Here is a 288,358-nt window from a genome sequence, read left to right on the forward strand (position 1 = left end):
CAAAATATATTGATAACTAGGTTAATAGTGATATACCAAAAATAATTAATAGTAAAAACCTAAATGTCTGTCCGTTAGTAAAACCAAAGCTAACAAGACACCGTTAGCAATAGAAAAGGTATATTAAAGAAACAGACACTAAGTTACTATAGAATGAATGTTACTTGTGAACTGCCTCGTGAGAACAACGACCACAAACTGAGTTCACTTGATTGACAGGTGTTCCTCTGCAAGTGACTACTCAAATGACGTAATGAGGAATACGGAGTCCAATAGTATTATACAATAGAAATCTGCGCCAAAAGTCCAACGTTGAGTCGGAAGGCCTATAATGATGTTATAATATTATTATAGTCTTCAATCAAAACGGTGGCCAATAAAACAGAAGAACAAACGGCGTAGATAGTGTTCTATATTTTATACAATGCGGTAGTAGAATCGTATATCCTTCATCGAAACAATTATCATCGTCTTTTTAACAAGTGATACGGCAAAACAACAGATATTGAATAAAAATGTGGTTACAAATAAAGTGTGACAAATTAGAGAAAAAATGTGGTTTTTATTTTTGTTGTTACGAAAATCACTGAATATATGTCATCATATAACTCCCCCTAGGGCATGCGTCGGTGGAAGTATGCCCGACGTAAAACTCTAAATGCTTTGGAGAGAGGAAAAAATTACTCAACGAAAAGGGTAAACAAATGTTATTTTAAAAAAATTCATACGTGTATACATATTTAAGAACAAAATGTTTCTCTTGTAGTAAAGAGACTTTAATGTATATAAGAAGTTTAACAAGAATAACGGAGTGTATAATAATAATAATAATAATAATAATAATAATAATAATAGCATCATTAGTAATAACGGTAATTAAATTGAGAGTTCACCGAAAAGTGTAAATACATGTATGAATTGAGTAAACAATTAGTGATAAACTGAACGAGTCCAACGAAATTGAATATATTTGCACAATTAATAATAAACATCATATGAAACGCATACACATGTAGAGAAAAACATAATGAATTTATCAATATTAGTAGTACACAAGTATTTTTTTAGAAAAAAATGCTTGCATAAAAATGTCATTAGTAACTCTGCTAATATAGATATTTAATCACATTACAGGTAATGACAGAATAAAGATTAAATAATTAATTCAACATAACGTTTAGGAAAATGTACATGTCTTCCTGAACGAGTTGTTTTCGTAGAAGGTAAAGTGTCGGAACTAGGATTTAAATTTGTGGGAGCTGTAACCTTAGAACCGTCTGTTTTACGAAGTACTGATTTCGTAGGAGTTGGTGAAGAATTATTTGGAAACACTGGAAGCTGCGTTGTGTGATTGCCGCTGTCTTTAGACGGCTTTCGGCTGTCATGTGTTTCGGACTCGACGAAAGCAGGTTTTATCCTGTCGATTGAAACTGTTTCTTTTTTCCGTTCTTATTGATTGTGAAATATTTTGTTTGCCTCTCAACTACTTCATATGGTCCTTCATAAGGATGTTGTAGAGGACGTCTTAGGAGTCAACACGAACAAATACAAATTTACATATATCTAGATGCTTGCTAATTTGCTCTTTGAAGACAACTGGTCGAGGTGCAACAGGCTTAATGTTATTCATATAGCTCATTAGTCTTTCGCAAAAGAAGTGGGATCCGTACATACGGGTTTGCCATTATGCGTCACTAGTTGACCCGGTAAGGTTAAATTAGTTCCATAGACGAGCTGTGCAGGAGTACATTGTAGGTCTTCTTTAATTGCGGAACGTATGCTTAGTAAAATAAGAGGTAAAGATTCACTCCATCTAGAAACATCAGGTTGTACCATCAATGAGCTTTTTAGTTGTCTGTGGAATCGTTCCACTAGTCCATTCGCTGCTGGATGGTATGCTGTTGTAGTGATGTGATGGATTCCTAAAATGCGGGTGAATTCATTGAAGAGGTGAGATTGGAACTGTGAACCTCTGTCAGAAGTAACTGTAGAAGGTACACCAAAATTAGCGATCCATCTGTCGAGGAATACGGCAGCCACATTTTCCGCGGAGATATCTTTTATTGGGCATGCAATTGGCCATCTGGTAAAATGGTCCACTGCAGTAAAAATGTAAGTGAATCCGTTAGATGGAGGAAGAGGACCAACTAAATCAACATGAACGTGTTGAAAACGATGATCGGGTAGACTAAATGTCGATGATGTTGTAATTGTATGTCTATGTATTTTACTGCGTTGACATTGTACACAAGTCCTGGTCCATTTTTTATATTTGCATTCATCTTTGGCCAAACAAATCTTTCGGCAATCAGTTTCACAGTAGTGCGAATTCCTGGATGAGATAGTGAGTGAAGACAATCAAAAACTCTTTTTCTGTACACTATTGGCACAAAAGGTCTGTGCGTTCCAGTAGAAGTATCACAAATGATAGTAGAGTCAGAATGCGGTATAGGAACACTTTTTAAGGACAAGCTCGAACTTTGTTTACAAGCATCAAGGTCAGGATCATCTGTCTGCAAACGTGCCATATCTAATAAATCGATTCCTTTGGTGAAGGAAATTGCATCGATATTGAAACGTGACAAAGTATCCGCGACCACATTTGACTCACCTTTTATAAACTGTATGTTGGTCGAAAATTGGGAAATATAATCCAATTGTCGCATTTCTCTAGGGAATAACGGTCACTTTTAGCGTTAAAGGCATAGGTTAAAGGTTTGTGATCAGTGAGTATCACGAAATCTCTGCCTTGCAGTAAGTGTTTAAAATGTTTATCAGCTAGGTAAATAGCCAATAATTCTCTACCAAAAGTACTATATCGAGTTTGGGTTGGTTCTAGCTTCTTTGAAAAGAAAGCAAGTGGTTTGACCTCATTATTTACTCGCTGTTGTAGTACCGCACCTACTGCTGCCTGGGATGCATCTTTACACAGAATTAGTGTTGCCTCCGGGTCAGGGTTTAAGTAGGTTAGCATGGTAGTAGAAGCGATTGCTGTTTTAGCTGCAAAAAGGCATCTTTCGCTTGGGAGGGTAATGTGAACTTTTTGACTTTACCTTTTAACACCGTCAAAGGTTGTAGGATGGCTGAGCAATGTGGAATAAAGAGACGATAAAAATTGATCATCCCCATGAAACGTCGAAGTTTATTCCATGAGTCTGGTTCTGGAAAATTCTTTATGGCTTCTATTTTTGTATCCAAAGGTTTAATTCCACGTTTGTCGATCAAGTGACCTAAAAACTCTAAACTCTCAACTCCAGAAATACATTTGGATGGGTTAATCACTATGCCATATTTCTGAAATCTTTCGAATAATTGATGTAGGTGATCAGCGTGTTCATGGAGCGAACTGCTAGCTATTAAGACATCATCAATATACACGAAAACAAAATCTAGGCCTTTAGTGACCTCATCCATAAATCGTTGAAATGTTTGTGCGGCGTTCTTTAATCCAAATGTCATTCTTAGGAATCCAAACAAACCAAATGGAGTAATGATGGCTGATTTTGCTATGTCCTCGGATGCTACTGGAATCTGGTGATACGCTCGCACAAGATCGATTTTAGAAAAATTTGCTTGCCATGTAAAGTGAGCGAAAAATCATGTAAATGAGGGATTGGGTAACGATCCGGTAATGTTAGGTTGTTCAATGATCTATAATCACCACAAGGTCGCCAATCTTGGTCTCGCTTGGGCACCATGTGGAGTGGGGATGCCCAGGGGCTACTTGACGGACGTATTATACCTAGCTGCATCATATGATCAAACTCAGCTTTTGCAACATTCAGTTTGTCCGGTGGTAATCGGCGTGGACGTGCCGAAGTTGGTTGACCTTTGTGATGATCCGGTGTACTACAGAATGTTGGACCATGTTTTCACCGTAGTCCGGTTTCGTTATTTTGGGAAATTTAGATAAAATAGTGGCGAATATGTCGTTTCCTGGGGTGTCAATTTTAATACTATGTATGTGGTAGTCCGACTGAATTCCGTGGACTTGAAGGTTCGTGCAGGAATCGATAAGTTTTCTTCTTTTAACGTCAACTAGTAAGTTGTAGAAGCTTAGAAAATCTGCACCTAATATAGGGTGGCGGACATCAGCAATAATGAACACCCAGGTTAAATGACGTCTAATTCCCAAGTCTAATGTCAGAGATTGCTCACCAAATGTCTTTATTTCGGTTTTATTAGCTGCTCTTAGAGTATATTTTCCACTCTTAGCAATGGGTTTGTTGGCTAAGGTAAGTGGGATGACACTGACTTCAGCTCCAGTGTCTACTAAGAATTTGTACCCTGAAGTTTTATCAAGAACATGGAAAAGACGAGTAGGCGCATGACCAGAAACATTTGTCGCTACCATGGTTTGGTTGACACGTTTTGGTGAGGAAAATGACTTGAAAAATTTACAAGATGTAACACATTTCCTAGCTTTGTCATCATATTTTTTGTGGTACCAACATATGTTGTCGTCGTTTTTATTTCCTTTTGAGTTATCTCGATTCTTACTCCCTCGAGAACTAGAGCGAGGTCTTGTAGATGTGAAATTGGGGATTAATAATTGTAATGCATCCAGTTTATTAACAAGACTGGCGACAGTTCGTTCATGATGTGCTCGTAGTTCGCATAGTTCAGCATTTAAAGATGCTATGGTGGGAGTTTGCTTATCGTTCGAGGTTTCTAATAATGTCTGTACATAAGGTGTAGTATAGAAAGTAACTTCTAAAATTTTATCGGCCATGCTAGCAAGACTTTCTAAATCTAATGGTTGGCTAGAAGCGCAAAGAATTTTCCTAACTACAGTTGACAAACGTTGTAGCCAAATCTCCTTGAGGAAAGCGTCATCAAATTTATACTTACTTACTTACTTACTTACGCCTGTTACTCCTAATGGAGCATAGGCCGCCGACCAGCATTCTCCAACCCACTCTGTCCCACTCTGCCTCCTTTTCTAGTTCCATCCAATTCTTCTTCATTTTCCTCATGTCTATCTCCATTTCCCGGCGTAATGTGTTCTTTGGTCTTCCTCTTTTCCTTTGGCCTTGAGGACTCCAAGTGAGGGCTTGTCTTCTGACGCAGTTGGGTGATTTCCTCAATGTGTGTCCTATCCACTTCCAGCTCTTCTTCCTGATTTCTTCATCCGCTGGGATCTGGTTTGTTCTCTCCCACAGTACGTTGTTGCTAATAGTGTTCGGCCAACGGATCTGAAGTATTTTGCATAGACAATTGTTAATAAACACCTGTATTTTCTAGATGATGGCATTCATAGTTCTCCAGGTTTCTGCCCCATACAGTAAAACTGTCTTGACATTTGTATTGAAAATCCTGACCTTGGTGTTGGTTGACAGTTGCTTTGAGTTCCAGATGTTCCTCAGTTGTAAATATGCTGCTCTTGCTTTACCGATCCGCGCCTTCACATCTACATCAGATCCACCCTGTTCATCAATGATGCTGCCCAAATACGTAAAGGTTTTTACATATTCCAAATCTTCTCCGTCAATTGTGATTGGATTGGTTCATTCTGTGTTGTATCGGAGAATCCTGCTTTCTCTTTGTGTATGTTGAGACCTACGGCTCTCGAGGCTGCTGCCACACTGTTCGTCTTCTCCTGCATCTGTTGTTGCGTTTGGGATAGAAGAGCCAGATCACCTGCGAAGTCTAGATCGCCCAACTGCATCCTAGATGTCCATTGTATCCCGTGTTTCCCTTCAGATGTTGACGTCTTCATGATCCAGTCGATCACCAGGAGAAAGAGAAAGGGTGAGAGTAAGCAACCTTGCCTGACACCGGTCTTCACTTCGAACGACTTTGTCAACTGTCCTCCATGCACAGTTTTGCAGTTTAATCCATCATAGGAATTCCGTATGATATTGACTATCTTCTGAGGCACGCCGTAGTATCGAAGAAACTTCCATAGTGTTGTCCTATTCACGCTATCAAATGCTTTCTCGTAGTCAATGAAGTAGTTGATGTAGAGTGATCAATTCCACTCAATTGATTGTTCCACAATGATCCGTAGAGTTACGATTTGGTCTGTAAAGTAGAGTGGAGAACGGAACGTAAAAACACACATGACATACTATATACCATGGTTTATAGAAACGGCAGAAGTGATGCATGGATCTGAAAAGTTAACAAGATGTTTGGCGAAATTTCAACTGGGCATAATGAATGACTTCGAATTAAATATCACTGGTGAATGTGTGATTACTCGTTGCGACTAGTACGCATGGACGGTGCCTGAATGATACTAAACTAAATTTGAGAAAATCTGACCAATTGGTAGTTTCAAAATAGGATCAGGAATTAGAATGATGAATTGGGATCAGGAATCAGAGTAAGGCATTTTACTACGACTGACATAAGTTATAATGTCGAAATGCCACTCCACCATATAGATGGATAAATTTGGCACCAGAATCCAAGTGTCTCTGTGTGGTGTTTGAATGATTTAATGATTCCTTTGTACTTGTTAAATGCTTGATTTCGAATTCCAAATACAGTACACTCGTTCGTGCTTATCTAGTACATCTTGATCCGATTGCATTATTTCTGGGATTCTTATTTCGTACTATAATTCAAATACTCCTAATTATCACATTGGCGTCGTGATGGAACCTGTGATGGAATTGTTGGATATACATTCAGATTTTGATGCTTTTGAGGAATACTCTGAAAAGTTCGAAATCTGGGCTATGACCACGGAAGATGATGAAGATGTTAATATTGTAGCCCATTTCCTCAGATTCATCGGAAAAGAAGCATACAGTTTATTAAAAAATCTGGCTTTACCGGAAAAGCCCATTTCGCTTACTTATACAGCTCTCAAGGAACTACTGCTAGACTATGTTAAGTATACAAATTTCGAATGCGGCAAAGGAGGAAGATTTCGTAAAATGATTCATGAGGATATAAAAATTCCACCACATTATGTCATCCCAACCCAGTGCATACTCAGGGTTATGCAGATAATTCATTGAGGAGTTGCGATGCAGTTCACGAATATGGGCGCAATTTTGGTCAATGTTTGTCCTGTGTGGCAGATTCCACTTCTTCAATTCATGTAGATTTCGTAATTCTGGGTGCTTTAAATGTGGTGATATTGGACATATTCAGTCAGTTTGTAATACTACTGTTCATCTTGCTGCAACTAATATTAAGTCTTGTAATTCTGATTCTATTAAGTTTAGTGTTCATAATGATCATCTATCTTTATCGATGATTTCAAAAGACAGTGTGGAGTCATATAGCAATTCATAGTTAAATGGAACTCAGAATCCATGCGAGACAACAATTTCTAATCAATCAATTTGTCAGATTTCTCATGTTATTGTACCAGATATGGTTTTTCCTAATGATTCACATATTTTTGATGAAAGTCCTTACAAATCTGAAGAAAATATGTTGAATGAATTTAATCGTGATCGAAAAACTGATGTGGTTTTGATAGATGCTGATTTTTCTAATGATCCTTTACTCTGCAATGACATTCTTAATAAATTCGAGGAAACTATTTCGGAAGAATCAAATCTTGATGTCATATCAAATATTATTTGTCCTCATAATTCATTTGTTGTTAGTGGGAAACTTGATCAGTGCGAAGCACGAGTAATAAGTGAGCTCGATTTTGATAACAATTCGGATGATTTCATACCAACTGCTGTTTATCCTTATCACAAAGTCACTTCTAGTGTTTACTCTAGCCAATGTGAGAAATATATTTTCATATCCGAGACCCGTATTCAAGACTCTGGTGAAGTACTACAAATTCTCTCTCTATCAGTCACAACGAACATTACTCGCTCATTAAACACACAAATCGATGTGAAGTCACCTCAAGTGAGCTCGGTGACGGCTGATTCCCATCGGTCAAAGGAGGAAAGATCGAATTGAAAGAGGTCTGTCCCAAATAAAACCCATGAAAGGAAGTTCCATGTGTCTCCCGTCCTTCAAATGGTGACTGGTAGGAAACGCCTGGGAAGCGCAATCGTAAGTTTTGATCGGTTTCTAGCGGGAAGCACAACCTGACTGCCTAAGTCGTCGATAACCTTCCGGAATCCCATAGTGCGTTTGACGTGACTGTGGTTGCTGCTCTAACGAAAGTTGATGAATGGGTACAGGTTGAGAAGAAGAAACTTTATGACTCTATCAAAGAAAATGCACTCCTCCCGACCAAATTAAATTATCCGAATAATTAACAATCGATCACACTGGCAGATCAGTTATCTTTCATAGAATCAAGGAGAGTGAATGCTCAGAACATTAGACTCGTTTTGAGCATGGCATTGTTCCAATAAAATAGCTACTAAATCAGCTTATGCCTCATGATATCTAGGGAGTCACCTTGCTAAACGTGTATAGACTAGCTTTTAAAAGTAAGAATTCCTCGTCCAAATATGAAGTGTTTGGAGTTTGTAGAAGTTACATGTTATTGTTGAAATGATCTTCAACCAGCCACGGGGTTGTGGTTAAGAATATCGGGAAATCTATGGTGCGAATTCTAGATTTCAATGACTTAAATATACACAACCGACATGTTGATCAAATACAATTCCAGGACCCAGGCGAGTCCGTTCCAATTTCCGTTATTAATTCTAATACTAATGAGTACATTCTAGATAATACAGAGTCGTTGTTCAATACGCTATCGGACAGATATAGGATGAACTTAAGGAGAAGACGTACAATGGATTACAGAAAGTTGGACTCCAATTTAATCTGTGGCGGATGTGGTGTTTGTGTGAACTAATGATTCCTTAGTATTTGATGACTGCTTGATTTCGAGTTCCAAATAAAATATGTTGGTTCGTGGTCACCTAGTTCTTCTTGGTTAAATTGCGTTATTTCTTGAATTCCTAGTTTGCACTATAATTCAAATACTCCTAATCATCATATGTACACAATCTCAAAAGTGCGTTAATTCAGTCTGCGCTCATAGGTTACCACCATCTTCAAATGATTTAAGAAAAGGATAAATATACAAATTATCTTTATGTAATAGAACCTTGAAAAGATGAAACACACATTCTGGATTCCACTGCTAGCTACCATCCATCTCTAATTATATTTCTATTGATTTATTGGATATAGTAACCTTCTGAATAAATAGATTGATATGATGCTGTTAACGGAATTTTCAAGTATCAAGAAGTGTTCATATAATGACAATTAGATTGATGGAAAAGTGATATGAAAATACTTTACAGATGGAAATCATAACAATTAATTTTCTACTTGAAGAACTTAGATAAGGTTCTATTAGCGTGTACTTTTTAATTCTAATCGTGGATGGAATAGATAAGATGTTCGATAATGTAGCTGTCAGTCGACTTACAATTTGCTTTTAAAAACCATGCAAGTTGACACTTCGTGATGAGATTAGAAAGAATACGATATGTATATAGTGATTGGATAACCCATTTGTTATGTTCACATTATTAAAACAGTCATTTAATTGCTTCGATTATGCAACAGTTCATTGTTTATTTACTTGATCAGTTTAACTTATTTTTAACTACGGTGAGCAATGTTTATAATCAAGTTGGTGTTTTAATAATATTGGCCCTAACAAACCATTATTTATCTGCAGAATAAGTTTTAAATAGTTAGTGTTGAATTTCTGAGTAATCGACAGGACCATAGTTCATGGACGAATCAACCAGAGTGTGAAAATTAGGAGTATTTGAATTATAGTACGAAATAAGAATCCCAGAAATAATGCAACTGGATGAAGAAGTACTAGATATTTATTATTATTTATTTTATTTTATTTGAACACATAAATATTGGTACAAGGTGGTACCAAATATATATGCGCCACACAAAACAATGAGAATTCGAAGAGAAAAAAAGGAAGGTAAGGAGCGTAAAAGAAAAAAGAGGAACAATAACGACCAGATTAGTGTAAGGTAATGTAATGCTAATACTACTACTACTAATAATAATAATAATGGGGGAAACGGAAAGGTACAACCAAAAGAAATTTTTCAGTTAGGGAAGATACAACCACTTTTTACGAAGAAAGTAAAAAAAGGTTACAGCAGGATCGCCACTGGCTTCTATTCTGAGCCATATCTGATAACGTCTCTAGCCACTGTGTTGCACCATCTCTCAGACCCCAGCCAGGGAGTCATGAAGGACCAACAGAGGCTAGCACTTTACAGCTTTCTTTCATACCACGAAACCATGTCATACACTGACCACCTCTCCGCCTCTTCCATCCAGTCCCAGAGTCGGCAAATAATGCACGACGTGGAATTCTCTGGGACGACATTCAGAGAACATGTCCAAGCCACCGAAGTCGGTGTTTCAAGATGGTGACACCAATTGCATTTTCGTCTCTGTGACCGAACACACGATGCCGAACCTCTGCATTACTGACATGGTGTTGCCACTGGATGTCGGCAATCCTTCGGAGACAGCGATGATCGAACACAGAGAGTCGTCTAACATCCTCAACTCGGAGAGACCAGGTTTCACAAGCGTAGAGCAAAACTGCTCTCACCGACGCGTTGTAGATCCGACCTTTTACAGCCAGACTGACATCACGAAGGCGCCAAAGATGGCCCAGATTGGCATAAACCGCTCTGGCTTTCACTATACGTGCATTGATCTCATCACTCACGCTACCATCAGCACTTATGCAGCTACCCAGATACACGAACTTCTCGACTACTTCTATCTGCTCACCATCCAGGGTGAGTACAGGATTAGAATCCTGCCAGTCTTGTAGAAGTACTTTGCACTTCGAAGGTGCAAAGCACATACCATACCTACGGACACTTATTGCCAACCGATTAAGTGCGTATTGCGTGGCTCCGGTATTATCGCACAGTGAGACAATATCGTCCGCATACTCAAGGTCGAGAAGTCTTTCTCCAGGCAACAGATCCACACCACCATTACTTACATTCATTGGAGCTGTTTCTAGAATGTCATCGATGGCAAAGTTGAGGAGGAATGGTGAGATTGGGCAACCCTGCCTAACCCCACTGCTCGAATGGAACAATGGAGAGAGGTGGTTGTATGCCCTCACTCTGCCTGAGGTGTTTTTATATAGGGCTTTTAGGATGTTAATAAACTTCTCAGGCACACCCTTCTTCAGTAGACAATCCCAGAGAACAGTCTCGTCTAACGAACCGAAGGCAGTTCTGATGTCAAGAAACACTACAATTGTTGACCTTTATTAAGTATGACGGTGTTCTAGCATTTAGTGGAGGGTAAAGATATGATCAATACATCCTCGACTAGAACGAAAACCAGCCTACTCCTCGCGAGTCAATCTTCCTCGAGTTTTGAACAACCTACGAAGTATGACGGAAGCCAATAGCTTGGACGCAATCGGAAGTAGACTTACCCCCCGATTGTTATTACAGGAACAACGTGAACCCTTTTTAAAGATAGGGACAACTACCGACTCATTTCATGACGTTGGTACACTCTCTAGTTCCCAAACCTTTGTAAACAACGTCGTCAGTTCCTTAGTCAGAATGTCATCACCATCTTTAAAAACAGCCGGAGGCAAGTCATCTGGGCCAGGTGATTGGTAACGCTTCAAGAGTTGGAGTTCCTTGCAAACTTCCGCCTCATTTGGTGGATCAGTCGTCACCGGCCATGGAGGACAGGACAGTCTGACCGACGTTGCCGGAGCAGCAGGCCCATCGTCCAAGACGTCAATTGATATTAGTGATCGGCGTCCTGTCATACTCACAGATTGTTTCGCTCACACCAGACACCTTGCTGCCAGTGGCTCGGATGAGTTGGAAGAGCTTCCGGCAGTTACCAAATGCAGCTGCTTCTTCCAGCTCATTAGCACTTTCCGACCACCAGACTTCTCGGTCCTTAAGCAGGCTTTGCCCGATTTCATTACGTAACATCCTTCGTTTGTGGTCAAACTCACGGTCACCCGGAGTAGACCGACAGGCTTCAGTGAGTTGTAAGGAACCAGAAGGAACCCAGTGCTCATAAGCGGGACATTTCGCAAACCCACAAGTGACTTTGCTCGCCATTTTCATAGCGTCATGCAATTGCAACCAATGCTCATCTAGACTTTTCGGTGGGATGGTAGCTAGCCTAGAAGCTAACGCGATTCGATACTTACTTGCAACAGAAGTTGCAAACAACTTGCTAACATCAATAATTTGGTGGTGGTCACTTCGTTGTCCACTGAAAAGTAAGGTGAGATTTACGCGGACCAGGTCATGATCAGAGTCCAGATAGGTACTCCAAAAGGAGTGATAGTCTTGTACACAACCACACCAGCGGTAGCTGATCGCGATGTGATCAATCTGAGTCCAGACTTGAGATGCAGAGGGAGGATGCTAGGTGGCACATTGGCGATGACTGTGCCGAGAGTTAGTGCCAGCCAGAAACAGGTTGTGGTCTGTGCACAGTTGCAGTAGACGGTCCCCGTTATCTGTCCTGCGACCAACAAGTCCCCATACGCCACCTGAACGACTCTCTTCTGTGCTTAGACGCCCGACCTGAGCATCCAAGTCTCCGGCTAGTACTACAATACCTGTCGAACGCACTTTCTGGAGAAGAACAGATAACTGGTGGTAAAACTCATCCTTGATTTCATCCGGGCTGCAATCTGTCGAGGCATAGGCGGAGATGACGAAAAGACATCGTTTCTCACGCCGATTTCTTCTCACTTTCACGGAACCTTTTATTATAACAGCATATAGCTGACTGTTAATGGGGATCCAATCGACTAGTGCTGCCTCAGCGTTAGCACTTAGTTCGACACCAACACCAGCAAGACCAGACGAATATGCCACAGGGTCCCCGGATAAACGCACGTAAAACAAGCTTTTTCAAGCGACAGATGAAGAGCAAATTTGTAGTACTTCGCCAGAGTCTTGAATACGGGTCTCGGATATGAAAATATATTTCTCACATTGGCTAGAGTAAACACTAGAAGTGACTTTGTGATAAGGATAAACAGCAGTTGGTATGAAATCATCCGAATTGTTATCAAAATCGAGCTCACTTATTACTCGTGCTTCGCACTGATCAAGTTTCCCACTAACAACAAATGAATTATGAGGACAAATAATATTTGATATGACATCAAGATTTGATTCTTCCGAAATAGTTTCCTCGAATTTATTAAGAATGTCATTGCAGAGTAAAGGATCATTAGAAAAATCAGCATCTATCAAAACCACATCAGTTTTTCGATCACGATTAAATTCATTCAACATATTTTCTTCAGATTTGTAAGGACTTTCATCAAAAATATGTGAATCATTAGGAAAAACCATATCTGGTACAATAACATGAGAAATCTGACAAATTGATTGATTAGAAATTGTTGTCTCGCATGGATTCTGAGTTCCATTTAACTATGAATTGCTATATGACTCCACACTGTCTTTTGAAATCATCGATAAAGATAGATGATCATTATGAACACTAAACTTAATAGAATCAGAATTACAAGACTTAATATTAGTTGCAGCAAGATGAACAGTAGTATTACAAACTGACTGAATATGTCCAATATCACCACATTTAAAGCACCCAGAATTACGAAATCTACATGAATTGAAGAAGTGGAATCTGCCACACAGGACAAACATTGACCAAAATTGCGCCCATATTCGTGAACTGCATCGCAACTCCTCAATGAATTATCTGCATAACCCTGAGTATGCACTGGGTTGGGATGACATAATGTGGTGGAATTTTTATATCCTCATGAATCATTTTACGAAATCTTCCTCCTTTGCCGCATTCGAAATTTGTATACTTAACATAGTCTAGCAGTAGTTCCTTGAGAGCTGTATAAGTAAGCGAAATGGGCTTTTCCGGTAAAGCCAGATTTTTTAATAAACTGTATGCTTCTTTTCCGATGAATCTGAGGAAATGGGCTACAATATTAACATCTTCATCATCTTCCTTGGTCATAGCCCAGATTTCGAACTTTTCAGAGTATTCCTCAAAAGCATCAAAATCTGAATGTATATCCAACAATTCCATCACAGGTTCCATCACGACGCCAATGTGATAATTAGGAGTATTTGAATTATAGTACGAAATAAGAATCCCAGAAATAATGCAATCGGATCAAGATGTACTAGATAAGCACGAACGAGTGTACTGTATTTGGAATTCGAAATCAAGCATTTAACAAGTACAAAGGAATCATTAAATCATTCAAACACCACACAGAGACACTTGGATTCTGGTGCCAAATTTATCCATCTATATGGTGGAGTGGCATTTCGACATTATAACTTATGTCAGTCGTAGTAAAATGCCTTACTCTGATTCCTGATCCCAATTCATCATTCTAATTCCTGATCCTATTTTGAAACTACCAATTGGTCAGATTTTCTCAAATTTAGTTTAGTATCATTCAGGCACCGTCCATGCGTACTAGTCGCAACGAGTAATCACACATTCACCAGTGATATTTAATTCGAAGTCATTCATTATGCCCAGTTGAAATTTCGCCAAACATCTTGTTAACTTTTCAGATTCATGCATCACTTCTGCCGTTTCTATAAACCATGGTATATAGTATGTCATGTGTGTTTTTACGTTCCGTTCTCCACTCTACTGTATCTAATAACTTTTCGATTCCGAAACGGTTTTCCATTTATTAGGCGTCTACAATATTCTTCATTTTAGAATTTCAAAGTTCACACTAGTACTAAACGCTCATCCATTTTATATGAAGTTTCTTGCTGCATTTCATACTTGCTGTGTGATTTTTAATTACTGAGTAGTCACTTGCAGAGGAACACCTGTCAATCAAGTGAACTCAGTTTGTGGTCGTTGTTCTCACGAGGCAGTTCACAAGTAACATTCATTCTATAGTAACTTAGTGTCTGTTTCTTTAATATACCTTTTCTATTGCTAACGGTGTCTTGTTAGCTTTGGTTTTACTAACGGACAGACATTTAGGTTTTTTACTATTAATTATTTTTGGTATATCACTATTAACCTAGTTATCAATATATTTTGTGTAAGCTCCATTTGTTTGTGAACCACCACAGTAGTTCCTATTAACTGTTAATTCCTTCATTTTAGAATTTCAAAGTTCACACTAGTACTAAACGCTGATCAATTTTATATGAAGTTTCTTGCTACATTTCATAGTTGCTGTGGGATTTTGAATTACTGGGACGTCGTTTACTACCACGATGCGTACCGATGACCGTCAGTAATTTGGTTTGTTACAGTTTGTATTTGCACGTGGAATCTAAAAGCTTTTAATGTTGATTATCAATAAATTAGAGCGTGTAGCTTTAACGAGTAAAAGTATTTGATTTAAGAACCGAATGTCACCACGTAATCAATAGATTCATAAATGTTCACCTTTCAAACAGACAGTGAACTGTCATCGTATCCAATGGTTGTTGTAAATGTACTATTGAGTGTAGGTAGTTTTGGTGATTAAATGATTATATGCATGCTCAATACAGCCGTAGCCAATTACTTTATAATTCAATACCAGATATTTTATTTATGATAATCAGAAGTATTCAAATCAACGTACCAATTAATGATTCCCCAAATGGTGCAATTTAAATCATGTAGAACTAGATGAGCACAAATGAACGTATTATATTTTAGTGGCCCGGGATCTGGCTCCAATAAGATCGTTCCTGAGTGCTATTGAGATACACATATAGTTATTCCTATTATAAAATTATCGACTTAGATCGCGTTAGTGAATAATGGAATTAAATAAGTCAAATACGAGAAAGGATTTCCGAATACATATATTTTGTTCAATCATTGATCTGAACAGATACTCAGAGAGACGCAGAGAAGAAGAGAGAGCGAAACGACACGCAGTGGAGAAGGCATGTGAGCCAACACCTTTTATTCAAGCGTTAATCAATAATTATAGTCACACAAAAATAAGCTACACATGTGATGAATAGGATAAGAAGTGTACACACACATACGCTGATATGAAAACAGCCAAGGTTGATAAGTGAATAATTGACAAGGTCAAAAAGTGACTCAAGTAGAATGAATAGATTAGCCTGTACAAAAGCTAGAATAAGGTATATGGGCTTAACATTTCAACCCAAACTACAATATTTTGGCGATTGATCTTCTTGCACTGTCCAGCTATCAAACGGAGGTTTTCAAAAACAAACTAGATACAATAATACCCAGAGACAAAAGTAATTTATGACCAAAAGGGTGGAAAACTGTAAATTGTTTGGACCAAAACTGCTAACAAATACAATAGAAACAAAGTACTCAGAAGTATCGACGATAAACTACTTTGGAATCAGAAACGATACTCTAAGCGGATACTTTAAGTGAAATAAATTCAATTAAAGTGTAAACAGTGGTCTTGTTATGTAATAAACGATCAAAACAATGGAATTTACTCAGTGAGGAAAAATACCACTATCCTTTCTAAACAGCGCGCGAAGATCACATAAAAATAATTTGTATATTTATCATTTTCTTAAATCGTTTACAGATGGAGGTAACCAATGTGCGTAGAGTGAACTAACGTAGTTTTGAGATTGGGTACAATATAACAATATCCAGTTACAATTTACTGGGATTTATGCGCAAACAAAAGCGAACGAATGAGGTTGTTCAATTCCTTTCAAATCCAATCAACAGAGTTCAACTTAAAACAATCTTTTGTGTATATTGTTATGTACCAAACAAACTGTCAATCATATTAACATAAAATTCGTTTATTTGCCTTTATACTCACGGACACAAATTCTAACATATCTAAATCATGTTGGATTATTGCGCTTTAAATATAACGTGATTGCAGTTCATTACACCATCATGATTTTATTTGGATGTAAACGATGATTATTCAAGCTTGAATATCTTGAAATGAAAGGCCTACGAGAATCTAACATTCTCGATATAGAAAAAGACGGTCAATAACAGAAAGAAGTATATTTCTGTGTGAGCACAAGACATGAACACGCGTTTCGAGTTTAAGATTGGATAAGTCTAGACAAAGTAATCACCTATTGATCATATATCAAAAATAACTTGATGACTAGACACTTTAATCCAGGTAAACATGAAATTGTACAGATTCCCTGAAGATCCAAATGAATTTCTGTAAATCGCAATGAATGCAATTTAATATGGTAGACTTGAAGAAAGTTGTTTAAACTGATAGTATTACATAGTTTAGTAAAGTCTACCTTAGATGACTCGACAGAATATGAGAAAGATTGACTTGCAGGCTATTTATTGTAAATAGAAATTTAAAACTCATAGAAACCCACGATCTGTATGACTAGTATGGTAAGCGAATAAAAGTTGGGAACCCCAATGAGCGAAAAGCATTCTGCACTATAACCTTTTAAAATCCAGATGATTAAATGCACATTATATCTTCAGTTGACATACCACATTATTCTACAAGGTGAGTTGAAGTAGATTGAGGTTTTAACACTAAAAAGTACCATAGAGTTAAATAAAGATAACCAAAACAACAAACCTAATTAGAATACACATTAAAAAAATTAAAAACATTGAATTTGATTTGACCATTCTCAAGACACATGAATTCAACTAATAGTGAATCCAAGTGAATAGATCACTGGTTATATAAGGCTAAATTAACCGTAGATAGGTTGTTATTAGGAAAATCCAAGTGACACAACTTCCCATATAAATAAAAAGGGATAAATATCCATACATTCCATACAAATTTCAAACTGACAAAAATTAATAGGCCGTTAGTACGAGTCACAACCAGAAGCAAGATGTGAGTTGTCTCGAAAGTTAATCAGATTGATGTTGATATAGGTTGAAAATCGAAAAACAATCCTGCTTGATTACATAAGCTATTATACAATAAACCCATTTGGGATCTTTGGCCTGGATTTTATAGATCGTGACAACGTATTCGCGTTTATTAATGAGGTCCATTTTTAAATCCGTATTACGCTTCAGTAATTATTGATTCATTACAAATGGGAAGAAGTGGTACTTACGAATAGTCCTAGTGAGAAGTCTACTCAAAGAGCAATGATAATATTTAGTCGTGAAGTGATACCCTACACACTCATCAACCGTCTATCTATTACTCCACGTCCACGCTCCATTCACAACATTAACAAGCATGCAGTCACGAAAATCCCAATGAAAAATCAATTTCACAGAATCTGAACGCAGGAACAACATGTAAATCAAAACCAAACTATCGTCTTACCAACCGCACACCAGAAAGTAAACGTTCAACAAGTCAACTGAATACGCTGATCACGAAATAAATAACATGGGATCGAATGCAATTCAAAAATATTTATTCAGAAAAATCACATCAATATTTTAACATTAAGCAACGATTAGTTTAGTAAAACATATTCTCTTCTAGTGAGTAATTGCATGTTGCTTCTCCAATGGCGCCTCCAATACCAATGTATTGCCAACTACCTGAGCAGAAACAGATAACGGATCAACTGTCTCGGGAATCGCATACGACTGACTGAACTCTGCAAATGAACTTGACTTTCCATATTGACCACTCTTCTGCTTATGATGACGTCCACTAACCACAACACGATTCGAATCAACATTCACACACAAGTCTTCAGGCTTGTACACTGGGTCCACTGGAACCTCAACATGCAATCGCTTGCCACCTGAACCATCATCCACATACGATAGACCATGAACACCTGAAATGGATAGGGAAAAATACAATGTTAGGAAAATGCAACACACACAAACGAGAATAACACACCCACCAGGTCAATCACAACTCCTCTCACCTTTTGCAACAAGTGCTTGAGACGCAGGAACTGCCTTAATCTGATTGTCCGATTTCGGTCGAACACCCACCTGACCAGACTCGTTCAGCGTCAACGACTGGTTCTGATCAACCTTCACTGGAGCCTCCAACATCAAAACACCATCCTGAAACGGATAGACAAACAAACGCACAGAACAAGATGAAACGAGACTTCCAACTATTCTAACATGATTCGGAATGCAAACAACTGAAAATACAACACACACAAAACCACCACCACCAACCACAGTCGTCAGCTCAACAACTTACATCTGTCATGCGACATTTCAGTTGACTATCATCAATACTCTTCGGCAGCTGCACCATACGACAGAACTCCCGACTACACTTCCCACCATCGGTCGTTGTCTCCTTCTTCGCGTGTACCGTCACACGGTTCTCACTCGACGTCACATTGATGTCCTGAGGAGCGAAACCTTGTGCGTCGAATCGTACCTTGAAATGTACCTACGCAATAAACAACAACCATAATAACACTCGTCAATCAACGGCCATGTTCAAACCAACTGCACAAAACAATAAACACAACCTACCTGCTCGTCAGCACGGACTCACCTTGCCATCCTCACCTATTTCGTAGGCGTCCTTCAAAAAGTCACTCACTGAACCGGTCGACGGAACATCCATTGAGCCCATTCTCTCTCGGATATCCTGGATATGACGATCCATTTGGTGCATTAAAGCGAATGGATTCTCCCAAACCCCGTGGGTGAAGTTGTCCAACGGCTGAAATTCAAAGAACATACCGAGCTCATCAAATCTCTCCTCGAATTTAATGCGAAATCTGCTCACACAATGCATTATTGCACTCCTAACATACACAAATAATAAATCATTATCTCAGGAAATCATATGCATTAATGGTCACCTGAATACTGAATAGCAAAACTCACTAATAGTGCGAACATTCCACGTCTCAAACGTCGCATGTCTTCATCCCATCTCCTCCACGAGGAGTTGATCCAGCTGTCCACAGTACTCGGCCAGTCTTCCGTGTACGGTGCGATTAGGTTGCCACGATGAGTACCACCTCCGTGTTCCAGGCCAGTTAACAGGTCACGTCTCTGCCTCTCAAATGACCGTTGCTCACGATTCACAGGAATACTAACTGCTTGATGATGTTGCCCACCAGACATATTCAACACGATAACAGAAATAGAACAACAATATGCGTTGAATGCTCGACTGTTTAACTTGCTTATATAGTGGTGGGTGAGAGAAATTATTCAATAACCTCTAAACGGGTAACAACCAATCAGAACGCTAATATTTCTACAATGTAATTAAGTCCAAATCTGATTGGTCATTGAAGGACATTTTCTCGAAAGTTCTAGATTTCTCTCGCCCTGTCTAGTCTACGTTCACATATGTTCGCTCTGTGTCAACACACATTACGCCCTATTCACCAGAACTCTCTAGAAAACACTACCGAATTCTAGTGAAATCCCGGTGCTTCCATACTAATGCTATTCACTACAAGTCACAACTGACCATTAGTGACGTCGTACTTGATCACAATCATGGTTACTTGACAAGGACATCAAAAGCACAGTCAACAGACTGTTTGTGTGTTCGGCTCATTTTCTTATTAGTTGAAAGCAGGTAACTTAGGTTGTTTGGTGAAAACTGAACTACAAACTGTGATTTTCGTGTAAAGCAATCGAAATTTTCAAAATTTCATGATACGCGCTGCATATATTCAGACGCGAATACATCCCAAACTGTAATCACAATTGACTAGACAAGCATGACATTGATCACCACCCAGTGATCAATCAATTGTGATTACATCTCAGTCCTACAGGAGGTTAGTCACCGCTCGGATAGCTCAGTGGTAACGTCTCTGACTGTGAAGCTGGGTGACACGAGATCGAATCCGCCAGGGAGCACCAGTTCCCTCAAGATTACAGGTACACCTTGCTGACGAGTGCCAAGTAGCACGAAACCTGGGTCCAGGGTTTCCTGTTGACTACCTCCAACCACCATCTACATCCCAAACTGTACTTTACTGAGAGTATTTCTGAAATATTCCTTTCACCAGTTTGTTTACTTATCACATAAATAATCTGAAGTCCGCAACTTGATTGTTGGGGTCAACGCCTTCTCTAATGGATAATTATTGAATAACGTTTGAATACTTTGTTTCTATTGTATTTGTTAGCAGTTTTGGTCCAAACAATTTACAGTTTTCCACCCTTTTGGTCATAAATTACTTTTGTCTCTGGGTATTATTGTATCTAGTTTGTTTTTGAAAACCTCCGTTTGATAGCTGGACAGTGCAAGAAGATCAATCGCCAAAATATTGTAGTTTGGGTTGAAATGTTAAGCCCATATACCTTATTCTAGCTTTTGTACAGGCTAATCTATTCATTCTACTTGAGTCACTTTTTGACCTTGTCAATTATTCACTTATCAACCTTGGCTGTTTTCATATCAGCGTATGTGTGTGTACACTTCTTATCCTATTCATCACATGTGTAGCTTATTTTTGTGTGACTATAATTATTGATTAACGCTTGAATAAAAGGTGTTGGCTCACATGCCTTCTCCACTGCGTGTCGTTTCGCTCTCTCTTCTTCTCTGCGTCTCTCTGAGTATCTGTTCAGATCAATGATTGAACAAAATATATGTATTCGGAAATCCTTTCTCGTATTTGACTTATTTAATTCCATTATTCACTAACGCGATCTAAGTCGATAATTTTATAATAGGAATAACTATATGTGTATCTCAATAGCACTCAGGAACGATCTTATTGGAGCCAGATCCCGGGCCACTAAAATATAATACGTTCATTTGTGCTCATCTAGTTCTACATGATTTAAATTGCACCATTTGGGGAATCATTAATTGGTACGTTGATTTGAATACTTCTGATTATCATAAATAAAATATCTGGTATTGAATTATAAAGTAATTGGCTACGGCTGTATTGAGCATGCATATAATCATTTAATCACCAAAACTACCTACACTCAATAGTACATTTACAACAACCATTGGATACGATGACAGTTCACTGTCTGTTTGAAAGGTGAACATTTATGAATCTATTGATTACGTGGTGACATTCGGTTCTTAAATCAAATACTTTTACTCGTTAAAGCTACACGCTCTAATTTATTGATAATCAACATTAAAAGCTTTTAGATTCCACGTGCAAATACAAACTGTAACAAACCAAATTACTGACGGTCATCGGTACGCATCGTGGTAGTAAACGACGTCCCAGTAATTCAAAATCCCACAGCAACTATGAAATGTAGCAAGAAACTTCATATAAAATTGATCAGCGTTTAGTACTAGTGTGAACTTTGAAATTCTAAAATGAAGGAATTAACAGTTAATAGGAACTACTGTGGTGGTTCACAAACAAATGGAGCTCACACAAAATATATTGATAACTAGGTTAATAGTGATATACCAAAAATAATTAATAGTAAACAAACTAAAATGCGTTGAACGCGGCTTGCGGTGGGACGAATGCAAAGGCTGGTATCATAAACTTTGCACGAATGTAACGCCCGAGTCTTTCAAATGGTTTAGTAAAAATGGTTGCGTGTGGTTTTGTCAGTAGCGCTGCTCGGATGCAAACAGCTTGCTAGCCGAGGCCATTTCAATAGTAAATGCTGCTCAAAAGTGTATTAACACAGGAGGTCGGAACACAACGAACATTACTCGCTCATTAAACACACAAATCGATGTGAAGTCACCTCAAGTGAGCTCGGTGACGGCTGATTCCCATCGGTCAAAGGAGGAAAGATCGAATTGAAAGAGGTCTGTCCCAAATAAAACCCATGAAAGGAAGTTCCATGTGTCTCCCGTCCTTCAAATGGTGACTGGTAGGAAACGCCTGGGAAGCGCAATCGTAAGTTTTGATCGGTTTCTAGCGGGAAGCACAACCTGACTGCCTAAGTCGTCGATAACCTTCCGGAATCCCATAGTGCGTTTGACGTGACTGTGGTTGCTGCTCTAACGAAAGTTGATGAATGGGTACAGGTTGAGAAGAAGAAACTTTATGACGCTGTCAATGAACAGCAACTAAGCTTATTCCCGGAATAGCGAAGCTCCCGTTTGATGCTCGACTGGCTAAACTAAACCTATTCCCTTTGTCATGCCGAAGAACCAGATGTGATCTGATTACAGTTTTCAAATTACTTAGTGATAAGTTTGCACCTGATATGTCCTCATTATTCGTCTTCCAAAAGAGAGAATTTACGAGGACACCAAAGAAATTCACGAGCCCAGAACAAATCACTTGTCAGCTGACTATCGACTTTCCTATCGAATTAACTAGTGGAATTCATGTGATTGAAGCTCCATCTGTCAACTCTTTCAAAATAAAGTTTGATGAACTGAGAGACCATCATTGCGACGAATAACACAGGCCAACAAGCCTCCTGTACTTTTCAAACTCAATCTTAAAAAGCCTTACGTCAACACTCGGTTACCTGGACCTAAAATTTACAAATAAATTCCCAGCATAATTTGTCATTTAAATATACAAATATCTTTTTAATTTCACTATATTGAAAACTATGAAATCACAGTACACGAATTATTTCGTTACTAGTCGACTAAAATTCTGATGCTTTTGACTGGTAATTTAACACCCATAACTTAGAAACGAAATGACCGGAACCAGTTGGTTTGAAACCAGTTCCAGCTGCTTATGGCTTCCATTAAATGATAATTCCACTAATATAAAAGTACTACAACACAGGACATTAATTAATCGGATCAAGATGTAGACAGGTTCGCATATTAGTTACAAAGAAAATGTGTCCTTGGTTTGTACACAAAGTGTTTAGCAACGTTGTCCGCTAATTAGGTAAAACAACAAATCAGTTCGACCTTGAGTTTCATAAAATATCGAGTATGTTCTACTACCCTACAAACTCCTAGAATATTTATGAACGTGTTTGTCTATGTATTATCGTTTAGTTGATTGGACTATAAATTTTGATAGATAAACACATCACATATACGAATATAAGAGCTATAAATCATATGATTATCTGTATCATTTTGTTTTTCAATCTTTCATTGTTGCTTTGCCTGAAGTCTATTTTTAACAATTTGTTGGATAATGATGTTGAAAAATAACCATCAACACAAGACAGTAGATATACCAATAAACCAGGAGCCAAAAACGTTTGAACAACACAGGCGTGAAATGCTGACCGGATTACAGCATAGACATAAAGGAAGAAAACGACCTAGGCTTGCAAATACTCCACACACTGATACGTGGTCGGATGTGATAGATAATTGGGTTGATTCATCTTGGCGCAGTTGGGATGATGAGATGCACAGACTAAGGCGTGGGATGTTCGCACTTTTGGTAAGTTTCTGAGTAAAAGTATTATAGTTTATCCAAATCTCATAACGACTAAAATTGTTTCTGAAAATGACGAGTTGAAATGTAGGCTTTAATTCACATGACTTTTTCTTACTAGCTTTATACGAGTCAGGTATCAATAAAATAAGAGTGAATATTTGACTTTCAATATTCAGACTTATCTTATAATCTAACTTAGGGGTCGGAAGTTATGGGCTAAATTGTCAGATGCTGTGAATGATGCAGTATGATAAAAGTCTGATTCAACTATGCATTTTTTTATTTTAGCCTCTTGATATTTTTGGTCTAAGATCATCTTATCCAGACCCCTTTGACCTGATGAACCAAATGGAAGATGAGATTGAGGAGATTCGGAATCGCGTGGGCATGAGTAGAGTTCCAGGAGTTGGTGCTCTTAATGACTTCTTGAAGGATGCTTATGAGGTTGGTGAAGATGGGAAGGTGAGTGATGTGTGTTGCATCTTAGGCTACAATGTGCCCATAATTTATTTGTAACTGTAATTGAAGTTTTTATTACATTTCTTCTCTATTTAATAGCTTTACTTCAAGGTACATTTCGACACGAATGGTTTTACCCCCGACGATATCAAGGTTGACTCTACAGAACATCGTTTGACAGTTCATGCGAAGAAAGTTTCAGAATCTGATTCATCAAAATCTTCTCGTGAGTTTTGTCGGATGATAGAGCTTCCTCAAACAATCGATCATAACCAATTGAAGTGTCGTTTGACAGAAGTAAGTATTGATAATGGTGTACTTATTTATATCCATATTAGTTTCATGTGTTACGATCCTGATAACTTATTGAACGGGACCTTGAATAATAGTGAATAACCTTGAAATCGTTTTTCCTTCTTATTAGTCAGTAAGCTAATAGATCATCTAAATCAAGAACTTGTCGCTAGAAAAGTAATGAAGCCTGTATTATGTGATAATCGAAAACGACTCTTGTACTTTCCAATATTTTTGAACGGTTTACTCTATCTCAAGATACACTATCTTCGCTTTAGGGCTCACTCATTTATACGAACATCGATTTACACCTAAATCCTTTTTAAGGTCGTAGGTACGAGTTAAAAACAATATCTGGTGGTTTTCACAATGTCAGATGATTTCCCAAAATGACGTTGAGATACCATGACCTGAGAAATATATAAATGAAAATCCTCCCGTTTTCATGGATAAGGGTAACAGAACTGTGATCATTCTACATTGCATCAGTAATGACATGATTCGATTTGCTATGAACTAAGGAAAATATGAACTTTTTGAATTGTTCCGAGTAAACTCCCCATCAGATGAGTAAGTTGCTCGTATCATTTTCAATTGGTCCGATAGACTTTTTCCATCTGGCCTAAGCGATGTAAGTACTAACTAAAGATGCTCTCTGCAAAGTTCTTCATAAGGTGTATACTTACTGACTTTGGTTTCTGAATTTTACTTCAAAAATAAAAGACTACGTGACATGGGTTGCCTCGTCACTATAGTGATGGTCCACCAAAATATGTTACGTTCTATGTACTAAACAAATCAATATGCTAAGTGACGATATTTACTTTGTTTTCTGTAGGATGGCGTTCTTATGTTAGAGGCTCCTGTGAAAGCCCCCGACTATGAGTCAATCACATTCACGGATAATCGTCGACTTGGGATTCATCCAAAGTCAGCAGATCAGATCCAGTCAGTCCCAGCATCAAAGGCACTTGCTGTGAAAGGTTGGTAAATCGACTGACTAACGTTGGAAAGATTTTTGGTATGGTTGTGAGATTTAAGTCTGTTAGTGGCAGTCGCTCTTTTTATTGGCTGGATATATGGTATTGATTTTGAATAGCTACTTAAGTGTTTTTCTCTCCATGTTTTTTTCAGGTGTATCTGGTCCAACAATTTTAGACGATGAAGTAAATGGAAAGCGTCTGCATTTAGAAGTACCTGTTGATCCAGTGTATAAGCCCGAGGATTTATGCGTAAACGTAGATTCCAAACGTGTTGTCGTGTCAGGAATAAGTTATCAGAAAGACAGTGGTTATTTTAACAAGAAAAGGAGCAGTTCGTATGCCGAGTTCACTCATTCGTACGAAATTCCAGAAACAGTAGATCCGTTATTAGTGACAGCTCAACTAATTGACAATAGATTGGTTTTGGAGGCTCCTTTGTTAAAACGGCATAAAGTCAGTTATTAATATATTTGATATAAATATAACAGCCTTGTGCATCGGTTGATAAAATCTTTTATGTGAAGTATTTCGAACGAATTTCTTAATTACACTTGTATGTAACGCTTTTGAGTACACACAAACGTGTAAAATGTATTTGGTAATAAATCTTATATACTCAAAGTGCTTGCATTAGTTTTGAAATTTGTTGTGGGTTTTTTATGCGTAAAAAGAAACTAAATAGCTATAATCATTTTTCGGGCGAACTAAAGCCATTAACATAACCATTGAATTATAATATGGTTGTTTGTTGTTGAGCTTCTTTAGAAGACAATATTAGTGTCTCGATAGTGATTAATATATATCATATGAGAAAACATAGAGTTAAAATACTCATTAATACGCAATGATCACTCACTAATATTGCATCAATAATAATTGGCCGTTAAATTTATAGTTAATTATGTTGATGGTGAATTAAATGAAAAATATTATCACGTTATCCTATCCTGTTATCTATATTTACATATAATCATATTTCCCACGAAGTGTATTAAAAATACGAGAAGGATATATTTTTCTAATCAATTATAGTAAAACAGACTGATATTTCTAGGTCAAATGAAAATATAACTTACTAGTTTCTACTAACAAGGGATGAAACATGGGACAGAAAGAATTAGTTTCAATCACCATTTATGATTAATAAATGAAGCTGAAAAAACAAATTAACAAAATCTGAATAGTTCAGTCAAATATATACAATTTTGTCGTATGTAATATTTAATATTGGATAAATGAAATAAAATTTTATTTCACTATATTTATTGATTAACGTTGAAATATCCCAGTAACCAATTCAACGACATACTATATTGTAATAAATATGAATAGTTGTACCAATAAATTTTCTACCTAGTAGAAACCAATTAAAATCAATATAGTCAATTACGTAATATCCTTTTTTTCTCAGTCAGTTATCAATTCAATATTACTTATCAAATCGATATAATGGTAATAATAATTTTATGAATTTGATACAAAAAAAGTATTAAAAAACTAGATATTATTATTACAGGGTTGTGAAGGTTATTGGGTTTTTGCTGAGATCATGAATCGATTAATGTTGAACCACCATTAAGAACCTGGAAACGTTGGACGACCGGTTCGTCCTAGTATAGGATTTCTCAACAGTACGCATCCGTGATCTCGCATACTGGACTCGGACCTAGGATTATCAGTTTCGTGCCAACTCTTAACCTCTAGACCACTGAACCGGCATTCCACGGTATTAATGTCTAACTTAGACCAATCTCCTATTGTCTTCTATGGGTAACTGCCTCAAATCCTACACGGTTGAACTCCACTGGTCACGGCTTCTCATGAGAATGACCTTTTGAAGCTAGTCATCAGTGGCCACATGATAATTATCCGTATAGCGTTGTGGAGATTGTTATGTTTTTACTGAGACTATGAACTTATCATTATTAGGTTACTACTGAAAACCTGGGATCACTGGACGGCCGTTTCGTCCTAGTATTTCTTATACTTCGATGAAAACTCTTAAAACTTGTTATGAAAGAATATAGAAGTTTATTCACAGTGAAAATTTGCAAGTAAGGTTAAATCCTCAACAACAAAAAAAGTAACTGACAACATTTTCAAAGATTCAGCTATTGAACAATTTGGTCACTTCTAAATAGCTAAATTCATTAATATTTCACTATACCAAAAACAATTAATGTAAAATGATTAATATGAATTAAATTATTACATGAATTCTCTTTGTATGATTAAAGAAAGGTATGACATACTTTATTTCATGCTTACACTAAAACTTTAATCAAGATTGAAGTGAACTTATAGGTAGATTAGTAAATAAATAAATAAACGCAATAAATGTGGAGAAATTATATGAATTGTTTATACAATTAATTATTCATAAGTTAACTATATAAGAAAACTAAGAAAAGAATAGAAACTTATAGATGAGAGAAATTAAATGAAATTCCATTATTGTTTCTAAATATTGTTTAAAAAAAATCTATGTGAACTACTTTTGATAAATGTTGCTTTACAAGTATAAAAATAAAATCATTTACTTGAGCTTTAAATCAGTATATATATAGTTGTTTGATAAATATATGAATTTATATAGAAGAATACTTCAGATCCGTTGGCCGGACACTATTACCAAGAACCTACTGTGGGAGAGAACGAACCAGATCCCTGCGGATGAAGAAATCAGGAAGAAGAGCTGGAAGTGGATAGGACACACATTGAGGAAAGCACCCAACTGCGTCACAAGACAGGCCCTCACATGGAATCCTGAAGGTCAAAGGAAAAGAGGAAGACCAAAGAACACATTACGCCGGGAAATGGAAATAGACATGAGGAAAATGAAGAAGAATTGGATGGAACTAGAAAAGAAGGCAGAGTGGGACAGAGTGGGTTGGAGAATGCTGGTCGGCGGCCTATCCTCCATCAGGAGTAACAGGCGTAAGTAAGTAAGTAATATAGAAGGATAGAAAAGATTGAATCATAAAGTGATCTGAAATTGAAGATATCTAAAGAAGGTTCAGTAATGATCAAAGGGTTAGTGAAGAATAGGAGGATGAGATAAATATATATATATATATATATATATATATATATATATATATATATATATATATATATATATATACAACTTGACTAAATGATTTCATTCAAACGAATATTTTCTTCAATGAATTCTATTTTTCTTTATATTCAATATAAGAAAAGATTCATGCGTAATTATAGAATAAACTAACTGGATTTGATAAACACAATAACCAAGTTTAATGAACTAATAAATTTAAAAAAGTCACTGATCAATTTACTTGTGTTATTCTAGTATAAGAAGATTCATTAAAAAAAGAGTAAACTTATGAAGTCACAACATTTTCAGTCATTCTAATACATATTGATCGATATAGACTTGGACATTAAAGTTTACTATACTGTCGGCCTTCAGAGACTCATGAATGACCGTGAGAGTGCAAAACCCATTTTCGGTTAATCTGAGTGCAGTTTATGTGAATGGATAATTTAATACAATAACCCATAAGATATTAGAAATTTTGATAAGGAGTAGGAGTTGGGGTAGAAAATTGACTTGGGAGTTTGAGTTATGCTTAGCAATCAGTCTGACTGTTAGAACACAGGTGTAATATAGGCCTTTAGAGTAATTATAAAACAATGATACAGAAAATATTTTGTAGTCCAATATGGATGAATAGTGACAGAAATATTTCTTTGATTTTAAACATCCAGAACCTTCAAGTTAGCTGGCTAACCAATTTGGTGCAAAATCTCAATACCTGGTATCTTAAGTGTGATTGACTCGTCAGTGTAGTATACTTTTACCAATTAGGATTTTTGCAAGTAAAGTGATAGATCATTGTGTAAAATGGTCATATATGTCATGCAAAATTTAGCGCATCCAACTTGGCTTTTATAAATAGTTAGGTGTAGACTACCTGGCTGGGGTCAGTGAAATAATTATCACTAATGTTTACAGACTTTGCGCCATAATCGTCCACAATAACACAAGTGTATTCATTGACTTTCCTTAGATCCTAAGTCTCGCGATTATCTTACAATATTTTTTATTCAACAAATCTACATTTCCTTGTCGAATTATGCCTGTAATGCCTCATACATTTTACTAGCACTACTGCTGTTATTATTTATACTACTCAAGTACTTTCCTGTGCTGATGTGGTTTGGCCATTTGAACTGATACACACATGTTTCACGTTCTACGTTATGTATGGCTGACTGATTAGATGGTTCGTGATACTTTATAACACAGCAGAGTGTGCCGACAAAAATTACATCGTCCAAACTTCAAGGCTTGTTTAGACAGATACCAGCTCTTTTGTTCAATAATGTTGTAATCACTTCATAATTTGATTTCTTATAAGTTCATGTTTATATACTGACAAAAAGTACCAACTTAGATGAAATAATTGTTCATTGAGTTCTATTTTCAATAGTTCTCCAGTTAGTAGCAGTTGGTAATGTTAGTACCATGTATAACATACAAAGTGTAAACAAAATCATTTGAGTAAGCTATAGTTTATTTCAATATTAACATGCTCTTCACTTACAAATTTCGATAAAATTGCAATCTATATCAATGTAATTTCTTGCTATATGATTATAGATAATCATGTTCATTCTTGCATGAATTTTCTAAAACCAACACATGAATGAACTGATCTTAACATCTGTAAATGGTAATGATCTATATTTTTTGTGTATTTCATCCAAGATTTTATATCACACAATGAGTTTCACTGAATACTTAGTTATGTATGAATAAAATACAGATTTGTAAATGTAATTTATATATTGTAGTAAAGAATAGATTTCTCATCTTATTAAAGGACTTTATCAAATATATATCTCTGATGTAATCAGTCATACATTCCTAATACTATCAGTCTGAATTCTGTATAGATAAGCGTGAATAGATAAATATGTTACCAAGCAATTCATATCTGATCACCAACAGATTGTTAGCTGTCCACAGTTACCAGTGGTTTTTTTCAGATTCTTAATTACTGAATTTGCAGTGCCTAAGAATATTTATTCCACCAATAATTGACGTTGTTAACGTGCTAGCAACCAGTCTTATCCACGATAAGTAGAAAACCTAGCATGAAATAAATGTGTATTCATGGTCCACTGAATCGAATGTTTTCATTTGTTAATGAAAACCATTATTACATTTTCGGTTCTTTTTAGCTCCCACCAACAGTCTGCGATTCCCTCCCACAAATCATAACATTGTACCTGTATAATAATACAAATGTATGTACTATAGTAGGGGTAATTGCATGATAACTATAAGCGAAGTATTTAATAAGGGACAATCAAAGTCATAATTTTCAATACGAATGTCAAGACAGTTTACTGTACAAAGCCAAAACTTGGAGAAACACATCAACCATCACCAAAAGAGTAAAAGTATTTGTAAACAATTATCCACGTAAGATACTGATTGTCCGTTGGCCGGATACCACCAGTAACAGCCTACTATGGGAGAGAACAAACCAGGTTCCAAATGAAGAGGAGATTAGGAAAAGACACTGGGAGTGGATAAGACATGCATTGTGGAAATCACCAAACTGCAGTATGTGGCAAGCACTAACTTGGGAATCTGAAGGGAACGAAAAGAGGAAGATCAAAGAACACACTGAGTTGATAATTGGGAGCAGACATGAAAGGGATGAATAGCAACTAGAAAGAAGTGGAAAAGATTGTCCAAGACAAAGTTCGATGGAGAATAGTGGTGAGCTGCCTATGCTCCTTTACTGTGAGTAACAGACGTAAATAAAAATGTAAGTAATGTTAAGGGATACTTTAATACCACTTCATTGTATCGCGTTAAATCATATTTTTTTTGTCTCATAATCTACATACTTTCATTTTGCCTAGTATTTCTTTCTCTCACATGCAAACGCTTATCTAATCAATTCATTAACATTCGTAAGTAACAAAAAACTATGTTTAAAACTGAATGGATATGCTATAATTCCTAATGTTGGTTACCGAAAATGTCACACATATTATTCTGAAAAATGTGATTAGTCTTTTTTTCCCTTTATTTTCAAATTCCAACTTTCTTGCAAATCGATGCTTCAGATGTGATAACTGTATTTACGATGAAATAAATTTTGTTGATGATTATAAATGGAAGGAAAACACATGTCCGAGTTTAACTATTGATGAATAAGTAAGACGGAATAAATTCACCAGTTTAAGGATAATAATATTAATCAAAAGTGATCAATGTAGCACTAAATAGAAGAGGTCTTTTCCAATTTCGAAATGCTAGTTATACAAATTATTAATTCTTAAACAATAATTTTGAATGTAATCTCTTGAATAGCACTAATGTTGAATTCGACATCAGCCAAACAGCTAAAACCATCTGAATGATGCAAATCAGAATCTAATGAAGCTTTATTTTCTTTTATATAATACTAGAATCAAATGTATTCTAAAATACGTTTCTGAAGCTGAATTCGACAAATAAACTTTAATCAACAAGGTCATGAATTTGTAGGTACATATAAGATTATCCAAGAGGAGAAGCTTATCCCCATTCTATCTGTTTATATATTCCGTCTATTAAATAGCACTCTGTGTTAAACTAAGAGCATTACCGTTCTTTTACATGATAGGACAGTGTATAAACATTTAACTTTTTGTAACCATTTTTAGTACCCGTTATCTGGCTCCAGTATGGTCGAATAGTAATGATGTTAATGAAATATATTTCAATTAACTTCGTTTTTTTTTTTTCATCGACTGAATCGTGTAAGCGAATAATAGGACAAAACAAATTAAATGCGAAAATAATTCTGGATAGACGTATTTTATACGTCCGTCAACATAGACCACTAAAGTAAATGTGCCCACTCAGTGGACAATGAGTAACTCGTATTTATAAGCAGTAAAAAGATACTGTAGCAAGCCCATTCAATATTGTATCATTTGTCTACTCACTGTATTCAGACACTTAATTCACTATGTTAATTCTATGTGTGTGTGTGTGTGATTAGCGCGTGTCTGCACATCAACTTTAATCTATTCTCCTATTGGTTGTAACATACCGATAATCAATAATTTATCCACACTTGATTGACACACACACACACAGAAATTAACATAGTGAATTAAATGTCTGAATTACAGTGAGTAGACAAATGATACAATAGTTGAATGGGCTTGCCACAAGTAATAGATGTTTACATACGTCATACACACATCCTTAACGTCACATACACGAGTGACAAAATTATTCGAAGGATTAGAATAATTCATTTGTTCAAAGATTAGGATAAATCGCGTGGGCGTGTAACAATACTAACTGCCTCACGTTTCCTATATCCAAATGATATGCGATACTCAGCACATTCGGTCATTTATCCGTTCATCAAGTAGATGAGTACTTCTTTGTGGAATGTAATTTTTATTAGATATTTCATTTTAAGTCCTAACTTTCAATATATTTGTGTTTTTCATCCTTCATTTTGGGCTGCACTACAGTAACATGTTAATAGCACATAATTGTGAATAATTTCAAATACTTGAATTGGTATCTTTAATGAAACTTACATTCCAATATGCATCATTCTCTAAGTAAATGAACAGAAAATTGATCGAAATTGCTTGATTTTAACACTAACTGAACATTGAAAACATAATAGATAACTTCCACTTATACTGAATAACAGAAAGTCATTTGTAATTAAAACATTTTAATCACAATCAGATATTAAGCTCAGTATGTTGTTCACAGGTAACCTTAAAAAGGCCATGTAACTGCTAATTAGTGAAAGTCGTCATGACTATCTGAATTATGAATAAATTTTAAACCTTATTATCTAAATGTTATTTTTTCTTAGTTTACTAAAACAAAAATATTACAATGATTTATTCAATAGAGTTTTGTGATATGGTGAAAAGTTTATTCTGTTTACAAATTACTTACTTAGGCCTGTTACTCCCAATGGAGCATAGGCCGATCGATCAGCACTCTGTCCTGGGCCTTCTTTTCTACATATTTATTTGTTTTTATTCACACATAATTAAGTAGTAAGTAGTAAATAATAGTCATTAAAAAAAGTAACAATATAGTATAAAGTCTTGATTACATAAAATATTGAAACTGATGCTCTAATCATATTATTTCAGATAGTTTGTACTAGAATGAACACAAACATGATAATCAATAATCATAAGATAAGAAATGACATTGACCTTAATTTCAGTTGCTGTAATATTTGTGATTAAGAAGTACATTGATAATGAAAAAACTATTTTCAAAATGAATAATAGATTACTTTGGAATGCAGATAACAATAACAATAATGTAAATGAAGCATAGATTATATTCCTTTTGTTGTTGTTGTTGTTGTTGAGATCATGAATCGATCAAGATTAGACCATTATTGAAACACTTGGAATCATTAGATGGCCGTTTCGTTCTAGTAAGGGCCTCATAAGGAAAACAAGACTCATGAATCTTGACGGCTTCTGTCATGTTACTTAAATTGGCTTTTTAGGGCATTTTTGTTAGGATAATCGGGAAAATATACCAATAATTATCATGTTAAGTCTAATGGTGTCCTTGGACTTTAAATGGACACTCCCTATTGGTCAATATTTATTTCACTTGTTAAATATTGTACAAATGTTGTTTTCTATTTTATGGTACGATGTGGTCTGTTTGGTTGGTATATAAACAGAGTATGTCTGAAATATAGTGATTCATATCTCAGAGGCTGAAACTTGTATTCTGGACTGAACTGGCTGGGCTAGACAGCGAAGCAGGGCCAGTCGGGACTCTAGGTCGTTCGTACGTGTTTTTCGTGTCATTGATGCGATCGATAATTTGCTGCGCATCTAATCTGCAATCCATAAGCCACAACAATTTTATTGACAGGCAAAGGATTAAGTCGCTGAATTACAAAAATGAACATTTTAGTTAACTTGTATTAACCCCATTCAGCTATTGAATTATGTCTGCTCACCATAATTTTGATATTTAATCCATTATGCAAAATTGTATGTGAGTGTGATTGAGCGTGTCTGCACATCAATCTTCAATCTATTCTCCCATTTACTGTAACACAGAGACAATCAATAATTTATCTACAACCAATTGACACGCATAAATATATATATATATATATATATATATATATATATATATATATATATATATATATATATATATATATATATATATATATATATATATATGGATTTTAATGCTCACACACACACACGTTCCCTGTGTGCTTGCTTTCTGCACACTTACGGATTTTACTAATCTTTAACAACAAACTGTCTCTAAAACTGGAGTTCGGGCTTTTGAATAATCTCGGGTAAATCCATAATTCTGCTCGGAGATTTAGCTCGCTTTAAATAGTCAATTAACGGGATACTTTTATTGGAGTCAGGTATAGAGGAAATCGACCTCAACAAACTTCTACGTACAGATTTGATCAGTGAGTTTTCGGAAACATTGTCGTTACTACAATGTATGTTTTAGTGTCGATTGCCATGTTAAACCTAAATAGTTTATTCTAGCTTGCGGACAGGCCAATCTATTCATTCTTCTTGAGTTACACTTTGACCTTGCTAAATATTCGCTTATCAACCTCGACTATTTTTATATGAGCGTATATGTGTGCACTTTTTATCTTACTCATCACATGCCTGTAACTTATTTTTTATCTGACTATAAGTATTGTTTAACATTTGATTAAACTGAGTTGGCTCACAGGTCTTCTTCCGTTTCTCTAGTCTGTCTGGACAAATGATTGTATGAAATACACGTATTTGAAATTCATTCTCGTATTTGACTCATTTAATTCAGTTATTCACCAACGCGATTTAATTAGATGATTATATACAAGGATTGGCATGATGTAAATTTCGATTATAATCAACATACGGTCTAATTGGAGTCAGATTCAGGGCCACAAAATCGTCCTTACTCCAAAATTTAGGAAAACCTTTGTTTAGCTTCTCAGATGTTGGAGACATCTGTATTCAACCTTATGGTAATGTTCAACTTAAATCTCCATCCAGACTTTACTCATGCATCGTTTTAATAATTAGAACTGTACCGTAGTGAAAGGTGTGTTGTAAAATGTCAGAAAATTTTTATTGTATAGAGGATAGAGTAAGCTTAATCTGAATACAACAGCATTGGTCATTTGATATTTCGTTGAACATGCCCACTGTATGTCTCAAGATTAAGATCTATCCACTTCAAGGGACTTGAATGAACATTATTGCAAATAAGTCCTCATATTAGGTAGCACATCTCAGTTCCCGACAGATATTCAGCTTTTTATGAGGAAACTATTACATTGGTTACATTCTGAAAAATAAAAGTGGAGGTTTTTGATCTTCTACATTTGTATCATTTTAGATTGTTGGCATTTGAAGCATGATGCCCTAGGTTCAAGTCCCAGCGTGAACAACAACACTGGAATGCAGGTGCATTCAGATGGCCATAGCAAAGTAGGGTGAGATGCAAATCCTAGGTTACATTACTAGTCACAATATTGATAAAATATGGATATATAATTATTATCAGCCGAATCCCAATACCTAATAACTAAGATGTATATCATTTTACTGATGATATTCAGTGTGTATTAAATTCTCATACAAAATGTCTATTTATTTTCACATTTCGTGGAAAACACAAGCTATTAAGTCCAAATTCAAATGCCCACATTTTTCACTTTGTTCGATTTGTAATATGACGTATGATACAATCTGAAAGCTATTTTTAAAACTACATTACAATTATATCTAATAAATTCAATAAAATTCCAAATCCTTCTAGTAATCTTCTATGTTTCCAAAAAACGTATTTTCTACCTCTCAATATTTACTTGTAACTTATCTTGTCTATAAATTCGGGTTTTTTTCATATACAGTTTCGTTCAGTCAGATGTTGAAGACATGGAAACAAAAGGTGAATAAACACATTAAATGAAATAAATACCTTATTGATTGATTCATTAACATGTGACGTGAACAAAGTTTACACAAAGACATATACATTCAGATTACTTCAAATTGCCGCCAATATTTCTATGGAAAAAAATATTGAGTATCAGCTGTCTTCAATGTTTAAATCGTTTTGTTTGTTAAACATTTGAATTATTGAAGTGAGGACCAGCTACTACTTAAAATGATATTTTCAGTAGTAAATGACGCTTTATTTTTTGTGGTATTTTACAACCTAAAAAAATCTCATTTCATATAAAATAAAAGTCAAATTATCATAGCTACTCGGTTAATTCGACAAAACATAGTGGGATGAATGATTAAACCGAAATAATAATTGCTCAGAGAACCAGTGTCATAATCCTAACCGAATTGATTATTAACAAAACAAAAGAAGAAATTATAATTGAGTTTTTTCAACACTTTGAATTATTTGTAGGAAATGAAGTGGATTTGATTGGATTTTTAAGGTCCAACTGATCCTGTGTTCTCAATCTAAGGCTGAAGAAATGATTTAGACGAACTGAATATTGATAATTCAATAGCAGTTTTAGCTTTTCACTGTTGGTCAAAGATGGGAAGTAAGATATTTAAAAATTAGAGAGTTATTCTTACTATGGGAGAGAACAAACCAGGTTCCAAATGAAGAGGAGATTAGGAAAAGATACTGGGAGTGGATAAGACATGCATTGTGGAAATCACCAAACTGCAGTATGTGGCAAGCACTAACTTGGGAATCTGAAGGGAACGAAAAGAGGAAGATCAAAGAACACACTGAGTTGATAATTGGGAGCAGACATGAAAGGGATGAATAGCAACTAGAAAGAAGTGGAAAAGATTGTCCAAGACAAAGTTCGATGGAGAATAGTGGTGAGCTGGCTATGCTCCTCTATGAGAGAAAACAGGCGTAAGTAATATCATTTAATGTTCATAAATTACAAGGCAAGTGAATATTAATATGTTAATCAACTGTTTCAAAATATCCTAATCATGCACATAGTGAGATTTGAAAATTATAGTGAGCCATGACTTTTTATTTTGCTTAAATATTCACAAGTTATGTATCTGAAACTAGGTACTTATTACTACTCATAGAGTCGTTTGCCTTACCGATTCGAGTTCTGTGTGGCTTATAGATCGCGTACACGGATGCATAACGAAATTTGGCAGACCTGCTGCTATCGGGGTAGGCAGGCAAATAATAACCACAATTTGGCTATGATTTTCAAACAATATACTTGGTGGAAGTGTCTTATATGTGTATTTTCAAACAGATCTCTATGTGGTTTTCTAGTTGAGTAGAGGATATGTAAGGATAGGAAAAATAAGTAAATTTCCCTGTGACTCGAGAAAACCAATGGCATATTAGAAGATGAGCTTATTGCAATAGCAAAATGATAATGGTGTGGAATATATTACTAAAGAAGCTTTTAAATACCTCATTAGTTAACATGCTCAGTTTTTTTGAAAACTGTATGGATTTAAGACGTCATAACACAGTATTACTTTGACTTCATTCTGAATGTGTTGATCACTTTACCTCTATTGCTATTTTCATGAATTGTGATGAGATACTTGGTTACGACATTTATACTTCAGTACACATTGTATATAATCAATGGCATCTTCAAAGCGTCGATAAACTTGAAAATATACTTCACATTGATCCTCCCTGAGGTACGGCTTTGAATGATGATCATTGTAAAATGTTAGAAAATTGTTACCAAATATTTAGTTTCGGATCTCTTCGAAGTACTGTATGGGTGGGATAACTAGGAAAATAATATAGAGAATGAGCGGAGATGATGGAGACTAGCAGTGGAATCCATTTTTCGTATTGGTTGTTTGAATCTTCTCATTGATGCAAGATTCATGACATAAATGAATGAACTAAATGAATTAAACTTCACCTCGTTGCGCTAGCTAGTGGCTTTCTGGTCTCAGTAGCTAAGTGGGAAATGCGACAGAGTTTCAGGTGAACGGTACATAGTTCGCATCCTGGAGTGAACATCAACTCTCAAAGCAGGTATATCCAACTGGCGAGTCCCAAAATAGGACGGAGAATGCGTCCTGGATCCCACTGTCAGTCATCATTATCTCCTCTTATAATGCTTGTAACTTAAGGCAATGTCGAAACAATCACCACAAGATGAACATATGCCAATAAGAGACTGATCAATTGAAGCCCTAAACATCGAAGGGAAGACTCTAACAACCAATAAACAAATGAATATTGTGACTTTAAGTACTTCAAGATGATAGAGATCTTAGTTTAGTGATCCTTAGTGATATGAATCCGAATCAAACAGCAGAATTACGAATATAGTTATTCTGTATATTTTTTCTCCACTTCAACTAGAACGAAAAGTTTTTCGGGCTGGTAGATTCTTTCTACGCTAACTATCTAGTGCACTCACCAGGCTTTCTGTAAATTACAATTTATAAAAGTGCTAATTGTTGCAATACTAAAGAGAGGCCACCACAGTATTCGGTAGTTAATCTCCTTGTCTGTCCTTTTTGGAAACCAGAGATAATTAAATTGGAATTCATTAAACACATTATAAGATGGAGTAATGTGAAAGGTTTAAGAGTAGTCAAAAACACAGAGAAATGCCAAATAACCACTGTGACTATTTTGCAGCATCTACTTAGAGTCGTCACAAGTGAAAATGGGAATTTGTTACCACACTAAACATTAACTGCGAATACTTCTTTCATGTAACCAAACTTATGTTACTGAATGGAGTGGTAATTTTTATAACCAACAGATTGATCATCGTGTTTATTAAAATTCTATGTTTCCATCATTTACATTTTAATCTTTTTAATGGAGATAGTTATTCGCATATAATACACACTTATCCAAATTACCTCTTGTAGACATCTCTTAGAGTACACTTTTCAAGTAAAGATTAGATTCAAATCAAATTAACGTTAGCATGACTGGCGATAAATCGATGGTCAAATTAATCATCATAACTTCTAAATTTTATCTCTTGGTAATAATCTGAAACGTGGCAGATCAATAAATTCAGAGTACAAAACAGTTTCAAATATTATTAAACTTAAGTAAATTAATAAACTCAATAAAAAAACATTGGCTACCTGGCTGTATTTTGCGTGGTTGCATGATGCTACTTAAATGTTTTAAGTACTAAAACACAGTATAAATCATTATATGTGAAAATTATATTTGAAATATTCTCAGCGATTGGAATATAACTAATTCCAACGTTTCGTCCAGCTAACTTGTCTGGACTTCTTCAGGGTAATAATCAAAATCAAAATTATCAAAGACATATATAGCTTTTAACAATCAGGATTATATTGTGTTAAAACCAATCATATTTGGATGTTGATTTTTTGTAAAATAGGATAAAATGAGTCAGTTAACTACAAATCATGTGAAGAATTCAACTACATAGAAATAATTAACTGAGTTCTAATCTTGACGAATATTCGTATAAATTATTTTCCAATCGAATTAAATTATCAAAGAAAATACATAACTGGTACAATCACAGGATTTTTAACATACGATGCTTAAAACAAAATGTCTTTCCAAAATCTCTGATGGTCAAATCTCCGGACAATTCTATTCGGTCAATCAAAGCGGCGATATCAGCCACTAGAACATTTATTAGAGAACGTATACACAAGGCCACTATGAATTTGGAGGCACTACGTTCAAGGGTTTGCAATATCGATGACATATTGTCAGTTATCGCACCGAACGAAATTAGATCATATATAATTGAATTTTTCAAACGTAGAGAACAATTTTATTATCAATCATCAAAACAACGACAAATTAGGAAGTTTGAAAAACTATTGAAACATTCATCAAACACCAAAGTTCAACAGACGGAAAATAGGTCTAACACACATGATATCAATAAAATAATTGTTAATTTATCGGATAGACCTCTCAACCCACATGAAATATCATTACTTAAAAAGGGTCTCAACTTCAATATAAATAGACATAAATTAACACCTTTCAATGTTATACCAACAGTAGAACCAGCTCTGAATATACTCCCGAATGATACAGCCAATGAACTGAGGAATAAAATAATGAACACATTATTACATCAGAAACCTCACAACCCTAACATAAATAAAAATGAATATTACGCACTAAAACAGCTGAGAGAGGACAAAACGATCATAATAACGAGAGCAGATAAAGGTAATACTACAGTTATTATGAATAAAACAGAGTATGAGAAGAAAGCCAAGGAACATCTACAAGAGGGTTCATATAAAAAAATCAAAGAAGCAAAAAGTAGAACAACTCTTAACAAACTCAAGGCAGAAACTAGCAAACTCTTACAATCATTAAAAGTTAAGCTAGGATCGTCCTTATGGTTTATGTTATATCCAAAGAGTTGTAACCCATGCAGATTTTATGGACTACCAAAGATCCACAAGAATAATACTCCACTAAGACCAGTGGTAGACTATACAAACTCACCGACTTACAATCTAGCTAAATATTTAGCTAAGATTCTCAAACCATATGAAAAGCGGATTAATCATGGAATTAAAAACTCTATGGAATTCAAGAACTTAATTGATACCATCGATATAGAAGAAGACGAAATAATGGCAAGTTTTGATGTATCTTCCTTATTCACTAATGTACCTATCAGTCGAGCAATGGATGTTATCAATGATTGTTTAGAATCTGATTTAGATTTGGATTTACGATGCCCATTAGATCCATCAGAGGTTATAAAATGCTTAGAATTATGTTTAAGATCTACCTTATTCATATTTCGGGGTCAACTTTACAGACAGAAAGAGGGTATAGCAATGGGCTCACCAGTTTCTCCGATTGTAGCGAATTTATTCATGCATTCCTTAGAAACTAGTGCAATCGCAAAGAGTTTATGTCCACCAAAGTTATGGTTAAGGTATGTAGACGATATTTTTATTATCAATAAACGGGATGGTATGGAAGAACTATTTAACAATGCAAACAGCATTTCTGAAAACATTAAACTAACTAAGGAATTAGAATCAGTTGACCACAAACTAGCATTTCTAGATTGTTTGGTTGAACGTCGACACAATAATAAGAAGTTAAAAATAAATGTTTACAGAAAATCAACACATTCTGAGAGATACTTGAATTTTAATTCAGCCCATTCACAGAGCACGAAAATTAATGTAGTGAAAAATCTAATGAACAGAAGTACTAAGATTATTACAGACAAGGAAGACCAAAGAACCGAATTAAATAAAGTATTATCTACTCTTAGGGATAACAACTACCCAAAAAGGTTTTTAAAGAAGATTATTAAAAATGAAAGAAAACCTAAACTAGAAATTATACGAAAAGAATGGAAGTACACCGTAGTCATACCTTACCGTAGTGAAACATCAGAAGAAATCAAACGGATTCTAAACAAACATGATATAAGAGTATTTTAGAGAGAATAACATATTAAGATCGACATTAGTGAAAGTTAAGGACAAATTAGCAAAGGAAGAACAACAGAACATTGTGTATGAGATTCACTGTCATGACTGTAATGCTACCTATGTTGGAGAAACATCCAGGCAATTAAATGTAAGATTGAAGGAACACAAACAATGCTTGAAAAATGTTCCAAAATCCTCTGTAGATTTAAAGAAACTTGAAAATAAGTCAGCGATAGCGTTACATGCGTTAGAAACAGGACACAAGATTAATTTCGAAGGGACCAAAATACTTCAGAAAGGTTTTAACACCCATAAAGAAAGATTGACAGCAGAAGCTCTGCATATATGGGCGAACAAGAACAGCCTGAACCGAAAAGATGGTATTCAACTGGCAACTACATGGCAAATTTCGTTTGACAAGTAAATTTGGAACCTATCTCTTGTTTAAACCTGTTTTTAATATCACATGCATCGTTATTATTTTTGGAATGAATTCAATGAGTTTTTGAAACAATACAATTTATGTTTTGACATGTACATCGATGTTTCATTATCAAAAAAATATTTCCGCCTTGAACTTGAACTTTATTTATTTATTTATTCCTTCATATCAATCTCTTACACATACATACATACATACACACTCACACACATACGATTTGTTACTCAGTTAAGTATTTCCATGTAGTTGAATTCATCACATGATTTGTAGTTAACTGACTCATTTTATCCTATTTTACAAAAAATCAACATCCAAATATGATTGGTTTTAACACAATATAATCCTGATTGTTAAAAGCTATATATGTCTTTGATAATTTTGATTTTGATTATTACCCTGAAGAAGTCCAGACAAGTTAGCTGGACGAAACGTTGGAATTAGTTATATTCCAATCGCTGAGAATATTTCAAATATAATTTTCACATATAATGACTTCTCTATACTCGGCGCTCAATTACTGTCAAACCATTCGTTCTAATCTTGACGAATATTCGTATACAGTATAAATCAGTTTGTCGTGGTAGTTGAATTTATGTTTACATTACCAGGACACAGAAAATTTAGGTTATTTTTGTTGTGTAAAGGATTACTTGAATAATATTATACTGGATTTATCCCTGGACTTGTTTATATTCTTTATTACAGGATAGTACACAAAACATTAACTCGGAAGTTTTGAGTTTTGAAATATAAACGATAACTACATATCAAGTAATTGGATGATATTCACCTTATAGGGTATGAGTTCAGATCTAGCATATAGATTTGTGACAGATAGGTACTATCACAGTATGATCATTGTTGGATTTAGTATTGGCTGACATCGTCTTGGCGAATATTCAGAGCAATAGTCTAGCAAAAACTAAACAAAATTTAAACACTTATAGCAGATATAACGACGACACTTTTATTAATTGTGACAAAGGTTATCACTTTGATATTTTAGTAAATATTTTTAATGATTGAAAATCACTCATCCCATTTACCTTATAGAAAGAAGTAATTTCCAAGGTTTTTCTTAAGTGTTCTACTAACAGAGAGAGAGAGAAGCTAGAACTAGGTAGAACTAAATTCGTAGAAAATCCACCTGGAAAAGTTATCTTACACATTATCATACTATTCTATCATGATTACTATATTAATGCCTTCAGTTCATTCTTATTCTTGTCTATAATGGAGTTCATTGACCTAATTAGATAAAAATATATCGTAATCATCTATTTTACCATAGTATTCCGGACTCTGACCGTGTCTTATGTTTACGAGTTACTTTTATAAATCATATAGCAATATATGTTACACTGCAGTGAACGAGAGCACAGGCGAGGACAACCAAATGCATTTAAATACATTACAGGATATCTTGGTAAAATCTTAGAACCATAAAGTAAATACTTCATTTGCAATATATCCATCACGTGTCTCAGACCTTGCTGTTCCTTCATTTCCATGCCAATTACTCCCTGTTCTAGTTCTCTTCTCTTCGATTTCCCCAACCTGCTGCCAGGCATTTCACTTTCGATTGGTGATGCATACTACTTATATCTGTCGACATGAATGGCACATACCACAACACATTATTTATAAGCTGTACTTTATGAGTTCCATTTACAGTATGCATTTAAATTAATATACAAAATTTTTCCACTGAAGTAATTATTTTATATAAATATGATTGTATGACCTTTTTTAGGTGAAGCTTTCGAAAATAAAGCTCATCTCTGAAATATTCATTTTAATTTCTTAGTGGAGATTATGAAGTTGGTGTTATTTTATTGCACAATTTTTTCGCTCCTATGGCGACCAGTTATTCTTCATGTCTTATAATGGATCTACAAATAAATTCATTGAATGCTTGTATTGTTCGACATTTTTTTTCTGAACAAGTTGTATTCCAAAAATTTGTTAACTGAATGTAAAGTGACATTTACATTCTCATTATATATTAATGAATATAGAAGTTCACATTTATTCATGGTGATGGTAAGTAAACTAATGAATTAATAGAAAAAAATCAACTTAAGAACGAATGACAACATTTGGAAAATACAGTACAGAGTACTGGACAGGTGATCCGTCTAAGAATGGGACTAATTAGGAGTGTGTGCCTATAACTCCTTGTGACACTAGGACAGTTGTTAAATTTCTTAAGGCTATCTAAAAAAACCTGAAGGCGTTGGTTTCCTCCCGTGGGAGCGTTTTGGTTACGTACCCTTGACAAATACAGTACCACAGCAAAATAGCTAACCAGTGTTTAAAGGTTTTCGACGGCACCTTAAATAATACCAAACTCTATCTAATACCACCTACAAATGTTAATGGTTGATTAAATTCGGAATTAGTTTTATATGCAACTGAGAATAATATAACTAACTGCAACAAATTTATCTAATTCTACAGAAGTTACTGTTATAGATACAGAAACGTACTTGCATTTTTAAGCGTGCATCGTAATAATTAAAGTTTATTCAATTTCATCATCTATTATCTATCAACTCAAATGAACTAAAGTAATATAATGTCAATAAGCAGTTTATTGAGTTATTTTAAGGAGGGTTTGATAGCGGCTTGGAGTGGGAATCAAGATACACCTCATTCTGTTTGGGACTCGTCAGCTGAATTTATCTGCTCCCCTGTTGATGTTCATACCAGGACTTGGAAACAGTGCCTTTCACTTCAAGAACTCAAAGCGTTATTCACTTAACTTCTGAGTCAAGATGGCGACCGGATATAGGACGAAACTCGCATCCTAGATTCCACCTCTAGTCACCATCCAACTACGCTTAAAATGCTTTTAACTCAATGGTTACATCGAAGCAACTTGCTAGGGATTGACATATCCCATGAAGAATTAGTCAGTTGCAGTTCTTAATATCAATAACGGAAAGATTCAAGCAACTATTCAAAATGAACTTTTTGAGTTGTTTTCCATAAGACAAGCTCCTCTTTATCTTTACACATAAACTACCACTTTACTGGTTAAATACATGTGCAAACTTGCTTTGTAAAGAGATAATATGGTGTGGGCTAATTACATTCACACAAGTAGTATATAACGATTGTCAGGAATAGAATGTATTTCAGTAGACGATCGAGAAAGAAAGAACGGAAACGGAAAGCGATTGGTATAAAAATGCACGAACATCGAGTCACCTAGACTGGTGGCCACATTGCAACATGATCGATAGCATTCGATCTGCACTAATAGGGACTAGACAAGCATGAGATTGATCACCACCCAGTGATCAATCAATTGTGATTACATCTCAGTCCTACAGGAGGTTAGTCACGGCTCGGATAGCTCAGTGGTAACGTCTCTGACTGTGAAGCTGGGTGACACGAGATCGAATCCGCCAGGGAGCACCAGTTCCCTCAAGATTACAGGTACACCTTGCTGACGAGTGCCAAGTAGCACGAAACCCGGGTCCAGGGTTTCCTGTTGACTACCTCCAACCACCATCTAATCTCAATACATAGTGCCCGCAGTGTCGAGTCACCTAGACTGGTGGCCACATTGCAACATGATCGATAGCATTCGATCTGCACTAATAGGGACTAGACAAGCATGAGATTGATCACCACCCAGTGATCAATCAATTGTGATAATTGATTGATATTTTGCAGATTAACTATTTACTGTATGATTCTCAGATTTATTGAGATACTCTGTAATTTTGTGCGCAATTACATTCGGATGTCCCCTTACGTGTTCATATTCACTACAATAACATTAACTCACAAATAATAAACTAATAGTTTAACCATGCACATATTAATTAGCCAGTCTTAACTACTGATATTCCTAAGTATTAAACATTAATTCCAATACAATCGATTGATTAAATAATATCTAACTATGAATTTAATTGAATTTTAAATGTTTTACATTATGATATCACTAATCAAATTGTAAAGTTTCAATCGATCTTTATTAATAATTAATTAAGTTTTTCTCTTTTTTTTCTCTCTCTTAATAACCTAAAATTACCTAATTATATCATTTATTGATATTAAATACAAATCAATAATTAAAAACAGTAATAATAATAATAATAATAATAATAATAGTAAACAGTAGAGTTTCCAATTTCTTTCTTTTATTTTTCTTATTATTATCAATCAGCTGAAAGTACAATCTCTATATATTTGTTTGTTTTGAAAATCAATAATTGAATTCAATAATCATATGACATTATATGTATATTTCCTTCTCTCATTGGTTTATTAAAGTCTCATAATGCATATGATTAACTGATTATACAATCATAGCAACAACAATAACAACAACAATAAAAAGTACAATAAAACAGAATAAATTATCAAGTATAAATTTTATAAATAGAGTTTAATTGTATTTTAATTGTATTTCATTCATTCATTCATTCATTATAATATAATGTCAAAGGATAGAACAATAGCTATACCTGTTCATCGAGATACTAGAACATTTGAACAATATAGAAAAGATTTTTTAAAAGATGTAGAAAATTTTCCAAATTATAATAATAGTATTTTACCATATCATGATAATTGGTTTAATGAGGTGGATGATTGGATTAAATCATCTTGGAAAAGATGGGATGATGAAATGAAACGTATTAGAAATGGAATGTTTCAATTAATGGTAATGTAAATGCTTTTTTTGTAAAATAAAATTATTATGAAATTTCTTTTTGGATCAATTTCCAATTGGGAAATTGATAGATTGAATGTGAAATAGTAGACTTAGGCAAGATATCCACTTGTCTTACAAAGGGATTGTATACTCCATAGTAGTTCACTTTATATCAATTTTTGATTTTGAAATTTCACCTTTAGAGCTAAAAGACAAAATCTTTTTGAAAAAATTTAGGAGGAAAATTTCATTCAATAAATAATGATAAATAAAAAGAAATAATACCACTAAGTTATATAATGTGTTCACTATTGACTAATTTCGACAGGTAATTCCGGTTCTAACGAGAAGCTGTGAGCAATGGAGTTCAATCATGTTAGGTGTGATACAAAACCTGCCAATGATATTGAAAGATATTTGAACCATGTCATTGAGTGACTGAGGTTAGAATGTGAGCCAGTGAGTGTCAACTTAGTGGTATAAAGGTTAAGTGTTTCTCACTAGATCTGAACGTTCTGAGTTCGATCCTCGATAAAGTCGCTCATGGGCACTGCTTAAAAGTCCCTTTCTAAGGTGAAACAACTGTCCACTGCTTTCTAGTTCACATTGGTTTTTTGATTCAAGTTATTTCGTGATATAAACTGTAAAACTCAGAAATCCACATACAATCCTTATAATAATTATTGAATTAAATAAGCTGAAAATACATATTTACATGAATATTAATTAGTTTATATAGATTCTGTAATCCGTGGTAATGTTACAAACTCTGGAACATGATGATGTGGGTTCGAACCTTTGCAGATACGCCTTCATGACGCGTACTAATCAAGATCAAATCTAAATTCATCATATATGCTAACTTCAAAAAACAGAGTGTATAACAATACAAAATCCTTTACCTTGCTGGCTACTAATGAAATGTGGTCCATAAAATTCAAACACTTATAGAGAATGGGTAACTACGCAATGACTAATTAGTGTAAATCTTACATACCATGATAATGGTTTCAGGTCAAAGCGAAGTTGAAGCAGACTAGATAACAAATAACTGACGCCCTATTTGATACATTAACAAGCCAATCATCCAGTATCATTCTTCACAATAAGTCAAAATGTTCTGGTTTGTATAGAATAATCAATTACATTTTCTCTTTCATGATAGGTGAAAATGTTCAATTATACCTTCATTTACTGATGGATGTGCTTGTCTACTTACAAAAGCTTTTTTCTAACTTTTTTTATAATTATAGCCTTTGGATAATTTTGGTTTAAATAAATGGGATTTATTCGACAATTCATTTGATCCAAATAATTTAATAAGACAAATGGAACAACGTATTCAAAACATTCGTCGAGAAATGGGTATAACTGATGCACCATTTACTGGGTCATTAAATGATTTCTTAAAAGATGCATATGAAGTTGGTAAAGATGGAAAGGTGTGAGTGACTGATTCTATAATAATAATATTGTGTTTTTCTTTTTAATAGATGCATTTCAAGGTTAGATTTAATGTCAAAGGTTTTTCACCAGAGGATATTAATGTAAGCACCACAGATAATCGTGTGATTGTCAGCGCTAAAAAAGTGACTGAAACTGATACATCAAAGAGTTCACGTCAATTCTGCCGTATGATTGACTTACCACAATCAATCGAACAAACAAAATTAGAATGTAATTTAACAAATGTAAGTAATGTTTTTTTCACATAAATTTATTAATCAGTTATTCATTAGTAGTTTTTATTAATATATGTAAGGGTACGTGACTTTCCGTTGTTGGTATTCGGAATAGAAATTTGGTCCTTTTTTTAAAGATGTATGGTCTCTTTAAGCCAATACTTTAATATTGCTTGTATTCAAAATTTAGTTGCATTTTGGAGGATGACTAAAAATAAGTCCAGGATCTTTGTTTTACCTTAATTCATCCTTAGCGTCTTAAGCGGTGGGCACTGGGCTCGATTTAATATGAAGATCAATACTAAGATGGAAGTAGGTTGAAGTTGACAAGTCTCTGTTTATAAAGAAAAAACAAAGGTCATCAATGTGGGGTTGTGGAGCTTGTTAAGCTTTTGATTGAGATCATGAATTACCATGTGCTCACTAGTGACTAGCTTCATGAGGGAATTCTCGGAGTTCTAGTGAGAAGCCGTGACCAGTGGAGTCCAATCTGTGCAGGCAGAAACAGGCATCTACCTCAAACAATGGAAACTGACCAGGCAGTTTCGTGGATTGATTGAAGTTAGACATTAACACCTTTGTATGCGGGCTCAGTGGTCTACAGGCCAATCTTTCGCGCTCCAGACCGAAGGTCCTGGGTTCGAATCCCGGGATTGTGGGTCCGCACTGCTAGGACGAAACAGCTGTCCAGTTCTTCCAAGTTTTCAATGGTGATCTAACATTCATTGCTTCATGATCCAAATAAAAAACTTTTTTGGATCATACTACCTATAATCCAAAGTAGAATCATAAGTAGTTTTGTTGATATTATTTTAAATTAATTACTGTTCTTTATTTGTTAATAATAAGAAAGTCAATTATTACTGTTATCATACTTAATTTTCATATTAACCGCTTTTAAACGTAGATGATATGAAGTAGACTAGATTTATGTTTATATGATAAATAAGTCTCGACATAGATTAAACTTATTTCATAATGCGCATAATGTCTCACAATTATCTTTATCATTGTTGCACATTCAAATAAATTACACTTAAGTCTGTTTCATTTTCATTTCTAGGATGGAGTCTTAATATTAGAAGCTCCAGTAAAACCAAATAGTCATAAATCAGTGACATTTAATAATCAACGTCAAATTGCTATTCGACCTACACATACTGGAAATGTAACACCATCTAAAGATCTAGTTGTGAAAGGTAACCTACACTAGTTTATTCATTAACAGAAATGCTGAAAAATACTTGTTATTCAGTACCTTAAAAAAACACTGATTCTAAATTCCTCTTTTTTAAATTTTAACAGGTACTAATGGCTTAACCATTATTGATGAAGGTTTCAAAGGCAAACGACTCCATATTGAAATACCAATTGACCCAATGTATAAATCTGAAGACTTATGCGTTCGTGTTGATTCCAATCGTGTAGTGGTATCTGGTCGATGTTCAAAAAGTGACAGTCGTTGGACAAAAAATACACCATGTGCTGAATTTTCACATTCTTATGATACCCCACATAGAGTTGATCCATTGTCTGTAACTTCACAAATGGTGGGTAACACATTGGTCGTTGAAGCTCCATTACTGAAATCCTATTAATATTTCACAGATGACGTATAGAATGTGAAAGTCAATATGAAATCTTAACACTTTTTCAAAAACACAGAAATGTTTATAGTTCACAAAGTTACACTTACCATTATACACACTTTTTTATTGTTGTAACTGTTTAAATGAGTTCTTGTTTATTTGAAATATTGAACTATAATCATTTTATTATAATTTTTTATGGAGACAACTGTGAGTAACAACAAACAAATAGATTATTATTTTGTGAGTTTGATGCTTTTATATGGTTACAAATTTAATGGATCTTTTTTCTACTAAATCAACATATCTATTCATACTCGACATTCATGTACTATAAAAAAACACTTTTTAATCCATTTTAGTCAGTAAGAGGAACATACAAAAGAAAAATAATGTATTGCTAACATTTAATTATGTTTGAATGTTATAACGGTTGGTTTTACACGTTTACACATATGGGACGTTAATTTACCTTAGACGAATATCTACACTAGATTCCCTCCCAGTGTCTATTCTACAGGACTTCAACACAATTCAGATCAAGAATACATGATTCGCCTGACCACAACGTGAATATATTTCCACACCAAAATCCCAACACAGTCCAACAATAATGAACAATCAATAATTATTATTATAAGGATAGGGGAATATATAACTCATCTGACACCTGTCAGACTATCTACATGTCTGACTACGCAGACAACCAATCATTATCATTCTCGCTCATACATCACTGAATAACTTTGTCAGTAATAGTCATTATATGTGAAAATTATATTTGAATTATTCTCAGCGATTGGAATTTAACTAATTCCAACGTTTCGTCCAGCTAACTTGTCTGGACTTCTTCAGGGTAATAATCAAAATCAAAATTATCAAAGACATATATAGCTTTTAACAATCAGGATTATACTGTGTTAAACCAATCATATTTGGATGTTGATTTTTTGTAAAATAGGATAAAATGAGTCAGTTAACTACAAATCATGTGATGAATTCAACTACATGGAAATACTTAACTGAGTAACAAATCGTATGTGTGTGAGTGTGTATGTATGTATGTATGTGTAAGAGATTGATATGAAGGAATAAATAAATAAATAAAGTTCAAGTTCAAGGCGGAAATATTTTTTTGATAATGAAACATCGATGTACATGTCAAAACATAAATTGTATTGTTTCAAAAACTCATTGAATTCATTCCAAAAATAATAACGATGCATGTGATATTAAAAACAGGTTTAAACAAGAGATAGGTTCCAAATTTACTTGTCAAACGAAATTTGCCATGTAGTTGCCAGTTGAATACCATCTTTTCGGTTCAGGCTGTTCTTGTTCGCCCATATATGCAGAGCTTCTGCTGTCAATCTTTCTTTATGGGTGTTAAAACCTTTCTGAAGTATTTTGGTCCCTTCGAAATTAATCTTGTGTCCTGTTTCTAACGCATGTAACGCTATCGCTGACTTATTTTCAAGTTTCTTTAAATCTACAGAGGATTTTGGAACATTTTTCAAGCATTGTTTGTGTTCCTTCAATCTTACATTTAATTGCCTGGATGTTTCTCCAACATAGGTAGCATTACAGTCATGACAGTGAATCTCATACACAATGTTCTGTTGTTCTTCCTTTGCTAATTTGTCCTTAACTTTCACCAATGTCGATCTTAATGTGTTATTTGCTCTAAAATACACTCTTGACATGCACATCGATCTTTCATTATCAAGTTTTCATCCTTGAACTTGAACTTTATTTATTCCTTCATATCAATCTCTCACACATACATACATACATACACACTCACACACATACGATTTGTTACTCAGTTAAGTATTTCCATGTAGTTGAATTCATCACATGATTTGTAGTTAACTGACTCATTTTATCCTATTTTACAAAAAATCAACATCCAAATATGATTGGTTTAACACAGTATAATCCTGATTGTTAAAAGCTATATATGTCTTTGATAATTTTGATTCTGATTATTACCCTGAAGAAGTCCAGACAAGTTAGCTGGACGAAACGTTGGAATTAGTTAAATTCCAATCGCTGAGAATAATTCAAATATAATTTTCACATATAATGACTTCTCTATACTCGGCGCTCAATTACTGTCAAACCATTCGTTCTAATCTTGACGAATATTCGTATAAATTTGTCAGTAATATATTTTCTTATTACATTCAGACTGAACAGTGATCACTTACAGAAGCTTCAGAGTTCAAGTTCATTGAAGTAATCAGCACTTCCATCAAATAAATTAGTTCCTAAGTTTTTCGAAAATTGGACATTATAAATACTAAAACTATTAGAATGGTGAAATATTCTTCGAATAAAACTTTTCATGTTAAGAGATTCATCGAATAGAAAATAAAGATTCAAAATAGTTTAATCCAGAACAACAGCTAAATTAAATAACTGAAGCAATGAATACATGACAACCTATGGTAACAAAAAAATCTGTTGAAAATAAGCATATCAGATGATTGAAATTATAGGTTATTTGCAAAATTCTATGCAAGTTGCAAATACAGTAAGAAGTATAGTGTCTTTAACTAGAAAAACTAAAATAATATATTTCAAGTACGGTTATGATGTACTAGGTAAGGAAAAAGAATCTTAATTACCTACAGTTATTACCAAATACAATTAGTAGATTAAATTAATTATTAACTGAACAGAAGGAATTCTATCATAATTTCTTGATCAGTTACATTTCGAGATCATATATACCTGTCCAACTATCCGTTTCAAGTCATTATCTATTTATATAGAATTTATCTGAACTTAACAATATTTATTTAGAACGAATGTAAACTACGTTTAATATAGAATGTAAATGTACTTTACATATCAAAAGAGAGAAAATGTCATAATCAGCTTTAAAGTGAAATTAGTGACATTGAAACTATTAAATTCTCAAATATTGATCATTTTGATAGATAATCATTATTTGAGTTACTTGAAATAATATTGTCACTACACAATCTAATTAAGATTTTATTGAGCCATAGGTAATGTAATCTTACTGTACCTCTTATTATGAATATAAATTTCCACTTATCCATTTGGTTGACATTTCTAATGAATAAGATTTTCCTTAAACTTTAATTTATTTGAAAACTAGCACAAGCAACATTTGTCTTTCTTCCTTATCTTAAGGATAACTTATTAATCGAATAGTTGTATTTAAAGAGTTGTTCAGACGTATAGTTGATTATTCAACCAAAGAAGCAACCTAGTGTTTCATATTACTGTTTCAAATTGTCTGTAACTATCAGATTACACAGGAAACTATTAGGTTGTGTTAACAGAAGTTAAGTTAGCAAGTAACAGTTACTTGTACTTAAAATAAAACTTAATATCAAATAGTACAATAGTTTTGAATTCATACAATCGGATACCTCAATATCGTTACGAAAATAAACAGCCTGAAATATAACACTTAGAAATTGTTACATGTAAAAGTATCATTCCTGTTAAAAGTGATCGTTTGAATGAATTATGTGCAATAACATGGATGATAATCCATTTTTACAAAAAAGTGACATCCTAAGTTTTCCGGTAGAAAGTTCTCGTAGGATCTAGTTTTTCTTGTACAGACAGTCGGACCAGAATCTTAATGAACCTATTAGTTAAGACAAGAAAAATTTGATTGTCAGTACTAATTGGTAAATTTTCTAAATGTACTATCATTGTATTAAAAACACAAACAGGAAATAAAATCATTTATAAAAGAACAGTCAGCAGCGTACTTGGAAGCAGTTGAAAATGTAACACAAATAATTTATGAGTAGTAACAATATTATTATGAAAATATTACAATGTTCATTGTCTAGTAATAGATTAAAGACTCCATAAGTCAATGTTGGGCTGGGGCTATTAAAGTACTACTCAATTCCTAACATGAATACTTTTAAGCTTAATTCACAGTACTTATTCTTTTAAAATCATCACATTCCTATACAGCAACAATTGTTTCTTCTAATAAATCTAGGTCCTGTATATCCAGATCTATCTCTTTAATTCGATTCTTTAAACGTGCAGTTCTCATTTATCCATCATGGCTTTAATGAAAAAGTTAAGTCGTAGCTTTTGATTACGGGTTTATCTGGGAAACTGGGTCTCCAGGCCAAAACCTACTTAGTATGTTAAATTATTAAGATCCAATTTGAAGCGTCAGTAAAATCTGTTATATCTAAAATATAATACCTAGTTTTTATCCTTCCTTTTATGGTCTGTCGTATACCAAAGTCTCCTTTACTTTTACGTTTTCCTTTGACAGTCTTTTATAAGCCACCAGAAACAAATGTATTTTTCACAATCATCTATTGTTTTACAAGTGGTCAATTTCTTTTTATTCCCTCTGCCTCAAGTATAGATATCTGTGACAATCAGTCAGTTACTACTGTTCAAAATAATAAACATCATAAAATTCCTCTAACTGACATTATGATATATTCACACATTCGTAGCTCGATAACTTAGTCTATTAGGGTTGAAATGCCATTCACGACCGCCTTCGGAAATGGATATAACCTAACTTGTTCTGATATTAAACGCTGATAGTCAGACCTTCGTTAACAATAACTATTCTGAAAACGTGAGCCTTTGTTGATAACAATCTGCTTTGGGTGTTTGCTTCTTACAATGAACATTGATAACGTACACACCAACAAAGTATTGTATAACATATAAGTCATTTGAAAATAGATCACTGTGATTTAAACAGAGTTAAGTATAGAGCCATAAGGCTTTTTGATAACCTTCCCCTTTTAATATATATGTTCAAAATAATGTGTCTTAACACAGCTCACTGGGAGTGGCACGTGAACTTCTAACCTTCACTCCAACAGTGGTGTCATACTAAACTTGAAGATGATGCGTAACAAATAAATAACATACGTGTGAAGGTTATATTATAATGTCCATCATTTAGCAATCAACTCTGGAGGAGCCGCACAAAATTCAGATTGAGTTAGAGAGGTTGGGGTTTAAAATACAGCCTTACTAGTCAACAGTGTCAATGACAATACAAAGTTAACGTTCAAAAGTTTCTACAAGTCGAGAAATATCAGTTTTATGTTCACTCAGATAGTGAATTTTGGAAAACTTTGACTGAATAAATTCAGTCGTAACATGTGTGTTATGAAGCAGCATAACGGCTCTTAATGTTAGACCTCAACAAAATATTATCCATTTGTAGTCATTTTTTAAAAAAGAGAAAGGTTTTAGGACCCGAAAAGGATATAACTTCATAAAACAGTCATATTTGCTTATGGTAGACTCACAAATTAAGATATTTGTAAGTTTGTAATTATCAAGTATTAGTTGACGCTCAGTTAGATTTATTCAAAATGTAACGATTAACTAAATTAAATTAAACCCAAAAAGATCACTTCACTCGGACATAGTTTTGATCTGTTTTTTGATATCAAATAAGTCTTCATCTGTTTCATTTCCCTTCTTTTTTTACTTAACCTTACCAGTTTTATTCAGTTGTAACACTCTGTTAGTTCCAAATGGGTGACATCATTAGTATTATCTCAAACTGATAATTAAAATAAGTCAGTAGATCATTAGTTTCCTAAACATTGTCAGTAAGCTGAAAAATATCTCAATACACAACCTCTTAAAGACAACTACTAGTCATCCAACTTTGTGAAATAACGTAAAAGTTGACAACCGATTAGTGATAAAAGTAAACATGGTAATATAATATCAGCTGGAGAAATATTAGAAATTAATGACTACTAAGAGTAGCGTTTTCTTTCTTATTTAGATTTCTATGTCAGCACTCAATCCATATATCACAAGGAGTCGAATCGAAGATATCCAACCCTGGCAGTAAGAACAAAACCAATAAGTTACCAAGTTGAAATTCACTGGTTCACATTTTAATACCTCATCGATTTACAGTATAAAGTGTATTTTTTTGTATCGGATTTGATTGATAGGATATTTAGTTCCTGTTTAACTTTATTAAATCCTTAGTCTCGATGCTTCTAACCAATCGCGATACTATTATTATTATTATTATTATTATCACAATGGGTTTTATGGAGATTTTTAGAAATTTCACTGGTTGAAATTATGAGTCAATTGAAGCTAGACGACCATGGAAGACCTGGAAGCACTGGACGGCCGTTTCATCCTAGTATGAGACTCCTCAGTTGTGCGCACCCATCATCCCGCACCCTGCGAGATTCGAACCCAGGACCTGTCAGTCTCGCGCCAGGCGCTTAACGAACTAGATCACTGAGCCGGCATCTAACGGTGTTAATGTCTAACTTCAGTCAATCCAAGTCTGTTGTGAGATAGGAACTCACTGAAGACAATGGTGTACGGTGGCGCAACTTCGTATTATTATTATTATCATTATTGTCATTACAAAGTGTTTTTTACAGGGATTTCACCAGTTGAAGATCCATTAGCAACTAGATTTATTTGTTAAATATTTAATTTAATGAAAATATTACATAATTTGATACAATGTTATTTTCCTTTCTACATTGGCTTAACTATATGTTAATTTTATTACTATAACTTATCAAAATAATAATCAAGTTCTTATATATTTCCTTTTTTTACCATTGTAAATATATACAATCACTTATTACTATTGTTCAATTAATCAAAATAATTAATATACAGAACAGATTCTTATTCATTACTCATTCATTAACCATTCCATTTCACTTCACTCAACGTTAGATTGTACACAAACTTATAAAAGTACAGATATTGTTGCCTTATAACTTAACTAATGCAAATATAACACGTGATTAGTATATTTAATGTTTTCCAATAACATATATATATATATATATATATAGTTATGATCTGATTAGAATAAATTCTTGAAGATTCATGCAAATTTACTATATTTTCATAATGAAATAACTTGACGATACATGTGATCATGTTGTTATGGTTTACGTGGATTTTTTATACTTCAAAAAAAAATTTATTCAAATTCTTCAATTTAAAGAAGAGTAGCCCACACTGATTTCTAAGTTACTATAGATTTATTTTCCAAAAAAAATTTCAATCGATCATTCTATGTTGTGTGTCACTTTCTTTACTAAACTAGAATGGATAAATGTTGAAGTCAAATAGATTTTTATTGTAGAATTCATAAATCGATCTAAGCTAGGCCACTATTGAAGACCTGAATGGCCGTCTCGTTTCAATGCGAAACGACTCAGCAATGCACATCCACGATTCCGTGAGTGGGACTCGAACCCAGGATCTTCAGCCTCGTGCGCGAACGTTTAACCTCTAGACCACTGAGTCGGTATCCAATGTCTAACTTTGATCGATCCATGATCTTGCCCAAACCTTCACCCATTGTCTGAGATAGATACCTGTCTCTACCCGACACAGATTGGACTCCAATGATCATAGCCACTACTACAACAATTTTCACAAACTCACATTCTGAAAATAGAATTTAATTGAGAATGAATGAAACTTAAGAAAAACCATGTATCATACAAAAGCAAGTGTTTATTATAGGCAGAAAAAATTTTTGATTTTTCATTGAAACTATCCTGAAGAATCAGGCAGTTATAAAATGGAATTTCATCCATTCCATAAATGTGACGGATTAATTTTTTCCCTGGAAATAATTATCAACAAGAAGTAATGTTAACGAAAGAATCATTTAAAAGAAACTGGTGGTGATGCAATAATTTTAGTTTAAATTGTGTTTTATTGACGACTCATGCTTACAATTCTTGCATGAAGGTTGCATCCATAAATTTTAGGAGTTAGTTAATGACTCATTAATTAAGTGATTCCTTGCTAGTGATAAAATTTTAAGGTCCTGGATGTCTACAACTAAAAGAATCTGAAATTAAAGACAGTATAATTGTTAATTTTAACCTAGTTTTCAATAATCCTTCAACTGATATAATTTCATGTTGACATATTGCTTGCTTGCTTACTTACGCTTGTTACCCCTTTTAGAGAAGTATGGGCAGCCCACCACCATTCTACATCTAACTAAGTCCTGGACAATCCTTTCCACTTGTTTCTAGTTGCTATTCATCGTTTTCCTATCTGCTCACAATTCTTGACGTAGTGTGTTCTTTGTTCTCCGGGTTCCAGATTCGCACAGTAGAACTGTCTTGACATCTCTATGAATCATTAAAACTTTGGTGTTGGCTGAAACTTGTTTTGAATTCCACATGTTCTTCAACTGTATAACATCTGACCTTGCTTTCCCAGTCCTTGCATTCACGTCTGATTCGGATCCACCTTGTTCATCGAAGATGCTGACCAGGTACGTAAAACTTTTCACATATTTTACAGTTTCGCCATCAAGTGTGGTTAGGTTGGTGTTCTCAGTGTTGTACTTCATTATCTTGCTTTTACCCTTGTGTATATTGAGACCTACTGATGTGGAGGCAGCTACTACAGTGTATGTCTCGACCTGCATTTGCTGATGTGTATGGGATAGAGGAGCTATGTGATCTGTGACGTATAAATCATCTAGTTGCATCCGTGCTACACATTGTTTTCCGTGCTTCCATTCAGATGTCGAAGTTTCCATAATCCAATCAATTATCAGAAGAAAGAGAAAGGATGAGAGTAAGCAGCCTTATCTGACGTCGATCATCACTTGGAATGGGTCTGTCAGCTGTCCTCCTCTATCTGTAACCCTTCTAGGGTTATTGCCGATCGCAAACCCGAGTAAATGAGGAGAATTGTGCATGGGGTGAGCAACCCCATCTTATAGAAAACAACCTTGCTAAAAACGCTAACCAGAATAAACATGTTGGAATATACTCTTGAATATTATGCCGTCTTAACAAAACCAATTGAGTAACTTTTTGTTTTCTTCCATCGCCCGTTACTTTTACTTCCTAAAAGCATTATTTACTGTTAACTTCTAGAATGTGAATTGAGATACTGATTATCTTATCAATGATAATTTTTCGTTTTACACTTGTATAAGAGTCTAGTCAATAACTTAGTCAAAATTCATTAGATGCATGTTCAGTATTGATATCCTTAATCTACTACAGAATTATCGTAAGGATACACAGCTGAAGGTACTGAATATTAACCATTTATAGATCATATTAACGAAAGTTTCAAAAAAAGTTTTAGTATCATCGTATTCTTGATCAACAGAACAATATGAATTCTGACCACAATCTAATCTTTAAAAACTTCAAAATAAAAGTATTCATGGAATAAGAATCCCAGAATACATAAAATGTATACAATTACTACTGTATTCTTTCATTACAATATTAATTTTCAAAATATGAAAAATTAATTTTTCAGGGTAATATAAATGTTTAATCTTCTGAATGAATATTATCTACAAATTTCGTAGAATCCCCATAAAAATTATTACTAGATCTAGAGATTGTTTCAATCAAACCATTAAAATATGTGATATACACAAACGAATCGTCTACATCAAGTCTAATAGTTAAAATTTTGACATCAGTCAATGTATCATAATAATAAGACTAAACAATCAGTAATTCCTATAGCATTGTCTACCGCCTGATGATAAACCGAACACACCAATATATGTATTGATATGATGCGGTAACAATTGAAATAGTCTTATAACTTCAAATCATAAAATAATAATCTTTCAAATTTGAACAGAATAACGCGAATTTGTTTTGTTTTTTCAGTTGCTTAGAACTCATAACATTTTGAAATTAAAATTATCGTGAAATTAACCTACTGCATTTAACTGACTGATTCGAATTCATGTTATCTTTAATTACCATTAACATATATTTAGCTACTTCATTGAATTATCAATTAATATTTTTAGCTTGATGATCACTTGTTATTATGTTTGATATTCTAGAGTCTTCTCTTGGACATAACATTTCTTTGTAATACTTGTTTTGCATCTCTTCAGTTTGATTACTTGTATTTCAATCGTTACTCTACTATGGTGATACCTATTCACATCTAACCAATTTCATCTTTATCATTATGCCAACTTAATGATGATTTTGGCTTGGAAATATTATGGGTTGTAGGTAGTTTATGAAAACTAAGTGAGATAGAATGAGCTAATATCATTCTGCTCAAATTTTTATTAGATTATATGAAGTAAATGTTATTATCAACCACCCAAAATTAGATATGATAAAGAATTATGTAATTATTCAAGGCTACTGAATATCAACAGAAAACCAAAAGGCACTGAACAGCTGATTCGTCCTTATAGAAGACTGCTTATCAGTGTGCATACACGACCCTACTTCAGACAGAGCTCAGGGCCTTCTGGTTTCTATGAGGAAGCTTAATTTTCAGATTACTGAGTCGGAACCCAGTACTGTACCCATCTACTTTAATCAATTCGTGATATTGTAAGACCATTTTTCATTGTCTCCAGTGGGTAATTGCTTCAAACGCGACACGACTGAACTTCACTGGTTAAACGTGTCTGGTATGAGGATGTTTACCTTATATAAGTTAATGATATCAAAAACAATCAATAATTTACACAAACATTTATACTGTTAATCAATATTAATCCTAAGAAAGGGGGAAAAGATTCAATTTAGCTAGACGAATATTAACTAAATTACTCAATAAAAAGTGGTTACTCATAAGTAATATAATCAAGTGACATTTCAAAAATGTGACGCAAATCGGTGAATCCATTAGATTAACTCAAGGCATTTTAATCCTCGATTACACATAAACTACTGAATTGCTATTCAGCAATGGTAGGCATTTTACAAAAACATTTAATTCCACAATACATTTCGATAAAAAGGTGATTGATTTGATTCCCTGTTTCTTCCAGTAATTGGTTAGCTATTTTACCTACATCCAATCCAAAGTTCTATTCCGCTTAACTTATTGAATTTGTTCATTTACTAACACATTTAAATCCCAGTTATCTAAGCAAATTCTGATTAATCCATTCTATTTTTATCATTATAAACAAGTATATTTTCGAAAGAAAGGAACTAAGAATTATCAGATGGAAATCAAGTGAAGTTATCTGTGAGTTAAATTCATCAACTCTATGTAATGAAATTGTCGTTTAAATGCTGACTCCCACTCTGAATATAAACTAAGCTGTTCATCAGGAAATTGTACACTATATTGGTATTGCAGAAAAATGAAAGAGTTCCTATAAACAGCCCAACACAAATGTTAGGACATGTTAATGATAAATGCCAAGTTGGATGTGATGAATAACTTTGGTCTCACTGCTTGTCATCATTATATATAAAATAACCATAAGTAATCTAAGGTAGTATTTAGGCATATGTAGAAAAAAGATCAGTTTCATTATTATTCTCACCTTTTTGGAAATATATGATACAAACATGTCACATTTAACAAACCAACCTGTTCTTCTCATGGCACTATATAAATACAAAAATGAAAGTAGCTGTCTTGAATATATTGTCCCTAATTTAATTAACTTCTGACTACCTTCTACTGAATAAGTAAATTATGGTTCAGCTAATCAAAATAATTTTAGTCTTGGTAATGATTTTGACTTAGTGAAGTTATAATAAGTTACTTACTTACTTACACCTGTTACTCCTCGTGAAGGAGCATAGGCCGCTCACCAGCATTCTCCATCCAACCCTGTCCTGGGCAATCCTTTCCAGCTCCTTCCAGTTGTTATTCGTCCTTCTCACATCTGCTTCTATTTCCCGACGTAATGTGTTCTTTGGCCCTCCTCATTTCCGCTTCCCATCACAATTCCAAGTTAGGGCTTGCTTCGTGATGCAGTTTGGTGATTTACGTAATGTATGTCCTATCCATTTCCATCGTCTTTCCCTAATTTCTTCTTCAGCTGGAAGCTGGTTTGTTCTCTCCCACAGAAGGCTGTTGCTGATGGTATCCGGCCAATGGATTTTGAGTATCTTGCGTAGACAATTATTTATAAATACTTGTACCTTCTTGATTGTGGTTGTTGTAGTTCTCCAAGTTTCAGCTCCGTACAGTAGAATTGCCTTGACGTTCGTATTGAAGATTCTCACTTTGATATTGGTTGAAAGTTGTTTTGAGTTCCATATGTTCTTCAATTGTAGGGATGCGACCCTTGCTTTGCCAATCCTCGCCTTTACGTCTGCATCTGAACCACCTTGTTCATCGATAATGCTTCCCAGGTAAGTGAAGGATTCTACATCTTCCAGAGTTTCGCCATCAAGAGTGATTGAATGGCTGCTCTTCGTTTTGAATTTGAGGACCTTGGTTTTCCCCTTGTGTATTTTGAGGCTTACTGATGCAGAGACTGCTGCTACACTGGCTGTCTTTATCTGCATTTGTTCATGTGTATGCGATAGGAGGGATAGGTCATCTACGAAGTCCAAATCGTCTAATTGATTCTGAGCTGTCCATTGTATTCCGTGTTTTCCCTCAGATGTCGAGGTCTTCATAATCCAGTCGACCACCAGAAGAAAGAGGAAGGGAGAGAGTAAACAGCCTTGTCTGACTCCGGTCCTTACTTGGAATGCATCTGTCAGCTGTCCTCCATGCACTACTTTGCACTGTAGTCCGTCGTATGAGTTCCGGATAATATTGACAATCTTCTCAGGAACTCCGTAGTGTCGAAGAAGTTTCCATAACGTCCTCTTATCTACACTGTCAAATGCATTTCCATAATCAATGAAGTTGATGTACAGTGACGAGTTCCACTCAACTGATTGTTCGATGATGATCCATAGTGTCGCAATTTGGTCTGTGCACGACCAATCCTTACGAAATCCAGCTTGTTGATCTCGAAGTTGGGCGTCTACTGTGTCTTTCATCCGGTTCAGCAACACTCTGTTAAAGACGTTCCCTGGTACTGACAGTAGTGTGGTGCCTCTGTAGTTTTCACATTTGCTCAGATCTCCTTTCTTCAGAATCTTGATGAGGTGTTCTTCTTTCCAGTCCATCGGCACTTGATCCTCCTCCCATATCTTCCTGAATAGAAGGTAAAGCATGCTTGTGGTTGATTCGATGTCTGATTTCAGTGCTTCAGCTGGTATGCTGTCGGGTCCTGCTGCTTTCCCGTTCTTGATTTGTCTGATGGTCATTCTGATTTCTTCCGTCGTTGGTGGATTGACATCTATAGGAAGATCTGTGTGTGCTGATTTGATGTCCGTTGGATTCGTTGGAGCCGGCCTATTCAAGAGTTCCTCAAAGTACCCTACCCATATGTTCCGCTGTTGTTGAATTACAGTTATTGGCTTGCCTTCTTTGTCTTTGACCGGTCTCTCCGGTTTACTATATCTCCCTGCTAGTTTCTTCATTGTATCATAAAGTACCATAAGTACAGTATGTCAAGATTATTATAATCGTTTTTGAACTAATTTATTGACTGCATTCTGTCTGGGATTGATATCATTCTCAGAATCATTCAGCAATCTTCATAAACTCACATACTCACTAATAATATTCTTAATGGGGACTTAACTCAAGGATCATTATCGAAATTAAATGAATTATGGCTTCTCAAGTTTTATATTTGTGGAGTTTGGACATATGTATCCTTTTATTTCAACTGATTGTTCGAGATACCCGGAACATCTTACCACTGTTATATTATTTAATAGTAAGAGTGCAAATCTATGAGGTTGTGAACTAAAACAATAATTCTTTTAAGTATTTTTTAGTTTCCATTGTTTATTCGTCTCATGTCAGTATCGGATAAAACTTTCTTCAAAATAAACACTTTCTATTAATTTACCTCCAAATGTTAGTTTTATACGCTGAACGGATAAATTCTGGAATATATTTTGATAGCTTTGGAACAAGTATTATGACTATCTACACTGTTTGATCACTGTATAGCGGTTAATGATATATTTGAAATATTCCCATATTGTAAATTTAGAATAACATATATAAGCGAACAGTATTGGTTTCGGTTAGATCCTCATCAGGCTTTAATATAATATACAGTAATATTTATATACATTTATGAAATTATTAAACCAATCAAGGTAGTTTATAAGTTAATGATAACAATGGAAAAGATTACATAATAAGTGAAAAGTACAAATTGATAGTATGATGACCGGTGTACTAGTTTTGATAGGAATAATAATAAAGGCTTAAATCAATGTTACATAATCGGAAATAGGTCAATGATTAGAAAAATATAGACACTGAATTAACATTTATAAAAATTATAAGATTACGTAATAAGAAGTGTTCAGATAGTTGAAACGTGAAGCGTCTATTTGAGAGGAAATAGAATGAAATGGTAGTATGGGGTGAAGAAAAAATAATAATAAACGGAAAGTATGGAAAATAATAATAAATAAATTTATTTATTAAGGCCAAGGGAGAGATAAGGGTGTTACAAATTTCTTATGAACACAAAGACTTGGATTGTTGGCTGGAATTCCTATAGCTTCTGCTATGTGTAAGCGACGAGATCGAACACGATGAGGAAGACTAATAGGAATACGATAAATAACTTTAAATGACTTGTTTCTGTCCACTACATGACCGCTATCGATCAAGTGTGATAGAACCGAGCTGTGTATTGTATTGACATTACCTTTTCCTAACCACGAAGGCAGGTGTTCATTAACTCTTTGGTTCAGTTGTCTGGTAGTGCGCCCAATATAGCTTTCTCTGCAGGAGCAGCTGAATTCGTAGATACACATAGAAGTGGCATAACCAGGTAACTTATCCTTTATTTGGGGAATCACCATCGATCGGGTCGAATACGATAGATAGAGGTTGGCAGCATTAAACGTTCTCTTCACTGCTCCAGTCAGTCTATCGCGTAATACATCACCAGCTATATCTCCATTGAATTACAACTTTAAGAACAGAGGTTCCTTATTAGCCGTTTGTGTCACTATTTTCTTGCTTGTTACACCCAAGTGTTTCTTCAGGAAACCCTGTGGATAACCCATTTCAATCAACATATTATGAATGAGCTCTAATTCCTTATATATTGTGTAGACTGAGCATATCTTAATAGCTCTATTTGCCAGACATTTAACTTAGTCTCTCTTATAATTAAGGGGTACAAAGCTTAAGAAATGTGTGTATTGGCTTGATAAAGAACTTTTTTCTATGCACACTTTTGCTGATAGAACCATTTTCTTTTCTATTTAACAAAATGTCAAGCAAATGTAGTTTATTATCTATTTCCTCTTCACATATAAATTTAATTGCTTGATGTTTGTTGTTAAATAGTTCTAATAGTCCTTCTTTTCTAATGTTCTGATCGGCAATATTGAAAGTGTCATCAAAGTAACGACAGCAGAAGTCAAGCTTATTGATAACCTTTTTGAGAGGTTTATTTTCTAGTTTCGCAAGAAAAAAAATCCGCAAGGATAGGACCTAGAGGTGAACTCATCGCTATGCCATCAGTTTGTCTATAATATGTGTTATTAAAGATAAAATGGACATTCATTGTACATTTCAAAAGTCATTCTTTGAGACTAATTTCAAAAATTCCATTTAAGTTCATAAGTTCCACTTTAGAAATGAAATCGAAGACATCTTTCACGCTTCTGTTGACGACTAGTTTGTCTAAGGGGTCAAGGATTCGAACTAGCCACTTTGCAGTTTTATGATAAGATGAATTATACATATCTAAAATTGGGCGGGGAGGAAGACTTGTCTTGTGAACTTTGGGTAAACCATATAGTCGCGGTGTGTTCGATCTAGTGGGTTTAAGTATGTCATGTATGTTTGAAGTAAGTATACCTTTATTTTTTTAATTCCTTAAGTGAATGTCAGCAATTTCTCTGCCTTCATAGTCGGATCATTCAAAATCGAGTTCATTTTATCAATGTAATCGGCTTTGTTCATTAGAACTAGCCCTCCTCCTTTGTCCGGCTTGGTTATGATTAGAGAGTTGTCTTTTCTAAGCATATGTAAAGCATCCCGGTGCTGTTTGGTAAGTGGAGTTTTCACAGTACACTTACTATTTTTGTATTGTTGGCACCAACGTGGTCTTAAACCTAGTGAGTTCATCGGGTGAAGTACGTAATAAATCTGTTGTTTGTGTAAATAGATTTTCAAACTGCACATCTGTATCTAGTTGATTTATTTTATTTCCATAGTCACAAAATCTAGGGCCGAGCGACAAAGCCTCTACTAGCACTATGTCTAAAGTAACACTAGAAAAGTTATGAACGTACTGCTCAGGGTCCATAGGAAATTTTCTTTCAGGTTTATGAGGTTCCAGTGACTGAATTAGTTTTGTCTCTAATTTTACTGATCTACTTTTCACTACCATGTTCATATAATCCATAAATTGTTAATTTATATCCGGTCGTAGGTTGTCGAACATAAATTCTCTTTGTGAAAGATTTCTTTCCATATTGCTTATGTGTATTTCTAATGAATCTGTTTGGTTGAGTGCCTGTCGCTTATAGGTACTATCAATTTGTACTTTTCACTTATTATGTAATCGTTTCCATTGTTATCATTGACTCATACACTACCTTGATTGGTTTAATAATTTCGTATATGCATATAAATATTACTGTATATTATATTAAAGCCTGATGAGGATCTAATCGAAAACAATATTGTTCACTTATATATGTTGTCCTAAATGATATATTGGTCTAGTCTTCAATGCTGCTCGAATTCTATCGATTAAGTTGTAAGACGACCACTAGTCTTAGTACCTCAGTATCTCGTATATAATGTTTCGATGATGATCGGTTGGTGGTGAACGGAAGGAAACTCTGAACTTAGGTTTCGCATTAACCGGATTTTGTCAATAGAACTTATCGACAATCTTGAGGGGAAACGTTTCTGACGTGTGCTAACTAACACGAAACCTAATCCCAATGATTTCTACCGCCTACCATCAACCACTTAACATAGTGTAACTAATTGTATTCTATCAAACCACAGAATCTATTATCTCTATATGGTATTTCATCATTCCAGTTGTCCTACATGTTATAAAATGGAAGACAATATAAGAAAAATGTGTCTGAAAGATTATTATTACGACAAATTATCGATCGCATCATATACAAATTTGTCCAATAGAATATGAAAATTAACAATAATGTATTAACATTGTAATTGGTCACAAAACTATCTTTCGAAAGTTTTGCACACATGTAATCAAATACTTCATTGACAATATTCTTAAAAAATATAAAATTATTTGCATAGTGCACAGAATGTTCATAAATCAATGATCATGAGTTTTTTTGTCATTATTGTGTTTGTCTTTGTTTTAATTCATTAAACAATATATTTATCAGAGATAAATTCAAACAGCATTTTGAAACACTATTATCTTTCAATAAACGTAATAATTTAAAAGTTGAATTCATAAGTCAATTGAAGCTAGACTACCATGGAAAACCTGGAAGCACTGAAAAGGCCATTTCGTCCTAGTATGGGACTCCTCAGCAGTGCTCACCCACGATCCCGCTTTGCGAGATTCAGACCCAGGACCTGTCAATCTTGCGCGCGGGTGCTTAACCTGTAGGCCACTGAGCCGGCATCCAACAATGTTAATGTCTAACCTCAACCGATGTTAAACAAACAATATATAGTTCGATAAAATTATTTTTATGCCAAGAGAAGTAGACTAAATGTGATAGTGGATCAGTTTTATGTCAAATACTAGTCAACATTAAAATTTTGAGGTAATCAATCTATGGAGACCATCATGTGATTACTGAAGTACGAAATAATTTCAGTAAAATATTTGTATAGATTGAATGAAGATATTAATTATTGATGACAGTAATATTATTATGATATTAACAAAAGCTGTATCTACTTGAGATATGAGTTATCTAGAATCCCCTGGGAAGTTTTCTAGAAACTTCGAGAAATAAAGAATACACTTGGACTAATTAGAGACTTTCGGAGATTTCAAAAAGCCGTATAGATAATCTGATTGAACAATTCCTAAATTTGCTATCGATTTCTCCTAGAAACTTCCAGAATAATAAATTAGCCTATAATGATACATAAACGCCTATTTTCTACAAACAAACTTTCGAAGTACAAATCTAAAGTAGCACAGACATGAATGTTTTATTAGTACTGATACTTTATAATGTAATACAATGAGGCCTTAGGTTCAGTCATTTGTTGTTAAGATGTTTCAAAGCAGGAGAATAAATAATAATGTATTATTATTTGAGAATCGATTTATTTATTAATTTAAACTTCAAACACCCTATCAACTAACTAGACAAAGAAAGTATAAAGACTGAATAGAATAGTGAATGAGGATTACTTAGAACTCATCTACGCTCATAAATATATAGATTGACTGATAGGTATTGAACTTAACTTGATGAATCACTTGATTTCAAGCTATATTTCCGCATTAATTGAAATTAGCTAGAGACTTACCGGAAATTAGAAATTGTTAATAGAACTTTTAGGTCTTACAGAGATCTTTAAACTGTTGGATCAAAATTTAATTGTTTATATTTGAGACCAATAGATTTGTGACAGTATTTTATGGTCTTCAGTAAATGCCACTATTGAACGGCCAATTCATTTACGATATCAAAGGCTTCACAGCTTATGGGTACGCAGTGAAACCTAGGGAAATATATCTACGAGGAAGTTGTCAGTACTTGAACGATTATTATTATTTAATTAGGTAATCTGTGAAACTCGTCCCAGTCAGTTTATATTTAGCGTCACAAATCAACGAATCAAATAATCAGCATCTTGTTCATCACACCTCATTCAGAAACATTCCTCAAGTTCGTGTCGATGATGTTGTTTCAGAAGATAACAAAAGCTTCACGTTTAAAAGCGCTCAGTACGGAGAAGGCAACTTTACTAAAAACATACTTTTAAGCGAAAAATCTTTTTAATTATGCAAAGAGATTTACTAAAATTTAATTTCATAGCGTATAATAAAATCTTTTAGTTAGTAGGCGTATTGAATCCAAACTCTTTTGGATAATTTAATTCTAATTCATTCCAAAAATTAATTTCTGTAAGCATATCAAGACATATGAGTTTTCTACATATGCCCTTAAATTACAATATACATTTATTCTAAGGAAATTTTACGGCGAACATAAACTATTGATTGATTTGCCAAAGTCTGAACATGACGAGAAATCGTAATTAAAATTACAATAGCAGTTTCAAATGACCAACAAACGTTAGTACACGTAGTCACATCGTTAAGTTTCCCTGAAGGATAAAATAATTTTGCGGGAAACCTGTACTTTTATCAATGTAATTAAAAAAGTTAGTGACAATGATGGAGCAAGAAAAAAATGCTGATAGTCAGAAACAAAACTGAATGAAATGAGTATTCTACAATTCCAGATTTTCTTGCTGAAATAATGATATATACTTATTTGGAGAATGATTGCAAATATTACTATTCGTTCAACCCAAACTATTGTTTTCTGGTGACTTGTGGGGCCCGTCATTTTGCCGTCATTTAGATCGGACGATGTTTGTTGACGGGCTCTCCACTTTAGTAGCTAGTGCATCTGTCTCCAGTTTGATCTTATGAATGTTTGTTATCGCCTATCCTCGTATATAATTATCGACTTAAATCACGTTAGTCAGTAACGGGATTAAATAAGTCAAATAACGAGAATGGACTTCTGAATACATATATTTTGTATATGCAGCGAATAGAACAGAGAGAAGTGAAACGAAGCGCAGTGGAGATGGCGGGTAAGCCAACTCCCCATTTAGCCAACCATTAATTAATAATTATAGTTACACGAAGGTAAGTTACAGACATGTGATGAATGGGACAAGAAATGTACACACACCTACGCTAAAATAAAAGCAGTCAAGATTGATAAGCGGATAACTAACATGGTCAAAATGTGACTCAAGTAGAATGAATAGATTGGGCTGTCCGAAAGCTAGAATAAGGTATATGGGCTTAACATAATAACGACACTACAGACTCACTATCTGTTGTAGGCAATTAGTTCTGCACGTTCAATTCAAGGGAGGGACTAGAAAAAACAGACAATACTTCTGATTGTATTAAACAGTTTACTAAAGAATTTTCAGTCTCAAGAAGTACAGTCTACACTAAAGAAAACCTACTATCGACTAAAAAAGTAGCTTCGAGAGATTTTCAGACTTTTAAATTATGCTATTTTGGCTCATTTATTTCATCTGAAACGGGATGACGGAAGAGATAAACCATCACTTTGATCATTGAGAGGGGTGGAAACATAGTTAAATGACAATTTTCTAGATCATTTTCTCTAAAGTCAAATCATTTATAAAATGAATTTTGTTTTGTCAGACAAAAACTGTCAAAAAGAATTTTTTTATTATTATTGTATATTCTGTTTGATATTCACGTAAAGTAGACCAGATTACTCATCCAATCCAGGAAAGAACGTCTCAATTTTCACCAAGTACTAATACATTGACTATCTACCTACTCCATTGAATTGATAACTAATGCTACACACATAAAACTAATTGTCCGAAATCCGTATATATAAAATGAAAGCATCAATAAGGTATATGTTCGTTGACATTAAGTAACTTTTTCAACGATAATATTTATGAATAAAAGACATTTTATATAATGTCAATTTACTTTCTTATAAAAGTACTGTCGAAAACAACCCTGGAAGAAAATTTCAAAACAAAAAGAGGAGTGGGAAACTACACTTTTCTTAAGTGTTCACACCACAAGAATACTATGAATGGTAGATAAGCAAACAATATTCTATCCTCAAGATTACGTTTTACAAAATTCAAAGAATTTCCAATACCTTATATTCTATCGGTTGCTTGAATCTTCCTATTGAGTTTTGGGACTGCAGTTGATCAGTATCTTATTGGAATATGTTAATCCTGTGCGAATTGTCCAGATATTTCCTTAATTCACAAACAGTTTAGGTAGAGATGGATGGTGGCTAGTAGTGGAATCCAACTGACAAGTTTCAAATAGGACGAAATGGACGTCTCGGATTCTACTGCTAGTCATCATCCATCTCAGCTTTTAATTCTATCATTTTAAAATATTTTTAATATGATGAAGGATAAAATATTAAAAAGCAACCTGTTTGTTGGATATGAAGGATTCTTTTTGGCATAAATAACCTCAAAATAATACTAAGTTATAATATCTACATCGATGTAAGTGAATATAGAACAAGGTAAGAAATTAAAATACTTTATTCCACATGGATAACTTCCATATGATGATGTCTATTACACTCGTTTTGCAGGTAATCAAGGATAGGTAAACATATCTTATAGTATTTTACATTGACAATGATAATTATTTCTACTTTCATAATCTCTGTAATCTCGTAAAATAGCAAAGCTAATGAGCAATCACATTGGTATTATTTTTAGAGTACTAAGAGCAGATGAGTTGTTTGATTGTTTGAGTGAGGAAAATATTAACATTTCCATTCTTGACCTCTTGATATTATATCAAATGTTCCCCTAAACTATTTCGCTCAGTCTTAACAACTAAAGAAAATTAATCGTTCACGTCACTGATTTTTGTTAAAAGGAGAATTCCCAGTAAATCAATGTTTCTATCTTGCATTCTTGAGAACTAATATTACTGCTTAGATTTTAAGGTGTTGTTTTAATGTCAGGCATAGCCAGGAGGATCATATTTTATTGCCACACAGTTTGATCAGGCTGTTTGTGAGTGGAATGTTACCGCCTACATGTTCTTGTTTATTTGATAAATTATAAATAATTATGAGCTGCAATAATTATTATTCAGCTCATAGCCATTTAGCTTCCCCCACAGTTTTGATATCTTCACTCTGCATAGCTGGTTAGTCAATCTATAGCAATGTGACAGTGACTAAACCGAACAACAAAACATAACATGGCTTACTCAATTTAGAATAAAATAACGATTCAAGCCAAAAAGGCATCAATTAAGATAAATTCCAAAGTAAACTAGACAAACATATGTTTCTAAACACAGTTTTCGTCATGAATAGATATCTGAAATCGAACTACAGAAAATCAAAGAGTGTTTTAACAATTGTTTTTTCATTAACTTAGAAATAATGGATATTACTCTTCCTTAATCCAATGTAGGTACGACATTCGAAACCTCCGATTTCCGATTATATAAATGGATAACGTCGGATACTACTAAATTATTTTCAAACAGATGCCTAGATTTTTTAGGCCATTTCTATAATTAATAAAACGAGTCTATTCAAAATTAATTAAATCTCAACAAAAACAGAAATTAAATTTTTTAGGTAAATTTCTAAAGTCATTTACTATCAAATATGCTTTAAAGTTATTTAACAATATGCATCTTAACGAAAACGAAGAGAAACGAAGACAAAACAAGGCGATTTCATCAACAATAATCGCTTGTACAATATATAGATTATGTTTAATAATACGAAGGTAATACTAGTCTAAGTATTAATAGCAATAATGAATAGCTACTTCTGAATCATTTTATTCCACATTATTATCTTATCTAACCATGATCCACTTATGAGCATCAATCAACTGAACTTTGATTCAGTTGAACAAAGACTAATTATTGCAAAACATCAGCCTTTTGACATAAGGTTTTAAGTACTACTACTACTACTACTACTACTACTACTACTACTACTACTACTACTACTACTACTACTACTAATAATAATAATAATAATAATAATAATAATAATAATAATAATAATAACAATAATAATAATAATAATAGTAATAATAATAATAATGGCTACCAAGACTCAGTGGCTAAGTGGATAACACAATGGCGTTTGGGGCGAATGGTGGTGAGTTTGAGTCCCAGAGTATGAACATCAACTCTGGGATGCAGGTACATCCAACTGACGAGTCCTAAATAGGATGGAACGCGCACCCTGGATTCCACTGTCAGCCATCATTATCTCCTCTTATAATGCTTGTGACCAAAGGTAATTTCAAAGCAATCCACACATTATTCAGATATGCCAATTAGAGATTGATCAGAAGCAGTCCTAAACATCAGTGGGAAGATTCAAACAAACAATACAAAATGAATTTAATAATCATAAATATATTTCTTGTCATACCTAAAGGAGTAGAAAAATTGTATTTCTGACGTTTCGTGACTTTATATAAAATATCCTGCATTGTTTCCTTTATACTGTTTAAACCAATGTTAATTTATTTCGGTTATTTAGTTACTCTGACGAAGCGGCTTGCATTACGTCACAAAACGTCAAAAATACAATTTTTCTACTCATTAGGATATAGCAAGAAATATATTTATTAGCTTTCTACCAAATGCTCGATTCATTTGAAAATAATGATAATAACAGTCCATGCAAATACCGTATTTCCTACAACATTCCATCATGTTGTAAATCATATTTTAAAATAATTCAATGGAAACAGTTTTTGATCAATGAGGAATTGTGACCAAAGTGTGTAAACTAAAACACGTTATTAAAAATGATAATTGTAACGATAATAAAATAGTTTATTTAGTGAATCATGTAAAATATGAAATGAATAATTGTGTATGTGTATATAGGTTTTCAGATGATGGTTGTGTTGTGCTGAGGTTAAATTACAGAAAATACACCATGACAATTGGATACGTTAAATAGGTTCGTAAAATTATCACAAAAAATTATAGATTAAATTATCGAAAATGACTTCGACACTGTTATAACAAGGCGAATATCGGTAATGTGGAAAACTTAGATGCTATTTTTTGGACTACGAGTATTTACAACTTAATCGTATAATCAGTAGATAACTTTATTCCTGCATTTATATGTTCCCTTTATCGTAAGCTTGCAGCGCGCCTATTACTTAATTGCTTATGCCTATTACCCCTCATGGAGGAGCATAGGCAGCCCACCATCATTCTCCATCCAATTCTGCCCTGGACAATCCTTTCCACTTGTTTCCGGTCGCTACTCAACTTTTTGATGTTTGTCTCCGATCCCCGACGCAATGTGTTCCTTGGTCTTCCCCCTTTATATTTTCCTTCAAGATTCCGGGTTAGGGATTGCCTCGAGATGCAGTTCAATGGTTTCCGTAGTGTATGTCCCATCAATCTCCAGTTTCTCTCTCTAATTTCCTCTTCATCTGGAATATGGTTTGTTCTCTTCCATAGTAAGCTGTTGCTGATGGTATCCAACCAACGGATATTCAGTATCATATGTAGACATTTGTTTATAAATACTGGTACTCTTTCGATCATCGATGTAGTACTTCTGCGAGTTCCAGCTCCGCACAGTAGAACTGTCTTGACATCTCTATGAATCATTAAAACTTTGGTGTTGGCTGAAACTTGTTTTGAATTCCACATGTTCTTCAACTGTATAACATCTGACCTTGCTTTCCCAGTCCTTGCATTCACGTCTGATTCGGATCCACCTTGTTCATCGAAGATGCTGACCAGGTACGTAAAACTTTTCACATATTTTACAGTTTCGCCATCAAGTGTGGTTAGGTTGGTGTTCTCAGTGTTGTACTTCATTATCTTGCTTTTACCCTTGTGTATATTGAGACCTACTGATGTGGAGGCAGCTACTACAGTGTATGTCTCGACCTGCATTTGCTGATGTGTATGGGATAGAGGAGCTATGTGATCTGTGACGTATAAATCATCTAGTTGCATCTGTGATAGAAATTATTCAAAAATATCTACAATCGAATAACTAAATACACGTGAACATGACTTCAATTACTGACTACGGTTAACTAAGATGACTTGAAAATGTAAAGTTTATCCCCAGCCTACTTTGATGATTTAGTTTAGTTATGTGATTTCTATCAATTCAACCTTGTAATCAATGATCGGACATTCCAATTTGAGTTAAACTCTGTTTAAAAATTTCCATTTTATTAAAATTTATGACATGAAGGAAAGATAGTTTTGTCGATAATTTTTTAATAGTTGAATTCATCAGTCAATTGAAGCTAGACTGTTTTAACTGTTTGTTTGAATGCTTATTGTCTTGGCTCTTTTAATGCTACTTTTTGTATCTGGTCGTCGCTGATTGTTATGTCGGAGACGCTTATCACTTATACTCGGAACGAAGGACCTCTGCAATTCTCACGACGCGAAAGTAAGAACACAAAGACTGCTATAAGTGATGATTTATTAACCCCAAAACACGACGACGACGATTCTAGTAGAAAATACACTCATTTATATATTGATTGTACACCCATTTTGATTAATAATTAGGATGAAATCCCATATATGAAAAATACTTAGAGTTATAACAAATCACAGACTGAGCATAGTTCATATCCATTAAATACAAGAATATCGTATATTATACAGAATAAAATATCATACGAGAAAAGAAAACAAATACTATATTGAGTAATTACTACATTGAATCAAAACGGAAGTAATCTTGAACAAAACTCATAATGAGTAAATCAATCGAAAATTGACTTTTCTTTCCATCATATCATAGACCACTATGGAAAATCTGAGTTCGAGGATGCGCACTGCTGAGGAGCCTCATACTAAGACGAAACAGCCTTCTAATGCCTCCAAGTTTTCCATGGTGGTCTAGCTTTAATTAACTCATGAATTCAACTATAAAATTACTAAAATCTCCACAAAACCCCTTCTGATAACATTTTTGTCAGATTCTTCAACCATAAATTCAAATTAGTTTTCCAATGGTATGAATTAGCATTCACCTTAATTAGAAAATGACCTAATGTAACTAACTTGTATATAGTTTTTCTCTTTAAATTTTTATAAGTCAAATTTATGTTAGTCATATATTATTATATTACTTTTTATTATTATTATAATTATTCTTATAACACGTAAAGAATTTCATTAGCATTCACCTCTCTTTATTATCTCTAACAGAATTCATATTACTTGGTATGGTTTGTGATTGAAATAATATTCCTCTCTTATCCTGTTATCCATATTTGTTCTGACTATTAATCTCACAATTTGTAATGACAAGAACTTTTTGAAGCTAACGTTATATACTAACCACTCCAATATACATTATTCTATCTTATTTTACCAACAGTCCTGAACTCAATTCACTTGTGTCGGTTGCTTAAATTTCTTCATTGACGTTTAGGACTGCACTTGATCAGTATCTTATTGGAATGTGTCAATCTCGTGTGAATTGTCCAGATATTTCCTTAAGTCACAGACAGTTTAGGTAGAGATGGATGGTGGCTAGTAGTGGAATCCAAATGACGAGTTTCAGATAGGACGAAACGGATGTCAACATCTAATCCTGAACTCATGTTGTAATTTTTAGAAAATTATTTGTCTTTAAATTCGCCATTCTTTTGGATCATAATTTGGGCTGTATTACTGTAGAACATGGTTGAAATTTATTAAATAGAATATTCAATGCTAAATCCATGTATTCATATTAAACAATTAGTTATCGCTGAACTATCGTGGATACTCTTGATATACTTTGTTTTAAAACTGTTTGTCCGGTGTTCTAGTCTTAGTGAGAACAAGATTACTAGAGATATAAATTAAAAATATGAAGATTCCTGGATATGTTTAATCGTATGTCTCCCGAAACCCCACTCATATCTAATACAAAACGTTATCATATGGACTGATTAGTTTTAACCGATTGAGTGGGCAATTTAAAATGAATAGCATTTTAATAATTGAAATCATGAGCCAATTGAAGCTGGACCACCATAGAAAACCTGGAAGCACTGGACGGTCGTTTCGTCCTAGTGCGGGTCCCCTCAACATTGCTTTTTATTGGTGGTCTAGCTTCAACTGACTCATGATTTCAACGATTGAAATTTCTAAAAATCTCCACAAAACCCCTTCTAATAATAGCATTTTAGCAAATGTTACGCCTAGTTCCTTTTTGTTGGGAAAATATATTCCCTTCGATTATGAATTTTAACAGATAAATAGATTATAATCAGGAATGGGAAATCTACAATTACGAAGTAGAATATCATCTAGTTGATCAATTAAGTTATGTAAAATATACATTTTACTTTAAGTAATCATGAGTGATACTTTTTATTGAATAAAGGAAAAATATATTCTTCACAATGCATATGACCTAGAAAACATAGTCTCGTCAAAATATTGAAAAAAACATTATGGTCATTTTCATTGATCAATTGCTTGAAAACAATCTACAAACAAAGCCAATCGTTCGTATAAACAAACTGAATTCCTTTCATCAAGGGGAAATGATACAATTGTTTATATCTTTTGTTTTTAACAACACATTTTTATTTTTCAATCAATAAACAATTTTAAGTAATCAAAGTCTATAATAATTTCACACAAAAATATTTTGTTTATATGCATACTTTTCATAAGTACAATCCTAAGATTAAATGATCTTGAAAAAATTGATTAGATTTTAGGTGATTGGATGTAGTTGACAGGATACCTTGAATTCAGATTTCGTGATAACTGGTACCCATCAATGAAACATACCCGGAATCTTGAGAAAACTGATGATCCATATATGGTTCAAACGCTAGTCAGTCAGCTCCACACTCACAGAGCGACTCGAATAGCTAAATTATAATGTCTCAGATATATTAAGCTACATTATAATCACTATAATTGCGATCTGTAGTTAAACAACTACAAACTGAGTCTGTCTACCCCATTAGAAGGAAACAATTCAGATATCAATAGATTCAAAAGTATTCACAAAGAATGAACCTGTTTTATGAATTTTTATATTTCGATAATGTAATAAGAAGAATATAAATAGGATAAAAACAATAATTCGTAGATGAAAGTAAACTCAACATGTAGGCATATAAAAATTCAAAGCAATTAGTCCCTTTGATAGATCTCGATAATGTTATAAGAAGACGATTATTATCAGAACTGTGTGATATATTAGCGCAATACATTTCGAACAATCTGATCACACATATACTTGTTGAGAACATTTATATATAAAAATAACAGGTCAACTAGACTAGAAATGGAGGGTAAGAGGAGACAAGGATAATAATAATAAGAGTAGTAATAATAATGTGAACACAATTTGAAACCTTATCACTCTGGATAATAAGCCAATATTACCAGGGTAGGTTTAAGGTGAGAACAAACTGTTTTTGAATACACAAAGGGGGTTTGAATTTTCGTATGACTAAGGCTTCAATAAACCTTAGTATACACCCTTTTACACTTTAGTACAACACCGCAAAAGCCGAGTTAAGATAAATCTTATGGCCTGTTTCGATTATATGTTAAGCAATAGAGGATGGTAGATGTTTATCCTCTACTCTTATTGGGTCACTTGATCCTGTTTGTTTCTGCAACCATTTTGGTGCATGTGTGACAACACTCATTTAAATTGGTAAACACAGTGGGATGTCAGATGGGTTTTGTGGATATTATAATAATTTCAATGGTTGAGATCATGAGTCAATTGAAGTTAGACTACCATGGAAAACCTGGAACCACTAGATAGCCTTTTCGTCCTGTTGTGGGACTCCTCAGCAGTGCGCATCCACGACCCCACCCCCTGCGAGATTCGAACCCTGGACCTGCTGGTTTCGCACGCGAGCACTTAACCACTAGACCACTGAACCGGCATCGAACGGTGTTAATGTCTAACTTCAACTAATCCACGAAATCGAGCGACACATCCGCCATTGTCTTCAGTGAGTTACTATCTCACAACAGACCTGGTTGAACTCCACTAGTCACAATCATTTTCATGTCTTTTAGGTTTTGGATTACTATTGTTCTTATTATTATCCTTGTCTCCTCTTACCCTCCATTTCTAGTCTAGTTGACCTGTTATTTTTATATATAAATGTTCTCAACAAGTATATGTGTGATCAGATTGTTCGAAATGTATTGCGCTAATATATCACACAGTTCTGATAATAATCGTCTTCTTATAACATTATCGAGATCTATCAAAGGGACTAATTGCTTTGAATTTTTATATGCCTACATGTTGAGTTTACTTTCATCTACGAATTATTGTTCTTATCCTATTTAATCTTTATCTCGGTAAACATCTCTATGAGATGGTGGGGAAGATTTGTAGCTCAGGTGGATGATTTTGATGGAGTTTTGTTCTCTGAGCTGAACTTTGCGCTGATGATTTCCTTCAGAAGAACAATGAAAGCTCCATAGTCAAACCATCCAGCTCAGAGAACAAAACTCCATCAAAAACATCCCTATCAAATATAGTGAAGCATTGACTACCAAATTATAAATAATAACTTAATTTTAAAATATACAAATAGCATAATATTGTACTAAAAATATTGTACATGTGAACCCTTTATCGACTATCATTATTACCCCTTTAAACATTTTCAGTAATCATCAATTCGAAAGAAAAGACAACAGTAAAATGAAATAGTTAACATTCAACTTCATTACGATAATTTTATTAACGTTGATTTAAAAAGGCGTCTATTACAGTAAGTATTTTTTTTATTAGTTTAAAAAGAAATGGAGTAATCATCATCGACAACAGAAATCAAGTACACCATTCCCATTTGTGTTTAACTTTCATAAAGACTTACGTCCATACACATACACACACAAAGATAGATACATGACAACATACATTCATATATATAACAATGTAAATGATTTAACATTAATATTTAATTCGTTTGTCGGTCATTTACTAACAGCTATATAGGACAAAAACTGGAGTTGTATTTCACATGCGCACCGATTGCTCATTGTTTTTTTTTGTCTGTAATTATAATGAGTTCTTTTATTCAAATTTATCAAGTCATGGATGAAAAATGGAATGTAGTCAATTTAATAGTAAAACTATAGACATTTTTTTCCGTCAATCTTTTGTATTTTGTATCTGTAGTTGAAAAAATCGGTTGATTGAATATTAAATAAATGAATAAAATTAGACGTAATTAATGCATTCAACTCACTGATGATTGTAAATGATGAATTGTTCTATATCACTGAATGATTAAAATTGGAATTGGATAACTATCAGATTTCCTATTTACTGATCTAAATAAAACGTTCACATTTCAAAATCTGAAGGTTCTGTGGATTAATTTCGTATATTCATTAGTGAGTGCATATTCTTAAGATATTTAATCATGAAGCATTCTCACTGACTATGAAAGCTTCATGATTAAACAACCAAAACCAAACAATACACCTCCATCAGAATCATTCTTCTGAACTGTAAATCTTCTTCACCAGGTCACCATTTCAAACTTATCACATACATTTATCTCCCTGATATTTTATGTAAGTGATTGCGTTGTAAGAAAAGGCAAATAATTCTCGAATTAGCTGAATTCAGATTGTTATATTAAAATTTACAAACTTAGTGAGTGATTTGAAATATGAAAAATTCCCATACTGTAAATTTAGAGCAACATATATAAGCGAACAATATTGTTTTCGATTAGATCCTCATCAGGCTTTACTCTAATATACAGTAATATTTATATGCATACACGAAATACATGTACGTAATCTTATAATTTTATAAATGTTATCTCACTGTCTATATTTTTCTAATCATTGACCTATTTCCTATTATGTAACATTGATTTAAGCCTTTATTATTATTCCTATCAAAACTAGTACACCGGTCATCATACTATCAATTTGTACTTTTCGCTTATTATGTAATCTTTTCCATTGTTATCATTAACTTATAAACTACCTTGATTGGTTTAATAATTTCATAAATGTATATAAATATTACTGTATATTATATTAAAGCCTGATGAGGATCTAACTGAAACCAATATTGTTCGCTTATATATGTTGATTTGAAATAATTTTAAATAATTGGCATATAATTCCCATTTAAACATTAAAAACACGAAGTTCAGCGAAATGATTTGTTTTCAACGAATTTATTAATTTTGAATAGGTTGAATTTCTGCCGAAAAGCATGTCCATGTTAAGGTTATCTTTCTTTTCTCTTTTGATTTTCATCAATTGATTGATTATCCATTCCATACTAGGAAACATTGGATGGTTTAGATTGCTTACCAATTTAATTGTTTGATATGGTTGTCAAATGTACATCTGTTAATTGTAAAATGAATTATAGCCATTATATATTGTAAAGTTTTTGTTAAATATACTATATTTGTCAAGTGGTAGAACAAAAAAATCTCTACTACAGTAATGACCTCCTATAGACTGATGGTAACAATCTTCCTACATATATAGGAAAACATGAAATATAGTGAGCATTGTAACGTATTTGTTAATATCTGATGAAATTGATTAAACATGTGATTTGATTACTTCGTATATCACCGTGCAACTCCGCCTGGAGTCCCTCCGGGGGCTACTGCCAGTCCCAAGCCCGGATAAAAGAGGAGGGTTGAGTAGGGGGTTAGCGACACCAACCCATAGAAAACTAACTCTCTAAAAAACGCTAACCAGAAAAAAATTATTCAGACCTTTTAAACTCTGCCCTGGGAATCAGAAGGTCTTCATTTAGAAGAGTTATGATGCCTTATAATGAAAGACGAGTTCCTTCGGAAGTTACGAGACCGATGCCCCTTCTGACAACCAGAGAGACCATTTATTTAGATACATGGAATGCTCATGCAATGTGGGAGATCGGGAGAGCCTTCCAAATTGCTACAGAAATGAGGAGATACAACCTAGAGGTGCTTGGGATCAGTGAAACACATTGGACACAAGTTGGACAACAACGACTAACTTCAGGAGAGCTCCTGTTATACTCCGGCCATGAAGAAGAAAATGCACCACATACACAAGGAGTTGCATTGATGCTGTCCAAACAAGCGCAAAATGCACTTATAGGATGGGAATCTCATGGACCAAGGATCATCAAAGCCTCCTTCAAAACAAAGAAAGAGGGCATTTCAATGAACATCATCCAATGCTATGCGCCTGCCAACGATTACAAGGAAGACGCTAAAGATCAATTCTACGATAGGCTGCAGTCAATCGTCGAGAAGTGCCCAACAAAGGACCTGACCATTCTGATGGGAGGTTTTAATGCCAATGTTGGAACGGACAGCACTGGATATGAAGACATCATGGGACGACACGGACTGGGAGAAAGGAACGAAAATGGTGAGAGATTTGCAAATCTATGTGCCTGCAATAAGCTGGTCATAGGCGGCACAATATTCCCACATAAACGCATACACAAAACCACATGGACTTCACCGGATCACATTATGCAAAACCAAATCGACCATATCTTCATCAGTAAAAAGTTCAGAAGGACGATGGAAGACGTGCGAACCAAGAGAGGAGCTGATATAGCATCAGATCATCACTTGCTGGTTGCCAAGATGAAATTGAAACTCAAGAAGCACTGGACAACGGGGCGGACAATATCACAAAAGTTCAATACGGCCTTTCTTCAGGATACTAACAAACTCAACAAATCCAAGATAGACCGCAGCAACAAGTTCCAGGCCTTTCATGATCTACTCAATGGAGAAGGAACAACTATGGAGAGCAACTGGAAGGGGATCAAAGGAGCAATCACTTCAACATGCCATGAGGTTCTGGGCCACAAGGAGCACCATCACAAGGAATGGATCACTGTTGATACACTGAATAAGATTCAAGAAAGGAGGAACAAGAAGGCAGCAATCAATACCAGTCGAACAAGAGCAGAAAAAGCCAAAGCAAAAGCTGAATACACAGAAGTAAACAAGCAGGTGAAGAGGAGCATCAGAACTGACAAACGTAAATATGTGGAAGATTTAGCAATGACGGCGGAAAAGGCTGCAAGAGAAGGAAACATGAGACAACTGTATGACATAACAAAGAGACTCTCTGGAAATCGCTGCAGATCTGAACGACCAGTGAAAAGCAAGGAAGGCAAGGTAATCACCAACATTGAAGAGCCACGAAACAAGTGGGTAGAACACTTTCAAGAACTCTTGAATCGACCAGCCCCACTGGACCCACCCAACATCGAAGCAGCACCCACGGACCTCCCAATCGATGTTGGCCCACCAACAATTGAAGAAATCAGCATGGCCATCAGACAAATCAAGAGTGGCAAAGCAGCAGGACCAGACAACATTCCAGCAGGGGCACTAAAAGCAGATGTAGCGGCAACTGCAAGGATGCTCCACCTTCTCTTCAATAAGATTTGGGATGAGGAACAAGTACCAGAAGACTGGAAGGAAGGACTGCTGGTCAAAATACCGAAGAAAGGCGATCTCAGCAACTGTGATAACTACAGGGGCATCACTCTTCTCTCAATACTAGGGAAAGCCTTCAACAGGGTATTGTTAAACAGGATGAAGGACTGCGTAGACGCCCAACTTCGTGACCAACAGGCAGGATTCCGTAAGGATAGATCGTGTACAGACCAAATCGCAACTCTACGGATCATTGTGGAACAATCAATTGAATGGAATTCATCACTCTACATCAACTACTTCATTGACTACAAGAAAGAGTTTGATAGAGTGGACAGAACAACACTATGGAAGCTTCTTCGAAATAAAGACCGGTGTCAGGCAAGGTTGCTTACTCTCACCCTTTCTCTTTCTCCTGGTGATCGACTGGATCATGAAGACGTCAACATCTGAAGGGAAACACGGGATACAATGGACATCTAGGATGCAGTTGGACGATCTAGACTTCGCAGATGATCTGGCTCTTCTATCCCAAACGCAACAACAAATTCAGGAGAAGACGAACAGTGTAGCAGCAGCCTCGAGAGCCGTAGGTCTCAATATACACAAAGGGAAAAGCAAGATTCTCCGATACAACACAGAATGAACCAATCCAATCACAATTGACGGAGAAGATTTGGAATATGTAAAAACCTTTACATATTTGGGCAGCATCATTGACGAACAGGGTGGATCTGAAGTAGATGTGAAGGCACGGATCGGTAAAGCAATAGCTGTATGTTTACAACTGAAGGACATCTGGAACTCAAAGCAACTGTCAACCAACACTAAGGTCAGGATTTTCAATACAAATATCAAGACAGTTCTACTATATGGGGCAGAAACCTGGAGAACTACGAAAGCCATCATCCAGAAAATACAGGTGTTTATTACCAGATTTCTAAGCAAAATACTTCGGATCCGTTGGTCGGACACTATTAGCAAGAACCAACTGTGGGAAAGAACAAACCAAATTCCAGCGGATGAAGAAATCAGGAAGAAGAGCTGGAAGTGGATAGGACACACATTGAGGAAATCACCCAACTGCGTCAGAAGACAAGCCCTCACATGGAATCCTCAAGGCCAAAGGAAAAGAGGAAGACCAAAGAACACATTACGCCGGGAAATGGAGATAGACATGAGGAAAATGAAGAAGAATTGGATGGAACTAGAAAAGGAGGCAGAGTGGGACAGAGTGGGTTGGAGAATGCTGATCGGCAGCCTATGACATATTAGCAGTAACAGGTGTAATTAAGTAACTCTATCATCGTGCATACCTTTTTATCAAGCAACTGGAAACCGATTTCTATCATGCATATACGTTTTTTCTATCATTGAAACTATTTTATAACTACTAATATGGACAATTCTTGAAGAATTTTCATTGCGAAGTTAGTTTATATAATCGTCTAACAATAACTAAGCAACTATTAAAAACCACGAAGCACTGTACAGCTGGTATGTAAATCCCTCATCACCACGTTTCTATGACTGTCATCAGAAAGCAGTAACATGACATGACAAAGCAGTTATTCAGTGCTTTTTGGTGTTCAATGGTGGTGTAACTAAAACTAGTTTGTAACTAAAATCCATAAAAATTCTACGATTTCCAATATCTCCATGGTGATAATCAAAGAGGTATTCAAAGTCAGGGGAACATTTACATGGTTGTTTTATTCTAGTTAAGCATTTGTGACATCAGTTTAGAATTTTTTTTACGAATTAACCGTAAGGCTTAACAAGATGTTTACATTAATATTTTAATAAAGAATTTTTATACGACGTGATATATATACGTATATTTTCCTGCCTAAAATTTCACCAGAACTATTTATCACGGATGAAATAAATTAATGATTGTCTTACTTCTAATAAATCTTTCATCTAGATTAATCATTCTTACCACAATGAATATTCAGTAAACGAAAAATCCATTCTTTCACTGTCCTTTCACTGAATTTTCTTGCTTATAACCCCATAACTAATATATATTATGTAATTAGCATCCCATGACCAGTTTTATTTCAATTATTTTTGTCAATTTGTCGTTGCTGCCCTATGGAAACTCTGATATGATGTTAGATATGTAAGGTAATTTAGATATGGAAGTTATACGGAAATAAATGACACTGGGAAGTAAACCTAGGCCACATCGACAAAGATCATGACGAGTTTAACAAAAGCTACGTCGATTAAACATAGACTATCATATCAGTAATTCTTTAAAAGCAAATGGTTGTCAGGATACGGAAAGGTAGAAAAGGGAAATATTAATCGTAGAAAACCAAATTAGTATATTTTAGTAAGCATTTACAAACGGTCAGTTCGGTCTGTTTTTATGGTCTTGATTGAACGTTTTCGATTGATTAATTCACTTAAATTATAGTTTTATAGTTACAAATACGTTACTGAGCTTTGTGTTAAAAATGACGTAGTTATAAACTGATTGAGATTTAATACTTGTGGTACGTTGTGGTTTTATATTTTACGAATAAAACCATATGAGTTTTAAGTCTAAACGGTTTTTTTGTAACTGCTTATCTGACCTTCTGGTGTTCTGATTAGAGGTTTTTTAACATGGGGAATTGTGTAACTAATCGTTTGCGTAGCTGTGTTGATTCAGTTATGTACTGTAGTAGTTCGAAAAAAGAAGTAATAAATTATTTGAGAAATTTCTGAAATCAAACGAAAATTTCCAATAAAAATGCATTTAATCTTATGGCACAATCGTAATGATGATGTTGGGATAGGTCGTTTATGACCCTAAGATTTACTGTGTATAGGCAACAGGAAATGGTTTGTTCTAATTTTTTTAAAAAACAGCTGGAGAAATGAAATTTAAAAATATACATTCAGATTTTCATTATTCTTCACTGAAAATCGGTGCACGCAATCGTTACATTAGTGGTTTATTGAAATCTTTTCGAGTTCAAAGTCCCTCTCTCTCTCTCTCTCTCTCTATATATATATATATATATATATATATATATATATATATATATAATATACTCTACACGGTTATTCGTTTACCTGCGTTTGTGTGCATGTGTCATAGTCTACAAGTCCTACTCTTTATTTTATTTAGTTTTCCCGCCTTTTAGTTTGTAGTTAGTAGATCTCTTTTTTTCCATGAGTCATTGTTGTTAATCTAGTTCTATTTTTCGTCATTTAATCGTTCTTATGATCTGTTGTCTTCAAATCCATATGAATGACCTCGGCGCTTTGCAATTTAGTTAGGACCATATAATCCTTTATGTTCTTAGCGGTATAAAACACTAGCTGTAGTCATTAAATTTCTATTTATTTCTTTGTTTTGTCCATGTATATACCCTTGTTGTAATCTCTGGTTCATAATGAGTCCCTTGAACTTGTCTGGTTCTCTTGTAGGAAGCCCAAAACCTTCTGTAAAACTTGCGACGTTAATGTTTTGAATGTATTTTGAATAAATATCGATTAACCATATCATCTTTTTAATTATTAGATCTTCAAGTTTGATGGTCTGGCTATCCCCAGACGTATACAACAGAAACGTATTGACTAAAATTTTACTTTATAAAAAGTTCGAACTAAGTCTACCTACAGAGTGTTCAACACAATTTCAAAGCACTATTCCACTAAATAAGGTATTCTACAATCGATATTTGTTTCATGTATGTCTAGGCTATGGAACCAAAAAAGCATTCCGACGATGGTGTATAAATACTTGTATATACATGTATCAGACATGCTTTTTTGTTACCTTCCACTCTTACAGTGTGTATGTAGTAAAATCTTTATAAATCTAACCTTGATTCTACCTGCGTCAAATAAAACTTATCCATTTGTATAATTGAAATAACAGTCAGACTTCCTATTTTGTAAGTAGTTTATCATTGTGTATGTAAATAAAATCTCGTGTATGTATTTATATACATCCAAACCTACAAGGTAAAGACTGAAGCAGTGTACACCTGATAGATAATCAGTTCTATGTGTGTTCAAAATACATAAGATATGCACACGTTACATTTACTTGACCATTTGCCTAGCGTGACTGTATATGATATACGCACAAATCTAGAAGCATAAGCAGAATGTTATTCTCCATAATTGAATTTATTTGTGTATGTATGTAATCATGGCATCATAATCTATCAATAAAGTATGTAGGGAGCATAACACCCTAGTCTTGACTTCCAATCTTAATTCATTACAAATGCCAGTGCTAAATCAATAGATCCAATATGCAATTATGAAATGACTCAACCCAGAAACAATAACAGGTAGGATGAGGTGGCAATCTGGTCAACTTATTATTACATGCTTTTAATACGTGAATAAAAATTAACCAATCAAAATTTAATTGACAAATACGATTCTTGAAAATTATTGGTAGGTTTTGCGGATATATTTTCAAGTATTTGCTCGTTAGGTTGCGAAGATTAGTTTTTCCACACATAGCAGTGGTTGCTGAGTCGTATTGTTACAACGTTTTGTAGTGACTTACATCTGACGTAATTATGGACAACTACAGAACGGAAATAAACATACCGATATCAAGAGATAAGCGAACATTCGAACAGCGCCGAAAGGATATGCTTAGTAATCTTGAACGTAGTTACAGTAAGCATTCAAGAACCGACATCCACAAGAATTCAAGTTCAGAGTCATCAATACCCTTAACTGAATCAACTATAAGTGGATCAAATCGTTATATTAGTGATTGGGATGATGAAGTCAATCGCTGGATTAGTGAAACACGTAGCAAGTGGAGCGAAGACATGAAGCGAATGAGACAGTCCATGTTCGCTTTAGAGGTAAGAATTTATATGTTATTTCTTACTTTGTCAAAAACTCCTAAACAAAAATGAGTCAATTTTACGTTGATTAAAATATATAAATTGTTTATCTTTAAGGACCATCACGGGGAGATTAGACTGGGAGGTGGTGGTTGGAAGTGGTTGATAGGAGACCCTGGACCTAGGTTTCGTTCTATTTGGCACTCGTCAGCAGGGCGTGCTGGTAATCATGAGGGAACTGATGGTCCGTGATGGGTTCGACCCCGTGTCACCCATCTTCACAGTCAGAGACGTTGTCACTTAGCTATCCGGGCCGTGACTGACCTCCTGTACGATTTAAGTGTATTTACAATTGTTTTGTCACTGGATAGTTACCAATGTCGTGGGCGCCAAGTCCTTTTTAGTGTACATCGGATTCTATAGACCAAGTTGTACTGTGGCCATTAGTCTACATTACACACTTGAATGATAATAATTCTTTGATCATGGTTTCGTGCTAGTTGAACAAGGTATAACTTCGTTTACGAGTGAACTGATACTTCCCATTGTTTGGTATATTGTGTGAATTCTTTGGCCCTGTAATTTCTGCAACTAGTTAGTACCAAGATAAATAGCACTGAAAAACAATTACTTGATAAGTTAGCGTCTATGCAATCAAGGTTGAACAAGAAAATAGTTTAGGCTTGCTCACTGGACATAGCACATCATTGAAATAATGTTATTTACTAGTGGATTTCTAGACTATCTCACAGGTAATGTCTGCCAAAATTCGTCGTATTCATTATATTTCTATACATTGAGGGATAGTTACTATACTTAGTGTTATTAGTCATATGTTTTAATGTAAAATAGCACTAACCATATCTAATATGTTCACCTTGGGTCGGACCATTTGAATTTGATAATGAACACAAGAGTTAAGAAACTATAAAAAGGTGTCTGTCACTATTTAATATATTATATTCGACCTTCAGTGTTTCATTTCAAGTAAATGGAATTTATAAGCATTCATAACAATAAATGGCATCCTTTATAAAAATTGGTATTAGTGAATGTTCTTTTAACACATATTACACCAGAGAAAAGAGAAAACAAATTTCATTCTTAACCTATATTACAGTTCCCTATTGTTAGGAGCATAACACAGCCGCACATTCTTCATGGTTTGACATAGAATTCTAGATTATGTAGCCTTAAAACTGCTCATCATTATTTATCAATCATTTCATTTATCTTGAAAAAGTGGTAAAATCTGTCATTGATGTACTTTATGGCGGGAATTCATTCTGATGGTTTAACTGTTTTGTTAAGGATTTCTAGATATCATAGTTCAAATCGATTATATAGATATTTCTTGTCTTTAATAAAAAAGATATAAGGATGATTCACTGACTAAAAATTATTTACTCAGACTTTAAAGTCACATTTATGTGTATTTTTTACAAATGTTAGTTAAAAATAGAATAGAGAGTTGGGAGAGACTATAATTTATGGACGAACCAATCACGTATTAGGTAACAGGTCTCGGGTTTTGGAGCGAAATTCACCCATCCATTTGGCTAAATAGGTTTTTGGCATTATAGCCTATGTCAGTTCGTGATGAAAACCCTAAATCTAATTCCTAACCCTAACCATCAAATGTAAATTATAATTTTAATTCCCCACACTGGTTTATGACCCTCGTTTGGTCCTAGTTACTAGGTGAACCCTCTCAAGGTCACTTTAGCGTCGCTCAAAGGTCGTCCATAAACTATAGTCTCACTAAGAGGTGTTGTTTCACTCCACAAAATTATGAACAATAATTGAAAATTTTAAATAACGATAGTCTCTAATAAGTTATTTTACTAAGGTTTTGGAAATCAGAGAGGTTTTATATTAGTGTTCGCAAATATGAAAAGTCGAAGTGAGGTTACGTAATTATTTATCAGCTAACAAAGAAATGTTAATGATAGTTTATAGATTGTCATCCATCTGATGGATATGAACAATAGAATGATTAAGTACTGTAATAATTAGAAAGAAGTGATAACGACAGATTTTTTAAGAATGGAAAGTAGAAAGAATTAAGACCACTTTAAAATGAGAAGTGAGACATGTTGCTTTTGTACACAAAGATTAGGCTTGAATCAGTGGTTTGATAAAAGTTATGCTGTACATGATTCCTCAATATATATTCCCTCTGGATCAGTTCGTCTGACTGTATAGGTGACTTTTAAAGAGAACTGTAATGGTGCAATGTAACCAGAATTGACAGGATGTTTCGGGATTGAATAATGGACCGATTAGCATAATTCTTTTGATAGTCAGGTAGAGCGATGCTTGCATAAGTGTTTCGAAAGATCTCGCTTTATATAGTCAATGTAACCCTTTGCAGCGTCAAATAAACTTGAAAAGTGATATTTAAAGGTTCACACGTAGGAAATGCTTTTATTTTTAAAATATTTCCTATTTCGTGTAAGCACTTTTGAATGGATTTCAAAAGAAATGTTTTCCAGAGGCCTGTTGTTCAGGTCAGCGCACAACATATCGACATAGACCTTATTTACTAATCTATGCAGAAAAGATCAGCAAGTCACGTGACATGTGATCTACCAGTCAAGATGGCGGGAATACAATGAAAAATGAGGTTGACAAAATTTGTAAAAACCGACATCTACAGGCAAGATCATTAGAACAGAGTAATTTGTCTCCTGTAGAATAACTAAACAGCTTTCTCCCATATGTGAAGTGGGCGCTGACTATGATGTCCGGAGGGACAAACGAAAACTTCGTGAAAAGTTTAACAGATAAGTTTGACTAAATGTGTATCCGTCAACTAGGTAACACAAGCATTTGTAAATAGAGAACTGATGATTGCTAAATGTTTAATTTCTCTCAAGCCATTTTATGGTAATACTAGGTTTAGTTATTTCTATTTAGATTTCATTAGCCAGCTAAATAAATATCTGCGATACTGGTAACCAAAGTTGGATTTTTATCTAATAATTCACCCGAGCATAACTTTCTTCTCATGTTTATGAATAATTGTTTAAGGGATTCTACAGTTCGTAGTTCTAGTAGAAGTTAATAAATATATAATTTGATGTCAATTTCATTTGAAACAAGTAATTCAGTTCCACATGATTACCATACTACTAAGCATCATACTTGTATACTTTAAACTTGTCCTTAAGATTTTTTATTTTATTTTGTGTAACATTCAGTTCAAGTAGGGTACTTTCAATTGCAAATGAGAATTCTTATAAAATGATGAACATTAGATTTTATTTGCATTAATAACCGGCTTCCATAAATAAACACACTGAATAGCTTAAAAACCTGTTGATCATTAACTCAACTAGTATAAATACGTTTAGGTTAAAAGATTTACAACTCGAGATGATTATTTTGAATGTTTTAAATTCAGTAGGATCATCATATACTCATATCAGTTATTATGCTCAAAACACTCAACAGATATCCTCAAATATGATTATTCATGAATTTATTATTATTTCCCTTCCTCCACCTGTTTTATACAATGACGTCATATGAAATAAATTACACTGTCGGAAAAGAGTAGATTTTTTCATTCAAAGCGATAAAACATCTCTCCTTCATTGATACATTTTAAACAAAGCTATTTTATCTTTGTTATGAAATACTTTATGACAACATAGACATAAGCGAACAATATTGTTTTCGATTAGATCCTCATCAGGCTTTACTCTAATATACAGTAATATTTATATGCAACACTAGAGGAATTATGAACGTACCGCTCAGGGTCCATAGGAAATTTTCTTTCAGGTGTATGAGGTTCCAGTGACTGAGTTAGTTTATTCCCCAGTTTTTCTGATCTACTTTTTGCCACCATGTTATTATAATCCATAAATTGTGATTTTATTTCCAGTGGTAAGTTATCGAGCATATATTTTCTTTGTGAGAGATTTCTTTCTAGATTGTTTATGTGTAATTTTAATGAATCCGTTTGGTTAAGTGCATGCTGTTTAAGGGTTCTGGCATTCGGATAAACTTTGTTCCGGCGTAAACATTTCCAATATATTTTAGGATATCTATCATTCCGTACACAATCATTAATAAATTCCAACGATGTTTTCGCTTCAGTGAGACGAGCATTAAACTTTAGGAACTCATTGAGCACCTTAAATGCAATCGGATACCCACGTGACTTTAAAATTTGAAATATTCCCATATTGTAAATTTAGAACAACATAGACATAAGCGAACAATATTGTTTTCGATTAGATCCTCATCAGGCTTTACTCTAATATACAGTAATATTTATATGCAACACTAGAGAAATTATGAACGTATCGCTCAGGGTCCATAGGAAATTTTCTTTCAGGTTTATGATCATAGTGAACAGAACTTTACCAATAGTACTCAATATGCAAGCATGCTTCAAACCATATACTTTCTTAATATTGATTTGTTAGATATTTTTATATTTATATATCGCCTAAGTTTCAATCACTAGCTGATAGGTTATAAGTGCAAATGCAATCTATCAAATTACCTATTAATTCAGACTGACTAAAAGTTCATGCTGTATTGACACCAGTTAATGTTGGTGTCCTTAACACATTTGGTGCTACTGCAGCAGCTGTGAAAAAGTGATCAAAGTAGGTTAGCAAAAAATAAAGTTATATATATAGGATTATGATTGAGTCAATAGAAGTTTGATCTAATATTTGATAACATTTAGTATCCTTCCTTTTTACCATAAATTATTTTCAATTGAACGAAGAATTTATCTTAATGTTACTTCATATTTAAAATAAGAAAAACTCTGGTTCTGTTACAATAACAGTTGATGAAGCCAAAAATCCTGATGGATTGAGCTGATTAAGACATGTGTTACGTATACCCAACCACCACCTACCACATCGACTTGTAACGTTTGCTAGTGTAGAAGACAAAGGAGTGGTCACAAAAAAACATGGTATTACTCTATAATATAAGTGACCATTGTTCTGAGCCATGTTGGTAGGTGAATATTACCTGGTTGAGGTTCATCCGATTAACATAACCAATGGTTGGAGATGTCAGGTAACATGATTGAGAACAGGTCTCAATGGCGCAAAGGCATTCACCGCTTGACTTTCTTTAGATCTCCAGGTTTAAATATACCTTATTCTTTTTAGTACTCAAATACTTTCTTTGTTCGGGAATAATATCGTCTATGCCCAATGTTTTCATTTTTCTTAATGATTTCATCTCACTATGCTTATGCAACTTGAACCTGTACACATATATGCCAGGTTTCTTTTGTTTATGAACTGAACAAGATAGATCGACATAATTATAATATTAAGAATAGCGGAAACAAGTATATAGAGTATGGTATTAAAATCAAAAACGAAAAGAAAGAATGAAAAGTATTGAATAAAACTCGACATATTTAGAGAAAAATAACGAATGAGTAAGGTTTTGTATTAATGCAAATAAAGTCTAATGTTCATCATTTTATAAGAATTCTCATTTGCAATTGAAAGTACCCTACTTGAACTGAATGTTACACAAAATAAAATAAAAAATCTTAAGGACAAGTTTAAAGTATACAAGTATGATGCTTAGTAGTATGGTAATCATGTGGAACTGAATTACTTGTTTCAAATGAAATTGACATCAAATTATATATTTATTAACTTCTACTAGAACTACGAACTGTAGAATCCCTTAAACAATTATTCATAAACATGAGAAGAAAGTTATGCTCGGGTGAATTATTAGATAAAAATCCAACTTTGGTTACCAGTATCGCAGATATTTATTTAGCTGGCTAATGAAATCTAAATAGAAATAACTAAACCTAGTATTACCATAAAATGGCTTGAGAGAAATTAAACATTTAGCAATCATCAGTTCTCCATTTCTAGTTTATATGAATATTCTTTGTAAGGTTTCATGTTATCTGATTGCTAACTGACAGAACTGAGACTAACATGTGATTAAGCATAAATTTATTGTTACTACCTATAAGACTATATTATCAATCAATATTCAGTAAATTGATTTCACTGTAGGTTATATAATGCTTGAATAAAATGTTCTTGATAATTATCTTATGTTATGAAATTACTAGGACTCAAATAATTGTGTTCGTACGTTATTATTTGATATAATTTTGACTCGAATGCTTGATTGAGATAATATGATTTATAATCAGAGAGGGGTTTTGTGGAGATTTGTAGTAATTTAATGATTGAATTCATAAGTCAATTGAAGCTAGACCAACGCGGAAAACCTGGAAGCACTGGACGGCAATTTTATTCTAGTATGGGAAGTTTATACTCCCATACTAGGATGAAACTGCCTTCAGTGCTTTGTGTTGTGTGCTACTTGTATTGACATAAGTAGTATATGGTGTTAGTTATGAACAGAAAGTCTGGCAGCAGAGAGACAAGAGGATCGAACAGTAAAAAAATGGAAACAGGATGCAATTTGTATGAAAATGCAGGAACAATGTAGTCTGAGTCATTTTGAGACAATTGGTAGACGTTTTGCAAATTAAGCATTTACTTTATGATCGTTAGATTTTATTAACAAGTCCTGTAATTCTGTGTTAAATACATTCAAGTGTCCCCACCCATCTCTTGTTCACTACACTTCCAGGTTTTCCTTGGTGGTTTAACTTCAATTGCCTCATCAATTCAATTATTAGATTTGATTTATCTGAAATTTGTTTTTTATCATTCAATAAATAAAACCTAGGAAGTATCAGGGAAACATTTCACTCAGTCAAAGTGACTAACATGGGTTCATTCATTCACTGATTTTTAATATTTGAAAGCTGTTATTTTTTTCAATATTTGTTTAATCAATTATGTAAAACAATTATGATTTATTATATGTACTACTAATATGTCCTCAATTACAATAAGACAACTATCTAATGTTCCATGAATTTATGTATTTTTCCATTCATCCTGCATAGGTTTCTTAAAAGATGTGACTTATTTTCTAATATTTCCATTGACCATATATATATATATATATATATATATATATATATATATATATATATATATATATATATATATATATACAATCGAATCAATTCATAGGAGAGTTACTACTTAATTTCTGAAATTTAGATTAATATCCATGAAATCACATAGATTGTGTTTCCGTAGTTTAACTGTTACACTTCTGTTAAATGATAATATGTCTTAAGACAATTTAACCTAACTATGCATATGTATATATACCACTTATTCAGTTTAAATCTATTCTGGTTACTTAAGTATTAATTTACCAAATACTGTTGTACTTTTTATTACTGAGATTTTGTGTAAAGGTCTTTGGAATTATGATGAGAATAGATTTCGATTGGTTGATTAAACTACAGATTATTTGATTACCATAGTATTCAATTATTTGATTATATGAAATAAGGAAGATTATATTCATTATTCATTTGTTTTAATAGAAAATGGTTAGTACTATTGATGTTGTAAGTTAGTTTTAAATCTAATTTCACTAGTTATTATTAGAATTAATCTTGTATCCTTATATTGGGTCGAAGAGGGAAACAGTTACGTCTCTCAGTTGTTCAATGTTTCAAGATTAACTATGATTCTGAAATGATCTAAATTTATCTTGACTACTATAGTAAAATTTGTAATTTATGGAAATTTATGTAGACGTGATATCCACCGTAAATTGTTTTCAACGGAGGTATATTAAAAATCATGGAAAATCGAACAGTTGTTTCATCCCAGTATGAAACTCCTAACCACTGCATACCCATGACTCTATCAGGATTCAAACTCAAGGTCTTCAGGTTTCTCTGAAAATACTTAACCATGTTTTGGATATTATCAATATCAGTAAAAGGTTCAGAAAGGCATTGATTGTACTCAAGTTAGTTTACACACTAACTGTTTATTTGAATAGTTCACTGTTATTAACAATATCAAATTCTTCTATGATTAACAAGAGATCAGATCCTAGTAAAACGAGTGAATTTTTCAATGAATAGAGCATATTGAAAATGTTCATAAAGAGTTACGATGAACCTTATATTCAATATAAATTCAAGTTTGAAGGTTTTAATGAGTCAATCATGATTCCGACATATTTGTTAGTCAGAGAGTAGCTAACAAACCATGATTTGAAAACGAACTCTTAGTGCTAAACATTGTATTTCCTCATATATTTTATATGTCTCATTGACTTATCTTGGATCTTTCGTCTTCTAGCCTGTTGATGATTTTGATCTTGACCATTGGGGTAATTTTGAACCGATTCATTCACTTGATGATCCATCAACTATGATGGAACAAATGGAACGTCGAATGGAATCATTACGACAAAAAATGGGAACTATGTCCAGTTTTGGTCCATCACATTTTTCTGGTCCTAATAGTTCAACTATGCAAACATCAAGTTCACGTATAACATCATCTACATCGCATAGTAGCGGTAGTGATCCAAAAAATATGGTGACAAAAAGTAATGTTGTAGAGTCTACACAACATACACGTACAGTAGATGGTGAGACAACAACAACTTCAAGCCATTCTAGTTCATCATCTAATACATCAGGATTACCAGGCAGTAAAATTAATGTGACTAATAATCCAGGAAGTTTAATTTCACAAACGAGTGTCCCATGTGGCATGATGGATTTTCTCAAAGATGCCTATGAATTAGGTGATGATGGAAAGGTAAGATAAAATTTGTGAAATTTATTTTATTTTCATTTCTAAATAAAATGTTTCGAGACAGTCAGATAGTATTTATCATAATTTTTAAGTTCTAATTGTTATTTTTCAATTCGAACTCGTATTTATACTAATACAATCATAGAGAATATTTGAATTAACTGCTAAGAATATGTTAAATATAATTATTACACAACCTAAAAGTTTGCCTAAATCATTCCAAGATCTATAATATCAGGACGTTTTGTTAAAAATAACTAAAAAGATACTATATGTACCTGCATCCTAATGTTGACGTGTACACCGTGACTCGGACCCAGTACTTTTATCTCCAAACACTATACACCTTATTCACTGAGCTACTGAGTTCAGGTAGCTATTCATCTATATAATACATCGAGGTGGCAAATCTTAATTAACACGAAATGTGCATTCTAGAACCCAGTACTAACCAAAAATCTATCTATTGAATGAAAAGAAACTAGTCTTAACTATCTCTTTAGTTGATATCAAGCAATCATGAAAATGATTAATGTAAATTAAATACCTCATCAATTATTCCTGAACTGTAACGAGCATTAATAGTGTGACTATTCTCAGGGACGGAGGTGGTATACAGGATATCGATTTCGTCTTGACAAACAAATAAAGACAATTATGACTAAAACTATTTCTGACAATTAAACCAATTCGATATTAATATCTTAGACTAATAAGCTGAATATAAAAATTTATTCAAATCTCTCAATCTATAAAATTACAAACACATTCCACATTGATGATTACATTGATCAGCCATCTATCGGTTATCACTGTTATAACTTGTGGCCGAGTGAGCCCTGTTAATGGATAAGTAATGATACCGCCAATTAGGGAGCAGTGAATTATCGATCAGACCAATGACGCGTAAAACCCGAGGGAGCAGCCTAGAGTCCTGATTGGTCCTAGCCTAGCCAGTTAAGTTCAGAACACCAATCCGAGCCTCTGCAGTATGAATCATTATATTTCAAACATACTGAATTTATATACCAATCAAACAGACCACAACGTACCATAAAATAGAAAACAACATTTGTACAAGATTTGGCCAAATGTGGCTGTGAATGTAGGAGGCAGTGACTAATAGACAGGGCATAATTCAAGAATGGTAAGATGTATAATAATGGTTCATAGGTGAAAGTAAAGCTTATGATAAGAGAGATATGAATATGAGTAGTTTAGTTGATTAACAATTATACGATGGATCCCAAAGTTACCATTCATTATGCTTATCAAAACCTAACAATCACTAACTAGCCAATCTTTCAACAGGTCAGATAAATATAACTCAATGTAAAATGAAATTAAAATAAACTGAACTGAACTGAAAATGCACACACCATCAGACATCATCTATATACTGGATATTAATAATTGCTTATATAAACAACATATAAATCATTCGTTTTATCATTGAATACATCATTTATGCATTGAATGCTGGTCGGCGGCCTATGCTCTATTTGGGAGTATCAGGCGTAATTAAGTATGTAATCTATTGAATGCACTAATTGAAATTGACGATACACTTAAAATAACTAAATTCATTAGATCTGTACTGTTTTGTTAGTCGAAATCGATGAACATAAAGTATTACTCTCTTTTTGTTGTTGATCTTTTTTCTTTCTATTTACAAAAATCTAAATGAACTTTAATACATAAAATGCAGCATAAATACACTTCATTTTATTTGAAAGAGTTTAAAAGAAATTTATCCAAACTTGAGGAATGTTTTTAACACATTAATTAGATTACATATTTTAAAATAATTTGTTTTTTTTCTTTCTTTGGCATTTGTTTTCTAGCTTCACCTTAGCACCTTAGTGTAATTTAATATGCTTGATTGTTGTTCTACTGGGATCACCGGGTAAGTAATAGTGAGGTTAGACACAGGGTATTAGGGAATGATGGTAAATCAGTTGATGAGGTTGTGAATCTTCATCGACTGAGATGGTTGGGCCACGTGTTACGTATGCCTGAACACCGATTGCCACGACGTGCAATGCTAACCGGTGTTCGGGATGGTTGGAATAAAGTTAGGGGCGGCCAAACCAAAACGTCGCATCAGTGCTTAAAGTCACTAACTTCTAGTCTGAGCCATGTTGGTAGATGCAGATTACTTGGTTAAGGTTCACGTGATTATCGTAACCAATGGTTGAGATTCTTGGCGATATGGCTCAGAATCGATCACAATGGTGCAGGTGTATACACTCTCTATCTTCCCTTAAACTAAGAGATTAAAATCGCTTCATATCTTTCTTTCTACGAACTAATTCTTTCTTCCTGTACTATGTCCTTATTACAATCTTTCTTTTATATATTACCACCTCTGAATTAACTACTTTTATGAATCCGGTGTTCATCTTGTTGTGTTAATGAGGTATGGCAACTTGGACCGATGCATATATGTGCTTGGTCCTACGTTGTAGCTGACTGACTGACTCATGAAATAAGTAGTAATGATATGAAGGGTGAAAATAAATATATCACTTGACATTTTAATATAAATGTTTAAGTTGAGTGGATTTTGTTGTTGTTGAGATCTTGTTTAATTTAGGAGAGATACAAGAAAGGAAAATGATTTGTTAATATTGTGATATTCAATAATTGAAGGTAGTTAAACATCATATATAAGCATTTATCTTACTAATATAGGGTTTTACTCAATTACTGATGAATTGACTGAAATTGAAATTACTAACTATAAGATATTATCCTATTGGTTCGATGGTAATGCGGTTGTCACAAGCCCTAAAGATTCTTAGATCAAACTTTAATGAGTTAGTTGGAACACACTTTGAGATAGTTCCATACTTAGGTGAAAAAAATTGTTTAGGTTTTCTAGTTTCCAATAGTCGTCTAGCTAACGCCAGTCCGTAATGCGGACAATTTGCGAATTAGAATAATTTCTACAATCCTCCCATTTGGTTTTGTGCAAATGAATGATTGATCAGCTACTACAGTTTTGTACCTGGCTAAATAGCTTTTAAATTTTTGCGGTACAATTATGTGATCATGTAAGCATCATGGTTGAAGTAGTGAAGTTTAATATTGGGTATCACTATCTCCATAATGGGTTTTTTATCCTCTTGTTGTCTAGACTGGTGAGTCATCACGAAAACCGTGAAGATGACTCACTAATGATAGTTTCATTGATTGGAAAATAGGTGTTCATTTACACCACTAAGCTATTCAGCTATATTGGAGATACGAGAGAGCCTGAATTTTAGTTCTAATGAATTATAATTGTATTTCAATAACTTGACAACATATGGAATATCCATAGTCAACAAGACTCAAACTTACGTTACATAGCATTGACCAGTCTTAGGAACTAACACTGTAAGTTTTTCTGAAACCTAAGCATAAGTAAACAGTCAATTCTAGTGTAAGCAATGTCACCTGGATAACATTTGAAAACAAATGTGTTATACTGTAAATTAATTGAAGTTTTCATGCTCATAAGTTTTATCTTATGGATGATCAATAGAGAGTGAGAGCATATATGTAAGTAGTAGCCCTACACTATAATGAGTTGGGTTCTTCATTCTAATATCATTATGTTTGAAGAAAACTGTTATCAGATTAACTGATTCTTAACAAACAGTATTATGAAATACTGATATAGATTCAGCAATATACTTAAATAAAATGTATTCTCAATTACCAATATATAAATAATGTAGCCGAAAGTGTTTAGATAAATGATTAACACTAGTACATTCACAAAATTTATGTATTATATCTTATTTTTATATAAAAAGCAAATAAAGTATTTCGGTGGGATTTTGTTCTCTAAGATTGAGTTAGATAATGAAAACAAACTTATTTGTAAATTATGCTTTAAGTAATGAAAACCTATGAAGAATGAAGTCACTTTTTATAGAACAGATACGTAATAGCTAGAAATAGTATCTGTGACTCCAGTTTTGTCCGTATTTGGAACCTTTTAGATGTACCTGGATCCTGGTGTTGATGTCCATATTGTGGCAATTGTTTCGTTTATGTTTAACTGTTCACAATATTCCAAATCCATTACCTTACACAAAACCAAGCAAAGGACTTTCAGGTTTAACGATGAACATGATCTCTGTAAATCGAAGTTCAATGGATCAACTTCATTCAATTTGTAATATGAAACAGGCCGTTAGTGAGCTACTGTCACACTCCATAATTTAAGAATTCACATTAACACTTCGAATCATTTTGTTTATGGACCTGATATCAGTTTGTGATGAGAACTTCCTTACAAATAAACAAAAACCTCCACATATCAACCATACCCAATAATTACATATTTTAGGATAAATTGTTTCATTTTAGTTTAAGATCATCAGAAAGTGATCTGATAAATGATATCAAGCTTCACGAGTTCTAATAATCCACTTCCAGAAGTAGAAGTGTAGTATTAGATACGTATTTACTATAAGCTCGAATAAAGAATCAACATGATATCGATCATCATACATATAATATAGTTTACAAGCCCATTTCATTCCTTGAAATACGATTCAAAGCTTTAATTTGTAGTGGGGAATTATTTTTAAAACACATTTCACTAAATCGCTGTTTTTTGAAAGTTTATAAACTATTATAAAGTCTAAGTTCAAGGTTTCCTATGTATCACTTACCCAAATTCAACAAAATTAAGATTCATTTAGAGATCATATAATATTTGTATTCTAAAGAATTTCTTTAGTTCTGTGGTATTTTTAATTGAATATCTTGTTTAAGTAACACATAATCGAAGAAAGACTGACAATATATACATACACTAATTGTACTGATATAAATAGAAATGATCAACAATGGAAATAAAGTTATGAATGAGATATTCAAGTGTAATGTTTATGAATTTACAACCGAATCTTAGGAATAAAATTTCCCTAATTTTCTTTTAAATGAAACCTTTTTCTATGATTGCTACAGATTTCAAATGATTGGATTCAGTTATTTCAAAACAATATTGTTTGTTGGAATGTTCATTAAATTCTTATGTTTACATTCGACTATTTCGTAAATATGGTTCTACCATATTGGTTATCGATGAAGGATTTAATTTTATCAGATTATTTTCTGACATAAATAATAAGTAAATAAATAACAATTCTACACATTTACGTTATAATCCAAGTTAACACCGTGCTAACTAAAGTGCACTGAAATGTTAGGCAAAATATGGGGACTTACATCAATAATACCTGCTTTTGACATGGACTAGGGGAAAAAAGGTTTGCCGTCACTGATAAACAATGAAAGATCATATTTTCCCCTACTTTACCACTTTAAGGTTTAAACTATTATCTACTCTCTCCTTCAGTGTATCACACACAGACTGAGATTGATAGTAACAATGAGTGTGAAATTTAAATGGGAAATGTTTCAAATTGTAGGATATTCATGTAGTCATCACCTATTTGTAACTTTTGAAATTACGAGGGAGATTTGCAATTCTGATCCTTTTGGTAATGACAAGTTTCCTGAATTAAAAAAGTTTTATTGTAATGATTTTATTGTCATTCTGGACAATATTCAAAAAAACTAAACTGTTTGAATTGAAAGCTGAAAATGTTACCTAGAAAGATAACGAATTTTTTACAAATAAATTATCCAACTTGGAGAAATTGATCTTATCAAAATGTAATTTATTTCCTTCATTGAACACTACTCCCCATGTGTTAATATTTTTTACAATACATGATCAATTGCTTGTAGCTTTCGTATACCTTTTGTCTTTAGACACAGAGTTTCTTAGTTGTACAGTGAGGTAAAGTAATCGTAAAGCAAGCTTTCAAGCGTTTAACTTGGTATAATTTGATATAAATAGTGTGTATACAATAGAAAACTCCGTCCCGTAGCTATTCTAGGGCTAGTGCCGGTCCTAAGCCTGGCTGAAGGAGGAGGTTTGTGCATGGGGTCGGCAACCCTATTCCGTAGAAAACAATATTACTAAAAAAAAGGCTAATCAGAATAAACCATTTTAACCACTTAACCTTTGCCCTCCCAGTTGAGGGAAGAATTATGACGCCTCATGATGAAATCCGAGATTATTCGGAAGTCACGAGACTGAGACAGAAACAGTTTCTATAGGTATATGGAACGTCCGGATAATGCGGACAATGCCAAAGTCGGAATGGACAACAACGGTTATGAAGATATCATAGGACGACATGGATTAGGAGAAAGGAGCAAGAATGGTGAGAGATTTGCGAATCTATGTGCATTCAACAAATTGGCTATAGGCGGCACAATATTCCTGCACAAACGCCTGCAAAAAGCTACATAGGTCTCGTTGGACCATACCACGGAGAATTAGATAGATCATATTTACATCAATAAAATATCCAGTAAAATAACTCAATAACAGGTTCCAAGCCTTACAGGATCTACTGAGAGAAGAAAAAAACACTATGGAGGCCAACTGGAAAGGGATCAAAGAAGTATTAACTTCAACGTCTAGGAAGGTGCTGGGTTGCAACATGCATCATCAGAAGGATTGGATCTCTATGGATTCAAGATTCAAGAGAAGAAGATTTGGAAGGAAGGATATGTGCCACTGACAGAATGGAAAGAAGGATACTTCATCAAGATACCAAGGAAAGGTGGTTTAAACAAGCGTGAGAACTACACAGTCATCATATTCCTGTCATTACCAGGAATGGTTTCTAACAGAGTGATGCTGAACCGGATGAATGATTCAGTAGAAACCCAACTTCGAGATCACCAGACTGGATTCCGTAAAGATCATTCGTGCACGGACCGAATCGTGGCACTGAGGATCATCGTTGAAAAATCAGTCGAATGGAATTCGTCATTATACATCAACTTCATTGATTACAAGAAAGCATTTGACAGTATGGACAAGAGATCCTTATGGAAAGTTTCAAATATCTGAGAAGCATCGTCGTTTAAACGTGGAGGATCGAATGCAGACGTAAAGGCGAGAATTGGCCAAGTAAGAATAGCATTCATACAGTTGAAAAATATTTGGATCTCAAAACAACAACAACATCAAAGTCAGAATCTTTAGTGCGAACGTCAAGACAGTTTTACCATATGGAGCTGAGTTTTGGAGAATTATTACAACCGTCATCAAAAATGTACAAGTATTTATAAACAGTTGTCTGTGCAAGATACTGAATGTCCGCTGACTAGATTCCATCAGCAATAGCCTACTATGGAGAGAACAAACCAGCTTCCAGGTAAGGAACAAATTAGGAAAAGACGCTGGGAGTGGATAGGACATACGTTGCTGAAATTATCAAACTGCATCATGATACAAGCGCTTACTTGGAATCCTGAAAGAAAACGGAAATGAGGGGGGTCAAGGAACACAATACGTCGGGAACCGGAAGCAGACATGAAAAGTATGAATGGCAATTAGAAACAACTGGAAAGGTTTGTCCAATATATAGTTGGATGAAGGATGATGGTGGGCTACCTATGTTCCCCCATGAGGGGTGACAAGCGTAAGTAAGTAAGTAAGTAAATATATACAATAGACGATGGTCGCGCGGCATCGTGGGTTGGTCGATGTTAGACATTAACACTGTTGGGTCCCACCTCAGTGGTTCAGGGGTTAGGCGTTCGTGCACGAGACTGGATGTCGTAGCTTCAAATCCCGTGGGTAGGATCGTGGATGTGCCACGTTGAGGAGTCCCGAACTAGGACGGAACGACCGTTCAGTGCTTCCAGGTTTCAAACAGTAGTCTATTTTTAAAAGATTCATGATTTCAATAGGATTCAGCAATTCCCACAACCGCAAATTGAAAATAGTGTATAAATATTTTCTATACAAGAAAGGTTTTCTATAGATTATGTCCCTTCGTATTACTTCTATTTTATTCAATATGTTTAACTTATAATAATTATTGTTGTTAAATTTAATTGTAATAACAGACAATGATAACACCCATCTAACTTCATAATCATACCAACGTTGTTCATTTTATTATACAATTTTTTCTAAATCAAAATTTCGAATATTTATTCGTGTATAATACCTATGATTAATGAGGTACCAGTTAGGGTGGAAAATCGATGTGTAAGACATATATTCACGTGTGGAGAAGGAAACAGAAGATCAGATATTTGGGAGTATTTCTGAATATCCTACATGCAGTCAAGTTATTTAAATACAATTAAGATTCACTTGAACTAGTATTCACACTACCACATCTTAATACATTTGAAAAGCAACGTGATTCTTAACTTGGCACTGAATATGGGGATAATTAAAATCTATGATATTTGTGTCAATCATTACTTGAAATTTTTGCAAAAAGTGATCGATAGGGAAAACGGGTGTTAAAAACATATTTTCTCCTGTCTTAACAACTCCCCTCCCTCAATAAATAAATCCCCATGGTCTTTTAATTTTGTTTTCATTTCAAGCACCAGGAAACTTAGGATATTAATTGCTGTAACATACTTATTTAATAACGACAATTTATGACTTTTCACGAAAGTGTAGGCTGCTAAACGTTCAACATTTTCATCATCAATTAGAGTTTTATTCTTTAATTCAGTGAAAACGAGATTGATTGCAAAATGCAAGGTGATTTTTTGGATCTCATCGCACATACATGCCAATAAATTTGGTTATCATCAGTATAGAGGTTGTGGAGCTTATTAAATTTTTGATTGAGATCATGAACCGATTGATTTTAGATCACCATTGAAAACCTGGAAGCACTGGACGGCCGTTTCTTCCTATTGTGGGACTCCTCAGGAGTGCGCATCCACGGTCCCGCGAGCAGGATGTGTTAAAACCATTGGATGCCAACTCAGTGGTCCAGTGGGTTGAGCGTTCGCGCGCGAGACCGAGGGCCCTGGGTTCGAATCCCGCGAGCAGGATCGTGGATGAGCACTGCTGAGGAATCCCACAATAGGATGAAACAGCCGTTCAGTGCTTCCAGGTTTTAAATCATGGTGTACCATCGATCGGGATTTCCTTCTATCATTTTGACATTTTGACACAAAATTCCCATTTGTCAATATCGTTCTCTTGGTTGCTTCGTTATGCCAAATAAACTTCCAATTATCAGCGAGACTATAATTTATTGCGACTATTAGGCGACACCAAAAGTGAACTTAAGAAAATTCACCTACTTCCTAGGGTCAGAAGAGAATTATAGATTAGTGTTGGGAATGAGGATTTGGATTGAGGATTAGAAGTTAGGGTTAGAAATTAAACTTAGGGTTTTCATCATGAACTGAGATTAACTTTAATGCCAAAACTCTATGTAGCCAAATGGATGAATGAACTTCGCTCCAAAATCCAACATTGGCTGTCTTTAATTTTATTGGTTCATCCATAAATTATTATCTATCTCAGAGATCTAACGATTATATGCTGTTACGTTTTGGCTGTTATTTTTATTACGATAATTTCAATATTGACTACAATTTAAAAGATAATACTGGTTGTTATTATCTTTTGTTGTTTTGAGCTTATGCGTGCAACTTTTAGGATTTCATTACATAAGTAAATTGAAACATACATATGTGTATAGAGATTGTTGCCTAGTCGTGTTACTTAGTTTATGGTTGCCTATTTACCATATTTCTATCTAAGTTTGGATACAGAGATATGTATTAACTTAGTAAGCTGTCTGTAGTTTAGCCGCCTATGATAACCGACCTATTGAAGCCTAACAACAGAATCTTGTGCACTTTTCAAATGATATATGGCTTGTAGTTCTTTTTTTGATGTTTTTTCATTATTTAACAAAGTATTTAACTAAACTTATTTTTAGGCTAAGTGATAAGCTTTGGTACATTAAACACATTTGTATGACTAATATAAAGCGGCATAAAAATAAATTCACTGGAAGAAACAATACACTTGACACTAAACGATGACTCATCTATTCAACCAAATGACATAATTACGTTTTTACCATAAATATCGCATTATCAATACATTAAAATAAGATTAGCATTACATGGATAAAATTTCACATTCAAGTCTACACTTCTATGTGTTTGTTATCAGTTAAAAATAACTTGGAACTGTACCTGCATTCTGTATGCTCCAAGCTTACTGAAATCTGATTAAGATTCGTTTGATCTACAATTTGGACACAATTTTCCTCTTACCTTAATATTTGTTAATAGTTTAGCCAGATGCAGTTATCAGTAGCTTTATTGTGCATACATAAAAAACGACTAAATCGGTTATAAAAAAGCAATGTGGTGTAGATATAGTTTCACTGTGTTTCTGTATTATCAATGGTCTTATCCATACTCGGATGATCAGGTTTCATACATTAGAAAACATAAGTTATTGGTGAGTTTTTACAGAATTAATTTAGGTAGATTTTTTAAAATTTTTACCGCTGTTTCCTTTGTTATTGAAGTTAAACAAAGGAAAGGGAAAAATATCAAGTAGAAGCATCTGTTCACAATATTCACTGGCTAGTATTAAAATGAATAATGTTTTCTTTCTTTTAACTCTAACGCTAAATTTTAAGGGTATAACCATAAATATAAAAACATGATAGAGGTTGATTGAATTGTTATCACAATATGTGCTCGATTTGTCTAGATGTGCACTTTTTTCGCCTAAGTAATATGAAGATGTAATATGGCTTACTTTTAATTAAAGTTTGTTTTAATGATGTTTCCTAAATGGATGATGGAAGCGTCACAATAAAACAACCGAACCCAGAAAATACAACTTCGCTAAAATTATCCATCCAAGTTACGAATCTTCTCTACCATTTCAATAAGTAAACTTGAATATCACAAAGATATTTACCTTCTGTTGTCTTTTGATACTTGAAATTTCGCAAAGTGGACAGAAATATTTTGAACTGTTGTAACAACTTATATTTACTGAAGAAGTATACAAATATACATATATTGTCAATGTTTAGTGTAATAAAGCAAAATTACAGATTCTGAGTTTCAGTTTACATTGATACATTATCTCTAATGAAGGTGTAAGCGTGAACAAAACTAAAATAACTTTTTAAAATGTAACTTCTAACCAAAACTTATATATATATATATTTGTGTCATCATCGTCCACGTTAGAAGATCCTTTAACTTGATGAGTTTAGAATTCCTATTTATTGGTTGTTGTTTTATGTGAGTGACAAATTATCGTTTCATTTCTGATATGAACACTTGTTAGGATGCAGTAAACACTCTGTTTCATCATTAATTCTACATGTTAGGTGAAAACAATTGATAAGAACCTAAACTGATCACAACTATTCTGTTTGTACACGGACAATATTTATAAGCTAACAATGTAATTAGAATAGATAATAATACTTAAATAAATTTTTAATTTAGACAATGATTAAACACTTGTTTACTTTTAAAAAGAGATTTCATAAAAATATGGATTATTGTATTTTTGAAGTGTTGATCCAAATGTATCATGACTATCTTGATTATTCAGAGTCCTACCATTGATGGGTGCATAATTCAGTGAAGTTTCAGATCAGATGAGAAAATCAGTTGTTCCATGTTTATTAATTTTTCAAATGTTCCTCATTTAAACTTATACTATGAATTTTATCTTGGAATTATACAAATACTCGATAAAATTACATTAAGCGTTGGATTCATGAGTCGAGTTGAGCTAGACCACTATGGAAAACCTGGAAGTGCTGAACGGCCTTTTCGTTCTAGTATGGGACTCCTCAACAGTGCGCATCCACGATCCCGCACGTGGGACTCGAACCCAGGACGTTCGGTTCCATTGATTCCAGTAGTATTTCAACTGAGATCAAATTTTGACGGATATAATCTGAAAGAAAACTATATTTATAAGCAAAGATGGATAGTGGCTAGCAGTGGAGTCCAGGACACGCGTTTCGTTCTATTTGGGACTCGTCAGCTAGATGTACCTGCATCTCAGATTTGATGTTCATTCTGGGACTCGAACCCAGTACCATTCTCTTCAAACTCTGTCGCGTTATCCACTTAGCTACTGAGTCCTATCTATCTTTGCTTATAATGCTTGTGAATTAAGGCGAACGGAGGCAATACGCATAATATACACATATGCCAATAAGAGACTGATTGATTGCAGTCCTAAACATCAATGGGAAGATTCAAGTAAACAATGTCAAATGAATTTGGAAATTATATTTGTTTACTTTATTTCTTACAAATTATCAGTTAACATCGAATGGAAGCTTTAGTTGGATTAAATCTATAAATATCATTTGCCAAATCATTCTTGAAATATCAAAGATTAACTGAATAATCTTTTTATCCTTATAGTTATCTTATTTTTACCATTAAATTATCTATCATGACCGATCAACTCTTTGTTTGTTTTTTATTTTGTGTATATGGTGATTTTTTAAACTAACTATTATAGTTTAATAAACTAATTCCCAACATTATTCAAGGTTAAAGCATAGTTGACTTGTATTATTTGTCATGGGGTTAATAAGTTTGTGTTTTCTTTTTTCTTTTTTTCGAGTTACAAGAGTGAAATTATAAAAATCTCCAAAATGAAATTGAGTATTATTGATTTTTTATTCAAATAAACTTTTAACTTTTCATTTCTATAGAGCAATTAGAAGATGGAGTTGACGGACCCTATCTTCTGATTTCTCTATCGAAATTTATAAAAGAAACTTATCATTGTTGTATGATATATATGGATAAACAAGTAACTATCAGTCAACTATTAATCAATCCTAGTTGGATTGTTAAATTCGATTACTATATAGTTTGATACCTGTATAATTGCATAAGTCATACGTCAGAATAGTTTAGCAGTACTCATATTTGGTCATCTGGTCTTTTGTTGTTCTAATCAGAATTCTGAAGAGGTGATGATTTTATAATAGTTTATCAATCGTGTGAAAAGAATGCAATAAATGAGTTGGTGGATTTATCGTCTGTGACGCAGTCAAATATAAAATTCATCATTAAATATATTTTTTCTATCACAAAATCAATCTTCAATCCAGGTTTTCATTTGCTTGGAACTGTCACATTCTCTAAGCTGCATGGAACGATAGATAATTGGTTAAATGATTTAATTTTTACTTAATAAATCACCTTTTGAAACTTTACTTACACAATTAAACCATCTGAATCAGAGGATTTCCGAAATTTTTCTCATGAGCTTCATATTGTCTTTCTCTTCTCGATTCTCCTTTAGACTTAAGTTACAGAACGGAACCCCTTGAATATTCACAATTAAATTTAGATACTATCATTTTTGTGTTTCAAATTTATTCAGCCTAATTTTTTAAATATCGAATAAGGTACAAATAAATATTATAAATACTATTAAGAAATAAATTATTTATAAAGGTTTGAATAGGTGGCCATCTGGAGTTTTGATACTTTGTAGATGACGGGTCGGCGTTTGAAGCAACAGTTGATGTGTAAACATCAACTCTGCAATGCAGGTACATCCGGCTGACGAGTCCCAAATAAGATGAAACGTGAGTCCTGGATTCTACTGCTAGGTGCCATCCATCTCTGCTTATAATGTTTGTGACTTAAAGCAATATCGAGTCAATCCGCACAGCATGAACATATACCAATAAGTGACTGATCAATCACAGTCCTAAACATCAATGGAAAGATTCAAACAACCAATACAAAATGAATTGAATCTACTGTTTATATAAATCAGTTTGAATTTGTTAAACTTTCTCCTTATTCTTTTAAATAGAATTGATGTTTTTTCAACACAAAAAAACGAGATTTGTATGTACTGTTTTATCTTTTATTCTATATTTCTCTATTAAGGTACATTTTAAGGTACGATTTGATGCAAAAGATTTTTTACCAGAAGATATTGAAGTGACTACAGTTGATAATCATCTACGAGTTCATGCTAAAAAATCAATTAAATCAGGCAATTCAACAACTGTACGTGAATTTCATCGTTCTGTTGATTTACCACGATCAATTGATCATGAAAATTTTCAATGTCATATGACAGAGGTAAGATTAATTTTATTCTTAATATTCATAGTAAAATATAATTAATTTTTCAATGAATAAGCTTACTTGAATAGTTTTTTCTGGTTGGCGTTTTTTTAGCGAGTTAGTTTTCTACGGGATGGGATCGCTAACTCCATGCCCGACCCTCCTCCTTTACCCGGGCTTGGGACCGGCAGTAGCCCCCGGAGGGACTCCAGGCGGAGTTAATGAGTAAGCTATATTATACAAACAAACTGAATAAAATCAATTAACAATAATCATGATATTAGTTTCTGTTCAATATCATTAGAAAATTTAAGAAATGGTAATATGTACAATACACCTTTATTATGTAAAAATTAATTATTATACTCATAGTAAACGTAAAATAGTTTTCAATGTTGATCTGGAAGTGGGCAAACGCATATGGAGAAATTCGAACACTTCACTTCTATCTAAAGTTTGTGCCGATGATGTCGTTTAGAAGAACGATGAAAGCTCCACGACCAAGCCATCCAGCTCAGAGAACAAAACTATCAAAAGCAAACTACAGTTTTCAGACTACTGTGGGTTCTTTTAGAAACGATGTGATTTATAATTAGTTTAGTGAAAAAATAGAATATGTTTGTAGTCGTTAAGGTGGTTAAGATGAATCTCACTCTACCGTATAAGCGGTTTGAGGAACTTACCTACGCTTATTTCCAGAAACCAATCTCACAAGTAGTCTTTTTGGGACCTGAACAGGAATATAAAAGCCAGACATCAGTGCGGTGATAATGACTAATCACGACGTTTTGGATTATTTCAAAAACTTGAGCCCATAGTTTAGTTTTTTCACTGATGTATTTTTTTAAAAATTGAAACAACTAATTTTAAACTCAGTTTAGAATAAATAGATCTACAAGCTAATACCAGCTTGAATGAAAACTTCAAATATATAACACTGGATGAATTTTGTGTAATTAACCGAGGGTAACTTTCATAAACAAAAAAAGTGTCATATGCAGAATTCCACTTTATAGAGTCAACGTGATGTTGAGACTTAGTAAATCTAGAGATCATTGTAGGACTTGTCGATCTTAGTTTGCAACTCCTTATTCATTGTACATTCACAGTTGCACATAGTACTCATGGGGTGGGTCAGTTTCACGGGGATACCTTTAAATTGTTTGGTGGAAATATAATAATTTCCGTTCACAACTTTAGCAATATTTATAAAAAAATATTCCATTAGGTTGTATAAAATTTAGATTGTATCTTATCAGTCAATAGTCGGTAAATTCATGTTATTTTATTATGAAATTATATTACTGTGTCTTATTTTAAACGGAGTTCAAGGTTAAATTGAACTTTAAAAATACTGCTCTATGGAGAACAAACAATAAAATCTATAAATTTTAATCTTATGATAAATGTACTTTAAAAGTTCTGCAAATATTTTATTGATAGAAGTTTTCTAAACAATCAATATTCTTTTATTGTGGTTACGAGAATAAATAAGTTGATGAACAATTTGAATGTTTATTATTTTATAACAAAAAGTTAAGGGTAAACAACTCAACACTAAATAAGATGCATAACTTAATTTATTTTGTAGATATTTATTATGATCACACTATTTTCTAAATATAATATTGATGACTAAATGGGTGAAGAGTTGCTCAAGATCACGGATCTATTGAGGTTGAACTTTAACACTGTTGGATGCTGGCTCAGTAGTCTAGAGGTTAAGCGTTCACGCGCGAGACCTAGTATCCTAGGGTAGATCACCAGCGTAAATGATCTATGTCGAAAATGACTGGAGGCCTACTGGAGTTAGACGTGAATGGTGTGACAAACTAGCTAACGTCGAAGTCACGCCTCGTGGTCAGCGCTTTCGTGGACTACCCCATTGACGTATCAAGGTACCATAGATGCTTTGAAGACTGTACAACACAGAGGACGTTATTACAGAAGTAGATACAAGCGAACGTAGGATCACTGCCGCATGTGCCAGTCCATGGCATACGACTAACTGATGCGAGTTGGTTGTCCCTGACCTTGATGAGGATCGATGATTTGCTCAATATTCAATGATCCAACTTCCGGATGACTTGGCTAGGGCTTAGTGACATTTCGCTGACCCTACACTAGATTCGAGTCCCACGTACGGGATTGTGGATGTGCACTGCTGAGGTGTCCCATACTAGAATGAAATGGCCGTCCTGGGCTTTCAGGTTTTCAATGATGGTCTAGCTTAGTTGACTTGTGAATTCAACATTATAAATGGTTTGTGTTACTTTTCTTAATGAAATTTATTAAAAAGTAAATTCAATAACTGAATGACATTGTACAACCCATGATACTTAATGAGATTATAGAATAGTTTCTATATGTTATATTGTGAGTGATTACTACGAAGTAAGTTCTAAATACAGAAATGCCCACCAAGGTCAGGTTGAGTGAGTATTGTAACGTTTAAAATGGAGCTTGATTACTTAGTTGTTTAGTTATAGGAGTATAACTAATATTATGTTAGTTAAGCCTGTGTAATGACGTAATTGATTGGTAGTTTTGTCTTTGTAGTTACTATTCGCATAGGAATGAATATGAACAGCAAGCACATTAAGAAGCAAATAACTTTCATCAGTTGACTAACCCAGTTTGCCAGTTTACATTATATCTCCATATATCTAATTCGAAGGTCTTTCATTAGATTTAGTTTATAATTTTTATTTTACTTTACTCTTGTTTGCATCAGTTAACAGTTTCGTTCACTCGAATTACACTACTCCTGATTACTCTTTTTATACAAGAATAATATTGCATATTCTTACTAAACAGTTGTTTAGAGTCTGTACAGAATCTAAAATTCCTTATTGATTTTTATAAAATGGAACTATTTCATTGTTTATTAAAATTTGTCACATAAATATTGAAATGATGAGTGTTTGGAAATCCTTTCAGTGTTTAATTTTTACAAATTTTTTAAATTCTCAGTTTAGGTTTGTAGAGATTGTTGAGTTTTATTTGAGATTATGAACCGATCAACCCTAGACCAGCATTGGAAACCTGGAAGAGACCCATACTAGGACGAAATGGTCGTCTCGTGCTTTCATATTTTCAATGGTGGTCTAACATTGATCGGTACATGTTATCAAATTTTATTTGTTTAAAGTAGAACTAAATAGAACTCAAGTCAAGCACAAAAATCAACAAAAGGATCTTACTTACTTACTTACTTACTTACTTACGCCTGTTACTCCCGATGGAGCATAGGCCGCTGACCAGCATTCTCCAATCCACTCTGTCCTGGGCCTTCTTTTCTAGTTCCATCCAATTCTTCTTCATTTTTCTCATGTCTATCTCCATTTCCCGGCGTAATGTGTTCTTTGGTCTTCCTCTTTTCCTTTGGCCTTGAGGACTCCAAGTGAGGGCTTGTCTTGTGACGCAGTTGGGTGCTTTCCTCAATGTGTGTCCTATCCACTTCCAGCTCTTCTTCCTGATTTCTTCATCCGCTGGGATCTGGTTTGTCCTCTCCCACAGTACGTTGTTGCTAATAGTGTCCGGCCAATGGATCTGAAGTATTTTGCATAGACAATTGTTAATAAACACCTGTATTTTCTAGATGATGGCATTCATAGTTCTCCAGGTTTCTGCCCCATACAGTAGAACTGTCTTGACATTTGTATTGAAAATCCTGACCTTAGTGTTGGTTGACAGTTGCTTTGAGTTCCAGATGTCCTTCAGTTGTAAACATACAGCTATTGCTTTACCGATCCGTGCCTTCACATCTACATCAGATCCACCCTGTTCATCAATGATGCTGCCCAAATACGTAAAGGTTTTTACATATTCCAAATCTTCTCCGTCAATTGTGATTGGATTGGTGCATGCTGTGTTGTATCGGAGAATCCTGCTTTCTCTTTGTGTATGTTGAGACCTACGGCTCTCGAGGCTGCTGCCACACTGTTCGTCTTCTCCTGAATTTGTTGTTGCGTTTGGGATAGAAGAGCCAGATCGTCTGCGAAGTCTAGATCATCCAACTGCATCTTAGATGTCCATTGTATCCCGTGTTTCCCTTCAGATGTTGACGTCTTCATGATCCAGTCGATCACCAGGAGAAAGAGAAAGGGTGAGAGTAAGCAACCTTGCCTGACACCGGTCTTCACTTCGAACGACTTTGTCAACTGTCCTCCATGCACAATTTTGCAGTGTAATCCATCATAGGAATTCCGTATGACATTGACTATCTTCTGAGGCACGCCGTAGTATCGAAGAAGCTTCCATAGTGTTGTCCTATTCACGCTATCAAATGCTTTCTCGTAGTCAATGAAGTAGTTGATGTAGAGTGATGAATTCCATTCAATTGATTGTTCCACAATGATCCGTAGAGTTGCGATTTGGTCTGTACACGATCTATACATATGGAATCCCGCCTGTTGGTCTCGAAGTTGGGCGTCTACACAGTCCTTCATCCTGTTTAACAATACCCTGTTGAAGGCTTTTCCTAGTATTGGGAGAAGAGTGATGCCCCTGTAGTTATCACAGTTGCTGAGATCGCCTTTCTTCGGTATTTTGACCAGCAGTCCTTCCTTCCAGTCTGTTGGTACTTGTTCCTCATCCCAAATCTTATTGAAGAGAAGGTGGAGCATCCTTGCAGTTGCCGCTACATCTGCTTTTAGTGCCCCTGCTGGAATGTTGTGTGGTCCTGCTGCTTTGCCACTCTTGATTTGTCTGATGGCCATGCTGATTTCTTCAATTGTTGGTGGGCTAACATCGATTGGGAGGTCCGTGGGTGCTGCTTCGATGTTGGGTGGGTCCAGTGGGGCTGGTCGATTCAAGAGTTCTTGAAAGTGTTCTACCCACTTGTTTCGTGGCTCTTCAATGTTGGTGATTACCTTGCCTTCCTTGCTTTCCACTGGTCGTTCAGATTTGCAGCGATTTCCAGAGAGTCTCTTTGTTATGTCATACAGTTGTCTCATGTTTCCTTCTCTTGCAGCCTTTTCCGCCGTCATTGCTAAATCTTCCACATATTTACGTTTGTCAGTTCTGATGCTCCTCTTCACCTGCTTGTTTACTTCTGTGTATTCAGCTTTTGCTTTGGCTTTTTCTGCTCTTGTTCGACTGGTATTGATTGCTGCTTTCTTGTTCCTCCTTTCTTGAATCTTATTCAGTGTATCAACAGTGATCCATTCCTTGTGATGGTGCTCCTTGTGACCCAGAACCTCATGGCATGTTGAAGTGATTGCTCCTTTGATCCCCTTCCAGTTGCTCTCCATAGTTGTTCCTTCTCCATTGAGTAGATCATGAAAGGCCTGGAACTTGTTGCTGCGGTCTATCTTGGATTTGTTGAGTTTGTTAGTATCCTGAAGAAAGGCCGTATTGAACTTTTGTGATATTGTCCGCCTCGTTGTCCAGTGCATCTTGAGTTTCAATTTCATCTTGGCAACCAGCAAGTGATGATCTGATGCTATATCAGCTCCTCTCTTGGTTCGCACGTCTTCCATCGTCCTTCTGAACTTTTTACTGATGAAGATATGGTCGATTTGGTTTTGCATAATGTGATCCGGTGAAGTCCATGTGGTTTTGTGTATGCGTTTATGTGGGAATATTGTGCCGCCTATGACCAGCTTATTGCAGGCACATAGATTTGCAAATCTCTCACCATTTTCGTTCCTTTCTCCCAGTCCGTGTCGTCCCATGATGTCTTCATATCCAGTGTTGTCCGTTCCAACATTGGCATTAAAACCTCCCATCAGAATGGTCAGGTCCTTTGTTGGGCACTTCTCGACGATTGACTGCAGCCTATCGTAGAATTGATCTTTAGCGTCTTCCTTGTAATCGTTGGCAGGCGCATAGCATTGGATGATGTTCATTGAAATGCCCTCTTTCTTTGTTTTGAACGAGGCTTTGATGATCCTTGGTCCATGAGATTCCCATCCTATAAGTGCATTTTGCGCTTGTTTGGACAGCATCAATGCAACTCCTTGTGTATGTGGTGCATTTTCTTCTTCATGGCCGGAGTATAACAGGAGCTCTCCTGTAGTTAGTCGTTGTTGTCCAACTTGTGTCCAATGTGTTTCACTGATCCCAAGTACCTCTAGATTGTATCTTCTCATTTCTGCAGCAATTTGGAAGGCTCTCCCGGTGTCCCATATTGTACGAACAATCCATGTACCTAAATAAATGGTCTCTCTGGTTGTCAGAAGGGGCATCGGTCTCGTAACTTCCGAAGGAACTCGTCTTCCATTATAAGGCATCATAACTCTTCTAAATGAAGACCTTCTGATTCCCAGGGCAGAGTTTAAAAGGTCTGAATAATTTTTTCTGGTTAGCGTTTTTTTAGCGAGTTAGTTTTCTACGGGATGGGGACGCTAACCCCATGCCCAACCCTCCTCCTTTATCCGGGCTTGGGATCGGCAGTAGCCCCCGGAGGGACTCCAGGTGAAGGATCACCCTAGCATATATACAAGGAATATCAGAAACCGCGACGAGACTGCTGAAAACCTTTGGAATAGGTGTGGCACACAAACCGACAAAATCACTACAATCAATCTTATGCAAACCAAAAGATGAAATAACAAAGGAAAACAAATCAAACATCATCTACAAGATAAATTGTGCCAACTGCGCAAAACAGTACATCGGACAAAGTGGACGCCCGCTTCACCTTCGCCTACATGAACATCAATTAGCAATCAAACGGCATATCTCTTCACTTATATGAATACACGTGGACAACTGCGGACACTCATTCGATTGGAAAAATGTGGAAATCTTAGACAGAGGAAACTCCAAAAACACCAGAGAATTTTTAGAAGCCTGGCACTCAGGTCAATCAGCAATCAACAAGCATATTGAAATCAATCCAATTTACCAACCAATCAGAAAAATCATGCACAAACATAAGAACAAAAATCAAAACAATGGGAAACACAACCAAAACAAAGAAGTAAAGAACGACGAATTTAAGGTCAATAAGAACCAATCAACATCGAGGTGCACAGAACAAGCTTTGAGACACATATGGAGAAATTCAAACACTTCACTTCTATCTGAAGTTTGTGCTGATGATGTCGTTCAGAAGAACGATGAAAGCTCCACGACCATACCATCCAGCTCAGAGAACGAAACTCCACCAAAATCATCCACCTGAGCTACAAATCTTCTCCACCATCTCAACTAAATAACTCATACATCCTGCTATAACAGAATGAACTTATTTCTTTCATTTAAACTGAATGCAAACTGAGTGAGTGAAACTAGAGGTTTTCTCTTCTTGACCAATGACCACGCTCATTGAGATAGGTAATTTAAGATGAAGTATCCAAGAAATTTTGCCTAAGACGATTCTGTTTACAATTTTAATAATCTTATATGAATCCGTTATGTCTAATTGGTTTAGATAGTCTCCATCTGTATGCATAAATTTACTCATGTGTGAAGTTTCACTTTTAAACGTTGAGGCTAAATAACAGTCATTATTCAAAACTGCCTAGATATTCTTTGTATAATAATGATAGTGATAATAATGGTAATAATAATGTTTGTATGTATGTATGCATGTGTGTATGTAATCGTTTCTTTAAGAACTATACTACTTTGTATGAACTTCAGTGTGATGAATGGAAATGACTGTAATTATAGACAAGGGATAACACTCTTTAGCAGGTATTGATTGCTAACACTAAACATGGCTACTACAATCCATTGTCACACACGCATACAGAAAACGGTACTATGATTACAAGCCTTTCAAGTGTAGGAGAGATATGCATGTCATTCGCCAATAGACAACACTGTACAGAAAACAACAGTTATCTCAATCTCCTGTAAGATCTGATAAATCAAACTGACTAAACCTTCGTTTGACAGTCGGATGCGATATGAAGTCAGCTTTTAATGAATAGAGTTGAAAATCTCAATGATAATCTTGAAGGGACTTTAGACTGACTTAATTAGTCATGGTTAAAATAATAGGATTCGTTATAAAATTAAACATGTCTACTTGTACGATAGAAATATGAGTGATGAACTAGAAAACCATTGAGCTATCGGATAGCTGTGTTCTCCCTAGTTTAAGACTCTTCAACACCACGTACAAGAAAATCTGTAAGTGATCATGATCACGAATTGGATATCACAGGGTACAATATCGTTGAGACACTGAATTCGGATCCAAATGGCCTGAGTTTTCAGATTCAGTTAATTAGCGAGGTAGCACATTTCTCACTCAACTACAGTTAAATTGAGCAAAATCTCTCTTGAAATTTGCCTTGGATTCAGGTTTATAATAATTAAACAGTTCATCGACAATGGGAATGTATATTCTCTTTCACTCTAATCTATTGTCTAGTGTTGTTTATCAAATTTCTACCTTCATAATTTGTTTGAATAAAGTATCATGAGTCTGATAGTGTCAATTCAAAAATTGACCGGTTTATCAGTGTAGTAATACTCTTATCAATGATTTCGTGGAACCGTTTTTTTAAAGAAAATACAACAAATACAATTTCCATTTTAAATAGTATAGGATTATTCAGTAAATGGAGTTATAGTGTTCAGCATCTTTAAATAGTAAAAAGTGAACGACTTGTTTCTCAAGTACTTAATATTGATGATTTTCCCTAGCTGTTATTCGTATCTAAATATTTCGCTCATTGCTGAAATCGACAAAACGTATGCTATCAGTCATTTTGGACTTATAGTTAGTCTGACAATAGGGGACGAAATGGTCGAGTAGCTTAGCCACTTGATTCGTGTCAGAGGCCTCACCAACCATGGTAGCGAAATCTCTGGATTAACATAAAAAGCTTGATGGGGTGTTTTCATCTTGTACTACTTATAACGCAAGAAGGACGCTTGCGTGATCATCAAAGAGCTCGTATACTGTGCTTTGCTTTAGAGCTATAAAAGATAGTCTAGGAAGGTAGAAGACATGAATAGTCTTCAAAATATTTCGTCAAATAATATGCTTAAATGTTTGTTCACTTGTCGCGGGACTACCAGCTTTGCAGTTGTGAACTTAAGCGTAGGGTTTGATTAGATGTAATAGTTCTCTTGATCAGGTCATCAGCTTTCATTACTGCGAGTACTCAGATACTGCCTACTCCGACACACAATGCTGGTTATTATAGAAGTAATGGTAAATATATTTTTGTGATATTACAATGAGTAGAAATTTGTATTTCTGACGTTTCGTGACTTAATGTAGGTACATTCTTCAGAATAGATAAATAAATTGTAGAATTATTTTGGAATAAGGTGGCTACATTAGCAATATTGCATACCCTATGTAGTCATTGCCTGCCGCTTAGACCTGTGTGAATTTGTGGATATTCTCCACTGGAGACCAAGGAATAATTGTACTCTGTTGTTGAAGATTTAAATTGACATGGGACTAAGTCAGTTTCAGTGGTGCACATATATTCATTATTTATTTTCCTTTAGATTTAGTGTTTGGTACTACTCCATAGTCTTCATTTCCCGATCATATTTATTCCTTTCAAACTATACTTCTGTAGTTTAGTTTCTACTTTCAAACATATTATTACTCCCAATCATTCCTGATTTTTTATTCAGTAAATTTCGTTTCTTATTGTGCTGATTTGAGGCATGACAAATTGGACCGAAAGACAAAATCGTACAAGGTTCCACCTTGTTTATAACTGATAGATTGATTGTCTGTGAATTCGTCCATTGGAGATATTGTAACCAAGTCATTTTCGTGATTGGAACACTAGTAACTTAACATATTTCGGTCATCCTACCTTTACACCCAGATGCTTTTTTTAGATTCATTTTAAGATACTTATTTCAAGAACAAGCACTTACAGTTTTCTCCTTTTACACACAGTTTATAAATTGTTATTTGAAACTCACTTTATTGATTTGAATTTTTTATTATTAACAGGATGGTGTATTGATACTAGATGCACCTGTTAAAGCTCCTGACTATCGAACAATCACATTTCAAGATGATCGTCAACTTGGCATCCGACCACGTGCTGAATCTGAGATAAAAGCCACTCCTAATAGTAATAAAACACCAGTTTGTTTAACTGTAACCGGTTAGTTGCATCACTATGATTCTATATTTTATTCTGAATTTTACTAAATCATTGCTGTCCAGTATTATAATGAAGAGGTCTTAGCCTCAACTTATGACTATCGTAACCAATGGTTAGAGACTCTTGGTGACATGGCTCAGAGTCGATCACAATGGCGTCGGTGTATACACTCCCTGTCTTCCCGTAAACTAAGAGATTAAAATCGCTTCATATCTTTCTTTCTACGAACCAATTTTTTCTTCTTGTACTATATCTCTATATGCAGTCTTTCTCTTATATATTACCACCTTTGACCTAACCACTCCTATGAATCCGGTGTTCATCTTGTTGTGCTGATGCGGTATGGCAACCTGGACCGATACACATATGTGCCTGGTCCTACGTTGTAGCTGACTGACTATGATATGACTTTGTATGATATTATTGATATCGAAAACAATTCTTGCTTAAACAGCCAGTCATTCTGAGGAAAACAATGAATTCCTGTCAAACCATATCTTTCGTCTAGTTACTAATCATTTAAACAAGAAAGAAACTGTTGTTCAATCATGATTCTATGGATAATTTCAAGCTCTGTTTTACAAGTAGGGCTATGAAACAAGTGGTTGGTGGATTTCTGAATTCTAGCATATTTCCAAAATAATTTATACATTATGTGAATATTATTAGTAAACTAAAAGCATTTGTTTTCGGAGTCGGTTTGACTACGCGATTAATAGCGATTTAATTAATTAAAAACCTTTTTAGACAATGAACAACTAATCATTTAATATATTCTTAAAGAATTCATCCATAAATACTTTCAAGGTATTAATTACTTGATGTAATAAGCCTTCATCAAAAGAAATGGTCAGAAAGTTTTGTTTACTACATTGATCCACTAAAATCTATGCAGCCTAACATTAAAGAATTTCTCGAAATGTTTGAATGTATTACTACTACTGGGTCAAGAAACTGTTATAGTCCATCAAGGTATTGACTGGTTGGTTTGAGATGCACAAAAAATGACCATTATCAATAGTTTAGAATTAATTGCAATGGTACTTCATCATTTTTCTAATTCTTAAATATTATGTTATTTTATGTCTTCCATTCTCGAACTTTTTTCTCAATTCTTTCCACCTTCCTTACTTTTTGTTGGCTTTTCACTACTATCTGTGTTATAGTTTTCAGCCGTTTTTGTTCTTCCTTGATGTGCTGATTAAGAGATATGAAAAATTATAATTTAGGAGATAACTCTACATGTTAATTCCTACTTTTCAGAAATTGTGACTCATAACTATAACACTATATTTTATCATTACCTTAAACATTGAGATTAGTAATTTCCAGTCAACTTAATTTTTCCAAAGCCTTAAAAGATAAGTTATTAAATTCATTCACTTCAATTTACATTTCTCATTTTACGTTTTGTTGTGTGGCTGGGTATATCAACCGTTCGATTCAGTTTCTATTCAAGTGCGTTCAACAATATTTTCATGCTAAATTAAAAAGAGGCAAGAATGAATACACAAGAAACTCGATAGTACAACATTTTGCTAATACTAACTATTCAACTAAGACTCATAGTTTAGCGTTATTTATCATACATATTGAATCAAAAGCATTGAGATTTTACTTCCCATTGATAAATCCATTACCATACGTACATAAAGTTCCCACATACGTATTCATAAGAAAATTCTCTAACTTTACCTATTATTATTGAAATCCCTTGTTATCCAAATCAATCAGCCTTAACTTTCTTCTTGTGCTCTGTTAACCTGTTGTCTTAAATCAATGTGTTCATGTGTCAGTATTCATGATTTAATAAAAAAAAAAAATAAGGCGGTTATTTTCATTCATCATGAATTTAGTTTACATATTCTTTTCTATGATATAGTTTTAACAGGGTTTGTTTCTTCTATTTGTTCATGTGTTTATTTGGTTGAATGAATTGATTTGGAAAAAAAAAATCAATTTATTGATTATTTCATTTTTATGGTTTTTATTAAAATGTAAATTAACCAGTTGTAATTATATACGTGTAAACAACACACATACAAGCTCATTAATCTTTTTTCTTTCATTGTTAAAATCTTTAAACAAAAATGCGAAAATCTTCAATATGAATCTTAAATGAAAAACATAATTAATCATACTTTATTTAACAAAATACATTTAAATAAGATCACCTTTATATTATATGTATGTAACTGTTGGGACGGTTTTCGAGAATTTCAACGGAGCCTCCAGAGATCCTAAGAGAGTTGAAGAGTTTCCGTCCAATCAGAACATGATGGAGCTTTCTAGAATATCAACGTGGCATGCTACAACTGGATAGTAGCATAACTTGCCTCTTTGTGGCTGAATTATAATGTTCATACAACAAATGCTAATATCAATAAATACCCTTGATTTTCTGTACATTTTGATTTTTACCCAACAAATAATTTTCCGATTTTCTCCTGTCTTCTAATTTTGGGACTGTAGGGTTCTATACGTTCGAGTGCCGTAGTTGCATACCGTATGCAGCGTTGATTAAGTAGCGAACATAACAATAACATTGTCTTTTTTTTAAGTATATTTTTTTCTTAATAAGTCTCGAAATTATTCATTATTCAAATCCACTTGGTGTTGATCTAATTGTATCTCCCCATTGTTATTTAGGATTGCGATTGGTCAGTCTTTTGTTGGCATATGTGCATCCTGTGTGAATTGCCTCGATGTAGCCTTAAGTTACAAGATGTTTAAGCAAAGATGGATAGTGGCTAGCAGTGGAATCCAGAACGCGCGTTCCGTTTTATCTGGGACTCGTCAGCTGGATGTATCTGCATTCCAGAGTTGATGTTCATTCCGGAACTCGAATCCAGTACCGTTCGCTTCAAACGCTGTCGCGTTATCCACTTAGCAACTGAGTCCTGATAGCCACCTGCTTGTGCAATGAGGTGAAGTTTAAATTCACTAGGTGTTATTTTACTTGTAACAGGTACATCTAGCTGACGTGTCTCAAATAGGACGAAACGCGCGTCCTGGATTCCACTGCTAGCCACTATCCATCTTTGTTGATTCGTTATTCAGTTAAGTTGTTCAAATAAGATAATCTACACCTCTGAAAAATATTTAAATTCTTTATTTTAAATAAAAGTATTTTAAACCAAATTATCTAATTTACTGAATGGATACTTGAATGATGTGAGTATATGGAATATTTATTTCCTTGAAAAAGTCTTGCTAGATACTTATTTAAGTTGTAATAAAGTATAGTTTTATTGGATTATTTACACTTATATAATTATCTATTGATTATCCTTGTATTAATACTTTAATTGAAACTTTTTCAACGTTTATTAAAATAAAGATGAAAAAGAATTGGTTTTCATCGGATTCCTAGAGTTTTCTTCTTATCTATTTATTGATAATGAGATTAAAATTTCTCTTTGTTTTTTTAAAAAAAAGAAGAAAACATTGTCCTGGAAACAAAATTATTATCAATGCTGTATTAATTTACATTAGTAATTTTATATCTGGTAATTTTTTACCGATATTTATTTATCAGATCTATTATGAAAGGAAAGAATGTGTACAAAGTCAATCGTAATCAACATAAAGTCTGATACAAATATGTATCGGTAAAATGTTGTTACATTCCATTACATCATTACAACGACATTAAAATTAGGGATACGATACAATCAATTGATATATTGTTATCTTTTGAAATTTTATCTAGGTTGTTCTGAACCAACAATAATGAAAGATGGCATCAATGGAAGAAAACTACATCTTGAAGTCACTGTAGATCCAATTTATAAAGCTGATGAATTATGCGTTCGTATGGATTCTAATCGTATAGTTATAACTGGTTGTCAAAAGAAAACTGAAGCAAAATCAACTTCCACTGCCGAATTCACTCAGTCATTTGAAGTTCCTGAAACAGTAGATCCATTTTCAGTTACTGCTCAATTGATTGGAACAACACTTGTCGTTGAAGCGCCATTATTATGCACAGTTTAGGTTGAGTAGGAAAAAAACTCAATTCATCATGAATATTTTGTGTATGCGAAGAAGGGTTGGAGAGAGAGAGAGGGAAAGGGAATGAATAACATGTGTTCTTTATAAATAAAATGTTTTTGTTAGTAATACCTTAATGTGTTACACCACACAACAAGTGTGTAGTTATTTTGTAGGGGAATGGGAATAACTAATTCTTTAATGTTTTATTTGCTTTTATTCAAATATTATTGCTGCATCACTTTGCTATTACAATTAATGATTTTCTACATCTAATCAATAATGACTGTCAATCATGAGATTGACGTGCTTTTTTTCTCAAAGAAAAATTTGTCCAGTGTTTTCCATTCTAAAAATGATCCAAAACTGTTTTATTTATCAGTTAACTTTTTCTCCAACCCTTTTTATATGTTTATTTTTATCTCCAGTTTATGCGTTATGTCTTCACTGTTTCTTTTTTGCTACTTTTCCAAAGATGAGATGAGAAGGTAGTTATGCTGTTTATCTTATTATTGTGAAACTTATTTATTTATCTATACATAATTAACATTTTCGCATGCAATCATTCGTTCTTTAATGGTTACATTATTTTACTATGTAAAACGGAAATTTTTTGCTTATCATATCATTTTTCTGCGAATGTATGAGGGAGATATGCATACACTCTAGTTGTTTTTCCAAAAAAAGTACTGGTGATTAATACAAGGAAGATGGAGGTGACTATGTGCACTATCACTACTATGACTATACCAACATTTTTATCATCACTACGACAACACTCATTAATAATGTTAATTTGGTTAGCCTATTCATAATGCTTAATTTCAACTAATAAACACTTTTTAAAAGATTGAATTTATTCTTGTTTTGCTTTACTGCAATATAAATCCAAATGGTTTGTACTGACATTGTCAGGAGTAGTCATTTAAGACAGATTGTATATTATTTGGGGTTTTTTTGTAATGTTCTTGAACAGGATAATCAATTTGAACAGTAATTTCAGAGTTATTTTCCTGGCATCAGAACAAAACCTATTAAGATATTTTCACATCATTGAGTTATGTCTTAATGATATCATGAATTTTAATTTTAATCGATTTATGACGTAACCCTGTTACCTACATATCATGTCATCCTGATAGAACAATGGGAAGAGAGTTGATCTGAAAAAAATTTGATGTATTTTAGCTATACATTTCAAACAATCAGGTCACACAAATACTTGTCAAGGCATTTTATGTAAATAATTGATAAAGATCAATTAAATAAAAGCTTAGGTAAACAAAGTTGTAATTATAATCAGAGATGGACGGATGGTGGCTAACAATGGAACCCAGTATTCCCATCTGGGACCCGTCAGCTGAAGTAGATGTTCACTCGGGAACTCCAACCCAGTACCGTTCACTTCAAAAGCCGTCGCGTTTTCAACAGGATGCACATATGCTAATAAGTGACTGGTCAATTGCAGTCCTAAACATCAATGGGAAAATTCGATCAAACAAAAAAAGTTATAATTCTTAGCAAAGAGAGGAGGGAATTAATATCGTATAGAAACAATAGGAAACTGTCAGTGTCACGTCATTGTCGGTCAGTTACTGTTATATTACCATAGTTTTATTCAGGAATTTCAGTCAGGCTGTAATTCGAGGGTACAAATATGACAAATTTTATTCCAGTTGGAAATAAGAATAGAATTAGTTACAATACTATACACACACTGACACAAGATAATTGTATCCTATCCCTATGGGTGTGTGAACGCATTTATCATAAATACACAAACCGTGTTCGCGTACGAAATAAAGGTATTGATATCGAGATTTACATGTACATGTTTACCTAAACAATTTAACAGAAAAGACAGTAGTCTAGTTAATTGATTGGGAAATGTAAAACATGAAGGACGGCCGAAATATCACATTCATTGTATTATAAATGAAATTTCACAATAAATATTTCTAGCAAAAGAACTGAAAAAGGTAAATATGTTTCGCTATTTTTAGAATTAGTTTTGACATGTCACATTTGATCGAAGTTCTATTCGCATAATCGTACATCTATGTGTGTATATTATTTGTAGGAAGACAAGAGCACTCTGACCAAATAGATAAGTACAACACTACATAAAAGAAATGTTAAGGTGCTATTATTTGTAGTAGTTGGAAGATTGTGTCCTTCCTCTTATATCTATGGGCAAACAAGTGAATGTGCTTCCTTATCATCATATTTATATCTTTACTCTTCATACAACCGTGGTTTGTGTATTTATGATAAATGCGTTCACACACCCATAGGGATAGGATACAATTATCTTGTGTCAGTGTGTGTACAGTATTGTAACTAATTCTATTCTTATTTCCAACTGGAATAAAATATTTGTCATATTTGTACCCTCGAATTACAGCCTGACTGAAATTCCTGAATAAAACTATGATAATATAACAGTAACTGACTGACAATAACATAATATGTGGCTGATAGTGTTATATCACAAATTGATTAAAGTTGAAAGTTGTGATACCATTGAGATATCTTAGTCGATGTGAAATCCAAATATGTTGGGTTTGATTGTGTGTGTGTTTGTGTGTGCTAAAAGATGCACACTATTTGGAAGTCTCAAACTATGGTGTAAGAGTTACTGTTCAGAGCTCACTGTTTTTCTATGATTTTTAAACTTATCTTTGTTCAGTTTGTGATAGAAAGTCTCTTTAAATGGTCTTTATTTATTAGATGTGTAGCTGGTGGGCATGATAGTTGTTTGGTTTAAGAAGTAACACTCACTCAGTTCTGAATATTAAGTTCTCCATTTTCCTTGACAGATATTTGTTTAAAATAGAAAATGAACTTAAATGGTTTTTGCTTGATCGATATGTACGTCATTGTACAACGCAATCACGCTATTGGGTCAGTCGATAAACGTTAACTAGGAGAGTAAAGAACATACTCTAGATGAGAGAAATGTCAAAAAATGATTTTAAAATATGTATTGGATAGGAATTTTGATGAACAAGTCACACCAATAACGGTTATATTTCCATCAAATTAAACGCCAGTCGAAACTGTTTATACAGGTCTCAAATAAAATTATTATTTATTTTCAATGAGTGATATTTTGATAGAGTATTTGAAAGACAATTGGTGTCAAATTAATAGTTTTGTATTTGAACATTTGAATAGTTCTATTCAGTTAACTTTACAATAATTCTATTTCAAAGAAAACTCACATTCGAAAGTATGATACAGGTACTTTAATTTTTACATTAAATAATGCATTCAATTTATTTTTTAGCTGGCTTTTTTAAATTACGATGATGTGTAAGATTGTACCTCTGGGGGAGGATTTTAGAAATGACTTATTTTCTGAGCTGGATTATCCAATCGTGAAGCTTTCATTGTCTTCCTAAATAACACCATCAGGACGTATTTCGAGAAGAAGAGGGCTTTTAGTATTTTTTCACAACTAATTAATCGATTGTTATATCAGCACAGAATTTGATTGGTTTTTGTTCATAAATATATTTTCATTGTTTGGACATTTATTTTGAATTTCTTCTCTTGTGGACTGGTTTTTTATTAACAGAACAAAGTGTTAGTCAAAAATCTGATAGCTCATTTTATTCTGAGGTATATGATGACGATTCTGTGCATCCCGTCCCAGTACGTTTCCTGTTTGAATGTCTTCTTATGGACCTATTAGCTGTGTTCGTTAATAGAACGTCCGAAAAGGTTATCCTGACTTCACTTTCTTCGTTTTTAGATGCAAACGTAATGGCTGGTTGTATTTTCATAAACTGCCTAAGAACCTCATATTGTAATGTACTGTCTTTATAGAGGATGAACATTTCATCCATATATCGACAGTAAAATGTAAATTGTTGAATTAACTGATGAAGGCGTCAGTATAAATCATTCTTTGTCAATAGTTTATCTGGTTAGTGATTTTCTGCTAAAGTTTGCTAAAATCATAGTCCTTCAGAGCGCAAAATCAAATGTCATTTAGACTAAAACCCGCAACTATGTATGAAAATGAAAAAAATATATGCAATCCATTCTTTAATCTTGGCCAACCTTAGGGACAATTAATCTTAACTATAGAATGACTTGATATGACTAATATACATACAACTTTTCTTAGTCAAATTTAATTGTTTTTGCTATCTTTATCCACATGTCTTCGTATTATTCTGATCAGTAATTTCACAACTTCATAAAAACTTCACTTTGTTTTTTTTTTGAAGTGCAAATTCCTCTGTCATTTAAAGCAATTAGTCCCTTTGATGGATTTCAATAATGTAATAAGAAGACGAATATTATCAGAACTATGTGATATATTAGCTCAATACATTTCGAACAATCTAATCACACATATACTTGTTAAGAACATTTATATATAAAAGTGTAAAAGGACGTATACTAAGGTTTATTGAAGCCTTAGTCATACGAAAATTCAAACCCCCTTTGTGTATTCAAAAACAGTTTGTTCTCACCTTAAACCTACCCTGGTAATATTGGCTTATTATGCAGAGTGATTAGGTTTCAAATTGTGTTCACATTATTATTACTACTCTTATTATTATTATTATTATCCTTGTCTCCTCTTACCCTCCATTTCTAGTCCAGTTGACCTGTTTTTTTATGTATAAATGTTCTCGACAAGTATATGTGTGATCAGATTGTTCGAAATGTATTGCGCTAATATATCACATAGTTCTGATAATAATCGTCTTCTTATGACATTATCGAAATTCCTCTGTCATTGTTTTATCAGTCTTTTTATTCTATTTATTAGTTCATAATTTTTTCATAACAAATCAAATTATTCCGGCCTTTATTAAATGATCTTTCTAATTTATAAATAATACAATTTAATGTCGTAACAGATGCAAACATTCACCTATTTTTTCAACATATAACATTGTCAAATTCATTCATACATACTGTATTTTGATCTTTGTAAAGTATTACAATAGTGATAGACTTATAATTGTAGAGCCTGATGATGAAATGATTACAAAAGACATTGTTTGCTCAAAAAATTCTTTGTTTTTTTTTGAATATTCTAGGGAGTTTTCTAAACTACTGAGGTTAAGATATTTGGAAATTTCCATCTATTAACAAAATGGAAATCTATTTTTTTTAAAAATAAATTTCGTCTTATAAACCTAATTAATTTGCTTATTGACTCTAATTATTATTATGCGGATTATTACTTATCACTTCTTTTGAAAAACAAAACATGGTTAACTTTTACTGGTTGAAATCATGAGTCAATTGAAGCTAGACCACCATGGAAAACCTGGAAGCACTGGACGGCCGTTTCGTCCTAGTATGGGACTTCTCAGCAGTGGGCATCCACGAACCCGCCCCCCGCGGGATTCGAACCCAGGACCTACTGGCTTCGCGCGCGAGCACTTAACCATTAGACCACTGAGTTTTGATAAGCTATTAGAGAGAGAGAGAGAAGGTTCTAATGTAAATCAATAAGCTTAAAGTAAAATATTTGAAAGTAATCGAATAAGTTTATCAAAAAAAGAACTGAGATTATATGATGAATAGCAAAATAAACACACTAAGAATTTAGTAATTGCAAATGATGATATGTATTTAATTATCAATTACTGTCAGGAATTCATATTTTATATAAAAGTAATCCTATGACATTACTTGAAGTTTGAGATTCTGTATCATTTAGTTCTTAACCTTAAAATGAATACATCGAGAACGACGAACATTTTAAAGTGTGAGTTCACTTCATTGCATTTGCTTAAATTCCTACAAATTAAATGTTGTACAATATGATTTTGAGTGAAACATATATAACACAACTCTGTTTACTATTAATATATGGTCGTAAGTGCTTTGTATTATCATATAGATCGAAATGATATAGTAATAGAAAAGGTGATTTCGATCATGATGTAATCAATCACGAGGAACATGTAAAAAATGTTACTTGTTTGGTGGAAATTATGGTAGCAATAGTGATATAATCATAATTAATGGTAACAATAATATTGATAATAATGACAGTTCAAAGTTATGTTATTTTTGAAATGTTAATACTTAGTTTCAAATTATTTTCTGAATAATGATACGAGTAATAAAGTCAAGTATAATAATATTTGTAAATATTTATTTCTTCTCATTGCTGAGATTTGCCACTATTTTGCCAATCTCTGTCGGTATATTTACATGAGCAAGTGATTACTTTGATATTTCATGAACATGTAAGTTAGAGTATATTTTTGTGTTAAGGCTAGGAGTGTGATCTAGAACATAAGTTTTATCTTATTTAAGGCTCGTTATTTAGATTTGCTTGCATCCTAATATTGATCTCAACATTGAGATTCAAACTCAGTAACTGTTGCTTCAGAAGACAATAAGTTATTCACCAAACTGCTGACTTACAACAACCACTGACTTGTTCAAATGTATAGATTATTATTGTTAAAGGTTTCATTTTCTTTGCTTCATGATATTCAGAACTACATTTACTTACTTACTTACTTACTTATGCCTGTTACTCCTCGTGAAGGAGCATAGGCCGCTCACCAGCATTCTCCACCCAACTCTGTCCTAGGCAATCCTTTCCAGCTCCTTCCAGTTGTCATTCATCCTTTTCATATCTGCTTCTATTATCCGACGCAATATGTTCTTTGGCCTTCCTCTTTTTCGCTTCCCTTCAGGATTCCAAGTTAGGGCTGGCGTCGTGATGCAGTTTGACGATTTGCGTAATGTATGTCCTATCCATTTCCATCATCTTTCCTTAATTTCTTCCTCAGCTGGAAGCTGGTTTGTTCTCTCCCACAAAAGGCTGGTGCTGATGGTATCCGGCCAATGGATGTTGAGTATCTTGCGTAGACAACCATTTATAAATACTTGTACCTTCTTGATTGTGGTTGTTGTAGTTCTCCCAGTTTCGGATCCGTACAGTAGAGCTGCCTTGACGTTGGTGAACTACATTTAGTCATTTAAAAAAAAATTAAAAAATGATAAATTTCAACTTAGATAAAGTAAACAATCATGTTATTCTGTTTAAATGAAACGTGGTGAAAAGGTTTAAAATATTTGTAATAGGTATAGATCAAAAAATAAATAAACGGTAGTTAAGAAGGGAAAAAATACTAAAATCCATACCAAGTAATACATTCACTTATTAATACCATCAATATGCTATATATATACAAATTACAAGGGATTTGCTAACGCAATTGTATTGATTAGACTATACTTAATCGATCCAAAAACATTTGAAATATATATATATAATATCATATTTGAATACAGTAGTCTCTATGTACACAATATGTGTAAAATCATTTATTACTACTTATTATACTACTTAAATTTATTTAATTCAATAAATATTTCAAATTCAAATATGTTATCAAAATTAAATTTATTGACATTAGATCGTTCAATCAATAAAATCAATATATTATTTTCACATTTTATTCCATTCAATGATATGATTCATAGAAAATCACGTAGACAATATAATGGTATTATAGAAACTAATTTCATAAAAAATTTACATCATTTATATATTGGCCATCAAATTTATATTAATTTAACTAATATTATAGATTATTATTATTATAATTATGAATTATCAAAGTTAATATTGAATAGATCTATAACAATGAATGATTTAATACAATTTAATGAAAGAGTATTTCTTGATGTATTCAAATTAATTATCAATGAAAATACAATAAACCATACAGATTATTTACATTCTATTCATAGAATTAATGATATAGATTGGAATGATGATAGAAATTTTATTAAAAAAGCTTATATAAAATCATTAATACCAAAGAGATATATACCTGGTCAATCATGGTATATTTTATTAATGCATTCATGGAGATTATATTTTTTATTAATAATTCATAGTTCTAATTTATGGTTACGTTATAAACCAGAAAATATAATAAATCAAAGTGATTTACCTAAAACAATTGATGAATGGAGTGTTATATTTATATATTTATTGTGTTCAATATATCATTCTAAACAATTGAATAGAGATTATCAATTACCATATGGTTTTTGCCCAAATCCATGTTTAATTAATCCATGCCTTGAAGTGGTTAATACAATGTCAAGTAAATGTATAAGAACTGGATATTTTGAAAATAGTTACAAATGTGAATGTCGTAATGGTTATCAATGGAAACAAGTTAAAGGATATAAAGGTAATAACAAAATATTTGTTTTGTTTAAATTATTTTATATAAATAATGGTGATAATAGAAATGGATAGAGCATTATGTATAGTACAATAACTGTATCGATTGATCTTTGATATTTGACCGCGTTTCTACATGCATTAATCAGTATTGTAATTGTTTGTTGTATAACTATGGTATAAATCGATATTTGTAATTTAAGATATTTCACAACGAAGTAAGTTCTTTTATCTTAATTCACATCAAGCGGGATTAGAAATAAAAGAATGGTCGATTAGTTTCGGTCTCTTTTTATAGGGTTTTTTTTATTTGTACACGAGTGTCAGTCGGTCCTATATAGCAAAGAACCTGGCACATATGTGCATCATTTCAAGTCTCCACATCACATAAGGAATGGTGACGATAAGTCCCAGAGAAGTAGAAGTGTTAATAGTATCAATGGTAGTAAAAGAAATTAGCTGCAGGAGGCATGATTTGAGGAGAAAATATGAATTCATGGAGTAGAAATGAATTATGAGATCAATCAGGATCTTAAGGATTAGAGGAAGGCAAAGAGTGAATAAATCTGCACCATTCCAAAAGATTCTTAGTCATTTCACCCAAATTCTTTAACTAATAGCCAGAAAAATAGTACAGACCCCAGCCAAACCGTTTGTACCTACTTAGACTGGTGCTACGTTTTGGTTTGATCGCCTTTTACTCTATTCTAACCTACTCCTACACCAGCAAACATAGGCCAACCAGGTAGCTGAAAGGATAGGTACGCGTAATACATGTCCCAACCACATCGATCGATGAACATGTATTACCTCATAAATCGATTTTTTCAAATTTATTTAGTGCCTTTGTTGAATCTCGGCATTGCCTACTCGGTGGTCCCAAAATACACGAGCAATGTTTCGAAGATATCTGTGATCGAATACTAGTAACCTACGAACATCCTCTATTCATAACGACCACGTTTCACAGCCATAAAGTTGAATAGAATGAGCTACTACACAGCATACTCGTCCTTTCGTTGGTAGCCAGATACCTTATCTACATCACAAGTGGTGAAACTTGGCTAAAGTTGACTGATCTTCCTGAATCTGTGCCGAGATTTCGCCAGACAACAACTCATCAGGGTTGATGGAACCTTTATGACAAGCGAAGTAGTTGATGCACTCAGTTACATCACTTCCTATCATTATTTCAGTAGTTGACACAGACCGATCGTGAAGCCACATTTTGCAATTAGAGAAACAAAAACGCATTTCAAATATGCTTAAATTGTTGCTCAAGGAGGTTAAAAGACTTTGTTTCATCAGCGTCTTCACCATTTCATCTGAATGTTCTATCAACAAGTAGACTTTCTGGTAGGAGATCAACTCCAGAATGAGAATGTTATATTTGAAAGAATGTCTATTTAAAAGCTGATTAATAATGGAGAAAGAAAATGACTCTGTCAAACACAATTGAAGTTATCAATACCAATGGAAGTTCCTCATAAGCTCTGACTCGACCATTAGTATTCGAGTAGTGAACATGTACGAGATTAATATACTTCTTTGTTATGCCTGTGGTGGATCCCAGCAAAAGAGCTTATTCAAGATATATCAATACGCAGGGTTATTAATAATATACCAAAAGAGTTAACAGTAAAAACCCTAAGTGTCTGTCTATGAGTAAAACCAAAAGTCAACAAATTATAGTTAGAATACAAATGGTATATTAGACAACAAGATAATAACAGTTATTATGAAATGAAGCCGCTCTCTGAGATAACAGCCACAAATGAGTTCACTTGATTAACGAAGATTCCTCTGCACAAGATGGCACGAACGGCGCAATGAGAAAGACTGGATACAATAGTATTATATAATAATAATCCGGGCCAAAAATCCAACATAGTGTAGGAAGGCCTAAAAGGACGTTATAACACTATTATAGTCTTCAACCAAAGGCCGTGGCCAATAAAGCAGAAGAACAGACGGCGGAGATAGTATTTCATATTTCAACCAATGCGGTAGAATATTCGTATATAAGTATCCAAATAATTATAATCGTTTTTAAACAAATGATACAGAAAAACAATAGATATTGAATAAAAATGTGGTTACATATAAAGTGTGACAAATTAGAGAAAAAGTGCGGTTTTTATTTTGTCATTACAAAAATCACTGAATATACGTAACCATATAACTCCCCCCCTAGGGCATGCGTCAGTGGAAATATGCCCGACGTAGAACTCTAAATGCTTTGGAGGAAAAAAAATTACACAACGAAAAGAATAAACAAATGTTATCAGAAAAAAATTCATATGTGTTTATATATTTACGAACGAAAACGTTTTTCTTGTAGTAAAGAAAAAAATTGTATTTCTTATTTCAGTGTATATAAAAGGCTTAACAACAATAACGGAATGTATAATAATAAGTGTTATTAATAATAACGGTAATTAAATTGATAGTTCACCAAAAAATGTAGATACATGTATATATCGTATAAACAATTAGTGATAAACTGAACGAATCCAACGAAGTTGAATATCGTTACACAATTATTAATAAACATCATATGAAACGCATACACATGTAGAGAAAATATAATGAATTTATCAATGTTAGTAGTACATACGAAATGTGTTTTTTTTTCAAATTGCTTGCAAAAATTGTTATTAGTAACTCTGCTAATATAGATATTTACTCTCCCTACAGAAAATGACAGAAGGAAGATTAAGTGGGGAATTCAACATAACGTTTAGGAAAATGTACTTGCCTTCCTGTACGAGTTGTTTTCACAGTAGGTAAAGTGGTGGAACTAGGAGTTAAATTTGTGGGAGCTGTAACTTTAGCATCATCCATTTTAAGAGGTGTTGGTTTCACAGGAGTAGGTGAAGAATTAGCTGGAAACACAGGAAGCTGCGTTGTGCAACTGCTTCTGTCTTTAGACGGCTTTCGACTGCAATGTGTTTCAGACTCTACAAAAGCAGGTTTTATCCTGTCAATTGAAACTGTCCCTTTTTTTCCATTCTTCCTGATTGTGAAATATTTTGTTTGCCTCTCCAGTACTTCATACGGTCCTTCATAAGGGTGTTGTAAAGGACGTCTTACGGAGTCAACACGAACAAATACAAATTTACATGTATCTAGATACTTGCTAATTTGCTCTTTGAAGATAACTGGTCGAGGTGCAACAGGCTTAATGTTATTCATATAGCTCATTAGTCTTTCGCAAAAAGAAGCGGGGTTCGTACATAGGGATTAGTCGTTATGCATTACTAGTTGACCAGCTAAGGTTAAATTAGCTACATAAACGAGCTGTACAGGTGTGCATTGGAGGTCTTCCTTGATTGCAGAACGTATGCTCAGTAAAATCAGAGGTAGGGATTCACTCCATCTGGTAACATCAAGTTGTACCATCAGTGAGCTTTTCAGTTGTCTGTGGAATCTTTCCAATAGTCCATTTGCTGCTGGATGGTATGCTGTTGTAGTGATGTGATGGATTCTCAAAATGCGTGTAAATTCATTGAACAGGTGAGATTGGAACTGTGAACCTCTGTCAGAAGCAACTGTAGAAGGTACACCAAAATTAGAAATCCATCTGTCGAGGAATACGGCAGCAACATTTTCCGCGGAGATGTCTCTTTTCGGGTATGCAATTGGCCATCTGGTAAAACGGTCCAGTGCAGTAAAAATATAAGTAGATCTGTTAGATGGGGCTAAAGGACCAACTAAATCAACATGAACATGTTGAAAACGATGGTAGGGTAGATTGAATTTTGATGGTGTTGTAATTGTATGTCTGTGAATTTTGCTGAGCTGGCATTGTACACAATTTCTGGTCCATTTTTTAATATTTGCGTTCATCTTTGGCCAAACAAATCTTTCGGCAATCAGTTTCACAGTAGTGCGAATTCCTGGATGAGATAGTGAGTGAAGACAATCAAAAACTCTTTTTCTGTACACTATTGGCACAAAAGGTCTGTGTGTTCCAGTCGAAGTATCACAAATGATAGTAGAGTCAGAATGTGGTATAGGAACACTTTTAAAGACCAGACTCAAACTTTCCTTCCAAGCAGCAAGATCAAAATCATCTATCTGTAAACGTGCCATGTCTAGTAAATCGATTCCTTTGGTGAAGGAAATTGCATCGACGTTGAAACGTAATAGAGTATCCGCAACAACATTTGACTCACTTTTTGTAAACTGTATGTTGGTCGAAAATTGAGAAATATAGTCTAGTTGTCGCATTTCTCTAGGGGAATAACAATCACTTTTAGCGTTAAAGGCATAAGTTAAAGGTTTGTGATCAGTGAGTATCACGAAATCTCTGCCTTGCAGTAAGTGTTTAAAATGTTTAACAGCTAGGTAAATAGCCAATAATTCTCTACCAAAAGTACTATATCGAGTTTGGGTTGGTTCTAGCTTCTTTGAGAAGAAAGCAAGTGGTTTGACCTCATTATTTACTCGCTGTTGTAGTACCGCACCTACTGCTGCCTGGGATGCATCTGTACACAGAATTAGTGTTGCTTCCGGGTCAGGGTTTAAGTAGGTTAGCATGGTAGTAGAAGCGATTGCTGTTTTAGCTGCAGGAAAAGCATCTTTCGCTTCGGGGGGTAATGCGAACTTTTTGACTTTGCCTTTTAACACCTCCGTCAAAGGTTGTAGGATGGCTGAGCAATGTGGAATAAAGCGACGATAAAAATTGATCATCCCCAAGAAACATTGAAGTCTATTCCATGAATCTGGCCCTGGAAAATTTTTGATGGATGCTATTTTTGTATCTAACGGTTTGATTCAATGTTTATTAATCGAGTGACCTAAAAACTCTAAACTCTCGACTCCAAAAGTGCATCTGGATGGATTAATAACTATACCGTATCTCTGAAATCTTTCGAATAATTGATGTAGGTGATCGATGTGTTCATTGAACTAACTGCTAGCTATTAATACATCATCGATATACACGAAAACAAAATCTAGGCCTTTAGTGACCTCATCCATAAGTCGTCGAAAGGTCTGTGCAGCGTTCTTTAATCCAAATGGCATTCTCAGAAATTCAAACAAACCAAATGGAGTAATGATGGCTGATTTTGCTATGTCCTCGGATGCTACTGGGATCTGATGGATAACATTTAATGACTGAGTATTTGTGCCTAAATTATAATTTTTTATAAGTTCTCCAAATCGGCAGCTAATGTTTCTATAAAACTTCGTTATAATGGGAATATTTAATTTTCTCGGTACACTTTCATTATATGATTGTAAGTAGCTGACTGATGTGCTTATTTTCGAGCTTAGAAATCAGAAGTCATAAACTCATTCAAGAGAGGAATGATTAATCTATTTCTTTGATTTGCATTTGTATGTTAATGAATCAATGTATATTAGAAATTAATACCCTGTTAACAAGCTTTTATACTTAGCTGATGCCTAAGGATTAGTGATTTACTCAAACAGAGTACCAGCTTTTGAAACTACAGAGAAATTCCATTGAGAGGATTACTTCATCATTTCGTAGGTAAAAATCCATTAGATTTATACATTTATGTAAATTATATAAACTATTATTGAAACTCACGCTTATAATAAGTTCTTCCCCTTATGAATACAACCTCTACTTAGATTATAACATATCCTTCATATACATGTAAATTACTTGTTAAGCTGTTCATTGAAAATATTGATTTGATAGAAAGATTAAAGAGTAAAATGTAGACCAGTGGATACCATCTCAGTGGTTTGAGGGTTAAACACTTGCCATAGAGCCTTAAAGTGCTGAATTCGACTCTTGAGGATCGGAAGGTAGTGGATGAGCACTTCCACGATAAAAGATCTCTTTATTCCTTCCTTATTTTTTAATGGTTATCTGACTAAAGTCAGTTATTAATGTAAAACTATGAAATTTGTTAATCTTCACAACCCTTTTCGTCAATAAAATGTAAACTTTCATCTTTGATTGAGTTAACTTTGTATTTGATCATAGTTTTTCTTGTCAAATCTATACTTAATGAAAAACATTTTTTATTAGATGTAACTAACTTTTCTCATATGCTTTCAAAGAGGAAATAATTATAAATTTAATATTCTTAGGATATTATTGGGAAAATATTTTCTGATATCTTTTAATATCATATATCTAGAAATATCTGACATTAATTTTATTTGAAAGTTAAAAGTATTTCCAACAGTTGAGATCATGAGTCAATTGAATCTAGACCACCACGGAAAACCTGGAAGCACTGGATGACCGTTTCGTCATATTATGGGACTCCTCAGCAGTGCACATCCACGACCCCGCCTCACGGGATTCGAGCCCAGGACCTACCATTCTCGCGCCTGGCTTCAAGAGGTATATCCTGGAGTTCTAGTGAGAAGCAGTAACCAGTGGAGTTCAACCGGGTCAGTTGTGAGATAGTAACTCACTGATGACAATGGTGGATGTGTCACTCAATTTCGTGGATTAGTTGAAGTTAGAAATTAACACCGTTGGATGTCAGCTGGCTCAGTGGTCTAGTTGGTTAAGCGCATGGCGCGAGACCGATAGGTCCTGGGTTTGAATCTCGCGAGGCGAGGTCGTGAATGAGCACTGATGAGGAGTACCACAATAGGACGAAACGGCCGTCCACTGCTTCCAGGTTTTCCATAGTGGTCTAGGTTCAATTGGCTTATAATCTCAACTGTTGAAATTAATACAATCTCCACAAAACCCGTTCTGATACGAGTTAAAAGTATGTCGACTAACATTTTTTGTTGTTGAAATATTAGTGTCATACTCGTCAAAGCTGAACTAAACATATACTGAAAACAAAACAAAAAAATGGAATATTGTTTCATAATTAGTTCTCCTTACGATATCAATAACATATGATATTTTTGGTGAAAATGTTCTTTTAAAAAAAGTTGAAAGTCTTATCTAAGTTATTTTACAAGCACAGTATGTCAGATTTTTAATCCGATGAAATATCTTGTTTTCATGATTAGAAAAACTTTTTTTAGTCATAAATATTTTTTAGAAAATAATTTAGGTCTGTGGAATTTGCATTCAAGGACCATTTATATACACTCCTTGTTTTTGAATATAAACTATACAAAAAAACCCAACTATGTTTCATAAAATAAACGACATATTTTATAAATATGTAAATATATATAATAAAATGCTTGTAATAAATACACTACACTTTATACTGAAGCTACTGAAACATAGGAGGAATATAATTTACAGTATTATTGAGAAGTGGGGGATAGGATAAATGTCTATGAATTTGTAACACATCTACTTCTTAATGTTCAATATGTGTGTAATATCCAGCATTTTTTTGTTCATTTAATCAATGGATACAATTGATAAGAACTTAGTTTTTCAGTGCCGATTTCATTTTAATCTCTAACTTCCATTTGATTTGTTTTTTTAGACATTCAAGTCTCTTCATTCGTGGTAAAATGTCAATCCTGTGGTTGATATTTTCATCCTACAGGTATTTTAAAAATGAAGCGTGACCGTTATCTAATTTTATTGTCTTGTACTTGATATTGTTGCTTTGCATCAAAACTTCGAATGATTTATCTTATAGCTAATTATGAATAAGCACTGGTTACTATCAGGATGAGTGATTTGCGAAAATTACTTCACTTGAGGCATATTTCCCAAAATGAACTTATAAATTCTGTGTTCATCAGTATTTCTGCATTCCTTCTGCTGTGTGGAAACATGAAATAATATACTCTGTTTGGAAAAGTTAGAAAACATTTTTTTTCATTTGTACAACTCTTTTTTTTCAAAGGTAATTTACTGATATTTCTTGTCAGCAAAAACAAAGATTTCAGTAGAATATCATGACTTCGTCTTGTTCAGATCAAATCTCTCTTCAAGAAATTTTTCATTAATTTTTCTTTTAATCCTTAATACCACTAATTTTTTCGTAAATCTTATAAGCTAAGCGATTAAACATAGTTTTTCATGTATTTAGGGTATTGCGAAGCGATCGATCTATGTGACAAATATTGTAACAAAGTTGGAACCAGGAAATGTGATGTCGTGCAAGACAGATATTTCTGTGTTTGTCGCGTAAGTTACTGCTATTATTAATTGAACACATAGACATTAGTACAAATGGGCACTAAAATATAAATGCGCCACATAATAAAAATGAGATTGTGAAGTGATAGAGAAAGGATAGTGAGTATAATTTTAAAAAAGGAACAAAAATGAACGGAAATAAGTGTATGGGAGTGGAATAATAATAAAATGATAATGGTGATAAGTGGAGAAGCAGTTCAATTAAAAATACAACCAGAAAAGATTCTTTTAGTTAAGGAAGTTACTCTCACTTGTACGAAGAAAGAAAAAGAAAAGTACAGCAGGATCTCCACTGGCTTCTATCCCGAGCCATATCTGTAATCTAGGTCATCTATTTCTAAAGAAAAATCCCTGCTATTTAAAGGTTATTAGATTTATTAAAACGTTAAAGTGAAATTGAGACAATGTATTCATATGTAATGTACATTTAATATAACAGCAAAATCATTACTCTGTAGTTTTATAGGCAGTTGCATTTTTCGTAAATTTGTTTGTTTGTATCATATGAAGCTTCTCTTTAAAGTCGATGATGATTACTACAAAATAGAGGATTATATTAACTTTTCATTTTATTGCTTGAAAGGAAAGAAGTGAACATTTATAACTCTCCAAAATCGTAAGTGTTTGAGAGAATGCAACTGTGATATCGAATAGTTAAAAGTAATTATCAGGAAGCTCTGTATAAATACGTTCCCTGTTAAGTGAAATTCTTCACCAAGGGGTGTCGTGAGTCTCAATATATTTGCTCGTGAATATTATGGTATACTACAAAGTTATTTCTCGATGAACGAGATATACAATACCATTTTGATGATTAGATTGTTTCACAACTTCCTATTAACGAACAAAATTATATCAAATTTATGTACGGCACTTTGACCTACTTATATAAGCATTCAGTAGTTCATTTTATTTTTAAAAATCGTATTTGTTTGTTGTGAACAACACAGGAAATAATAACTACATTCAGATCATTATGATTTATTGTGAGATATTCACTATAAATTATGTGTATTAAAAGAAACACATGAAATTAAAGCTTGTGAATGATGAAATTGGCTGTAAAATCATACTATCAAAGTATTTTGTGGAGGTGCTCGGTATTCGTAGAAAAGATAAAAAGCATACATATTTAAATAAATCGCTTTATACAAAAAATATGAAAACAATTTTTTAAATTATTTAAGATTTGAATAGTTAAATTTTGGAACAAATGGCTAAGAGTACACTTTGTGTGAATGAGTAGTCTTATCCCATCTAATCAATCATTTACCTCCACTATTAACTGTGATGAATCGATAACTGAACACTATATGTTGTAAAATTTTATGTATTAATCTCTAGCTGAAAATGATGTCTAAAAACAGGATAACTTCCATTTTCATTTTAGTGGACATAGATTTAAAGCTTATGTTTCATGGGATTGTGATTTATTGACAATATTTTTGTTGAAAAACAACAAATTAATTCACCGTCTAAGAAGGGTCGATATTGATTATGTTGATAGAAACTAGGATATATATATATATATACTTACTTACTTACTTACGCCTGTTGCTCCTAATGGAGCATAGGCTGCCGACCAGTATTCTCCAACCCACTCTGTCCCACTCTGCCTTCTTTTCTAGTTCCATCCAATTCTTCTTCATTTTTCTCATGTCTATCTCCATTTACCGGAGTAATGTGTTCTTTGGTCTTGAGGATTCCATGTGAGGGCTTGTCTTGTAACGCAGTTGGATGCTTTCCTCAATGTGTGTCCTATCCACTTCCAGCGCTTCTTCCTAATTTCTTCCTCCACTGGGATCTGGTTTGTTCTCTCCCACAGTAGGTTGTTGCTAATAGTGTCCGGCCAACTGATCCAAAGTATATATATATTAGTCAGTAGTTTGGTAACTGTCCCCTATTTCAAAATCAGGCATAAATTCAATTGAATTCCTTTTATCATTCACATTTCCATACAGTCCATTATATTTTGACTTTTTTTACTTAGGGATTTTAAATGATCAGTAGTACGGTAAATAGATTTTCTCATATTCATTACAATAATGAAAAAGAATGGGATATGCAATTAGCTTGAACATTAACTTATATTGTAAAATAAAATAGGAGAGAATCACGTTTTATAAAAAAGTACATTAGTAAATATGATTACATTAAGGAACCACAACTAAATCACATGAGTATAACCTTTCGTACTAATTATCTATTCTTTAGAGCCTACAAATATATTAACTTGGATAATATGATAAAATGTGATGTAAATTCAAAATTTTTTTCACAAATTAACATCATGCGAAACACTCATGAAATATGTAAACTACTGAATATCTATTTCATCCCCGGTTTAGAGAGCACTTAATGTATTATTTGGGATTGAAGAAACGATGTCTAAAACTTATGGCCTCCATTTTATTTTTTCCAGCGCTCATGTTCCAATTCAGCAATTTTCATTTTCAGATTTTATTCCAGCACCATTATAACGCAACTAATATGGATGGTTAATTTTAGATATCCGTATAACTCCTGACCCATTTGATACTACTATTCACTCTCTCTCTCTCGCTGAAAAATTCAGGTATTCATTCTGAGGAATTGTTACTAAACACTATACTCTTTATACATAGTTTCAGTATGGGTGAGCTTTAGGAGTACGAAAAAGCTAAAATTTCACAAACCTTGTCAGGTTTCTATGAATGAGTGAGTTTGTTTCGATCAAATAAACCTGTGTTGACAAGGTATCCAAGTAATTAGCTTCTTACAGATCTACTGATGCCTATTTTCAAACTTGCAGGATAATTTACTCAAACTCTCTTGGATAGCACACCCATTTAACAACCGATATACCCAATTCTACAGCAGAAGGTGAACTAATCAATGTATACTGAAGCTCCTAGATGCGAAATCTAAGTTATTGTTAAGCTTAGGTATAATACAAAACACTGATCTCAAAGTTTATACGAAGAAAGTCCTCTTGAGGAGATCTGGAATTCTTTTCTTTAAGTTGTCCTCAGTTATGTTACTCTAGAAATCGAAGTTCAGGTAAAGTTTTCTCTTTGTCGTTGAAGTTGGTTTGAAACTTATATTCTTACCAATGAGTTTTGGCGGATATTCACTTGGAGTCAGTATTTTTCTCAGGAGAGTTAACTCAACACTGATAGCGTCACAGGGAAAAAGTTCCTCAGATTCGTGTTATTTAAGATACAAAATCTTTCTCCCTACGAACAGCGACTCAAGTATAGAAGCTTGGGATCTGTTAACTACATGAAGGTAGATAGATCTTAGGAGTCTATCAGGTTTGTCATTTTAACAACAAGGAAGATGGCGTTTAGTTTGTTATCCACTATTAGAGTACGTCTTACTGTAAGGTGGGCATTGTTGAAAATCTGCAGACTTTGATTCATATTGCATTTTTTATCATCCATATAAAATTTATCATCTCCATTGTTTGCAATTAGTATTACGGTTGGTCTAATCATAAGCGTAACATCTCCAATGATGTTGAATAGTGATAATAAATGAACTACTGAATTCATATTCACAATACCATATACATCGTCTCGTTAAAAACCTGATTTTTGATTCAGCATTTAACTTCCGATCAATTATTTTGTATTTGTATTAAAAAACTCATATCCTAGAATTTTAAAGTGTTTTCTTTTCTAGCCTACTCATATGGGTTTAAACTGCGACTACCAACGTGATCCATGTGTGGAACTAGCTTCTAATGTTCATATGGGAGGAAATACGGCATGTAATGTTGCAAATGGTGGTATATGCAGAGGAACTTTAGGGACAAACACATATCATTGCCAGTTAGTTCAATCAAATTCATGGGTTTTTATTTATTTATGTAAGGAGCAGTTTTACTGTTGACCGTTCCAGACAATTCAGTGATGCGTAATCTAACTAAAAACTTACAGTTTTACAGAATACATAAAAAGACAACCAAAGTCAAACTGAAAGATTGTGGATATATGGCAAAGAATGTAATTTTACGACTGAGTGGACTAAAATTACTACTAAATTATGACGGTTTTTTACAGCTATATTTCGTCATGAATTAAACAATTTTGTAGTTCACAACACAGCGTAACAAATTTTTGGCAAAAATGGTACATGTAACTTCCGGAAATGAATCCTTTAATGGGGATTCATGATCGTTGATAACCTTCTTGGTCCTAACGGATTTAAATATCTGAAGACTTTCAGTCAAATATTCTGTTCACTTCCCAGCACACTATTCTTATGACGTTTCTATGATCCTGTAGATAGCCAACCTAGTAGCTTGATGTTCGTCTACGATTATATACACAGTTACTTCCGACCATCATTGTCTTTTTCTTTGTTTATATTACGGGTACAATGTTTGGAAGAGCATGGTATCAGCAACGTTTAATCCTGCTGTACCAAGTTATTTCGAAAATATGATTATATCATTTTTAGGATTATCAGTAGATGTGTATGATTGATTTATTGCCATATGCATGAGGAAATATATATTAATGGGCTTTTAAACAGTTAGTGCTACCGAATGAGATATTTCCATATGAAAACCAAAGTTTTTAGTAACATAATTTGTTATTCGAGCATCCCCGGTTTTTTATTGTGATTTTTTTCTAATTTTTTAATTGAAGAATAAAATCAGATACCGCTACGACAGGAAAAAATGAGAAGTCATTGGTTGTATCATGACCTTGACCTCGATCCTTGATGAATCTCTTATTATATGTTGATTGATTTCTAGCCATACTGAACGCTAAATTTCTGTCAAACTATTCGTTCTAATATCGATGAATATTCGTATAAGCCATACTAATTTGTTTGAGTATTATGTACCTATAAGGCCACTCTAATTCTCAATTTCTGTATTCCGTCCGTGTTTATAATTTTAATAACCAATGGGTTGGGATTCAGTGGACAGTCCTATGAGTGGATTATCAGATCACCTTTAATCACCGAATCAGTTGTTTCCTGAAGTTAGTTTCTCTGATTCCACAGAAAGTTAGGTCTTGAAGCGATACCAGTTTCAGTGTTTATTCAAAGTCCCTTGATTAGTTGTTGATTATTTCATAAATTTCATGTAACTATTGTCATTGATTCGAAAAAAATTTATGTTTATGCATTAATCATAATGCAATAATTTTATTTATGTGCATCATTTTAAAACAGTATAGCCAGCTATAAGAAATGCAGAACCTGGCAGATTTGCACATCACCTCAAGTCCCTATAACACTAGATGAATAAACTTAGGGAAAAATATCATAAAGTAACTCTAAAAGTTGACAGAGTCGATGTATCTACGACATTATGGTTTGAAAAAAAACGTAAGTCATTGATAAAAAATTTCAGAAAAGCAAAAATTTTCATTTCGAGAAAGACAAATAGAGGGAACTATATCTTTCCAATTATTTTATCATTATAGCTCTATACTAATATATATTTAACTGTAACAGTAAAATGTATACCACTCAGATGATGGTGCATCATATAATATTAAAAAGTTCCTTGTTGAGTTAACTATGATGTCGGGGTAGAGTTGGGTTTTTCCAGGCTTAATTGTTTATGGACGAAATTTTCGAAATGAGTGTAAGCCAACATTATTAATACACTGTTCTTTAAAATACTCAGAACCTGAACAATCGCAATTGAGTACATTAAGTTGTTTCATACTACATTGAATTACTTATATGATGAATTTATATTCATACACACTAAAGTACTAAGTCATAACTGTTTTTCCAGGTGTCCAGGATCATTTACCAGTGATCCATCTTATCCTTTCCCAAATTGTTTACAAATTAAAGATCGATGTGCCAGTACAATATGCATTCATGGTGACTGTGTTAGTTCAAAAGATGGACAAGTAAGATTATTTGCTTAATTATTTAGTTATTATGCTTAAAAGTAACGTAGTTGGGTTGGCAAAATAATTCAACTGAACAGCTTAAGCACGGATAGTGAAGGCTCGGTTACCACTTCCCACAAAAATCGAAGTGATATATATATATATATATATGGGTAAGTTAGCAACTGACACTTGTGATAATAAGTGATAAAACTATTGCGTCACATAAATCTATATGGAAAACGGTATGCTACACTCACTTGTTATTAAATAACATGTATGTTTTTACCATCTGGAAGTTTGTAGTTTAGAAAATATTTGACAGATATTTTTGATGAAATGTTAAATTATTTTCCTCTCACGATACTTTAACTGCTCGTATTCAGATTACCAAACGAGCAGGTATAATGGAAAATAATTCTCCATTCATGTGACTGGATCAGTATTATGAACATAAATGATAATATAGATTAAAGGAAACCTTCAATGTTATAAACCTTACTCTCGGGTAATTTTACTATTCTCCTATGTATCAAAGAATATTCATTTTCAGAATGGGTTTTGCGGAGATTTTTCGCAATTTCACAGGTTGAAATCATGAGTCAATTATTATATATAGACATTAACACCATTGGATGCCGGCTCAGTGGTCTAGTGGTTAAGTGCTCGCGCGAGAAACCAGTAGGCCCTGGGTTCGAATCCTGGGGGGTGCGGGATCGTGGATGCGCGCTGCTGAGGAGTCCCGTACCAGGACGAAACGGCCTTCCAGTGCTCCCAGGTTTTCCATGGTGGTCTAGCTTCAATTGATTCATGATTTCAACCTGTGGAATATTCATTTCTTATCACTTTTATCCTTCGAATGAGTGCACTCGTTAAAGAATAATAGGTCTTGATTGAATGTTTAGTATTCAATTTGTGAATTTAAATCTTAAATAAAATGGGTCATTTGTTTTAGCCCATTTCAAACTACTTAAGTAGTTTCATCCCAGTCGTGTTCACTGACTTATTGATTACAATACTTTGGATTCATGTGTATGTGTTGGTATTGAGTTGTATTCACTGAACTGTATGCTTCAGTAACTGTAAATGTAAACGTATATTGGCAATAAATAATAGACAAATAAAACAGAACATTCGATTGTATTACATTTTGTCTTCTCAAAACCGGATCCGATAAATTAAGTATATAAATAAAAAAAGAATTAATCACAGTTACTTCAATAATTCTCTAAGTGATCTATAACATTTGTTAAAAAATGTTTAGAAAGTTTATTGGAGCTTCGACCGAGAATGACAGCGTGAAATTAGTCCATATGTATAGGGAATTATTTGACATCTTCTGAAACTTAACCACTATGGATACCAATTCCAATCGGCTGGAGATGACTTTACATGCTGTTCATCAATTTCAAAAAGGCAACTTCAAATAAATTCTATTTGTGGTAGATTCTGGTTAATTTTTTGAGAATTATTGAATTTACTAACATTTTATCACAACAAAATTTAGTTGACTTAAGTAAATGAAAATTACAAATATTTATTTTTTGTATTATTACTCAATTCCAGGAAAGTTATTGTATTTGTCCTGAAGGAACATATGGAAAATATTGTGAATTAACACTCGGACAATGGGGTCAATGGTCACCATGGTCTGAATGTTCACCAAATTGTGGACTTTATAATCACCGAAGGCGTATGCGTACACGTGACTGTTTAGGTGAGGCATGTAGCGGTGGTTTAGGTTATTTACATATGGAATTCTGCGATACAAAACCTTGTTCAGATGAAAAACTGATGTTAAGTAGAATAAATTCGTCAGAAATCCAAAAATTGAAAATGTTACAAGTACAAGGAACACGTTATGTAGAAATATCAGGTGAGATTGCTAAATACCTCTTATTAATAACTTGTATCTTTTCTGTAACTACAGTGACAGCTATGATCATAGTTGTATACTGTTTATAAAATTTTAATAATGACACAGCTTACTTAACATACATAATTCATGTTGAATATAAACTATTATTGTGTTTATTTTATTAAGAAATACTGATTGATGAAGAATATTTACCTCTGAGAACTGTAGATGATCGAGGTGGAGGAAAATTAGTCATATGAATAAACTGATAAATAAGATTTTTATGAACAAGTATATAATAATATCAGGACTGAAAAGTTTGGAAAATATAAAGAACTAATGCATTTGTACTAATATCAACGACTTCGAGCAACGTCATGTAAGCCTTCCAACAAGGGGGTACAATAGTCATGAGAACGTTAACAGGGAAATCTACACATGACATAAATTAGACGAATAATCAAAGATTTTATGAAAAAGCAACGTCTTGGTTTGGCTGCATTTAGTCTCATCCTAACCTGCCTTCTATTGAGGGTGGCATTAATTTTTTCTGAGACATCCTTGGTTGGCCTATTATATTAATACTCAAATCGGCTAATATGTCCAACGTCATAGGGGAGTTTCTGGTGATCTTTCTTACACATCCTCTTTTGGCATTTTTTAAATGGTTAGCGTACCATCTCTATATCATACTCCCCACTTTGACTTCGTAAATAACATGTCCTCACCTGACTGCAATAATCTCCGGTATCTATGTTGGGTTTGGACTATGTATATCACATATCATCGCTGGTTGTCCAATTGTGAATTTTCTAGGTAATGCTCTGCACAATTTACCTTATCGATCCGCTATTTTTCTGTTCAGCTTAGAAATAGTCTTAAAGATCATCTCGAGATATTCTAATCTTTCTTCCAAACGTGACTTCCATTAAAGAAACTTAATCATTAACTGAATGATTGGATATTGAAAGTTGAGTGAAAACGTTTGCAGTATTTCTTCGACTCTTCCTTCCCCAAGCACTTTGATAAGTGCTCTTTTAAATGTACCCGCGAATTTTCGAACCTGACCATTTGATTGAGAATGTTTAAGGAGAGTTCTGACATGTTTATCTGTATTTAACAAATCAAGTTTGGAAAATTCTGATTATCAAAACCGAGGTTCACTTTCCTCACATCAACACTTTAGGAAAGCCAAAGCAACTAAATATTTGCTGTAATTTATCGAACTTAAAGTTTGTTGAAATAGACTCGATACAATCAGTTTAAGGTCACTACGTAAATGCACCAACGGCCACAGAAGAATTTTAGCTTCTAACAATACCGGAAAAGCCAACATTTATTCTAGGCCATAGATGAGCATAAGTTTCCAAACAATAAGATTCAATTTTTCGTGGAGGTCTGACTGCATTTGAATATGCAGAATATTTTATTACACAATCTTCAATCTGATGAGCATCTGCTTCACGTGATACCGAGGCTACATTGAAAGCGGATGGAGATTTAAATCATTTACTGAACGTACTGTATTCGATGGAACAAAGCGTGTATTCAGGCTCCTAATCCAACCAATACCAATGAGATCTAAATCATATCTATTTACTAAATAGTAAGTTCCGGTAAAACAACTTTCACTGAATTGAACAGCGCATTTAATCACCACAACAAGTTTAGGTATATCACCAGGGTTCTAAAATGTACAGTCTGTCAGTAATAAAGATAGGTAACCTATAAACTAACAGATTTCTTCGCAATAAATATAAAGTTCACACACATACTCAGTTGTGATCGGTTATGAATGATTTTTGCTAGTAAAGTCACAAACTATTTTTTGTCTGATATGTTGAGTAGAAATGTTGTATACATACTGAGTATGTGGCTTTTTCGACTAAGGTAAAAAACCTCTCGTGATCCTGGATTCAAATGATAACTTGCACACCAAATAACTTCTTTATGAAAATGGTCCACATTCGAACCCTGATTTGAGCGAAAAGATCTCATGTAGAGTATATTGATACTGATGAAGGGAAACTGAAATTGTAGTTTTAATCTGTGTGCACAGAGATCCGTCAAATGCTTCTTTTTAACGTTTATTCAGGATTAGTTGAATAGTGCTTAAAGCACGTGAATTCCGGTTATCGGGTTTGGATTCTAATGCATCTACCTAGGTTTAGACAGCTAGATAGTATTGTAAAACACGACAGTAGGAATGTATGTTTATAGCAAGAAGTTACAAAGTTTACATAGTAGATATACATAGCCTTCAATCGTCCATTTGCATCTTCCGATGTGTTCTACAATTTGAATTGTCTTCTCGACTGGCCAACACCGTGCTTTCAATATACTGAAACTCACCACTCTGTCCGACAACTGTTGCAACTCCGACACCACGTTCCGCTACACACTACTTACAAACGTCCTTATGAGCGGAGCTCACTACAGTACCAATAGCCATTACGTAGAGTGGCTAGAATATGAATAAATAAGCCTGTACATGGTAAATCAGTCGCACTAAAACTCGATTTAAGCATATTCGTACTGACTGACGAACCAGTGGATAATCATATTTTAAGTGGTTAATATTAAGAATTTGAAATTTTACAAAAAGCCTTATGAACTCGATAGATTTTAAGATTTTATATTCACATTTGAATATTCTTCAGTAAGCGCTAAAGCTCATCGGAAACGATAACTGAAATCCTAATAAGAATATAATACAAAGATTTGCATTCCACATAAGATGAATACCATATATATTCAAACGAGCAATTTCTAAATAACTATGTACCCCAAAAGTAAATTAATTAAAAATATGACAACATCAACGTATTTGAACAGCAGTCTGATCTTGTTCGAAAACATAATAATATAAAATTTAGGAAAGAAAAGTTTTGAAAAGAACCTGAGGAAATATCTCAGACTATCGTCGCTAAATGCCTTGAAGAAATCCATTTGATAGATGATTGTTCACACTATTAACAATACTAACTAATTCTGTACAGAAAGTAATATAAACAAGTTACAGTTTATTTGATAAGTGTGGATTATAATTACAATTATCCTGAATATACATGTTCAAGATGATTATGTAGTAATCGCACTCCCGTTTTCTACACATTCTTTGAATTATCAACTCGATCATCCTCTCCGCATTCAACACGAACAAAGTCTTCAAGGACCATTTCATTCCGTGATAAATGTTTGCCCACACATATAGTTTCATCTAATAGGAAGGGTTGTAGCAGAAGAGATTTCTCTTCTTCCGGATCGGCAGCTGGATTTTCAACAGATTCTAATCCAGGATTTGGATTCATGCCAACAATATGCTGACAAACTTGTCTCCCCAAACGTGAAGCTCGTTCATACCATGGATCATTGGCAGGCTGACATAAAATAAAAAAACATAGTGAAAGGGTTAGAAGTGTTAATTATTCAGTATAGTAAGATATATATAATGAAAAGAAACAGCCCATCGTCGTGAAGTTTCGGATGTCAGATAATACTGAGTTACCAAGTTTTACAATAGGGGATGAAATGATTGATTAATTATTTAAGAAGCTGTATTACCTTTAACGTTATATCAGGTTCTGAGATAACTGCTTAGGTAAACGAAGTCCGTGTTTCTCGCCGAAATTACACATACACCAATCAACATTCAATGGCTTGTGCTGTATGAGTAATATTTATTATTTATTTATTTGAACACATAAAATTGGTACAAGGGGGCACCAAATATATATGCGCCACACAAAACAATGAGAATTCGAAGAGAAAAAAGAAGGTAAGGAGCGTAAAAAAAGGACAATAACGAACAGATCAGTGTAAGATAGTGTAATAATAATAATAATAATAATAATAATAATAATAATAATAATAATAATAATAATAATAATAATAATAATAATGGGGGAAACGGAAAGGTACAATCAGAAGAAATCTGAAGGAATAAACAACAGTTAAGGAAAAAACAATCGTTTTTTATGAAGAAAGTAAAAGGTTACAGTAGGATTGCCACTGGCTTCTATTCTGAACCACATCTGATAACGTCTCTAACCGCTGTGCTGCACCATCTCTAGGACCCCAGCCAGGGAGTCATGAAGGACCAACAGAAGCCAGCCCTTTGCAGCTTTCTTTCATACCACGACACCATGTCATATTTTAGACGTCAACATAATGATCATATTTATCAAGGAATCATATCAAGTACAATGTTGTTGGTTAGCTTCCTCATATTCTAAAATTAAAAACTAAGACCAAGTTATTTATGTTGCTTAGGATGTAAATTCCTGGTTGGATTTTTAAAGAAATGAAATTAATCAACTGCATTTTCGAAAGAACAATAAGGTGCTGATATCTGTATTTAATTTTCTATTGTTGTGGTGAGTTCTGATGAAAAATTAGGTAGTGTCTCCAGAATTGTGTGAATAAAAATCAAAATAATAGACAGCTACATGTAATTTTATCTAGAACGTTGAAATTCATATCCAACATTTTTTTAAGAGCTTTGATTCTACATGAAATGAAAATGTCGGAGAACAATAAGAAGCTTTACATATGACACAAAAAGTAGTTAGGATCCTCACTACATAGTTTTCTGACAGATTGTACAGCTTTTGAATTAGAATAAGCCATTCCTTTCCTGGAAATATAAAAATATTTCACACACAAAACGTATCTCTAAATCCGTTTTTGCAAGCGTAAAGTGATATAAGTAATGGGTTCTATCGAAAAATCTGACACTTAAGTTTTTATTAAATGAAAAAAGCTTGTAGTGTTTAGAATTAAGTTAGGATGATGATCATGTAAAAATCAACTAGTTCAGAAAGCATTCCAAAGTATGTAAAATATTAGTTGAAGTTTCATGCTTCAATATGGCTCACGATGATCACAAGCTGAATCGCAAATAAAAACTAGACTTACTTTGTCATTCAATGGTCTATAGCGAATGATAGCAGCATACTTTCCAAAGCGGACATCTCGTATCCCTTGTAATATACTCTCTGAGCTCGTGTGTGAATAAATAGCCAGACAACTTGTGCTAGTGTTATCAGGGACACAAAGTCCGACAGCTCTTTTTAGTCGAATACTTTCACCAATAGATCCCATGGCTGCAACCGTAATATCTTTCAAGGTAGAGGAGTTGGAGGTTACCAACTTATCCAACTGGTCGGAATCCAACGATAATTTAGTAGGCCCCTTAAATAAAAGCAAAAACAAGGCAGTAAAGCAGATATGAACAAATGCTGAGTGTACATTTACTTCAATCTATGTACCTGGGTATTATTATTTATTGTGGTGATCTGGCATATTAAAGACAGAATTATCATTCTTTATTATATTATAGATAGTTTGAGGAATATAAAAGTATTATTTGTTTGAAGGGCATTTGTAACGAGGAAAGTCAAAGAACATGAACAAGTTGAGAATTCAAGATTTATATATTATCGTGTATTTAAATATCCTAGACTAAAGCTTTTGGCTTTTCATCGTTTAATTTCGAACCATCCAAAACATTGACCGGGTTTTGTGAGTTCACATACGTACATACCAAATCAAATAATTGAAGGCTCAGTTTTCAACTGGATACAGTCAATTTTTCAGACTGCATTATCAATTCAACAGGAAACCTAATTCACCAAAGTATTTGATGATATTCGTTTGTAGTATATGCTTCTGAAACAACTAAAAAAAGTGGATGCTTACAATAGATTAAGTAAAGAGATATCGAGTTAACTTCAAACGGCAAGTTACAATATACTTGGAGACAATTATCTATATGTATATCAGTTCGGACATGCAAATGAACGATTAAGTGAACTTGTCCATGATTAGTTAAATTCACTACGACAGAGCGAAATTCAGAACGCTTTTTCAAAGTATGTCGACTCAAATATATGTATCACTAGGTAATTTTAAACAGCATTCAGTGGGAAAAATCGCCAGATTTTATTGCACTCACCAAGCCGTACGCTTTGCTTAAGTCATAATCAAGTAAGCTGAACCCAACAGCTATCGGTCAGTTAGTCAGCTATAACATAGGATAAGGCACATATATACATCAGTCCAAATTGCCACACCTCATTAGCACAACAACATAATCACCAAATTCATAAAGGTAGTTACTTCAATGGCAATAATATATGAGAGAAAGATTGCATATAAGGATACAATACAGAGCGAAAGAATTTGTTCGTAGAAAGAAAGACATAAAGTAATTTTAATCTCATGGTTTGGTGGAAGACAAAGAGTGTATACACCTACGCCGTTGTGATTGATTCTTAGCCATGTCACCCAGTCTCCAGCCATTGGTTATGATCGTCGCGTGGACCTCAACCAAGTAGTCTGTATCTACCAACAAGGCTCAGATCAGAAGTTAGTTACTTCAAGGGCTGGTGCCACGTTTTGGTTTGGCCGCCCCTAAATTTCTTCCAACCGTCTCCAACACCAGTCAGTATTGCGCGCCGTGGTAGTCAGTGGTAGCCTAACCATCTCAGTCGATGTAAATTCACAACCTTATCAATTGATTTACCATTATTCCCTAATACCCTGTGTCTAACCTCACTGTTACTTACCCAGTGATCCCAGCAGATGCGAGCAATATTTCTAAGGCATCTTTGACCAAATACTAGTACAGCAACACTAAACAACTGAAGATATTTTGATGAATAACCTCGTAGTGACCGTAATAATGAAACTCATAATCTACGAACCAAGATACGTAAATGAAATTGGAGGCTGACTAATCAATAACAGAGGAATTTTTGGGAGACTTTATATGAGTTGTAGGTTTATTTATTAAGGAAATTTAAAATCATCCTACATAGCAATTATCAGGAATTATACGATCTTAAAATCTGAGGATTTCATGGGGGTAAAGTGTAGTTATTAGAGTTTGTCTAATCGAACAGCAGCCAAAAGAACGGTTTTAAAGGATTTTAACTGGAATGACTGGCCGATGTGCATAATATAAGCCATATTTCACTTACAAAGTAGGATATCTTGAAAGCTAATAAAGCAATTTTGAGATGTTAAGTAGCTTCACACCAACTTAGTCGAGTTTCAGGAGTATCATATACGATAGACATCATAAGCTGAGTAACTATTGGCTGGGAACTGAGAAACCGGGTTGTAACACTAAAAAGCAGGATGGTTACAACTTTTAGGTTATCATGAAAGCTACACATCGACTTTTGCGTTAGTTTCCCCCGCTGCTTAGCTGCATTTTATTAGCAACGCGTTGTACCAAAGTAAAATACAAATTCTGACACGTACTTATTTCTCATACGGGGACGTTTATACAATTAATGTGATAATTCACAATACAACGTAATGGCTAAAAGTCTTAATATACCATCTCCCACACGCTCTGGTACGGCCGAGAGTACGGATAGTCTGCTCTCTCTCGAAATGATCTCACACGGCCACGAGTACATAACCACTGCAAGGGAAATCCTCCTCACCACCTTGTCGCGGATGTGTTGTTTACGAAGTTGAAGTAACGAAAAGCGAACACCCGACGCTTAAACTGAGTTGGTGAGTACGAAGAACCCACCTAGGAGAGTTCGAAAACCGTGATCCCAAATCAATGGAGCATATGGGCTCAGTGATTCTGAGGGAACGAATGGCGTATGAACCTATTCTTGGTCAACAGCTACAACTGGACAACATCTAACGTTGATCCACTTCGTTATGGATTAGACCTCTGAGTTAAAGGTTCGGGCACTGGCTCCCTAAAACCACTTACTTTAGCTTGAGCATCCGAGTAGTATCCCAGCCCACAATTTCAATGAGTTGTGTGGTGCGATGTTTTATCCTGGTGTCCAAACAATATTGATAGAAATAAATTTAATAAACAAAACCAAAGATCAGGAGACAAGTATTTGGACTATTTTGTATCTTAATTCAAAATAGTATTATTACAAAATCCCGAGATTAAAAACGAAGCATCGATAGCAGGACCTTACTGAGTTTTCACCATTTTTACACTAGTTGCAGAAAATATACTTTTAAGTCGTCCTATCTGCATATTTTTATCGCCAAATGAAAGTGTGGAAAAAAAGACGTACGGACAGGATACAGACCAATGTTTACTAACTAGTGTAATCGGACTTACATTGTAGTTAGTCAAAACAGTTTCAGCTGCTGTGGCAACTAAAGACTGGAATGAATGGTTTCTTGCGACGAAATCAGTTTCACAATTGACTTCGACAATAATAGCATGACTTCGAGAACCTAGGACCCCTAGAAGACCCTCATTCATCGCTCTTCCGGCTAGTTTTCCTGCTTTTTCCCATCCTCGACTAACAGCTTCGCTAGCTAACCATTCTTTTGCCCTATCAAGATCATTTTCATGTTTGATGAGAGCTTCTTTGCAAGCCGAAAAAGTGAAGCCTGTCAATTTGCGCAGTTTGTATAGTAATGCTTTGTCAGCTGCTTGAGAGAAGAGCCGAATATGGACACAGAATTTAGATGTCTTGCATGCCAAGGTAGGAAAAATCAACACATTCATGTTTATGTAACAACAACATTTAACAGTTGGCCTCGTTAGGCAGTGTTTCAGTATCCAATATCTTTGTCTTCAATCATTCTTCATTAATAAGGACAGTCTGTGTACGTGTGTTAATCCTTGCAGCTTGTTTAACAGTGAAAGTCCAGCTACTTGAAAATATTCTCTGATGAGGCTGATACCACTTGTTCGGGTAAGGCGTTCAAGTCATGGACCGCTCGATGAAAAAACGGAGCCGTACTCTAGGTTTATGAGATAATGGTCTTGGAACCTTCGTGCTTTGGCCTTGGGGATGATTATTTCTGGAGGGAACATAGATATTAGACATATTAACATCCGAATCGTTATTATAGATATAAAGTGCCAATATAACTTCACCTCGTGTTCTAAGATACAGGTTGATAAGGTTCGGACGTCTTAGGCGCTCACCGTAACGACCCTTCAACAACTTTTTCTCATGCACTGAATGCACTTAAGTGAGTTAGTACCCCTAATAAGACTTGTGCCAGCGGCTTGGATACAATAATGTAGGTGTAGTCCCACATAGATGAAACGCCTCTTTGACAAACACATTTGAATGCTCAGCGAAGTGATCATAACGCACGAAAACCTTTGTCAGCTACTGCGTAGCAATGTGCAGCTGTTTTTAAGTTGTGAGTTATTGTTACCCCTAAGTATTTGTGTTCCTTAACACATGGAAGCGATGTACCGTTGATAATATAATGGTAACTATTGCCGTGTCTGATGTGCGTTAGCACAGTCTTTCTAGGATTAATTTTCAAGCTTTAACTTTGCAATCATCTGACTAATTCATCCATTTCACCTTGGAGATCAAAATAATTAGCCTTACTACTTATAGTTTTCCAGAGTTTTACATCATTCACAAACAGTAATGTGAACAACTTAATCAGTCGCGGTAATTCGTTGACATAGAGAAGGAAAAGTAGGGGACCTAAGATAGTGCGTTGGGTTACACTACCTTTAACCAGCTTCTGTTCAGATAGTATCCCATCCTTTCTCACCCTCTATCTTTGACTACAGAGGGAGCTTCTTATCCATTTTTGCACGGCACCTATTATTTCAAAGCTCGAAGGCTTCTGAATAAAACCTAAATGGGAAAACATATCAAATGTTCTGTAAAAATTTATGATTACCACATCGAAAGACAAACTGTTATCTTGTGCTGCTGTCCAATCTCTCTCAATTGGTAAGCTGATTCATCATGAATGCTTATTTTGAAATCCGTCTCGCTCAGGAATTAACAGATTGTATGAATCTGTGTGACTTGGTAAATTAACCTGGATCATTTTTTGAGATATTTTAGCTGATAAGCTGGTTACATTGAAAAGTTGGTAGCTAGACACGATCTGTCTTTCATATTTAAATATAAGATGAATTATAGCATCTTTTTGATCCTTAGGGGCTTGAACAGCATCCAGAGTGGTCCTGAAATAGTATCTTCAAGAGATGACAGCGAGCGGGGATGTATCCTATCAGGACTCGGTATCTTACTAGGTTTGAGGTCAATGAATAATTGAAGAACAGCTTCCTTAAACACATCTACAGATCCCATAGATCGTATCCTAGTGGTGTGTGTATGAGAAGTTTTGTTGACAATACTCGTGCGGTAGATTGCTGAAATAGTTTGATGAAGTCTCAGCATTGGCCAGATCCGATTCAGTTAGTGTATCTGAATTTTCATGCGACAATACCAAAGAAATGCTATCACCACGCCTTGTCCTTCTAGTGTTAAGAAAGTCTTTTCGGGAAGGTAAAGCTACCGTATAATGACTCCCTTTCATAAGTGATGGGGCTTTAATCATTTTACATATGTTCCAGATTTTTCAGTATAAATACTTCAACGATTCGTGACTTAATTACAAGGGCAAGTCCCAGAAGTGTTTTCTACCCATCTGCATCCATCCATGGAGGACAATTTGATAGCCTACGTGTTGACCATAGGATGAATGGTAATGTTACGGGCTCGAATGTGGCTTTTAACTTATCTCTTTCTCCTTCGACCGATCCATCTACATTGACTGACTAACCTCATGAGGTAACACACTCTCTGATTGCAGAAACGTTGGCCCGCCAGATATTGGGACGGGGTGGAACAGACACATATTGCATATTGTGTCCGAAACCTGAAGTACAGCATGACATGATCACCGTTCGCTTGTGGAGGGAGGTGTAGGGATAGGGTCTACTTCGGTATTAGTACTACTATAATGATAGACCTAATCCCAAAACTGTGGATTTGTCACGGTGTGATTGCCCGATCTATAAGATCTTATATGGTAGTCAACTTACCTCTATACTGACTCGCCCTACTGTGACGACCAGCAGTATGACGTCCAGCATTGTTTAAGAATATATTCGAGCTGGGAGGATAGTAATGTATTCGATGCAAAAGTCAAGGGAGGGGGTTATGACATTTTGATTAATCGTTCCCACGATCAGCACTGTCTACCTTCTATAAATGTTACGTATTGAATGTGAATCTTCCTAGTAATTATACGCTGAGTTTCGAAGACCATGTGATTAGGAAACAATACCATTATATCACTCTTCAACCAGCCAATGTGACGTTGGTTCGACACTAAATCGAATGGGATTGTCGCATTCCGGTGGTTATCGATAGAATTATAAGAACCCTCCAAGTATTGGTAAACCGAATGATAGATCAAAAAGAAAGCGGCAGCAACAGATCGGGAAATACATGTAATAATTTCAAGATGTTTGGTTTAGTTCTGAAAACGCTCAAAACGAAAATCTTCATGAATATCATTGAGAAGTTAAACAAAGTGGGATTATAATGAAGAGGGATGAATTAGTTCGAGATATTTCAGTAAGTCACATTAAGATATATAGTAATAACCGTTGGTTAAGAGTTTATGTTATGGGCAGTTTGAGTATTTTGTGTATAGAAATAGAAAAACCAATCTATCTTTACATTGGTATTATTATTATTCACAAACATCTTATGGGTACTTAAGTGTTATGAAGAAACCATTTGGTGTTTCTTTAGAGGTGCAATAATACACAAGTTTTAATAATGTTAGAATTCTCCATATTTGGAAAAAATAACAGTGATAACACGATTGTAATTGAATAATAATAAATCAGGTTCTGTGTAATTGAGAAGAATATTGAGTTGACTGCAAAGAAGGGAAGGGAGAAAATAAGAGAATAGAAATGAAGGAGACGTAAAATACGTAAAGTTTAACAAGAGTCTTTGGTTTAAATTAGAAAGTTAGTTAGCTTTACGCCGGTATTCTGTCAGTATGAGTTAATTCGGAGCTGTTTTTGCCTTAGGAGGCTAACTGAAGGAACGAAGGCATAAACGCGGAGAGGAAGAATTACAACTAGTGTCCCAGCTAGTTTGATAAATTTAACGCGGTTTATTTAGTTGTGGGGAGAGTCTCTAAACCTCGGTATTAATAAATCGTGACAGGACTTAATGAAAATACTAGTACATATGAATTGTTTTCAAAAACCCTTTCAATACGTGAAGACGGTAATAATCATGTGAACTTTGGACATATGGCTAACAGTAACATGTTGTACATGAGTGGATCCAAGTGATATCTTCTTTAGATTCAATGTTTTCATTTGCGATGAACCAGCTATTTACATTCGTACTTGCCGGCTGATGCTACATACAAGTTAGTTGCAAGAACCGAGTTTGGCATAAGGTAGAAACTGACTTATTTGACATAGAGTGATTATAAGTTGCTGAAATCGACAAGGCTTATGTACCTCAAATATATGTGATATGGTGTTTTACGATGTTTTCGGATAAATCAATGTTTACAAAATGATGAACAGTGAGTTCTGTTGATGTGATCATCAGGGAGAGCATAAGATGCAACCAAAGGGAGTACAACTCATGTTTATGATGATGACCTGAACCCTAGTCAGTTTTGAAACAAATTCAACAGTAATGTTTTTAGTTTGCAGGATATTCACTCGACCTCTTATATTGATGGTTTGTATGCATGGTTGTCGCTAAACCTTCAATTAGACTCGCAGGGTTTTAAGATGTTTATTAAATGAACAAGTGGTAGAGAAATACACTGAAATCGTCTGTAATATATAGAGATAACCACGAGAAAACAGCACTGTTTAATGATAATTACAAGTCACTTTGTCGACTGAGTTTATGTTAATATTTTCACCAATTTTATCAATCATATTATGTGATTGTCAAGGTATGACACTGCTTCACGGAGATACCCAGAAACCATTATGAATAACTATTTATAGTATCGATTAGAGTTTAGTTAGTTGGAAATGTGCATTGTTGTTTTAGGTGATTGGGAAATACCAGACGTTCGTATCATTAATAGATCAGAGCTTCTTTATTATAGTACGACTTGTGATCCAGAAATACTTGTTCATTTAACGTTAATTTTAATAGTAGGCACCAGAGTTTTTTGAATGCTCGCTTGACTGACAAATACGTGGTGGTTTAGTTATTATACCAGTGTAGAGCGATAATATCTTATTGTGCTGACTATTATCGTAACTATGTTGAACGTCTTCCTAGACAACTAATATGATAGCCCAATCCATACGCCCAAATACGTATAGCAATAACGACTATAATGTGTTTAGCGGAAAATGTTAAGGCCTATTCAAATAAGGGTCAAATTCAAATGCCATAGAGGTGATATAATGCAACGCATGTACAAGCCATGTTAAGATGCATGTTGATGAGGAGTATAACAATTGAAAATAACTTGACAGAAATAGTTAAAAGTCGGGACATGACGTATGGAATTATAGTTAGGAACGTGATGAGTATAATATAGAATTTTCATAAGAAGTCCCTGTAGTTAGCCTAGTAATATACATAAATATGTGGTAATGATAATCAGAACTAAGAAGTGTCAAAATACTGATCAGTCTTATACGGTTTTTTCCGAAAACACTACCCTTTCTCATTGTAGTATGTCATTTGAAGCTATTAAATATATATTTTTCTAAAAACGGCTTTAGGAGTGGTTCATATGAAGTACATACGGCTAGTCTAAATCAAAATATTCTTACGTGTTAATAAGTATTAAAAACACAGTAAAACATCTGGCAAAATAGTAAAACTCGCCTGGATTATTTTCGGAATTCAAGTTGTCTAACAGATTTGGTGTATAGGAAGCTAATCGTGACGTAATATAGATCTAAAAGAAACGCGATCAAACACGCAGCAGTGCAATTAATTCCAGAATGCGTGACGCTATTGAGTTTACCACTCGTTCGATTCAGTAGAAAACCAGGAGTCTAAATAAATACGTTGCCAAAGCTACATAAACAATCTAAAGTGAGATGTCCCGGCGAGGACCATGATTCTCACACGTAATTGAAAACACGACTCTGATTTCCGCTAGTTTACTAAATAGTCATCGTATGTCGCTATATAGACACTTGGTGGTTTGTCTCATCACCTAGTGCTCTCCTGTAACGGTGTAACCTGTTTTTCAAATAGATTTTTGTTCAAAGTGTGTTAGCCAGTTCTGTGCAAACTGGCCGCTGTGTGTTCCTTGTTTGTGTTGTGTGTTTCATTAGCGAGGCCGTAGTCTGTGTTCTGCACGTTGGGTTGCTGATCAAGGTGAACTAGCACAATAATGTTCTCAGTTGGGTTTTTATGCCATTGGCCTACCAATCTAGGTCTTATGTCGCAGTATCTTATGTGACAGAAGAGGTCATATTTTAAGCTATACCGAACCTGAAGGACCGCGACTAAGTCTTGTTATCTTAATTTCACAGCCATCGGACACGAAGACTTAGTGTTCGTCAGGTGTGACAGGCGAGGCAGACAGAATACGTTATCTATTGCAATGGTTCAAAGGTTTATGATGAGCCATAGACAGCGCCACTGTTGCATTTCCTGTTAAAGGGCTTCATCCCGATTACCACCTACTAACTCAGTAACTCTGTAAACCATAATGTTGGTTGGTTCTTGAGTGTTTGGTGATCTTCTGGCAACATCTCCTACTGCTCATGACCTGTCGTGTCTAACACGGATTTGAGAGGATCGCTTGACCGAAGTGTCAGTAAAAGTTCTTCTTGAACATGTGCTGAATATAAAGTTACCTTTAGTGGGGGTGGTTTTCTTTTGGCCACATTTCAGCCTTCATGCAGACAGAATGGCTTCGCTGAAGAGATATATTTTGTCAGCATTGTAGAGTATTTGACCCACTGTTCCTCTGTTCTTGAAATTTAGTGGTTGATTTGCTTTCTTTGTCGTTGACCAGTCTCTTTGGTTTACTATATTTCCCTGCCAGTTTCTACATCATTCTAGTAGTTGTTTCACATTGCCTTTTGTTGCAGCTTTTTACTCTGTTATTTTTAGCTCTCCCATGTATTTATGTGTGTTGGCTTCAATGCTTCAATTCATTTGCTTGTTTGCTTGTGTACTTGGCTTGGGTTTTGGCTTTCTCTGTTTTTTATTCCGCTGTTGTTGATTGCCATCTCCTTTGTTCTCCCTTTGTTGAGTCTTGTCCAGGGTTTGGATGGAGATCCATTCCTTAAGATGATGCTTGTTACGACCCAGTACCTCGTGAAACGTTGAAGTTAGTGTTTCTTTAATCCATTTCCAGTTGTGCTCCATCGTAGTTTCTTCTTCTTTGAGTAGATCTTGTAAATCTTGAAACCTGTTGTTGAGAGCTGCCTTGAATTCGTTGAGTTTGTGAGTATATCGAAGGAGGGCAGTTGTAACGACCGGACTGCCAGCATTCGGTTTGAACGCAGAACTAACGAACGAAAATTTATTCCATCAGACCAGACAACGTTCTTCTGTATAGCGCACGAAGCGTTTTTGAGGCACTCATATTAAATTATATGAGAACAAAAACTCTGTGCTCAATTTGAACGGTTCTAATTAAGAAAATCAGAAAAATTATATCAAAAATACAAAATACCTCAAACGGTACAGCCTGTGCTGTACAGTTAAAAGTTTATCTAACACATAGTAGCGTGGTAAACGAAAAAAGAAACAGTCAATACAAAAGAGCCCAGTACCTGAGAATCAATAAAAATATTCTCAACAAGATGGGATCAGATATCTACCTGCAGGGATCCCAGCAATCTTCCCAAGCAGACAGTCAAAGGTTAATAGCCACACACGGAGCCACGCCGTGACCTTGAGCTTAGCCAAGCAAGACCTTACTGTCAATAGTCCGGCAACATGCAGTAGAAAATTAAGTAACAAAACGTAGGCCTTTATTCAAACTCACATAACAGAGGCTCAGGCGAGGAAGACCAAAGAACATAAAGTGCGATCACAAGAGATCTAAACAAAGGTTAATATACACGACAGGGAGAAGAAACAAGTAGATGACGGTATAGTCCAACAAAAATGCTGTCCAGGGATTTTCATCGTTCTCTTTACGCTACAACTGTATTGAACCTTTACAATGCTGTTTGTCCAGTTGTCCAATGTTTTAGCTTCAGTTTCAGCTTAGCTACAACCATGTGGTGATCCGATGCTATATCAATTTCTCTCCTGGTTCTTACGTCTTCCAATGACCTTGTAAAATTTCTACTGGTGCAATTGTGATCGATTAGGTTTTGTGTAGTGCGACGCATTTCGTGTGTGTGGGAATATTGTGCCGCCTATAACCAATTTGTTGAATGCACATAAAACTGAAAATCTGTCGCCATTCTCCCAGTCTATGTCGTCCCATGATATCCTCATATCCGGTGTTGTCGGCGTTGTTATTGTTGGCGTTTAGGGTTCCCACCAGGATGGACAGATGCTTTTTTAGGCATTTCACTTTCATCGATTGCAGGCTCTAGTAGAACTGATTTTATTGTCGTCGTTTTTATCATTGGTGGGCGAATAACACTGGATAACATTCATTGTGATTACCACTTTCTTTGTTTTGAAGGGTGATTCCATGATCCATGAGGTTTCCATCCCATAAGTGCATTGCGTCCTACTTTAGAGAGCATCAGAGACTTCCTGAGTGTGTGGGGCATTTTCCTCTTGGTGAGGGGAGTATAGCAGCATCTCTACCATACCCAACCTTTGCTGTCCAGTTTGGGTTCAATGAGTTATACTGATTCCGAGAACCTCCAAGTCGTATCTCCATACATCCCTTGATAATTGACTGGTCCTCACTGTCTTCCGCATTGTCCGGACGTTTCATGTATCTAAAAATTTGTTGCTTTGATCGCTAGAAGGGGCATCGGCAATCGTCCCTACCTTTTGTGGAGGAACGGAACTAAGAAATTTTGTATGTTGGCCTGTCCAGGTACTTTCCTGGTTCAGTTTACTTTGCAATGATCTTATCTACACTCTTTGCACGTGCGCCCCTAACTTTCTTCCGGACTACTGCACCAGAAAAAAAAACAGTAAACACCATAGTTCATCAAGATGAACAGAAATCATACAACTCATAACTGCAACTGCACAGCCTCTTTGAAGCTCAAAGTGTAGAGCTTTCACTTGTGTAAGGAGAATTTAAACAAGGATATAGGTATAACCACTACGGGCTCTTCCAACAGCACATGCTAAAGTGAACAAGTGCGAAATCTGAAGAAAAACGAGGATGCAAGTTTACGAATAATGATCACAAATGATAATAGACATACTCTAGATGGATCGAGTGGCTGATGTCGATTTTTGTGCAGTTTGGTAGGGAATTCCAGTAATTTACTACCCAGTGAGAAGAGCGAAACACAAATCGCAAACGTTATGATCTGAATTTTCGAACCGTCAGTAAGTGACTTTTCAGATTATCAGTCTAAGAAGGATAATAGTGACTCTAAGACATGGTCAGCCAGATGTCTAAATCAACACACTTGCCTTCAGTAAACACTTCTGATAGTTTGCTATGTTTAGCAGCATCTGGTCCATATGGTACAATATTACAATCAAAAGTGTACAATCATATATTTTGTTCACAGTATTGTCCGTCAGTTTCTCATGTTTAACTACCATTCTGGGAAAGACAATACATAAAAAAATGCATATCGAAATACAGTCATACGTGCGTTGCTACACAAAACGTAAGAAAAAAAAAAAAAACTAGCATACATGCGTATCGATAACATGAATTAACTCAAAAAAATGTGCACAATGAATGTTTTCGACTTTTTTTAATAGAACAAAAGATATACACATGTGCGAGCATATTACAGACAAAGTATTTGTTTTTTTGGGCACAACGATACAAACAAACGAGATGAAACAGGACGTCATAATTGTTCTACATACAGTAGTCGTTTAGGTGCTCAAGAAACCTTGTCTTTCTTCCAAAGCGTTTTGCTTTAGACCGGTCATCAGATAGCAGAGAAATGTTGTCTTGAGTGTTGATCATCGAGGAAGACATCGCAGTTGTGAGGTTTGCTACGAAGGACATTGAGTAGTCCCTTGTTTGCTATTTCTAGAGGTCGTCGTAATGAATCTCGGCGTATAGAAACATGTGTACTTATGTCGAAAGGCTGGTTGAACAAAAACATCAGTTATTTGCGGTCGACTGGAAACAGGTTTAACTGAACGCGTGACATCTCTAAACCTTCTCATGTAAGAGTTTAAATCCATATTCGTCAAGGAAGATAAAACACCCACAAGTTCTCCTAGAAGACGGAGTGTCGTTTCACAGGAAAGCTGTGCTGTAGTGTATCAAACCTCAGCTCTCACTCCATTGTGACTATAGAGTAACATGAGTGGATGAGCGTCGGTCTATCGTGAAACGTTTGCAGCTGTGTGTAAAGCTTTTAACCGTCGGTGGTCCTGACAACCCGTTTGCTCGTGGGAGGTAGACGGCCATTAGGAATCATGGGATTCCTAGTGGTTTAGTAAGACGGATTCAAACTGACGATCACAGTCTGTAGTATTCGTTGGAGGGCAGCCGAAGCTTGCTACCCATCGTTCAACAAAAGCGCGGGCCACTGTTTCAGCGGTAATGTTCTCGAGCAGCATTGTATCTAACCATCCTGTGGAAGGGTTCACGCACGTGAAGAGGTTAGAGTGTCCATTTGAATCTGGTAATGGTCCTACCGAATCCAGATGAACATGGTCAAAACGAGCGTCGGGAGTTGTAAAAGAGCCTAAGCGACATCTGTTTTATCCAATCACCTTAGATTTCTAGCAGTTTACACAGGAGCCTGCCCACTTCCTCATGTCTTTATTGATATCAGCCCAACAAAATCGTCCTGCTGTGAGCTAGATGGTTGCACGAATACCTGAATGAGAAAATTGGTGCAACGTAGTGAAGATGTCGTGTCGACAATGTTTCGGCACGTTTGGATTATCCCTACTTGTAGATTTGTCACGTAGAACTGTTTCCTTACCTGTATCCATCTGTCTGATCCGTAGTCCCATGGCAATCGACGACAACTCGTACTGAAGGTCAGTGTCCTTTTGAAGCTTGATGAGTTCAAAAATATCGATTTCTTGGAAGTTGTCCAAGGAAGTTATGCAAGAAAGAGGTCTGCTACTACATTGTTCGCCGCAGAAATGTGTTATATATCAGGAGTGAACTGTGAAACATAGTCTAGTTGTGGAGACTCTCGAGGGCAGTCTTTGTCCAAGACGAGCTTAAAGATAAGTAAAGAGGGCTTTAGTCAGTAAAATGAGTGAGTCCTCGATCTTCCACAGCGTTGAAAGTGCCATACAGCACAATACATGGCTTGGAGTTCCCTACTGAAAGTGCCATACCTCGATTCAGTGTCTTGCAACCGTTTCGAGAAGAGTGCTATAGGTTATCAGGTGTTTTTTATCGACTTTCGCAAAACTCTGATTTCCGAGTCGTATGCGTCTACTGCGATACTTACGGGTGCTTTGATGTTGTGGCGTGCGAACATAGTTGTTTTTGAGATAATTTCCCTAACTATGGAAAATGCTTTTTCTCGTTGTCATCCAAATTGATGGGTTTTGCATTTCTATAAAGTTGGCTTGTTCAGGGTTTCATGAGAGACCCGGAATTTGGTATCAACCGCCGATAAAAAACTTACGAGGCCGTTGAACGTACGTTATTGTTTGAATTTGGCTGGTTTTGGGTAATCAAGACTGGCAACCACTTTGCTTTCGAGTGGACGGATGACTTTGATATCAATAGAATGTCCGAGAAAATCTAGAGAGTCGGCTCCAATCCGACATTTCTGAATATTTACAGTAATGCTGTGTTTTTCGCGTCATTCGGAAACAAGGTTCAGATGATGGAGATGAGATTCTTTACCCGGACTTGCGATCAATAAATCATCTACATACGCTTGTACGAAATCGAGACCTTCAAATGCGTCGTCGATAAATCTCTGGAGATTTTGCACAGCATTTCTTCAACCGAATGGCATCCGTAAATATTCGTGTAGTTCGAAGGGAGTAGCTGTCAGATTGTGGATGCGTAATAAGGAGAAAAGTCAGGAGTGGTTTCTGTATTCAGTCGCCGATAATCAGCAGCTGGACGACAATCATTGTTGGCATTTTTAGGGGCTATGATTAAGGGAAATGATCATGGGCTGTTTGGTGGCTGGAAGCTTTGTTGACTTTAATAAATATTCTTAAAAGTGTTTACATTAATCCACCTGTGTACGTAAGGAATGTAGTATTGTTTGTGCAACATAAATGACTTGATAAATTTACTGTTTGATTTTAGAGCGATTAGTCCCTTCAGTAGATTTGGATAGTGTAATAAGAAGACGAATGTTATCAATTTTCAGAATATTGATATAACGGCAGGATGAAAATACTTTCTCTTTTCCACGTTGTACTACTATTGTTAGGTGATACAACTGGTAGTTTAATTTTTGCTACTACTAGAGAAGAAACTCGGTAGATAAGATACACACAGACTGATTCATGTTATACCATATATTCAATATACTATTAACAATGGGAAAGTGGAGCATATGTTAGATGATACTTAATTTAACGAAACTGCCAGGAATTACACTCACTGAGTACGGAGCAGAAGTATGGTGTATTCCAGTAAAAAAGCCCATTCAGGATATAACGATACGCACATTTATTAATTATATACTAAAAAGAATTAACACTGCAAACCTAAGTATCTGTTTATGAGAAAAGTAAAACGGCAAAAAATAAGACAGCGAATTGGCATATTAAATAACAAAATGATAACAGTTGTTATGAAATGAATATTACTTTTAAGCTCCTTCTGAGATAGCAACCACAAATGAATTCGTCTGATTGCTAAGGTTCCTCTGTACGTAGTGCCACCAACGGCGTAGTGAGAGAGATTAAACCCGATAGTATTATTTGATAATCATCCGGGCCAAAACTCAAACATGGTGTAGGATGGCCTAAAAGGATGTTATAACACTACTACAATCTCCAGTCACAGGCCGTGGACAATAAAGTAGAACAGTCGACAGATATGGTGTTTATTTTCCAATAACTGCGGTAATGTATGTGTATCATTACGACAAAACAATGTATATCGCCTTTTAACCACTGATACAGAGAAAAAATAGATATTGAATATAAATGTGATTAAAAATAATTGTGGTGTTTATTTTGTCGCTACAAAAATTATTAAATATGCATGTCACCATAGAAGTTGATAGTAGGAAAGGAAATCATATATTTGATAGCCGATAAGCTGCGTCTGTCAGTTCGAGCACAATGCCCATCCACATTTACTTTCATTAGCCACACAATAAATATGTGCTAAACGTGTTAAATGTTTTTGCTGTAAATGTATTTAATTGTATATTTCCATTCAAAAACATGAATTTGAAATCCACTTGAAACACTATTCCTCTTAACAACGCATACATCCTGGTGCAAAGTCCCAAATACCAATGTACTTAGATTCACACTTTGCTACTGATTACTTATAATAGTTGAGCACCAGAAAGATGATGTACCATAGGGTCAAAGAACATCATTATGCTTGGGGTAAGAGACTGTTATTTTCTAATGATCGTTATAGGAATCCAGTTTCGCCAAAGAAGCCATCTGGATCAACTCCAGAAGACCAAATTTATTTATCCAGAAAAGACATATCCAGCCTCTTCGTTTACCTTGGCCTACGACTGGATCACCGAATACCTAGACTGAACATTATAAACCTCTTACCTCCTTTCTTTATTTTTATTTATTTAATTTCTTTTCCCTTATTATCATTATTTTTTATTATCTCTATCTTAATCTTCACATCCATCATTCCCAATTCCTTTATCGCAATTACCTTGATAACACCCTCCTTATTACATATATTCACACAACAGTCTTATTATTATTATCTCAATTGACAAGATTAAATTCTCTTACTATTCCTTTTCAATCACAAATTTTTTTGCATTTTCAATTTTGCTATAATACTATTATACTTATTATTACTGAACATTTTACTCCAAATCATCCTGACCTTTATTGAATGACCTTCCTAATTTGCGAATAATACAATTTTGAAGTATATACATATATATCATAACAGATGCGAACGTGCACCATTTTTTAACACAACATCGTCAAATTCATTAATACATGCCTTATTTTTGGCCTTTGTAAAATATTATAATTATGGACTCATAACTGTAGAGCCTGGTGATGAAGTTATTGAAAACAATTATTCGCTCAAATATTCTTCACTTTGTATTTTCACTTCATAAAACCTTTTTATCTATCTGATTAATTTATCAATTTATTCTGAGTTAGATAAAATGACTACTTTATCTAATTGAGTAGTAAATATATCCTCAATCAATATTAGATAGGCCATAAATTCAAACGTTTACATTTATTATACAAGTAAAATATAAAGTTAAATGTTGAGAACTGTAACATTGATGATAGATTTATGACATTAAAGAAAATATTTTGTACCTTAATTTATTCAATTTGAAATGAAACTTGGAAATTGAGTTGAATAATTATTCATCTGATATACATATCCCATTCACATTTACTATTCAGAATTTTTTCCTGTAAATTTACCCTACGACTTATACGTAAACGATAGGAGTTAAACAATTAAAAATTAAAGCATAACAGAAAAAAAGAGAAAAATCGTGGAATTTTTAAAAAAAAGCCTAATTATATGGTATTCTAAGTATTTTAAGTCGATTTGTTACATATATATTCAAATGTATCAGTTTTATTATTCTACCTTACAAATTAATAGTGTATCAAGGTATTTTCAATTTTTCATTTTAAATCTAAAAGAAATACTTAAATTGTTTTTATTTCTTGGTCATGTTATCATTCTGATATTAATTCCCACTTCGTGTTTCTTTTCATGAATAGAAGTATCAGAAGGGGGTTTGTGTAGATTTTAGTAATTTCAATAGTTGAGATCATGAGTCAGTTGAAACTAGACCACAATTGGAAACGCAGAAGCACTGGACGGCCGTTCCGTCCCATTGTGGGACTCCTCAGCAATGCGCATCCACGACCCCGTCTGGCGGGGTTCGAACTCAGGACCTATTGTTCTAGCGCGAGGGCGCTTAACCACAAGACCACTGAGTCAGCCGGCATCCAGCGGTGTTAATGTCTAACTTCAACTAATCCACGAAATTGAGCGACACATCCACCATTTTCATCAGTGAGTTACTATCTCACAACTGACCCGGTTGAACTCCACTGATCACTGCTTCTCACTAGAACTCCAGGATATACCCCTTGAAGCCAGTCACTAGTTAGCATATTTTGAAAGTTTAAGAATTGTTGTCCATTTTTCTTCCATACAATGTAATCTTTATACATAATTAAAGCATTTTTCTGAATCTGCACATTAGTTGATTCTTAACTGCTGCTGTAATTTCTAATAACCGGATAAAGGATCAGAAATGGTTCCTCTTAACAAAAAATGATTGTTATGTCCGTAGTTTATACGATTATCGCGAAATACGACTGCCAATTTAGATACGCTGACTTATACGACTAAACTAATGACGCATACACCAGTACGGGGAGCCTAGAGTCCCGACTGGTCGTTTTCCCGTCTAGCCCTGCATGTTACGTCCAGAACTCCAATCTCAGCCTTCGCGATACGAATCATATATTTCAAACATACTGGGTTTATATACAAACAAATCAGACCACATCACACCGTAAGACAGAAAATAACATTTGTACAGGGTCAAGCCAAAAATGGATGTGATTGCGAGAAACTGTCACTAATAGATTGGGAATAACTCGAGAATAGTGAATCATATAACAATAACCAATACGTCAAATAAAAGCTTATAATGAAAAGAATATGCATATACATATAATAATAAGAATAAACGTATAATATCAGTTCATAAGTAATTCCTAACGCTTATCATTCATTTATTCTTCGTTAGGATATAACAGATTATATGAATAAAATGAATAATATCCTAAGTGAAAAATTAAAATTTCGTAAATTAACTAACCTGATAAAATGGAGAACGATCTTACCATATTTTTGAAGAACCTCACTAGTCAAAAAATACTTTTATCAAATTTATACGGAACAATAAAGCTTATGAAGTCTTCTACTCAAAGTACATAAATCGCGTGCTTTATCTAAGTCAGTTCTAGGTGTTCATAACTCGACAGAAACGAGTCCGTAAGCAGCTTATAAGTTGTAGTGTTGACCATTTGGAGACTCAGAATATTTAACTAAGTTCATATGTGAGGATTAAAATGGAAATATAATATCCTGCTTAGATATTGCACGTGCGAAGAGAGTAGATAAGATTATTGCAAAGTAAATTGAACTAGGAAAGTACCTGGACAGGCCAACATACAAACCTTCTTAGTTCCGTTCTTCTACAAAAGATAGAGACGATAGCTACTGGGATAAAATTTCGCAGCTTTGTTTCTAGAAGAAATGTGTCCAACCGCTTCTTTTATCTTAAGGGCCAATAATTTAATAACCATCTTAATGTATACACAGCCTTCCCTTGTTGCTTTCATAAATTTTGTACGAATTAAATATTATTATCATTATTCACGTACCTTAGTATTACTATCATTGTGAATCTTGTAAACAGATGACAAATTCAACTAAAACTCTACTACATTATTTCTTGTTCAGTTAATGACATTCCATACACTGTGTAATCTTCGACCAGACAGTTGATCTCAATTTTAATTACGTTATAATTCCTACCACTCTATTTTCTCTACCTTGTAGTGTCGGTTACTACCTGAATCCCATTTAAGTTATTCTAGCTTCTGGACAGGCCAGTTAATCCATTCTTCTTGAGTCACGTTTTGACCTTGTTAATTAATCATTTATCAACCCTGGCTGATTTTATATGAGTGTATGTGTATACACTTCTTATCCTATTCATCATGTCTCTGACTTATTTTTATCTGGCTATAAATATTGAGTTGGCTCATACGCCTTCACTGCACGTCATTCCTCTTCGCTCTATTGTCTGGATCGACGACTACATGAAATATACGTATTCGAAGTTAATTCTCGTATTTGACTTATTGAATTTCGTTATTCATTAGCGCGATTTAAGTAGATAATTACATACGAGAATAGTTAGGATGTATGTTTCGACAGCAGTTATTTGATAGCAATCAGAAATTATCCAAATGAAGTCAGATCCCGGGCCATTAAAATATTTCATTGAAATCATGAACCGACTTAAGTTAGAACAGAACTGGGAGAACTGAATTTCTGTCTTGTCCCAGTAAGGGACTACTCATAAGTGTGCATCCACAACCTACGGTTTCGCGCTCGAACGCTTAACTTCCAGACCAATGAGACGGGATTCCATGATCTAGCTCCAATCAATCAGAGGAATTACGCGACCACCTTCCACTATCTTCGTTGAGTAACTGCGTCACATCCGACACAGTTTGGCTTCATTGGTTACGGCTTCTTGCTAGAAATGAGGAAATTTCGTCTCGAAGGTCACTAATGAGCACATGTAATTGACAGCATGAGGTTTCGGAGATTGTTTAAATATTTATTCCGATTACTACTCCCCCATATCCAACTAGCTTACAAACGTATTCAAGCTAACATTCTACATTAATCATTTCAATATTAATGATTTCATTTTGCCTTACCAATAATCTCAAATTCATATCCTGCTATGCAGTACTGTAGGACCTAAGCTGAAGTTAGATTAGTTCATGATTTTATAGGAATTCAACAATCCTCACAACACCATACTAACAAAAAGAACATTATTCGTTCATATATCTGTTTCAGATACGATGGGAATTTTCAAACAATTAATAGTAAATATTGATCATAGATAAAGAAAGAACCCATGGATTTCAATCAAAATGTAGTTTATGGCTAGTTTCTTGAATGGACTGATTTATTTACCACTTAATCGATCTTATGACCTTTTACCCAATTCATATCATTGTGTAATCTGTGATTGATTATCTAATCTGATTGTTACTTACACCATTGTTCTTCTTATCCTACGTTATTCATAATTATTTCGGTTACTATTCTTTCAATATCAACTGACCTAGTTTATTCACCTGAACATTCAAAAATCCTAGCTAAAAGAGTTATTCAAATCATAATCCTGAATTAATATCTCGTATTTCCCTTATATTTAATTACTAATTTTCATCTTTAGTTTGAACTGATAACTGTGTTCTTCTTTGTTAAGAACTTCATCTTGACTGACTGATTGCATGTAAAGATAATAACAACCAATTTCCATAAAAATTTATAGGAAAATAATTTTCGTTTATATTTATTAATAGAACAGTTCATTAATAACTGTGTGGAATAATAGGTGGCTTAAGAGAAACTGGGAATTTTAATATGTTCAAGACATGGCACTTGTCCATATCATCACTTATATTGGTGGGAATCATGTAAGGACTTCTGGTCGGATGTTTTACGTTAGAAATCGATATTTGAAGAGTTCACCAATAATGAAGATAAGTTCCCTTTTCACTATGTGGTAACTAGAGTACACCTTATAGTTTTATTTCCATTATTTTTTTCCAATTATCACTCTTGACACACAGTTTTAGGTATTTTCTCCACTGAAAGTGTAATGTATAAACTGACCCTGTGATTTATGCTATTTACGTCGACAGACATAAGTAGTATGTAACAGCGATCAAAAGTGGAATGCCTGTCAAAAGAAAGTTGAGAAGAATGGACTAAAGAAAACAGGAAGGGGAATATAAAGGTATTGAGAATTGGAAGAATGATGAAGGGCAATTGATGGAAGGTTTTCTAATGAAGTATTTAATGTATGGTTTTCACATTTTGCAAAAGTACCCTGTAATTTTGTATTAAACAATAGATTGGTTGTCCTCACCTGAACGTTCGTTCACTACGACTCATCTTTGTAAGTTATAAAATTTTAACAGAAACTGATAAAATATTTTTAAAAAATCAGACTTATCGTTTTATTTCTCTGGTACATTAATGTTCATAAGGGCATGAAAATTTCGAAAATAACCCAAATGACTAAACTGTTAGATAACAGAAATTATTAAGAAATGGAGTCATAGTAAACAAAATGTCATTCAAAAAAATCACACACAAGGGGGAAACAGTACTAAAAAATATTTAACATCGTGATATGAAGTAAATAAGACTGAACAGTATAATAACAACTAGCTCCATTTAATTAATCCTAAACTAGCAAACATTTTATTAAGTTTTGCTAATGCATATCTTAAAGATCGTTTAGGTCCAGCGGAAACTAAACCTAAACCAGTTTGATATAGACTAGACTTTCTGACTATATTAGATAAAGTATTTTGTAACCGTTTATTTCTATCTGTATGCGATAAATTTGATAAAAATGTTCGAGCATCATTGGGATTATGATTCCAAGTCTCTTGAACAGAAAGTAAACATATGTGATCGGGAATATTTTTCAGAAGTTGAAAAATATTTTCAGATTCATTGTTACATGGCTTAAACCAATGCAACTCATTTTTACAGAGATTAGATTTTGAAGATGGTTTAAGAGAAAAACCGTATAGTTGGAGAGAATCCAATGTATTATTATAAAGCGTGCGAAATTCAGATAATCGGCTTTCACCAGACACTAAGCGCCTTACTTTCTGTCGATCTTCACCGATAATCATTCGCCAATCTCCAGTGTAAGATATTGAAGAAATTGTGTAGAATAAGTCATATTCATTCAATGGGAAATTCGTCGGATAATTTTGTAAAATTGAGTAAGATATGGACGCAAGTAGATTCTTATTTTGTGATACACACAATTTTTCATCATAAACTTGGGGTGAAGAGAGATCAGACCCACTAGGAATCCATAATACAGGCTTTTGTAGGCGTCCAGCTAAGTAGAGATGTGACCAATCACACAAATCGGTGAGTAGATTATCCAATGAAACTACACCATATTTAAACGACAGTTTGGTATTATCAAGTGGATCACTCCATTCAATAAACGGATTGTAATAGACTTTGGGACCGGGAATACGAGAAAGAAACACCTCTAGGCTTGATGACTGGTACTTTTTGGCATAATTCCGAAATGAAAAATTGTAGTGATTAGGATTTTCAGAAATATTTTCCAGATGCCATTCCACAGGATTACGAACAATTATAATTATATCAATAAGTGAATTACTTGATGTTCTGTCCTTCTGTGGAAAAACGACAGATCCATAAGCAAAAGAAGCTACATAGTTTGTTCGATCTGTGTTAAGAGTATCGACAAAACGTTTGAGTTTTCCGGCCAGTCTACTGTTTGTCATTGTTCCTTTTGGAGGGATATTTTTCTAATGCCTACGACAGTTCCGGACTTAATATCTTCAAGGCGTCTCTGACCACGACGTAGTGCTGCCTCTATACCAAAAATATCAGTCTTTTTGTAGGCACTTGCTTGAGATCGAAACTCAGAACGGATAAACTCTTTGAGTTGATCAAAGTTGGAACCGTTATTTACATTGCTAGTACCATTTTCTAACTTGGACTTGAACTGCAACAAATCAACAGTTCGTAGAAAATTTCGGTACAAACGAAGAACTTCTAGTTGAAGTCTGCTATGACCAGAATTCATAAAACTAAAAAAAATCAAAGTGTTTGAATAAACGTATTAGATAACCTTAATTCCAACCTTGACATTAGACAACATGAATCACGTAAATTATATCGAATTTACCAACTAATTTGTCCCAATGATGGTGTTATATAACACTGAGTAGAGAGCTGCTGGGGAACAGCAGAGTAAGCTGTCTGGTAGCTTGTGGTGACAGATTTAACAGAAATGTAATACCACTGCAACTAAAATGATGCTACACAATTATACATATTAGGCATTACAAGCGTTTTAAGCTACACTCAGTCAGCCACAACGTAGGACTAGGCACATATATGCATCGGTTCAAGTTGCCACACCTCATAAGCACAACAACATGATCACCAAATTCATAAAGGTAGTTACTTCAATGGTAGTAATATATAAAAGAAAGATTGTGTATAAGGATATAGTACAAGAAAAAAGAATTAGTTCTTGAAAAGAAAGATATAAAGTAATTTTAATCTCAGTTTAATGAAAGACAAAGAGTGTATACACCTACGCCACTGCGATCGATTCTCAGCCATGTCACCCGGAGTCTCCAACCATTGGTTATGATACTCACGCGGACCCCAACCAAGTATTCTGCATCTACCAACATGGCTCACGCCAGAGGTTAGTGACTTCAAGGACTGACGCCACCTCTCCGTTTGTTCGCCCTTAACTTTCTTCCATCCGTCTCCAAAACTAGTTGGTATTGCGTGCCGTGGTAATCGCTGTTCAGGAATACGTAACACGTTACCCAACCATCTCAGTCGATATAGATTCACAACCTCACCAACTTATTAACCATCATTCCCTGATATCCTGGATATAACCTCACTATTACTGACCGGTGACCCCAGCAGATACGAGCAATATTTCTAAGACACCTGTGGTCAAATACTAGTAACTTACGAACATATACTTTTAATAGCCACGTTTCGCAGCCGTAAAACAGAACGGAACGAACTGCTGTGCAGTATACTTGTCTATTAATTGATAGACGGATATATCGCTTTCGCCATAGATGACGTAAGTAGACAAAAGCCAAACGAGAATTCCCCAACCGTTGCTGCTACCTTGACGTAGTGATCAGGTTTGCCTATCGGGATGAACCAATCGAGTTATACTGGCTGGGACAATCGTTCCTCAAGGTTTTACCATGCCAGGCAGATCTGTTGAACAACAGTAAGACTAAAAGTAGCAAACCCAGAATACGGACCAGCTGCTCTTCCTCATTTCAGATTAGCTATAACCTTTTGAACGTCTGCTAGAGTCGGGGGACCTACTTTAATGTTCCATTCAGGCTGTTTGGGAATGATGGGTAGTTGTAGAGTAGCTGAAGGTCAACCGAACTGCTCCTTAAAGTGTTCCTTCCATCATTCTAAACGTCTGGACTGAGAGCGGGTAAGTGTTGTCTTTTTTCAAGATCGTCTCACTTACACTTGACTTATTAATTCCAGTTTCTTTTATTAGTCTGAAAAGCTGTATGGTGTTACATACAGTCGCCGTCTTTTCCAACTCTCTTGCTTTCGTTACCCACCACTGCTTACGGTCGTTCCTTAGACTTTTGGTTAACCTAGATCTGATTTGTTTTCGCTCTTCATTGTATTCAGAACCTGATGGGATAAGTTTACGATAATCTATCAGCGTAATAGACTTTGTAGGAATCTATTGGTATTTCGTAATTATTTGGTTCAAATCACTGTCCGTATATCTTTCCAAGCAACATCTGAGACAGCCTCGTTTTCAGAACTTTCTAAGTGTGACCTCAGTTGTTCCTGAAATCCACTTTTGGCTTACTCGTCGCTGACTTCAACTCTAATGGGTCTTCTTAATGTGGTTTTTCTGCGTCCAGCGAGGCGCAAGCAAATGCGTGCTCGGAGTTCAGACAGGTATTCCAGAACGAGCGAGTCTTCTACCAAGCCTCTCCAACGATCATTGGTGGCAATATGGTCTATTTGAGTCCATCGTTGGTTTGGTGCAAGGGGTTGCCATGTTAGACGATGTCTCTCCTTATGCTTGAAATTGGTGCTAGCTAAAAAAAACGGTTGTCTGAGCACAGTTGCAGCAGATTATCACCATTATCTGTTCACTGAGCTGGAATACTAAACTACCCACCTAAATGTCTTTCTGTTTGGTTTAAGCTACCCACCTGGGTATTAAAGTCACCTGCTGCGAGTACTATGTCTGAGCGTTTAGCTTTCTGAAGAAGTTCAGAAAGCTTTCTGTGAAATTCACTTTTCATTTCATCCAGGCTTCAGTCAGTGAGATCGTAAGCAGAAACGACGAAAAATCAACGACGTGTGTCCTTATCCATCCGAGTTCTTACGGAGCCGTTTAGTCAGACAGTAAATAGGCGACTCATTTTATTAGCGATTGTTCTGCCCTCGTGTTTAATGCTATGCCTACACCTGCCAGTCCACGAGAACCTGCCATCGGGTCGCCAGATACACGAAGAGTGTATCTTGTCGGCTCTACGTTTTGGCGAGGTGAGGTCAAATGAACGACCACACTACGATCCTGTATGCGTGTTTCAGAGCCACAGCATACATCAATGGTGCGAGATCTTAAGGTTTTAGCCAAGGAGGCCCGTTGGCCGATTTGGCATAGGGTGCGTACATTGAAGGCTCCAATGTGTAGTTTGAAGCAAGGTTTCAGTAGACCTGGGACAGCATTTCGTGCAGTAGAATCGTTGACGACGGTGACGCTTGAGGAGGAAGTCAAAAGAGGAAGTTTAGAGTTGATAGTCAAGGTAGGGGGAATAACAGGAATTGAAGAGGAAAATTGATTATGAATACAGTGGTCTTGAGTGCTGTTAGTGGTATGAGGGCGGTTTTCACTTTTTGGTTGTCCACATCGTGAAAAAGCCCTTCTAGAGGTAGGTACCTGGAAATGAAATTGGGTTAGGAGTGGCCTTAGCGACCTGACAGCGTGACCGCAATGTCCAAGAGACAACTGCTTGAGGTCGGTCACACACGACCCTTTTGTGAACAATTTTCGTGTTAGCTCCGTACTTGTTGAAACCTTACCGCCGTAGACGGATATCCGTGAGATAAGGCGAGGTGTGCATTTTTAGGGTTGACCTTTTCTAAACACACCCCTCCTTGTGGGAAGGTATCATCGCTGTTATACTGGTTGTCTGAAACACCTTACTGCCGTCACACCTCCGTGCAATCAACAGTACGACATCGCCTTCGGATCCTGGGTTTACTGCTTTTAGTCTTACTGTTCTTCAGCCGACCTGTCTGGAATGGTAAGACCTTGACGAACTATTGTTTCAGTCGGTATAGCTCGATTGGTTCATCCCGATAGACGAACCTGATCACTACGTCAAGATAACAGCAACGGTCGGGATATTAAGGATAACTTGGAAAATAATGTGGTATTAACAAAAGGCTACGTGATAGAGTTTAAAAATTCTTATCATGGGGGGCAAATCATATTTTTTAAACATTATAATCATTAAACGTAGCCGCCAACTAACTTTCCTTGAGTCAGTTATAGAGAATCTGATAATGTGTGTCCTATGAACCAACACGTTGAAATACCTTTTTCATGACTATTTATCCTTTTCATAGTTAACAAAGAAAACTTAGAATCACGAAACTAACCCGAGCAAATTCGAAAGAACAACGCTTGTCTTTTGCAAAGTTGGTTTCAAGGATCTAAAGAAGTAATTGTGATCCTATCATTGCCATTTTGCACATCCAAAAACAATGAAGGAAGATAAAAGCGAAGTCTCAGATTGCTTGCCTTGTTAGGTGCTAGGGCAAAATAGAGGAAATTCCCAAAAATCTCCCTCTGGAGGAACACTGTTCGGGGATTCACACCAAGTAATCTACTTTCAGCACACATCACCTACTAATCAGTTCACACAAAACTATCCACAACCAGGCCTTACTCCCTCAAGGAAGTCAACTTTTTACGCAATCTGCAGGATTTAGAAATACAATACATGTGTTGAAAGAAATTTATGTACAGAAACTCAATCAAATTTTACAAGTATGCCACAGCGTTGTAAGTTGCATGCACGATTATAGTAAACAGAAATCCCAAAAAGGTTATTAACCAGTAAATCCATGGTTTATCATGCAATTTGTTAAGAAATGGTGGGATCCAATTACGACCGCAATGACAAAAATAGTTTTCCAACGTATGTCTAGTCGGCCTCCATATTACACATTAAAGTGAAAAAGTTGATGTGCTCACAATAAACAGCTTCATACACATAATTCCCTTTATCATCTTGAATCAAGCGAGAATGAATATTTAGGAAGCATAACATGAATTCATTTTATTTCCTTTGGTTGCCGCTAGCTGCAACCGCAGTTGTAAACATGTCTACAACTTGTGACACTTAAAAATCATAATTACAAAGCAGGTTTGAATTACTCGCATGGATGAGTTTGGATGGAAGTTACTTTGAAGACACATCAGTATAGCAAAGTAAGGGTGTGAATGAATTTAATAAACTGGATAGTTTTGTGTGAGCTGATTGGTAAGAAATGGGTTCAGGAAGCAGGAAATTTTCAAAAAAAAACGTCACAAAAGTTAGCCTGTTTACTAAGAAACACGGATCATAAAGTGGTACTTAACATCAAGACCATGTTTACCTTGAGTGAACATGTAGTGACGCAGAAGGTCACACGACGCGGTTCTAACCTTCATCTATTAAACAAACTCAGATTTCAAACTTAGGTAGTAAGGACAGAAGGCATACAGCCTATGTTATCCCTTTTCTAGTACGCTTCTGTGAGTGTCTATTCTTCTATCAGATGAGTTTTGGACACCACTGCTTCGGGTAACAAGTTCCAAGAATTAATGTCTCGGCGTGGAAACCTGTATGCCGCGAGTATTTTTGTTCGCTCTTAGCTTTTCCACAAACCTGATAGGTCCTTTGAGATATTCAGATATAGTGGGGATGAAAAAAAGACATATAATAAGTACCAAATCATTTCCTGGTTTTCTACACATTAAAATCAGAACTCCTCTTAATCTAAGGTAGGACAGAGCAAATAGCCTTTCTATCCGCTCTTTGTATGGTAAACCTCGGAGTTCTAGAGTTGCATGGGTAGCTGCCCTCTGTACTTTTCCCAGGATATCCGAGTCACCTTTAAAATAGGGGCTTACAGCCTGGACGCAGTTCTCAAGCTTAGTTCTCACTAAGGTTGTGTATACTGTAGTGAACGTGGTAGTAACTAACTTGGTGAATGTCCATCTTAAAGCTCATAGGGTTCTAAACCTCTTAGCTGCAACCTCCTGGCAGTAAGCCATGGTCTTAAGATTACGACTCACCGTCACCCCATGATTCTTGTGAGACCAGACCACGGGTACGGGCACTTCCCCTATGCTGTACCTATTTACCTTGTATCACCAAGGTGCATGTAGACACAGATTGCCACATTGATAGGCATCCGCCACTCTTTAGACTAGCTAATCACAATATCTAAGTCAGCCTGAAGTGCGCTTGCATATGCGTCTCTCGTTATTTCTCTCCAGATTTTTACATCATCAGCGTATAATAACATTGGGGACTCAACTATACTTGGGAGATCATTTACTTACTTACTTGCTTACGCCTGTTACTCCTAATGGAGCATAGGCCGCCGACCAGCATTCTCCAACCCACTCTGTCCCACTCTGCCTCCTTTTCTAGTTCCATCCAATTCTTCTTCATTTTCCTCATGTCTATCTCCATTTCCCGGCGTAATGTGTTCTTTGGTCTTCCTCTTTTCCTTTGGCCTTGAGGACTCCAAGTGAGGGCTTGTCTTCTGACGCAGTTGGGTGATTTCCTCAATGTGTGTCCTATCCACTTCCAGCTCTTCTTCCTGATTTCTTCATCCGCTGGGATCTGGTTTGTTCTCTCCCACAGTACGTTGTTGCTAATAGTGTTCGGCCAACGGATCTGAAGTATTTTGCATAGACAATTGTTAATAAACACCTGTATTTTCTAGATGATGGCATTCATAGTTCTCCAGGTTTCTGCCCCATACAGTAGAACTGTCTTGACATATGTATTGAAAATCCTGACCTTGGTGTTGGTTGGCAGTTGCTTTGAGTTCCAGATGTTTCTAAGTTGTAAATATGCTGCTCTTGCTTCGCCGATCCACGCCTTCACATCTGCATCAGATCCACCCTGTTCATCGATGATGCTGCCGAAATATGTAAAGGTTTTTACATTTTCCACATCTTCTCCGTCAAGTGTGACTCGGTTGTTGCATGTTGTGTTGTATCGGAGAATCTCGCTTTTCCCTTTGTGTATGTTGAGACCTACGGCTCTCGAGGCTGCTGCCACACTGTTCGTCTTCTCCTGAATTTGTTGTTGCGTTTGGGATAGAAGAGCCAGATCGTCTGCGAAGTCTAGATCATCCAACTGCATCTTAGATGTCCATTGTATCCCGTGTTTCCCTTCAGATGTTGACGTCTTCATGATCCAGTCGATCACCAGGAGAAAGAGAAAGGGTGAGAGTAAGCAAAATTGCCTGATACTGGTCTTTACTTCGAATGATTTTGTCAACTCTCTTCCACGCACGATTCTGCAGTTTAGTCCATCATATGAGTTCTGTATGATATTGACTATCTTCTGAGGCACTCCGTAGTATCAAAGAAGCTTCCATAGTGTTGTTCTGTCCACGCTGTCAAATGCTTTCTCGTAGTCAATGAAGTTGATGTAGAGTGATGAATTCCACTCAATTGATTGTTCCACAATGATCCGTAGAGTTGCGATTTGGTCTGTACACGATCTGTCCTCACGGAATTTCGCCTGTTGGTCTCGAAGTTGGGCATGTACGGAGTCCGCGACAAAAATACCTTTCGAGAAAACCTTGAATTTGCAACGTTGCAGCCCATCTTTTGCCAGTTTGATCACAGGATTTTCGACTAAATCTGTGGCAGGCTTCTTCGGTCGCATTTAGAGTGCGGAAATATAGTGCTTTCTTCACCAATCCAAAAGGATAATAATGCGTTTGAACGAATTTGAGGACAAGCTACGAAATTACTTCGTGGTTTTAAGTTAAATTCCTATGCAGACTGCCGCAATCCATTAAAGTAAAATAATACTAGAAAAGACTTTCTAATGATTTAAGCATTCCAAACACTTCCGGTATAATGTCTGGGGGTGACACCCAAAAATTAGATAAAAATTATCGAAATGGAAGGTAGGCACAACTTCTATTACTTGCGAGTAGTCAGATGATGGAATTCATTGGTCCAAGTGACCTCATAGTAATCCTTTCAAAAAGGAACGTGGTATACTCTTAATGATTAAGGATAATATTTCATTATAATTTACCAATATTTATCATAGTAAAATATACGTAAGTTCCTATCTATCAGCATCAGTGATCAACTGCTACTAGAGACTAAAGCCAGTTAACAAAAAGCTTCCTCTGTTTCATCTACAACTGTTGACAAGCAGTCTGTTCCAAGATCGTGATCAATTTGGAGTGTCTGTGGAATTACGTTCTATTACGATATTAGTACTGCTCTAATAATAGACATAATCCTAAAAATGTACATTTGTCATGATGTAACTGACTAATCTATAAGATCTTACATGGAAGTCACATTATCTACACCATCTCATCGTAACAATCATCAATATGTGAAGAAGAACACACTAGGCTAGAGATAGAACAATATATTTAATATGTGTAAAACATATGAGTAAAACATATGAGGTAACATTCAGCAGGGACTACGCGTGCAGGCCCAGGCCATGCCATCCGATCAACTCGAATTCATTCAAACCCTTTTTCCCGTCTCCCCCATCTTCGGGTTTTTCTCCACGCTAAATATTGAATATCTATTTTCACAATTGTCTCGTGTTCAGCTTTAAGGATTGTGTATTCAGAGCCCAATGCCACTATACGTCCACGGTTATATTCTGTTCTGTAATTTAAGAAAAATGGGGGAATTTCATGTAGAAACTTATCAATAATTGGTTGAAGGATTGAATAAATCACCTGTGGTCCTACTATTTTGCAAACAGAGATGGTTTATTTTGGCCAATCTGTAATCATATGACAGCTTTACAGTTGAGCTTAGCTGTAGTTCTTTGGACCTGTTCTTATAGCTCCTTGCCAGGGCTGGTTGTCTGTATACGATGTACTGATTTAGGGTGGACGAACACTTCGTGGAAAGTCATGAGGGTCTTAGTATCTACGTGGCTAACATTCATGTACATTAAACAGATCATTCGAGAAGTTTTGACAACTATGACTGTAAGATTGTAAGATTGCCACTACAAGATCTTTTTTGAAGGTTTTGTGTATGTAAACATTGGTGATTTTTTTTCCTTTTGATTCCTTCAGATGAACATTCTGTTGATCTATTCGATCTAATTTGCCATGGTGCCACTCGTACTTTGTTTCAGGTTTTGTTTTCCTTACGTGTTCAACGAATTTCCATGTTTTATTTCGAACTAAATTTATGTTCTTCTAGTTCATGCTGTCACAGCCGCAGCCATTTTGATTCTCATTCCTTTATTATTGTGCATTTTTTGATTGTGAATTAAAGCACTTCAATAATCGGGAAATCTCCGTGTTGGAATGAAATTAAACATTATCTTTCGAACGATCTGTACATGATCTATTCAGAAAGGATAGAGCAACATACATCTGTTCCATTCGATTTAACTACTGAGTGAACAGTTATCAGTTGGATAACTGGGTGGTAATATTTGTTTAGAACAGTGATTTACATAGCCATCTTATTTTCGTTTAAATTGGGTGATAGAGTGTATCGAAACTAACCTACACAAATATTCATCAATCAGAACTTAGCTGGTAAGTAAAAATACCATCGTATTGAGAAGAAGATTTCAGTCCTTAACTGGCAACGACCTTCACATCAGTATGTGTCTGAAGGACGGGTAACCCAACGCTTTTCGCTTTGTATGTGCTTGTGCCAGTATGACTGACAAACGCTGTGATGTACTTGGAATAACGAATCATTAAATGCAAACTTCCAAATCGCTCGCATAATTTCTGCAGGTTTTTTTTAAAGTTTTAAACTATCACCTTCATTTTTTATCGCATTTCATACCATAATATGGTCACCATATAGTGAAACCTGTAATGACACGAGATTAGAAAGGTTTTGGTGGAGTTTTGTTCTCTGAGCTGGATGGTTTGGTCGTGGAGCTTTCATCGTTCTTCTGAACGACATCATCAGCACAAACTTCAGATAGAAGTGAAGTGTTCGAATTTCTACACATGTGTTTCGCAGCTTGTTCTGTGCACCTCGATGTTGATTGGTTCTTGTTGACCTTAAATTTAATATTGTTTACTTCTTTGTTTTAGTTGTGTCTCCCATTGGTTTGATTTTTGTTCCTATATTTATGCATGATTTTCCTGATTGGTTGATAAACTGGATTGATTTCAATATGTTTGTTGATTGCTGATTGACCTGAGTGCCAAGCTTCTAAAAATTCTCTGGTGTTTTTGGAGTTTCCTCTGTCTAAGATTTCTACATTTTCCCAATCGAATGAATATCCGTAGTTATCCACGTGTATTGATATAAGTGAAGAGATATCATGGCGTTTGACTGCTAATTGATGTTCATGTAGGCGTAGGTGGAGCTACAAATCTTCTCCACGATTAGAAAGATCTTTTACACACAGTGGGAATAACACTAGTCTCAAAATACTGACATAGGGAAGTCTAAGAAGCACACTGAAAATGCCACAGGTATTTGTATTTTGACAGTAATTTAACCAGTAACACCTTTTATAATGAATCGTGTCCACCCAGTGAAATCAAAAGTCAGAAGCGAGGAGGTCCGAAGATATATTTGATAGGCTATCAATATATTGAGAAGCGACTGATCTAAATTGGCTAGCGATTGCAAGAGGTTGAGTATGGCGTTCCCACTCATGGTCTGGTGCGGATGCATGACCGTGCACCTTCAGCTAGGTGAGTCCATCAAAACTAATGTGGTCAGCATCCAATGCCAAAGACTTACATAGCTATTTATTTTGGGGATTTATTTACCGCTACAACACATTTTCGTCCTGATAACTTATTCTTTAGTAACGCTCAACAGGGAAAACTTTTGTAACGGTAAATGCCCGACAAAGTTCTGTAAGTTTCCGACATTCATGCTAACCTCAACAATGTTACTGAAGGAGTTTGGTCACGTTGTGCCACACATTCGTCACAACAACTAGTCAGCTTAGATTACATGTTTATCGGCATATTGACTATCTTACAGATATATCTTCCGACTTCTTCATTCCTGACTGCCGGTTTGACTGAGTTTGGAATCATCGATCATAAAGTTGTTGAGCACAACTGAGATTAATTTTTCACGTTTAAGTTACTTGTTCACATCAACGTGCGAATTACTAGAATTCTTTATCGGGACGCGAAATATGTGTACCTCTGATTTGAACGCTAGTACCACCAATAAATCAAGAGATTTAACTTAAGTCGTTTGACCTTCTACTCTTGTTAATGAATACTGAAAGTTTCTCGCGGTTAGTATGTCTCTTATCTCTACTCCAATGATCCTCCGGTGCCTACACAAACAGTGTAGCTCATAATAATGGGTATGCTTCGAGTAAGTAACCTATTTATCTTGTTCTGTGTCCGATTTAAAACCACAAGGACGACATTCTTAACCAGAAGTGTTATCACGGAAAATCTGTGTTGTAATCTCAACCCAATCAAACAAAAAGGGAAATGAAGACAAACTTTAGGGAAAGATAGGTGATCATGTGTCAGTAGTTTAAATAACTTATTTTCGTAAGTTGGAGATGATTCTTTGGGGAAATAGTGCAACCCAATATCTTTATTTCGGGGAAAATTTTGTCCGTTTCGGGTAAACTTTGGGGAAGCCGCAATATAAAACTTTGGATAAATAGCACAAAACCCCAAAATTTCCCCAGGTTGGAGGAAAATCCTCAAAATGTTTGGGGAACTTTAGGGTTTTCTGGAATATTTCCCCAGAATCCTATAACTGGGGGTTTTCCCTAAAATTTCCTCAAACTATGGAAAACTACCAAACCTTTCACAACTTTGGGGAGAGCCCCAAAATTTGTCCGAAATTCCCCAAAGTTTCCTCGAAATAGGGAGATTGAGAATTCTGAGGAAATAAAATGGTGGTTCAAGTTGTATTTTTCTTTGTTTGCTCGGGAAGCATTCTTTATTTTCCATGATGTTGCTGTTTTCTTCCAAAAATCAAAACATCTTTCCATAAACCCACCTATATTTATATGGGAGGTTTGGGGGAATATTCTCCCTAGATTCTCCACGTCTATGGATTTTCTCCCAACCGTATCACCCTCCAAATTATTATAATGAAGTAATAGAGACTTCCCCCTAGGACTGACGATCAGAAAAAAAATTGTTTGAAGGTTTGAAAGTTCAGATCAAATCGTTTGCGACTTGTATTCCACTTTTCTCACTGAGTAGTAAATTACTGGAATTCCCTACCAAACTGCACATCATCGGCACCTGTTGATGCATTCAAAATGAGGTCGATCTCCATAGTACTACAGGTCACAAAAATCGACATCAGCCACTCGATCTATCTTTACATCTGAAGTCTCTCAAAAGTATGTTTACTTGCAGGAGTTCGTAATTATGACAAAATTCTGTACAAAACAATGGAGAACCGAAGTAAGCCATTTGTCAACATAATCCCCAGTAGTAATTAGTATCGATCCACGGAGTTCTGTAGTTTAGTTTGTTCAAACAATTGATATCCCACAATACCAAGCCTATTAAGTGAATAGTAACAAAGTTTGCCAGGTGTAATGAGTGTGTGTATCGTAAAGGCTTCTATTTCCTAAAGCTGGTTTTAGTTGAGGACTCATCATAACATTCAAAAACCACTAAGCCATTCTAGAGTATGTCTAATATCGTTTGTGATCGTTATTCGTAAACTTGCATCCTCGTTTTTCTTCAGATTTCGCACTTGTTCACTTTAGCATGTGCTGTTGGAAGAGCCCGTAGTGGTTATACCTATATCCTTGTTTAAATTCTCCTTACACAAGTGAAAGCTCTACACTTTGAGCTTCAAAGAGGCTATGCAGTTGCATTTATGAGTTGTATGATTTCTGTTCATCTTGATGAACTATGGTGTTTACTGTTTTTTTCTGGTGCAGTAGTTTGGAAGAAAACTTGGAGTGGCCGAACCAAAACATAGTATCCGTCCAAGAAATCACTGACAATCGAACTTAAACATGTCAATAGGTATAGGCTACGTGGTTGGGTCTGCGTGGTTATCGTAACCAATGGTCAGAGACTTCGAGTGACATGGCTCCAAATATTATGCCATGGTGCAAGTGCATCTATTCTCTGTCTTTCCCCAAACTCAGATTCTAAATTCCTCACAACCTTTATTTTCATTTCATTAATTTATATTTTCTCGATTCATATCGTCGATGCCTAATCCTTACTGTTACCACAGCCCCCGAATGGCCTGGTAAAGACGAGAGTAGTGAGAGTCAGTTCTCCCTCTCGAAATGCTCTCACATGACCACGTGCGTACAACTACTGCCAGGGAAGTCCTACTCTGCCTTCTCGTGGCGGGGCTGTTGCTCACAAAATTGAAAGGACGAAAAGCGAATATCCAGCTCTTTAACCGGATTGGTGGACACGGAGAGTTCACCTAGGGGAGTTGGAAAACCCTGATTCCAAACCAATGGTGCACATGGGCTCCAGTATCCTGAAGGAACAAATGGCGTATGAACCTATTGTTGATCACTGGCTACCATGGGATTGCATCTCCTGACATTGCTCCACTGCCTTGTGAATCAGACCGTTAGGTCGAAGGCTCCGGGTGTGGCCCCCTAAGAGAACCATCCGCTTCGGTTTGGGTACCCGAGCAGTATCACAGCTCTCGCACAAACCAAATGAGATTTATTTGGTGCATATGTATTTGGTGCCTCCTTGTACCAATATCCATGTGTTCAAATCATAACAATACTGTCAAATCATATAACTGAGTGTTTCGTAAACTCTCTGCTAACCTATCTTTAGTTAACATCTTGTGGTTTTTTGTTACGTTATTTTGAAATTTACAAAACCATATACGCAGAAGTTCTTAAGTGTCGAATATTTCTAACAATGGTAGTGAAGGTTATATAATTTGTTTCTATTCTGTAGATAGGTATTTTAACCGTCCTATTAATCACTGATGCGGTAAACACACTACGTCTTAAGGGGAAATGGAATCCATCCAACAGATATTTGTTTTTGACAAAGTTCGGCTTTCAACGGACTCAAATTGATGAACTTGAGGCCACAAGGGGTTATATTTATGGGACAGTGAAGCTAGAAAACGTGTCAAATAGTGAGTTACATGATTTGTTAGTTGGTTCTTTTTGTATTTTTTGTATTGTTTTTTAAGAAAAGTATTTTCCATAATTATCGACAGTTCATATTTGTGCGAGGGCTGTGGTACTCCCGGGTGCCCAGACCGAAGCAGGTGGTTCTCTTAGGGGGCCACACCCCGAGCCTTTGACCTAAAGCTCTAACCCACAAGGCAGTGGAGCATCGTGAGGAGATGTCCCATGGTAGCCGGTGACCAACGATTGGTTCATACGCCATTTGTTCCTTCAGGATACTGGAGCCCATGTTCACCATTGGTTTGGGATCCGGTTAAAGGGCCGGACATTCGCTCTTCGTCCTCTCATTTTCGTAAACAACACCCGCCACGAGAAGGCAGTGAGTATGACTTCCCTGGCAGAGACTGTATACGCGTGGCCGTGTGTAAGCATTACGAGAGGGAGAGAGGGCCCACCCCACCAGGGCATTTGGGGGCTTCAATGTGGAAGTGTCCGTAGGTATGGTATGTGCTTTGCACCTTCGAAGTGCAAACTACTTCTACAAGACTGACAGGATTCTAGTCCTGTACTCACCCTGGATGGTGAGCAGATAGAAGTAGTCGAGAAGTTCGTGTATCTGGGTAGCTACATAAGTGCTGGTGGTGGTGTGAGCGATAAGATCAATGCACGTATAGTGAAAGCCAGAGCGGCTTATGCCAATCTGAGCCATCTTTGGCGCCTTCGTGATGTCAGTCTGGCTGTAAAAGGTCGGATCTACAACGCGTCGGTGAGAGCAGTTCTGCTCTATGCTTGTGAAACCTGGTCTCTCCGAGTTGAGGATATTAGACGACTTTCTGTGTTCGATCATCGCTGTCTCCGAAGGATTGCTGACATCCAGTGGCAACACCATGTTAGTAATGCAGAGGTTCGGCATCGTGTGTTCGGTCACAGAGACGAAAATGCAATTGGTGTCACCATCTTGAAACACCGACTTCGGTGGCTTGGACATGTTCTCTGAATGTCGTCCCAGAGAATTCCACGTCGTGCATTATTTGCCGACTCTGGGACTGGTTGGAAGAGGCGGAGAGGTGGTCAGTGTATGACATGGTGTCGTGGTATGAAAGAAAGCTGTAAGGGACTGGCTTCTGTTGGTCCTTCACGACTCTATGGTTGGGGTCCTAGAGATGGTGCAACACAGTGGCTAGAAACGTTATCAGATATGGCTCAGAATAGAAACCAGTGGCGATCCTGCTGTAACCTTCTTTTACTTTCTTCATAAAAAGTGGTTGTGTCTCCCTTAACTGAAAGATTTCTTCTGATTGTACGTTTCTGTTTCCCCCATAATAATAATAATAATAATAATAATAATAATAATAATAATAATAATAATAATAATAATAATAATACGCCATTTGTTCCTTCAGGATACTGGAGCCCATGTGCACCATTGGTTTGGAATCAGGGTTTTCCAACTCCCCTAGGTGAACTCTCCGTGTCCACCAATCCGGTTAAAGAGCTGGATATTCGCTTTTCGTCCTTTCAATTTTGTGAGCAACAGCCCCGCCACGAGAAGGCAGAGTAGGACTTCCCTGGCAGTAGTTGTACGCACGTGGTCATGTGAGAGCATTTCGAGAGGGAGAACTGACTCTCACTACTCTCGTCTTTACCAGGGCATTTAGAATAGTCGGTTGTCATTCAGTGCCTAACCGGGGCTTGTAAATGAAGAATTTAGGATAATTAATGAATTCCGGTCCTAATGTAGTGAATGAAAACTCATGTACCGTAAACCAATATGTATATTGCTTTATGCAAAATCAAACTGCTTTGGTAAAATACCAAGATCATGCATTAAATATATCATCAAGTTGTCCCTCACATATTCCACTATTCTTCCAATCATGTTGCTCTTCCGATTACTCTGTTTTCTTTCCTCTTCTCTTTATGTCAACCTTCTGCTGGTAAGTATTCCACTTCCAATTCCCACTACATACTAATTATGTTTATTTGTATAAGTAGCCAACACCACACTAATAATGTGTATAGGAATTTTGGACATAGGTATATCTTAGTTCCCCATCATTTTGTACTTTTTGACCTTCAAATGAAAATTATGTAGATCTACAATTTAGTAATGCAGTTGTCGATAAGAGCTCTTTCCCAAGACTCCTGGTCACTTAGAAATGTTATGAAAGTTTCCATCTAAGATGGTCATGGCGAGTAGTGTTTATAATACACTCATGCTTTTTATTTCGATGTTTGCTAGGAAACACTGAACAGAAGAGTAAAAAACTTAACTAATATTTCCAATTCACATTTCTGTTAATTTAAGTATTAGCTTTAACTAATCATTCTGTAACCCGTGAAACTTGGAAATCGCATGAAATAGATGTTTATTTTATTTTACTTTGTCTTACAGCACATAATTTGACAGACCTTGCTACATTGGTTTTGGTTGACGGTGAGTTCATTATGGATCTTTATGGAAACGCCACAGAATCAATATGGACACAAAATGTAACTGCTACGACATATCAGGAAAGTCAGTGGCTCATGGAAACTGAACGTTGCAACAAAATGTTTGATAAAATCAACTCTCTTGCTTGGCACAAGACGTGTTCCCCTACAGGAGAAATGGATTTACTTCGATCCGTACCCTGTTCTTCATCTGGGCTTTGCGCGGAGGAGGATGATCCTGAAAGTGTAGTACCGAATTCACAATTTACTTTTATTGTGCAAGACCTTCGGCAACCACGGTTTGTATAAATGTCGTGTATTTTTTTCTGAAATTCAATCAATCTAATTTTGTTTCGATTGTACTTAAAATCAAACAACCGGTTCATTGTTTATTGTATTTTGTTGGAAGTGATAATTTAGAAATCCTGTAATGTTATTGTATGAAAAGGTAGTCACAATTAAATACTTTGGATATTGTTTAAGTATTAGATGTACCAAAGACCTGTGCAATTGCTGCCATTTTAAGATGCCTAGTATTTTATTTTGTTATTCTGTCAATTTTCACGTTATCGAGTAAGAAATTGTAACCAGTTAAACTGGAGAAAACGTGCTTCATCTTACCAACTTTTCTCATGTAACTCATAAAAACCATAGGTAATATATTACTAATAAAACCTTATAGTACAAAATGACTAAATTATTGTTATTTGTTTATGGATTTTTTCTGTTTCACATTTCATTGTCAATCCCACTGCGTACATATATATGTCCGTGTTACATCCGTACCATTGAATAAATCGGTGGCGGTGACTTAGTAGTTCGGATGTTTGACTTTCAGTCACTAAGTTCCAGGTTCGGACCTCGTTCCACTTGTTTCGATTTGGGCAACCAGGGAGTTTCACTAACCTTCATACTTGAAGTGTGGCTCATACTCAAGCACCTGGAGAATGAGTCGATTTAATTAATTACATGAATGTATGTAAACAAACTTCTCAACCATTTGTTGTGTATAATTCCTATTTTGATTATTTTGAAAGATATAGCTCAGATATGTACATGTGCATTCCTCAAATAAATGGGATGATTTTTTATATGCAGCTAAAGTTGTGGGTAGTTTCAGGTAGAAACTCATATTTTTGATTGTTCATCTTAGGTGAGGGATTTTCGCGGTCTGAATCACTGTCAGTATAGAAACCGATCTACAATGTCTAATGTTCTCGCCATTTAGCGTGTTGATAAATCCCAACAAGCCAAAAACTTAGTCCTAAAGCTTTCACCGGCTGGCATCAATTACGCAACATGAAACCAACTGCATCACAATACATACTCACTTATTGACCACATTACAAACTTTGTGTAATTCGACCAGTACTAGTAACTAGTCACTATGCAGTAACTGATTATCGTTCACTGATTTTCTTCTGTTTTTGAACGTTCTGTTTGTTGCTTTTAATTTCCTGTGTTTACCTGTTTCCGTCGTCCTTGTATTCTTCATCACCCTTAGTACTATTATTTGTTTTTTGAATTTTCTTTGGATTTCGATATCAATTAGCGAACATTTCATTACGCTTGAACTTGTTCTTATGTTGTCTTTTACCTACATTTGTTCTAAAACATGAGGCAATCTTAAAAATGATTTCAAAGTACTCGTGAATTGGACAGCGTTGTGACGTTCGGTCTCGAAATTCGATACTGATACGTAATCTTCCTATACACGAGTCCAACTGACTTCTTGAGTGAAAAGACTGGTAGTGAGAAGGAAGCTTATTGAATAAGTCTAGACGAGAATGTACGTACTCATATATATATATATATATATATATATATATATATATATATATATATATATATATATATATATATATATATATCGTATAGATACAACCCATTCCTTGACCAATCACGTTCACTTATCATTTGGTTGGTTTTTGATTGACCAAATGTGTCAGATAGATTGAATAAAAAAGTTTCATACACCAAAGTAAACGGAAATTTTTTGGTAACTCTCTGCAAACAATAGCTAAGATTTTTGAGATGAAGATTGATAAAATCAAAGCAAAATTCATGTTAGAAGAAAAATTTTTAAATGAGATGCAGTATTTTTGAATTCATAACAAGATTATCCCAAGCTTTCTATGTTGAATTAAGAATCATTTATTTATATAGTAGGAAACAATGTGTGATAAGTAAGTCTTGTGCTTCATTCATACTATCCACAAAAATGAACGCAGTAAAAAGTGTCGATGAATGCTACCTATCATTAGATGATAATACGGTTATATACGGTAAAGTTAAAAGCACCATATATTTTTGTTATATGTCTTTTACAAGTAAAATGTAACATTTACCAGAATTTTGTATTGATTCATCCTTCAAGTTAGTATTTAGAATATAAATAATAAATTTATTCGGTAGCTAAGTAGCTGCAATTTGCTCCGTCTTATGGTAATTGGCAAAGTTCATTTTTAATTTGGTAGTTGACGTAATATAGAAGAAATGAAATTTTTCGAAATGGTTTTTCATTGATTAGTGTAATTTGAATTTAGATTTATTTTCCCTTTTATATAAAGTTATTGGTATTTGAGTTTGGTCGCATGTAAACGTAATTTAACTACATGTAAATGGGAGACTACTGCAATTCCTCGTCATTCAAATCCATCATTATCATCGTCATCAACTTATTCCTTATTAACAGTGATTTATGATATATGGCTTGTTAATGGTGAACCAAAATTACAGTCTTTCAATCAATTTGAACATCATTTCTCTTTTGAAACACATGGAATCGCACAAATGTTTTTTATATTTCTGTCACTCTATATTATTTTGAATATAACAACACATGTACGTTTTAACTGGCTGTTTATAATTTATCATTATGTTCAAGTATTGTATTGAATTAGGTGTCGTTACATATTTAGAGAAAAGAACATTCGTTTAAGCTTTTTAAATATTCCTCGTAATATATGGTTAGTAACAATTCATTAAAAACTAGCAAATAATTTAAATAAAGTAAACTACTCTATGACTTACTAGTATTGTTTGCTGGAAAGAAGTGAAGGAGCTATTTTTGAAATGTTTTAGTTGTTGTATATTATTATTACGCAGTGTAGACATAGGTGTTTTTAAATGAGGGCGTTATCATCACATACTACGCCAATCAAAATATCAGCACAAGGGTTCTTACAACACAAAATACCTCAGCCAATCTTGTACTTGTACCTCAACTACTTAAAAAACAAAGGAAAACAAATAGTGTACCCTTTGCTCCAATCGACTTTGATACAGGAGAAAATGAGCAGGCAGTTCTAGAATTTTTTGGTGTCCTTGAGAACCAGTTTTCTAGAATGCAAGCGCCTTATTCAACGGTAAGCGCACAGTTAAAAAATTCGAGGAGGAGATTATTAAGAATTAAAATTGTTGGCTGATGAAGATAAAAGTTATGGAAACAACGCCTATCTCAATCGAGAATTATTGGTACGAATACTCGGTTAGTGGTTTACGTCTGGCTCTAACTATATTCCTTTGTTTGAAGACATAACACTGTTGATTAAAAAAAACTTATAAAGTTCTGTTACATCGAGGTCGGTGCTTTGCAAGGAAACCATATTACTGAAGACCTTTTACTTAAAAATTCGTGGTGGGGTTGTAGTTCACAGTTAAATATGATCTAACGTGACTATATCAAGATTTGCTCATTAGTGTTGCCCATTACTCAATTTGACTAAATTTTCTAATATATATTTTGATTTCATGCATCGAGAACCACGTATGCAGCACCGTCATAATAAGTGAATATCCCGATTTGATCCAATCTTCTGAATGCTAAATAACAATGCTGGAATGCTTGAAATGCACTTCTCATCCCCAAACACAAAACCCTTTTGTAATATATCAAAAGGAAAAACATCTGTTAATCAAGATGCTCATTTTTTCTGCCCATTCGTATATGGCTATATCCCTTGATTCGTTCGTGGATATTGTTTTATTGACGATGTTAATAACACTTGTATCTTTTTCTCTACTGGCATCAGTTCTTTATTGATTACATTTACACTCAAAATAATTCCTAGTTTAACCGGTGATCTTTTTGTAGAATAATGTAGACGACTTATTATCGTTGTTCTGTTTTATTGTTATTAAGAAATTTTGTTTTGCTTGATGCAGATCAAACTGGCCAACAACCGTTCACTTCATGTTTGCCTCTACCTTACTCATCTTTGGTTGGCTAGTCTGGGAACACTGTTGGCTGCTGTTCACTGGGGTGTTTTTTCATTCGATGGTCTGGGACTAGGTCTGATTTCAGAGCTGGGAACAGTAATTACACAATGGGCAGACTCAGTGTTCCTAGCTGTCCTATTGTGTACATGTCAAATGGGTTTCAGTCCTCAATGTCCGTCAATCGCATTCCAATCTTGTGATACTTCCAAAGCTCTTCGTCCACTAACCTCCAAAGTTTTTTCCACTTTACCAACCGGATTCCTCCATCTTGGTAAATTTAGTCATAAATTGTACAGTTACGATCCTATCCAAGAAAAGATTTATGCTAGGCCATCAACTAATCAGGAAAAGTCCACATCATTTTGGCCATATGTAATTTTATTGGTTACTCTGTTGGTCGGAGTCAAAACTTTACTGTATATATGGGCTATGGTGAGTTTTTTCATTTTCTGCTACTGTCGATACTACTACTTTTAGTTCATACTTTTCCCTCTTAATGTTTGTATGTACTTGTGTGAAATGTATTGTTGTACTCATTGTAGCGTTAGAATTTGATATAAAGCTTGCGGCTGATATGATCCTGAAGCATAAGTATCACTGACCAATAGTCATATACGAGAGATGCCTTGAATACATGTCGGAAGTAGAATCTCAATGAATGTACACTTATTTTCTTGATTGCTAATAACGATTACTTGTAATATTTCTACAGTTGTAATATAAACTTGGTGTTTATGAAGTTATTCACTAGTTATAATTTAAGTGTTTATCTTTATGATAACTATCAATCACCAATTGGAGAGTGAATAGTTTCTGGTCAATATTTGATGTAAAACAAAAATCTTAGGTGATTTTTTAAAGATTCAAGTAAATTGTCAATGTTTTGTAACTTATTACTTTGACCAGATTTCTGACTCTTCTGTTTGTCCAATGATTTAGACAAGCTTATCCCTTTTTAATCGACTTTATAACCGAGAAATCACTTCCGTGACAGCCAACTTCTCATTGCTCGCGAGCTTTTGAAGTGGTGGAGTAGAATTTCACTTCATCTGTTCTTTTTGTGCATATCAATTTAAGTGGTAGCTCATTTGTTGAAGTATTTGATTTTTAATCATTGGAATGGGGTAAAAAGATTCGGGCTTTAGCGCAGTTATTTTAGTTTGAGAAGTCCTTCAGTATTTCTGTCTGTCACATAAATTGTGACTTTAACCAAACACTCCCATCTGTAGTGGGTTGCTTAGTCACAAAGAAAAAACGCATACAGAGTCTTCATTTTGATGATTTTAAACCAATTATCATTCTCTATCATCAGTTCCATAGTATTAACATAGGATCATAAGGATTAACATTGAATGGTCAACATTTTCCATTAAGTTCAGTTCGGAAAAAGTAAAAGAAATTTTATTGTAATTAGTTTTTGTGAAAATTTAGTAATTTTATAATCAAATTATTTAAAGGTTTAGTTATTATTACTATTATTGTGGAGAAACTTTTCATTTGTTATTCTCATTAACGAGACTTAATACAAGTTCTTTTTGTTCATTATGCAAGATCCTTTCTCTTATCAATAACTATTGTAGATGGCAACAACCAGTCAGGTAACTGCTATAGCATTTTGTTTATTGGAAGGTATTATTATGGGGATATTTTATTTCATGAGTTGAGTGATTTATTTGTAAAATTATCAGTTTCAACTTAAAGAACACCACTAATTTTTTAATAGAAAAAAAAACTTAAAGATTTCACCAGTGGTAGTTTAAAGTATGATTTATTGGTTTACAGTGGGTTTATCAACCTCATTGTAAATTACATATTTTGTAATCCGTAGTCGGGAATACTTTTGGTGAAATGGTTTAAATTCAATCGGAATACTATTCATTCTTCAACTTTTTCTAAATCTTGAGTTTTAATGCTAATCAATGCTTTCTTTTTTCCGATTTCAATCATTCTTCCCAAACTATATTTCCTATATTCCTAGTTTTTACTATGATTAAAATTGTTATTTCGACTTGTTTGCCTTTCTGTTGTCAATTGCTTTTGTCCTTTATACTGATTTGAAGAAAACTTATATTGACGAACATTCGCGGTTGGTCTCTTGTTATTACTTGACTTAATTGTGTTAACGTTGCTTAAAAACGGAGATGATTAATTGTTTCAACTATGTATCCACTGACTGTGCATAGAGTTAGTTCTCTTCGTAAATTCTTATTAGATTAAATAACTAAATAGATTACAAAAGACAGTACATTGAGGACAATTTATAGAATCATCACCGAGCAAATATATTCAACTCCATTTTAAGTCACTCTCCAATGATAAAATTATTGTGCAACGTTTCTTGTGACTAGACTTAATCCAATTAAAATTATTAAATTATTTGTAAGACATTCTCTGTAACGGTTCATTTTTTCTTATCTCTTTTAGTTTGATAGAGACCCTGTAATCGATTTTTCTGTTTGGAATACAGTACCTGGTTGCTTATTGTTAGCCTTAAGAATTTGCCTAGTGTTCTGGATATTAGTAGTTGTAGGACGCAGGCATTTTATAGCACAGATTTGCTCTGAGTCGTACAATATGGATCTATGTATCTTGGGGCCAAATATTAATACAATGCAATTTGCCGCTGGTTATCTCCTGTGGATTGTTATCTTACCATTAGTAGTGTTTATCGGTGAGACGAGTGTATCTCCCTTGTGGCGAACAAAAACTATATCAAGTAAGTATTTATCTGGAGAGTTGAATTTCGTAGTTGGTAAAGTCATTTGATCTTTGTTAGCTTTTGCTACCTTAACTTTTGACCATTCCCCACCCACGCACTTCATTTTTACAATGTAGTATATATAATAAGCCCTTGTATGGTGAGTTTGATGATAAGCTAAGTAAATGAACTTTGTTGTTGAGTTAAAAGTATCGACTTTTAACCAACGCAACACTATTTTTGAAATAATACACAAATCCTATGCTACATTTTTTTTTATATCTTTGAGTGTAATGTTATCAATATACATTAAAAATCGGCTCACTAATGTTAATACTCAGTTCTAAGGTGCCAACAGAAAGTCGGTTCACCTGACTCTATTTAACTTGGAGGTTAGTTTTAATGATGTCTACAATTGTTATATATTGTAGCTTAGGATAGAAACCTTCATATGGGTACTAAATAATAATTACTCAGTTTTTCGTACTGTATTGAAGAGAGTTGTCCTGTTCACTCAATTAATACGGTTTCCCTGTGGCAGGCGTTAAAAGGTAAACTTGGTGCTAAATTTGACACTATCTTCGTGAACTGTTGATATCTTAAGGTTTAGTTTCTCAGAAATCACCTAGTCTATTGTGAACATAGGAAGTGAAAATAACAAATTCTTAGAAAGATACTCGAATACCATAAGAGGTAATCTCTCAAATTGTCAAGTAAACAGTAATGTATATGCGTATTTGTTTTATTATTTGTGAGAAGTTAGTTAGCTAGCTCAAGTGGCTAGTTTTATTGACTGTATCTGATTACTTATTGAAATTTCTATATTAATGTAATCAGTTGAGTCCCTTACAACACTTATGTCCACTCATAAGTCACTAGTTTGTGTCACTGGCACAGTGTGAGTATATTTATTTACAAGAAATCACTGAATAATATATTACAAATAATATACTGTAAACAGCAGTCATAAGTAACGTAGAACTTACTGGATGTGTACATCAGTTCAAGTTGCCACATATCAGCACAGTGAAATGTAATTATCAAAACAAATGCCTAGACAGCTGATACTGTATAAATGTACGCAGTAACTTCTCAGAAAAAGTCATCAAAGTTCAATCCATTAAAAAATCTTAGTGAGAGTTTGATCTATTAGTTGTTAACTTTTGTCAAATAATAAAACAGTTAAAAGTACACTACGAAATCCTATAATCACTGACCACTCCATTTTGAAATTTCAACCTTGCAGTTCAAACAATTAAAAATGACTATATTTATAATGGTTGTGTGAGCTTAAAATGAGATAGATGTAGTTTGAGTTAAGTGTGAAAATGGTAGTTAACTTGATGATGTTTCAAAGAAATTCTCGATCTTAAACATTACGATCTATTTCTAAAGATTTATTTGTTCATCGTTATCTAGGTGAACATATTTATTATAATACTGTTGAATGTAATTCCTTATTATGATTGACTTTATTGAACTGAATACGTTTTTGGATTATCTCATTTCTTAGAAGTATTTTTTGTTGTTGTCATATTTCAACATTAAGTGACATGAACATGAAAAAATTACACTATTGATTAGTTTGAACTCATCTGATTTTTTTTAAATAAAGATTTTTAATGTTTCATAACATGACACTATTGGTTTGTATGGATTTTGTATTTAACAATTTATTAAATTGTCAAGTACCTATTTCTTCCATTATTGTTCATCTAACTAAATATCCATTGAATATTATTTGTTTATTTGCCCGCAAATGCCCTGGTATGGCCGAGATTGGGGTGGGCCCTCCCCCCTCTCGTAATGCTTTCACACGGCCACGCGTATACAGTCTCTGCCAGGGAAGTCATACTCACTGCCTTCTCGTGGCGGGGGTGTTGTTTACGAAAATGAGAGGACGAAAAGCGAATATCCGGCGCTTTAACCGGATCCCGAACCAATGGTGCACATGGGCTCCAGTATCTTGGAGGAACAAATGGCGTATGAACCTTTTGTTGGTCACTGGCTACCATGGTACTGCATCTCCTGACGTTGCTCCACTGCCTTGTGGATCACACCTTTAGGTCAAAAGCTCCGGGTGTGGCCCCCTAAGAGAACCACCTGCTTCGGTCTGGGCACCCGGGCAGTATCACTACCCACACACACACACACACACAAATATGGTGTTGCGCATATGTATTTGTTGCCCTCTTGTACTAATATTTATGTGTCCAAATAAATAAAATAATTTGTTTGTTTATTATTAGACATGTGAACAATCCTTGAAACTACAATTGACTTTAGTGAACTTTTATCTTTGTGAGATAAAAGTTTAATTAGCCAATTTGATTTCATAACCATGAGATTGCCATTATTAATCTTTGATATGTATTATGGTTACATAGTGAACTAGCTAGAATATGTATGTATTATTATAAGCAGTATCTGAACGTAGATTAACATTGAATATTCTTTAGATCTTTTTGAAAAATGTGTAATTTTCAGTTAAATTTTGAGGGGTGAATTTTATGAATAACAATTTACTGATGTTGATGTGCTAGAGACTATTAAAGAGTCAATGAATCGGTAGTTTCTAAGTGTAATCAACTTCTTTATGGCAACTTAATGGGTTATGATCACTTGACATACAAACTTATTTTAGTTACATTGTTTATAATTTCGCATGTACTTTGGGAATATATACACCGTATGTGGATCTTTAGATTAATAATAACGTTGATTATTTTCTACTTTTAGTTCAATACTGAACATCCAAACATTTCTTATTGTTTCATTTTGTTCCATTATAGTAATATGCTTCTCTACTGATTATGTCGCGGCTGTTGCTTACGCTTGTCTTTTATGGCGTTCGAAGTAAGTTTTTGAGATCTTTAATTGATTATTTTCCTTAATCATGTGTAATATTTAATCTTCAATTTATTTTACTCGGTTTTACTATTGCCATCGAAAAGTTTCTTACTGTCTTTGGTATAATTTAGTAGAGATAGGTAAATTGACAATTTTGGTCGACTCAAATAGTTTATTGTTTTACTGAACGAAATTTTTAATGAACAACTTTAAATATACTTATTGTATTTTGTTAAAACTAGCTAATGATACTAATTAACAAATTCCTTGAAATTGTAAGTTATTGAAAAATGAGTATATTCAAGTTTTCAGGATAAATTTACCAATTGTTTTTTTCAACTATTCAGAGTAATATAATAATAGAATGGCTCCTCCCGGGACCCTTCTGGAATTACTACCGGTCCCAACCTAGGTGAACGAGGGTTGGGTGTAAGATTAGCAATCGTATTTGGTAAGAGAGGACGTTGCTCAAAAAACACCAACCAGAAATGGTCATTTAAACCATTTACTCTGCACTGGGATTTGCAAGGTCTTCATATAAAAACGTTATGACATCTAATGATGAAAGCTGTGACTCTTCGAAAGCTATAAGGCTTATCCCTCTTCTAACAATCAAAATAGGAGTTAATATAGGTACATAGAATGTCCGGAAAATGTAGCAGACTCGAAAGATCATTCAAATGGTGACAGAAGTGTGATGACAAAACCGGGATCTACTTTAAGTACGTGAAGTCTATTGAACACAATTTGTACAGAGATTAGCTTCGGGAGAGGAGGTGCTATTGTATACTGGTCATGAGGAAAAAAAATACTACCACACAAGGAGTTGGTCTGGTGGTGTTCAAAGAAGTACGAAAAGGACTTATAGAATAGGAATCACATGGCTGAAAGATCAAAGCATCTACCCTGTAAAACAAAGAAGGAAGGGATTAGAGTGAATGTCATTCAGTGCTATGCACCCAAGAATAATAGCAACAAAGAGGCTGCACTGCATCTGAGAGGACTGTCCAGGAAAATACCAGCCCATCGTGATAGAGAACCTAGACTCCAAGGTCAGAATAGATAATACCGGGTATGAAGCCTTGATAGTGTGACATAAACTGTTTGAAAGGAACGGAATGGCGAAAAATTGGGACATCTTTGCTTTCAATAACATATCTATAGGTGGTAACATTTTCCCCACAAACGCATGTAAAACGCCACAGGGATGTCACTAAACCACAGTACAGAAAACCAGAGCGATTGCATTTGCATCAATTAAAAATTCAGGTTCATGGAATGCGTAAGAATAAAGAGACGAACGTATATAGCTTCTTATCACCACCTCGTTGTGGCCGAGCTAAGCCTGAAGTTAAAGAAGCATTGGATAATTGTCAAAGAGCACTACGAAGTCAAATATAGCCTCCTTTCGAGGTGCTAACATACTCAGTGAATTCAAAATAACTCTCAGTAACAAGTTCCAGGCCTTACAAATCTACTAGAAGATGAACAAACCACTGTGGAGGACAACTGTAAAGGAAATAAAGAAGCAATAACTTTGATATGTAAGGGGGTGCTAGGCATCAAGAATTACCAACATAAATATTTGATTTCCATTGACACTCTGACCAAGATTCAAGATAAGAAGTAGTAGACTGCATTCAGCAACAACCGCACAACAACAGGGGTGGTCAAGCCTCAGGCTAGATGCACTGAAGCAAACAAACAAAAGAGAAGCATTAAGTATGAAAAGAGTAAGTATGTAGAAGACCTAACAATGACACTAGAAAAAGCTGTAAGAGAAGGAAATGTGGGACAACTATATGATACAATGAAGAGGCTATTCGAAAAATATAGTAAACCAAAGTAACCTATCAAGGACAAAGAAAACAGACCAATCACTGAGATCCAAACACAGCGGAACAGATGGGTAGGTCACTTTGAAGAACTCTTGAATAGGCCAGTCCCACTGAACATCGAAGCAGCACACGCAGACCTTCCTATAGATGTTATCTTACCAGCAACCAAAAAAATCAGCGTAACCATCGGACAGATAGAAAGGGGGAGAGCATCAGGACTGAACAACATACTGACTAAAACACTAATGCCAGACATAGAGGTAATTGTATTAATGTTCCGTGCTCTCTTCAGGAAGATTTGAGAGGAAGAACCAGTGATTGTATAGAAACTTGATCATTTATCTTCGGTGTTAGACCCAGTTCATCTACATTTTTAAGGGTAATACAATACAATTTCATTTAAGTGGTTAACAATATATTCAGGTTATGTTTGTAAACTTGAGAAACTTGGTCGTTCCAATAAAGTCAGTAATTTAAAATGACTGTTTCTATTCGTGTATATTATATTCGAAGTATATTCCTCGTATATTTCTTTTTCTTCCTTTTTTTCTCAAAGTTCACTTTTGGATGAAAACGTGTTGGGTCATCGTTGCTCAATGTAACTTTATTCTTCCCTTCCTTTCTGCTTTCCTACCCTCTCCTCTCTGTTTGGATCCTGCAAATCATTTTGATGTTTATTATATTCTACACTGTTATTATTATTGCCTTTTTATTTTCAGTCTATCTGTTAAATTTGTGCATTATCAACAGATCTATATAGATGCTTCAGAAATATGATTTTTTAAGCGTTGTTTTTTGTATTGATACCATGTGGATTATATTCATTATTTGCTCTTTTGGAATTTCAAGATGTATGTTCATTGTTTTCTTCATTCTTTATTTCCATGTTCACACTAGTGGATTGTCAATCCTTTTTTTTCCTCAGTGTTTTTTGTTATTTATATATTTGCTCACAATTAATTTTGTGACTGATGATTGCATAACAGATAAGTGGATTTTGGTCTCCTCACTTTATGTACTATTTAACTATGACAGTGGTGATATGACTTAACTTTAAATATAATGTACATTTTTAAAAATTTCGGTAAACAGTTCACAATACACGTAATATATTATTACTTTATACGTTTTCGGATTATAGTTTATTTATTAAATTGTATTCATTTGCAATAGTGTATTCAACTGATGGAGAAGCAGTTTATTTAGTACAATTATTATCATATGTGCTTCATAGGGAAAGGCACATTATACAAATGTATTCTCTATAGTAGGCTGTTTTTTTTTAAAGAGTTAACCACCGTTTAACCAATGGAAATATACTAACATTTAGTATAATTTATTTCCCGGTCATATAAACGAAAAGTGGTGTACAAGTAATACGTTTTTAAAGCTAATTTTATCCAACATATCGACTGTTCTTATTACATTACTCAGGTTTCCAAAACTAGTCAGAAACTGACTAATAAAAGCGAACAAAGCAGCTTGCTTTTAAGTTATGAATGTACTAGTCTTAAATAAGTTGATTATTTAGGGGTATATCATTCTGTTTAATCGCTTCATAGTACAGACAGACCTAATTTTATTGGTCAGTTTAGAGTCCCTTAAAATAACATAATCCGTCTTGACTTCAGACACACTTTATTAAATGGTACTGATTAGCGCGAAACCTAGTTCTCGGAGTTCCTGTTGGTTGCTTCCAGCCACCTAGGATAATCAGGGTTTTGTTTTGATGGCATACTTAAATACCACTATGTGTTCATAAGATGTTAAGGTAATTAATCATGAAATGGGTTAAATATAATAGGAAATACATTAAAAAAATCATAAAAATAAAGAATCTGTTAATTACAGAGGGGAAGGGGTTTGACGATCAAGCAAAAATAGGTCTATAAGGTATGATTGCAATAAATTGATCAAATGGTGATCGGATAGGGGGTATTCAATATTGACTATATGGTTTCTTAGCTGGGGTGGATTTCTATGATCTGACTACATATCGTTTAGTAGTTGACCGATGGATTACGGATTGGTTACGGAAGTTGTTTTTATTATCTGTGCTTTAAGAAACAATACGGTGTTTATGTGATTTCATAAATGTTTCTCCTACCAAGTTTGTCACGTTCTTCGACAATAATGATCTAGTGTCGCGAAGCTTAGCGTTTTAAGAAATCATACTTGACAAGAAGTCATCAGGGCGACCAGACTAAAGTATGTGGTTTTAGATTAAAAAAAATAATATCCCCCACTCAACTGAGGTCCGAAAATGTATGTTAATTAATGTTTAGGTAGATGTAATAACTCACAAGAGAAATTAATAAGAATAATTTCAAATGCATGGAATCTGAAAAGCTAACGTGATGAATACTACCAATCTACTGTACATTAGTCAGTGTCGAATAAGGAGATATAGTGAGGACTAAGGAATTATAATTTATTTCTCTGACAAATCTGTAAACAGTAAGGAAATTATCCAATTATCAATCAACAAGGAAAACAAATATACATTGTCAATAGTAATGGTGATTATTCAAACTCCTATAAGTCAATAGTTGTACTTATCAATCGAATGTAGTCGGAACAAGAATGGTTATTGTTTAAATAAAAGAAATATTTTAGACATACATATGCGCGATAAACTGTAAAGACGCCTATACTCAAACACAACATCACTTGTCCTACGTTATGACTTACAGTTATACTTTTTAAATGTTTATCTTGTTATCTACCGACTGTAATAACATTTTTAAAATATCGTAGTAATCATGACTTACTCATTATTTTATTTGTCACAATTCTGTAATCCAACAATCAATTGTTAGTCACCATAATCTTAGATATATTATAACCCATCGTAATGGACAGTTCAGTATCGAAATTGTTCTCTATTCGACAAAATAATATTTTCATGTCAGCACATGAATTCAAATAATTAGTGAATAGAAAAATAGTTTTCAATGTCTGGCGTGTTCGTTGCCAAGTAATTTAATACCGATAAAGCATGTTTACAGTAAGACTTGTACAAATTAACTACGGTACGTTTCTCTTAATAAGTTGAAGTTGGACTAAAACAAACGAGATTATTTAAATTTTATTCTAAGTGCTTTACGTCGAAAAAATTATTAATTCCTTTGACTAAAATTCATTCTTTATAAACTGATGAGTTGTTAGATCATCTAACACTGCAACCCAGTTCATTACTTTAATGGTTGAGTATGAAGTTGGTACTAAACTAACTGTTATAGGTATCAATGTCAGGCTTGAATTTGATAGTCTCAAAGAAATTTATATTTATTATAAACTAACTATTATTTTCTCTTGCTAGATAAGTTGTAACTCAGACTCTCCGTCAAAAGTCTCTGGTTTCGAATTTGGGAAATTGGGAAGATTTATATTATGAATGTATGTCTATTTGCTAATAAATCCCTGTATGTAATTGTGGTTAGTTAGTTAGTTAAAGGATAATATTTTCAGTTATTAAGTTTTAGGCTAGAACTACATCAATGAAATTGTCAATGAATAATTTAACTAACCATCATCCAACATTATAACTCATTGTTGATTATGTAAATATTTAAATGATATTACTCAGTTCTATTACTCTAATGTTGGAAAACGTAAAGATATTAAGATCTTCTATAAAAAACTAGGACTATTAGACAGCGTGGATTAGTTAAACGTCATCACTGAAATTTTTTTCGAAATAGAACCTATAATTGATGTCTGCAGAATTTCTGAACTCATCTGATAATTTATATTGAGCAGATTACATGCTCGGTGCCTGGCCAATAACTACAATCACTTATTGGAGATATAGTGTGGCTTATCTTAAGTTTGAATGCAGTCGAACAGGAGCGTTTACTTTTTATTTCTTCCTGGGTTTTGAGTTTTAGTATTATCAGATACATTCTTTCTTTTTTCACCGTATACTCGATTCGTAGTCATATTTACTGTTATTAGTATAAAGATCATCTCGATTTTTGTGGGATTCATTTCGTAAATTTTATCTCATCATGCTCGTTCGTTATAGGAACTTAGGTTGATTAATAGTTTTACCGAACTACATGCTGATTATAGCTACTAAAATAATCTTGGGAACAATATTTGAAAGCTCGTTTCGTGTCATTATAAAAGAATGAGTTGTTTAGTTTGTGTGCTTAAAAAATTGAATGAAGGAGCTCCAGCGTAAAGGTAGCCTAGCAGATGTTCTCGTTAAAGATGCCACAGATATTTGGAGTTTGACAATGCCTAACCCGTAACACCTTTTATAATCGAAATGTGCCAATCCAGTCAAATCAAAAGTCAGAAGCGAAGAGGTTCGAAGATATATTTAATAGGCTGGCTAGCGGTCGTAGATGTGTAGCATGGTGTACCCACTCGTGATATGGTGCGGATGCGTGACCAAACGGATTCAGTTAGGTGAGTCCATTAAAACTAATGCGGCCAGTGTCAAATGTCAAAGACTTGCATAGCTATTGATTTTGTGGACTTGTTAACCGCTACATCGTAATCACTTACGATAGCTCAGTCGGTTTGATCAAATTCTGAAATAATTCGAGATAGTTTTACCTACAGTTTGCTATCAAAAGACAGGACCACTGGCTGACTACGTGTGTGAATATCGTTCAGGAAATTAAGCTGAATTTGACGAACTCATTAAAGCAAAACTCAGTAGACAGTTTAAGAAAGTTTTGCTTATTTTTGTTTTTTATTGTAGTAAACTTAAAACCAGTTCTTTTCCTCTGAAAAGTATGTCTTAGCCATGTTGAAACCTAGATAGTCTTTAAATATTTTGAATCCAAATATTTCCAGACAAGTGTAGAGCTAGACAATCGCTAATTCCTAAAATAAAGAACTCAGTGTTTACCATACATCAATTATGATAGAAATAATCAGTTTCTTAATTACCCATCATTTAATAGGGTGGTTCTGTGTTTAAAGTAGTCAAATTTTGACCAGCAGGTTACAGGATAGATCATAACTCCATTTCATTTTGGAAAGTTGGGTATCATCGGCCCTAAAATAAATATTTGACTCTAACTCCGGCACCTAAGCCTATACCTGGTGAATGATTTAAACACTAAGTTTAATAAGTGTTCGGAACTTATTTTTCAACAAGTTTAATTATAGATGTTTTTTGAACTATGAAATAACATTTTCTGCTTTTTAAAGAACCAATAAACTAATCACTACAAAGTAAAAAGAATACCACATAAATACACTTGTCTAAACCATTCGAAAGATTATTTTATTTCACTAGTATTTACTAGTTTACGCTAAACACTTGGGGGCTACATTCTTTATACCATTATGTTTTTGTTTTTTGTACATTTTGTTACCTGTCACTGGCTTTCATCACATCTTCAATCATAAATGTGGTAATTAGAGATTTGGATGTCATACTGGAATATAACTTTATTCAATGAATGGTGCTTTTATGGCATAAAATGCATCAATGTTTGTGATGATTGATTAAAAGTACAATATCAATATATTAGTGGATATACTGAGGTTTAGAAGATGGGTACTTTTTCCGTTATTGAGTAGGCTTATAATAGATGTCCTGTGTGATATCACAGCAGAATAAACTAATTTCTCTACTTTTGTGCCTAGGGGCATTATGAAGATGGGATGAACTTAGAAAGTGCAGTTTACCAAACTGAAAAAATGTTTGACGTTTGATGATGGTTTTAATATAGAGTTAAGATTATTCATTTGCTCATATTAGTTAAGATGATTAATTCAAGAATACTAGCGATTGATAGATTTCTACTGTAAGCAAAATAGCACCAGCTTATTTCTTCTAAGTATCAACATAATCACAGTTAAAATCCTCAAAAGCAGTGTAGACATCTTTTTCAGTTTGGGAAGTATAAGAGAGTAAGTGAACAAGTTGCTTCTCTTGTTTTTGAATAAGGATGAGTTTTTGAAGAAATGCCTGATTGTTACAGATGCTTTTGGAGATTGTTGAATTTGAAAGTTTATATTCGGAACAGATCATAGTTAGAAAACCTTTAAAATTTAGGAAACGCTGGACAATCGTTTCATTCTAGCATGGAATTCTTAAACAGTGACTAACCACAACTCTACCTAGTATCAGGACTTAATGGTTTCATTTCTAGTGCTAAACCTGTAGACCACTCACATGAAACGCATTGGTTTGCATGTTTAACTTTAGATAAAAGTCGATATTGCGAAACCGTCATCCATTCTCATTGAATATATTTTTCTCTCTCCTGATACGGTTGATCATAGCTATATTTATCAGCATATTTGTTGCCTATGGTATTTAACATAGTGATGTGACGGTTAAGATGAACAGATTTATTGTGTTATATTTAGAGCCCGTGTAATCAGACCCATAAAACAGGAGAGCAATTGTATTGATCTATTCCAAGTATTGAATAACTCGCCTAGATTGTTTTTCTAGTACCAGTGATTTCGGCTAACCGACGACACGATAATAGTAAAATAGCAGCTGAGGATAACAATTAACGATTGCTTTCCAAGTCCGTTAACCCCATAGGCACACCAGAAGACAACACAGTAAGCGGTTGACTTTTAACTATCTGGATTTCAAAAATATGAAACATATTAAATAACAGAATAAAATTCTGACCGCACATCATCGTAATGAAGAAATTACAATGGGTTATAAACGACGTCGTACGTGGGAGAGTTCTGATCAATATGTCCGTAATAAGGTAACGACACTTTAATGAGTGTAGGTACATAAAAATAGTTTGTACATGATTTGAAGTCTTGTAAGTGGGAGAATACCAAAAATACAGTTTATTTATGCAATAATTACACAACAAAAATACAAACTAGAACCTCATATTCGACCGTTTCGGAAGTTCAACTCTGCCTAATATCTATTTCGACCTGACATATATCCATGATGTGAAACATTTCAAACTCAAGTAAAAAACTGGAAATCAAGACACCTAATGTCCATATATTTTCCAGGTTATTCTTTCTTGTTATTTTTATGGACATTATAAATGGATCACGTTTTTATTTTCCCTTTTTTACTGATACAACAGAATAACCTAATAAAAGGTAAAAATCGATCTCAGGTTATTTAGGAGCGATAAATAATAATCCATTAGATGATCTGCAGAGACTTCCTGGTTCTTACGTCTTCAGTTTCTTCTAGATTATTATTTTCACTACGAATGTTTCGAAATAGCATATTTTTTAAAGAATGAGTGTGTGTTCTGTGATGTAATGTCCCTTTTCAAATAGATTTATTGATCTCGTTTTTACGAGTAACTAACTTCAAAAATATCCATAACATATTTAACTAGTTAGTTTTAGAATGGCGATCAATATCATTTTTTTAAATCCTGGTATGATGACTGAATTCTATCGATTGGGTTACAGTGCGGATAATAACCTAAGATGTTCGACGTCATGTTTCACTTTTTCAATGGTTTTAGGACTGGGGTAAGTCAGCAAGTATCTGCTCTTTTAAAATTTCACGGACATCTATTTGGATCCCGTTAACTCATACGAAACTTATATTCAGGACTCTTAATAATTGGCTTCAGCTACCTAATATTAGATCATAATTGGGATCGAATATTTGTTCCACGTAGTAAATAATGAGGTACCAGTAATTTGAGAACTTTTGACCATAATTATTTTCTTTAAAAATTGTTCGCCTACTGAAATAAAATTTTACTAGTATAACCTGCATAAATAGTATGCGCTTTGGAATTCGATATTAAATTTAGACTCACTGTAGAACAAAAAGCTCAATGTGCTTTGTAATTGCTTCAACTTTTACTCTTGGATATTCAATCTACTGGTTGAAAGATGTTAACCTTTTTGTTTATGACGTTAGTTGAATATACATTCGTTTCCTTCACGGTATCCCATCTAAATCTAATTGAACCGTCAGTCATCTATAACATTTTAAAGTGCGACATTTTCGAAACTTTCATGACTTTCCTGATTTAATATTGCATGACAGAAGGTGACTCAGTGGTGTCTTTTATGGTAGACGTTGTGAAGCAATTTAGGAGGATAGTAAATTGGAGCCAGCTAGAATACCAGAAACGTCCACAATGTGACAGTTATACATATATACAGTTATATACAGTTACATACATATATACAGCCATACAGAAAGTTTCAATGAAGTCAGGGTCATTTAGTTGATTTATTTTACATGGCTGTTGAATTCATTTGCATGTGCCTGTAAGAATATATGAAAAAATCACTTCATGTATGTTTTCCCCTGAATTTCCCTTGTTCTTTCTTTATTCGTAACTCTTCGTCTGTTGTCGACTGAGTCCATTCATATTTTGTTCCTTTTTAGTTTGTTTCAAAATACTGTCCTTGTAGTGTTTACGACATATGAAGCGCTACTAGCCGTTGGGCACTATTAGGCTTTGACGCGTTTCATCGTTATTTAACTTCAAATTGTTTTTTGACGTTTGCCATATCACAGTGTTGTGCTTTGGTTGTGGCTGTGTGAGTTGTTTGTTTCACTTCTTTATTACTGATACTAAAGCATGTTCCATATTTGGTTTAAGGTTTGCTGTTTATAACTGATGGCCAGTTGGGTTTCTTATGTATTTCTTACTTTATCATTGATTGTTTATCGTTGAAGCAAACTGAATTCACCTCTTCTCTTGCCTTGCGTAGAACATCCTTCCTTGACTAGTAAGAGTGTTTGTTTTGTTGTAGTAACTGGGTTTTATCATGCGTCTGCATACGTTAGGAAGAGTGTTATTCAGGTAGAATTAACTCTATTTGTACTTATATTTTTTTCAATAGCACCTAATCTGTGCCCTCTTGAACACCTGTCACTTTATTGTAAAAACTTTATTAGTAATCATCATCTTTTAGTCTATTTGGTTTCGAAATCGAGTAGCTTAGATGACCGACGACATAGATACACTGAAGCTCCTCAAATTTTGAACTTATTAATGACTGGGTGTGCATGTCAAAACAACAAGCTTACTAACTTTCTAGAACTACTGTCGATAGGCACATAATATGCATATTGTGTACTTTTAAGCAGAGTATCACATTCGGAGTAACGTTAAATATATAAAGGGATTGAATAATATTTATTTACAACGAGTTTTTCATGAAATCTATTCAGGCTTGGGTATTTTACGGTCTGAAAAAATCGGCAATAGATTATGAAAAACACTAAAGAATGGAGCTGAAGATTACAATATTATAAGTATTGACCATAAACAACAGGAGATCTTTAGCGTCTTAGAGAGTGATTAAAATGCAATGTTTGAAAATCGCCAGCGGTTTAGGTAAACTAATAAAAAACACAATACAGCGCTTATTTTTAACGAGGGATGTGTAGCTTCCATCGGAAAACGGGTGCTGTGCTAATGTATGAAGATTTACAGTAGATGAAAATCATATTTGCCAAATTTTCCTTATTCTTTTGGATTATTATTGCCAAATAACACTTAAGACAGTCTTAAAGAGATTTTTTTAGGTATGACCCATCCGTGATACTAAATATGCTACAGGTATTTTGAGCTTTACAACACTTGTGTCTATAACACCTTTACGACCAAAAGATATAATCTCAGTCAAACAATAAGTCAGGGGTGAATGCGTCTAATGATATATTTGGAAAGTCTCCGATATATCAAGAAGCGACTGATTTAAGCTGACTAGCAGTTGCTAGGGCTGAATGGCACGACGTATCCGCTCGAGATATAGTTCAAAGTGTGACCGAGTGAGTGATTCCAATGAAACTACCGAGGCCTGCATCTGTATTGAAGACTGACTGTGGCCCTTATCACTCAACCCCATTTTTGGTGGATTGGCCTAGGAGTAGAATGAGAGACATGCATTATGTACGCTTTTACCCTTAACTGAAGATCATAATTCTAATAAATGGCGTAATACATTCGATTTTTTAGTGATGACAGTTTATACTCTTGCGTTTGTAGAACTTTGTTTTTACGAGCCATTTATGCATTTACTCTGTGTACCGGGATTTTCATAACTGTCGAAATAACCTTCAATCAGCTGTTGTGACAGAAAGGTCGAGGATTTCGATGAAATAGGTAAATGTTTATCGCACTTTATGCTTTTGAAAACAATTAACACTGACGTCCGATAAGTTTTTCGCACTAGACATCCCTTTATGTGAATTTACACTTATTTTAACTCTGTTGAATCTCACAGACGAAATCTGGTTACTCGTCGCAGTAAATGTGTAAATAATGTAAAATACAAGCTCGAATAACTATCGAAGTGATTCACCCAGCCTTTCTGTTTCATTCTTAATGGTAAATGTTTCTACCCATAGATTCCTGAACTGTAAATTGCTAATGGGTGGGTATAGATGTAAATGACTGTGTATTCGGATACGTTCTTCGGTTTTTCTCAATTATGCTTCTCTTTTTCTAGTACATTTTTTGGGAATAACTCGACTTACGGGATGGCTACGCATATTCTCATCACATTACAACTTTGTATTAATCTTGTTAACTGTACGTACCGACCTAGCTATTTAAATCAGACGCTAGTCTGCCTAGAGTATTTCAATTCGCGAAATCAAAAGGTTTTAGACACTGTTTATAAGCTCTTTTTCAAATGTCTGAAGAGTTATCGGCTTACTTATTTAATTAACTATACTTTACCCTCATAACATTCGTTATTTAGGTAAAATCTTATGACGGATTTGTCGTTCCACAAATTATTGCTCTATAATTGATGATTATATCTCCATTATTCTTGGCAGACTATAACCCCATCTTTTATAGGGCGATATATCCAGTAATTGTATAAAACGACATGTCTTGTTATCCGATTTCGGGGTCCTCAATGTTTGAGAGTATTAAATATCGGAAAAATCTCTGCGGTAAAATTCATTTTGATCACTTCGTCGACTTATAAGTCGACGCTATAACCAATGAGCCTTTGTTACTGGCCAATGTATCACAGGTTTAAGGTGGATATCATGTTGTTCATATATAGCACTTTTAAAACTCAGAATGCTGGCTGTACATATTCAGTTTGTATTATTTAGGTTAAGCGATCATGTCTATATTGTATAAGCTCAGGAACCTAAGGTAGACCGAGATTGTGTACTGGTGATATAGGTAGAACCATTGTCAATAAACGATATTTGGCTATAATCCATATTATTCTGGGATGTTATTTTCATCTAATATCAAAGAAAATTTGCGAAAGATTCGAGTTTCGCGAGATTACACCATCTGTGGCACTGGAGCCATTTAAGCTAGAAGATTAAGGAACTTGAATGTGTGTTTTAGTAATGAGATTTAATGTACCGTACATCAGTGACATACTCATCAAAAGGTGATAGGGTTCTACAAGCAAAGTTGTCTTATTATGTGGGCTTTTGTAGCACCACCTGCATATTCAGTGCTTTGAAGCGCTATGCGATGACGCGACTAAAGTCTTTTAATACCCTGTGGTTTTTTAAGCTGATTACATCACAGTTCAGATCTATCATCTATTTATTGATTCAAGAAGAAACTCGGTTTATTTGCTTTGCGCAATCACAAAATAACATGATTAGTATGTGCTTAAATTATAAACTGGGAAAGTACTGACGTCTGCTATTCGTTCAACTTTCGAACCTAGCTATTCATTTTTAGAAGCTCTAGGATATGAACTAGACTATGTATGTAATCGTAAATGTTAACTCAGATTCTTCTGTGCGCATAATTTCTGTACATCTCCAAAGACCTCTTTCCTTTATTTAATCACAAAAGGTTTTTTCGTGATTTTTCTCACCAGACCACTGTCATGGTAAAGACATTTCAAGTCTACTTAGGAGCACAAGGAAACAGCTCAACACGAAGCAACAGCAGCAACAGTAGTTGTAGTAACAGTAGCGATAGTGATGACCGTACATACAGCTGTGTACATTGTCGTGCTCACCTTGCTCGTCATCAAGATCTTATTTCCAAGTCATTTCAAGGAAGTCAAGGTCGCGCATATCTGTTCGACACGGTTGTTAATGTTTCTTGTGGGAAACCAGAAGAAAGGCTCCTACTCACCGGTAATTTAAAACTGTTTATACTTACTGCAATAACATACGATTTATCCTACTTATATAAATGTATGTATACTTAATACCATGAATAATGGGTACCGAGTCTTTTAAGGTGTATTTCGTCATTTGATATAAATATCCAAGAATTGAGAAGAGAATTTTTAACTTCGAAACTTTTTTTTCAATTTAAAATTACTGGGAATCACGAATACTTTATATGCAAAACAAAGTGCTGCTTCTATGTCCGGTGGACTCAATGGGGCTATTTTATTCAAGCGTTATCCAAAGTTTTCATCGATCTCTCCTTGAATTCCAGGGATTGGCTTGCCTCTTTTATTATTGACCGGTTTCTCTGGCTTACCATATTTCCCTACCACTTTCTTCTTGGGTCATACAGTCGTCTCATATTTCCTCGAAGCTCTTTCTGCAGTCTTTGCTAGTTATTCCACGTATTTTTGCTTGTCGGCTCTAATGCTCCACTTCATTTGCTTGTCTGCTTCTGTGTATTCAGTTTGGGCCTTGACTTTATTTGTTTCTGTTCGGCTGTTGTTGATTGCCATCTCCTTGTTCTTCCTTTGTTGAATTTTGTTCAGGGTTTGGATGGAGATCTATTCCTTGTGATGTTGCTTGTTGTGACCCAACACCTCATGACACGTTGAAGTTAGTGCTTCTTCAATCCGTTTTCAGTTGTTCCCCATAATAGTTTCTTCTCCTTTGAGTAGATCTTGTAAGGCTTGAAACCTGTTGTTTAGAGCGAACTTGAGTTGTTTGAGTTTGTTAGTATCTCATAGGAAAGCTGTATTGAACCTTTGTAATGCTGTTTGTCCAGTTGACCAGTGTTTCTTTAACTTCAGCTTAATCTTGGCCAAAATCAGGTGGTGATCTAAAGCTATGTCAGCTCCTCTCCTGGTTCTCATGTCTTTTATTGTTTTTCTGAATTTTTTATTGATACAAATATGATCTATCTGGTTCTCCGTGGTGTGATCCGGTGAGACCCATATAGCTTTGTGTATGCGTTTGTGTGGGAATATTGTGCCGCTTATAGCCAATTTGTTGAATGCACATAGATCTGCAAACCTCTCACCATCCTCGTTTCTTTCTCCTAGTCCATATCGTCCTATGATATCTTCATACCCGATGTTGTTCATTCCGACGTTGGCGTTTAGGTCTTCGATCAGGATGGTCAGGTCCTTTCCTGAGCAGTTCGCTATGATCGATTGTAGCCTTTAGTGAAACTGATATTGATTGTCCTCATTTCTATCATTGGTAGACAGGTAATACTGGATAATATACGTTTTAGCCTCCTCGTTCTTCGTTTTGAAGAACACTGATAATTCTGGATCTTTGAGATCCCCATCCTGTAAGTGTTTGTCGTGCTTCTTTCGACAGCATCATTGTAACCCCTTGTATATGTGAAGCACTTTTTCTTGATTACCAAGAAACAACAGCTCCTCTCCTGGGCCTAATCTTCTGTGTCCAGCTTGGGTCCAATGTGCTTCACTTATTAAGAGCAGTGCCAAGTTGTGTCTCCTCATATTCTCAGCTATTTGACTGGCTTTTTCGGTCTCTCACATTGTCAGGACATCCCTTGTACTTATATTACTGGTTACTCTGGTTATTAGAAAAGATATTGGCCCCGTGACTTCCTAAGAATATCGGTTTTCGCCATGAGGCATCATAATTCTTACTTTAACTCCCAATGCAGAGTTTAATTTGTTTATCCTGGTTAGCGTTTTTTTTTAGCTCACTCACTGCCATTCTTAAGTTATTTCAATGAGTAACCATAAGAAAGTTTTTATAAGAATAAGCGTAAATTGTATTAAGAATGTTAACTGTGGAATGCTATTTGATATATTACGCTTTTTGGTGTTGTTAAAATGATGAAATGACTATTGTTTAACTCCCGTTTTATTTCGATGTTTGATCAGCGTTAAAGATACATAATCTGTGGACTGTGGATGTAAATTAATTGTTTATTTTGCCACGCAAATCCGGAGAGTTAGAAATTTATGCTCATGTCATACTCTGCTTGAACCATATCTTAGATATTTAGATGTATCCCAAGTTATAGTATATAGATTTTTTAATGCTTATTGGTCGTGATAAGATCTTTATTCAATCAACAACAATTCTTTACTCCTGTTTTCAGTATTAAAGGCTGTGTTTCCACCTATTGTGAAACATAATTAATAGTATTATGACTACATATTACAAATGATAATCAAGTTTGGCAGATCGGCCAGAATTCAAATAAATCAGGTTGCAGTTTGATAGGCTTCAGTTTAGTTCAGCCATATGTATCAAGTTAAAGCTCTATAATCCTTTTTTGATTGGTCCCTCAAATTTGTGAATGGTTCAAGTTCCACGCAAATAGTAGACAGCTTATTTCCAAATATATGCTTGTTGAATCTAAGCCATCTTTGTCTATCTTCACGGTTACAGAAATTGATTCTAGAATGTTTGTTATAAAGCATTTTGAAAATTGTTTCATATCACTCTACATCAAGTTTAATGTAATGACGCACTGAATCTCTAAGCTAGGTTGTCAGATTTTACTATGAAGTGAAGCACGATACTAGTTACTGGCCAGTGATATCAGCCAGCAATCAGAATGAGTGAAGTGGTTCTGGCTGCTATATTACTTACAACGTCTTATTTACTATTTTATTTGAACATATAGATATTGGTACAAGGAGGCACCAAATATATGTGCGCCCCACAAGTCTCATTTGATTTGTACAAGGGCTGTGATACTGCCCGGGTGCCCAAACCGAAGCGGATGGTTCTCTTAGGGGGCCACACTCGAAGCCTTTGACCTGAAGGTCTGATCCACAAGGCAGTGGAGTAACGTCAGGATATGCAATCCCATGGTAGTCGGTGACCAACAATAGGTTCATACGCCATTTTTTCCTTCAGGATACTGGAGCCCATGTGCGCTATTGGTTTGGAATCAGGGTTTTCCAACTCCCCTAGGTGAACTCTCCGTGTCCACCAATCCGTTTAAGAGCTGGATATTCACTTTTCATCTTCTCAATTTCGTAAGCAACAGCCCCGCCACGAGAAGGCAGAGTAGGACTTCCCTGGCAGTAGTTGTATGCACGTGGTCATGTGAGAGCATTTCGAGAGGAAGAACCGACTCTCCCCACTCTCGACCGTACCAGAGCATTTGATGGCACTTAAATTATCTAAGTTAGCCTTGACTGATAACATAACTTATGTGGAAAATGTTTGTATTTTTGCAGAAACCGAGTTAATGGTTTGGCTTGTAATTGAGTAGATAGACTACTTTGCTTGACTCATCCGTATTGATTAAGTGACTAATATAATTCCCCCACTGATTCACATATTTTCAAATATAAGATTTTATTGAAATTAATTTTATCATTTGCAAACTCATATCATTTTGACCTTACAATGTGACACTAAACTAATGCTCATATGAATGTTACTGCTGAAAAATATATTCTCTTAACTAGTCAAGAATATTACAACATATTTAAAACATATATTTACTATTACTTTTTTGAATCACGTTGTTTTTTGTTAGCCTTATTATTTCACTTTTAATCTTAAACAATAATAAATCAATGTTCTCAAAAGTTTACTTAAATGTCAAGTAATTCATTTGTTTAATGCTACCATTAAAGTGAACAGACAAACTTTACTTGAATTAACAATATACGTTGAAGTTACAGTAAGCTTTAACAAGAGTTGTAATAATAAAGGAAATAATGAAATTTTAATTATCGTTATACGAAGTGTTCTAATCAAGAAAAATACCTGTTAAAATAATCTTACTTAAATAAAATTGTCTAACTTGTCCGCTGAGGTCTGTTACCATTCACTTTTGGTTGGAAGACTGGTCAAAGATTAACTATACATGTTACTTCTTGTGTAACAATGGTTTAGTTACGTATTACAACTATTTACAGGTATATGATATAGACTAGCAATTTTATCACTGGCTTTATAATTTTATTTGTGAAACTTTTATTCAACAGCACTGTACTTGTTTCCTGATTATTGAATCGTATGATAATGATAACCACTTAATTCAGTGCCATGTATTTGATTATAATAAAGAATTCTTAACTTGAACTGTGCAGTGTTTCAGCAACTTCTTGTTTTATAGGGGTTTAACTGGTGAGTATCCAAAAAATGTTTAAAACGTTTCTAGACAGTGATTAGCAGTCATACATTTCCATTTGCAATTGTTTACGACTAGTCTTAGCCCCATAACATTCTTTTCATGTATATTGCAGCCCATTACATCAGTTTTTTGTCAGTAGAAAAGTGATATCTTAAGCATATGCGACACATAATAATATCATTTTCTTTCCATTCAAAATAATATATTTACAACATACTAAGCAATATTACGGATATATCTGGGCTGGAAACAATAAAATATCCTAATTAATTAAGTGTAAACGATGTTTAGCTCTTGAATTTTGAGATAATCATGTAAAGCTGATGTTAAATTCAAATGAGTTTGAACTACTTTTATCGATAAGTAGCGTGTTCTATCTTATCAATCTTAATGTTAAAAATAACTCCAAATAGTATTGTTTATATATACAGTTTATATTCCTAAGCTTTTACATCTTTAAGTCCGTTATGGGTCTGTAATATGTATTCTTCATAATCACCACTATTGGTTATTTAGTTTCGTAATGTTTAATTCTGTTCTGTGCCATCTGCAGTAGGACTAATAAACTCCCGTTTTACTATTGGCACAGTGACCAGTCAATAATGACCGAGACTTTAACGCTTATTAGTTCTCTAACTACTTCTTACCGAGTGCTTAATCAGAAGACCGAGTTAACAAATAGATATCTCTGTTTTGGAGTAATTCACTTGTATGAATGAACTTATTCACTTATATAGTGGAATTTCCTAACCATATATTAACACAAATAAGAAATTATAATGTACGTGTGATGACACAACACATGAAAGAAAAATCAAGTGATGAATCCGTAGTTAACTAAAAATAGCCTGAGGAAGTTAAGATCTTCCACAATAGTTTATTTTTTCTGGTTAGTGTTTTTTAGCGGGTTGGTTTTCTACGAGATGGGATCGCTAACCCCATGCTCAACCCTCCCCGGCAGTAACGCTGGGGAGAGCCATAGGCAAAGTTGACAGTAGATTATACACCAAAATAAGAAGTAGAGAAAATATAAATGCACAGTAATTCAAATATCTAATAATTATACAATAAGAAATATAGATAATAATTCATAAGATAGTTTTGAAAATTAAAACTGTTATGTCCCGATAAGAATAATGAATGGTAACTTTTGGGATCCATTTATGGACTTATGAGTATATTTTTATCGTGTAATTGTTATGTAACTAAACTGTTCATATTAATATCCCTGTTATTATGAGTTTTATTTTGACCTATGAACTATTATTACACGATTTACCATTCTTGAATTATCTCCTGTCTGTTAATCACTACATCCATCATTCACAGCCACTTTTGGCCAAATATTGTGCAAATGTTATTTTCTATTTTATGGTACGTTGTGGTTTATTTGATTGGTATATAAACCCCGTATGTTTGAAACAAATGGTTCATATTGCAGAGGCTGAGATTGGTGTTCTGGACTCAACTGGCTGGTCTAGGCGGAAAGCAGGACTAATCAGGGCTCTAGGCTACTCGCACGTGTTTTATGCGTCACTGGTTCGGTCGATAATTCGTTGCTCTCTGATTGGCGGTATCGTTGCGTTATACAATAAACAGGGCACACAGATTCACAAGTTATGACAAAAACTTTCTCAATATTTTCTCTATGATAACAATAACTCTAAGCTTGTACCATTGATTAATTGAACATTAGATTCCAACATTTAAATGATGTGAAACATAATACCCATTTTAAATCAATCAATTTCTAATTTAATAATCCAATTAAACACAACGGTAGTTAATAAATAAATAGTTTTTCTTTTATTCAAAAAGTTATCGGAATCATTGTTTTAACTTTTATGTCGTAAATAATCTCCATTGAGGAAATAATCAATCATTTAATAAAGTATAATTAAAGATAAAAATAAATTTTTTGTTATATTGCAATACGTAGAAAAATTATATTTTTGACATTTCATGACTTAATTTAAGCCACTTCTTCAGAACAAATAAATAAATAACCGAATCAGATTAATACAAGTTTAAATAATGTAACAGGAACTTATGTGAATTTAATTTCAGTTATTATTTTACTCTGAAGAAGTTGTTTACATTAATTCACCAAACGTCAGAAATACAACTTTTCAACTTATTGGGATATAAGAAAAAAAAATATTTATTATTAACTTTCTACCTAATGCTCAATTTTTATGGAACTATCAGTATATAGGGTTGTGGAGATTATTAAATTTTTGATTGAGATCACGAACCGATTGGTGTTATACCACAATTGAAAAGCTGGAAACACTAGACGGCTGTTTAGTCCTATTGTGGGACTCCTCAGCGGTGCGCATCCACGATCCCGCTCGAACTCAGGACCTTCAGTCTTGCGCGCTGAGTCCTCATCCAACAGTGTTAATGTCTAACCTCAACCAATCCGCCCAATGCTTCCAGGTTTTATGTGTAACTATCAAGTTTACGTTTGGTATTGATACCGATAATTGAAGATGTATTTATTTGTCAAAAATCTTATTGTAATTTTATTAACTTATTATCATGTTATTAATTTTTTTTGTGGTAAATATGTGAAAATTCCATAATGTCATTTGAAAGAAAAACAGGTTAATTTATCATTTTGATAAATTGGTTTCGTGTAATAGTCAATAATGTTCGCGAGATTCATTACAATAGTTTAGTGATTTTTCAATTGTTGATTTCTGAAAAAACAAAACAAACAACTTAATGGTTCAACAAAAAACAAACATTTCAATAGGGATGAAATGTTGTTGTGAATAATAATTTTTCTTAAAATAAGTAATATTATTCAATGTAGCACCCTAGTCAAGATAATAGTTATGTGAATATATATTAGAAGTAATTGGTTAGCAGATTTATCTTTTAACCGTTAGATTGCAGGGTGAGACTATAATTTATGGACGAACCAACCAGGTATAAAATAACAGGTCTAGGATTTTGGCGCGAAATTCACTCATCCATTTGGCTAAATAGAGTTTTGGCATTATAGCTGATATCAGCTCGTGATGAAAACCCGAAATCTAAGTCCTAACTATAATCATCAACTGTAAATTATAATTATAATTCCTCACACAGGTTTATTACCCTCACTTAGTCCTAATTATTAGGTTGACACTGTCAAGGTCAGTCTAAATGTTGCTCAAAGGTGGTTCATAAATCATAGTCTCACCGATTGCAGAATAGAAATCCGTTTCATTTTGCTTCAATTAGAATAACTGATTGGATGAAATAGGCTTTATACAATACAATTATAAACAAGGTATATGAACTCATAGTTAGTCACTGAGTTAAACTAAAATGATAAACTGTAGATTATATTTGTTGACAGAAAGCTCTATTCCATTTAAAGTTTAATCATTGATCAGTCTTTATAGGTATAGGCTTCGATTGAAAATAATATATTTTTTCATATTTTTTTTGTTTACATTTCAATAATAGGAATTCGATTGTGATCATAAGAATTTTTTTTCAAACGGAGTTCATATTAACAGACTCATTAGACAAAAATGTACATTTGTTTTGAGTTAAAGATAAATGTTATAGAAGAGTTTCATCAAGAATGAAGCTTATTTTTATATCATTCTTCTGTTTATGTTTAAACATTCAAACATACATATTACTAGCGTTTTTAGTGTTGTTTCATTTTAGTTTAGGACGATACACTTGTTCATTCAACTTATGAAATCCATATTTCATTTAGAATTATATATATAATCAAACAGAAGTAGCGTGGAGTTATGTAATGACTATTGTGTTACTCATGACATTTTTATAAATTAGTTTACTTTAATCAGTATGTGATGGTTTGCTTAACTTCACTTTCGGGCAATAAATAAGTTGAGTTCTTTTTCTTATTGTAAATAATACATAACATTACATCTTATGGTATTTTCAATTCTTATTAGATGTCAGTATTTCAGTGTAAGATTGTTTCAATCTTACATGAATGGATTTGGTTATGTTTATTAAGAAGTAGCTTTCACTATAAACTGATATTAACCAGGTAACCATTGAAAATCATGGAACACTAGACGGCTTTTGGCACTCTTCAGCAATATACACTTACATATTAAACTTAACTTAGAACTGTAAGGCATAACAGAAAGCTTAATTCCATATTGTTCCTGAGTATGAATTAAATGTGCTTTCATTTCCTGACGTAATGTGTTCCTTGGCTTTCCTCTTTTTCGCTTCCCTTCGGGATTACAAGTTGATTAACAATAAACGTATATATATTATTCGAACACAGGAATCGGAAATTTATGTATTGACCCTTTATAAGTGTATTACTCATAGTTGTCATATGAAACAGAAAAATTAGTAAGAGAAATATGTGAATTGATACGTGATAAGTTGTACATGGTTGATATACTGTAGGAATTTTAAGAATAACTATTTCCATAGAGTCATTTTTACAGCATGTATATCGAGTGAAATCCGTTCTATACAGAATTCAGTAAACTAGTCTTCACACTCCTACAGTTATGCTTCATAAATTAACTTATTGATCATAGCTCACTGTTTCCCAGTATTTTTTTTAACTCTTTCCTTATATGACCTTTCAACCTTTTACTAATTACACATTTTGCAAGTATTTGAACCGTAATCAATATTTAGTCTACTGCTCTCAGTGGGCTGAACTGATTCATTCAGTCAAAACTTTTATTTGTTCGCTTTATATGAACTGTTTTCTTCATGAATCGATGTTGTGGGGGGGGGATCTAAATGGTTATATGTCACACTTTGATGCTTCTCAGTATTCAACACTCAGAATCGGAACTAGGAACTTCAGGTCTGGCGGTGACCATAATAAGGTTAAATCCACTGTTGATGAAAGCTATCTCCAAATTAGACTAGTGTCACTCAGCCACTCACAGATATTAGCTCAAGATCACTAAAGTCAATCAATGATACTCCTCATTCTAGGCGAATTACCTCATGTTCGCTGATATACTCATTTTGTACAAGGTAATGTAGTTATTCAGTATCTATATGACTTCGTTTAGCAAATGAGAGTTGTTGATTTGTACAAGTGATTTTCCACTACTTATGTCATCTATTAAAATTTGTCATACAGTACTCACCATTCCATCTAAGCTGAACCAATATTAGACTCTTATTCTGGATTGGTTTTGATGCAATGTATTTTTTAAAGATTGTTGTAATCGATCTACAACTGATTATCTATGTTGATCAGATTATTATTTCATTATTTTGTAAATTTTTATCAATTTCTTTTGTATACATTGTATTAATGTATCATAGTTTTATTTCATTATTTTAGTGTTTTTACGCTTTATTTAAACAAGACCAACAATATTTGAGACTAATTCACTTGGTATTGTTTTACTTGTATCTTCCCATTGTTATTTCGGGCTGCAATTGATCAGTCTTTTATTGGTATATGTGCATACTGTGCGTATCGCCTCGATATTGCCTTAATTTACAAGCATTATGAGCAATGATGGATAGTGGCTAGCAGTGGAATCCAGGACGCACATTTCGTCCTATTTTGGACGCGTCAGCTGTATGTACCTGAATCTCAGAGTTGATGTTCACTCTGAGACTCGAACCCAGTGCCGTTCGCTTCAGATGCCATCGCGTTATCCACTTAGCTACTGAGTCCTGATAGCCACTTGCTTATAATATTTGAAACTGTTCATTATTTTATTAGAGATTTATTCATAAACAATAAATAACACATAGTAAGGACAAAAATTTTAAGGGCGGAATAACAAGTTATGACATTGAAATGAAACATCATGTTTTTTATATATTTCACTTAGAATGGTTTTTTCGTGTCTTTTTTCTTTCTTTTCATTTAAATCTATAGTTAAACCTCAAATGAAACAAAAAATATTTTTAGGTTTATAGGAATGTATCAAATAAGATTAACTAATTTATTGTGTCACGCATGGTTCAAATAGATAGGATATTGTTTAATTCTAATTTATAAAAGGCTTTGTTTTTTGTTTGTTTGATATTTTAATGTTAGGTAGATTTAAAATTAACAATAATATTGATAAACATTTCATAAATAGTTTATTTTCAGAAAAGGGTTTCGTGAAGGTTAAGCATTCATGTGCGAGACTTCTAGGTTCTGGGTTCGAATCCCGCGAGGTTGGATCGTGGATACGCACTATTGAGAAGTCTTATACTATGACGAAACGGCCGTCTAGTGCTTCTAGGCTCTTCATGGTGGTCTAGCTTTAATCAACTCATGAATCCAATTATTAAATAATTTATTTTTTATATAGTTTAAATCAGTATAGTCATTTGTTCATTAATGGCTAATTTTCAGATGAATCTTAAATTCCGTGTAAGAATTCTTGACCTGTTAGTTTTCAGCTGTGTTGAGAGTAGAATAGTATCTTTGATGATTCTACACAATATAAGGAGTTTACAGAAGTTGTGAATGCAGACGATTAACTTTTGACTTCTTGGTTGTGTGACTTGAAGGTAATAGGTTACATTCTTACATAGGTTATAGGTATGGTGTGTTAAGGACTTTATGATCGTTTAGTGTCTCATCGACTAATGTCAGTTTGTGTCGAGAACTGCTTACAAATATGTATATATAGTTGGAACAATGAGTCAATCGAAGCTAGATCACCATTGAAAATCTGGAAACACTAGACAGCTGTTTGGTCCTAGTATGGAACTCCTAAGCAGTGCGCATCCATGACCCAGGATGCTGGACTCGGACTCAGGATTTTCTCTCTTCTGTGCTAACGCTTAACCTCTAGACCACTGAGTCGGCATCCAACGATGTTATTTTTCAACTTTAATTAATCGTCATTTCAACTATAAGAGTACTAAAATGTTTACGAATACCCATACTGATAATGATCATGTGCTCACCAGTGACTAGTTTCAAGATGTAACTTCTGGAGTTTAGTGAAAAGCCTTGACCAGTGAAGTTAAATCCGTGTCAGGTTTGAGACACTAAACCGCCTCAGACATTGAATAAAAGGTTGCACAAGATCATGGATTGATTGAAATTGAACATTAACATCATTGGATGCTAACTCAAGGGTCTAGAGGTTAACCGTTGCTGTGAGACTGAGCGTCGTGGATTTGAGTCACTCGTAGTTGATCGTGGGTGCTCACTGCTAATAAGTCCCATACTAGGATGAGACTCCCGTCCAGTGCCTCCAGGTTTGTAATGGTGGTTTAGCTTGGATCGACTCGGCATGTGAACTGCGAAAATACTACAATCTCCACAAATACCCATTACTCAGTTACTTACGCCTGTTACCCTTCATAGAGAAACATAGACCACCTACTAGCATTCTCCATACAACACTGGCCAGGCCAATCCTTTCCACTTGTTTCCAGCTGCTATTCATCCTTTTCATATCTGCTAACAATTACCCACACAGTGTATTCTACAATCTAACTCCTTCGCGTTTCCCTTCAGAGCTCCAAGTAAGCGCTCGCTTCGTGATACAGTCTGATGATTTCCGTGATGTATGTCCTATCCACTTCCAACCTCATTTCCTCATTTCCTCTTCATCTCAAAGCTGGTTTATTCTCTCCCATAGTAAGCTGTTACTAATAGTATCTAGCCAACGAACATTGAGTATCTTACGTAGACAACTGTTTAGAAATACTTTTATATTTTTGATGATGGTTGTGGTAGTTCTCCAAGTTTCAGCTCCATACAGTAGAACTATCTTGAAGTTTGTATTGAAGATTGCGACTTTGATGTTGGTTTTCAGACAGTTGTTTTGAGTTCCATATGTTCTTGAAGTGTAGAAATGCCGCCCAAGTGTGATTGGGTTGGTGTTCTCCGTGTTGTATTTGAGGATCCTGCTCTTCCCTTGTGTATGTTTTAATGCATCTATCTATTTTTTAGTTCTACAATCATAATTCTTAAAATTGTCAACGCTGATTACACTAATAATACCTCATATTTAAATATTTACTTACTTGAAGTTAAAATCTCAGAAAACTGTAGCTTAATAAATTTCTCCACAATTATCATGTCACAAATATCATATTCATGCAGTTTCGAATGTGATTGATTATTCCCATCTACTGTTTAGATACTGGAATAAGTATTTCTATTACTTACATTCTATCATGTCTCTGGAGACTACAGAATTTATGTCATCTTATCTAACCATATTGTATATTCATCATTCTACATTTTTAAAATAATGAATACACAATAGTATTAATAAATAAGACCTTACGCCTAAATTTGATAGAATAGTTCCATAGTATTTGGGCGTCGAGACATTAAAGAGGAATAATGTATTTGTAAAATCTCAGCGATAATTTTAATGTTTGTTTATACTTCCTTGAAAAAACATGGACCAGATTATCAGACAAAAACGTTTGATTTACTTCAAATTCATCCGATAAGATTTTACAAATACATTCTTGCTCTTTAATATCTCAATAGAATTAACGTTTATAAATTACTTTGTATAATTCATAATTGAATGTATACTTCAAAGTAGCGCTTATTCATTCTTTTATAATTATTATTTGTAATTATTAAAACTGTACAAAGTTTATTAAACAAAGATGAACTTAAGGCTATCTCGAAGCAATCCGCACAGTATGCACATATGCCAATAAATGTCTGCTTAATTTAAGTCTTAAAAATCAATGAGAAAATTCAAGTAAACAATACTAAGTGAATTTATACTTCACACCATTGCACAAATAGGTGGCTATCAGGACTCTGTAGCTAACAAGATAACGCGATAGCGTTTAAAGCGAACGGCACTGGGTTCGAGTCTCAGAGTGAACATCAATTCCGAGTTACATCCAACTGGCGAGTCCCAAAAAGGACGAAACGCGCTCCGAACTTAATTCCACTACTAGCCACTATCCATCTTTGCTTAGAAAGCTTGTGGCTTAAGGCTATATCGAGTCAATCCACACAGGATGCATATATGTCGACAAGTGACTGATCATTTACAGTCCTACATAACAATGGGAAGACACAAGTAAAACAACACCAAGTGAATTTGTACAAAGTTTAATTATGAATAAATTTTAATGTTTACCTTTTTATTTATTTATTTATTATTTATACCATTACATATTAGACAAGTAAAATAAAAGCAAACTATACAAAATGGTCATGTTTTGTAGGGAATTAAAACGAGGATATTTTCAACTATTAAGCAAATTCAACAAAATCATATTGGATAAAACTTCTATAAGAAAAAAAATGCAAAAAGTGATAAACTATGTCATCCCATTGCTTAAATTTATCATTGGGGATTGGTTATTTGATTAGTGATTATATTAGTTACTATATGAATTATTAAAATATATCTAGTTTATTATTTTAAAAAGGATCATTGATTTGTAATATCTCTATTTATCTGTTATTTGGATTGGTTAATAATGAGATCTGTTTTATCCAAATCTTACAAAATAATACTTAATATGAAATTTAATAAAGTATAGACTAAGCCTATATCATTGAACGAAAGAGATAAATAAATAATTAGATTGATGTTTTGGTCAGTTGTGAACTACATTATAACTGTGATCTGTTTGATATTGCGTTTAATTTTTGCGTGATCAGTATCAGACTGTAGTACATTATTTTTTTGAATGGTTTTTTGTTTAGACGAAGATGTTCAATTTGACAGTAAATTATTTGATGTTTAAGTACTAGGTAGTTGTTTTCTTCTAGACTTAATACATCTCAATAGCGATATCTCTTTTTCTTGGAATAAACTGAGAAAAAATATCTAGAAGAATTCGATCGGCAGTCGCTATATCTTGCCTTTTGTTAACAGTGGATGCAATTAGACGATGACCTAGCGCTTCCATCCCATACACACGAGCAAATGGAGGTCAAGACAACCAGTGTAGCAGTAACCTCTGCATTAGTAGGCCTAAACATAATCAAGAGAACAAGCAAGACATTGAAATACGACGCGGAGAACACCAACCCAATCACACTTAATGGAGAAACTCTGGAACAGATGGAAGGCTTTACGTATCTGGTCAGCATTTTCAACGAACAAGGAGAATCCAATGCAGATGTGAAGACAAGGATTGGCAAGACATGAATGCCATTCCTACACTTCAAGAACATATGGAACTCAAAACAACTGTCTGAAAACCAACATCAAAGTCGCAATCTTCAATACAAACTTCAAGATAGTTCTACTGTATGGAGCTGAAACTTGGAGAACTACCACAACCATCATCAAAAATATAAAAGTATTTCTAAACAGTTGTCTACGTAAGATACTCAATGTTCGTTGGCTAGATACTATTAGTAACAGCTTACTATGGGAGAGAATAAACCAGCTTTGAGATGAAGAGGAAATGAGGAAATGAGGTTGGAAGTGGATAGGACATACATCACGGAAATCATCAGACTGTATCACGAAGCGAGCGCTTACTTGGAGCTCTGAAGGGAAACGCGAAGGAGTTAGATTGTAGAATACACAGCGTGGGTAATTGTTAGCAGATATGAAAAGGATGAATAGCAGCTGGAAACAAGTGGAAAGCATTGACCAGGACATTGTTGGATAGATAATGCTGGTGAGCCGCCTATGCTTCTGCGCTGTGGGTAACAGGCATAATTAAGTTTCTTAATAGTGAATATCGTATGATGTCAAACTAATTCAGATCACTGTAAATTCTGAGGGAATATGTTACAAAGAAATAGCAAATTATTTACAAATCGAGGGAGAGAAGTAGAAAAAATTATACATTAGTTAAAAAGTATAAAGTAATTTGACGTTGTCACTCAGGACTGTTCATTACTAGTGCAATGAACAGTTACTTAATCGTTATGAATTAGTGTAAGAGAATTTCATATTTAATGAGCATTGAATTCACGTGTTTGATAATTTTTAGAAATGTAATGATTCGCAAAATTATGAAAATCGTTTCAATAAAGTTGTACAATATCAATGTTAAGGGATAGAAGTTTTTGAAGTGGATTATGGGTCAGACCATACCTTTTTTGTCTGTTTGTCGGTTTGTAAATTAATCATATTTGTCATGTCAAACCTTGATTGTTAATGATACTTAGTTTGCCTGTTTGCCTATCTTTGAGAAGAAGTGGTTTTCTGAAAATCCATTTAATTTGTTGACGGTGACTGCTAATTATTGATCCCGATTGGAATTATCATTTAAAACCAAGAAGCATTGGACAACTGTCTTGTCCTCTTATGGGACTCCTCAACATACTAGAGGTTTGATACTATGACGAAATAACTATCTATCTATCATGTGATTGTGACTGATTTGCTTTGAGATGATTTTCTCAATTTCTGAAGAATTGTTATAAACGGCGGAGTTCAGATGTGTTTAGAATGAAACAGTCCTCATCAATGGTATTGGATAGTTATCTTGGTGTTTTACAAATTGTCTGAACTTGAAAATATGTGGTATTGGATTTTACTCAAGTGGTATAAAGGTTTAACACCACTTACAAGGCTCGAATTTCTTGGAATCCATCTCTGAAGGTGCCACGAATGCGTACTGTTAAGTAGTCACATACTAACATGAAACAGGCACTCGGTCCTCTCTATTTATTTATCTGTTTAGTTATGTACCCACATATTAATAGTACACTTGTATAATATAGAACAGTAAACAGATATGCAAAAATTTAATCAATAAATATCCATTTTATTTTCATCTGCATTATATTATTATTATTGATGCTTATTACCAAGGTGACAGATGTTTGGTAAAAATGTGCAGGCAATAAATCTTTTTCTTGTTATCTTCGACTATGTTTCAATGTTTTTCTATCTGTTTTCTTGTTATCACTATAGTAACTGTAACATTTTTCTCACAATACTACTAATAATAGCAACCATATATTTATAGTTGTTGTCGTTGACTTTATCATCCTAACTATTAACAACCAATATTGATTAGTATAGTAACAGTGGCAGTTGACTTAGTTTGAAATGAATACATATCTATGTATAGAACACTTCTCAAAAAAATTGATTATTCATAATCTAATCATTATTTTTGTTTTCATTACCTTAAGGTTGAATGAAATATTGAAAGGCAGGGAAGAATTAGTTAGAGAAGTGAGATAAAGATTGGCTTTGTTACAGACAGTAGACAATTTTCATAGTCCTATTTGTATTGATCACATTATTCATTGTTTTAAGCAGTAGTATATATATATATATATATATATATATATATAGGTGTGTAGGTATGTGTGTTTGTACGTTTATACATAGCATTAATTCTATACCAATTTTTACATATAACTATAATTGTTTTAGAGTCTTTTGGGAAAAAAAAAACAATGCGACTATTGTTCCTGACCATAAAATTGTAAATGCATTTCCTAATGTAATAATTCCTATTTAAATAAAAAAAAACAAACTAGGATCGTATGAATTTTTCTAGGGTTAAAGTTTCGAATAGGTTTACATTTTGTTTACATACATGGTACACGTGATCGGTAGATGTAAGCATTATTTATAGAATTGTTATTATTGATGTTGTTGTTTTAAGTAAACATAAGTGAAAACAAATGTATAGGCAAATATATTTTTATCTTAGTATTATTAAATGAGTGAAATACTGAAACAATGTATCATAAATTTATCACTGAAATGTGTTATTAGGTATAGATTTAGGATTGTTGAGATAAACGTCCTTAGTGGTTGATGCGGTTGAGTAATAGAGATCATAATTGGTTGTATTGAAATTGGTATAATGACTCTTTACTTCTTCCTGTATCATGACTTTCAACAATTCTCTACTTATACTTTAGCTTCATTCCTTTTATTGAAGCATATGTTCACTGTTCCGTCTTTCACGCTATCTTTATTACTATTGTTTTAACTAATTTTCTTCCTAATTTCACCTCATTTCGCTGATTTGATGTGTCAACTTGTGCTGATACACGTTTATGCCAGTTACTACATTAATTTTGACTGGTTGATTGACTGATTACATGTTGAAGAATGAAAGAGAGCTAATAATTTGTGATATTAGAAAATAAGAGATTACAAACAGGTTCAGATGATACGGGTATTCAGTAAATATAGAGTTTGATGAACGGTAAGTCACATACACTAAGCTTCTGTTTTGTAAGAAAATAAATAATGTAGCTTGTTACATTTCTGGATAATCTCAGGATCAACCAATTTGTACATTAACTTTAGACAACTTATTCACCTCCTCAACTTAAGATTATGTAAAAGAATGAGTCAATTCTTGATAAGGATATTTATCTGAGCCACTAAAGAAAAATTAATAGGTCTATAATAATATAATGTAAATATACTCGAAATGTACTTGGATGAAGAGCAATACAAATACACTTAAATATCAACAAAACAATTAAAGAGTTCTTGTTTTAGGCTGTTCTCGGATGAATGACATCGGGATGAAAAACTTTATTTCTAAACTATGAAGAAATAAATAAATTATGAAATGTATCTTCAACTTGAGATGATTTTGGTAATGTTGGATTCTTCGACCTGGTTTCAGAGCTTTCTATTACTTGATTAAAATATTTCATACAAGACTAATATAGTTGGAATTCATTTACAATGTAAATGTTTAGTAACATCAGATTTTGTGAATCGTCTACTAACTTATGAAATTATTCTCCAAGAATGTTATTGATCGTAGTTAATGTCACCTTTTTTTATGACTTAATGGATTAGGCAGTTGAGTAGTATCATTAGTCGTTAGGCTTAAGTCAATATTGTTTTTTTTATATTTGGTTTCATCTACGTGCTTTTTTTGTTCAAAAAAGTACACCTGAATTTCCTTTTACTCTCCGTATATATATAGTGTAATTTACTTATCATATCATCAGTTAGCTTGCTTATTAGACATCTTAGCTGATAGTTAATTTGTAAATATCACATGTGTGAATAAGTGTTGAAATATGAACATTTTCTGAATCCTGTTATTTTACATGCCACGGAAATTTCGATTTTTGTTTTCTGTTATATATAATTTTAGAAGGATAGTAATTTACTGAATGACTATCACAGTTGTTTTTAACTGGAATCTAGTACATTCTCTAATTATTTCTATGGTAACAAATGTTTTTATTGGTTTCCAGGTGATAAATTATATTTTTCTTGTCCTCTATTCTTGATTTTATCCACTTTTTATTTTAGTTTTTTTTACATATTGAAAATAAATTTGTTTAACTAAGTGACTAATCGAAATTCTATGAACTCATTTTATTCTATAAGGGTATGTGATTTTATTTCGTTGTTTAATATGTGTAGGTTTAATAACGTGTTCATTGTTTTGTGTATAATAATAAAGATGATATAAGTGGTATTTATGTACAATAATTTGGCATATATTCCTTATTAGATTATGAAGGTGACCGAGTCACTTTGGTCGAAATAATACATCGAATTAAATTAATCTATTTAATCACCTAACAACATCCACCTTAAATTGAAAAAGATTTCAGTTGGTTGTATAAGTTGATTTTGTATGGTTGGTGTCTTGTAGTTCGTAGGATTAATTTTCAGTTGTTGATCTCAATTGATAGAGCATCTAGAATATATTCATTTCTGTGCTATTCATTTTGTAGCAAATTCTAAAACAACAACATATTGACGTTTCATTCTTAGAACATTTTCACAGTCACACTAGACTCTTAGCTTTTTATATATATTTATTAATTAGAAAGTCCGTTTACTAACCTATAAGTTTTTAGATTTACAAATTCAGGATTGTTTTAGTTAACTAACTGACGATATTTTGAACTTTGAGTATTAAAATCCCAAACTATATGTTTAGAGATTGAACTAAATGGAATGGAACTGATTGATAGGTTGATTTCCTTCATTTCTGATGGGAAGTTATTTATCTTTCAATACTGGAATATTTAGTACAATTTAATTCTTATTAAGATCGTGAAGTAAACTTTGTGATCTTAACAAGATTCAGTAACCTCCACCACTCCTCCGAACTGTTGATTTTAATTGTTGGTATTGTTTTTTTCTTCCCAATTTACAGGTCTTCATTCTGTAGCAGATATCTATTGTGATTGTTGTCATACAGTATTAGGCTGGAAATATGAACAAGCTTTTGAATCTAGTCAAAAGTATAAAGAAGGAAAGTATATCATAGAATTAGCTCATTTAATTAAAGACAATGGATGGGATTGGGTAGTTTCTGAATTAGAACAACGAAGACCTTATTGAAGGTGTATTTTTTATTGTTAAGACGAGTTCACTATCATTTCTTAAATCTTCAAAGAGAAAGAGTGCTACTATTACTACTACTGTAACCCATGTTATGCATCTTTACAATTATACAAACGTGTGTTGTTTGATTCGTGTGTTATTTTCTATACAGTTACACATTGCAAAGTGCATTGTGACAAGTATTGCTCATAGTCTTTCAATTTTCCATAGAAATCATTACATTTTCCATTTATAGCCTTTTGGCTTTTCTAAATTTTACTTCTTTAGCTTTCTAATTCTATCTTTCCCTCCCCAGCTATCTTCGTATGTACGTGTTAGTCATAAAACGGACACCGTAGATCAAGAAAAGTTTCTATGATTCTTTTTGTTTCTTGGCATTACAGTCTATCTTTTTTTTAACCTTGTTTACTTATTCTTCTGTTTATTCAATGGACACTTCTATTGATATTATTCTTCACTCAAATTTGTCTATGTATCAGTTCACAATGAATCAACCGATAATTATGGGTTTGGGTGATGCAGATGATCATGAAAACAAAAATTTTATTACACATCTGTGCGGTTTTGCCTTGTGTGTATTTCTTTTTTTTTTCCAGTTAAATTCAAAAGTGTACTATGAAGCCATGTTTTTCTTTCTGTTGACTTCGGCATTATCGATCCAACAGAGAATATTAGATTGATTCAATTTCAGTTTTTTTTCCTTAAAATATCAACATTTTGTTGTTAGTTTTGTGTTTGCCTTTTTTTCTCCGCACCATTTATGCTTGATTTCATTCTCAGGATAGGATCAATCAAAATGATGATTATATCATAAGTTTGAACTTATAAATTATTAGGTATTCTTTACATTGTTTGATGCTAATAATAATCACCATTAGATAGGCTTATTACTTCTTTGAATTGTTGCATTACCGAACAGTAAATAATAACTTCACTCTTAGGAAGGAAATCTTTTGTCTCTCTCTTTCTCCCTCTCTATCTGTATTTCTTGTTATCATTAAATCTATGGCCAAATCACACAAAAAACTCTATTTTCTTTGTTCAGCCAGCTTGATTAATTTTGTCTGTTATTTCGTGCTTTTTGAAATTACTTTTTTTCTCAACGAAACAATTTGTGAAATTTATATATACATGTATATGCTTATGTAAATATGTTACTCTTTATATTTACTACTACTTTGCATACGCTTTCATTGTTTACATATGTATGTATGTGTATGTGTGTGTGTGCCTGTTTTGTTCAGCGCTTGCAGTTTGAATAGAACAAAAACAAAACTCAAGCGGAATAATTTGTTTATCAGTTTTATCTATAGGTTAAATAATACATATACCAAATAAGCACATACATATACACACACAATGATAACGATTAGATACTTCTGAGTGTTCATTAGTTTTGCTTTGATTATCTTTTCCCGATTATTATTATCACTATGACTACTCAAATTTATTGTCTCTCATCTATTTTATAAAGCTTAGTCGAATGTTATAATCTGCATAGAAATGAATGTATACACGTCAATCGAATGAATTTAGTGATTTCTTCCTCTATTAAACCATCATTTTTATAATATCAATTCCTGAATTCTCCCCTTTTACCATAAGATCAACATTTTTTTTCAAATTTTGTTCTCTTTTTTTTGTGTTGCTTTTCCTCTTAATAAATTACGTCATCATTTCAAACGATGTATCATTTTGTATGGATAAAATTTCTTTTCTTTGTTTTTTTAAAAAATTTACTTGACTTTATACTTCGCCTGTTGTTCATTCCTGTAATCAACATTTTGTTTTTGGTAATAGTTACATTGACGAATTATGAATTGGATACATTATTTCATTTTATACTTCAACATGATCATTATTCATATATTACTGATATTCAGGTTCTTTGCTTTTATTGTTTGTGTGTTTATTTATTTCTTGCTTTTGATCTTTTACTATTGTCTATTATCAATTCGTTCATTTATGTTTCATGAATAGTGTTTGACGATGTCATCATCATCATCATCATCATCATCATCATCATCATCATCATCATCATCATCATCATCATCATCATCATCATCATCATCATCATCATCATCATCATCATCATCATCATCAACATTATCGCTACACTACTATCTGTTTATAATGTTCCAATGAACAACAAACAAACAAAACGTAATAAAAGTCAAAGTGAGTAATAAATAAATTAAAGTAGTAGAACCAATGAACATCACATAATATGAAGGGAGTTATTCTTATTTCTACCGATATATATATATATATATATATATATATATATATATATATATATCCAATAATGCTATTACCAATTTTAGTTATCATTACCCAATGTGGTAAATTTGCATTTATAATTTTCACTGTTTTGAAAGGCAGACAGTCATTGATAAGCTTTTTTTTTATTGTTCATATTTACTTTGATTTTCTTATTGTGTTCTTTTTTGTTTTGTTTTGTTTATAAATTTGTGTAACACCTTATTCATTACATTTTGAGTGAATTTCTATTTAATTACATCATAATGCATATAATATTATACGACATAACTAAACAAATTAACAACTTATACTTGTGAAACGTTCTTGTTTTTCCAGTTAATTTAAATTCCTTTAGGATTACAATATTCTTGTTTATTATGATTTGTTATTATTTCCATGTGTTTCCCTCAACAACAACAACACCAAAAATCTATCTCTAATCGTACATTCTTTAAAATATATTCGTGTACGTTATATTCTTCATGCAGTGTTAATGTTTCGTTTGTTCTTGTGTTGATTTCTTCTGTCTCACTTGTTCAATGTTCACTTTATGATCTTTGCACGAAAAAAAAGAAAGATATCTTCAAATAAGGGAGACTATTATGTAGACAGAAGAAGTAAACAATCTCAGATTGTTTGAAATAATCAGTTTGTATAAAATATGATTACTTAGAGATTGTTTTATTCTTTTTCTCACAGTGTTTCTTTACTATACTTCTGTACTCTCTCTTATACTGTTTGTTAGATGAAGTCATAACAAATGATGCAAATGATGATAATTTAAAGTTATGACATAATGGAGTGTGATGGAAATATGTTGAAATTTCTTGTTGTACAAATATATATATGTAACATACATAATAATATTATTATTACTAATTCTGACTGATTATCATTAATCTTATCAACATTGAATATTATTGGTTCTTTTTTGTTGTTGTTTTGTTTATACAATTTGAGCAGGGCTCAATTATTCAACTTCTTTCAGTTACTATGTGATTCAGTTTTTCATGGGTGGCATTTTTTGTTGTTTTCAGTTTATAATTATGTTTCATGGAAGGAAAATTAAGTAAAAAATATATATAAATATATAAATGACAATAATCTTATACTAATCAAGTTGTTTTATTTTTAAATAAATCATGAATGCTAATTTTTACTATATTTTGTATTATGTTTAGCACTGGGATCCAGATACACAATGTACCTGTGTTTCATTGTTGATATTTACATTAGATATTGAATACAATGACCATTAGTTCAAATGCCATAACGTTATCTACTGAGTCACTAGGTACAGATCGCTACCAACTTCAATATATTCATAAAATTTTGCAATTATCCATTGCAGAAATTCAGAACTGAAATCGATCATTCTGTATTAACAATGTTTAACTATATTTGCATACAACACGATGAATTTGTTTATTATTTCGTTGGATTGTCATCAAGTATATGCAGGTAAATAGGTTTATCTGTACCACGTTCTATTAGGAAGCCGTGACCAGAGGAGCTGATCCGTGTCAGGTAGAAATAGGTATTTACCTCAGACAATGGGAGATAGTCGCGCAATTTTGTAGACTGATTAAAGTTGGACATTAACACCTTTGAATACCGGCCGGCTCAGTGGGCTAGAGGTTAACAGTTCACGCTCGAGACCGAAGATCTTGGGTTTGGGTCACGCGTGCGGAATCATGGATGCGCACTGATTAGGAGTCCCGTACTAGAAAAATGGCCATCCAGTGCTTCCAGGTTTTTAATCGTAGTCTAACATTGATTGATTTATGATCTCAATCAAAAACCAATGGATTTAGTTAGTTCAGAATATTCAAAATAGTACACGAAGTTCTAGATGGTGAATTATGTATTAGTGGACAATATATTGTTAGAAGACAAAGTTATACTGAAGTTTTATAACGAATTAGACTGATAGTTCAAGAAAATTAGAAAATCATTATTCGAATTATAATTTGGTTAATTGGAGAATCAAAGTTTTGCATCAAACAACGTTAAGAATATTAAGTTTTGTATGGATACTATTTACAATATAATCTACAAGGATCATTTATTATAAGTCGTACTTTAGGACAGCTCTTTGGTATTACTTTTTTTATATGAACATTTAGGTGAAGGTAGTGCAGAATATGAATTATATCGAATTTCTCTTTGAATGTTAATTATGCTAGTCAGAACTTTGTCTAAGATTATTTGAATAATGATGTGTAGGATTTAGTGTTTCCGCGTTACCGATATTCAGTATTAAATTTCGACGGGTCTCTATTAGCTTATCTACGCTAAGAACAAATACCTTAATGTCTATTGCTGTTACATATTTTATTATCACATAATAATGGACGTTTATCAAAAGAATCTGACCAAAATTCAACTGTGAACGTCATTAAAAAGAAAAAAATTACCGATTATCATATTCTCAGAAGGGGTTTTGTGGAGATGGTGTAGAGTGTGAATGGTGTACGGTGGTGTAATTCCGTGGATTAGTTAAAGTTAGACATTAACACAGTTGGATGCCGGCTCAGTGGTCTAGTGGGTAAGCGCTCGCGCGCGTGAATGGTAGGTCCTGGGTTCGAATCTCGCGGGGAGCGGGATCGTGGATGCGTACTGCCGGGGAGTTCCAAACTAGGACGAAGCGGCCGTTCAGTGCTTCGAGGTTTTCTATAGTGGTCTAGCTCCAATTGACTCATGACTTCAACTATTAAAATAATATTTACCATATTGTGAACCAAAACATTTGTCCAGCATCAAAGTTTTTCTAAGGTAAGCATTTTGAAATTTTCTAATTAGTTTCATTATTAAGAGTAGAAATGGTATGAGTAACAACAAACATAATAATATCAACAATTTACATAGTTCTAAATAACTCAGTTTAGGTTTCATAGAAAGGTAAATGCTTATCGGTTATGATTTTGCTCACCAGGCAACTAATTAAAGTGTCTCATTCTAGACTTAAGAATCAGAATAATAGTCTAGATTGTGATGTTTGAATTTCAAACAGAAAATTTGTGTCGAGTAATGTTTGCCGATCACTATTTGTTTGTTTCATCGATCTTTAGTGCGTTTCAGCACGAAAGCAAGCTTCTCAATTATGTTTAGCAACATGAAAACTTGACTAGACCCTAAATCAATATTCAACAATACGTTTTTCTTTATGGTATATGAAATGTTATTTTGCAAGATCGAAGAATGTTACCTGCTTGAATATATAGGCTACCTGTTCCCGCCATCTGAATATTTCAACAGGTTGTCTGTTTTCATATTTGTTTTAACACATCAGTATTTTTATTAGTCGCATAAACTAATCAGGTGCGTTTGTGAAAAGTTTACAACATTTCCTTGTTCAAGTTAAAAGAGCCCAATATATTCCTGAACTGCTAAGATCTAACTGGTAACCACTCAATAGTTAACACAAGGGTCAATCAAGAAATAGGAAACTTGTTGAAATACTTTGTGCTGAGAATTCTATATTGTACCAAAAATATATTGAATAAAGCCAATAATAATAATAATAGTGTTAAATCAACATTTTGATTGATGCATTTTGTCGTGTTATTCTTACCTATTGTAACTCAGTTATCAATTATAGCCTTATGTATTTTGATTTGAATAATAACACTTTTCACTGAAAGCTAATGACACTAATTAATTACTCAGACCAATGTCAGTGAAATGAGATTTACACTTAAATCTGAATAAATGAATGTTAAGCACTTTAACCATTGATTCTTCATGTACTAAATGATTCGTTAAAAAAAATAAAAATACTAACCATTTGAAATTCGTTTTAAGAATTATAGATGTTTTCAGATTAGGTGTTGTTAACTTGAATTTATAAGCTTGATACAATATGAAATGTAATGTACTAAGAATAAAATCAAATGCTCTACAGCTCATCAATCTTTTATAAATCACACTTTCTTTAAGTAATCAATTTATAAATCATAATGGAATGATATGTACTTTAAGGATTAATAAAATGAAACAATGAAGTATGCTGATGTGTACTTTATATTATAAAGATTATTTTATACTATAAAATCTTATTTTATCTTTGTATTATATCTTCAAGTTAATCTTCTACTCAGAAATGTAATATTCTCTAATACACCATGTAATGTAATTATTATGTTAACTATATTCATAAGTGAGTTAAAACACTTTCTTATTTACAGTATAAACTTTAATAGATAATTTTCATGAATCATAAGTGTCTTAATCTTCTATAGATTGAACTCAATCAAGTGATTTAAAAACGTTTCTATGTATCATAATAGAGAATAAAATCGTTTGGTTATAAACAATATGATCAAATTATTTAGAAAATACTATGTAAACTAGCTGGATTCGTTTAATTTAATTACAAACCGACTGATATAGGAAATAGAGAATAGAATACTATCCTTTTTTTTAAATATAATGATCGCTTTAAGCACTTTATATAAACATGTTAGTTTGACAATCTGACCAATGGTATATGAATACAACTACCTGACTAAATGTTATATAATTCAAATCAGTAAGAACCGACTTAAACTACTATACATAATTTCTTGTGTTAATATTCTTTATGTAACGATTCATTATATAAACATTTTAAAACAATAACGACCATATGGTGTTTGGAGGTAGTCGACAGGCAACCCTGGATCCGGGTTTCTTGTCTACTACCTCCAACCACCATCTAATCACAACATAGTACACGCTATGTCGAGTCACCTAGACTAGTGGCCACATAGTAACTTGGTCGATAACATTCGATCTGCACTAATAAGGACTTGACACACATGACATTGATCACCACCAATAACCAATCAATTGTAATAACGACCATAAAATATTGTAGTGTCCGTTATTATGTTAAACCCATATACCTTATTCTAGCTTTCGGACAGCCCATTCTATTCATCCTACTTGAGTCACATTCTGACCTTGTTATTTATTCGCTCATCGACCTTGACTGTTTTTATATGAGCGCGTAGATGTGTGTACATTTCTTATCCCATTACTCATCACATGTTTGTAACTTACTTTCGTGTAACTATAAATCTTGATTAATGCTTGGTTAAATGGGAGTTGGCTTGCCCGTTATCTACACCGCGCGTCGTTTCTCTTCTCTCTATTCCATTCACTTTATATACAAAATATATGTATTCACAATTCCATTCTCGTTATTTGACTTATCTAAATCAGTTATTGACTAAAGCAATTAAAGTCGATGATTATATACGAGGATAGGCGATAACAAACATTCATACTATCTAATTGGAGTCAGATCCACGGGCCACTAAAGTGGAGAGCCCTTCGACGAACATCGTACGATCTAAATGATGGCAAAACAAAGGGCCCCACAATATGTCTGGCATAGATAATGGAGACAAAACAATGATATGATATGTCCAAAATCAAATTGTGAACACTTGTATAATTGAGTATATATATGCCTCATTATATTGAAGTACAAAAAATAGGTATACTCATATATGTTATTGAGATAAAGAAATTAATTACCAAAATTGACAATTTTTTAGTGTGTTTTTTTTCTTTTTATTCAAAAACTTCATTCTATCAATATACTTTCATTGTTTCATTACATTGATGTTAGACAAAGAATCATTTAAGTGGAATGTTGTAAAAAATAAAAACAAAACATGTCACATGTTTTATTATTTATAATGATGATGTTGATTATAATCATTATCATTGAATATATAATTGTTTTGTGTAATTATTCATTTAAATAATAATAAACAATTAACAGACATATCGTTTATTTTTTTCTAATTCTTCAAATTTGTACTTTACAACTTAATTTTGTTCTCTTTTCACTAATATGAAATATTGTGGTGTGTGCTACTGATATCCACAGATATAAGTAGTAATTACCATCAGTCGAAATTGAAATACCTGGCAGTAGAAGGTTAAGAAGATCGAAGAATGGATAACGAGAACAAAGAATGATTGATGTGGAAATGAAGGAACACCAAAGTCTGAGACGACTGACTGATATTTTGCAAATGAAGTATTTAATGTATGGTTTTCAGATTTTATTAAGATGCTCTATAATTTTGTGTTCAAATGCATTCGATTGTCACCACTTGTGTTCGTGTTCCACATATAAGATGTGGACTAATTTACTTGTAGTGATAAAAGACATCCATATCAGAGAACTTGTGATTTGTTTAAATATTGGAATGAAAATAATATCAGTTAGTTTTTTTTATTGAGACCATGAACCGATGGATGTTAAACCACCGTTGGATGGCCGTTTCATCCTATTGTGGGACTCCTCAGCAGTGCGAGCGAGATTGTGGATGTGCACTTCTGAGAAGTCCCACGGTTGTCCAGTGCTTCCAGTTTTCCAACGGTGGTTTAACATCAATCGGTTCATGATCTCAATCAAAAAGTTAATAATCTTAACATCTATACTGGTAATAAATTAATTTGTTAGTTCGAAATGCCGATCACAGGTTTCAACATATAATCACATTCGAGATATTAAGCAGTTATCAGATGTTTATGTGAGGTAATTCAAGTAAACTAACAACAGAAAATTAATCAATATTCAGAAAAAAGACAAAGGTATGTGTGGATAAAAAAGTACATGCATAGAATAGTGTAATTAAATTCTGTTAAAATATCTTTATTTTTTTAACTGATACACTGAAAAATGTAGAGTAGACTTTATTGACTCGAGATCTGACTCCATTTCGATTGTATGATGATTGTTATTAAAATTAAACATGCTGCCAATCCTCGTATGTAATTATCGTCTTAAATCACGTTAGTGAATAACAGAATTAAATAAGTTCAATACGGGAATGAAGTTTTAAATACGCGTATTTTATAGAATCGTTGATCGGAAAGTGAAGCGAAACAAAATGACGCGCAATAGAGAAGGCGAGTGAGCTAACTGAATTTAATCAAGCGTTAATCAATATTTATAGTCCAACGAAAATAAGTCACAGATATATAATGAATAGGATAAGAAATGCACACACAAACGCTTACATAAAAACAGTCAAAGGTTGATAAATGAATAATTAACAAGGTCAAAATCTAACTGAAGATGAAAGAATAAATTACTTTGTCCGGAAGCAAGGATAGGCTATGTGGGCTTAACATAGTAACCGACACTACAAGATAACGTTTTAAATATTTTGGAATGTTATACTACTAGTTATCTACAAGTTGACGAATGATACGTCGTAAAAAGTTTTTAAAGTTGGTACTAACAGAACAAGAAGTATTTGTATATGTTAAGTCATTATTTCATTCATTATTTTTTGGAAATATACTGAACAATGAAATAGAGAGTGTAAATTCTTCAACATGCTGATGTATATCAATTTTTGTCAATAAAGGAATTGATTCATAAAATTGAACAGAAAACAGTTTAGAGGAAATAAATGACAATTAGTAAACCATCAATGAACGGTTGAACGATAGCATATGAATTTTGTTTCTTCGTAAGTGTACCTTATCTGGTTTATCAGAACTGTAGCATAAAAGAATATCGAATGCAACTTAAAAAATATATTTGAGAAGATAATAGGAATAAAAAGTATCTAGTTGCTATGGGGAATTATTCAGATTTATTGACGTAAGTATTATTCCCAGCAAAACGTTTACAACAAAATATAGTTTTCTTTCAGGAGTTTAATAAACAAAAAAACTTTTTACTAATGAGACAATAACAGATTCTCGAAAATTTATTATACTCACTTGAAATCAATAACCGTTACATCATTATATATTTGGATCGCCAATACAGCTTCAGTGGATTTCAGTGATTTTAATTTATGCTTACGACCCTTCTTTATTTACCAAATGTCGAAATGGGAACCTTCATAAATTAATCATACTAAATTACACAATATATTGTGATTTAAATTGCACATAACTCTAATGTATATGAAACAGTATAACTACAAAAAGATGTATATAACCATGCATAATTCAGTTTAGCTAGCTAGCTAGCATATCTGAGCAGTAAAATGTATATGGTAGGAATTTAAAATGGTTATTATAGCGACCTTCAATCAAAATAATTGATTTTCTGTATTTCCTTTTTTTTTATTCTTAAGATTCATCAAAGAAAAAAAGATATCCCAAATACATATTTTATATCAGATGGGTTTTGTGGATATTATAGTAATTTCAATGGTTAAGATCATGAGTCAGTTGAAGCTAGACCACCATTAATCAACATATGCTCACTAGTGACTGGCTTCAAGATATATATCCTGGAGTTCTAGTGAGAAGTAGTGACTAGTGGAGTTCAAGTTAGACATTAACACGATTGGATGTCGGCTGGCTCAGTGGTCTTGTTGGTTAAGCGTCCACGCGCGAGACATATAGGTCCTGGTCGTGGATGCGCACTGCTGAGGAGCCCCGCAATAGGACGAAACGGCCATCCAGTGCTTCCAGGTTCTTCATGGTGGTCTAGCTTCAATTGACTCATGATCTTAACCATTGAAAATACATATTTTATAGCTTATAAAACTGTATAGATTTTTGAGTATTATGATAAACGAAACATTTCCTTAGATTGTAATGATTTTCAATACATCACTTTGATCAGATATTTCTTTGTTATAATAAAGAAAAAATACAAAGCACTACGGAAAATTGATAAATAAGATTACAGAGATTATCTTTTATTTTTTCCAGACAGACAATGATATTATTAGTTTGATGTAAATATGCAGTCATATGATTAGTAGACATAGTTAATAGACATTCAAAACAAAACTTGTATAATATAGATTATTTATTTACAAAGAACTGAATTGGATCATTTTAGTCCAGAATAGTCCTTTATTTATTTATCATGTTCTAGGTATAGTTGGTTTTAGTAGAACGTGTTGTATCCATCGAAACAAGATTTATTCAACAAATCAATTGAACTAGTCAAAATAAAATATACACGTGATCTTGAGTAAGACGGTAGAACAAATTAGATTTTTAATAATTTAAATAATAAATAAATTTGTAATAAACAGCTAAAAGGATTTGAAAAGTTTCTATTTTGAATTCATGAAGTAAAATAATAGAATAGTAACTACAATAACAATATGAATAGATTTATTTAAAAGTTGGATGCTTTTGATATTATGTATTCTCTATTCAAATTGAATAATGTGCATACAGAAACCATAATGTGTACGTTCAATAGATACTAGTCTTATGGAGAACATTTATCTTGATAAGAAACGGTATATATATATGTTTATATGTATCAGAAGGGGTTTTGTGTAGATGGTAGTAATTTCAATTGTTGAGATCATGAGTCGATTGAAGCTCGACCGCCACTGAAAATCTGGAAACACTGGATAGCTATATCATCCTATTGAGGGACCCCTCAGCAGTGCGTAACTACAATCCTGCCCTCGCGAGATTCGAACCCGCAACCTATCAGTCTTACGCGCGAGCGCCTAACCATTAGATCACTGAGCCGGCATCCAACGATGTTAATGTCTAACTTCAAATAATCCACGAAATTGAGCGACACATCCACCATTGTTTTCAGTGAGTTACTATCTCACAACAGACCCGGTTGAACTCCACTGGTCACTGCTTCTCACTATATATATCAAATATACTCTTAGTGGTTATAATCACAAATACGCAGTACTTTTCTAACTGATTATATTACATAACATGGTGAATTTCAATTAAATTAAATAAACCAATCACAATGAAAATCGATAGATAACTTTAAAACTCTACATTTTTATAATCGATCCATATCTACATTAAATAAAAACTTGAATCATCACTTTTTTTTTCAAACTTGACTAATTATTCTTGTTCAATGATAAATAAGTTTAGTAAAAGATACTTAAATAAGATTTTGTCTTCTATATGCTGATTTTTTTCTCTATCTAACTCTATTCCTAACTAGTTAAAAGAATATTGAAAAGTATACAGTTTTGTACAAAATGTTCACGTGAACAAATCTAATTTTTTGTATTTTGTTATTATTCATTATTCAATATCAGTCAGTATGTATTGGTGATTTGTCTATCTAAACAACAAAGTGTAACAATCAAATGAAATCAATTATAAACTTTACAAGACTGATAGATCTTGAGTTCCAATCTTGCTAGGCGGGGTCATGGATGCACACTACTGAGGAGCCCCATAGTAGAATGAAACGATCGTCCGGTGATTTCAGGTTTTCCATAGTGATCTAACTTCAACTGATTCATTATATTAACTATTAAAATATTATCAGTTTGAATAAAAATAGCAAAAACATTCTATCATTAGATTTATCATTTGAAATCCAATTATTGACTTAGTTTAAATAAAATAACTTGCGAAACATTTTATTGCCAATATGTTCATTATTCTTAAATCTTAAGATATTATGTTTAAGGAGATTAATTCAACCTTAAGAAGGTATTCTTTACTGGTATTCACCTATAATTGATGTTAATCTTTAGTTGATGTTAGTAAATGACGAATATCATGTTTTATTTTGGTTGAAGTGATTTCCTTTTATTCGACGTATACATAGAATCATTTTTAATACTTTGAATGTTTTATATTAGGTTTACAAGTGACATATAAGACAAATTGGGAGTTGTAATTATATCATTGAACATTAATCCAGTGATTTTGATGATTAACAGTTTAGTACGAGAACCGAAAGTTCCAGGTTCGATCGTTAGCAAAGTCATGCGTACTCATCGCTGATGGGTACTGTCTTAGGAAGAAATGGTTATTCAATGCTCCCTAGTTTTCATTGATATTTTAACTGAGATCAGTCTGTGAAGAATGTAGCCAACAAATATAAGACAATATACAATTTGGTCATCCTATGTTTAATGGTGTATAGGATTTTTAGATCGATTCGCTTCGGAATGTTTTTCAAATGTCTTCATTTATTTAATGCAATGTTTAAAATTATACCGATAAATATAGTTCGACTAAATCAAATAAATCCATGATTTAGTATATTTTGTTTTGAGCTAGTCATCAAATCGAAGAATGAATACGTTCTGCAAGTGAAACTTGATGAAAATGCATTCTTATCTGATGTCAAATATGTGTTTGATATAAGACAAGACGTAATTATAATTTTGATTGATATTCTTTTAGAAATTCGAATTCATGTCCCCTATTCATGCGATTAAAATAACACTATCACTGAACAATTCTAACCTTGACCATTTTCTCTTAAAACTATGATTTATGTAATCTGTCACTAAGTTGCAACTAATATCATTGATAATTTTCGGATGCTATCCACTAAGTTTTGAGTATGAGCGATCTACCATTTCAATACACATGATTCAAGAAAGATGTTAGGGGGGGGGCTAGTAGTCACGAGAATTCTATTTGTTTTTAGATACTTGTAAACTTATGCAACGATCTTTTTATAATTTTCATGTATAAGAAAATAGCATGTCAAATACTTTACAGATAAGATACTTAAACAGACAAAGTAAACAAAATATAACACGATATATTACATCATTATTTCTACTGATAATATCTTAAAACAAGCAGAAAGGACACAATCAAAAGGAAGAAATGTCAGAAAAACATACGGGTAGCATGACTGGTAGAAAGAAAAATAAGCATGAAATGAGAGTTTTTAAGAAAGATAAGATCATAAACTTGGTCTTTTATGGTTGAGTACACTATAGCATTGTGTATTTAATCTTTCACGATAATTTAGTAACTTTTAAAGACAGATCAAACTGACGAACACTGCTCTGTCTAACTAGACAAATGTGAATTATATCCATTAAAGCAAACCCAACGTAAAACAGCTCAGATGACTATTTGCAGTGATTTGTCATTAATACTGCATTTATAATAACTCAGCGGTAACAAAATAATAGACGCTGATTACTAACTGATTAGGTATTTATCGATTAGTTAATTGGTGCTTGGACTATGAAACAATTTTATACATACATATTCATGACTGTAATTGATTTCTTCAGGCAGCAATTTCATAACTTAACAACGCACATTAATTACAGTATCCTTAATGGGAAAGTCAAAAAAGGACGGTAAAATTAGAAAACTTGGTTGATTCTAGTGTTGATTTAAAACAATCGAGTCAGAAGTGTTTAAAAGTTCTCACTCAACCTAAAGTATTTATATACATAGCTTTCACGATTTCATCAAACTTAACAGAGGAAAATCGAAAGCAAATTTATGATCAAGAAACATAATAGCTGTTGGGTTATGATGCATGCAATAGTATTCAGTAATTTAGCTGACGTTGAATTAATCTTTAAAAAAAACGGAGACCAAATCTAACCTGATATGGAACGAGTCATTTTGTAAATTTTTAGCCATTACTAAACAAATACTGTGTAGGAGATTTTCATACATATAACATGAACTGTCTTTTAAAAATAACACGGACTAATCAAATTTTCTACATATTCTACAGCAATCTGTTTAGTTGTAAGACCGAAGTTTCAACATATTAAAAGTGGACTGATATTAGTTTTTATTGGATGTAATGCATTATGGTAATTGAGAGCTTCATTTTTACTTGAGTCCTTCGTTACTCAAATTTGAATCAGTCCTTACAGTTGAATAAATTTAGATCAGTTTCTGCGATTAATAATCCTTGATAAAATGTGTTTCGCTAGATGTATTTTGTTTGTTCTTGATTCATATAATTACCAATATTCAGTTTTTTTTTCGATTTGACCTTTTTTCGCGACTAATTCACATTACTAAAGTGTTTAAAATTTTATCATTTTGCTAATAAACACTCACAAGAATATTCCAGGTACTTTTTGATTTGAAAAGTATCGGTACAGATTATATCTATACATTTTTAGTATTCACTAAATGATGAATAGCTTACTATATGCAAGTATCATACATTTTAACTGATTTTAGAACAGCGTAAAATTTTATATTAAACTGTTAATTTACAAATATACTTTTCAATACATGACACATGGTATGATAAAAGACAATAAGTATTGTATTATAAACAAAGGTGGATAGTGGCTGGCAGTGGAATCGAAGACACGCGTCTCGTCCTATTTGGGACTCATCAGCTGGATGGAACTTCATCTCAGAGTTGATGTTCAATTTGAGATTCGAACACTGTACCGTTCGCTTCAAACACCATCGCCTTACCCAGTTAGCTACAGAGTCCTGATAGCCACTTGCTTGTGCAATGGGGTGACGTATAAATTCACTTGATACTGTTGACCTGAATCTTCTCATTGATGTTTAGAATTGCAATTGATCAGTCTCTTGTTGGCACATGTGCATACTGTGCCTACTGCCTTGGTATTACCGTAATTCACATGGTACTGGGTTCGAGTCCCAAAGTGAACATCAGCTCTAAATGGAAGAACGTCCAGCTGACGAGTCCCGAATAATACGAAACGCGCATCCTGGATTCCGCTGCTAGCCACTGTCCATCTTTGCTTATAAAAGCTTGTGAATTAAGGCAGCATTGAGGCACATATGCCATTAAGAGACTGATCAATTGAAGTTGTAAACATCAATTGGAAGATTCAAGTCAAACAATACCACGTGAATTTAATAATTATTGTAGTTCATCTGTTTCATTAGACAATATGTTACAAAGTAATTACTTAGAAGTCAGTCAAAAGTCAATAATTATATGCTTTTTAACTGATATTTACTTTTTCAGTATTTCTATAACTTATCTATTATAAGGGACATATGGAATATAATAGTAGTATTAATTACTGTTATAGTTTTGTAAATAATGTTATCACGTAGTTTGTTTTCTTTTACTACAAACTTCTGGCTAAAGAAATACATTTAAATATTACCCCATGAAAGCTAAACAAAATATTTTCTGGCCCACCACTAGCCGTAATCTATCTATTCTATAAAACTTAACATAACGGCTATGTTGATGTGATTGGTACAGGGTTCACTTATGCCCAAATGAAGACCGATCAAAATCCAGTCAAGTAATTAACATAAGGATTATTCAAAGTATTATGAACTAAATTAAATTCAGACCCATTACTATCAGGACTCAGCAACTTAATAGATAACGTACTAGACATTTGAAACTGAAGTTACCGGGTTCTAGTCCTTGTATGATCATTAATATTCGGATGCAGGTGGATCCAGTTGACTGGTCCTAAATATGACAAAGCTAGGATCCTAAATCTTATTTCTGGCTGCAATCTTTTTATTATATTTCTTGTTCGGTTTCATACTACCATGTAGGTAATTTTATGACATGTGAGCATAGTTACGTTACTTCGTGAAAAAACTATTGTAGCAACTATCCTACTACAAGATTCGATTACGGTTAATTTTGTTTAAGCCCTTTTATTAACTTACTTAACAGACAATGTTATTTGAACAGTAACAATTCGCATATTTCTTTGTACTGTTATGATTACTAGAGCACAAGACAGACTCCAGATAAAATGTTGATTACTTAAATATCACCCGATGATTCATCCTTCTCCCTTTATATGTACCCACTCAAATCCTATTATTAGCTTTTTCTTTGCCTTGCTGCGCTCTTATACAGCTTGACTAAATTTGTCTATGTAACTGCTCGCATATGTTTATTCGCACCGCCTCGTCAAATTCGCTCAACGTGATTGTGAATTTGTGGTCTGAGCTATCCGCTAATAAACTGTAGTTGTCGCTTCTCATTGCCTTCTGATTTCAAACACTGTTGAGATTAATATTATAACGGTTACGAGTGTGATTGGTTAACTCGAACTGATGTGCGTACGTACGAAGTTCTACGTTGTTACTGACTGACTGACTGACTGGTTAACGAAGCAAAGCCATTACACTATTACAAACTGTATCTAGTGTTTCTAACTTACAATAGTTCATATTTAAAAAAAAATTTTAATGTTAAGTTTGACAGCTTGGTATGTTTAAAATACCCATCCTTCCGTAAGATATTACTTAAAAAAATCATTCATATATTTATTAAGTCTAATAAATCATGCTGTTTTTTAAATATAAAATTAAACAATCTTGAAAGTGTAAGGATAAATTGTTTTTGAACGCATAAAGAGGGTTTCAATTTCCATATATCCAAGGCTTCAATAAACCTTATGGCCAGACTGGTCATAAGATTGACATCAAGTCAGCATTTGTAGTGTTATGCAAAAGCCTTCAAAGACGTATACTAAGGTTTATTGAAGCCTTGTCTATACGGAAATTGAAACCCCCATTATGCATTCAAAAACAATTTGTCCTTACACTTAACCTACCCTGATAATACTGATTTTATTATCCAGAGTGGTAATCACATTGTTTTTATGTACTTTATTATTATTATTTTTTTTAATCTTGAAAGTGAGAAATATATTATCTAACAATTAATTTAAGTTTCTAATGCATAAGCACGTTCTTGTGAGGATAATAGTTTATCTTAATTTACTTCAATGAGATTAATAATTTTCAGTTTATTAATAAACAAAACTATCAGACATAATCATCATTTTATGAAACTGAATTATTCAGATATTCTGAAAGAAGAATATGACTTATGTCAAAATGGAATAACTAAATTTATTGAGTTGTCAGATTGATTGACTATATTATGTTAATTCATTACTCACTGTAAATGTAGTTATCTATTTATTTAAACGCATAAACATAGGTAGAAGAATGTACCAAATGGATATACGCTACATAAATCATTCGATTTGTGTGAGGGCTAGGATACTGCTTGGATGCTCAAACCAAGGCAAGTGGTTTACTTAGGGGGCCACATCTCGAGCCTTTGACCTAAAGGTCTAATCCACAAGACAGTGGAGCGACGTCAAGAGATACAGTTCCATGGTATTCGATGACCTGTGATTGATTCATACACCATTTGTTCCTTCAGGATACTGGAGCCCATGTAAACCATTGGTTTGGAATCAGGGTTTTCCAACTCCCTTAGGTGGGTCCTCCATATCCAGTTAAAGAGCCAGACATTCACTTTTCATCCTCTTAATTTTGTAAAAAAACATCCCTGCTGTGAGAGGACAGTGAATAGGACTTCCCTGGCAGTGGTTGTATGCACATGGACATGTGAGAGCATTTTGAGAGGGAGAGCTGACTCGCCCCACTGTCGGCCTTACCAGGGCATTTGGTGATGTAAATGTAGTAAGTTATTTCATGTGTAAAGGATATTATGAAAATTCCCCACTTTGCTATTGCTATTGATTGATATATTTTTGTCAAATAAACATTCCGACAATTTTTTTCTATAGATTGTTTAATTATGACTCTCAATAGATTTCACTAATCTTTTTAGTTATGTTAGACCATCATAGAAATTTTTATTACATTGGATAATACAAGGAGATTGTAAGGCAACAACTCATTAAACGGTCTGATTTGAAACTTTTACAGAACTGTAAGCTGATTACATAAAAAAACAAAAATTTGGTACATTTTTTAAAAAGTTTTTGTTATATTTTAAATGATGGTATAAAATTGATGAGCTTAGTGTAAGACTTGAAAATCGTATATCTTATTTTACGCATGTGGTTGCGGAAAGTGAAGTAAAACAAAATGATGCACGATAGAGAAGGCGAGTGAGCTAACTGAATTTAATCAAGCGTTAATCAATATTTATAGTCCAACGAAAATAAGTCACAGATATATAATGAATAGGATAAGAAATGCACACACAAACGCTTACATAAAAACAGTCAAAGGTTGATAAATGAATAATTAACAAGGTCAAAATCTAACTGAAGATGAAAGAATAAATTACTTTGTCCGGAAGCAAGGATAGGCTATGTGGGCTTAACGTAGTAACCGATACTACATAGCCAATAGTTAAAATACGAAGTAAGAATATTACCGTAGTAAAATTTCATTATGCTAAAACTGAAATAAAGATATAATATACTTGGGTTTGTATATAAAGATCTCATCGACTGAATCCTCGGGTATTGACCTCCCTCCAGGAGGTCCACTTATCGACTTAGAATACACAGATGGCATAGTCCTGTTTGGTGAAGACGCTGATAAAGTGCAGAGTCTTTTGGTAGCACTAAACAACAAAGCCAGAATGTTTGGAATGCGCTTCTCTCTCTCTAAATGCAAGCTGCTGCTTCAGGACTGGTCTGCGTCAACACTTGAACTAAGGATAGGGAGTGAAGTAGTCGAACGCGCTAACAACTTCACTTATCTTGGAAGTCTGATCAGCCCTAATGGGTTGGTGTCTGACGAAATCTCAGCACGGATTCGAAAAGCTCGTTTGGCTTTTGCCAACTGACGTCACCTTTGGCGAAGGCTAGATATCCGTCAATCAATTAAAGGACGAGTATACTGAGCGACAGTTCGTTCTGTTTTAATTTACGGCAGCGAAACATGGCCATTAAGAGTAGAAGACACTCGTAAGCTACTAGTGTTTGACCACAGATGCCTTAGAAATATTGGTGGTGTCTGCTGGGATCACCGGGTAAGCAATTGTGAGGTTAGACGCAGGGTATTAGGGAATGATGGTAAATCAGTTGATGAGGTTGTGAATCGCCGTCGACTGAGATGGTTGGGCCACATGTTACGTATGTCCGAACACCCATTACCGCGTCGTGCAATGCTAACCGGTGTTGGGGATGGTTGAAAGAAAGGTAGGGGTGGCCAAACCAAAACGTGGTATCAGTGCTTGAAGTCACTAACTTGTAGTCTGAGCCATGTTGGTAGATGCAGACTACTTGGTTGGGGTCCGCATGACTATCGTAACCAATGATTGGAGACTCTTGGTGACATTGGCTCAGAACCGACCACAATGGCGTAGGTGTATACACTCTCTGTCTTCCCTTAAACTAAGAGATTAAAATCGCTTCATATCTTTCTTTCTACTAACTAATATTTTGTTCCTGCACTATATCTTTATATGCAATCTTTCTTTTACATATTACCACCTCTGTATTACCTACTTTTATGAATCCGGTGTCCATCTTGTTGTGTTAATGAGGTATGGCAACTTGGACCGATGCATATATGTGTCTGGTCCTACGTTGTAGCTGACTGACTGACTGATTGAATAAAATAAAAATCGTAAACACTGATCGTTGTATTATGAAAACATAATTCAAATGATTGTCTACAAATCGGCACTTTTTTTATTTTCTAAATTTTAAAACGAATTAAACTAAAATACACATCATTTGTTCAATTTTTTCATTTACATAAATAATTACCCTGAAAATTTTATAATTCTCATTGTTTTAATTGTAAACTTATAGGGATACTTTATAAATTTATATCAAGTTCAATACATATTACATTTAAGCAAGTTGAAAAATTAAAAAAAATAAAAAAGGGAAAAAAGTAAATAAAGAGAACACATTATTTATTTATTTATTTGAACACATAAATATTGGTACAAGAGGGCACCAGATAATATATGTGCCACACGAAACAATGAAAATCGGAAGAGAAAAAGAATGTGAGGTGAGTATAAGAAAAAAAAAGAAAAGAACAATAACGACCACAGATTAGTGTATGGTAGCGTAATATTAATAATAATGATAATAGTGCAGGAAACGGAAAGGTAAAACCAGAAGAAATCTTTCAGTTAAGGAAGATACAACCACTTTTTATGAAGAAAGTAAAAGAAGGTTACAGTAGGATTGCCACTGGCTTTTATTCTGAACGATATCTGATAACGTCTCTAGCCACTGCGTTGTACCATCTCTCGGACCCCAGTCAGAGAGTCGTGAAAGACCAACAGAAGCCAGCCCTTTACAGCTTCCTTTCATATCATGACACCGTGTTATACATTGATCACTTCTCCGCTTTTTCCAACCAGTCTCAGCGTCGGGAAATAATGCACGACGTGGAATTCTCTGGGACGACATTCGTAGAACATGTCCAATCCACTGAAGTCTGTGTTTTAAGATGGTAATATTAATTGAATTATCGTCTCTGCGCTCGAACACACATTTCAATACACATCACTATACAATTAGTTATTTTTATCACTAAGTTATTCATATTGATGAATAGATTTTTCATAAAGACTATTTTTAATTTCTAAACTAAACGAAATACAAAATGTTTTTTTTAAAAAAATTATTTTATTGTAAAATATCTTACTGTGTAAATGAGTAAATACATTTAGAAATGTGATTTCATTTATGTATTTTTATTAGCATACTTTATTAATAGATGATAAAGTAAATTGAATTCCTGGAATATCCTTTAGTTACTTTGATTCATGTCAAGATTCTTAAATTGCAGTTTATTAGTTGAATGAAAAAAAAACAAATGTGAAAATATGCAAAATTTTATCATTTGTTAAAAGTATGGAGTCTTTAAAATATACATACCATAGTGTCGGTTATTATTTTAAGCCTATATACCTTATTCTGGCTTTCGGACAGACCATTTCATTCATCTTACTTGAGTCACATTCTGACCTTGTTATTTATTCGCTTATCAATCTTCCCCAATTTTATATGAGCGCGTAAGTGTATGTGCAGTTCTTATCCCATTACTCATTACATGTATGTAACTTACTTTTGTGTAACTAAAAATATTGATTAACGCTTGGTTAAATGGAAGTTTGCTTACCAGCCATCTCGACTCTGCGTCGTTTCTCTTCTCTCTATTCCATTCACTTTATATACGAAATATATATATTCACAAGTCCATTCTCGTTATTTGACTTATCTAAATCCGTTATTGACCAAGGCGATTAAAGTCGATGATTATGTACGAGGATAGGCGATAACAAACATTCATACTATCTAATTGGAGTCAGATCCACGGGCCACTAAAGTGAGGAGCCCATCAACAAACATCGTTCGATCTAAATGGCGACAAAATAACGGGCCCCACAATACAACTATAAATATCGACTAAATAGTACTAAATGGTTATTAGTTTTTATATTCGGTATTTTTTATTGTTTACTTGTTGGATTAGATAATATTGGATTACACTTTACAATTTCAGTTAGTTCAGTTTGTATCTAATTTCTGTGACGTACCATGAATTATGTGTTTTTTAAATAGTTTAATTCATTAGTTGATTAAAACTAAACCACCTTGGAAAACCTTGAAGCAGCGAACAGACGTTTCGTCTTAGTATGGGACTCGTCAATTGTCTGGAGGTTAACTGTTCGTGCACGAGACCAAAAAGTCCTGGGTTCAAATATTGCGAGAAGATCGTGGATGCGCACTGCTGAAGTGTCCAGTGCTTCTAGGTTTTTCAAGGTGGTCTAGTTTTAATTGATTCATGAAGTCAACTATAAAATTACTAAAATCTCCAAAATAACTCTTTTTGATAAATATATGTTTTTAATAGCTCCTCGATAAATATCAATCCGTAGTGTAAGTTATTTTCGAATTAATCGTTTTGTAGCTATTCAATAAATCAGTGTCAATTATTAGGAGAATTATGTAGATTTAAGTGACATTAGTATGTTATATATGTAAACATACATTTATAATATTATTGCTGACATTTATAAAAACAGCAATTCATCTATTTTTAGTTTTCATTGTCCCTGTCAAACGTGAACTTCTATATCTGTCCACCGTAATGATTCATATATATATATGTTAGGAGATATTGAGATGGTGGAGATTTGTAGATCAGGTAGATGATTTTGATGGAGTTTTGTTCTCTGAGTTGAATGGTTTGGTCGTGGAGCTTTCATCGTTCTTCTGAACGATGTACACTTCAATTCTACCTAATTTTGTGTTGATGTTCTTCAGAAGAACGATGAAAGTTCCACGACTGAACTATCCAACTCAGAGAACAAAACTCCACCAAAGTTAGATGATATTTTTTGAGAAAGTGCAATTTATACTTACATGTTTTTCTAAGTTTTAAAATAGACACAAATTACCTCATGTATTCTAACAATACTATCTATTTGATCTATGAACACTTAGTTTCAAGATTGATCAACTTTCATTTGACTGAAATCATCGAGAATATCTTATATAGTTCACTTAATAAATTCAGTATTTCTTAGACTGCATCTTTTCTTATTTCTGTCTAGAAAAACACCTTGTCCGTTTAATTTAAGAAGGAACAACAGAGACCGGTAATATACATAATTGGCTGTGCAATAAAACGTACATCGGCAAAATTATAATAAAACACGTATTGTTGGATCACTAATTTCTTTTGTTAAGATAAAATACAACAGTCCTTTTTTGAATGTCAGAGTCCGACCTTCAGTACTGCATAGGTTTGTTTAAATTAGTTATTCATGTAAGTTAATTTATATTTTAAATATACAAGTAGTGGATCATCATATATTTGTAGTAACTTTTGTTATGTTGTAATTGATAAGGCTGTTTGTTGGAAATCCAAGTATATTAACCGTAATCATACGGTTACATAAAACCTGTAACCGTTTGGAGATTGTTGTGATTCAAATGTTTACTCAAGTTCTCAAATATTTACTACAGCGAATACAGTCAAAAACCTACAGTAACAACATAGTTCGTCTTTATTTCTAGAGGGTTGAAATGCTTGGACAATCTCGAGTCGATTCGATATCTAAAACATAAATTAGCAACACATAAATATTTTAAATTTGCTGTTTCATCATTATTGATTGATGTTAAGACACAATAGGTTTTATAAAAACTTTTTCGTATATTCCAATGTTTATTCGAAGATATTTGATTGATTTTTATAGTACTCATGTAGATTTTAAATAACTGAAAGGCACCAGAATAACAGTAAACATTTCTCTTATTACCTTAAGAAAACCTAGTATTACACACAATATCTCACACGATATCTAACCTAAAACTTTTAACCTATTTAATTATTTGCCACCGGTTCACACTCTTAACCACAGTGTAACACAACACAATCACAATCCAATTCTATCATTTGGCGACAGAATCTTTTTATAGTTGCCATTAACAAGTCAAAGCTTTACACGAGAACATTCAAACATTTATTCTGAAGCTAATTACTCATAAACACACCTTTATTATTTGATCAACTTAAGCCGAAATAAATGATCTCAGGTTCTAGATATTTAACTATTCCCCCCCCAGATAGATTAATTCGGGATGAAAAATGATCTAAAAAAAATGTTGAGTATTGATTCAAAGTCCACTTGTAAATTAATCGTTATTACCATTGGAACTTGTAACCTGAAAACATTGATTTCAATTTATTTTCATTACAAAACAAAATAATTGGATAACTATAATCCCATTAAATTCTTTTTAAAATGGGGTTAAAGATTGAAAAAAGAAAAGAAGACATTTTGAATTTACAAATATGATTCAGGTCAATTATTAAGACTTTTAAGATGTTTGATGAAACATTCATAAATTTGAAAATAGAAGTGAATATTCAATGTTATTGTTAAATTGGTTTATTTGCATTAAATTTAGATTTGTTTAAATCTAGCGCTGAATTTTGGTTGACACATTTTGAAGATTTCGGATACTGGTTTGGAAGTTAAATGATTGACAGATAAATTAATATGATATTTCTTGATGGGTTTTCTCAGTTCCATGATAAATATCATGGATTTATCTTAGTTGAACAACCACTGAAAATGAGAAAGGATTAGATAGTTGTTTTGTACCATCATGGGATTCCTCAGTAGTCTGCGTGTAGTGACTGAATCAAATAATTTTGATCTTACGAAAAAACCAGTATCTATTAGCTTATGTGTTTAATTTCAATCGGATGGAAATTACTCATAATCATCTTTCAAGGTACTTGATGGATTAACGACCTCACACTATGGTGACATATATTCAGTGATTTTTGTAACAACAAAAATAAAAACCACATTTTTTCTTTAATTTGTCACACTTTATTTGTAACTACATTTTTATTCAATATCTGTTGTTTTGCTGTATCACTTGTTAAAATGACTATGATAATTGTTTCGATGAATGATATACGAATTTACTACCGCGTTGTTTAAAATATAGAACACTGTCTACGCCGTTTGTTCTTCTGTTTTATTGGCCACCGTTTTGATTGAAGACTATAATGGTATTATAACATCATTATAGGCCTTCCGACTCAACGTTGGACTTTTGGCGCGGATTACTATTGTATGAAACTATTAAACTCCGTCTTCCTCATTACGTCATTGGTGCAGTCACTTGCAGAGGAACACCTGTCAATCAAGTGAACTCAGTTTGTGGTCGTTGTTCTCACGAGGCAGTTCACAAGTAACATTCATTCTATAGTAACTGTTAGCGTCTGTTTGTTTAATATACCTTTTGTATTGCTAACGGTATTTTGTTACCTTTGGTTTTACTAACGGACAGACATCTAGGTTTCTTTACTATTAATTTTTTGGTATGTCATTATTAACCTAGTGTATCAATATATTTTGTATAAGCTCGTTTTGTTTGGGAACCACTACAACACTAGATACCGTTTATTAACGATGTAAATCTCATTCAACTACAACAATCATTAGTGCTTGTTAATACCAGCTCAGATAAGGATTGTCTTTTCGTGATTTTGACCCTTTCAATTTGTTTCAAATCCACAGTTTAGATATAAATTAGGATGTGATTATAAGTATAGTATCAGAGATTGAATTTTTATCTATGATTGATGGTATATGTACATCGCGCGCTCATTGCTTCGATGTAGCTATTTTTTTATAAATTTTACAAAATAGACGAACTGTGACTAACTATAAAACACACGACATCCTTTATCATTCATATCATGAGTAAATTTCACTAAGTTAGAATTATTAGTGACATTGATATATTGGGAGCATATTTTCTACTAAACTCTGCCCCCTCTGCAAAAAAACTTGTCAAAATTACTGGAAACAATCTGTGATTATTCTGTCAGCTTTACGAAGAATAAATTCTAAAATTTTCCATGTGATATTGTATAAATTTTATCTAACTCTCATTAGAAAAAACCCTTTTGTTACTAACCAATAATACTAAGATAAGAATAAGAACATTTAGAAAGCGAAAAAAAACAATTAACCCAGACAATAATAAATGACGTTCATGACTATACTTCAAATCATATTAAATGGCAAGTTATTACATTTCATCTTTACATATAAAATACATAAACATTTATATGTACGTCTATAAAGCTACAAATAACAAAACAAAAGAAAGCAAAATATATGAAAAAACGTTTTTGATTAAGATCATGAACCGATTAATGTTAGACCACCGCTGGACGGCCGTTTCGTCTTATTTTGGGACTCCTCAGCGGTGAGGGAATTATCGGAGTTCTAATGAGAAGCCGTGTCGGGTAGACACAGGTATCTACTTCAGTAAAATAGAAGATGGTCGCTCAATTTCATGGATTGGTTGATTCTAGACACTAACACCATGAGATGCCGGCCCAGTGGTGCAGTAGGTTAAGTGTTGACGTGCGAGACTGAAGACCCAGGGTTCGAATCGTGGATACTCACTACTGAGGAGTCTCACAATAGGACGAAACGGTTGCCCAGTGCTTCCAGGTTTCTAACGGTGGTCTAAAATTAATCGGTTCATGATCTCAATCGAAAACCTAAATAATCTCCACAACCTTATACTATAAGAAAAAGGTTTACATTCAATATATATAAAAAGAATTATATTTTATAAATCAATATATACTTTGTTCATTTTCTGTCTAATTTTATTTTCTCTATTGTGTCAATTATTTATAGTAGTCTAGTGGAAGTGGATTATTGCGTTGTCTGTCACCATAATAATAATAAAATAATGATAGCAGTTATGACTGAACTTATTAATCATTTTAGTTTTATGACATTTTGTAAATAATACGAATATTAATGATTAAAATTTGATTTATGAGGGAAATGAATTATTGTCATTATTTTTACAAGAAATGTTTAATGTCCCATTTAATCATTTTCAACAATTTTATGTGTTGTCCTTTTGAAAAGGTAATTGATTAGAAAAGAGGCGTATACAAAAGTGTTTAATTACTAATAAAAAATATCATAGTTGAATACATGAGTCAAATAAAGTTAGACCATCATGTGAAAAACCTAGAAGCAATGGATGGTCGTTTCGTCCTAGTATGAGACGCCTCAGCGATGCTTATCCACGATCCTGTACGTGATATTTGAACCCAGGATATTCGGTATCCCGCGTGAACGTTCAACATCTAGACCACTGAGCATCCAACGGTATTGATGTCTAACTTCAACCGCTGTATGCCGGCTCGCGTTCAAGCACAAGAACGATAGGTTCTGGGTTCAAATCTCGCGTGGCCGGATCGTGGATGCGCATTGCTGAGGAGTCCCATACTAGGACGAAACGGCCATCCAGTGCTTCCAGGTTTTCCATGGTGATCTAGCTTTAATCGACTCATGAATTCAACTATAAAATTACTAAAAATCTCCACAAGATCCCTTTCTGATAATAAATTGTTAATCATTACGAAACATTTGCGATATAGAAAATTTAGATAATTTAATAAGTATATAGAATATAAAAAGTATCATACTTCATGCAGAATAATCTTTAAGTATGATTGACATATTACTTATGGAACTAAATAATATCACAATTCAAATGAATTACTGTATTTTTGTAAATGAACTTTTAACACTCTAAATGAAATTAATAGTGAAATCAAAAATTATGGTATGCAAACTAACTGGAATAAGATAAACGTATACTTGAGAAATTATAACATATTATTCCTTGAAGTAGTCGACATATTGATAACTGCATATTTTAAAATATCAAATGAGAACAATTGAGATAAGTAAAGCATAAACCGTAAGAATATGAATTCAATACTTGAAAAGTACAATATTAAATACTTACAATAGTAAATAGATGAATATTATAGAAGATAAAGTAACTGTTGACATGATGTTATTGAAGAACACTAAGTATGAAATATGCTCCTACAGTTATAGTTAGCTTAAAGACTTTATTACGTAATATGGATTTTCGGATTTCTGGGATAAAATAATTCATTTAACAGAAAAATATCTGCCTGTATAAATAGAAATATGAGATGAATATTGTAGTGTCGGTCATTATGTTATGCCCATATATCTTATTCTCGCTTTCGGACAGACCATTTCATTCATCCTACTTGAGTCACATTCTGACCTTGTTATTTATTCGCTCATCGACCTTGACTGTTTTTATATGAGCGCGTAGATGTGTGTACATTTCTTATCCCATTACTCATCACATGTTTGTAACTTACTTTCGTGTAACTATAAATCTTGATTAATGCTTGGTTAAATGGGAGTTGGCTTACCCGTTATCTACACCGCGCGTCGTTTCTCTTCTCTCTATTCCATTCACTTTATATACAAAATATATGTATTCACAAGTCCATTCTCGTTATTCGACTTATTTACTTCCATTATTGACTAACACGATTTAAGTCGATGATTATATACGAGGATAGGCGATAACAAACATTCATACTATCTAATTGGAGTCAGATCCACGGGCCGCTAAAAGATAACTTTGATTAAAGTAGATTATATTTTATTATTTTTACAATAACTAGTAGATAAAATTCATTTCTTTTTAGATTAGTTTTTTGCTTGGATGTATTGATAGTTCGGATATCTATTACTTCAAATGATAATATGAGGTCGGAATACGACATTCTCCGATTGTTTAAGTAGTAATGTGGTATGTGTCTACTAATATCGACAGATATAAGTAATATGTACCATCAATCGAAAGTGTAATATCTGGCAGTAGAAGGTGAAGATAAAAGAAATAGGAACAAGAACAAATAATGAATGGTGTGGAAATGAAAGAATAATCAAGTGTGAGATAATTGATTGACATTTTGTAAATGAAATATTTACTGTTTTGTTCTCAGATTTTACTAAGATGTCGTGTAATTTTGTGTACAAATACATTCTATTGTCCTCAATGATGTTCTCGTTCACTATAATATTAACAAACTGTTCAAGAAATCATTTGACTCATGTGATAATTACTGATCCCACCCAAAAAATTCGACATTTCATTGTCTATTCTATACAGTAATGTTACTTTTAAGTGAAACATCATCATCGTGTTTTCTATTTATTTATTTATCATTTTCTGACATTTATTCAACATTTTCTTGATCATACTTATTTCAGGAAGCAAACTGGTACTGATTGTTGCGTTTTCTTGTTTTGACTTTATGGAAGCGATCGATATGTCATCTTTTATAGTAAACATATTGTGGTGTATGTTGTTGATATCGACAGATGTAAGTAGTAATTATCATCCATCGAAATTGAAATACCTGGCTGTAAAAGGTTAAGAAGATCGAAAAAAGGGATAACGAGAACAAAGAATGTTTGATGTGAAAATGAAGGAACAACAAAGTCTGAGACGAATGACTGATATTTTGTAATTGAAGTATTTACTGTATGGTTCTCAGATTTTATTAAGATGCTCTATAATTTTGTGTTCCAATACATTCAACTGTCCTTACTTGTGTTCTCGTTCATTACACTATGAAATTTCATCATGGTTTGTTAAAATTCGGGCTTTTCAGTTGTATTAATTTAAAGATAACCTTTTAGTGTCTTAAACGCTGAATACTTAATTTATATCTCAGAATGCATATAAACATACATGGAGGTACTCCTATTTACCAAGTATATTTATTAAAATGAACAGTTTACTCTTGATTAAACATAATACTAATTATCGTAATCTATGATGTATATATGATTTTATTTGATGAAAAACGAAATGTTTATTTGAGAAGTCTTTCTGTCAACAACAGAAAGTAACAAACTTAATAACAAAGGCTAATATTGAACTTTTGCAAAACTAAAACAAAACAAAATGAGTATCGTCATCTATGCAAACCATAGTCATGTGCTTAGAAGTGCCTAGTTGAATTATAATTCTTTTTTTTTAATGAATTTACAAACGTATTTTATCAAACGTAACTACAAGTCAGAGATGATTATGTATTAGGTTTAATAAAAATGAGATAAAAATAAAAATGAATATGTAATAAGTTTATAAATTAATAAAAGAAACTGTCCAATCTTTTATAAAACCCTTGAAATATCTAAATAATCAAAGACAATAACAATAATGAATGATGTCATTGAATGGGATATACATTAGAAAAAGGTTGTATGATTGTAGTTACAGAAACGAAGGAAAAAAATCAACTCATCATTAAATGTAATTAGTATTTTTCTTTTCTTATGCAAAAGAATAGACTATTTGACTAATTTGTTGAATAGTTGAGATCATGAATGAATTGAAGGTAGACCACCATGGAAAACCTGGAAACATTGGACGGTCGTTTCGTTCTATTGTGAAACTCCTTAGCAGTTAGACTTTAACACTGTTGGATGCCGGATCAGTGGTTTAGTGGTTAAGCGCTCGGGCTCACGACACAGATAGATCGTGGGTTCAAGTCTCGCGAGGCGAGGTCATGGATGTGCAATGCTGAGAAGTCCCATAATGGGACGAAATGGCCGTCCAGTGTTTCAGATTTTCCATGATGGTCTATCTTTAATTGACTCATGATCTCAACTACTGAAACTACTAAGATCTCCACAAAACCCATTCTGATACTAAGAGTTTGAAGTTAAATGAAACTTGAAATTTTTGTTCGCTTGATTATAATAGATAAGTGAATCAATGAAATTTAAAATTACTTCCTTTATATTACTACTTTATTTTCTTTTATTTCATTAATGATTAATTACTATTGGATTATACCAACTATATTGTTATATTCTTAGTTTTATTGTAGTGAATGAAAATACAAGTGGGAACAATTGAATGTATTTGTACACAAAATTACACGACATCTTAGTAAAATCTGAGAACAAAACAGTAAATATTTCATTTACAAAATGTCAATCAATTATCTCAAACTTGATTATTCTTTCATTTCCACACCATTCATTATTTGTTCTTGTTCTTATTTCTTTTATCTTCACCTTCTACTGCCAGATATTTCAGTTTCGATTGATGATACATATTACTTATATCTATCGACATCATTAGCACACATCACATTATCAGTACAAATTCCAAGCGATTTTAATGTGTATTTTCTTAAAAAAAGGAAGATAAACATAGATTTTACCGAGCTGACTCAGCACTAAAATGTAACGTATCAGAAGTATATGATCTATTGATTCTTTTGGATATTTTCATTATATTTACTTTCTGAATGTTTTTGTGAAATTTCATAGTAATTTCTACTAAGTGTCATTATCTTGTGCTAATAATAATGAATTGATTGATTTTAGATACAAAAATTACTAGGAGAGTATGCTTCAGTGCTGTAGTGTTTTGCATGTTTAAGTAGTCTGAAAATGTTTTAGTGAAATGATTTTTATTGCATTAAGAGTGAAAGGATCATCTTGAAACGACTGACGTTTATGAACTGCCAGAAAGGTTATAACAGGATAAAAACAGGTTTTATTTATTCTATAACTAAGTAATTATGGTATTCTAATTGTCGTATGAACTAGGAATTCCAGGATTAACGCAATTGAACTAAGAAGACACAGGCACAAACGAATGTATTGTATTTAGAATTCGAAATCGAGCATTCAACCAGTACCAAGATATCATTAGTCCATTCAAACACCACAGTAATTCAAATGAAAACAACAGAATTGGCTGGATGTATTTCTCTGAAATTCAAGAATATGATGTTTTGTTTTGGATGAAGTATACGGGATAAATTGCACAGCTATATTCAAAACAAAATCAAGGAAACCTTTGAATCGTTTTAAGTAAAATGTAGCAATGTACATCAGTTGCTAGAAGGATAATTCATTTAAGCATCAAACAAATTGAATTTACAAAACTCTAATTTAATTCATTAACATAATAAATCATAGAGATTTATTAAAGTTGGATGAGATTTTAAAGATAATTTCTGTAAACATCCAAAAGTGAACAAAACAGATATTCTTTTAAGAGATCACAGGAGAAAATTTATTCAATCGAATTTTTTAAGTTCGTGGAGCATTTCACAGAATCAAGTTTCTGGTTAATGTTTTTTTTTTCTAGGAAGATTCGTCTTTATAGGATGGGATTACTAATCATACACTCAGCCCTTCTAATTTACCCGGTTTCAGGATCAACAGTAACCCTAGAAAAGCTCCAGAGAGGGTTAACAGAATTATCTAGCAATAATCCAATAGCTGTTTCCTTCAATATGACGATTGGATACATTTCAGTAGTAGGATGAACTGCTTATATCAAATTATTGCAAATATTTAACGAAAACATTTAATATAATCAACATACTTATGTTCAAATCAGTGATCAAATATTCAGATTGAATAAAGTAAGCACCAAAAGAGTTGCCTCTAGTACGTCTATTAATAGGTGTTGTAGTTCGGTGATTGCTGGTAGACTAATACTCAAAATAAAGAATTAAGCAAGTTACGTTAACATTTTTCTTATAATAAATACAAAGAATACTTAAAAATAGTAACAAGTTGACGAATCACATTGCCTGTGCTACAAAATTTGTAAGAATAACGCCATTAGATTGGGCATTTCCAATTGTGAATCTATAAGCATAAATTAACGAAAAGCGACATAGTAAGTCGCTATTCACATTAATCTATATAGACAACTATACTGAGACAAATTTAAATCCAGGAAGTTTCTATGATTCTAAAAAATTTCCTAAAAGCCCTATATGCAATTATGATGACATACATTCAATATACGAAGTTATACTGTAAAGTTCATATAGCTACATGATCAAAGATCAACTTTTGTTTTTAAAATAACGCCAACCGTGTATACAAATTTACATGTATCTGCCAAAGCAGTTACATTGGTAGAACAGAAAGGAGAGCCTACGTCCGATTCAAAGAACATATTCCGAAAAGTTTAAGATTAAATGGATTAAAAGCATACAGCAGTGCCATCGCAAGACATCTCCTTGACACAGAACATGAAGTTAATATACTGAAGTCCTTCAAGGTGATTAACAAACAATCAAATTCCAACCTTTTGAAATTTGCCGAAGCAATAACAATGAAACGTCTAAAACCAGATCTATGTATACAAAAAGGGACAGTAATAAATCTTTCTTTACCCTGGTAACAATAACCCCCTTTTTATTCATTTATTTCTCTATTTATTTATTGCGTCATTACTCCAACTCTTTTAAATTACATCGTACATAAATGATTGATTTCAATTCATATTTTCTTTATTACCATTAATCTATTTTCATGAGTTTTAATCACTATTTCAATGTTCCGAAAATTTCCCTCTCAAACTCTATTTATTCGAGACAAAATTTTATGAGCTCATTAACTCTATCGGAATCTTCGCTACACCATGATACATTTATTCATCTTTAATCACCCTCTTATGTATAAATATGCCAATATCTGTAATAATTTCGAATTTCAAATAATTTAGGTTGTAAGTAGCTGATGAGAAACTAAAGAAATAAAATGAATTCCTATTATTCTGCACCAATCTTTTTTCTTGCTCTCTTTAGGACAAGACGAATGTACACAACGATAACTAGTTACAAATTAAACCAGCAGAATGAAATAACGAAAAAATTCTTATGATAGTCATTTTCATAATCAAATGTTAATTGAATCATTGAAATCAAATTGTTTAGTTCAGAGAATCAAATACCCTTACTTCGAGCATCACCCGTCCCTCACAGTTTCATACACGGGAAAGTTCACTACCTGAGTGATAAATTTTACTTTATTTAAAAACTAATAGTTACATAATAAATAAAAATGAAATATTTTTAAAGTTTGCAAATTAATTTCACTCATTTAAACTGATTTATCAGTAATTTTAATAGTTGAGATCATGAGTTAGTTGGAGCTAAACCTCAAAAAACCCTGGAAGCACTGGACGATTGTTTTGTTCCACTATGGTACTCCTCAGCATTGCTCATCCACCATCTCACCTCGCGTGATTCGAACCCAGGACTTATCAGCCTCGCGCGCGAGACTGTAATATCTATAAAACTCCTTCTGATATTTATTTATCAGTGTATGTCACATGTAGTCAAATTAACTTTGACGTATATATATATATATATATCAGTCAGTCAATAACAAAGTAGAACTTCGTACGTACGTACATCAGTTCGAGTTGCCATACCACATTAGCACAGAGATGCAGTTGTCGATTCAAATCTCATAGTGGTAGAGGTAGTAAAAGTGTAATCAGTAATCGGAAAGATTAGGGTTTGGAGATGTTATTCAAGGAGTATAATCCAGTGAAATAAATTTGGAAAGAGAAAAAAGGGACATGAAGAATTCGGAAGAACACAAAGAGTGGATGCACCTAGGCCATTGCCAATGATTTTGAGCCATGTCATTCAAGTTCTCTAACCATCGGTTGCTATCATCTCGCGGATCCCAAATCAGGTAGTCTACACCTGCCAACATGGCTCAGTCCACTTGTCAGTGACTTCATGGATTTATGCCATATTTTGGTCTGGCCGCTCCTAGCTTTCTTCCAACCTACTCCTACACCAGAAAACATCGCACGTCGGGGCAGTCGGTGGTTGGGCACACGTAACACATGTCCCAGCCATTTCAACTGATGAAGTTTTACTACCTCGTCAATTGATTTGCCATCCTTACCTAGTACCAGTTTCCTAACAGCTGCATTACTTACTCGGTGGTCCCATGATATACGAGCAATATTTTGAAGACATGTATGATCGAATAATAGTAACCTACGAATATCCTCTGCACTTACCGGCCATGTTTGATTGCCATAAAGTAAGACGGAACGAACTGCTGCACAGTAAATCCGTCCTTTGGTTGGTAGACGGATATCTCGCCTACGCCATAAATGACGCAAGTTGGTAAAAGCTAGTCGAGCCTTCTGTATCCGTGCTGAGATTTCGTCACACACCAGACCACAAGGGCTGACGAGACTCCCAAGTTAAGTGAAGTGGTCGACACGCCCAACTACTTGACTGCCTATCATTCGTTCAGGTGTCGATGCAACCTAATCCTGAAGCAACATTTCGCGTTTCGAGGGGGAGTATCGCATCCCGAACATGCTTGCATTGTTGCTTAGGGTGGTCAGAAGACTCTGCATTTTGTTAGCGTCCTCACCAAATAGAACTATGTCATCGGCATATTCTAAGTCAACAAGTGAATCTCCCGGTAAGAGTACAACTCCTGGAAATTTAGATGAGGAAAATGTTTTCTTTAAAAGCACGTCAACGACAAAGTTAAACAAGAGTGGAGAGAGTGGACAGCCCTGACGAACACCACTTGAGGTAATCAATTCTGATGACAGTTCGCCATAAGCTCTCACTCGACTAGTTGTGTTCGAATAGAGAGCCTTTATACGGTTAGTGTACTCCTTTCAATGACAAACACTGACATATAACCTCATGATCAACAGAGTCAAATGCCGCCTTAAGGTCGAGAAATACTACTGTTGTGAGGTGTCTGAATGTGTGTCTATGTTCTAGGACCTGACGTAGTGTGAATATCTGGTCTATACAACCACGTCCAAGTCGAAAACCAACTTGATTTTCTCTAATCTGCTCTTCCCGAGCATCACTTACATGGCTGCCAAACTGTTTTTCTAGTTGTTCCTGAAATATATTTCATTGTGGTTCATCGTAACCTCCTAGATGAAGAAGACAAGTGTGAGCGCTCATACTTGAGCATGATCTGAATCTAAGCATGTGTACCAGAACGAGCGACAGTCTTCTATCGAGCCCTTCCATCGGTGGCTGATAGAGACGTGATCTATTCGGGTTCAACATATATAAATAACATCAAAAGGAACTAGGAATTTACAAAGTAATAGTCGTAAATCTGTGTATGGAGGTGTTAAATAAATCACGTAAATTTACTTATTGTATACAATATTGGTAAAATATACATTCGTAAATCTCATTGTTACCATATTACAGTAAATTATATTCAGCAGTCTACTCTATATCTTATTATTCAGCATAGTTTTGTAACATGATACAATTAGATTTGACTTTACTTGTCTATTTTATGTGTTAAGGGTTTGTTTTGGTCATTGTTATTGTCATTCTTCTTGTTAATTTTATGACTTATTTTGTTTTAGTTAATATTTCAATGATGATTAGTTTTGGTTAGAAAGAAACTAATAAAAGTAAACGATAATAACAAAACAAAAATCGAGATACGATACGTATTCGTAGATTTCTAGCACATCTCTCTTTTAATATTCAATGTCTGCGTAGAATAAAGCATTTTCCAGACATTTTCATATTCATTTAGTCGGGAAATATAGCATAGAATGGCATTATTTTGAATTAAGATATGATTTTAGACTCTAAATCTCATTTCACTTGTCTTTTTCATCTAGGAGGTTACGATGAACCACAGTCATATGTTCATGGAAGACGTGTTTAGATAAAGATAAATAAAATGAAATTCACAATGAAATCTATGTTCCTAAATGAAGTATCTTCCCATTAAATTAGCAAAATAAAATAGTCGAAAATGCAATAAGACACTATAAGTTCAACAGAGAATACAATGGCAACAAATCGTAGTGCTTATGTAGTGAACGAGAACATAAGTGGGGAAAATCAAATATATTTGTAATACAAAATTACAGAACATCTTAGTAAAATCTGAGAATCATACAGTAAATATTTCATTTACAAAATGATAGATGCGTTAATTTTATGCATAAAAGAAGTAAGTCACATGATCATTATCTACTGAAGCTTGTTATTGTATGTGTGTATATATATTTATCGTTATTGAATTCTAATGGTAAGTTACTGTTTTGTACGTTTGATTTCTAAATCGATTTGTACCTACCAATCAACTTTATCTTAGATTTATTATTTGTGTTACATAACGTTTCCCATTGAGATATATAATTAATGAACTGTTTTTTTACCACTGTTATGACGCATTTTATTTGTTTATGTTTATATTGTTAAAAAATAAGTTTACATCACATCTGATCTTTAGGAAGTTTTCTCTATTGTTTTCATTTTACCGGGTAACTGCCTTCATTATTAATCTCTATTTAAGCCACTGTGAGATGTTTGTAGCTTAAAAGTATACTATCAACATCATCGTGTTATCCAAGAAGCAGTTAATGAATATTTAAAATCTGATTACTTTGCTAATATATTTTATATCTCCATTCAAATTCTAATGGGTGATCCTAACGTTTGACAAAATCGATGAGACGGAATATAAAGGTTCAGTAGATAATTATGATAACTAGAAGTATTTGAATTATAGTATGCACTAAGAATCCTAGAAATAACGTAATCTGATCAAGAAGTACTAGATAACCACAAACGAATGTACTGTATTGAGAATTCGAAATCAAGCATTCAATAAGTACAAACGTATCATTAGTTCATTCAAACACCACAATAATCTATTTCTTTACTTTACAATATTGTTATACCTACAATTTATTGATTTGTCAAGTATAGATCACAAATTGTGTAGTTTTGACGAACTCTTCCCGATTGAATCGATGTATCAAATTCTCTGAATAAGATCATAGACTCCTTATTGAAAGTGTAATATTAACACACTACTACCGTTAGAAATCAAAATGTTGGTTTACTATCATTGAGTTAATTTTTGAGAAAAGTTAACATAAGAAAGAATTGTACGGAATGTAATTGATGTTGTCATCTTGAATGGTTAAAGTTGAAATTATTGATTTTTTATTGATTTTGGAACCTTTACATAAATTCATTATAAATGAACATGAATTTACCATAATTTATATACATTTTATGAGAGATAAATCGTTTTTGTATACAATGAATTAAACTTTTAATGATATATTCTTTATTATAATTGAAAACATGTATGACTACTAAAAAAGCCTGTCCAGCACGACATGGACACAATCAAATCGTATTATCTTATCGATACTTTGTCCTCATGCCAACTCTTCTCATTGATTCATCCAGCGGGAGTTAGCCAATATGCTGTCTCCGCTGCTCATTGTTTCGCTTTGCTCTCTTCTCTTTGCTTCTGGCGCTTCGTCCCTCTGATTTCCTGCTCAGATCAATTAATGCACAAAATATACTTATTCGAAACCCATTACCGTATTTGGCTTGTTTTAATTCCGTTATTCACTAACGTGAGTTAAGTCGATAATTATATACGAGAATAGTCAGAATGTATATGTCAATAACAATCATTCGTACAACCCAATCGGAGTCAGATCCCGGGCCACTAAAACAACTGTCACTTTCGTGAATTGGTGTTCTTAACAAATACACTTTATCGATATTTCTTTGAAATCGTCTAGTGTAATAATAATAATAAGCTATCTAATAATGATATACATATATAATGATGGACATCAAAAAAGAAATCTCGGCGAGACTATAGTTTATGGACGAACCAATCAAATTTACGATAACGGATCTTAGATTTTGGCGCGAAATTCATTCATCCATTTGGCTAAATACAGTCTTGGCATTATAGCTGATATCAGTTCGTGATGAAAACCCTAAATCTAACTCTAAATCATAATCCTTATTCTTCAAACTGCTTTATAATCCTTATTTTGCCCTAGTAAGTAGGTAGACACTCTCAAGGTCATTTGGGCATCGTTCAAATGTCGTCCATAAATGATAGTTTCACCGAAATCTTAAATTTCAAACATAAAACAAACAACATATTATTATTCATCTTGAATGAGAAATATTTTTTTGTTGTTGTGTAGATGATCTGTGAAATTTACTTGATTTCATATACTTCATCCTATCACTTCACTTATTCTTTAGAATTATCTAAGATTTTTTGACGTTATTCATGTGATCTTGTGTATATAGACAATAGTTCTAAACGTTGATGTTTTACTATGGATACATATAGTTAATTTGTCTAATTTAAAACCATGATATTTACATTTCATACAACAGTTGATAGATGTCGATGATTTGAAATATATATATATATATTATCTTGTTATCAGTGAATAAAATCTTAGATTTACTGTAGACGAATATAATTTTGTTATTTATTTGAATCTATATAAAAATAGTACTGCTTAATGTGACAATGCTCAATTAGAAAACCCATATCAACCATGTGACTATGAATTACTCTTATTCGTACTGGTCTATTTATGTCTATTATTATGTAAATTACTGGTAAACAAGGTTTTGAAAAGTAGTTTTACAAATTGTTGTATTGTAAACCACTTAATGATAATCATATAGTAGATTCATAGAAAATGATTTTATTTATACTCATTTTAGAATTCAATCAGTGTTAAGAATAGACAAAAGTTTTTTTTCCCACGTGACTGATCACTGTGTGAATATTTAAATTCCATAAATACTTAGTCACTAAGTAAGTATTATTTTCTTTGATGGTGACAATGAATTGATATATAACAAAAACATTTTCATAGAAATGTATGTTTAGTAAACCAGATAATTCATTATAAGACTCAATGATTTATATGGAGAAGTGAAGCATCTTCGGATGATGAACTACTAACTTAGCCATCGAACTGAACCTCTATATGATATGTATAAATTTCTTTATCTGTGATGGCAATGATTAGGAGATTGAGTTTTAACTACGTAGAAGGTGACTGAAGTTTAATAACGTAACTTTGAACGGAATTTAGACAAGAAATCCATCAATTGAAGTGCAGACTGATGCTCACCTTTCCATTACACAAATTTCGGCACAAAAGTCAACGAAGGAAATAGAGTTAATATCTGACCTTTCTTTGTTGGAAGTGACTGGTTTAAATCATATGACAACATAGGTTTTTTTCATTTCCAGTCATCAAGTAGGCTACAACTTGATTTCTGTATTCAATAGCTTCACTACGTTTTAAATCATTAAAAGATGTGCAAATCAGTGCTTACTACATCACAGTCAAGAAAACTATAACGGATAAATTAACTCCGTTGAAACAAATGAAAAAGATGATGTAAAGATTTCGTCATGGATTTGCACTGATGAGGAGTACCATAATAGGACAGAGCAACCATCCAGTGTTTCCAGATTATAGTGGTGGTCTAACTAAAATCAGTTTGTGATTTAAAATCTATAAAGATATATTTTAGTTTCAAAAATGGATTCACTGGTTAATTTCAGGGATTTGTTTTAGGATGTAATTTTGTTTGGTAGTCAAATTATGGGTTGTAAAGATATGGTATTAAGTAGTTCACAACTATCTTACTTAGCAAGTCACTCTCAATTTTTCCGAGAGAATCGATAACAAATTGGAAAGAATTATTCGGATATACATTTTTTCTTTGGTTTGACTTTAATTGTTTACCACTTACTTTATACAGATCAATAATTAAATGTAAAGTATTTTACTTTTCCTAGTTAAACTTTTGTCACAAAAGTTGGTCTTCATTAAACAGGCATTAGGTTCGATAGTGAAATCGAGAATGGACAGGACAAGACTAATTAGTGTACGTTCGATCATAGGTGTATTCCAGATGTTGTTTATGCATGGTGGAGCCACTGAATGACAAATTTTTATATCAAGTGTAAATGAATGATGTTGATGTGATAAATCGGTTGATAAGGTTATGAACTATAACTAACTAAAGTGATTATGAGTTATGTAACAGAGATGCAGCCACTTCCCACCACACTAATATGTAATATGTATACTTTCATTCGTTCACTCATTTTTTAAGATGATGCGGAATATTTTTCAATGATATCCACAGATATTCTTTGAAAGAAAGATTGATCAAAGGTATACTGACGTTTTATTGTCTGGTGCATTGTTTGATAGAATATGATACCATGAAAATAAGCCTAAATCCATATAAATGACGTTTGAAGTTTGTAAGAAAACTTTTTCCATGAAACTAGTTTGATCAAAATGAAATATTAGGGCTTGAATCAAAGAAGCTTTTAATACCGATGGAATATGGCAAGTAATTCCAGCAAGTTCGATTCTGTTTATACTGTAGTGATAGAGTTTGCATGAAGTGATGAGTGTTTCGATCAACTTAACAGCATTCATTATTAGATTATGTAGGTTAGATAAATGTATAATAAATTCATGATATTTTACCGGATTTACTGATGGAATAAATGAATAATAAGAACATTATGTCGATGTTCAGTAGTAGATTTTGAACTTCATTTTGTAGTATAGTGAGAAATTCAACTAACGCCATTAATGATAACAATTTCGCTTCTAACGTGTCTATACATGCTAGTCAATACTTTTCACTGGAATATCAAGAGTACATTGAAATGAAGCAGTAGTAAGCTCATACATGCTTGTAGAAAAAAAGTCATCAATAGTATTGAATTATCATCGCACTATATCATAAAATGAAGTTGGAATTGTACAATTGAATGTTAATCTAACGGTTCTGATGGTAGGGTGGTCGTCGCGAGACTTGAAGGTTCTGAGTATGATCTCTGGTGGAGTTCATAGTGAGCCTTTAGTTTCCATTTTTAAGTCAATCTATAACAATCGCCATTTGCTAATTAAACCAATTTCCATGAAATTATTTTACCTCCCACTCCATAAAAAACGAACACATAAACGTTTAACGATGTCAAGTGAATGCATCTGGATGTATCAAATAGCGAATCATAAACCAAATAATCAATCAGCAGTTGAAATGTCGTATTGTTGGAGAATCACTTAGTGTACTTGGAAACCAAAAGTACATTAGATAGTTTTGTATAATATATATTCACTATCGAATCACCAATTAAAATCTATGTATTTATCTCATTCTATTATTTCTATTGATATACTTATCATACATGATTGTATCTTAAATAATTGTCCGTTTAGGGGTTGTGGAGATTGTTAAGTCTTTGATTGAGATCATGAACCAATTGATATTAGGTTAAGCGTTCACGAGCGAGACTATAGGCCCTGGATTTGAATCCCGCGAGCGAGATCGTGGATGCGCACTGCTGAGGAGTCCCACAATAGAACGAAACGGCAGTTCAGTGATTCCAGGTTTTCAATGGTGGTCTAACATCAATCGGCTCATGATCTCAATCAAAAATCTTAAATGATCGTAATATTTTTAAAAGAAAATATCCATTCATCTGATACCATGACCGTTTGAAATTTTATGATACAAATCAGTAATTTCATCAATGTACATTAGAAGAAAATTTAGTATCTAAGGGAATATTTCACATCATTCCAGAGTCTAGTCAAATTCACTTGTTTAAATTTGAAATATATAAAAGTTTTAACGTAACACAAACAAAATTGTATATGAAACAGATTATGTTAGATACAAGTATTATATTAGTACATTCATTGAACTAATAAAAATACATGTACTATGAAGAAAACCAACTATGAATGTTATACTTATGTATAAAATATCTTGATAAATCAATTATTTCCTGATGTAATAGAATAAAAAGGTACAAATAAGTTTTTAACTGATTATGATTTTTCATTAGATTGTACATTCGTTTTGTATTCAAATATGATAAATATTCAATGTAAGATTTGTTTGTTTAGGTGATATTTTGTTCAGCATTACATTGATTTACTTCAATGTGATACGTATTTAAGATGATATTCTTACATTAATTTAGTGTGAATTTCAATGTGTATGATATGTAAATGGTTCGAATTGTTTTTTTCTGGTTAGCGTTTTTTAAGCGAATTAGTTTTTTTACGAGACGGGATCGTTAACCCTATATGTTCAACCCTCCCCTTTTATATGGGCTTGAGAGCGTCAGTAGCCCCAGAGGGGTTCCAGGCGGAGTTCATAATATGTAACTTCAGCTTTTTAAAAAAATAGTAAATTCATGTATTTCCCTTGTGTAATAACCAAGTGTGATTGAAATCAATATATAAATAAGTGTATTCATGTGTCATGTTGATTTATTACCACTGTCGAATAAATCCATATCATCAGTCTTTATGTTTCAACACTAAACACAAGACAATTAAGCATTTTGAAGATATAACACAGATAAACATAACATTTTAGTTTAATGATAAAATCTTAATGTATTTGTAGTATACCAATTAGCAGAAAATTGAATTTATGACACTTTGAAGCTTAGTGTAAGTTGGTTCTTTAAAAAATAAATAGCTGGATAGAATTAACATAAATTCAAATATACAAATGAACAAACCAATATATTTGGTACAATTAAAGTAGGTTTAATCATGCTAACGTCATGTCATTCTGGTCAAAGATGTGACATACATATATATGCATATATGAGTGCAAAAAACGTTCATCTCTTATATTGAAGTTTAGTGAATACGTATGTTAATAGTGGGAGATATGAACAGAATAAATGTGGTTATTATATATGTTTATCCATTCTTTATTTACATATTCGATAAATGTTAACTAATTTACATCACACACGTTGAACAATTTAGGACACATACTTGATTCCATGGTTACTAAAAGAAATCGTTCAAATTGGATGAATAGTAAGGTGTTCTTTTATATCCAGTACAGTAGGGCTAAGCAAAATATGATAAAGTTCAGCTACGAATCATTTTTCATCGAATCCTTCAATGCTTCAATGTACAAAACATTCAATTTTATTGTGTTTACATAAAAAAAACATTTCAGATTTATAAATTTTGTTTTAAACAGTTAACTAACATGAACGTAAATAATTTGTTCTTATCGATTAATGTAATGAACGAGAACACCAGTGGGGAAAATTGTAAATGTTTGAATACAAAATTACACAACATCTTAATAGAATCTGAGAACCATACAGTAAATACTTCATTTACAAAATGTCAATCAATCATCTCAGATTTAATTGTCCCTTCATTTCCACATCAATCATTCTTTGTTCTCGTTCTTATTTCTTCGATCTTCTTAATCGTCTGACGTCAGATATTCCACTTTCGATTGATGATACATACTACTTAAATATGTCGACGTCACTAGCACACACCACATTAGAAGTATTAGAAATTTACCTATCTCACAATAACTAGTGAAATTCTGTCTGATTTTGTAAACAGACAAATGAATTCGGAAGATTTAATTGAATCATGTATTTTGAAAGATTAGTTTGAACAGTATCCGTTTTATGATTTTAATAGTTTTGTAATCGAACATCATTTATTGACATTATTAAGATAATCACATGAGAAGCACATGTATAATAAACGTATTAAATATATGTAATATAAATTGCATCACACGTTTCACAGTTAAATAAACTTCTTTCTTTATTATATCGTGAAAAAACCCTTAGAATACTAAGGTAAATTCACATAATATATTGTTCATTTCAGACGATTTAGATACATCTATTTTTCTATTCTTTTATTAAACCGATATATTCCTATGGGGGGGTGTGGAGATTGTAGTAAACTTCATAGTTGAATTCATGAGGAGTCTCCTACGAGAACGAAACGACTGTTCAGTGCTTCCAGGTTTTCAATGGTGGTCTAGCTTAGAACGATTCGTTATTTCAACTATTAAATCGATTTATGTTGAAAACGATTATTGATTATAAAGCAGCGAATTACTGTCATGCATTCATTGGGTTATATATGACAATATACATATATATATGCTGCATACAGTTTAGCATATTGGACAATTTAAAAAAATCTAAATTCCATCCGTTTCAACAACTGTCAACGCATGCTCAGAAAAGATGAAGTTCACATGTGGTACTTTTAAATTAACAGTATAGTTTATGGGAAAAGAGCTATCATACTTTTGGTGTGATTATACTTGATTATTTGTATATCAATCAATCAATCAATCAGTCAATCAATCAATCTATTTACCTATCGTCATATATCAGTCAGTCAGTCAGTAACAACGTAGAACTTTGTACGTACGTACATCAGTTCGAGTTGCCACACCACATCGTCATATATATAAGTGTATGATCACTTAAGGATGACTGATAAATCTATATAAGCTTGATAATCAGTCTGGTGAAAAGATTTGTGAATGACTATAATAAAAAATAAAGGATTTATTGACCTTTTTTTGAACTGTAATTAAATGGTGAAAACAGCCATGAGATTATGAAATTCAGAAAATCTATCATTTATTAAAATTAATTCCTATTTTATATTAATTAACACTGGTATTATGTCTTTTCTATAAACTAAAGAACAGATTGAAAAGATGGTGTGAACGAGTAATTAACATTATTTGTATCCTTGGAAATATGAAACTTTTATTTAGGTTAATCAATACAACAACTATCTATTTGAGGTAAATACAATGATGATATGCGATAGTGACATGTTTATAACATTTGAATAGTATACTGATTTTTGTATTTTTAAGAAAGAAATCTTTACATTGAGAACCTTTAAAATCAAGACCTCCATTTAATATATGAAGAATTTTTCTAAACTATAAACATATATATATCTATGAATATACATGGATTTGTTTAAACAAAGAAATAGAATGAATTTCATTGTTTCAATTTTGTTTACATTTAACTTGAATGTGACAGTTAGTTTCTAAAACTAGGTCATACACATAAGAAAAATGAACAAAAAAAGAAGATACATTTTGTGAAAAATTACTTATACTGTACTGGGGTAATGTGATTTAGGAAATGTGCGTAGAATTTGTTGAATATCATTGTGGATATTAATCCATGTTTCTTTTCACATTGATATTTATAAATGATAAGTTGTATAGTTTGAGATCTATGAATTGTGTTTTATGGTAATCAGTCTGTAACATAGAGACGTGTTATATCCCAGTGAAGATTAAATTACGCGTAACTTCTGAGAAATATTAATTGATTAATATTATCTATACATTCTTATGATATAATTATTCAATAATTAGGTTATGTGTATTCATATTCCTCTTACTATAAGCTTCATTTTGACCTATAATTTATTATTATACGATTTACTGTCCCTAAATTATGCTCAGTTTATTAACTACTGCCTCCCATGTTCACAGCCACTTTTTGGCTTTATTGTGTACGAATGTTATTTCCTATTTTATGCTGAGTTTCGGTCTGTTTGTTTGATATATGAACACAGAATGTTTGAAGTGATTCGCCTAGTGGAAGCTGGTATTTGGGTTCTGGACTCAAGTGGACGGGCTAGGCAGACATGGGATCAATAAAGACGCTGGCCTGCTCATACCGGTCGAACGTCATTGGTTCGGCACGGTGCTAAGATTGTATAATTCGTATTTTGATTAGTGGATAAATCACGTGATAAAGAGTCGGACATAAAGTCATAAAAACACGTTTCAGATTAAAAATCATAATATGATGCATGTATATGAAATTAAAATGATTTGGAATCAGGTAGTTGCAGGGTTTCATGTTAATGTGCATGAAACTAATGATAAAAAAGAAACTACAAAGTTTCATAAGAAAAATAAATAATAACTATGATTGTGGGTCCATTTCAAAATAAGAATGGTTGAATAACGTAATCAAGGTTATAAATATGATGTGAATATAGTCGTGAATAGTCACTTTAATTTGAGATAATACCATGAGTTTAAGGTATAATAGATGTTTAATAAGGATGGAAAAAATGTGAAGTGCTTCTTTAAAACTTATCAACAGTTAACAATTTACAATGAAAAATGCCATTTGTTCCTAAACAACTCAAATAATTATTCATTAATGATAAGTAATTAAATTGATTATGACTTTTTTAAAATTTTTTTATGTGAAAGATGTGATTCTCCAAGTCAGATGGATAGCGAATAGATGAAGTGACGATAATTGCACTGTATTATGAATCTACCAAGTTAGGGAGTTAGAACTTGGTTTCTGTTAACTTATTGAAAGATATGATGTTAATGCATAAATGTAACTTTCGTACAATATGAAGTCCACTTAGATAACGTATTTACCTAATTTTCCAAAATTCTTAAAATTATCATTCCATGTGGATTATTACAAGCACAGGTACTGATATACAAAAACTATTTCAATCTGAATTTAAACATTCAAGATGTTGTTTGATCATTGTACAAATGTAAATTTCTTAGTAATCAAGAAATGGTCGTTTTTGCGTGAGTAGTCACTTGGAATAAATTTTGATATACTTATTATACTTAATACAAATTTTAACTGCACCTGTAGGGCTACTGTCGGTCTCAAGCCCGGATAAAGGAGTAAGGTTGAGCGTGGGATCAGTATCCTCATCCCATAGAAACACAATCTCCCTATCAAAAGAAACGCTAACCAGAATAAAGTAAGTCATACAAAGTATGGTTCTTGCTCAGTTTTTTTTATTACACCACACATGAATAATATCATTGTTTTAATTAAATTTTGGTTAACGAAGCACATGGAGGTGAATAATAATTTATTTAATAAGTTAGAATACCCAAATAATTAATTATGCTTAGGCAAATCAGTAATATTTTAGGGCAACAAATCATAAAATAATTAGGTTACAAATTTTATGGAAAATAGTTTTAGAACTTTCTTATCTGAATAAATATCCTGAATATTTTTATACAAAATACATAACTCGTATTTAATGCAACAACTAATCTTACGTTTACACTATCATACTCGTAGTGTCTTTGCTTCGTTAACCGATCACCTTCGTAACCGTTATTATATAAATCTCAATAGTGTTTGAAATCAGAAGGCAAAAACAAGTCGCAACTACAGTTTGTTAACGGATAGTTTGGACCAGAAAGCCATGACCACATCGAGCGAATTTGAAGCGGAGAGGCGAATAAGTATATGCGAATAGTTACATAGGCAAATTTATAGTCAAAATGTATGAGGGTGCAACAAGGCAAAACAAAAGCGGCGAAACTATAATTTATGGACGGAACAATCATGTATAAGATAACAGGTCTTGGATTATGGCGCGAAATTCACTCATACATTTGGATAAATGGAGTTTTGGCATTATAGCTGATGCCAGTTCGTGTTGAAAACCCAAAATCCAATTCCTAAGCGTAATCACCAACTGTAAATTATAATTCCTCACACAAGTTTATAACCCTCATTTGGTCCTGGTTATTAAGTGGTCACTCTCACAGGACGTCCATAAATTATAGTCTCACCATATAAGCTTATAATAGGATTTGAGTGCGTACATATATAGGGAGGAGGATGAATCATAGAATAATATTTAAGCAATCAACATTTAGCTCGAGTCTGTCATGTGCTCTAGTAGTCATAAAAGTACAAAGAAATATGAGAATTGTTACTGTTCCAATAACATCGTCTGTTAAGTAAGTTAATAAAAGGGCTTAACCAAAATTAGCCATAATCGAAATTGGTCGTAACATAGCTGATACACACCTAATAGTCAGCTAGCAAGATGTATTTAATTTGTTGATAAAATCTTTTCCAATCGAACAGTTTTATTTTTTATGACAAACATCATATTGCGATAATATCAGTCTGCATGTGTATGCTTTGTCCCGAGTTTGTGGAGACTTTGGTCATTTTAATGGTTGAATTCATGAGTCAATGAAAGCTAGACCATCACTGAAAACCTAGAAGCATTGGACAGCCGTTTCGTACAAGTATGCGAATCCGAAGCAGTGCACATCCACAATCCCACATGAGGGACTCGAACCCACAACCTTCGGTCTCACATGCGAACGGGTAGAGACAAGCATCTATTTCAGACAATGGATGAATGGTTTGCGCAAGATCATGGATCCATTGAAGTTAGACATTAACACTATTGGATGCTGACTCAGTGGTCTAGAGGTTAAGTGTTCGCATGTGAGACCGAAGGTTGTGTGTTCGAGTCTCTCATGTGGGATTGTGGATGTGTACTGCTTCGGAGTCACATACTTGTACGAAACGGCTGTCCAATGCTTCTAGGTTTTCAGTGATGGTCTAGCTTACATCGAGTCGTGAATCCAACTATTAAAAATACTCATAGTTCACAAATGACGATTAAAGGGTTGTACAGTGTTAATGTTGGAGGTATCTGAATACTTTCTATTTTGATACGAAATAGTATCAAACGAGACTTTATTTTAAAGTTCTAGGCGTTTCCTTTAATGGCAGAAAATAAATTCATTTTAATAAAAAAAGTTATTTGAAATTAGAGTCATTCTCCTGCATCGATTATGACAGCCGAATGGTAGTCTTGGTTCCCTAATAATACATTTGGTTTGGATTCGAGTACACAAATACCCAATGTGTTTTCGGTGATTTATACGAGTTTGAATTATAGTTTTATACCCTGTGACTTGTTTTTGAGATTTTGGTTATGATTTTCTCAATAAAATTATTTGAAAGTATATTTACCTTGTTTATCCACATAATCTGGTAAAGACTATGAAGTTACTCATTGTGATGACAGAAGAACCGAATCTACCAGAGGGATTTTCATTAATTAGTTGTGTATTAAATAAGTAAAATTAATACAGTAGATGTAATGCATTATCAAAAAATCTGATTACATATCTGGTTAATCACTGATTTTGTTGGCGTGACTGGCAGTAAGCTTACCTATGAATTGATCACTAGGTCGAATGATTATCTCATAATACTACAGCTTAATAAGATTCTTAATCCTGATATCGAAAGTCAAATCTAAAAGATTAGATATTTTTATGCGTCAACGAGTATTACTCTCATGAGCTCATGCCCTATTTTCAGTTATGTTTCAAGTTTAGGATGTGAATATAACTATATATGAAAAATAGTAATGGGTATGTATGATCTTTTAAAATATCATGAATGCTTTATTAAATTCGAAATAATAGTATAGCTGATTGTATCTGACAATAAATTTCTTAAAAACAATTAGTATACGTACACCAAGTATTTTTCTCATTTCATTTGTTTTAATTTCTATAACTATGTATAAGAAGGTTCATTTGTTTGACAACTCACATTCATAATTCAATCAACTGAATGATCATTAATTCAAAAACAGTTGTAAATATATTTGAACAGAATTAAAGTATAAATATAGAGAGGTTATAATTATCACAGTGTGAACTATTAGTTAGCAATACACTAATTCATACTTGTCATGTTTGTAAGCGGACGTTCATTTACTTAGTTTAATAGCGTGTGGTTCCACATATCTCAACTACTGGAAAATACCAATCTAAATGAAATAGCTTTCTGTTAATCAATACTATCTAAATATCACCTGATTGATTGAAAATTACAGTCAAATCAAGTAAACCTCTACAAACCGTCAAATCAAATCAATTGATAATCACAATCAAGAATCTAGTTCCACCGCTATGTCACTAGAACTATAGTTATTGTTCAAAGATGGTTTGATTTATACATTTTCATATTTATTCTTCAGTTTAACTAGTCAAATGAAATTTCAAAGTTTACGGTAAATCATGTAAGGCAAGTATAGAATTCTCATAGTACAACAAGTAAATCACTTCAAGTGATTTCAGGTTACAAAAAAAAGGACTTATTAAATTAGTCATTAGTTTTAGTAAATCTTTAAATGCAATACTAATTTAAAATATACTAAATTTTATTTATATCTATGTTGTTTACTAATGAACAGAACATTACAAATTTCCATTAATATAGTTTTGTAATGTTCCACAGACAAAAAAAATAAAGCACTGGACGGCCGTTTCGTCCTAGTATGGGACTCCTCAGCAGTGCGCATCCACGAACCCGCCCCCTGCGGGATTCAAACCTAGGACCTACTGGCTTCGCGCGCGAGCACTTAACCATTAGATCACGGAGCCGGCATCCAACGGTGTTAATGTCTAACTTCAACCAATCCACGACCACCAGTGGAGTTCAATCAGGTCTGTTGTGAGATATAAGCTCACTGAAGACATTGGTGTTCGATGGCGCAACTTTGTGGATTGGTTGAAGTTAGACATTAACACCGTTGGATGCCGGCTCAGTGGTCTAATGGTTAAGTGCTCGCGCGCGAAACGGCCGTCCAGTGCTTCCAGGTTTTCAATGGCGGTCTAGCTTCAACTGACTCATGATTTCAACCTGTGAAAAAATAAAGGCAATTTAATCCCTATAATTGGACAAACCTTAGAAAACCTCAGAAAAATCCCCACCCCACCCCCTCAAAAAAGAACAGAGTATCAATAATACATCCAATTATTGAATTAGATACACTTTGTGATCAATTAAAATGTTACCTTAAATACTCATTAACAATGGAATTTTGAATTTTAGTCCCAGGATTAAATTTAAATTATTCAATAAATGAATTATGAGATAAAATTTTATTAGAATCAAATTGATGCTGATTAAAATATTATTTTAAGCCATAAACAATTTATGTCTGAAATGATGTAATAAACATTATATTTCTATATAGTTTTCATTATTTCATCAATTCTTCAATTCATCCTTGTTTATTATGATTATTATTATTGTTATTGAAGTTGTTATTGTTATGTCTATTACATAATAACGAAGGAAAAGAGACTATGTAATCAATGAGGAGTAATTTATTTATTAATAATATTTGTAAGTTGTATCTATTTTGTATTTTATAAAGGAACACAATCATATTTGAAGTGTTTAAGTTATGTTTACTAAATTATATGAAGAATCATTTCATCTTAGTGATAAAATCATTAAAAAATACGTTCATTAATCAATTAATGATTGAATAATAAATTCATTATTCCAACTCTTTTTTAAGTAATTTAATATTTCACAGATTGAAATCATGATTCAATTGAAGCTAAACCACCATGGAAAACCTGGAAGAACTGGACGGCCGTTTCGTCCTAGTATGGCACTTCTCAACACTGCGCATCCACGATTCCACACCCCGCGAGATTCGAACCCAGGATCTATCAGTATAGCGCCAAGCGCTTAACTAACTAGACGACTAAGCCGGTATACAATGGTGTTAATGTCTAACTTCGACCAATCCACGAAGTTGCGTCACCGAACACTATTGTCTTCGGTGAGTTACTATCTCCCAACAGACCTGGTTGAACTCCACTGGTAACGGTTTCTCACTAGAACTCCAGGAGTATCTCCTGAAGTCAGTCACTAGTGGGCAGGTGACTATTATCAGAATGGGTTTTGTGGAGATTTTAGAAATTTCACTTGTTAAGTAATTTAATATTT

At 33.9% G+C, this 288,358-nt stretch overlaps 9 protein-coding genes across 13 annotated transcripts; 6 read left to right on the forward strand and 3 right to left on the reverse strand.

Moving 5' to 3' along the window:
• Positions 1 to 16,390: 16,390 nt before the first annotated feature.
• On the reverse strand, positions 16,391 to 20,589 carry HSP-25_5 (Heat shock protein). The gene is made up of 5 exons (XM_051209469.1): positions 19,660 to 20,589; positions 19,322 to 19,492; positions 19,016 to 19,213; positions 18,726 to 18,870; positions 16,391 to 18,632 (listed from the first exon to the last, which is right to left on the reverse strand). The coding sequence occupies exons 1-5, from the start codon at positions 19,900 to 19,902 to the stop codon at positions 18,325 to 18,327; spliced, it is 1,065 nt and encodes a 354-aa protein (XP_051074927.1). The 5' UTR covers positions 19,903 to 20,589; the 3' UTR covers positions 16,391 to 18,324.
• A 3,266-nt stretch (positions 20,590 to 23,855) lies between these two features.
• HSP-25_6 (Heat shock protein) lies at positions 23,856 to 28,119 on the forward strand (the record flags this gene model as incomplete). Its single annotated transcript, XM_012939497.3, has 5 exons — positions 23,856 to 24,110; positions 24,396 to 24,569; positions 24,666 to 24,863; positions 25,699 to 25,843; positions 25,995 to 28,119. 5 exons carry the CDS (start codon positions 23,856 to 23,858, stop codon positions 26,306 to 26,308), a joined length of 1,086 nt encoding a protein of 361 aa, XP_012794951.1. The 3' UTR covers positions 26,309 to 28,119.
• A 6,966-nt stretch (positions 28,120 to 35,085) lies between these two features.
• HSP-25_7 (Heat shock protein) lies at positions 35,086 to 53,425 on the forward strand. 2 transcript variants are annotated; one of them, XM_051209471.1, is made up of 5 exons: positions 46,912 to 47,412; positions 48,657 to 48,845; positions 48,897 to 49,094; positions 50,149 to 50,284; positions 50,391 to 53,425. In XM_051209471.1, the coding sequence occupies exons 1-5, from the start codon at positions 47,185 to 47,187 to the stop codon at positions 50,681 to 50,683; spliced, it is 1,044 nt and encodes a 347-aa protein (XP_051074929.1). In that variant the 5' UTR covers positions 46,912 to 47,184; the 3' UTR covers positions 50,684 to 53,425. The 2 variants fall into 2 exon arrangements, with proteins under 2 accessions (XP_051074928.1, XP_051074929.1); XM_051209470.1 differs by lacking the exons at positions 46,912 to 47,412; positions 48,657 to 48,845; positions 48,897 to 49,094; positions 50,149 to 50,284 and adding exons at positions 35,086 to 35,211; positions 35,242 to 35,334; positions 36,784 to 42,818 and having other exon boundaries at positions 52,376 to 53,425.
• A 34,027-nt stretch (positions 53,426 to 87,452) lies between these two features.
• Positions 87,453 to 127,423, forward strand: HSP-25_8 (Heat shock protein). Its single transcript, XM_012939495.3, has 6 exons — positions 87,453 to 88,060; positions 88,101 to 88,485; positions 96,675 to 97,142; positions 110,916 to 111,113; positions 120,988 to 121,144; positions 124,857 to 127,423. Exons 2-6 carry the CDS (start codon positions 88,189 to 88,191, stop codon positions 125,138 to 125,140), a joined length of 1,404 nt encoding a protein of 467 aa, XP_012794949.1. The 5' UTR covers positions 87,453 to 88,060; positions 88,101 to 88,188; the 3' UTR covers positions 125,141 to 127,423.
• A 5,095-nt stretch (positions 127,424 to 132,518) lies between these two features.
• Positions 132,519 to 149,328, forward strand: MS3_00001951 (uncharacterized protein; the record flags this gene model as incomplete). 2 transcript variants are annotated; one of them, XM_012939493.3, is made up of 5 exons in its annotated part: positions 132,519 to 133,338; positions 141,287 to 141,384; positions 145,060 to 145,208; positions 147,140 to 147,260; positions 148,809 to 149,328. In XM_012939493.3, the coding sequence occupies 5 exons, from the start codon at positions 132,519 to 132,521 to the stop codon at positions 149,205 to 149,207; spliced, it is 1,587 nt and encodes a 528-aa protein (XP_012794947.3). In that variant the 3' UTR covers positions 149,208 to 149,328. The 2 variants fall into 2 exon arrangements, with proteins under 2 accessions (XP_012794947.3, XP_051074930.1); XM_051209472.1 differs by lacking the exons at positions 132,519 to 133,338; positions 145,060 to 145,208 and having other exon boundaries at positions 140,490 to 141,384.
• Positions 149,329 to 151,306: 1,978 nt separating this feature from the next.
• Positions 151,307 to 158,040, reverse strand: MS3_00001953 (uncharacterized protein). 2 transcript variants are annotated; one of them, XM_051209477.1, is made up of 3 exons: positions 157,211 to 158,040; positions 154,018 to 154,293; positions 151,307 to 152,480 (listed from the first exon to the last, which is right to left on the reverse strand). In XM_051209477.1, the coding sequence occupies exons 1-3, from the start codon at positions 157,604 to 157,606 to the stop codon at positions 152,208 to 152,210; spliced, it is 945 nt and encodes a 314-aa protein (XP_051074932.1). In that variant the 5' UTR covers positions 157,607 to 158,040; the 3' UTR covers positions 151,307 to 152,207. The 2 variants fall into 2 exon arrangements, with proteins under 2 accessions (XP_051074932.1, XP_051074931.1); XM_051209476.1 differs by having other exon boundaries at positions 154,018 to 158,040.
• A 15,889-nt stretch (positions 158,041 to 173,929) lies between these two features.
• On the reverse strand, positions 173,930 to 182,192 carry TAMM41 (Phosphatidate cytidylyltransferase, mitochondrial). The gene is made up of 2 exons (XM_051209478.1): positions 182,143 to 182,192; positions 173,930 to 177,530 (listed from the first exon to the last, which is right to left on the reverse strand). The coding sequence occupies exon 2, from the start codon at positions 177,219 to 177,221 to the stop codon at positions 176,106 to 176,108; it is 1,116 nt and encodes a 371-aa protein (XP_051074933.1). The 5' UTR covers positions 177,222 to 177,530; positions 182,143 to 182,192; the 3' UTR covers positions 173,930 to 176,105.
• A 5,761-nt stretch (positions 182,193 to 187,953) lies between these two features.
• MS3_00001955 (uncharacterized protein) lies at positions 187,954 to 205,997 on the forward strand. The gene is made up of 8 exons (XM_051209479.1): positions 187,954 to 188,089; positions 190,642 to 190,828; positions 193,219 to 193,555; positions 195,827 to 196,100; positions 197,424 to 197,909; positions 199,902 to 200,193; positions 202,968 to 203,031; positions 205,420 to 205,997. Exons 1-8 carry the CDS (start codon positions 188,075 to 188,077, stop codon positions 205,463 to 205,465), a joined length of 1,701 nt encoding a protein of 566 aa, XP_051074934.1. The 5' UTR covers positions 187,954 to 188,074; the 3' UTR covers positions 205,466 to 205,997.
• Positions 205,998 to 214,825: 8,828 nt separating this feature from the next.
• Positions 214,826 to 241,098, forward strand: YPEL2_2 (Protein yippee-like 2). 2 transcript variants are annotated; one of them, XM_051209480.1, is made up of 3 exons: positions 214,826 to 214,915; positions 216,621 to 216,885; positions 236,018 to 241,098. In XM_051209480.1, the coding sequence occupies exons 2-3, from the start codon at positions 216,630 to 216,632 to the stop codon at positions 236,203 to 236,205; spliced, it is 444 nt and encodes a 147-aa protein (XP_051074936.1). In that variant the 5' UTR covers positions 214,826 to 214,915; positions 216,621 to 216,629; the 3' UTR covers positions 236,206 to 241,098. The 2 variants fall into 2 exon arrangements, with proteins under 2 accessions (XP_051074936.1, XP_051074935.1); XM_051209481.1 differs by lacking the exon at positions 236,018 to 241,098 and having other exon boundaries at positions 216,596 to 222,879.
• Positions 241,099 to 288,358: the final 47,260 nt, after the last annotated feature.

This window comes from Schistosoma haematobium, chromosome 1 (genome assembly GCF_000699445.3).
Source record: "Schistosoma haematobium chromosome 1, whole genome shotgun sequence".
Taxonomy (NCBI): Eukaryota; Metazoa; Platyhelminthes; class Trematoda; order Strigeidida; family Schistosomatidae; genus Schistosoma; species Schistosoma haematobium.

Bases quoted from the DNA above. Each gene is read 5' to 3' on its own strand.
- HSP-25_5 (XM_051209469.1), bottom strand. From the start codon at position 19,902: ATGTCTGGTGGGCAACATCATCAAGCAGTTAGTATTCCTGTGAATCGT. The intron at 19,493-19,659 runs GTGAGTTTTGCT...TTTGAATTTCAG, and splicing joins GTGGAATGTTCGCACTATTA to CCGTTGGACAACTTCACCCA. The intron at 18,871-19,015 runs GTAAGTTGTTGA...TATCCGTTTCAG, and splicing joins TGAAATGTCGCATGACAGAT to GATGGTGTTTTGATGTTGGA.
- HSP-25_7 (XM_051209470.1), top strand. From the start codon at position 40,430: ATGGTCAAATCTCCGGACAATTCTATTCGGTCAATCAAAGCGGCGATA.
- HSP-25_8 (XM_012939495.3), top strand. From the start codon at position 88,189: ATGGACAACTACAGAACGGAAATAAACATACCGATATCAAGAGATAAG. The intron at 88,486-96,674 runs GTAAGAATTTAT...TTCGTCTTCTAG, and splicing joins AGTCCATGTTCGCTTTAGAG to CCTGTTGATGATTTTGATCT. The intron at 97,143-110,915 runs GTAAGATAAAAT...TTCTCTATTAAG, and splicing joins AATTAGGTGATGATGGAAAG to GTACATTTTAAGGTACGATT.
- MS3_00001953 (XM_051209477.1), bottom strand. From the start codon at position 157,606: ATGAATGTGTTGATTTTTCCTACCTTGGCATGCAAGACATCTAAATTC. The intron at 154,294-157,210 runs GTAAGTCCGATT...CTTTTATTTAAG, and splicing joins CTGTTTTGACTAACTACAAT to GGGCCTACTAAATTATCGTT. The intron at 152,481-154,017 runs GTAAGTCTAGTT...ATTTTATGTCAG, and splicing joins ATAGACCATTGAATGACAAA to CCTGCCAATGATCCATGGTA.
- TAMM41 (XM_051209478.1), bottom strand. From the start codon at position 177,221: ATGACAAACAGTAGACTGGCCGGAAAACTCAAACGTTTTGTCGATACT.
- MS3_00001955 (XM_051209479.1), top strand. The intron at 197,910-199,901 runs GTGAGTTTTTTC...TATCTCTTTTAG, and splicing joins TACTGTATATATGGGCTATG to TTTGATAGAGACCCTGTAAT. The intron at 203,032-205,419 runs GTAAGTTTTTGA...TTTTTCTCAAAG, and splicing joins TGTCTTTTATGGCGTTCGAA to TTCACTTTTGGATGAAAACG.
- YPEL2_2 (XM_051209480.1), top strand. From the start codon at position 216,630: ATGGTAAAGACATTTCAAGTCTACTTAGGAGCACAAGGAAACAGCTCA. The intron at 216,886-236,017 runs GTAATTTAAAAC...CCCAATTTACAG, and splicing joins AGAAAGGCTCCTACTCACCG to GTCTTCATTCTGTAGCAGAT.